The sequence below is a fragment of the Phyllostomus discolor genome, chromosome 6 (assembly GCF_004126475.2).
Source record: "Phyllostomus discolor isolate MPI-MPIP mPhyDis1 chromosome 6, mPhyDis1.pri.v3, whole genome shotgun sequence".
Lineage (NCBI taxonomy): Eukaryota > Metazoa > Chordata > Mammalia > Chiroptera > Phyllostomidae > Phyllostomus > Phyllostomus discolor.
The window spans coordinates 25,264,237-25,547,307 of record NC_040908.2 but is presented as its reverse complement, the minus strand read 5'-3'; the positions used below and the strand labels follow the sequence as shown (position 1 = coordinate 25,547,307).

General features: G+C 40.4%; 2 protein-coding genes across 3 annotated transcripts; one reads left to right on the top strand and one right to left on the bottom strand.

Moving 5' to 3' along the window:
* The first annotated feature begins 43,303 nt into the window (after positions 1–43,303).
* On the top strand, positions 43,304–52,225 carry LOC114499545 (cytochrome c oxidase subunit 7A-related protein, mitochondrial). Its single transcript, XM_028515802.2, has 3 exons — positions 43,304–43,459; positions 50,025–50,156; positions 51,358–52,225. The coding sequence occupies exons 1-3, from the start codon at positions 43,388–43,390 to the stop codon at positions 51,496–51,498; spliced, it is 345 nt and encodes a 114-aa protein (XP_028371603.1). The 5' UTR covers positions 43,304–43,387; the 3' UTR covers positions 51,499–52,225.
* A 14,413-nt stretch (positions 52,226–66,638) lies between these two features.
* EML4 (EMAP like 4) lies at positions 66,639–202,424 on the bottom strand. 2 transcript variants are annotated; one of them, XM_028514374.2, is made up of 23 exons: positions 202,117–202,424; positions 145,115–145,297; positions 129,994–130,123; positions 126,447–126,620; positions 124,310–124,438; positions 123,595–123,620; positions 110,321–110,444; positions 108,910–109,059; positions 106,316–106,385; positions 105,090–105,200; positions 102,967–103,062; positions 97,880–98,014; positions 97,630–97,765; positions 90,605–90,756; positions 88,924–89,049; positions 88,707–88,838; positions 87,968–88,035; positions 82,082–82,170; positions 80,492–80,589; positions 73,254–73,341; positions 72,644–72,742; positions 70,225–70,355; positions 66,639–69,409 (listed from the first exon to the last, which is right to left on the bottom strand). In XM_028514374.2, exons 1-23 carry the CDS (start codon positions 202,139–202,141, stop codon positions 68,939–68,941), a joined length of 2,943 nt encoding a protein of 980 aa, XP_028370175.1. In that variant the 5' UTR covers positions 202,142–202,424; the 3' UTR covers positions 66,639–68,938. The 2 variants fall into 2 exon arrangements, with proteins under 2 accessions (XP_028370175.1, XP_028370176.1); XM_028514375.2 differs by lacking the exon at positions 126,447–126,620 and having other exon boundaries at positions 202,117–202,418.
* Positions 202,425–283,071: the final 80,647 nt, after the last annotated feature.

Below are 283,071 nucleotides of genomic sequence, written 5' to 3'. Positions count from 1 at the left end.
AGCCACTCTGGTGGCTGACGTCACTGATGCAGGGTATATAGGTTTCTTCCTAGACATGGTTATAAATGTGACGGACATACAGAATTTCTGTAAACTTTCCCCTGTTATTGTCGAATCTCCACAGCCATTACTTTAAATATCTCCTTAGGGATGTACCAGAACTTACTTCCTTAGGATAAGATTGCCAGAAATGGAATTACTGGACCAAACAGGCTTCCTTCCTTTGATGGCTTTCGAAATCCACTGTCACGCTGATTCTCCCTGGGGTGCACTGCTTTGCGGTGTCATCAGCAATGAACTGATGGTGTCACCACACCCTCGTCGGCCTTGGATTCTCCCTCATTAAGTCATTTTCCTAATGCAACCGATGAGCAGTGGCTTCTCGCTGTGTCAGCTGCAATAACACCCTGGTTACCAATAGCCACGTCTCACAGTCACTTGAGTCCCTAGCCAGCCAGATCAAAAACCACGTCTTGGAGGATTGGAGATTTTAAAATAAAAACCGAACTTGTCAAACCGTGCTGACCAGCGCAGTGGGGCTGGCCACTCCTGTTTGGGTGTTTAATGGTGGGTGTGTTTCTGAACTGAGAAAATCACTTGATGTTTTCTGAGGGTCTTTGCATTTCTAAGATCCTGGGCCATTTAGCTTTGTTCTCCCTTTGCCTCTTCTAGTGCCTACAAGTGTGAGGCCTACCACTGGCCCCAGATGAACACCAGGAAGTTAACTAACTTTGCGTATGACCCGAAAACATTCTGCCTTGCATTGTGAAGATATTACCAATAGAAGAATAAAGACTCAAAGTCTTATGTTCATTTAAAAAAAAATTAGAGATAGTCAGAAAGAAGAAAATAAACATCTGTGTTGCTGTTACTATACTTGTACTGGGCTCCCCAGCTAACCCCCACCTACCCTTCAGGTCTCAGTGTAAATGTCCTTTTCCCAGAGGGCGCTGTTGACGCTGGCAATAGAGTAGGTTCACTAGACGTGCTGTCATCCCACTGGGGCTCCTCTATTATAATCACTTCTGAACTGTATCCACTTCATTAGAGCAGTGACCTTCCATGAATCCTTAATTCCTGTATCACCAATACATGGCACCGAGGCCAGCACCTGTTTGGTGCTCAGTATTTGTTCAGAGTGCAGAAACTCAGATAATCCCTTTTTTAAAATATTGTGGCTTTTTTTTTAACAGAATCTTTATGAGTTTATTTGAGCCAAGACAGATGACACGTGCCAGGGAGCAAGGTTGTAAATGCTCCCTGTGGCATGCTTTCTTTTATTGTCTTTTCTGTTTGTATATCTATATGCCAAGATGACGCTTCCTTCCAAAAGTGAGATCAGTTTATACTACTGTGTTGTTGTTTGTTTTTCACTCCCATTGAGTCATTTTTTAAAAAAGATTTTATTTATTTAGAGAAAGAGGGAGGAAGGGAGGAGAGAGAGAGAACATTGACGTGTGAGAGGAGCATCAGTCAGTTGCCCCTCAAACGCTCCCCAACCAGGGACCTGGCCTGCAACCTAAGCACATGCCCTGACCCAGAACCAAACTGGTGACCCGTTGCTTTGTGGGCTGGTGCCCAACCAACTGAGCCACACCAGCTGGGGCCCACTGAGTCATGTTTGCATGGTAGCCTGTGGTTTTGTGATGATACGCTCTTATTCTGAAAACAGTCCCCTTTGTTTCTAACAGTGTATTTGAATAATGGCTGGTCCAGGTTAAAGATGCAAGCTGGGACTTAGAGAATTTAAATAATTGGTCATTCAGTTAAAAAAAAAAGTCAGATTTTCTAAACTGATCAGAGTTGGAGAAGTCAAGACAGACTTGCCGCTGTGGATGATGGCCCCATGGGAACCCAAATCAAATGACAAGGAGGAAGAAGGACAATGAGGACCTGTCTTCCTAGTGCCCTTTCACACACAGGATATTGCTTGGTCTTTGCTGTGATCCTGGGAGGTGGGCGTGGTGAACCCCGTTAGAGATACAGAAGCTGACTGGGTAGTTAGATAATTGGTTCAAATACTCGCTAGCTCTTTGAGGCTCCAAACTAGGTCTTCTAACACTGAATCTTCATTTCATACACACTGCCTCAGAGTGGCGTGAGAAGAATCTCTGCGTTTGATGACCTGCAGCCCTGGCCCTTGTGAGTCCTGCTGGCCTGCAACCTGCGCTGGGATGGAGCCCCGAAGCACACGACTGGTCTGCTCAGCGCTGCTGTCAGTTCGTTGTGAGCACTTGATGATAGTGCTGCAGCTGTGCCCAACGAGCCCAGAACAGGAAATAAAGTGGTGATCCTTTTAATCACACGGCTGAAAGTGCAAGTCGTGTTGAGTGAAAGAGGAAGGTAGCTGAGTGCTAAGGCCAGGCTTTTCAACTCCGATTTAGCAAACCTTTGATCCAGAGTTTCCATTTCCTGGAGTCTAACCTTTTCCAGGGATATTAAGAAGCACCATTTGAACTTTATTCTGATCACTTGGGAACTTCCCCTGGGCCTGCCAGGAGCAATGTTATGTCGTTTGCACAGCGAAAATCACAGTCATATTTTCAGTTAAAAATCAAGGGCAGTTACCCAAGGGTAGCATTTTACTACAAATGATGTAGCTGAAACGGAGTGTGTTCTTAATCACATTTAGACTCAGGGAATGTGGCACTCTAATAGCTTACACTTTGCTCCAAAAGAACTGTTTTGCTAATAATCATTAATCATTATGAGCCATAAGATCTTATACAGAAGAATAGGAGGATTAAAGGAGAAAAAAAGGGATACTCTTATGTGTAAGAGTCTTCATTGAGTTGCATACAGCTTTCTGCAGTGTGATTTTAATTTTCAATAAATGCTCTTTATTTTCAGAGATTCCACGGCTGGCTGATTAGAGTAGCCACCCTAAGCTTTTACTAATAATTTTTAAAAATACATTTGCAGCTATTTTTTCTATCTGGTGTTCATCCCCTTTCTTATCAAAAAGAAGCATTTATTTTTAAAATGCTTTATTTGTTTAAAAATTATATAGGAATTGTAACAAATTTAAATAATACAGGAATATATAAAATGAAGGGTAAATATTTTCTCAGTTTCAAATTCAACCCAGCAGGCACCTGCTGGCAGTGGTTTGCTGTGTGGTACTGAAGACCTTTATCTATGACAGAGTGCATTTGGCTACTATTTGATCAAGAAAACATAGCGACAATAGCCAGAATGGTGGTGGGGACAACTCAAATGTCCATCAATACATGACTGGGTAAACAGAGTGTGGTACATACACAGTGAAATATTACTTGGCTTTAACAAGACTGATACATGCTATGATGTATATGAACCTTGAAAACATTACACTAAGTGAAAGAAGTCAGACACAAAAGGACAAATAGTGTCTGATTCCACTTACATAAGGTACCAAGAATTGTCAAATTTGTGGGGACCAGGGGCTAGGAGGGGGGAAGAGGAAACAATGGGTAATTATTGTTTAATGGGTGTAGAGTTTCTGTTTGGAATGCTGAGAAAATTCTGGAAATGGATAGTGGTCACAGTTGCCCACCACTTTGTACCTAAAGCCACTGAATTGTACACTTAAAAAGATTAAAATGGTAAATTTTATATACATTTTACTATGCTACAAAGGAAAGCACAATATGTAACTTGAGCATCTACTTTGAACACTTAGAAATGATATAAAAATATGGTTAAGAATTTTAAATGTAGTTATCCCTGACAGCTAGAAACATGTATGTCACCTTGAACTAAGTTATGCAGTGACAACCAACAACCCCCGCATCTTAATTTCTTACAATCACTGAAGTTTATTTCTCGCTCACATTGTGTATCTTTCACAGGTTTGCTATGATTCTATGCCACGTCCTCTTCATTTTGGTGTCCACGATGAAAGAGCTGCTTTTATTTGGGATGTTGCTATTCTTGTCAAAGGAAAACAATTAGTGAAAACATGCAGACTTTTAAAGTTTCTACTGGAAAGTGTCACACTTCATTTATATTGGCATTTTATTGACAGAACTAGACACATGACCTTACCCGACATTATTGGGGTGAGCAAACAGAACCTTCCTATGTGGAGCAATATTACATCACTGTAGGGCTGTGACCAGGATTGGGTTGTTGGTCTGGGCCGTGGGAGGCGGGGAAAAGGCTTCCATGTGTGAAGCCGTGCTGAACTGGTATGGGGCCTGAAGTCACACTGCCTGCATGGGCTAGGGCCCTGAGGTCAGATCCCTGCACGTGTGTGGGCTGGATTAGATCACCAAGTACACCACTTGACAGGAAGGGGCACAAGCAGGATGAAACTCCCAAGATACGCTCTCAAAGATAAACTACAAAGCTCTAAGGAAGAGAATCAACAAATCTGAAAACATGGAGAATTTGTATTAGGAAAGAGAAATCACAGGCCAATCCAAAAGACTTTAAAATAAAAAGTACATTTAAAAGGCTCAGATATAATAGGGGGACTAGTATCCGTGAAGTGAGGTGAGAGGCTATGACATACGGACAGCCAGATGTGGCAAAGGTAGTCATTGGGATGAAGAACTGGTCTGGACACGTTTAAAGAGAGAATTAGTAAATTGGAAGATGGAACTGAGGAAGCCTCTTAGAGTATGGAACAGAAGGCAATGGCTGGTGACAGGGAGGATAGATGAGATGCTTCAGCTGATGTGAACTAAGAGTTTCGGATGCAGGGACTATGAAGAGTGAAGAAGAGGCAATATTTGAAAGCAAAACAGGTAAGTATTTTCCAAGGTTCAAGGACACGAGTGGTCAGATTGAAAATGCTATTGCATCCTTAGGCAGATTATAAGTAATATAAAGAAGAGCAGAAAAAGAAAAGAGATTACACTAAAAACATTGCAGTTAAACTATAAACTACTAGGAATAAAGAGAACCACCTTAAAAGCTACCAGAGAGAAAAGAATGATTATCTAGAATGATAATCAGAACAAAAATATACTTCTTATTAATACAAATAGTTGCCAAAAAATGAAATAACACTTTCAAAGTACTGAGGGAAAATAATTTAGACATAGAATTTTATAGCCAGCTAACCTATCAATAATGTGTGAAATAGGGATATTTCAAGACACACAAAGACTAAGATAACTTACTACCAAGACTGAAAATTTATATACCCTCACTAGAAGGACAGCTAAAAACTACTTCAGCAGGAATAAAAATGAATCCAAAGGAAAGAACATGATCTCACAAAGAAAGGAGAAAGAAAGAAATTGGCAAACCATGTTAGCAAATCTTGCGTGTAATAATTAACTATTTTGCAAGAACTATTTTTTGCATGCGTGTGTGTGTTTAAAATCAAGCTGGTTGCCCTGAGTGGTGTGGCTCAGTGAGTAGGGCATCGTCCCATGGACCAAAAGGTTGCATGTTTAATTCCTGGTTGGGGTACATGCTTAGGTTGTGGGCCAAGTGCCTGGTTGGGGTCATGTGGGAGGCAACTGATGGATGTTTCTCTCACACATCAATGTATCTTTCACTCTCTTTCTCCCTCCCCTCTCTTTCAAAATAAATAAATAAAATCTCTAAAAAATAAGTCTGGTAATACTTCACTAGAATAAAAATAGAATATATAACTTCTTAATCACTACAGTAAGAAAATAGAATACATTTTTGTCAGTTCAGTAGAAGGCAAGAGAAAGAAAAGAAAAAGTGTAGTCCCAAACATGAATTTGAAAGAACATAAGCACGCTTATGTTCATTGCAGTGTTAGTTACCATCGCCAAGATGTGGACATAGCCCAAGTGTCCATCTGTAGGTGAGTGGATACAACAACTATGGGACATTTACACAGTGGAATACTACTTGGCTGTAAAAAGAAGAAAGTTTTACCTTTGCAAGAGTATGGATGGACCTGGAGAACATTATGCTAAGTGCAATTAGCCTGTCAGAGAAAGACAAATACCATATGGTTTCACTCATAGGTGGAATCTAATGGGCAAACTGAACTAACAAGCAAAATAGAGACAGACTCATAGAGAGCAGGATGACAGCTGTGGGATGGGGAGGGGAGGGGATGGAGGGATTGAGCACAAAGGAAAAAGGACTTGCGGACATGGACAACAGTGTGGTGATTGTGGCAGAGAAGGGGGATATAAGGGACTAAATGGTGATAGAAAAAAATACCATAAAATCATTTTAAAAAGAAAAGAAAAAGTATAATAAATAGAGAAAGCAAGATGGCAACTATACATCCAAATTAATTAGTAATCACAATATCAGAAGGTTCAGTTCTCTTAAGAGCAGAGAATCCTACTGGATTTTAAAAAATCCAGCTACGTACTATTTATAAGAAATACTCCTTTAAAACATGACATGGAAAAATTCAAAATAAAGGAATACAAAAAGAACCCAGATGCTACTAGAGGGGGAAAATTATGTGGCTGAGGTCGAGGATGGAAGGTATCCCTGTATACTCTTAAATTTTCAACCACATAAATGTTTTGCTTCCTTAAAAAAAACTTCAATTACTAGCCTGAAGAAACTCAGCATAATGATATATTACACCAGCCCGGGCCGGTGTGGCTCAGTTGATCGAAGTCTTGTCCTGTAAACCAGAAGGCCGCAGGTTTGGTTCCCGTTGGAGCACATGCACAGGTTGCAGTCTAGGTCTCCTGCTCAGGTGCGTTCAGGAGGGAACTGATTGGTGTTTCTCTCTTGCTCTCTCTCCATCTCCCTTCTTCTCTTAAAAAAATATATGTGTATATAAAAATCACATGTAACAATATAATAATCATAGACCCAATATCATTTAAGGATAAAGAAATTAATATTCACAAAGGTTATTTTATACTACTGAAAGAAACAATATACCAAGAAATAATAGTAACCATGTACTTTATACCCCACAAAAGAGCATTTAAAATATATGAAGCAAAGCTAGTCGAATTTGACAAGTTTGTAATATAATGGGAGATGTTGACACAGCTGTCTGAAGACCTGATAGGTCTCTGTATTTACAAACACAAACAGAAGCCGTCATCACAGAAGGAGACCCTATTATTTAATAGTCACACAAAAGATAAATTACTGAATGAGTCAGGGTTCCATTCCAAACCAAAGTCACTGCTGAGTATTTTAAGCACAAAGGAATACAAGGAATTGGGTGCTTCCCAAAATCATTGCCATTGTAAGTAATCACTTTTAATTTTTAAAAATTGCTTGTACGAGCTTCTGCAGATAGTATGTTACATGAGTATTACCTAAAATTTTTAAAGGTGTATACAGTTGAGGACTGTCATGAGGTTAATAATTTCCAAGTCCTCAGAGCCATAATTCAGAGGACTGGAAGCTGTGGCTGCTGCCGCCACCACAATCCCCGCATGTCCCCATGGGTGATGACTAGATACTGAAATGTTGACTCCAGGGTCTGAAAACACTGTTTCCAGCCAACCTCACCTGCTGGCCACCCGAGCAGCAGGCTCTCCACCTGTTCCCACCTTCCTGCTTTTGCATGCATGCATGCGACTGAGTCAAAGCCAAGTCACATCCAGAACTCTTGCTGTCACAGTCTGGCTAGTGTCTTTTTATTTCATTTTTTGCCTTTCAGACCCTTTAATTCAGAGGGGGAACAGCGAAGTAGATGAGAATGAACATCAGGTGCCAACTGACCCATATCTAAGCACAAAAGCACAAATATCTAAGGATTGCCTTATTAAGAAATGTGTAATAGCTATATGGAGAAAACTTTAAAATATTGCTGGGGAACATCATAGGAGACCTGAACAAATGAAAAACATGCCATGTTCTTGGCTCAGAAGACTCAGCATCAAAAGGAGGTCAAGTCTCTTAAGTTAATTTATAAAAGTAATGCAGAAGCAATAAAAATGCTAACTCTTATTTAGCACCAGAAGTGCTGATGCTATGCTTCACACAGAAAAAGGAACAAATAAGAATAGTATGGAAAACTGAAACGTAGACCAGTGAATGGAAGCTAGCCCTCCAGACTTTAAAATACACAACAAACTCTCCAAAATGAAAACAATAGAGGACTGACGGCTGACTGGACACAAAGCAATGAAATAGAATAAGAATATTTATGTATGTTCAAAGGACTGTCAAAAATCAGTGGGAAAAAAAGATTATTCAATAAATTGGATTGAGAACAATCAGGGAGCCATCCGGAAAAAAAAAGCTGCATTCCCTACCACAAAGCATACACCATAAGAGCTTCAAAGTGGTTAAAGATTAAAGATAAATGTACAACACAAAAACATAAAAGTACTAGAAGGAAACATATGAAAATTCCTCTGTAACTGTAAAGTGAAGAAGGCCTTTCAGAATTTGACCGCAAAGTTCTGCACAGCACAGAGAGAGAGGCCACCATAAGCAAATCAAAGTCAAAAGACAAAGGAGAAACTAAGATAAAACACAGGGTGACAACAAACCTCTGTAAATCACACTAACAAAGTATCAAACACTGAGGTATGCAGATAAAGCAGTGTGCTTATTCGGAAACGGGAAAGATTGAAAATGTTATTTAGTGTTCACCTTAAGGCTAGAGAATGAAAAGGCAGGATGCAGAATGGATAAGAAAATAAAGATAAAAGCACAAATTGAAGTAGAATACCAAAAAAAAAAGGTCAATACAACCAAAAGCAGGGTTATTGAAAAGATAAAATAGGCACATGTCTAGCAAACCAATTGAGAAAGGAGAGGAGTCAGAGATAAACATTAGGATAACAGAGCGCGCATAAATGCATGGATAGTAGAGACTTTTAAAAATCATGACACGTATTAGATGTAGGTGATTAGCACTCAGCAGTTCTTTTCACCTTCCTCAGGTGCATCTTCCTGACTGCCGAGGCTGGAAAGCTGAAAACTACGTTTCAACCAGGTTTCTGGATGACAGTTAGGCTTTGCCAAAGCCCCACTTGGGCGAGATTTGGTTGGAGAAGGAAAGCAGAGGCCATAATCTGGGAGCCTTATTTCATTTTATTTTATTTTAAATTTTTTTCAATTATGGTCTACATTCAATATTACTTTGTATTAGTTTCAGGTGCACAGCATAATGGTTAGACAGTCACATACCTTACAAAGTGATTCCCCTGCTATTTCCAGTACCCACCTGGCACCACACATAGTTATTGCTCATTATTGACTGTATTCCCGGGGCTGTGCTTTACATCCTCATGAACTACCAGTTTGTACTTCTCAATCCCTTTACCTTTTTCACCCAGATTGACTCAATTTATTTTATTTTATTTTATTTTATTTTTTGCTGCCAAACAAGGTTGTGGAGACGCCCAGCTCAGGGCACAGGTTTGAGAGTGTTCTGAGTGTGGCCATGGCAGAAGCTGAAGTCAGATGTCTTGAGCTAGTCACAGCTTAAGGGTTGGGAGTCAGTTTTAGTCTTGGCTTCTCCCCTTTTTTTTAAATTTATTTTTAGATGGGAAGGGAAGGAGACAGAGAGGAAGAGAAACATCAGTGTGTGGTTGCCTCTTGTGCACCCCCGCACTGGGGACCTGGCCTGCAGCCCAGGCATGTGCCCTGACTGGGAATCGAACCAGCAACCCTTTATTTCGCAGACTGGCACTCAATCCACTGAGCCACACCAGCCAGAGATAGTCTTGGCTTCTTGAGTCTGGGTTGCTGCCAGTGTTGTGTGCCCTTGAATTCCATTTTCTCTATGGTAGTATCTGGCCCCCACCTTCCTGATGATAGCACAGTTGGCAATTCCCCTGGTGGGTCAGTTCTAGGCTGTTCTGGGAGACATTTCTGAGAGCTCCACCCAGAGCTTATTCCTCCAGAGCACTGATAATTCTGTAAGCATGCAGTTGCCTGTATTAAATTAGCAGTTCCTAGTCCTTGCGTTGAGCACAACAGATGAAAAGAGAACTATCAATAATTCTATGCCAAGAAATTTGAAAACTAGTAAATGAATAATTTCTTAAAAATTATAAATTACTAAAGTGGACCCTAGAAACAACGAAAACTTGAATAGATGATAATAATAGATGAGTAGGGCGTCAAGACTTCCGGCTCCCCTCTCAGGTCATACCAAGGCTACTAGGTCTAAGCAGTTTTAAGGGCCAGTTTTCCAAGAAAAAGATAACCCTTGTGTCACGCAAATTGTTCTAGAGAGAAGAAAAATAGGGCAAGTTGCTTCAACTTACTTTGTGAAGAGAGTCCATCCTGGGGAAGGAGAGGACAAGAAATGAAAGTTAATATCCACCCTCAAGAACAGAGATGCAGGGGTTCTGGTTAAACTGTGAGTACATGAGGCTTAGTCTTGTATTTAAAAACTCATCATGGCCATGCAAGGTTTATTTTAGGATAATATTAGAAAATATATTAAGTAAAATAATAAGAATATATTAAAATTAGCAGAATTCTTTGGTGCCAAATTTAAATAAAATGTTACCTAAGGCATTGCATTTTCTGCCTACAATGCGGCACTTATAAAGGGCACTTTATTTTTCTGTGCACAGATTCCTTAATCAAGCGGCAGGAATGTCCAGTTATTCTAGAACAGCTCAGCTTTAAAACTGCCATTGAATGTGCTACCAATTTTGGTGCTTTGGTGTTTTCTTGTGTGGAGGCATGCGAAATCTCTGCCCAGGTTGGCTTAGTCAGCCTCTTCAACGGTGGGCCCAGCAGACCGGGGCTCCACCCACGGGGCAGCCTCACGGCATTCCTCCAGGCAGGCTCATGCTTGCACTCCGTAGGGCTTGGTGTTGACGGGGCTGCAGGCTTTCTCCAGCTCTTTCTGCAGATGTTCAAATTCTTCCTTCTCTGCAGTCTGGTTTCTATCAAGTCGGTTGATAATTTCATTACACTTGTCAAGAATCTTCTGTTTGGCTTCACAGTTGATCTTGCCTTGAAGTGTTTCATCTTCAACAGTTCCTTTCATGTTGAATATATAGGATTAAATGAGTTCTTGGAAGACGCGTTGTCCCGCTGCTTCTCATCTTCGGCTTTGTACTTTTCAACTTCCTGAACCATACGCGCAATGTCTTCCGTGTGGAGACGCCATATGATTTAAATAGATTCAGAAAAGGCAGTTAGCAAATTTTAACACCCATTCGTGATAACATTTCTTGGCAAACTTGGAATCAAAGGGTCTTTCTTAACTTCATAAAAAGCTATCTACCAAAAGCTGACAGCAAACGTCATTCCCAGTGGTTAAATTTTAGAAGCATTTCCCCCGAAGTCGGGACAAGGACACCTGCGATCATTACCAGCATAGAGACAGCACTGTGCTCGTGATCCTCATCACACAGTATTACCAGAAAACCCCACACCAGGAAAATAGTAGAACTAATACAGCTATTTGCAAGGTGGCTGCATTTAAGCTCAACATGAAAGAAGCAATAACGTTTCTTCGCACGAGAAACAACCAATTAGAACATGTGTAAAAAAAGAGAGATACCATTACCATTAGGAAGATAAATAAGATACTTAGACATGAATTGCAAACTCCTATTAAAAAACTATATAAAGGCATTTAAAGGACATATAATGATAACCAAATAAATCATGTTTATGAGAAGGAAGACTCAAGTAATCTCAAAATAGCTATTCTGCCTAAATCGATCTATATACTCAATGTGACCCTGACAAAAATTCCCAATAGATTTTTTGTGGCCCTTTGACAGGTATTTCTTAAATTCATGTAGATTAATGGTTATGACAATCCAAACTCAATTCTGATAAAAAAGAATAAATACCAGCAGTCAAGACAATATATGTCTAGTGTAATTTCAGTGGTGGATGTGGATGCAGGAATAAGCAAACAGATGAGTGGAACAGAACGGAGAGCCCATAACAAAAGAGCGCAAGTACTATGGGATCTCAGTATGAGACAGGTGTGCTCTCACTAATCAGTGCTAAAGTGTGGGTGTTTGATAAATGGTAGTAGGAAAATTGGTTTTCTGTAAAAAGTTTAAAAAATCCCTATTCTGCCTGGCTGGTGTGGCTCAGTGGATTGAGTGCCAGCCTGCGAATCAAAGGGTCGCCAATTTGATTCCCTGTCAGGGCACATGTCTGGGTTGCAGGCCAGGTCCCCAGTAGGGGGCACATGAGAGGCAACCACACGTTGATGTTTCTCTCCCTCCCTTCCCCTCTCTAAAAATAAATGAATAAAATATTTTTTTAAATCCCTATGCCATACCATACGTGAAAAGTAAATTCCAGGTGAATTAAAGATCTGAGCATGAAAACAAAACTTTAAAACTATTAAAAGGGTTTCTTTAAAAAATACAAAAGAGAGAAACAATAAGGACAAAGACAATACAGTTCACATCAAAATGTAGAACTTGTAAAAAAGTTCCTGCCCAAACAGAGTTCTCAGAAGTGGGGCAAGCCTCTGTCTGTCCTCTTTGGGTGAGTGCTGCGCACCGCACCGCATGTCACAGACCCTTCCCCGTTTCTCCCAGGAGCTGTGAGATCCTGGTCCAAGCAGGACTCCTGCGGGTCTGTCTTGTTGGCCATGAATCCCCAGAATAATCCCCCTCTTCTGCCCCAGGACATGTGGGAAACTTTCCCCCCTCCACTTCCCATCTTTGTGGGCATGTCTGCAGCTTGTTGGTGTCTTGTGAGTTGCCTCACTTGCAGAGCAGGAAGGACAAACCTTCTGCTGTTGTAGAGTGTATTGTTCCAAGGCCGCTTCAGGGTTAATGACCAGATTACATGTGTCGCAAATACCCAGTGCTTCACATTGCAATAGGGTTGCCTTTGGAAACAGCTGCTACCTTTCTCAGCTTTTTTTTCTTTGTTCCTTGTCCCTGAAGGGTTGACTTCTGCTGGAAGATTGTTTATCTAATTTGGAAGGTTGTGATAAGTATCAAAGTCATTCTTTAAAAAAAATTTTTAATTGATTTTAGGGAGAAAGAGAGAGAAGAACACTCATTTGTTGTTCCACACATGGACACATTTGCTGGCTGATTCTTGAGTGTGCCCTGACTGGGCATCAAACCTACAGCTTCGGTGTGTCAGGCCGATGCCCTAACCAACCGAGCTACCCAGCCAGGGCTCACAGCTATTCTGAGACTTCCATATAATGTTGTGTGTCTCAAAAACTCGTGGTGGGGCTTAAGATGTGTCTTGGGTGGCAGAACCAAATCCCAGCTCCCAGGCTTTTCCTGGGGGGCTGTCAGCTCACCCCTGGCCAGAGGTGGAGACAGATCCTCAGAAGTCTGGGCTTGGCAAAACGAAGGCCTCCAGAATACCAGAAGAACAGAGGCAGCCACGGCGAAGAACAATGACCTCAGAGTCCAAGTCCAAGTGTCATTATCTTGCCTTAATTTTAAAGACAAAATCTGCCTGTTAGAATTGTCATGAGAATTAAATGACGAGATATGCGCATGAGCGAACTGCAGACACCGAAAGGGCCATGCGAATGCAATGTTTTCTAACACATAGCACAGCTGGCCATGCCTTCTTAAAAATAGATTCTCTTTTTTTCCATGGCTAAGTCAGTTCAGACTCAGGAAAGGGAGCTTTGAAAATACAGGCAAGCAGAAAGAGGAGGACACCAGTCCCACCGTCTAGAGTGGCCGCAGAACACTGGGATGGGTGCATCCTCCGTGCGTTGTTCTGGGCACAGCCTCGGGCCGGTCTCTCCCGCTGTTGTAAACAAATGGAACAGAAGATGCCGTGTGTCACCTTTGTACCTCAGCTCACAATACTTTCTCATGTTCCTTCACTCTCTGTGAATCTATTTTTTCTTTCCAATTGAATGTGTTGATTATGTAAACCGTGATTCTGAGTGGAAACTATGTAATAGGTGTGTATATGTGAGCGGCAATCCCTCCCCACTCCCACTCTGTTCCCTCCTTCCCCCGTGGGCAGCCATTTATATTTGTCTCCGAATTGTCTTTCCAGTGCTTATATAATGTACATTAGTACTTTCCCCTCCCTCCCACACGAAAAGGAGCATACTCCATACACTGCACCTTGCTTTTTTTCATTGAACAGTCCATCATGGTGACCATCCACATCAGCAATTACAGGTTTTCCTCATTGTTTTTTATGAGGAAGAACAATGTCCGGTACTCTATTGTATTTTAGTTTATTCAGCCACTTCCCTAAACAATGGACATGTAGATCCCTTTAAATTTTATGCTGTCACAAATAATGCCCCAGGGAATGGCCCTGTGTAAATGTAATTTCGAATGGCTACAGAAGGTGCCTAACCTCACCTGTCCATCAGTTTACAAAGCAGTTTCCTGAAACCCCATCCTGTACCCTCCGGCTCTGAATTCTCTCTGCCACATTCTTAATCCAACTTTGGTGACACCGATCTCATTCTCACCTGCCCTGAACTTGAGATTCGGGCATGGGTTCTCCAGGACTAGAATCTCAGTCCCTGACTTTCTCAGGGGTCTCCAGTTGGTAATTCCTCAGCTCTCATTACCCGCCATGGACTCGGGTAGAAATGCCTGCAGGAACCCACCTATGCCCGCCCCCATCTCCCACCCAGCTTCTTTCCGGAGGAATTTGAAGAGGTTACACCACAGTTCATTTTGTCATTCCTGGACTGTTTTTTCCTGGTTTGGTTTGCTTTTTTATTACGAAAATTTCAAACACACAAGAAAAGTGAAAGAATAAAATTGAAAACCCAGTATCTTCCATTACCTAAATTAAAAATTGTTAACATTTTACCATATTGGATTCATCTATATTTATTTTTCCTGAGCCATTTTCAAGAAAATTATAGACATCATGAAGCTTCACATCTAAATACTTCGGCATACAATTAAAAAGATAAGCCCTGGTCGCGTACTCACTTGGTTAGAGCACTGTCCTGATACACCGAGGTTGCAGGTTCGATCCCTGGTCAGGGCACAGACAAGAAGCAACCAATGAGTGTATCAGTGAGTGTAACAACGAATCGATGTTCCTCTCTCTCTCCCCGCCTCTCTCTTTCTCAAATCAACAGATAAAATAAAAAAGGACATTCTCCTGTGTAAACATCATTATCACTCTATCCATAATAAACAATAATAAAAAAAAGTAAACTGATTCCCTAGTTCCTAATACTCAGTCCATATCCAAATATCCCTGGTTATTCTAAAAATATCTCTTATAACTTAGTTTTTAAACCAGGATCCAATCAGGTGGCACAGATTGCATTTGGTTGTGTCTCTTTTTATTTACAGCAAGCACCCCTCACACCTTTCTAAAATTTTCATCAAATTGTAGTGTTGAAGGGACCTGGCCAGTTGTCCTGTGACGTGACCCATATCCTGGATTTGTCTGATTATTTTCTCACGGTGTCACTGACCTTTTTTTTTAGGTTTTGTTCACCCAACGTGGTCTCTGTTGGTTTGTTGTAATCTCTTCCTCATGAGGTTTTTCTCCAACCACCCCTGCTGGTTGTTTACCTTACTGTGGGCCCCACCCTTGCTGGCTAGGTCCTGTCCTTACATGTCCCCGACGTCAGTAAGTCTTATTCCCCAAAAAGGTGCATCTGGTTTTTTGCCCAGAGGGTATGCAACTGGGAGCCAGTGGGGAAAAGAATTTGGAAATGTCAACATTCAACATATAAACAACCTTCGATCCCCTGTATTCCAACTGAAAATGTGCTCTTGTTTCTCAGAGCAGAGACCCTCCCTTCTCCCTAGAGAGTAAACCTCTAGTCTGCGGCTGGGGATCTGGGGGGCGAACTGCTTTTCCTCCTCCTCCTTCCCTTCTTCCTCCACCTCCTGCTCCCCACTTCTCCCCTCCCTCTCTACCCCTTCCCTTCTCCCTCTTCCTTGTCCTCCTCCTCCTTCTCCTCCTTCTTTTCAGATTGATTTTAGGCTGAGAGAGGAGCGGGAGAGAGAGAGAGAAACATCCATTTGCTGTTTCACTTATTTATGCATTTATTGGTTGCTTCCAGTGTGTGCCCTGACTGGAAATTGAACCTGCATCTTTGGTGTATCAGGACGACACTCTAACCCACTGAGCCAGCTGGCCAGGGCCTGACTGCTTCTTAAACAGCCTTTCCGCCAGTCTGCCTGCTTTCGGCTCCACCGTCACCGTTATTAGCCACAGTGTCTGTCCTGCCAATTCCCGACCATTCGGGGTGCACTGTGAAAGGGATTCCTGTTTGTTTTTCTGCCTTCCAGCTTATAATTTAGCTTTCTTGGAACTGTCTAAATCACTCACTATTCGTCCATCTACTTTACAGCTTCCAAGATATTGTTGCAGTTATGTTCTTCCCCAGCCTCTTGGTCCTTGCAGGTTTGTAATCTTTACAAGTTCCTTTACTGATGCCTTAGAAGAGCGTGAGGAGGGAGCAGGAGTAATACATGTATTTATGCACCAATTTTATCCATTCTTTGATTTAAAAGAATACTCTGACTGGTCTGATGAGCATTGCGGGAGAGAAGGACTTGCCCCAGCCATAGCAGGGCCTCAGGACATTCAGATACGGGTGAGAGCAATGCCGAGGGGAAGCTGAATTGCCCAGCATCACACTGAAGAGAATTTTGAATTTCTGGAGAGAAGTGAGTGGTCTGAGACCAGCGAGAAAGTGAGACAAGTGCAGGCGTGACCAAGGTCTAGAGAGAGACAGGAACTAAAGTGATGCCAGGAAGTTAGTGGCTTAAAGAGAACGGGAGCTAATGAAAACTTTCCTGTGGGAGGGGCTGGTTGTGCAGCTTTGGAAAAAACAGGCTTAATATCCAACTTTAGGTTGTGCTGTGGTGTTGAAGCAGAGACTATTATCCCTATGGTTACTCTTCCCTTTCTTTTTCATAGTATTTAGTTGGACACATTATCATCTGGAATAATGAGCATATTTCCTAGCTTCCCTTGCAGCTAGTCATGGTGATATGACCCAGTTCTAATTAATAAGTTATAATCAGAAGTGTGACCGAGTTCAAGGCAATAAATGTAAGCTGAAGTTTTAAGTTGGAATCCTAGGCAGGTTAATTAAAGGGGAGCTCACTCAGCTGAGATGACCTCTTTTTGCCCATCTGCCTCCCCTTCTTCTTCCACACTGCAATTTGGATGCAGTCATTGGAGTTCCTGTAGTCATCTTGTGTTATGAGGTAATCTTTAGGAGGAAATATAAAGATAAGAGTCTGGGTCTAATAATACCTTAAAACTGCCATACCAGGTCCAGACTACTTACCTCTGGACTTCTTTTTAAAAGTATAATTTATTGATTATGCTATTACAATTACCCCAGTTTTTTCTCCCCTTTATTCCCCTCCATCCTGCACATCCCTCCCACCGGCATCCTTACCCCACCCTTAGTTCACGTCCATGGGTCTTACATACAAGTCCTTTGGTTTCTCCATTTCCTATACTATTCTTAACCTTCCCTGCCTATTTCATACCTATCATTTATGCTTCTTATTCCCTGTACCTTTTCCCCCGTTCTCCCCCTCCCCCCTCCCCACTGATAACCTTCCATGTGATCTCTATTTCTGTGAATCTGTCCCTGTTCTAGTTGTTTGCTTAGTTTGTTTTTGTTCTTTAGGTTCAGTTGTTGATAGTTCTGCGTTTGTTGTCATTTTGCTGTTCATAGTTTTGATTACCTTGTTTTTCTTAGATAAGTCCCTTAAACATTTCATATAGTAAAGGCTTGGTGATGATGAGCTTCTTTATTAACTTGACCTTATCTGGGGAGTACTTTGTCTGCCTTTCCATTCTAAATGATAGCTTTGCTGGATAGAATCTTGGATGTAAGTCCTTGCCTTTCATGACTTTGAATACTTCTTTCCAGCCCCTTCTTGCCTGCAAGGTTTCTTTTGAGAAATCAGTTGGTAGTCTTATGGGAACTCCTTTGTAGATCATTGTCTCCTTCCTCTGCTGTTTTTAAAATTGTCTCCTTCTCTTTAATCTTGGGTAACTTAATTATGATGTGCCTTGGTGTATTCCTCCTTGGTTCCAACTTCTCTGGGACTCTCTGGGCTTACTGGAATTCCTAGAAGTCTATTTCCTTTGCCAGATTGGGGAAGTTCTCCATTATTTTTTCAACTAAGTTTTCGATTTCTTGTTCTTCCTCTTCTCCTTCTGGCACCCCTATGATTAAGGTGTTGAAATGTTTAAAGTTGTCCTGGAGGTTCCTAAGCCTCTGCTCATTTTTTTGAATCCTTGTTTCTTCATTCTGTTCTAGTTGAATGTTTATTCCTTCCTTCTGCTCCAAATTGTTGATTTGAGTCCTGGTTTCCTTCCTTTCACTGTTGGTTCCCTGTATATTTTCCTTTGTTTCACTTTGCAAAGACTTCACTTCTTCCTCTATTCTGTGACCCTACTCAACCATTCCTGTGAGCATCCTGATTACCAGTGTTTTGAACTCTGTATCTGATAGGTTGGCTATCTCCTCATAGTTTTTTTTTCTGGAGTTTTCATCTGATCTTTCATTTGAACCATATTTCTTTGTCTGGGTATACCTGTTACATAGTAAGGGGTGGAGCCTTAGGTGTTCACCAGGGTGGGACAATCCACGCAGCTGTGTTTGATGCTGTATGTGGGGGAGGGGCCCAGAGGGAACAATGCCACTTGCTCGGCTCTTGGCTGGCTTTCAGTCATTTCCCCCACTACCCACAAGCAAATTGGGCCCTTCTGGTGCTGATTCCTGGGTGGGTGGGTTTGTGTACGTTCTAGGACCCCGTGGGTCTCTCCAACGAACTCTCCTGTGAGGCTGGGAGTTTCTCCCACTGCCGCCTCAACCCCCACAGGTTTTTACAGTCATAGATTTTGAGGCTTTAGTTTCCCACGCTGGAACCCTGGGCTGCATGGTCTGTCTCACTCCCCATTTGTTCCTCCTGGCTTATCCACACACGAATTTGGGACCATACAGTCCATCAGCTACTGCCTTGCCTGACCCAGTCTGCCTCCTTGCTGCACATCCTCTCCTCCCCAGCTGCCTGTCTCCACCCCTCCTACCAGCCTGAATGAATGTTTCCTCTTTAACTCCTTGGTTGTCAGATTTCCATACAGTTCATTTTCCTGGAAGTTTTCATTATTTTTTTTGTTTTTAAATTTGTTATTGTCCTTTTTTTATTGTGTGGGAAACAAAGCTTCTTCTATTTATGCCTCCCTGTTGGCTGGAAGTTCATGGATTTTTCTTTATGTAAAAGAGAAATACAGTTCTTTAGGTTCTCCCACCCCTGTGTTATAATAATCACTTATCACATGCCAAGTAGTGTTCAAAGTGCATGGCTTATATACTAACTAATTTTTACACTGCTAACCCTATGACGTAAGTACTATTATTTTCTGGTTTACAGAGGAGCAGTGAGGCACAGAGAGATTAACTCGCTTCTAGTCACGTAGCTAGTAAAGGCTTGTAAACTAGGCAGTCTGGGTTTGTAGCACTGTGCTATACTGCATGAACATGGCCAAACCCACGTCTCACGGATACAATTGTGCCACACTACCTCGGAACCTGCCACCCAGCACAGTTACGTGTTGTCGGTGAATCTCAGTATTTTTGAGATGTTCTGAATGATGTACATGACACAAGGCAGTAAGCCTACTCCCACCCACTTCCTCAACCTCCCCAGGCACCTGTCCCTTGATACTGGCTGGTGTGAAGGAAGGAGATCCTAGAGTTTCAGGCTATGACCAGTGGTGGTGTGAGCAAAGGCTCAAGGAGAAGCAGAGACTGCAGGAAGGAACCAGGTGACTTGGAAAGCTAGGGAGATGTGGGCTGCGGCATGGACCAGGAGCAGACTTCCCTAAATGCCTGAGAGGAAGGTAGCAGAGAGAGATGCTTACGTTCGTGCCTACAAAGCATTTCCAACATTTAACATCATTTCCTTAGGACTGATTCCCAGGCGTGGGCTTTGGTACATCTTGACTTCATTTGAATCAAATCGATGAAAGAATTCTGTAGCCAATTTTAGATGCTCTACTCATTCTGAATAAAGTGATCCCCATAGATTCTGCTATATTATCCCTGGTAGGTAAAGTTAGGGGCCAAATTTACTAGTTAAAGTGCTTGGCTTCATAAAGCCATCTTTATTGATTGACTTAACCAAAGATGAGAGATACAAAGTGTTAAAAAGAGACTTTCGCTCCTTTGGTTAGTGAGGAGGCCCAGGGGTACAGCTTTCTTAGGAAGCTGTAGTCAGAAATGAACTGGCCCTGTTGCCGCCTTGTCTCTCTGGAACTTCCAATACTTGGGCGTAAGTCCCAGTCCTGGGTCACCAAGCTGACTGTAAGCAGGCCAACCTTAAGGACACCTTTGCAAGCTAGAAGGTGTTTGGGGCTGAGTTTGAGCTCAACCTTATTAAGCTGTGAGTCATCGGGGCTGAGCCAGGTGACTTGGTTTGCTTTGGGTCCTTCGGCAGCTCTCAGGGGCTTACCCCCCGTCACACAGGAGAGGGGAGCTGGGCAGGCTCCGTGTGGGGATGCCATGAGGAGGAGACAGGATTAACAACACCATCTTAGCAATCATCTTCTGCTCTGATTTGTTCCCTCCTATTCTTTAAAAAAAAATTCTCATCGATGATATGGGGTTTTTTTAATTGATGTTTTTTAAGGCAGAGATAGAAATATCACTGTGACAAATATTGATTGGTTGCCTCCCATACAAACCCCGACCAGGGATCAAACTCACAACCTAGGTTTGTGCCCTGACTAGGGATGGAACCCACAACATTTTTGGTGCACAGGATGATGCTCCAACCAACTGAGCAACCTGGCCAGGGCTCCCCATGCATTCTTAATAAAAACACAAATATGGTGAAGCAAATGAGCCCTGCAGGCATTTGGAATGCAAATTTGGCCTGCAGAGCCACATCTGGTATAGCTGCACTGAGAGAAAACAGTTGTAGCAGCTGTCACCAGAAGAGTCTTTCTAGAAGATTCCCCAGGAGAACCATGAGCTCTGCCCACAACACTTCTCTGAATGAGGGGGATGGTGACAGCCTGGGGAAGACCCAAAGCCCAAACTGGACTTCCTGGAGAAACAAATAGGTGTCCTCAAGGAGAAAACGGGAGAAAAGGAAAATGGAAGTGAATCAGTTGTGGTTTCAGACAGATTTGGAGCTTAGAAGATAACGAGGCATACAAATGCTAGCCCAAGACTTGTTGTAATAACTCACTAAATACTTAAGTTTTTGAATCATCTAAGAGAACGGGCCATCCTAAGGAAAGAATGAAGATTCCTAAATAGGCAGTCTGACAAAGGCCCAGACCTGCGTCACCAGATCAGCACAGCCTTTTGCAGAAAGCTTGATAAACACCCCGCAGCCTTTTCTTCTCTGCTTTTATCTTCCCCCTCCCGATCATTCTGTATTTCTTGACTTCCCGTCCCTTCATTGACTCCTGCCCTGGGGACAGCAATTGGGGATACATCCAGGAACAGATCGCTGTTCCACATTAAGGGGAGGACGTCGTAGAGCCGTGGAAAATGAAGCAAATCATTCACCTAGGACGGCTCAGAACAGATCATTCCCCGAGCTCTGCACCCACTATTCGTAAATGAACCTAGAGCCTTTCTACAGCAGTTTAAAAGATTTTATTCCTAATCTGTTTTTCCCCTGGAGCTTTGAAAATACGGCTCTATAATTTAATAATTACAGGAGATGAGCAAAAGAATGAACTAAATAAGATAGCATCAGCCTGCTTTGTAATGAAGGGCCAAATTTTCCAAATATAGAGCAAAATCCAATTGTGGGTCTGTTTATGCTCCTGCATAATACTGGCACTGGAGACCCCGCGGGAACGCGTGCATGACCTTTGCCACGTAAAGAGCTTTCCCCTGGCTCTTCACAAAGTTTGGGGTAATAAACCACAATGGTCAGCTTCTCTAAATTACCTTCACCGCCCTATACGACAGTAACTTCACAGATGGAAGAAGTCATAGCCTGAAGCAACGAGCAATAATAACCACTCATTACCATTAGAGATGGTGAGCCCCCAAAACACCAGGGACTCTCCCGTGGGTGATGAAATATAAGATTTAAAAAGCGACACCACACAAAACACAGCATGGTATCCTGGATTGGATCCCAGACTAGTAAGAGGAGCTTGATGGAAAAAGCTGTAAAACGTAAGTAGCCTGCAGTTTAGTTCATAATAAGGTGCCAATGTCAATTTCTTAGTTTTGACCAATGCACCCTGGTGGGGTGATATGTTAACATTCGGAGAAACTGGATGGAAGGCACATAGACACTCTCTGTATTTGGTACCGTCCTTGCAACTGTTCTGTAGATAATACATTTTTTCCAAACAAAAAGTTTAGTTTTTTTTAAAAAAGGCCACATGTTTATTCGCTCCCTGTGGGAGTATACATGGGTACGAATATTCAGACACGACTCGTGAAGGGTTTTGGAAGTATGCACTCCCAGGAACTTGTCCTGAGGAAGTAGTCAGGGGTGCTCATCCCAGCTCTCTGTAGTGTGGAATGTTGGCTGTGAACTACAAGGCCAAAATTAGGGTCTAAAGGAGCCACGATGCAGCCATACCGGGGAACCCCTGAAGTCACTAACAGCAGTATCGGAGAAGTAAATGTGATGGTGTCCGAAGACTGGTACCAGGTATTGTTGAGTGAAAAAAGTCAGCTTGCAAAGAATTTCGCATGATGATCTCTTTCTTAAATCTGTGTGCTTAGAAGAAAAGGAGGAGATATAACAAAGTATAGTGAATGGTTTTCTCTAGTTGTGTGGGATTGTGGGTGCCATGGACTGAATTGTGTCCCCCTCAAATTCTTATGTTGAAAACAAGCAAAATATAACCAAAGACACTGAAACAGAGAACAGGCTGACAATGACCAGAGGGGAGAGGAGAGGGAATTTCAGGGGGAAAGGGGAAGGGTTTACAGGAACAAGTATAAAGGACACATGGACAAAAATTAGGGGGGGTGGAAATGGGAGGGAGGTGGGGAGCACAGTGAGGGGTGGGCTGGGATGGGAGTTAAAGACAGAAACCTGTACTTGAACAACAGTTAAAATTTTAAAAATGTTTTTTAAAATTCTTATGTTGAAGCCCTAATTCCCTATGTGACTATCTACTTAGAGAGAGGGTCTATAGGGAGGTAATTAAGTTCAGTGAGGCCAGAAGGATGGGATTCTAATCCTAAAGACGGCCTTACGAGCAAAGGAAAGTCCTTGTGAGCACACAGCTAGAAGACAGCCATCTGCAAGCAAGAAGAGAGCTGTCACCAGCACCAGACCATGCTGGCACCATGATCTCAGATTTTCAGCCTCCAGAACTGTGAGAAAAAATAAATTTCTGTTGTTTAAGCCACCCGGTGTAGAGTATTTTGTTATGACAGCCTGCACCGACTAAGACAGTGGCTATTCTAAATTTTCTTGTTTTGGCTGTCTTGCTTTTCTATAGTGCATATGAATCGCCTTATTATTTGAAAAACGATAAATGAGAAAATTTTATTCTTAGAGCTTCACTTTACTGTTGACAGAAAGAAGCACAACTGCCTCATCTCCTTCAGGAACAGTCTTGGAGAGGAGATAGTAAAATCGCCAGGGTCACGTCCCCCATGGAGTCAGCCTGCTCTCGGGCCCCTCCTGCCCAGGTCCTCAGGGGGCATGGACCCCTTCGTTCACTGCTGTCATGGTCAGTAATTTATAGTTCAGTTTGTATGCATCTTACAGTTTAAGATGCACATATGTATCTATTAATTTAGTTGAATGCCATAGGTAGTAAGCAAAGCAGGTAATACAGCTCCTCATAAGCAAGGTTTGGGGAGGTGTGAGACTTGCCCAGGCTGCACGCCTCGTGCTGGTGGAGCCAGGCCTCTCCACTCCAAGACCACTGCTTGTCTCTGCCACCAGTGACTGCCTGTCTAGCTCTTTCTTTTGCAGCCGTCCTGGGCCATATCATGAATAAGACGCAGAGAGCTGTCTCAGTCCTCCAGATGCCCACCCCAGGCAAATGCTGGTCCTCATATATTTCATATTGAAAGCAGGAAGATGTTACATTCTCCTGCGTCCATGCCAACCACGAGCTATTCCTGGGTCATGTGTTTCCCGGAACCTCAAAGGCCATGTAGGCTTTGACAGCCTTCAGCAGCCAGCCTTTACTTGTCCTGTGCCTTCACCCTGGCTGCGAGGGGAGGCCTGCATCCTGGGCCCCGCAAGGGAGATGGCATCTTCTTATAATGGCTCTGCTGGAGCTGGAAAGAGCCAGGGTCTGTCAGTGTTGGGATCTAGCTTCCGATACGTTTACATATTGATTCAGCATTGGCGAGTATGAGCTTGAATAAACATTTCTAAAGTCTCTTAGGGATTTTGCAGTTTTTGCATTAGTGAATTGGAGCGGCTGCAGACACCAGTACTCTGCTAGATCAGTGAATGTGCAGAGAGTTAAGTAAAAAGTTAGGTGACTAAATGCAAGAATCAGGAGGAGTTTGTATTGGCATGGCAATCACCACTTCTCGCTTTGACTATGGAACTTAAAAAAATCAGTTTCCTTATAAAGTAGGGAAACAGAAAGAGCTTTCATTGCACTATACGTACATTCCACAGACATATCTATGCTTGAACTGTGCCAGATTGTGCCAGGCTTATAGGAGGTGCAAAGCTGAACCCCAAAATAACACCTGCCCTCCAGGTGCATACAGTCGGCTGCCAGACACGGACACACAACGGCATCACCCACGGCAGTCAGGTTTCCGATCCCAAAAGGTGGTTGGAGATGTGAGGGCAATTATTTTCTTTCCTTTTACGTGAGATTTTGAAAAATTGAGGTATAATTGACATATAACATTACATTCATTTCAAGTGCTCAGAATAATGATTCGACATCCATACATACTGTGACAGCATCGCCACAATAAGGACAGTTGATATCAGTCACCCTCAGTAGTTAGAAACACATTGTTTCCTTGTGATGAGAACTTCTAAGATCACTCTCACAGCAACTTTAAATTCGCAGCACAGCTTTATTGAGTAGGGTCACCATGCTGTACGGTGCATCCCCATGACTTACTTTACAGCTGGAAGTCTGACCTTTCGACCCCATTCACTCATTTTGCCCACCCTCCACCCCCACCTCTGGCAACCACCAATCTGTTCTCCGTATCTGTGAGCTTGGGTGCTTCAGTTTTATTTGTTTGTTTTTAGATTTCACATATAAGCGAGATTATATGGTGTTTGTCTTTCCCTTTCTGACTTATTTTGCTAAGCGTAATGCCCTCAAATTTCATCCATTTTGTCCCATATGGCAAGGTTTCATTCTTTTTTATGCCCAGGTAACATCGCATTATACATGTAATGGAATATTACATATACACACCCGTCTTCTTTATCCATTTGCTCATCGATGGACACGTAGGTTGCGTCATATCTTGGCTATTGGAAATAATGCTGCAACGAACATAGGGGTGCAGGTATCTTTTCAAGTTAGTGTTTCATTTTCTTCAAATAAATACCTAGAAATGGAATTGCTGAATTGTATGATAGTTCAATTTTTTAATTTTCTGAAGTCCCTCCATACTGTTTTCCACAGTCGCTGCACCAACTTCCATTTCCACAAATAATACGCAGACGTCCCCTCTTCTCCATGTCCTTGTCAACACCTCTAATTCCTTGTCTTCTTGATGATAGTCATTATAACAGATGTGAGTTAATATGTCATTGTGGTTTTGACTTACATTTCCTTGATGACTAGTTATGTTGAGCATCTGTTTTTTTATGTACCTGTTGGCCATCTCTATGTCTTCTTTGGAAAAATGTCTATTCGGATCCAGATTCTCTGCCCATTTTTAAATTGGATTTTCTTTCTTTCTTTTTTTGCTATTGAGTCATATGAGTTCTTTATTTATTTTGGATATTAACTCCTTGGCAGATGTAAGATTTGCAATTCTTCTCTCCCACTCAGTAGGTTATCTTTTCATTTTGTTGATGGTGTCCTTTGCTGTGCAGACGCTTTTTAGTTTGATGCAGTCTCATTAGTTTATTTATTTAGTTTTTAGATTTTATTTATTTTTTTAAAGAGGGGAAGTGAGGAAGAGAGGGAGAGAAACATCAATGTGTGGTTGCCTCTTGTGTGCCCCCTACTGGGGACCTGGCTGGGAATCGAACTGGCAAACTTTTGGTTCACAGACGGGCACTCAATCCACTGAGCCACACCAGCCAGGACTCATTAGTTTATATTTGCTTTCGTTGCTTTGCTTCTTGGGTCAAATCCAAAATCATCCCCAAGACTAATGCCAAAACACTTACTGCCTATTTTTCCTTCTAAGACTTTTATGGTTTCAGATGGGACAGTCTACTCCACCACTTCCAGGGTCTGTGACTTTGGGCAGCTTTCCTTTACCTCGCTTGGCCTTGGTTGTCTCATCTGCAAAATACCTAGCATGCAAATTGTCGTAAGGTTTGAATGAGACATAATGTATGTAAAATGCCCAGCACTCATTGCACAGGCCCAGTAAACTGGTTAATTGCGGCTTTGGTTTTATTGGTTTCTATAGCTACCACTACGAGCTGCTGGCCAATAAAACTAACCATAAATGTGCAAACTGGTGTAGTTTGGCATACAGGCATTTTAGCGGCTGTGAGAGGACATTTCTGGTCTTTCCCCTTGAACTTCTTTCTTACTGGGAACTCGAAGAGACAGAGCTGGAGCCCCTCTCTCATCCTGTCCCCACATGGGATCGCCCTGGTCGGTCTGCTCCGCACTCAGCTCCAGAGGAGGAAGTTCAGGCCAGAGGGGAACTGGTTTGGTGTCACACAGTGGGGCAATGTGATCCGAGTCGGGACTGAGCTAGAAGTCCAAACCTATGCCTCTGCCTGCCCCCACACTCTCCCATGCTGTGGAGAGAGCTAGAGTCTGGGCTGGGGGCCCCTCCCTACCTTACTCCTCAGGCTGGAAGGCAGAGGCCCTCATCAAGAAGGGAAAGGAGGAGTCAGTGAGAGGAAGCCAGAATGATCTCCCCTTCCCTGTTCTGAGGCTCCCCTGGCTGCCCAGTACAGCAGAATCAGATTCCTTGTGGCCTCCGGACCCTCCCTGAGCGGCTGGACCTGCAGACATAGCCCACGTTTCCTTGTTCCTCTCCACACTCCCTGCTGGCTTTCCCTGAAACCCGCCTGCACGTTGCTGACACTGGGACTTTCTGCATCCTGTTTGTGTGTCACCATGTCCCTGCTGAAATCCTGTGCATCTTTCTCAGTCTGGCCCAGGTGCCTTGGCCTCCCTGAAGCTTTCCTCCAACCCTGCTGTGGCCAGGGTCCTGCCTGTTCCGCCTGTGTCTTAGTGGGTTGTCTAGCACCTGCCACTTGTCTCCGGGTCTGTATGTTGAGGGAAAGGACTATGTCTTCGGTCAGCATCTCAAGCGTAGTTCTTGTGACGTTCATTTTGGCATCCTCAGGGCTTACCTCGGGGCCTTGCGTAGCCTTGGTAAAGATAAGTATTTCTTTCCCGGCATCACATTTTTCTCTCCTTCACTGGGTGACACTTAGTAACTGGCCAAGAAGTCTCTGTTGAATTGATTCGAGGAAGGAATGAGGAAAGACAAGCATTAGGGAGGCATTTGTTCCTCCAATTATTTACAAGAAATAGCAGAGGCCTAAAGTTATAAATGACAACTGGCAGCCCAGCTGACGGCCCTGTGTCCCAGCGTTCTGGCAGGGCAGCTTCAGCCTTGCTCAGGACCACACTCCAGAAACTCCACGCTGGCAAAGCTGACGCCCTGCAGAGCAGGGAAGGGCAGGTGGGCAGGAGGGGGGTGGGGAGACCTGGAGAAGCACCCGGCTGATGTATTTTTGGAAGGGAAGTTTTTCAGTGTGAAGTTTATGACGCCCTTTTCTAACATTTCCTCTCATAAAGCCAGTAATAGCATTGTTAATGACGGTTTTCAATCTAGATAGTCCTGAGAGGTTAAATGACCAGTGAGCTGATGGCTTTGGGGTGGGAGGGTTGTTCTAATAACTTTATTTTTTGCCAAATGAAAGAAATCAGCCCTCAAGAACTAGGTGGTATTTAGACAACTGCACAGAAGATTTAGGGTCAAACCGGAACTGGATTCAACTCCGACACGCACGCAGGTGTAGGAAACCTGAGAGGCGGCTGTGCTCTGGAGGTCTGAGAGCCGCTGCCACATATTTATGAACTGAAAAGCACTGCGGTGCACCTGGTGCCCAGTCCTCAGGCCTTTGCTGTCCCTTGGGGCTGTCTCCAGAGAGGGGCGTCCAGGAGGGCAGCTGACCAGCCTGCAGTGGAACTCCATGTGCCATCCTTACCCTCAGGCGTCAGGCCTACAAACCCTTAGGGAGGTGCTTCCATCCGAGTGGAAGCACCGGTCCATTCCCAGACCTTTGTTGGTTCCCCTATATGACCAGCTTGGCAGCCAGGATTCTGGGTTTATGAAACCAAGGAGAGCTAACCGAGACGCGGGTTTTGGCCTCCATTTATCTGACCAATTGGCTCCATACTGGTGGTGGGGAAGCCAAAGGAGCTTAGGTCACAGAAACTGTCTTAGGACACAAGAGGTGACAGAGTCACCGGAGACCAGAGAAGGGGCTTGAGGCTGGGGAGGGGACTTGCAGTATGACTTCCAGACTTCCTTCTCTACAGGCAGACACAGGGCAGGGATAGGCCCACTGAAGTCAGCCTTTAAACACCGCCTCTTGATTTCCAGTCCTTCACAAAGCTGGGCACGGACGGTAGCTGCATACCTCCAGACTGTGTAGGAAAGAGCCATTTGTTCTAAAAATATAAAGATCCTTTTTTGAAGACTGCAGTTCATTCCACCACCCAGGGTGAGTGTCACGGAACAAAAGCGGTGTTTGGGCTCTGTTTCAGGCCATTAACTTAACGGCTCTGGTTCTTGGAAGCTCTGCCGAAGACAAGCGTTACCCTGTCACACGGACATATTCATCTGGCTGAAAAACGTGTGCTATTGTTTTCTGAGTAATGGTCGTTTGAAGTAATGCGTGTGTTTTTCCCTTTCGGTTGTTGTGAATATTATCTGGGCTCCTTTGGGAACGCGGGAAGGGTCCAAGGAGCTCAAAGGATGACAGACTTTCCCTTCCGCCCAATCAAACCAGGTAGTGCTACAATCATCTCGCACTAGAGGAGGACTGGTAGCCAGCCGTCACCGCTGAGAAGATAATTAGGAGATAATGTCAGTGGCAGAGAAAGTTGTCAGAGCGGAGTGGTCTCCCGCTGCTCTCCGAAGGCTGAGTGTTGATGCTGGGAGGGCGAAGGGGACACGATTCTTAGTGGAAGTGAATGCGGAGGCAGAGCCGACTGCTCCTCGCCCCGGAGGAGGTGCTCGCCCTGCAGCAGTGCTCTGCCAATGGCGGCGAATCCTGCCCGATGTCCACCTCGCCCCCACCTTGAAGAGACACGGGCAGAGGAGGGTGTCGCCGTTTATGACGATGGACAGCCGAGATAAGGGGATAGCTAATTGAATTTAATTCACTGAGGAGGCAGCCAGTTTGCTGTCCAAGCTTAACTTATGGATGGTAAATATTTTGCACTTAGTGCTCATCCCCTGAAAACCAAATGCCAATCAACAGATTGTGCAGTTGAAGGGCAGAATGGTGGGCAGTTCGAGGACAGCTGGCAGGGGACCCCAGCCTGGGCTCTAGATGTCTGGGTGGGTTGACCTACTTCCCCCTCTCCCGGGGCCTGCTGCATGGGGGACACACGTGTGACGGGGACCGGGGTCAGCGAAGCTGGCTTAGTGGTGCTGGGGCTCGAGGGCTAAATTTAGACTTGCCAAAGTAAACAAAAATTCAACCCTCCTTTTCCCCTGTAAGTGACAGGCTGGTAGAATGTTCTGGAATGTGTGTGTGTGAGATGCTTATTTCTGGAAACACTTAAGGTTTTAGATAGTGTGCGATGCTGTCCTATATTTCTGGACTTAGTCACCAGCCGTCCGCAGTCAGCTTCCCCTGTGACCCCAGTGTTCCTCTTGGGCGGGGATTGTTTCTCCCTCTCTCCTTCTCTCTCTCTTTCCTCCCCACCCTTATGTGTCCCATGTCAGAGCACACCAGCCAACAGCCCAAGCATCACACACTTCATTTCTCCTGGGAAAATTAATTCACATGTAATCACTGATTGAATACTTAGCACAGTGCCTGGCCCCAAGTAGATGCTGAACAAGAATTTCTGGAATGAACAAGTAAGTTGTCCATATTCTTTTTCTTTTTCTTCAAGAAACTAGATAGGAGAGGTGACTCCAATGCCTCTGGGTTGCAGAGCTTCTGGTTTGATGCATGAAGCCTTTACCCACCCAGACTGGGGTGTCTCAGGAAGAGCTGTCGCTTCTGCGTTTGCACCTGGGAGCAGGGACTGCTGGCAGCTCTCTTGTCCTGGAGGACCCCAAGGCATGGCATTCCACCGCCACAGAGCCTGGCAGTTCACTTGAGTTCTCCACACTCAGAAGAGCCCTGTCACTGATGATGGCTAGTTTGACAGCCTTTTTGTTCAGGGCCCGCAATCAAGAACCAAGGCGTGAGCTCGGAGACTCGAGCAGACAAGTCCCAGTGGGGGGTGCTCATCGTCTGAAAACAGCCAGATTTTCAAAAATTAATTATAACAAGAAAATAAAAGGAAAAAAAAAAGAGTTCATCCTAACAGAATGAACTCCATGAATTTATAACCACGGAGATTTATTTTCTTTTGAGGGGAGACGACTGATTATCAGAGAAGGACTCTGATGAACTGTGACGGGAACCAAAGAGTGTGAGGATCACAGCAAGTGGGGGACAGGGGACAAAAAGGGGAACTCCAGTTGGTGAAAGTCACATGCTACCGGGCTTTTTTCCAGTACAGATATCAGACTAGGCGAATCAAGGTGGCAGCTGCCTTGGAGGCTGAAAACTAGTCACTCTCGAGGGGCCAGATGACACAGTAGGCCTTTAAGGATGGAGAATGTTTATTTTCTATAATTATCTATATTTTTTACAAAAGGGAAATATTTCTCTTCTTTGTAAAACTTCAGAATATTACAAAGTAAGAAAGCTGTAGGTACACAGTCATATAACCCGCCTCGTGGTCCTAACCGTGTCAATCAGGCAGCGCTGGCACCTGCCAAATCCCTTTCAGGCCCTGGCTCGGGTCGCCCGGAACAGGTCTTGTGTGCACAGCCCAAATTAGGGGCAGCGGAGGGCCCTGCAGCTCTGTCTGTGTGAGGCGATTGAGGGCCCCCGGGAGGCTGAGCCGGAGGTGCCCATCCACACACCCTTAGCTGGCTTCCTCTCTTCTGGTCTCATCACTCCACTCCCTCTTCACGCTTCCTGGACCATCTCCCAGATGAAGTGCTCGCCCCCAAATCCTTGCCTCTGGGTGTGCTCGGGAGGCCTTACCGCACTCGTAACCTCCTCCTGGATTTACCTTGTCTGTACCTGGGACCCAGAGAGGGGCCAGGGTGTGGGGGACTCCTGCCCTTCTGCCTCCTTCTTTTCTCTCCTACCCAGGCCTCTCTGATCACTGTGCTCCGTTTGCTGCTCAGCTCTCTGGTCCGGAGCCAGATTCTCTTCTGAACGGTTCAGGTTCCCACCTAGCGGGGTTCTTCTTGTTTATTTCCATAATGCAAATTCATTTTAGAAGCACACCCTGATTTACAATTCAATACGTATTCAGTCATCATTTGCTCAAGCTCATGTGTCAATCATCATTGTGTCAAGCACAGGGCAGACTGTCTCTAGCCTCGAAGCAAAGGAGGAGGGAGACAGAGGTAGACTTTTGTGACATCGTTACAACATAGTATGCCAAGTGCTATTATTACACACTTTGAGGAAGAAAGGAGTTCGGAACTCAGAATTCCTTTTGCAACAGAAACGTGATGTACGATAGTCGTCAGGCGGGTGTACCAGGTTGAATACGGCCTCCCCACCCCAAGATGTCCATGTCCTAATCCCAGAACCTGTGAATGTTTCCTTCACTTGATAAGAGACAGTAGATCAAATTACACCTTGAGGTGCCTTGAGATTCTGACGGGGGATGTTTATCCCGGATTACCCACGTGGGCCCAGGATAATCCCAAGAGCCCTTATAAAAGGGAGGCAGAGCATCAGCGCAGGGAGAGGGGTGTGAGGATGCTGCCATGCCGCCAGCTTTGAAGACAGAGGGAGGGGCCGTGAACCAGAGAATGAAGGCGTCCTCTGGAATCTGGAAAAGCAACCAGCCCTGCCAGTAATACCTGCACCGTAGTCCAGCGCAACTGACTTTGGACTTCCGACCTCCAGAATTATGAAAAAGTAAATGTATATTGTTTTAAGCCACTATTTTGGTAATTGCTATAGCAGTAATAGGAGACTAATACAGCAGGTCAATTAAAAATAAAAATTTGTTACCAGATAAAATACAGGACACCCATTTAAATTTCAGATAAACAATTAAAATTTTTTTACATTCTGTATACTATGCCATACATGGGTACACACACACACACACACACACACACACAGTTTTGTAAAGAAGTACTCCTCTAGTAATAAAACAATAGTTTTTGCATCTTCAGTAAGTGCTAGGCACTTAAGGAAGCCATTCATATGCATCGTTTCATTTTCTTGCCTCGCAACCCTGAGGTACAGAGCTGGAAACCGAGGCACAAAGGGGTTGAGTGATGTGCTCGAAGCCTTCAGCTAAGAAGGTGCAGTCAGGACGGGAGCCCACAGTGGCCCGCTTCACAGCCCAATCTTTAGCCCTCATGCTGTCCCTCTTTCTCGTAAAAGACAAATCCATTGGTCGAGCGGGACACAACTCGGTAAGGGGCTAAAAAAAGCTTCTGAGAGCACTGACGTGTCTTGCATCCGTGAGGCTGGATCAATCCCATGCCTTCCCACCAGTTCTGCGTTCCCAGTCCCTCCACAGGGAATTTGGGGGCAGAGATGATGGTGGTTCCCCGTGCTTTCCACAGCACGCTGTATCACTACTGCTGCCGTCACGGCCCCCCTCCCTCCTCGTAGAACCCACTGCCTTTTTGACATGAAAAATGTACTATAATGAGTCTACTGGCTAATTAATTAAAAGGGAAAAATCCCAATCTTCGAATATGAAATGATTAATTACATAAGCATTAACGCCCCTGCAGACTCAGAACGGCACGTCTTCAATTTAAAACTTTTCCAGCACATTATTTTCTGCCAACGTGTGTGTTTTCTGCTCATACGAGGCTGATTTCTCATACACCTCAGTCCATTTCACAGCAAATGGCCCCAAATGGTGCTTATCCTGCTCATTAGGAGCCTATATCAATTAAGCAGGCCTGGCTGAGCTGCCTGTCCAGACCTGGCCTCTTTTCCCCAGAGAGCTGGCTGGGACCTCCCTCGCCCCTCCCCACCACTTGGGGGCCCTGGTGCTTTTCACAGGACCAGGGCAGGGCTCTGACGTCAGAGGGTGTTGCTGTGTGGTGTTTGTACTTCATGGATTTTTAAAAGCTTATTGTCTGGCCCAGACACTGGGCTCCAAGCTGCTGGCTTCCTGGATCTTTCAGTAGTTTGTTTTTAACCAGAGGTGCCTCACCCTGCTCTTCCTCTCCTGCTTCCCTGCCTGTGCCCTGCTTGAGACTCTCTTTGTTCTGACTCACCCAAGTCCCCTCTTCTTGACCTTTGCCCCAGCCTGCTCCACAGGGGCTGCTGGGGCCTTGGGCCATGGGGAGGTGGTAAGGAGTCCCATGTACTGACTTTTCCCTGGTGCCAGCTGTCTGTGGGCAGAGGCCGCTTCATCCTCAGGGCATTTGCCCAGGCCTGGGGGTGTCACTCAAATGTGGGACATGAGCTGGTTACTGAGCCCCAATCAGCAGCACAGGCAAGTTTCTCAGTGGAGTCAGTTGTCACGTCACAAGCAGAAATGGTGACAAGCAGTGAACCGTTGGGTGGCATGGTTGTCTAACTCAGGGTGAGACCTGACCTGCCGTTAGCAAGACAAGAACTTTATGCTTTGGGCTGTAAAAGTCATCACAATGTTTAAAGCCCCCAGAGGCAAAGCTCTGCGTGGCTGGAGGTGGATATGAATGGTGGGCACATACCAAGAACAATGCTGCCATTTTTCAGAAGCATAAAGTGGTATTTGTCCCACTGAAATTATGCAGAAGAGAGGCTATTATGGTTCAGAATTTAGACAGGCATTAAAGCACTTTCAGTACAAATTGAATTTTTTTTTTTTACTCCCGTGGTCTGAAATGATTAGCAAATGAGTTGGGTTTCCTTCTCTCATGACTTAGACAAACAGGGAAGTTGTCCTTATGTCTCCTTTCTCTTTCCCACTTTGGTTCCCTTAAGCTTGGGCCATGCAAAACCAAAGCCACGAGCTGTATGTGGCTATCCAAATCAAAAAATTAGAATGGCGCAAAGTTACAAATTAAGGCCTTCCGTTGTGACAGCCACATTTCCAGTGCTCAGTCACCGCCTGTGGCCAGCACAGACACAGACCATTATCATCACTGCAGAAAGTTCTATTGAACTGCCACCCACCTTTATTATCACAGTTAGTTTGTGCATTTTGGGGTCATATTTATTGATCAGCATTTTTGTATCCTATACGTAATTTAAATAACGAGTCAATCGAACACTGTGGTTTTTCCCCTAATCGCCTCCTCCCCAAACCCTACCACACAGACACCCCACCACCCCAATGCCCCGGCTACATGGCGACGTGTTGTTTGTTCTTACATGGCTCCTCTTGGAAATGACAGGTTCCCCATGGTTTCCTAAATCAGAGGTCTCCACACCCAGGAGAGGGCGTAAATGCCCAATGGCAGCAGATCAGTATCTGGCTGTCCCGCAGGCAACTGCCTCCTTGTGTCAGGGCCAAGGCTGCGGCCCTCCCTCCAGCAGGGGCCAATGCAGATACTTCTCAGCCTGACTCCACCCATATTCCCTGCCCTCCGCCCCCCTTATGGGTGGGGTCGTGTCTAAGTGGCTAAAACTTGGTCCAAGCAGCCAGCTCAGGTCGTAAGGGTGAAGCTCCATTTGCACCCACGAGGTGCTGCTAAATGGCTGTCAGCTTCCAGTGGCCACCTCAGGTTACCCTGGCCTCATCGTGGAAATGTAATGGACAGTGAGTCCTTTGCTGCAATGTTTGTAATCAATATAAAGATAAGCTTAGTCCATGTTTCTTTTGCTTTGTTTTTCATTCTGATGCACAAAATCCTCAATGAGAGTAGTTCCTTTTGCATCATTTAACTTAGAATCCTACCGGGCTGCTGGCCTTGAAGCTCACAAGGATAAATGGCACCTTTACAACCCACCGGAAATTAAGTGCTAGTTGACTGACAGCATTACAGCTCTCTTGGAAAAGTCTGTGGCTGCTGTTCTCAGTTCTCTAATTTGATCTGCTCCCGCAGTGGGCTAGGCTGGGGATGAACCGCCCCCAGCGCTCCCAGAGCTTGCAGGAGGTGGGACTGCTGGCGTGGTTTGCATTCCTGTAGTTAAGACCTTGCCTTGGACACGGAATATCGTCTGGACATGCATTCAGTCAAAAGACAACAGTACGTCTGTGGAGCCTCCCGGGGAGGGAAGGATTCGGTGGCTTCATGGGGTGAAGGGCCCTTCACAGGGCCTCCCACGCCTTTCTAGGACTGGCCGTGTCCTTGCGTCACCCCTACCCCGGCTACCCCACCCAGCTTCAGGCTGGGAGGCTTCCCTGTACCTGTTAATATTGTGGGTAAAGTCTGCAACACCCTCCTCAGCATGAAAGCACTCTGGAAATGCGGTCTCATTAGCCTATTGAAAAGCAGCAATATTCTCTTGTTTCAGAAAGAATCTCTGCAAGTAGAGCAGACAGAGGAGAAATGATTATGGAACTAAGTTATTAGATCCGTTCCATGGGACATTTTTTAAAAACCAAGCTCATTTTCCTGAGAGAAAATTTAATGCAATCGCTCCCTCCGTCTTCTGAAGCACCTGGTGCCACCATTCTCTCCCCTCTAGCAGCAAGCCAGCTGCCCCAAACAAGGGGATACTACGGTGAGGGGCCACAGAGAATGGGCCTGCTTGGGGGCAAGTGCCAGACAGGACAATGCCCAGAAGCCAACGACAAGGGAGGAAAAAACAATAAAGGAAGATGCAGCCAGATGGTAAACGTAACATCAGAGCTCAGCAAACACACACACCTCTCCCAAGGTGGACAGAGTAGTGGGGGCAGCCTGCAGGTCAGTCTAGGCACGGGCAGGCACTGTGGGGGGGGGGTCCTGGGAGCTGGGAGCACTAACTGGGGTTCTTCCTGCCAGGAGAAGCCTGAGAGCCGTGGTTCGTTGGGTGTTGGCACTGTGCTACGGCTGGGGGAGGGGTGTATCAGAGAAAAGGATTCACAGGATTCGGCAAAAGCCTGCTATTTTGTTGGCCTAGTTGCTGCAACTGTTAGTAATAACAGTAACGGTTACAGTTTAACGAGTGTTTACTGCGTTCTAGGCACTCAGTCCTCACAAAGTGGATATCATGCCCATTTTATGGATAAAGAGACTGAGGCACAGTGAAGTTAAGTGAACAATCCACTGACAGGAGCATAAACCACTAATTAAATCCTGCTGATAATTAGCACCACAGAACTTTATTTTTTTTAAAACATTCAATTACAGTTGACATTCAATATTATATCAGTTGTAGGCGTATAGCACAGTGGTCAAACATTTATGTGACTTTACCAAGTGATCCCCTGGAGAAGCCAAATACCCACATGCCCACACATTGGTGTTACAATATGATTGACGGTATTCCCTATCTGTACTTTACATCCCCGACACTACAGAACTTTCACTTCACTGGGTGAACAAGGTCCCCACTGCCCAGTGATGGAAAAGGAAAGCGATTTTTATGATTTGGGAGCTCTAGTTAGGAGCTGTTTAAACAATATAGAATTTTCCTGTGTGATTCCTGTTAAACTAAATCGTTTATTTTGGTTGAGTAAATGGAATTGGTTTAGAAAGACACTTAACGCAACCTGCTCTTTAAATTTGTGGACGTTTTTGTAAAGCTCTCTCTGTTTCTTTTTATTGAGTGTGGGAGAGCTGGGGACAGGAAGGAAGGTGGGGTGTTAAACGGCAAACACAGAAAAGATCCTTCTTTAAAAAAGAAAACACATCTAGAAATGATTGCTTCATAAACAAAACACGAGTGCACACGGCAATTTCATGTTCTCGTTCCACCCACTGGGCTGTTCGTAACGATTCAAGAACAGAACTGCCTGGGCTGATTCACAGGCGCCGCGTTCCCGACATCTGTGCCGAAACAAGGCTACGTGTGTCTGCCGAGCGCTTGCTTTTTGCTCGGGGGAGAGAACACTAACACCGCGATTCCCCTTTTACCTTTACCATGTCTTCAGTGAACATGGAGGCAGCCGTTCTCCAGGATGCGCATCCAGGGGCTGTGAGGACATAGGAGGGGGGAACCAGGAAAGAGGGCAGGGAAGTCCGGAAGTTTGGGGGCTGAAGGACGGGTGAGGATCACACAATTCGGCGCCAACAATGGTGTCTTCTTCCAGCTGTCCCCACGGTTACAAAGCTGGGCCTCAATGTAAGCCTCGTACTGGAAACCTTTGGGTTGTTTGGACTGGTGCGCTGGCAATCCCTGTCCTGGGTGAGAGCTGGCGTGGGGCAGGGGCTCCGCTGCGGGTTGCCAGGCCCGGAGCCGATGCCACTCGACTTGGGCGTTCTGAGCTTCTCAGCTGTGCTTTGGGGAATGTTATACTCTCTCCAGCCCCCTTTCTTTTAAGGGTGTGTGTGTGTGTGTGTGTGTGTGTGTGTGTGTAATTTGCCTTCCATTAGACATTTCCCCATATTTGTAACTTCCTCCAACTCCTTTTTCCATGGCTTTGCGTCCCAGACTATAATGGTAATCGTCCCGGGCCTGTCCAATTTTTGGAAGAGGACCCAGGCTGATCTTGCCATCCTTCCTTCCCAAGTCAGCCATTCTGGAATCACCTTACAGGCTGAGCTCAGGTACTTAATGAACATACAGGCTGGTACCTCTGCTACCCAGTAATACCCTGATAACCCCGTAACACCTTCTCAGAACCTTCATTTCACCTCTGAGATGCTGAGTGGGGAAATAACTTTCCAAAGGTAACTGACTTTGTCAGCAGGAAGCGCTGGGATTCAAAATCAGGCTGGGCTGGGGTTACAGACTATGTACCTGTCACCCTCTTCAGAAGGTGGCCTGAAATTAGGGCTATGACTTTGGGTTTCTAGGTAGCAGAGTTAAGGAAATGTCAAACCTCTACTGCTTAAGAATCTGAGGCAGAAGGGGAGCCTAGTAAAATTATGGATTTGGCATTTGAAAATGATGTCATTTTTTATTTTAATCCAGATGCTGAAAGGTTGGCTATTATTTCGGTGGGACACTTAATTCCTGTCTTTGGTCTTTGAGCTTTCAAGATTCCACGTCTTTGGGGGCTGTTTTCATACTGGGTCCCACGTGACAGCATTCACCTTAACTAATATTTACTACTCTTGCAGAAAGGAGAGAAGGTAGAGCAGAAGGGACAAAGGTGAGAAGATGGAAAGATTTTTAGGTTACAATTTTTATTATAATTTGCTGCATGACATGAACACAGAATTGAATAAACTTACAAATCTAGTGCTTTTTATCATGCTAAATTAATTTGGGGTTTCTATCAGTGACTATAGATCTAGTTTTTAATTAAATTTATTGGGGTGACATTGGTTAATAAGATTATATAATTTCCAAGTGTACATTTCTCTTAAACATGATCTGTATATTGCATGGTGTGCCCACCACCCAAAGTCAAGTCATCTTCTGTCACCATGTGTTTGACCCCTTTACTATTATCCTGAATATTATTTCCCATGTAGACATTTATATATTTACGTATTCTCTTTCACATTATTTAATCCTTGCAATCACCATGTTAAGCTGACATTTTTATTCTGTGGCCAAGAGAGGTTAAGAAAGCAGCCCACAGCCACAGACCTCGTGCGGGCCTGGGACCTGGACGTGCTGCCTTTCCATGGCTGTGGAGCACCCCATGTTCTGACACTGGATAGTGTCAGATTTCTTCAAAGACAAAAAGTTCTGCTGCCTCAAAAGAAAACGATCCAGCCACATTCACCTTCTTGAGACCCAGGTGTATGGTTGGTTCTTAATCTTCTTTTCCATTTGACTACTCGGTTTCAAAGGACTCGTGTAAATAACTGCCCAGGATGGTCATTCATCTCTCACAGCAGTGTGTAGAAAATGATGTTCCTTTGCTGCTTGTTCCTTAGTTCATTCATTCATATGCCCACTGACTCATTCATTCCCTCATTTCTTCAACAGCCTGGTGAAGAACCGCTGTAATGTTAACTCCAATGGGCAGAAGGGCCCTCAAGTGACTCTTCCTGTGGCTTAACCCTCGGAAACTATCACCCAGCAGTCTCCTTACATCTGCACAGGGGGTGATTAAAAATGTTCTAAATTGACTGGTAATTTGTGTTGTAAGTATGTGGAAATATTTTTTAAAATTCTAATTTGTATGCCTTTTGGGGATTTTATATTATTTGTTTGTGTGTATACGGGCTTACAAAAGTCATGCATGCACATTGCAAAATATTCTAACGTTTCAGGCATGTATGATGCAGAAAGTGGAACTCTACAGTAATGAGATGCCACCCTTTGACCCCAGACTGGAGAAGGCCACTGTTAATCCTTTCAGTCTGCGTTGTATATACTATATTTTATAGATCATGTTAATGTAAAATTGCATGACTCTTGTTCTGGATCTCAAATTTTTTAAAGCATAATTAAGTGTATTTGAAATGATTTAAAATAAATTATGACTCATACCTCAGCCTTTCTTAACCAGTGGAATGAAATGTGATGTGTCAAAATTGAGTTAAATCCATAATCTCTGTGGATGTGCTTTTGACTTGCACACGACAAAAAGTCGGCAGGCAAAAGTGAGGCAGCTCCACACACCATATTGACATTCAACAATGAGAAGGTCAGAGCAGAGAGTTGATGTCAATATGTTCATCACGTACTGCAATAAAGCTGTCCCGGAGACTGCAGTCCCAGCTGCCGCTCCCCGTCTTGTGAGTGAGACACGCACCATTCAGACCCTCAACTCCTTTGCTATAAAAATACCGTGCTCTAACAAAGGTTTAATTATTTTTCAATAATATTGATATACTCTAGATTGCAGGTTTCAAAGACAAACTTAGAATTTCCACACCAGATAGGGCTTTATTTGACAAAAAGAATAAGAGATGACAGCTGAGATTTCTAATTCTGCCACATGAAAATTTCTGAGTAATTGCACGACAGGTGTCATTGTTCTCAGAATCACAAAGTGCATGTAGCTCTCCATTTTGTTTTCCAGTATTTTATTGGGGATGCTTTTCTTGGGGACATTACTAGCAGTTTTAAATGTTGGGGAAAATGTTTTCCCTCTTCCTTCTTTTTTGCCAAAAAGAGGGTAGACACAAGCCATGATAAAAAAAGATCACACTGCACTATAACGTGACAGTATTATGGTCTCTTTTCCACCAGGCAATCTCCCTTAGGATGGGCAAAATCCACACACAGAAACATGCTTCCCCAGGTTAGAAAGGGTCTTCAGTTTGCAGATTTGGTAGCAAAGAGAGTGTAAAGGGGGGAAAGCCCTGCTTCCTGGAGCCGTGTTTCCTGGAGAGGCCCGTCGCATGGTAAACAGCACAGGACAAATGCTCATCGCTCATATTGCTGCTCCCCACTGGTGACGCCGAAGCCAGTCAATATGTGAGTCCTTCTGAAGACAGGGAAGGACTGGAGGAAGTGGCGGAGCCCACCACGATGTTTTAAAGCTTACACAAATGTTATGTTGCAGATCTAAACCCACCATGAGGACCTCAACTGCTACAGGGCCTCCAAGCTTTAACTCCGCCGGACACACCAAACATCAGTTTTTTAAAAGTCAATTCTGAGAAAAATTGGAGAATTGAAAAAATTAAAAACTATTTCACAAGGAGGCAGTTCCCAGCTACATTCAGTACGACCCACTTTAAAATTTATATTGGTCTTCCATCCCCAAGTGCTTTCACAGAGTGGCCTGCCAGAGGCCATTAGCACACAGCCCTCCCAAATGGAGCAGCAGCAGCATGCAGATTCACTAGAGCCAGGCTGGCATTTGCACTCACACAAATCGCTTGGCGATGGACGAGCATCTCTACCCTGTGAATTATGGTCACTTCCCCTCAGAATAGAATCAAGTGTCCAACCTGAAGGGATCATGATGTAAAGGCAGATCATGCTTTGGTGCTGGGTGGGATATGCAAATAAGAATGAGAAAAGGGTGCTTTAGTGCTGTCAGAGTGTGCTGGGTTTTATTTGGGAAATGAAACAAAATCTTCCTCTGATCAGCCACTCCATGTGACATCCCAACCCACACTCTGCTACTGACATTTTATCTCCCACTGAACAGCCCGGCTGTTGTAACATTTTCAGGATTCTTAATTTATGTCTTGCAGGATCTAAAATCAGATGGCAGAAACTTTAAGAAAATAACCAGCATTGACAGACACTTTTGTACCTCGAGAAGCTGGTACACCTCAGTGCTGCGAAGAGTTGGGTAATATTCTCTACCTTCTTTTTTCAAAATATGTCTAGGAGATGGTGGGATGGAGATAGGGAGCTGCCCTAAGTCATTTAATTTCTCTTTTCAATCTAAACTCTATGAGAGACCTTTCCTTCCACTCAGTAATTGCTAGCAAGCTCATCCTCCTTTCTTGGTATGAGTGACTCTGACATTCAATCAATCAATCAATCAATCGATTAAAAAGAGAGTAACCAAGGAAAGTGAACTAAGATTCTTATATGCAACCAAGAACTATGAAAAAGTAAAATGACTCAAAGTTGAGACGTAACATTTGTGTAAGCTTTAAAACCTGCTGAACTGTTGGTTCTCAGAACACTGGCGGGGGATGGTATTATGATAACGACTACTCCTTACACAAGAGGCAAGTGAGGCGCAGAAAATGGACAGGACTAGTTGTAAATCACTCAGCCTTGAAAAAATGGTGACCCAAACCCAAACCGCCATTTTCTTTCCATTATATCTTTATGCTGCTTTGTAAAGCAGTGACGTTGGATTGGCTGATCATACGAAGAGGCTGAAATCTTTGCTTTCCAGAACATTGGCGTTGCTGAACACACCGGACTCTTCCACTTACACCTGCCAAAGCTGGGATACCAGTGTACATCCTAACCCTGGAGTACTCGGCCTTCATCCCCCTTTTTTCAGAATGGATTTATACCTATTTATCTACAAGGTAGTGCTTGAGAGTACAGACTCAAGTCAGATGACCAGCTCTGCCACTAACTAAGTATCTTGCCCTGGGCAAGATACTTAACTTTTCTGGGCCTTATTTTCCTGTACTGTAAGATGGAGATGCCAATAGCACCTACCTCATAGGATTGTTGTAAGGATTAAATGAGATTATTTATGGAAAATATTATATAGGGGTACCACCCATCAAGTTTGCCACATGCTTTCATAAGTGCACTATAAATGAATCCATAATAGGCTTATGAAAAACTCTGGCTAGATCATAAAGCTAAGAAAAGCCTTGCTCTACCCCTTTAGGTAGAAAACTAGTATACTCCTTTTATACAGTACTTTGCACATAGTGGAGGCTCGAAAAACGTGTTTAAATTGAACAAAAGTCAGTTCTACCAGAACGGAAAGTTGTAGTCCTGAATCATTCGAGCTCAAGGCCCAGATTTTTCCAGTATCTCTAGTCCACTTCCCTCCCCTCTCCACCTCACTTATTCCAAGGGCAGAGGTCAGAAGAAGGATGAGTAACCAGTTCGCATTAAACTCAATTAAGAGTGAAAACTAGTTCTGAAAAGCTGCAACATTTACGTCTTGGTGCCTGAAATTTAGGCCACTGTGCATCTTTTCTACATAAAGCCCAGGAAGCTATCTTTATATTCCTGGGGCGAAACCCTTAACATCCCTCTGTACCAAACAGCTCCCAGCAGGTGCTTCCAAATTTTATTTGCTCCCCACTCCCAGGTTGCCGGAGAAGCCTGGCTGACGGGTATCTACTCCTGGGCAGGCAGTAGGTAGGGGAGGGAAGACATGAGACCACAAACAAGTTAAAATCGTAAAGGAAGAGAAGCCTTCAACCCGAAGCATCGGGTGGAGGCGGAAGCCTTGCGCTACTGGCTGTCCCCTTCAAAGGGAGAGCTGTCATCCCGCCTAGGCCCCGCCCCTCCCGTCCTAGGCCCTACCCAGAGTCCGCCCTACTCCACCCCTCAGCCTCCTGTCTGGGTCGCGGAGCGCTTGCGCACTTCTTAGGTCGTCTTGGCACTTGCCCGAATCCAAATGTGGGGAAAGAGGCAACTTGTATTTTCTACAGAGCACGCTAGAGCGACTTTCCGCTGTCTCCTACAGATAACTTCTCCTTTATTGGAACTTAGAACCTGGATTCTTCTATGTGTTTTAAAACGACATATTTTAAGTTGGGCGATCTCCGGATGGCCCGTCTTTTGGCTCAGGGTCCTTTAGGTTGAGCCTCGGGGCCACCACAAGGAAGGCAGGGTCCTTTCTTGGGGCGGTCGCGCAGGCAGCGGCTGCGAGTAGCCGGACACAGGGCGCAATGTACTACAAGTTTAGTGGCTTCACGCAGAAATTGGTGGGAGCAGGGGCTGCCGATGCCTATAGCCCGCAGGTACGGGTTTCACCGCGCCGGCTGAGACTGGAGAAATGGTGACCTGAGCCTCTGCGCCAGGCAGTCGGGGCGCCGGAGCCGCGGGAGGCTTCTGCTAAAGGTTTGGGTTAGTTCGCCCGGTACCTCCCGGCGCCTCTCCGCACCCACTTGGCGGCGGCCAAGGAGGTTGCTAGTACTGTAGGTGCTCCCCCGGTGAAGCTAGCTTGGCCGGAAGTTGGGCCTGGCACGCAGTAGGGGTCAAGGTGACCCTCGGACTCGTTGCTTGTGGCGTGTTTGTGGGGTCGGCGGGACCCAGAAAGTGTCCCGACCAAGTCCGAAGTTCAGCCCTGTCCTTTTAAAGGAGGTCCTGCTTTCACTCTTATTAGTGTCCCATTGTCAGTCCCTGCCGCGGTCCGAAAGGCAGCCTCATGCAAGCACGAGATTGGAGAGCTGGAATGACCCCACTGGGGAATTCGTAGGGCCAGGAGAGGCTGTACGATCGCAATTGGGAGACTTAACGGGTTCCTTGAAACGTTTGGGTGAGTCTAAGTAGGTACAGGCAACGAGCTTGCACTTGCCCAACTGTCAAATGGTTGACAGATGCCTATTGTTTGAGTGGCCTGGAAAGTGTTCCGATTTCACTCAGGTTTTGCCAATTAGAGTTCAGTCTCCAGCTTGTGTTATAGAGATGAGGGACTTTGGTTAGAGCCCTATAGTCCTAATTAGTACCCAAATCCTGGCCTCGCTGCTTTACTTTATAACCTTGAACAAGGTACGTAGGTTATTGTGAGGTCAGTTTCATCTAGGGCAGCTGAAGTGCAGGTTACACGAGGTGTGTGTCAAGTAACTAGCAATCTTTGGCAGGTACTTGGTCCTGGCTAAATGGTAGCTGTTCTCCAGAAGCTGAGCCTGAGCTATCACCATATTCCTTCCTCATCCTCGTAGAGTGATGTGGGAAGGGTTGATACGGTAGTTGGAAAAATGGACTGGAATAGTAAGGAACCCAGGCAGGGTCTAAAGGATGCTCCGTTGTTAACCTTTTTTCTGTGGGACACTGCAGCTTGCCCCAAAAGGAGGATGTTTAGGAATGATTTCAATCTAAGGTTAGATGTGCTGTTAACTAGTATAGGGAGGGCAAAAAGAAGGGCACGGTTTTTTGAGGGGGATGTGGGGTTGAGGAGAAAAGATCTAAGTTTATAAATGTTGATTTTGTGATATGCCTGGTAATAGCTGGATTTGTGCATATGAGTTTAATAGATCTGGGTATCTTCAGCACATAGGTGGTAATAGAATCTGGGAGTGTTGGATAGTACATAGGGAAGAAAAGTGTTCTGAAGAAATATAGTTAGAGGACAGACACATGAAAGGAGGGTGGAATAGGAAAATTTATTAAAAGAACAGTCCAGGATTCGAAGGCAAATCAGTGTGGTGCCACTGAAACCAAATTGATAACTAAGTCCAGGATTGTTTGCAGTGATTTTTTTTTACAGATAATAGTTATTTCTATCATATCTGCTTCTACTGTAAATAAAGCATTTTTCAGTGTACGGATCGAAAATGTTACAGTTTGATGAGTTTTAACACACATCACCCTTAAGAAGTTTCCCTCTTTTGCCCTGTCCACCTCCCTGTTACTTCTATCACTGTAAATAGTTTTGCCTGTTTTTGAATTTCCTATAGATGGAACCACAAAGTATTCTTTCATGTAAGCCTTCTTTTTCTCAATATTTTTGAAGTTCGTTCGTGTTACATGTATTAGTAATCTGTTTCTTTTATTGTTGTGTAGGGTTTATTACACGAATATATCACAACTGATCTATTGTATTGGTGGTTGTAGATGTTCTTTTAGTAGAGTTTTAGCAGCAGGAAAAAGTGAAGTTTTAGACTAAAATAAACATACTGAAATTGAATTGGCAGTCAGAGCAGAGATTACCGTGAGATGTGTTTGGTACAGTGAGGGCTTTCAAGTTTCTAGCACCTCTTGAATTGTGTTGCTCTTGAGAATTTGAATTTTTTAGTTACTTACGGATTTCTTATGTTGAAAGAAGTGATAACAAGCTGCCTTCATATGAGTCGTAGATTTTGGGGTGACTGTGACCGGCATCCCCAAACCAGGTGTTCTGACTTTGGTAATTTGAAGTATTTCAGTTTTTTCCTTTCTTGGAAACATTAGCACACTGGAAAATGTAGACATTTGTAACTTTCAGTATTATACAAAGTGCACTGAATGTATGGAAAAGCTAGTTCTTTAACAGTAGTGTACATAAAGATTTATAAATCTACTTAATGGCAAGTAATTTTGGGGGGTATTTTCCAGTGGTTGGTTGAAAAGCATTTTCCTTACCTTTACGTGTGGTGCCATCAAATTGAGGCTAATAAACACATGAAGAGGTGATCAAATAATTAATCATTAGGGAAATGCAAGTCAAAAACCCAATGAGATGCTAGTTTACACCTGCTAAAAATATAGTGCAGAAAGTTGTGGTAGGGTCTTGTCCAGAGGTTGCAAGAAGGACATGCTTCTTACCCTTAGTTTCATGAAAGGTTTATGGAGCGATTCTTTGAAAACATGAATCTAACTGGGAGAGACCAGAGCCAGGGATGCCTGTTAGACCCATAAAATTGTTCAGGGTCTTCTGAGTAGGAATGCAGCATCAGCGCTGGGAGATAAGGACTTAGTGACTGAGGAGGGAGATTTTAGGGTTGAAGAAAGGAATTCAAGGTGACTGGGAGGTGGGAGGATGATGATGCTTTCTGCAGGAAAAAAAGCTCGTGAGTGGACTTGTGAGAAACTGGGTGAGTCTGGAACAAGCCGAGTGTGAGATGTCAGGAATCATGGAGGCGGTGCTGTCTGTCTGGTTTGCGGTGAGACATGAAGGACTTCAGCCACCGCAGGGTGACCTTGTTTCCAGTCCTAAATCACAGTGCAACAATTCATAGGTTTCTGTCATTTAAAAATGAATAATTTTTTGAATAAGTTTTATTTCTCCACCTTTCTTCCTCCTCCCCAGACCTAAAAAGTAGGAGAAAAAGAAAACTTTGGGTCAGTCAACTTTGATGGGAAAAAAGTCATGTTTACTTTTCTCTTAAAAAATTTGGAGTGACTAAAATAGACTAGGAAGAACTCAACTGCTAAAGGTGGTTGGTTACAGGTGAATGGCTCTTTGTGTCAACAGCCAGGAGAGTCCATTGATACTAATAAGCAAAACCTGCATTTTCTGTTTGGCCCATAGACCACTTACTTGAAGAACAACGTTCAGTTGTTTGCTCATTGGCCATCCAGTGCTGATCTACATGATTTAGTTCTGAAGCATTTGTCTACATTGTGGTGAAACTGCAGACTTCCTTAGCTTATTTATACATTCAACAAACATTTACTAAATGCACTCTGTGTGAGTTGCTTTCCTAAGTCTTGGGAAAGAAGAGCAGTGAACAAAACAGCGAAATCCTGCCCTCGTGGGACTTTCATTGCGTTAGGGAAGGCATGGCAAACAAAGTAGAAAATAGTATGTTGATGGTGGTAAGTAGTGTGGAGAAAAATAAAGCAGAAAAGGGGGATAGATTGTTAGCAAGTTAAGGGGGAGGACATACAGTTTTTAAAAGGGTGGTTAAGGGAGGTTCTCACCAAGAAGGTGACAGGTGGACAAAGACTTGAAGGTGAGGGTGCAAGCCATGTGCATACCTGGAGAAGAGCATGCTAAGCAGAGGGAGCATGCCTAGTGCTTGGGAGATTTAAGGGGCTAGTCCAGTGGACTGGGGCAGAGGAAGGGATGATGTAAAGGGGGAGGGGGTTTGAGGGGTACATCTCAGGCCCTGCAAGCCATTGTAAGAACTTAAGAGTTTTGCTCAGTGAGATAGGAAGCCTTTGAGAGGATTTGAGCTGAGTAGTGACATCTTATGTTTTAACACAATCACTGCTTCCTGCATTTGAAGTAAGTAGATTGTAGGGCAGCAATGTGGGAAGCAGGGTGACCAGTCGCAGAAATCCAGGGCTTTGTACTAGAGAGTGGAGTGGTGGAGATGGGTGAGAACTGGTTGGATTCTGAATATAGTTTGAAGGTAGAGCCAAAGGGATTTGCAGATGTGTGAGTGAGAGGTATTAAGATTAATTCCAAGGTTTTTGGCGTGAGTACCTGGAAGGATAGCATCGTCATTTATTGAGATGGGGAGAAGTGTATTTGAGGCTCTTAATTTTGCTGGGTTGAAGCAGGTGCAGCCCTGGATTTTGCTCTAGGTCCCTTCCTGTAAATTGCAGGTGGCAAACACAAGGCCCGAGAGCTGAATCCAGCCCTCTACCTTGTTTTATCTGGTGGCAGCTTGGAGTTCCTTGCCCCTAGTTAAGGAGTAGTTACATTTATACAGTCCTAAAATTACATTCGGCCATTTAAGAGCAACCTCAAGACTGATGTGGCCCCCGGTGAAAATGAGTTTGACACCCCTGCTGAAAATACAGCTTCCTGGTCAAGTCCACTCTTGAGAACCCTAGTGCTAGTTCTGTCCAGCTGCCTCGGAACATGGGACAAATTACCTGCTCTTAAATTGTTAGATAAAAGCCCTGGCCAGGTAGCTCAAGTTGGTTAGAGCATCATCCCGATACACCAGGGTAGGTGAAGTACCTTCCCATCACAGTCACTCCTTTTAGCTGTATCTTGGCAGACAGCTGAGTTATTGATACTGTGGTGTAATAAAAACGTGTGGGTTTGAATTCCATCTTCCTCATGGAGTCTCTGAACTTTCTTTTAATCATCTGTAACGTGGGCTGATAATTCCTCCTTTACAGGGTTGATGTAAAGGAGTAAATTTAGTTACGAAGATTGTATAAGAACCTGAAGAAAATTGCTTATTAGATAGAAATGAAAGAAAGAATGTAGGGTTTTACATTAAGGCTTTAAAGATACTAAAATATGCCTATGAAAAAAGATATATACAGTTTATAATAACTGATGGGATAAGATTATGGGATAATAGATAACTTAAAAATTCTATATCCTAAGCTTTTACAGTATTATAAATGGAAATATGAAATTATTTAAAACTTAAGGTGGTTGATACTGCTGTTTTGAGATGATATTGTTCAAAACCTTTGCTGTGGTTTTAAAATCACTTGGTGGGTGAACACACACAAAGCCATTAGGTATGATGGCTGTCTAAAAATGCTTTCACGTTAGTCCTGTCAAAACATGAATTTAATTTCAAACCATTTTTGGAGATGTTTGGTAGGGTTTTTAAATTTTTTCGTTCAAGGGGAAATGATTATTAGGAGAAAATACAAATTGCTTACAGAATGAGGGAGTGTGTAAAGTTCTCCAGTTCAAAGAGAGGCCCTTTAAGCCGTGTTCTCTCAGTACCCGGGGTCCCCTCCCCCCATCTAGACTCCTCCTGCAACTCTGCAGATGACCAGACTTTTTCTCTTTAAATGGATTGTTGTTTTTAGGCAATAGCTGAGGGGCAGTCACCTGGGGTAGATGGTGCGATAGTTAAAAGCCAAGGCTCTGGACTTTAGAGAGGCTTGAGTTTTGACCTTTGGCTCTGTCTCTGTCATGCAATCTCAGGTGGTTACCCTCTCCGATCCAGTTTTCTCCTCGGTAAAAAGGGAATTGCAACATCTCCTTAGGGTTGCTGTCGGGATTCAATGGGATAATTGTGTGAAATACTTAAATTAACCTGATACTGGGCACATAACAAGGGCTCAGATATTAGCTGCTGTTACTCCATAATAATATCCATAGTAGCAGAGTTGTGTCTGTCTTATTCGTTGTGTGTTTTCAGTGTAGAGTTACTGAGGTAATATGCATGAATGAGTAAATGCAGTACAGAATAAAGGCCGTGATTCAGCCCCGTTTACAGGACTGTGTCTAAAGAAATAGACTCCAGGTTTACTTGAATACCTTCTTCTTGCCCTGTTGATCCTAATGCCTGCCTGGTGGGAGTAACATCGAGGTTTTCAGTATTTGAGTATTAGAAAAGGCTTGGTCAATTACAGGTGAATTTGGATTCCTTTGAAGAGATCAGGAACCAGAAGGCTGACTACTGTATTTATTAGTTTGGGCTGGTTTGGAAAGACAAGTCTTCTGCCACTGCAGGCTCTTCCAGATTGGGTTATCTCTTCACTGTGTGTCTGGAAAGAGTCCGAAGTCCTCTCTGGATTAGAGGCTCCATGTTAGTCCCTCAGGTCACCAAGAGAAGAAAAGGGACAGCCAGCTGTCTTGAAATCAAACCAAAGTTCATACAGATTAAAATGTTGTACTGGTTTGATGAGAAGATAGACACAGGTTATTTCTAGCTCAGATTAGGCCTTTGTTTGCTCCTCTCTTGCCATCAGCTCCCCCTCCTCGTCATCAACTGCAAGGAGTTCTTGATAGGGTTGCTCTGGGAAAGGGGACTAGAGTGCTTTGTTGACAGTTTATGGACTTTAAGCCTTCAACTTAAAAAAATTAAAGGCCTTGTAACGCGGCGTTGGAGAGACTTTCCTTCCCTCATGTGGTCGAATAGGACTGCCTCCACCATGCCAGACAGCCTGCTCCTGGGAAGCCTCGTTCAGATGGCTGGACTTACTTCAACTTGACATTTCCCTTTTTTCCTGCAGGGGTTAAAGCCTTTGGTTTCCACAGAAGCACCGCCTATCATATTTGCCACACCAACGAAACTGACCTCTGATTACACTGCGTATGACTATGCAGGGAGGAACAAGGTTCCAGAGCTGCAGAAGTTCTTCCAGGTGAGAGAAGACGCTCTAGAACGGAGACGCGTGTCAAAAAGATAGGTTTAGAAAAACCCTTTGAAACCGAGTCTTAATCTAGTTTACTACCCACCTTCTCTCTTTTTTCTTTAATAGAATTCTCTTGATTTTAGTTTGAGCCATAAACTAGTAGAAGCCTAGGTAGGTAGAAGCTGTGAGAGAGAGGGTGGTTAATTTCCTCGTCAGTATGTGAGGGACACAGCTTTCCTCATTGCACATGTCAGCTGGAGGACGCAGCGGCGCGTGCACTGTGTGTTAACACCATGAATAATTCGATAAGTATTTGGCTTTGTGACACATGCAGTGACTTCTGGCATTGGATTTTCTCCTAGTTTTTTTACCTCTTTGATATTAACATCCACTGAGCTATTGCTAGAAGTGGAAGAGGCTCTCTTGTGCTTGCTAATCAACAGAGAGAAGCCAAAACTGGATTTAAAAATAATGTTAACATTAATCTACATACAGATAATTGAGAGGTCGGTGACCCAACTGTGTCTTGGGTGCCCTGGGAGAGGCAGTGCCTGTTCCCGTTGTTTCTGGAAGGTAGCTTTTCCAGATTCAGGACCAGCTGGGGACTTCTGATCAGTTTATCCCTTACTAGCTGGTAGGTCAGTCTCCAGTGGGCACCTGGGGTCTGGAGTTGCCGTGGGGAGGGATTTTGGAGACTGTGCCAAATAATGACTAAGCAGTCTATGGAGTCCCATGGTTAAATAGGGGTTTAACAGCGTAATGGAAGAAGGCCCCTGAATATAAAAATGGGTTAGAACCTGTTAGCCGACCTGGTCTGCTCAGACGTCATCCACCAGTGATCAGGAATTCACACTAAATGTAGAGCATTTCTGTGCCTGTAGTTCTTCGGTTAGCTGCTGGTTACCATTAAAAGAAATTCACCAGTGCTTCTGTCCTAGTTAAACAATGTGATAAATTCCTTAGAAATCTGCAGTCTGTTTTATGCATGTTACTGAGCCTATGTTTTAGAGAATGACTTTGGACTTAGAAGCTTTAGTTACATTTATAAGGAAATACAGTAGTATTTTAATTAGTGTTTCAGTGGATTAGGGCTTTTTCCACTGTAATGCATTGATAGATTAGTTACGAAGTAGAAACATTAGTTCTTTATTAGCCTAAATTATAAATCCTTTTCTTATCAACCATATCCTTGATAATTCTTTCTTTCCAGAAATCCGACGGCGTGCCCATCCACCTGAAACGGGGCCTGCCTGACCAAATGCTCTACCGGACCACCATGGCGCTGACGGTGGGAGGGACCATCTACTGCCTCATCGCCCTCTACATGGCTTCGCAGCCCAGGAACAAATGAGTCGGGCTGTAGAGGACTGGTTTTTGGCATAAACCCTTTGAGTTTTTATTGTTTCTGTAAAAAAAAATTTTTTTTACTTGAATGGCCTTAACATTTTGCAAGAAAGAAAATAGAATGGTAATAAGACAGTATTTGGTTTGTTTATGAAATGCACATGGCCTGAGAGGGCCCATTCAGCAGGTAAAACTGTTGTTCAAAGAAATGCCGCTGCTCTCTGAGTCTGCGCCCTCGTGCTCCCTGGAGGCTCCAAGCGGAGGCTGCACACAGGCTCACTAACGGCAGCCTGTGCCGAGGTCCTTGGGGACTCACGGCCGCCTTGTTGAGCATGAGGTGCAGGAGCCTCTCTGATTTGGATATGTGTGAGGACGGAAGACAAAAGCCGAGGCCAGGTGCACAAAACAAGGGGCTTGAGTTTGTAGTTTACCTTGGAGATTTTCCCATCTTGCAGTAAAACGTTAACATATTATTTGCAGCGCGCTTCTATTCATTGGGCAGTTTGTTTCAAAGGGTTACTTGCCTCATCTCAGATCTTTAGTAAATTTTATGTGTCATTATTATGTATTTATTCCACCATGGGAACAGAACACCTGTTTAGTGTTGCATTGTAGACTGATGTCTGTTTTATTAATGAAGCTGTGACACAGAGTCCCCTTTACCTTTTAAAAATGTTATGACTTTTAAATTATGATTTATTTTGATTGTGGAATAAATACATGAATGAAAAATTTCAAGTTTGGAGTTTTTTTTTTAATGATCTTTCAAAATAATTTCAGAATGCTAGAAGCATTTTAAGCCTGAGCCTAATTTCTTTCTTTTTAATTTGGTACCACATAATCTTTACAAATGGTTCCTCGAAGTCAAGTAACAGGAGGCTAATGGCATATTGATGTAATATTAGCATATGGTTCCTTATAGGAAACCTGCTTGCCCCTTAGTGAAATGTGTCTGCAACACACAGTTCATTTAGTCATTAATTTCTTGTGCTGTCACAATTGGTAGACTCACATACCCTGATTAATGCTGGAAAACGGTGGAATTTTATTATATATGAAGTGGTGGTCTGTATCTTGCCATAGCAAAGAATAGTGATTTCTTACTGAGAATAAAATCATGTTTGAGAGCAATAGTGTTCTTACAGGCTAGGAAGCCATTATTTGTCTGTACAAGTCTAAATTTTATTCTTTATTTCCCTCCAAGCTTTTAGTTTGAAAAATGTCAGACTTCAGAAGCATTATAAGAATAGTACGAAATGCACCTGTACATCCTCTACTTAGATCTCCAGTTGTCTGTCAGTGTTTTTCCACCTTTGCTCTCTCCTGCTTTCTCACAAACACAGGCACACAATGTGTTTGTACATACACATTTGGTTTTTGCTGAGTCATTTTAAGATCCAGCTGTAGAGTTATGATTCAGCCGTGAGTACTTTAGTCAGCATCTCCTAAGGATGAGGACATAATGTGGTTGTCACACCCAGTTTAACACTGATAACATGACTAATATTTAATATATAGTCTGTGCTTAATTCTCCCCAGGTATCCTGATAATGTGTTGTTTTTTAAAACAACAGCTTTATTGTGGTATAATTCATATGGCACATAATTCGCCTATTTAAAGTGTACAGTTCAGTAGTTTTTACTATATTCAGAGTGACTCCACCATTGCCACAAAACATTTTTTATTTCTTTACTTTTTAAAAATCTTTATTGTGTTTTTCTTACATTACCATTTAGTTCCCTTATACCCTCCTCCCCCAGTGATCCACTGCCCATGAGTCCATTTTCCTTTTTGCTTGATGCCTCCACCCCCTCACGCCACAAATCAGTTGTAAAACATTTTTATTGCCGTAAGAGGAAACCCTATGCCCCATTAGCAGTCACTCCCCTTCCCTACCCCACTTCCTGGCCCTACACAACCACTAATTTCTGTCTCTGCAGGCTTGGTTTTTTCTGGGTATTGCATATAGAATAATCACAATATGTGATATTGTTAATCCATGTTGTATATATCAGTACTTTATCCCTTTTTATAGGTGAATAATTCATAATATGGATATACCACTTTTAAAAAACTTATTTTTAGAAGGGGTAGGGGGAGAGAGAGGGAGAGAAACATCAATGTAACCAATGTGTGGTTGCCTCTTTCGCGCCCCCTACTGGGGACCTGGCCCAAAACCCAGGCATGTGCCTTGACTGGGAATTGAATTTATGACCCATTGGTTCACAGTCCATCGCTTAATCCACTGAGCCACAGCAGCCAGGACAGATACACCACATTTTGTTTATCTGTTTATCAGTTGATGGACATTGGGTTATTTCCACTTTTTGGTTATCATGAATAATGCTTTTATGGACGTTGGTACACAAGTTTTTGTATGGACATATGTTTTTATTTCTCTTGGGTATATACCTAGGAGCGGAAATCCTGGGTCATGTGGTACCTACATATTTAACTTTGAGGACCTTGCAGACTGTAAATCAGATCCACCATCCTTGGCAGCTGTTGGTGTTGGTTTTGTTTTGGGTTCAGGATCCACTCCAGGATCGCACGTTGCAACATCCTGTCGGCTCTTGTCCTCCAGAACGGCTCCCTGTGTCCTTCATGACACTGACCTGTTTGAAGGGTTTAGGCCAGTATTGTGCAGGATGGCCTTCAACGTGGGTTTGTCTTGTCTCCTTATGATTGGATTCAAGTTAAACATTTTTGTCAGGAATTCTTCAAGTATTGTGTGGTTTCCTTATTGTTTATCAGGGGGTACTTGGTACCAGTTTGTCCCATTATTGGTGATTTGAATTGGATAATTAAGATGTTGTCTGTTGGATTTCTCCCTTGGAAAGATAGGTTTTCCCCTTTGTAATTAGTAAGTAATCTGTAGGGTGATGTTTGCGGCAGGGAATATCCTGTCTTCAATAGTTTCTCACCCAGTGTTAGTGTTCATTGGTGATTCTGTTTTTTTGAATTGTTTATTTCTAGGGTGATTGTAAAATGATTTTCTCTTGTATAATTTCTTCTACAGTGTGGACATTTTTCTGTGAAGATGAGTACTCCCCTTTTAAGAAGTTATAGTGTGATTTTCTCATTCAGTGAATAACCGTCTCTCATGCGTTCTGACGCCCCAGTCCAGCCCGCAGTTGGTGTCTGGGGCCTGTCGACCCTGCCCTGTCGGTCTCCTGAGCATTTCTTCACTTTCCGACACTCAAGGCGCTCCGTGCCGGCCTCGTCGTTTCCCCCTCCTGGTTTCCTCTGTTGGCTTTGAGGTGTGTTCTGTTCACAGTCACAGGTGCGCTTCCCTTCTCTGCCGGGCTTGCTTGTGCCCGAGTGGAGCTGTGCCTTCTCGCCGCTCACAGTGTGGGGAGTGTGCTCGGCTTCGTCGCTCTGCCCTGTGTTCCGTGTTATAAATTTATCACAGTTTATTTAATCTTCTGGTGATTATTGAGTCTCACAGTTTTTGTTTTTACAAACACTGCTTTAATGTGTAATCTTACGTCATCTTTTATGCTATCCGAGTATATTTGTAGGACAATGTCTAGAAGCGAGACCTACGGGGCAGAGAGACCACACCCCCCGCTGTGATAGGCCGAGAGGGGACCACGCCCCCCGCTGTGATAGGCCGAGAGGGACGGTGCTGCCGCGAGGAGGAGGAGGCTGCCGTCCCCCCTCTCCTTCGCCAGCCCGGTAAGTGGTAACATGTCTTTGGTTTAAATTGCCTTTTAATTGTAGTTAGTGATATTGGGTATCTTCCTTTTATTTAAAGTTTGTTCTTAATTTTTAACATTTTATTTTTAATTTATTAATTTTTAAATTTTTGACGGTAAGTTTATTTTGGTTGGCAGGGGACTGCTCACGTCCTCTGCCCGCTTGTGTCCAGGTGCTTTTTGATGGTGCCATGGAGGTCACGGGTCCTTCAGGCTGGCTTCCTCAGGGGCCTCTCTGCCGCCTCCCGTCTGAGCTATGCTCTTTCCATTGCAGGTCCCTGAAGCTCATTCCAACCCGCCTCTGCGGAAAGGGGCGTTTTCCAGAACCCGAGCACGGTTGGGCCTCACAAGGACCACCTTTGGGACCGAGGTGGTTGTCTTTTTTGTCACTCTCTTGACTGTGTAGCTGTTTAATTCTCTTTTTTTTGTGGACCAGCTTTTTCTGTTTCTCCTTGCATATGGTAGGGAATGGTTGTGCAGCCCCTGCAAGTCGGCCTCAGATTTTAGGGGAGAATATCATTGGCCCCACTTCTGGGTCAAGTGTCCCCCAGGCTGTGGGGGATGCAGAGAAAGAGCTCAGAGGGTCTGTTCCCGGATCCGACCAGATGGCTCTGAGCCTCTCACTGTGTTCTCAGAGGGTTATTCCATCTGAGCACTTCATTTGAACCCTTGCCAGGCTGGTTTGTTTACACAGAGGGGTGCATCCTCCTTGTTAGTGCGTCTGGATGAGGGGCTATAAACAGAGTGCTTTTAGTCTTTTCAGCTGCATGACAGTGGTCCGGCTCACTGACCCTGGGGGCAGGAAGATCCTGTGGGGCACCAGCCAACTCAACAGCTGGAAGGCAATCATTTGTTCGCTCCTTGGCTTCCATTGCACTTCTGCAGTGAGCAGCCTGAGAACACACCTGGCCCAGGGATGCCCTCAAACCCTTTTCCACTCGCAGGAGGGAGGAGAGCACCCACCCATTCTGGTCAGGCCGAGGACTACTGCCCTGGAGTGTGAAACTGCCTCGGGGGGAGGGGAGGCGTGGGAGGGGACCCGTGGGGACAGTTCCACCTACCGGTGATGTTGCAAATGTGACTCCAGTGACTGGGTAGCAAATCAAGTCTCTTTGCAAGTTATAAGTTTTCTGAGTCTTTGCTTTTAATCAAATTGAAGCAGGAAACAATTGAGTTGTTGATCATTAAGAATGATTGTGGTAATAGATCACTATATTACTTTTGGTGTATGATTCAGGAGTTCAAAGAATTCAGAAATACTGCTATTGCAAAACTTCCATCCCCATGTTTATTTATGAGAACAACGTTTCTCAGTGCTTAATACCTGGAGAAATTTTTAAAAGGGATGGAGTCGGTGCCGAAACTGCCTAACAGTTACTCAGATTCATCCGTGGAAACATGAGCCAGCTCCCCGCCTCTAACTAGGATGCATTTTGAATAAAATTTTGCTCATGTTTAATAATCATCAATATTTATATTCTGTTTTGATCAAATACATACTAATTGTAATGCAGTTCAGAATAAAATATTTTTTAACAGAGCTTTATGGTCACAGAAAATTTAACCAAATTTATAAATATTACAGAATTATAAGTGATCAATAAGAAACTTTCAAGACTAAAAATATGTGACATTAGGGTAAAGTTTGGGGAGTAAAATTCTAGTTGGAGGAGTGAAAGGGAAAGAAAAGTTCAAGAAGAAATTTCTGACTTTAGCAGACACTTGTGTTTCTAACTAGATGTGGTTAGGTGTCTAATTGCAATGGGGTTTGCATTCCAAACTATTACGTCACAGTTATGAGTGACTTAATAGTTTAAGCAATTACTTATAATCAGAAACTGTACTCTTTGCAACTATTTTAACACATAGTGAGAGATTTTAGATGTTGAACTTACATATGCAAAAGGGTACACAAAGATTTTCAAATCCTTTAGGGTACACAGGAGCAAGAAAGGTCGCAGACAGCTGGCTGCTTTACAGCTCTTTCAAGGAAGGGCCCACTTGTCCCCCCTTTGCTCTCTCTGTCAGCCAGGTGCCCTTCCAGGTTCTGACTGGCTTTCCTTTTCCTTCCAGCCCCTCACCCAGGCGGCTCTGGTATGGAGCCGTCAGTGTCGGGGTGGAGATGGGAGTGATTTCGGTAACCCTGGCTGACTTTCTTTGATTTATGGACTTTTTCTCCCGTTTGTGAGTGTGGCTCTGGGCAGGCTGCCCGGCTTTCTGGCTCATTGATCTTCAGTAGCTACAGGACACACCAGGGGCAATAGTGATTGATGGCTTAGAGATTCTGGTACTCTCTGGTCCCAGTGACTTAGTGCGTTTGACTGCGCATATCCAGGGTTGGGTCATTCCAGTGTATCACCAAAGACTGCCCGTGTCCGCTTGGTTGATGGGTGGGGTCCTGTCCTTAGTGCGCCTCTCGTCAGGTTCCTTGGTTGTCATCCTGGGTTGTCTCGGGCCTCCTCTGACCCACGCTCATCAAGGAGTTCCACTGAAGCCTCTGCCTGGCTCAGGTGTTTAATCAGTGTGCAAAACACATCCTGTCAGGTGACAGGGATCCCAAGATGAATCAGATACCTCTGCCTTTGTAAGTAAGCTCTCTTATTTCAAAATTAAGTATTACTTTTCAAGTTTTTGAAATTTATTTTTAAGTCTATTTTGGGGTGTCTCTCCTTTCTTTGGGTCAGTAAACCATCGGCTATGAAACTTTCTTGCTATGGAAGAATTCCGCAATTACCCCTTACCTGTGCCTATCGGAAAGCTCCTTGGGACCGGTGGGTTTGGTCACTTTAGGACAGGCCACCCTGGGGGCCGCAGGTTGGGGGAGCCTGGCTGCGGCTTCTCATCGGGGAGGCGGGTAGCACCTTGGTGGTGGCAGGTTGGCCCTCACAGTTGTGAGGGCAGCATTGCTGACCTTGCTCTCTCTGCACAAACAGAGCAACTGGGGCGGCCTGGCCCAGCCACCCCCAAGTTAGTTAGTATTGGAGCTCGTAGGTCATCGGCAATCTCCTCGGCCATCAGCAGCTGTTACTTGCAGAAGCCTGAATCAGGAGTCCTGACCCTGGTGTAGCTCCAGGGTGCACAGGGCGCCGTGCTGCTGCAGGATGGCTGGGGATGGGCGGGTTGAGACCAGATGCTGCTTGTTGCTCAGCAGGCTGTGCAAGGCACTAATGGAGATGGTCAAGCAGAGTGACTGGGAATAGCATTCTTTAGATGATGCTTTCTTCCTTGAGTGCTACACAGCCCTCTTGGGACATCACGCCTTCTCGCGCCCCTGACCTTGTCTGACAACACGGAGCTTTGTCATGGTCGCATGGCTGTTCTCAGGCCAAAGTACAGGTCCTTCACGCTGCCCAGTGTGTGCTTGCCAGAGGACCTGGCCGGCTCCACACAGCGCTTTCTGATGGAGGCTGGTTGAGGCCGCCCCAGGCTGTGAGAAGGGGTGGGTGAACCTCCTAGTCAGCAGGGAGAAAGATTCAGAAAGAAGCAGAAACTCATTGCAAAAGGGCCTTGGCAGGACTACAAAGTACAGCTAACAAAATCAGGGACCTTGGTTTTCAAAGGCAGCCCAGGAGTGAGGCCGGTGTGCCCCCGGGGCCTGGGTGAAGTGCTGGAAGTCAGTTCAGGAAATGGGGGTGTTTCCCCTAGGGCACCTAGGCAGGCAGGGATGATTCCTAGCCAGGGCTCTAGACACCTTTTCTGCCGCCCCCCCCCCCCAGGAGAGGGGGAGAGGTGGGAAGAAGCAGGTAGGCAAGAGTAGAGGGGAGGCTCTTGGGGAGGTGTCTGCTGGCCCCAAGGCCCATTTAAGGAGGAGAAGCCAAGAAAGGAGGCAGCTTAGTTGCCCAGGGAGGCCCAGGACAGGTTGGGGAAGTTCCTTGCAGCTGGAGAGGGTCAGGGAAAGCTAGGAAGTGCTCCAGAACTGGTTAATACCTGTTGGGCTCCACGCCCGCTTTCCCCACCCCCACCCCTCCCTGCTCAGGCCACAGAACCTCCATGTTAGACAGCAGGTTAATTTGAAAATTGAGTTGCAGCTGGATGAGTGGATGTTAACTTCAAAGTTCAGCGGTGTTTAATTAAAGCCATCTAGGGACTAAACCTGCTCTCAGGAAATTATTCTGACCGAATAATGAAAAAGAATGAAGGTTAGATTTGTGTTTCTGGCTAAGCCTGTGTCACATTCTGCATCTCCAAAACATGAATTCCATTAACCTTTCGTGAACCAACATTAAATTGCTTTTGGTCAGGCGTCATTCTAATTAGAGTCGAGTCACACAGAAGAGCCTTTGTTTACACTTGGTGTCCCGTTTTCTCCTGGAATTGTGTCCTCTTGAAGAACAGTCACGTGGAAGGTGGGTTTATGCCCTTACGTGTCTGCCCACCGCCTCCCTTAGGCTGCGCGGGAGGAAGCAGGCTGGGGCTTCGGGGGAGGGATGGGTAAGCGGTCACTGCTGGGTGGGGAGGTGGGGGGAGGTGTAACTTGCAGAAACATGTCCCATGGCCCTGGGAGTAAAGCTAAGGAACAGCTAAGGTCGCCCAGCCAGCCCATGCCCCCTCCGGCCCGTCTGGGGCAGCTGAGGTGAGCCGTGGTCCTCCAGAAGGGCCTTGCGGGTCAGGAGGCGAGTGTGCTGCCCGTTGTGCTTTCGTGACCTAGCTGTGCCTGAGCCGTGTGCCTTCGGGGAGGATCAGAGTGGTGGGCCCGAACCCTCGTCTGGGCCTGTCGGCAGCCTCAGCCTCCCGCAAGAGTGCTCTGGGTTTCTGTGTAGCGCCCTGGCAGAGGGGGTCGGGGGGGACAGCTCTGTGTCCCTGCTCTAGGATGCACCATGCCTTGTCAGCCAGCGTATTTCTCTTTATTTTCCAGAGTGATTATGGATGTGTTATAGCCGAGAAAGAATCTCTGAGGCAACGCACATTTCCTCCAGGTGGATGGTTCTGGAACCCAGAAGTGGGGAGGGGAGGTGGGCTTGCTTCAGCTCCAGGCCTGGACAGAGGTCAGCAGAGCCGACTGCACTCGTACTTCCGTGTCTCGGGAATTCGGGTGTGTGGTGGGGACACGTGCTGGTCCCTGCAGAGTTCCGTGCTCTGCTCCGGGTCCGGAAGAACCTCACTGTGGTTTGGGATCCGGGCCAGATACCACTAAAAACAGAGGGCAGACTGACACCCCCCGCCCCAAGAGCAGTTTGGACCTGGGCTTTCCCATTGCTGACCCCAACCCAGCCACTTCTGATCTGGGTCTTGAAGTCCTAATGGCCCTTACCTTTCCTTAGGATTCCTAGGCCTAGGGAATTCCGGCCTAGGATTCCCTAGTGCCCGGGCCATCTCTGGCACCCCACAAGTTTCACCTTCTTCCCTTGTGGACTGCCAGGTGCTCTGTGATCAGATCTGGGGTTACCTGAGGAGAGGCGCCCTGTGTCTCCTTATCAGACTGGGGACTTTGTGCTGAGCAGTAGAGACCAGCCCTCCCCTGTTCCCTAGGGCGTGTCCCTGGGCTGCTGAATGAGCGGCATCGCGGGGATGCTGGTGTCGAATGAGAACGTGGAGGGCGAAGACCCTTGGGTCCAGGGCCTGCCTGAGAAATCGCCCAACAGTGCAAATAGCCACACGTGTGGTTTTCTGAGTGCTCTCCCAGATGAATCCCTGTGTTTAACTCTGCTAATGTTTAATAAAAAAATGTAATTAACTACTATAATTTAAAAGAACTTCCTTGTATTTTAATGTGAGGGTTTCCCATAGAAACCACTTCAGCTTTGGTGGCTGTGGATGGCAACGTTATTAGCGCAGCCATCTGCAAGCTTTCCTAACAATCTGTCGCACTGCTCATCACTTCCAGTGCAAACAGTGTTTATTTTGATGGAGGCCCAGCCCTCCCTGTGCCCTGATGCAGGGACAGCTAATCTCTGTCTCAAGCTGCTTCAGTGCTGGGCCTTCACAGAGCAGGGGGTGCTGAGCCCATGAGCTCACCAGGTGGTCTCGCATGGCGGGGAGATTCAGGCCTTGGTGAGCAAGGCCTTTATTCTTTAAGACTGAGACCAGGGAGAGGGGCCTGGGGACAGCACAGGTAGTAAGCACCTAAGCCCACAACGCTCTTTTCCATCACAGCCTGTAGTTTATGTCAGATTCCTCACTTGCCCCTGCAGAAGGCTGGCCCCTTATCAGGGAGGAAAGGGGTTGGGTCGCATGGATGCTCCAGGTCCCGTGAGGGCCTGAGTCCTAACACATTCTTTCAAAAGAGAGGACTCTTGGCTCGGGTCAGAATTAATTCATCTCCCAAATGGAAATGTCAAAGCCTGCCAAACAGCAGGCCTTGCAAAAATAGATTTTGCCAACGGAGCCCAGGGGCCTGTCAGCCTCATGGGAGAAAGCCTGATCACCTAATCTCAGTTCTGTAGCAGTTTCACAAGCGCCCTGCTAAAGAGTGGAATTCTTTTTCTTGCCATTTTATGAATTCTGAATAAGGGAAGATGATTCACCCAAGCACATGAGGGAAGGCAGCTGCGGGGTTGGCTTCTGCAAGAGTTTCCAAGAAAGGGAGTGAGTACCAAAAAAACAAGGAGGAGGCAGAGGGCAACTGCCAAGCAAAGGAAGAGGACGCCAGGAGGCCACCTCCTGCCGTGGGCGGTTATACAGTAGGTGCCTCTCAGCAGGGAGGGGGCCAGCAGGTGAGCTGCCCCCAGTTGTCCTTGCCCCGCTCTCCAGGTGCTGAGCTTGAGAAGCACAGCTTTGAGGAGCAGCACCTGTGCCTGCAGCTCCTTCCTGCCCACACTAGGGCCAGGAATTGCCCCACGGGCCCCCTGGGAGCAGAGGGGTGGCTGGAGAGCAAAGCTGCGGAGAGCACCCAGGTTCACAGTCTAGAGAGTCTGCGTGGACCCGCAGGTAGAGTGCCCTCAAGTGCACAAGGACGGAAATCATGCTGAAGTTTCTTCATTGTAGCAACTAAGGCCCATTTTCTTTTCCACATTCTCGTCAGAAGCGTAAATGGAAGGTTAAGGTTCTACCTCTTTACTTCTTAAACTTTTTAATTGTGAAATACATAGACTCACGGGAAGTTTGAAAAGCAGTAGAGTCTGGTGAACCCCTCCCTCAGCTTTCCCCAATGGTGACATCTTCTATAATGTGTAATAGTAAGACTAGGAAATCGATGTTGACACAACACAGTAACCCACACTACAGACCTTCCTCAATGTCCGCCTTTTTTTGCACGCATTCCCATATGTGCCTCTCTGCAGTTGAATCCCATGTGCATATTCACATAACCACCATCCCAACCAAGAGAGACTTCATCACCACAAAGGAACCCCTTGTGCTACCGCGTTGCAGCGATGCCCCCTGGCAATGACTGTTCTGATCTCTCCAGTTTTGGCATTTCGAGAATGTTATGTAATGAAAATTGAAGGTTGGTAAACTTTTCAAGATTTTTTTTTTACTATGTATAATACCCTTGAGCTCCATCCAAGTGTGCCTGCATGAATAGTTTGTTTTTATTAAGTAGTAGTCCATTGAATGAGTTCTACATTATTTTTTAAATGTCAAGAGTTGTAACCCTTTTGGATGTTATTGTAGGATCTGAGCAGTGGATGGGTGGTTTCAATAGGTGACCAGTCCAAGGTTCCTTAATAGGAATATTTCCTTTTCCCACTTCATACACTTCATAGCCACGGTGAGGACTAGAGTGTTCAGGGAAGTTGGAAAGGTCGTCTTTACCACCTTTCCAGGTACGTGCCCCCTGAGGACAGGGACTGTATCCTTGCCGTGGTCAGACTCCCCGAGCCCAGTTCCTGGCATGAGGCAGGTTTGTAATAGACACCTGTTCAGTGGACGACTTCTTTGGGTCCTCGTCCCACAGACGCTCCCTGGGGTTTGCCGCTGCCACTTTGGACGTGTGGCAGCCCAGTGCCTCTCTGTTGTGGAGACTGACATCCGCAGAAGGAAGAGGCCTGTGAAGTCCGGGCATCTGACCTGCAACTGTGTTAACTGAGAGGGGGTTCTACAGCTGGCTCGGTGCGAGTGTCAGCTTCTGTTCTTCACTCCCAGCCAGGTTTCCAAGTCGGTGTCAGCTAAGTGGACATCACCGTGCAGAGGCAGGCTCCAGTATCCTGTGACCTTTCCCATGACACATTCTGGTTTGGTGGCTATGTGAACATCGAGAATGAAACGGGATGACCAGGTGTGAAGGCTTTGCTTCTTATTAAGAAGTTAGTTTTCCTCCCTGAGGCCATTTCTTTTAGCACCTTCTGCTTTCGGTTCCTGCAGGGTGGCCCAGCACAGCTGAGGCCAACACGAGATCGTAAGTGTACTTGAAACCTCTGTTCTGCTTCTCAGTGTTAGTTAGTGTTCGTGTATTTAGTGAGTGGCCCAAGACAACTCTTCTCCTTCCAGTGTGGCCCAGAGATGCCAGAAGGTTAGACACCCCCACTAGTGCGATCTGGTGCAAGTTAGAGGGGAGTTGGAATTGGCCTCTGGAGCCAGTTCTGAGTAATCCCGCTGGGATGCCGTCATCAACACCAGCAATTGCCCGTGTTCGGCTGTCAGCGGGTGGCTCCCTAGTGGAATCTGTTTTCAGGACTATGTGTCTACACTGCTGAGAGAGAGGAGATGCAGAGCAAAGCCCTGTGGCCTGGCATGGGGCTGGCAGAACCTCCAGGCTTGCCATGGGAAGTGTGGGATGTGGACTGAGGTAACCTGGAAAAAGCACTTGGCTAGTGACAGAGATCAGCGGCCACATTTTGATGAAATGAAAATTGCTCAAGGGTTGGAAAATAAGGAAGCAGCATCACCACGCAAATAGGTTTAAATTGAACAGTAGGGATGGTGCCTTGACTATGGCCAACAAAGGCAGAAAGAGTAGGCCGTCGCTGGCAGCAGGTGTTGCAGTGTGACCATAGCGCCCCGAAGCTCTTCTGCTCTGTGCTCCATTTGTAGGGGTGGCAGGAGGGGAGACTTGTGCATGAGAAGGGTCCCTTCAACATTGTCCCTGTTCATTGCCCAAAGCTGCCTTCTCCAAAGCCAAAGTAGTTTCTCCAAAACTACTTTCTGTAGTTTTTCTTTAAGCTGGTCTTAAATCCCTCCTACCATAAGTTTAACCTGTTTCATTCTCTCATGTTAATAAGAATCAGTTGTTTGACAGTAAACATCTCCAGTGCCCCAGCCACGGGGGCTCTGGAGGTAGGACCTGGCTTCAAATCTCCGTGCAGCCATCTGCTGGTAGTGTAACCTGGCTTTTCTGTTCCTAAGGTTTGTCTGCAAAATGCAGGTGATGGAATTTAGGATTGTGAAAGGATGGAACTAGTTAATACACATAAAGCACTTGTTATACTGTGTTAGCCATTATCATTGAATAGCTTTTAGTTATATGGATGTGCCGTATTTTAATCATTGAGCACTTAGTTTTTGGTTTTGCCAATTTCTTCATGTTTTTGCCTTTTGAGATATAGAAGTGGTGCTACTAAGTTTTTTTTTTTTTTTTTTTTTTTTTTTGCCAGACTTCTGGATTGGTAAATTAAGGGCAAAAAAAAAAAAAAAAAAAGAAAGAAAAAAAAACCCAACAAAAATGTGTTCAGTAAGCCACTGTCTCTTGAGGATGCTGTCCGTAAGAAGAAGGTGAACTGATCAGCCAAGTGTCAACTATCTGAGACCCTGAGAGTAGGAGCTGCTCCTTGACGAATGTCTGCATATATTTCTGGGAGGGGAGGGAAATGGCTGGAGACATTTCTGTGCTTCTTGAAGACTAGTCCTGGGCATCCTAGACAAAGCAGGCTTCTCCACCAGGGCCCAGTTTCTGTGACAGTGACACAGACACGCAGTGACTTTACCCACTCCTGGACCGAGGTTCGAGACTGACCCAGGCCCTGTTCTGTTTCTGATTTCCAAAATCCCTGTGAATCTTTAGCGTCATCCTTTCCAGCTTGCGTGTCTTTCTCCTAGTGTAAGTGGGAGAAGTGCAAGCTTTGAAGTTATAAACCATGACGCCCCGGTAAGTCCCTTATCTAGGCAAACAGACGGGCCAGGGTGTTGGGCCGCACGGGTGTTCCTCCTGTGGCAGTTCTTTCTCCTGAAACATGTGTCTTCACTCCTCTGCATTTCAGTTGCAGCTTTTAAGTTGGACACCTAGTTTCTTCTGGAAGTTATATCAACACCCCAGTATGTCCAAAATCTAACTCATTATTATAGTTCCCTATAAACAAGTTTTTTTTGGATCTCCTTTATATTGAAAAATGATTTATACCTAAAACAATATTTATTCATTTTTCAGAGAGAAACATCAGATTTCTTTTGTACATGCCCTGATTGGCAATTGAACCTGCAACTTAGGTTATGTACCCTGACTGGGGTCGAACCCACAACCTTCAGGTGTACAGGACAACACTCCAACTAAAATTACTGAGCCACACTGGCCAGGGCTGGATCTCCTTTTTTATTAAAAGTAAGAATCACGGGGGGTGGGCTGGGACAGAAGTAAAAGACAGAAAACTGTACTTGAACAACAATTAAAAAAATATTTTAAAAAGAAAAAAATAAAAATCACACGGTTTAGTGGGCTTGTTCTGGTGCTCATGAGCCGTTCTGTCTTAGGACTACTGAAGGAGAAGTCCTCCCCTGGGACAGCCCCTCACGGGTTGGGCAGTGGAGGCAGACCTTGGGGATGCTGCAGGTGTGGCCCCAGACCGCTGCGATAAAGCAAGTCACACAAACTTTTTGGTTTCCCAGTGCATATAAAAGTTATGCTTATACTATACTGTAGTCTGCAAAGTGTACAACAGCAATATGTATTACAAAAAATACATACCTTAATAAAAAAAGCCCTATTGCTAAAAATTGCTAACCATCATCCAAACCTGTTAAATGGTGCTGATAGACCTGCTTGGTGTAGGGCTGCCAAATCTTCCATTTAAGAAAAAAATCTGTGAAGTGAGCCATGGCCATGTATGTGAGTGACTGTGACCATGTCTTCAGTCACCAGAGAGGGTAAGGTCATAATGAATACCCCATCATTTCCATGATTTTAAAGCTGGGGAATGTATGGAATACTCTCAATCTAACTCTTCATAAAGAAAAACGTGTAGCAGCCAAGTCACGGTCGTGGTGTACACAGGATCCTTGTCCCTGGGCCAGAGAAGCAGAAGGCAGGGACCACAGTGCCCTGCTGATTACAAGGAGCTGACGAGGGCTAACGCCGGGGAGGCGGCGGCAGCCAGCAGAGTTGGGTCAGGCAGGCAGTTAGGATCACTAGGATTGATCATCCAATGTAAACATTAGAGAAGATGTAGACATGAAATAAAATGAAGCTATTTCCCTATTAAATGGAAGCATAAATCAAAAGTAATTTCCTTTACCATTATGAGATGGAGTGTGTTACTAGTGGAATGGCTATATCCATAACAGCAACCGTAATGAACAGCTAGTCATGGGAACTAGCAGTGTACGTGAAGAAAGAGTTAAGGCACACTTAGACAAATAAAACATTTTGATTATTTTATTTTTAATCTTCAAAATTTTCTGCCATTAGACAGGAATGCATGATAGAAATGGCTCAACATCTTCACATGAAACACTTGGATTCATTTTCATTCACAAGTTTTTCTAAAAACATCTATAATTTCATAATCCCACCCACTTCCAACCATTATCACAGATTTGATTGACTGTTAAACAGTAGTTGCCAGCAACAGAGCTGGAACGCTTTCTGCGTATTAGTAGTGTCTTTTGAAACTACCACCCAAGAGTATCATGATTATAAATCTCATTGTACACAGCAACCCCAAAGGTGACCAATGTCCCCACACAAACTCCCTGCTTATGGCGGAGAGCTCGAAGAAATGCTTTCCCTACTCTTAGACTACTTGTTCATCTCAGTACTGTTCTCGCGGGGAAGCTTTAGTCACTGCTGCCAACAGGCAAATGTATATGCTTGATACTTCCTCTCTGGTAACTATGTACAGAACATACTGAAAATAGATGGGTCACTTGGAATCTGGATCTCTTCTTTTGAAGAGAGCTATTTTGAGGTGTTCTTTTTTTTGAGCAGTTGTAAACAAAAGGAAAGAGATATACACAGACACGTATCTACCTACATAGTTAGAGATATACACTGAGTACTTTCAGTGTGGCGTATACCTGCTTATACGGAGATACACACAAACAGAGTGAGTGTCCACACTCACCCCTTCACACATACCCACGCCCTTACACACAGCACGGGGACACAAATGTGGTGAGGGTCCTTGGGAGTTCACTGGAGTTTGCATGTTACCAAATGGTGATGAAATACCTGATCTGTATTACTCCTGAGAAGGTACTAGAAGGGAATGACAGTTCTGATGCACTTTGGAATGGCACAATCACGTAAACACTTGCATACTTAAGACTTCTGAACTCATCCAAAGTTTCTAAACATAATCTAACAAACAAAAAAAGATATCAAAACAATGCAGCAAGTTAAAAATAAATCAAAACAAAGTTTTTTTTATAATCCAAGTATAAACAAACATAGGAAATGCGTATTTTGTCAGTAAATGTTTTTAAAGTAGGAAACATGTACTTAAGAAAAAGTCATCTGACAAAACTTTAAAAAAACAAAAACTACTACCCAATGCATAATAATACATGCATTGTCCAAAATAGCAGAGGATAACCACATTAGAACTGCAAAACTTATAGCAAGTCCACCAGAGAAAAATTACCATATATAGCAAGTCTGTTAAGTACGCGATGTATACAGATTTTAATTACTATGACTGTTATTCACACTTCTGTAAAAAAGAATTTTCAGTTTGCTGAGTATCTTATCCCTCAACGTAATCAATCTGTATAAAAATTAACCACTAAGCCAATGAACTTCAAAGCACCAATTCTGTATTTGTATTTCTCCTATTATTGAGGGAACAAATTATATTGAAGGCTGAGCTAAAATTAGCTTAGTAATTATTACAGTTTAGTTTTATAGGCATGCGGCTTTTTTCCTTGAATGCCAAACATTTAAGAATGTTCAGGCCAGTAAAGGAATCCTTGGGGACTCCATTATTTCTGAGTATCAATGGTTTAATATACATTTAAAAGCTCTCTAACAAACCACTGCTTTCTTAGTTCTACGATAAAATAGATTTGCACACAACAAATTAAGAGACTGTTCCTTATTATGAGTCTTAGAAAAGGCAGCACCTATATAGTAGACTAACAAGCGCACCTGGGCATCTACCGGTAGTGTAGGAAATGGCATTATTATTTAAGAAGGCAACACCACTGCCTGTGGCAATACTGGAGTTCTTCTTAACTAAAAAATTTCCTCTAGATATTTAGGGTAGGAAGATATCTCAATAAGAAAGCATTTTTTTTCCTTTTGATTTCTTTTTCTGCATCAGGAAAGAAGTAGCACAGTCTGAGCCAGTAGCTGAGTAACAGTGTTTGTGATGCCTCTGGTTGTTCCTGAAGAAAACACGTTCAGATACCAAGGGGTTTGTTGTAAATCAACATAACTGCTGTTTCTGCTTCCAGTATTTACATCTTATCACTTACATACACAGTGCTTTCTGAGACATAATTGATGTTTCGGTCTTTCCTTCTATTAAGTTTGGTTAATCTTCAACAGACACCAAACTGAACCTTTCAGCTGGCTGTATTCGACTGACTGAAGATAAGACTACTGAAGAAAACAGATCACACGGAAACCAAAATCTCGGTCAACAGTGATTCTCCATCACTTCCCGGCCTGTTCTCTGAACTCTAGCTCAAGATCACGAGCATTCAAGCCCTGGTGTTGGTTAGGATAGAGGTTGAGGGTCTTGGTGGTCCCCAGTAAGAGCAGCGTCACCCTGCTCCTCACTCATCTCGTTGGATAGCTCTTGGCCAGCAGGCCCACCAAGGTCTTCGCTGCCCGCTTCACTCCGCTCCTCACTGTGGTCTTCGCTGGGCTCCACAGTGTGTTCCAGGCTGTTCTCCAGAAGTGTGGGAGAACTGCTCATTCTACCCTCTTCAGCTGTCTCATTTAAGGGCTGGGGAGGAGGCGGTGTGGGAGTGTCAGACTGCCTGACGCTTTCGATGGAAGAGATGGGGCCTTTGGTTAGAGCAGTATCCGCTACAGTCTCATTTTGAGGCAAAGACAACTTTTCCACAAGTTTCCACTGAATGATGCTCATGTCTTTTCCACCAGTTGAAATCAGGTGACTGTCATTATGAGTAAAACTGACGTTGGTGACATGACTGCTGTGGGCACTGTACTTGTGACTGGGAGCCTATGTGAAATAAGTCAGACAGGAAAATTAAACTCATTATTTACATGCCTGTTTTCAGGTAATGCAAATCAAAGCCACAAGTCATCAATAAAATTAGCAGCAATTTCCTTTTAATACCTATTTATATGGGAGAAACAAAACATAATAATTGGACATCTACACTTTAGACTATATGTTTAAAAAAAAAAAGGCCCTGGTTGGGTAGCTCGCTTGGTTAGAGCATCATCCTGATATGCCAAGGCTGTGTGTTTGATCCCTGCTCAGAGCACATTCAAGAAGCAACCAATGAGAGCATAAATAAGTGGAACAAACTGATGTTTCTCGTTCTCGAAATCCCTCCCCCACTCTCTAAAATTAGTAAAAACATGAGTTAAAAAAAGTCCATTTCTTCTGGATATTAGGTTGGTGCACTTAGTAGTTATTCTGTTGGGATGCCAGGGAAGAATTTACTAGGTTGGCAGGATTATGGGTGATTTAGGAAACAGTTTCATGAGTTTTATAATGCTGATCATATGTGTAACAGAATATTTTAATATGTTTAGGAGAAATTTGAAACTGCCAGAAAATAAAAATAAACAAGTACAAATGAATAAAACACCACCAGCTGCCCTGTAGAATTATCTTGTCCTCGCCCTTGCTGAGGAAGGAGAAGACACGCAGTGTCTGCTTGGGTGCCTAGAGATGGCCCCGTTCACCCTGGGCACTGCAGTTCTCGCGGACAGTAATCAGTCACTTACACATTTTCGTGCCACTGACACAAAATGATCCCCAAACAAAATGCCCGGCAATGCTAATTTTTATTACATTGAGTTTACCTTTGCTTTGGAGCAGGGATACTGAAACAGATGGACTTTGCAAAAGTCATCAGCAACAGCTATCACCTTCCTGTTGTGGGATCGCACCAGCGCGTTGATATCTGTCCCATCAGATCCTTCTGGCCAGACACCTTTGACATGGGAACACAGGTGCAGAAGATTAGCCTGAAAAATGTAACTGCGATGCTACACAGGTTCACTGAATTTTAGAATCTTATTTTCATCTGTGTTCAAACTCTTAACTGATAACATTTTCCCTTCCAAATTTCTTAGTGGTCCAACATTTTATTCAAATGAAATCTTAGCCAAAGTCTAATAATAAAATTATAAATCAAAATAGTCTCAAGATGGCAAGTTTAATGACCCAAAAGTACTCACTAGTAACCAGCAGGTGGTGCTAAAGTAATTCTAGTTTTAAGCGTTAACACCTGAGCAGTGTTTCTGTTTTCAAATTTCTAGTTAGAGGGGAAGTTCTCAGTCACTAGTACAAAGCCACAGCACTAACTCTTCACACTGGGGACGCTGTGTAAAATTTCACACTTTTCCACTGCTCCCTTTCAGACAGGTACTTCAAAGAAAACCTCATCTACCTGTTACCACATAGAATTTTCTTGTAACTATTACTTACGTCCAAAGACAAGATGTAAATAATAGCAAACTTAATTATTCCAAATCATTTTGAGGCACTGGTGATTATGTTTAACATAGCACAAAATTCTATTAGACTAGATTACAACTATGGAATATGTAAGGGTTGGGATGCTGGCCTCCAGCTGTTCAATGCTATTCTAGGGAACAAATGTGTGTTTGGTAAATATGCTGAAACAAATCGAGACACTTCTGAAATGACATCTCTTAATAATGAATACTGTATGTTGCTTCATTAAAATAACTAGATAAGTTATCAGCTATGGCCACTGCTTCAGTTTCACCCAGAATAATGAAACTGTTTATGGATAAGTCAGGGTTCTTTTGTTTTTAATTTCTTCCTAGCCCAGGAGCCTTCTCCATCTGTATAGCCGTTGTGTTCAGAACAAGTCCTACAGTGGGTTATTTTTCTAACGTGCACAGCATAAAGAAATGTTCTGATCTATACCTGGGCTGGAGGTGCAGCCCAGTTCATGCAGGGAAGAGGTATAACGGTCAAGGACAAGTACTGCTTTAGGCATCGGTGCCACATGCTCTTATAATGAGTCTACTTAGTGAGTATAACATCTCTTTCTAATTCTTGGCAAACAGGGCTTTATTATTTTAACTTTTCCATTTACCCTCTAACTTTTTCAGAAGGATACCTACAGATTAGATTAGGAAAGACTTAGAAAACTGTCACCAAAGGCAGATTTCATAGAAATGCTGAAAACCTCAGAATAGGAATGATCTCCCAATTTTATCTTTCAATAATGTCTATTAAAAATGTCTTTATATTTCAGCACCATTTCAGCAAATGGTGCCGGGACAACTGGACGGTTGCATGCAGAAGACTAACAATAAAAACTGCTGACGAGAATGTGGGGAAACCAAATCCTCCTACACTGCTGGTAGGGATGTACATGGTGCGGCTGCTTTGGGAAACAGTCTGGCAGTTCCTCAAAAGGTTAAACAGAGTTGCCATTTGACCTTGCGAATATTCCACTTCCAGGTATTCACCCAAGAGAAATGAAAACATGCTTACACGAAAACTTACCTTGTTCACAGCAGCACTGTTTATAAAAGCTAAACAGTGGAAACAACTCAAGTGTCCATTAGCTGCTGAATGGAAAGACAAAATGTGGTGTATCTATATATCGGGATATTATGTAGCCGTAAAATGAAGTCCTGATCCATGCTACCACATGGATGAACCTTGAAAACATGCTTATTGAAAGATGCCAGCCTCAGTGGGCCACATGCTACACCGTCCCATTTATATGAACCATCCAGAACAGACCAGTCATCGGAGGAAGAAACGAGACCGTGGTGGTTGCTGGGGGCGGAGGTGAGGGTGACTGCGGATGGGTGAGGGGTTTCTTGGTGGGGGGATGAAAACGCTCTAAAGTTGATGACAGAAGCACAGCTCTGAATATATACTCACACCACTGAACCATGCACTTGAGGTGAATTAAATGGTATGTGAATGGTATCTCAAAGCTGTTTTTAAAATGTCTTTACAAATTTTAAAGTTTCAATTTTACTTTGAGGAAAAAATGAAAAGGCAATCTGCTATTGTGTAAGTACCTTTTGTCTTTCATGTTTATTGGGGATCAAAAGAGTGGACTCTACAGAGAACAAACCTCATACTGGGGTTTAATTTCTCTGAATCTGGCATTAACAGTGATAACACTGAAGAACACACAGAGACTATGTCATTAAGGAATAGAAGTAGTTATTATATATAAAAACCCACAAACAACATTTTCCCATTGGGTGTTCATGTCCTTACCAAAGACTTGAAAGCCCAGTACACAGGTGTATGTCGTCCAGTCGATGTCCTTACACTCCGATCGATTCCTGATTAGTTTGCAGCCACTTGGAATGTCCCCTTTAAATTTAGAAACAGGAAGTATAATCATAGTGCTTGTGTATAAATGTACTGAATGTGCATCTTGATTCAAACTAGCCATGTTTACTTGTATTTATAATCCATACACTGAAAAACATTAATGCACATTTAAAAAGGAAGAGTGTTTCCTTTAACAGGGTTTATGGAACTACCCACCGAAGCCGTTCTATTTTCTGTAAGAAGCATAAATGCCCATCCATTATACTTTTTCCTGCCTCCAGGAAAAGCTGTTGAATACAAAACCATTCACAGCAGTATCAATCTCTGAGTTAATTTCTTATGACTACAGGTCTACACTTTTAAAAATTAACTCATTACTTTCTTGGAGAAATGAAGCAGGTTTGAGATTCTCATGCCTTAGCTCAGAGTAACACACACTTTGTCAGGTCAGAGGCCGACATGGTGCCCCGCACAATTCAGACTCCACACAGGCTGCTTACTGGTGCCCCTGGCAGACACATCTCAGCCATGTGTGGTCATTCATACTTACAGTACAGTATTTCGTAGTCTCCCGAGTTAGACATTATGTACTTGTTGTCTGGGGACCAGTCAAGGTGTGTGATATAGCTGGAATGTCCCTAGGAAACAACAGATGGATCAACTATTAGAAAGCATTTAGAGTTTTGTATAAATAGTTTAATAGTCAGCCAATACTGCGTTCTGAGCAGCCATTCATCTTGAGTCCCTAATGGGTAAGGGGCAGTATCACACCCCATACAACTGCAGGGCTCACTGCAGGTCTTTAGTCCTTTTCTGCTCCACCTGTTGTTACGTGAGGATGCCAGTGACACATGATGAGTTCAAACAGAACTTCAGAGCTAAAGAGGTCTCACCACAGTGGAAATGGGAAGCAGTGGAACTTGGGAGTATCCTGCTGGCCTCTCCACTTAGATACCAGCAATGAGCACCTACTATCTGTTAGAGACTTCCAAGAAAGAGAATCTTGTTTTAAACTTGTGCCTTAAAGGACATGCAACAGGTACCATACCTTCAGGCCGTATTTCAAATCACTGGTGTCAGTGTCTCTCTTAGAGCCACTTGATTTTTTAAAAAATATTTAACTTATTTTTAGGGAGAGAGGAAAGGAGGAAGAAAGAAAGGAAGAAATACCAATGTGTGGTTGCTTCTCACACCTGTTACTGGGGACCTGGCCTACAATCCAGGCATGCGCCCTGACTGGGAACTGAAACATCGACCCTTTGGTTCGCAGGCCAGTACTTAATCCACTGAGCCACACCAGCCAGGGCATGGAGTGACTTCATTTTTGAGAATGAAACATTGGTTCCAGGTTGTTCACAGAGTACAGTTATCCTGGGCTGCTTCTCGAGTAGCCAACGTACATTGCACAGGCTGAGGAACACGGCACACATACAAGGTCTGTCCAGAAGGTATCCAGCCATGTAATGTGAAGAGACATTTACGGAAGAAAACAAGAAACACTGTACACAGGACAATGACGTCTCAGTCCCCTTCAAAGTAGGCATCTTGCAACCTCACGCAGTTCTCCCAGTCACCAATAGCTGCCCCACTGTATTTTCCTCAATCTCATCAACGGTCTGAAATCTTTTTCCCTTTCAAAGGTGATTTTAGTTTTGGGAAATGCCAGAATTTGCAGGGCACTATATCTGGGCTGTAGGGAGGCTGAGTCACCTGGGTGATTTGGTGTTTCACAAAACCAACCAACCAACCAACAAAGCATGAGATATGACACATAAGGGGGTGCATTGTTGTGATGAAGCTGCCAATCACCAGCTGCCCATAGCTTCGGCCTTCTGAAGCATCTGACTAGTTTCTGTGGAGGAATGTTCAAGTTTAACACAAAATCTGACACAGATTCGTTGCTCTACTCGCTCAGTCATTTTGAATGTGATGACCACACAGTACACATGCTCACTCAATGATGTCTACTGCTCCCACTGACTAGCACAGTGAAATCATCATCGTTCATGCATATGCATTCCAGTCCACGCTCCTTGGCTGCCTGGTCACATCAGTGTTGCGTAAACCATTCTCATTATATGAACAATGGCTGGACTTTTTCTGGACAGACCTTGTACAACAATCATATGGAGGTTTTTTAGGAAAATTATCTCCAAAGAATATTCTACAAGAATCACTCAACATTGTACCGCAAAACAGCTGGATCCAATACAATCACCTGACTCCTTATTCCAACCTTTTGTGGAACACAAAACCATAAATTTACTTAAAACATGAGATATTTTTGTGATTACATGTCACAATGTATTTAATATGTGGCCCAAGATAACTCCTCTTCTTCCAGTTTGGTGCAGAGGTGCCAAAAGGTTGGACCCCTGCCTTAAAACACTCCTTAAACAGGAAGACAGTGATCTTTTTCTGCTTATACTTACTAATAGTATGGGAATGAAAAACTCCTAAATGCTGTATTTTGTTGGTGTCACATGTAAGCAGTTGATGATTTCCAACCATTTCAAATAAATCACACAGATCTTACTGGTTTACCAAAATTGACGGAGACTCAAAATCACTTTTTGTGTCCTACAGTCTGTGGTGAAACATTTAATTTCTAACATATTTTCTGAATTACTAGCTTTCTGTGCATGTGGTTTTCTTTTTTAAGTTAATAAATTCAAAATATTTTAGGTGTACTTTTTAATGGTTTATACAAAGTATTCCAATTATCCTATTACCCTTCTGAAGTCTTACAACCCCTCTGGAGCCATGACCTCCCCCACAGTACTGTAAGGCACACACCCACATTTACACATTTAAGTGACTTTAAATTAGATGAACTTGAGAACTGAAACTTTCTGAAGTAACTGGAAATTAGGTGGTGTGCTGGGAAACAGGTTGGCCATCACTTGGCTAGGCATACAGACCTACCAACTTAGTAAGAAATCAGTTTCCAGGCCAGAAAGACACACGTGGTCATTGGATATTTTCTAAATTCAGAAGGACGGGGTGCACACAAATCCTTTTCATAGTTCACATGAATTTGATGCCTGGCTCTGGTATACGTGGAAGCCATGCTTCTAAGATAAAGAAAACTTCTGCTATGAGAGGGAAGGATTTAACCAGATTAGTCACGGCAAGTATAGTTATCCAAAAAGCATTCATCATAATGTAGAAGTATATAAAATTATCTGCAATATCTGTGAAAGCCTTTAATAGCATTAGTTAGAATATCAAAAGCAATGTACATATACATAATATTCATGTAACTCACATCTGTTTTGGACACAACATATTTAGAAGGCAAGTCAATATAAAGTATTCTCAAAAGACTCTTGAGCCCTGGCTGGTGTGGCTTGGAGTGAGCGCCACCCTGCAAACCAAAAGGTCACTGGTTCAATTCCTAAGGGCACATGCCTGGGTTGCGGGCTAGGTCCCCAGTAGGGGGGATGCAAGAGGCAACCACACATGGATATTTCCCTCCCTTTCCCCTCCCTTCCCCTCTCTAAAAATAAACAGTATCTAAAAGAAAAGAGTCTTGAGTAGGAAAAGGAGCAAAGTCCTTGGGGAACTTGTCAGTTCATATTGTAAAGTGAAGTATTTTTTTCCCTGGTATGGAATACAGTATCTAAGCAAAAAAAGATGAAATGCAACTGCTGGGGGTCTATAATGCTACCTCTCCAGGCACCACCTCAGAGTGTCCTTGCCCCATGCAACCCACAGGCCAGGGAAGGTACATGCACAGCTTGAGGGAACATAGCCTCAGACATTACCCCAAGGCCAGAGACACAGTGGGAGCAAAACCTAGCATACCTCCTCAAAAAGAAATAGGAAAAGTATTCTAAGCTGGCACCTTCATTACTGCCACTGAGTAGGTGAATGGTGTAACTACAACAGTCACAAGTGATGAAGCCCCAAAAATACCACTATGGAAAAATCAGAAATATTTTAACTAAATCTGTCAACTGTATGGAGGATCATCTATGTCAATGGTTGCAACCCTGGCTGTTTATTAAAAATACCTGAGGAATTTTTTAAAAAGTATGAAAGCCAAGAGTTAGGGGTCTATTTTCCTCAGGAGGCATCCAGGTGTCCCCTCGCCCTCTCCAACAGTGTCGCCCTGCGGGAGTTTCTGCCAAGATGAAAATGGCATGTGCGCGCGCAGTTGAGTGCAGCAGCAACTGGCCATCTGTTGCTTCTGGGTGCTCAAAACAAGGCTGGTCCTCCAGGAAACTGGACTGTATTTAATTTCATAATCACAAGTTGTGGTTACTAGCTGTGATTTTAGATAACACGTAGAAAACAGTTCCTTCTTTCTCTACTGATTTCAAATACCTCTTTGATTACCTAGTAAATTCCCACATATGCAGAGCTCTGGATTTTCCTTTCTATTCCATTAGTTTGCCTGCCTAATCCCAGCCAACTGTGAGAGTTTTGTGGTATGCAGAAAATTTCAGATAAACTTCAAGATCATTTTATCAAGCTCATAAATATCATGTTGAAAACCTAAGAGCAAATGTATCAAATTTAGAGAATAATTTGCAGTGAACAGATGCTTCTATTGTCTTTTCATTGAGAAACGTCACATCTCTATATTCTTTAGTTCTTACTTCTCCTTTCAGCCATGTTTCACTTAAGCTTCCTGTGCTTTTTCTTGCTATGTTTATTTGCATGTTGTTCTTGCAAACAGGACTTGTTTTCCCACTGCAGTTTTGATGTGCTTTTGCTGGTTTGAGAGAAAGCTGATCTCTCAGCTTTATAGAGTTTAGACTGACCAGAGTTTAAAGCTGACCAGAGTTTAGACTGCTGTTGCCTATTTTAATTCACATTCCGTCCTCTGGTTAAGTGCCCAGCTAAGACTATATCCTAAACTCTTTTGCAGCTAGGGGTGGCAGAAGTCACTGGGTAGGGCTTCCAGGACAACCTGTAAGAACTTAGTAGGAGTGGTGCCTTGCCCCCTCTGCTCCATTCCTTTCTTCCTGGAACTGGGACATGATGACTGGAGTCCCAGCAGCATCTTATTGAGGATGATGGAGTAGAAAGAAGGAAGGATCCCGAGTCCCTGATTACTCTTTTTAAATGAGAATATAGCCCTCTTTTAAGTCACTGAACTGTTACAGTATTAGTGATTCCTATTGCCGTCTTGAAATACTGCATCAGTTCTATGGATTTTTTTTTTTTACAGATTTCTAGGTAGACAGTTGAAGTCTTTTTACTCTTCTTTTTGATATATATTTTCAATTGCCAAAATTTTACTGGCGCTTCTGGCCTATACTGACTTTGTAATGCTTTTGATTTTTAGTACATTGCTGCAACTCCGAAACACTGTATCTCCTAGGCTAAGATCTTTTGAGTAGCAGTATTAAAAGGCACACAGACATTTGAGTCAAACAGAAAGCCATTATGTTACAGTGAGGTACACAATAAAATAACCTTAGTTCTATTGCACACAGAATAGAACCTTTAGGTCAAGCTGACCAACTCAACTCCTTTCAGGGAAACACACAACTGTCCATAATTAGAAAATAATTTTGAACTTTCATAGACTTAGGTTAAATTCACATTAACAACACACCTAGGTACAACCCAGGGTTCATCTAGTTACTGAGAATACTACTAGTCCCATACCTATTAACATCTAACATTTACTGAGTACTTTCTATGTAGAGAGCATTAAGTTTAAGTACCTGACATACACTATCAACTCTAATCTCACAGCAACCTTGACTGAGAATGCCCACTTTAGTGGGGGTAAAGAAATTTAGGAGGCAGAGAGACATTAAATAACTGCTGAAATCACACAATTAAACACAGCATTTAAATCATGATTATTTTTCACTCATTTCTGTAACACTGAAGATGAGCAGAAAGCTATTTAAAAGTAGAATTAAAAAAAAAAGGAGTTTCTAAGTACATCAAAGACCTTTTCAGTACATTCTCAAAACAGTACAGGAAAGGAGGAGGTTAAGAACTTTACAACACTAAAAATCTGCACAACTCAGGAATCTTTGAGAAAACCAACCAGCAGTCTTTAAACTCTTTTTAGCTATAAAATCCTTCTGTCATGTTAAATGTCACTTGAGAAGTCCAATATGTAAAGGAAATAAAATCAGATCCATGCCAGCACCACCCCCAGCCCCGACCCCAATCCTAGGTTTGTAGGAGACAAAAAGAGCTTCTGAATTCAAAGCCTTAAAATGTTTTCTGTAGCAGCAGCTACAAAATCAAACTGCTTACACAGCGAATATGATACAAACATGAACCCACAAATCCTGTCATTTAGGCAAACCACTTTTACAAATATTTACTGAACACTAAGATGGAAGCTCTCATGGGAAATAAAAAATAAAAAAGGTCCTTCTAAATCATATGATCCAAAAAGAGGAAGAAACTGCCACCGCTGAGGCCAAGGAGGTCTGGAGTGTGTGCTGGAGGGAGACCTGGAGAACCCAAAGGCAGCGGGACAGCATGCCCTCGGGGCACATGCGGGAGTGCGAGGGCACAGACAGGCCACAGGAGGGGACGGGAAAGGCTGCTGTGGACCAACAGTACGTAGGGGTAACTCCATGCACTTCTCTTCTCCTCCATTCCTCAGCTGGCCCCATGAAGTCAGGCTCATGAAGAGCAACTTATTTCTTGGAAGATCACTGGGCCTCCTTCAAGAGATGGGCCAGGACCGGTCCTATACAGTAAACACACCTGAGGTGTTTGTGAGAAGGAATCATTTGCCACATAACAGCACAGTCTCAGCAGAAAGACCATGTCCACTCACTCTTCTTCATATACACCTTTTGAGGCAGGGACATGTGAGCACCATTTGTAAGCAGAAAATACTGAGCTGTGCTCTACTGTCTTATTTGGACTGCTTTTTTAGATAACAAGATTTACACTTTTCTGTGGAATTTGTGATTGCCATAGTGCTATTTAGAGATTAGGTCTTTGTTAAAACGTGGCTACTGGAACTTCTCTTAAGAGTTCCAAGTACAAACATGGTTTTCTGTTTTACTTCCATTATCTTCCAGTCCATGGTAGCTGCAGAAGTGCATTCAACACTTTACAAGATGTCCCTTTAATAATTAAGCTGCAACCAAACAGCTGGAGCTTGTCCCCATTCATGGCACCACTTTCTGTGGAAACGTCGAATGGGAAGATGGCAGGCACCCAAGCACATGGAGGCGCTTGCGCTGGTGGAAGGCGGCTGGCCAATCAGTGGTGTGCTTGAGGAGGGTGTCACAGGGCCCAGAACACAGCTCTAGTTAGCAGAGTACCTGCCATATGGGAAGTACCAGTGTTATCTCCAGAACTGAATCTAATGTTCACTGTAAAGTGATAACCTAGTCAATCTGAAATGGGCACAAATTAGAGAAAATATTTGTTAATTCTCTGAATTTAGACACGTATCTATATAAATTATTTTAGTGGCAGACAGGTGACACAAGAAATTGCAGGGTGTCAGGGTGGGCAGGAACAGGGGACATTAGGGTTAAAAGTGAGTTGCCCTTTCATTCCATATGCAAAACGTGTCAACCTAAGGGGTTCTGATGGCAATGGCTTAGGAAACCAGCCTAAAATTGGTCAGAGACAGATAAGTATTAAACTCCCGCCAAAGGCGAAAGCTTCCCATGGCATGCAGGGGACTGCATGTTCTGCTGTCAGGTAATATCAGTTTTCAGAGAGAGAGGCGAAAGTTTTAAAGCAGCTGAGGGACAGATACATCAATGTAAACATTTAACTCTCTTTTTAACAAATTAAATTTCCAACAGTTTCACAACTTAATTTTACTTCATTACTTACAGTGCACTTTCCATATCTGCTATATTTTCTTCCATTTTCCGAGACTACGTAGAGGTAAATAAAGTTGTCATGAGATCCTACAGCCAGGAAGGTGCCATCTAGAATGAAGCAGGAAAAAGTGTTGACTAGAGAAATACACTGATAGATTCATTTACTGTTATTTTACCATCAGTTTAACTGTCATTTGATGAACTAATCCTTCCATCACTAAGCACACTTGGAAAACAAACGGTCACTAGCCCAGTACATCATCCCTTCTTGGAGACGCTCCCAGGCTTTGGACTCCACACGTTCCAGCCTCGTGTCCTTCTGGTTAGCTACAACCTGGCCCCGGGGAAGTGAGCCTGCTTTGATGGGTCTAGGTCACAGTGCTCTTACTGCAAGCTGAGTGCACCACTGCTCGTTTCAGCTGAGCCCACCTCTCCATACGCAGGGTTGTCTTCTTGGAAGGGACCACATTCTCTTCTCTATGGTCTCCTCTCCTGTACTTGTTATGTAGCAGATGGTCGGTGAAGCCCAACTGATCCTTGGGTTTTAGTTGCTACATCTGCAGTAGTTACCTGTTACTACGGTGCTGAAAATAAGCCAATCCAAACCAGAGAACCTTTGCTGCTTCAAGTCTTGCCACTTATAGACTGCAGCAAATACTTTTCCTTCCTTTTTCAACTCAGAGAATAGCATTCAGTGCTTCCCTTAAAACAACTTAGAAGCAACCAAAAGGATCCCTTGGGACCCACACTGATCCAACAACTACTGGAATCTATTTTTGAACATAGGTGAATGTCATTATAATTCCAAGGGGAGAATGATATGAACCAAAACCATAATGAAGGGACAAGGAAATAGAATACTACAGAAACTTAACATTTGAATGAAGTACAAAGAGTTATTCAGCGGGCTGGGAACCAAAGTGTCCCAGGTTCGATTCCCAGCCAGGGTACATGCCTGGGTTGCAGGCCATAACCCCCAACAACCGCACATTGATGTTTCTCTCTCTTTCTCCCTCCCTTCCCTCTCTAAAAATAAATAAATAAAATCTTTAAAACAAAAAGAATTATTCAAAGCTAAACAAATGTATCAAATCCTTATGAGTTGCTGAGCATTTTAATCAACAAAACAATCATTACTATGTAACTGGTAACAATGCAACCCAATTTTAAAGAACTTGAAGGGCCTGTAAAATCTGTGTAATTTTAATATTACTATAATTTCTTTTATATTCTCTATATACAAAGAAAAGGTTGCTAAACAGATATAACATTCAGCCTAGCACCTATTCATAATCTAAGTATGTATACTTCAAAAAAAAAAAAAAAAAGAGAGAGGGAGTTGTGCACTGTTGTCTGCTTTCAACTGTACATATTGGTATTTGCCATAAATTTATGTTTGTTTAGTTATTTGCAATGTTGTTTAACTTCAGAAGATCTTTTGCAGTTTCCTGCAGCAGAATTTAATTTGACGTTGGGGGTAACATACTTAAGACTTAACAACTCTCGAGATTAGAGAAAAAGACGATGACTTTACTGGAAGTGGAAACACGCAGTTTCAGAGAAATGCTGTGAGTGCCAGGGTGGGGGCAAGTCTACCCACCTACTGAGTAGCGCATCACAGAGAGCTGTTCATTCCCGTCTGTGTGGATAGAGACAAGATCTCTGGTTTCTGCATCCAGAACAAACCACCTGTTGAGAAGTAAAAATGAAAAAGTATTCAGATACTAGCACTTATGGGGAAAAAATGGTTGCTGATCTTCTCTTTTTAATTTTTAAAAATTAAGAAATTTTATTAATGCCCTTAAGTATGACATGTTTCCCTCTTCTAATGAAGGATGAATTCATTTTGCAAAATGCTGCTAGATACAGTGTAAATATACCTATATGGGCCAGGCATGTTCTTAATTTCTATTTAGGTATTCACTGAATGCCTACAGGGTGCCTTTGCCTAGGCACAGTTTAAAAAGAGTAAGATGGCAGGATCAGTGTTCTTGAAGATTATACTAGAGTTGGGAAAATGCAGATGAGCCTATTAAAACAAAATAACCTTGTGGAGGTCGTGGTCAAAAAAATTACAGCATAGGTCGCATGTATCTGAGAGATGCATTTATTACTAGTATGTGATGAAACGCAAAAAAATAAGAAAATAACATCGCAAATCTGTATTACATTTATATAATACATGATTTTTAACTTATTTTTGTTACCATCTAGAAATTATTAAACAAAGAAATATAAAAACATAAAGAATAAATATTTTCATTTTCACATAATGGAAACATGGGTATCACTAAAAAATACACCCCCCCCCAAAAAAAAGTTTACTCGGCTCTGCAAAATGCTGGTAATGACCATTGCACATGATGCTGCTGTGCCCAAGGCGCACACACTCTTCACAGCACTGGCAGAGTTATTCTGGTAGCGACTCTTTTGGGATGCACAGCACTTAACACCTGTTTCTTTTTCTGCTTGTTGAGGGGACCACATCTATGGCTTAAACGTTATGGCTTAACATTAGTCACATACAAATGTGCAGCTAGTCATGACCATGAACCTATGTACCTGATATTATGTATCAATATTTAAGTACCAATCTTAGTAATGGTGACTATGTACAGGTGGGACAAAAGTAGGTTTACATTTGTTCGTATGGAAAATACAATAATAAATAATTATACAAGAATAAATTCTGTGTTTTGCATATAAATGTAAACTTATTTTTGCCCCACCCTGTATAGTAGAGGAACTCTCGTTAGGAAAATGAATGGTAGCAGACAAAGAAAAACCTTTAGGGAGCATCAGATGTAGGATGTGGGTTGAGCTGAACTCAGAGGGGAAGAAGTACAGCAGTTCAGGCAGGAGGAGCAAAGCTGCATAGCCATGGAGGTGGGAGGGAGCATGCACAGTTAAGTTCGAGGAGAAAAGCAGAGGGCCATTCATTTGTAACCAGCAGGGGGCACTCCACCTCTCTAATATTTCCAACATCTGCACATGGAAACTAAATTTGAGACAATTTTTCATTCACACTTATAGGAAAATTCAAAGTATAAAAGCCTCTTGAGAGGTAAACCAATGACTTAAATCCAACTACATAATACATGACTCTCATTAGACCTGTTTCCGAGAACACTAGAAGGAATGCATGACGTCTCAGAAGAGCATGGTGAGATGGGGACTAAAGACTGCATGAGGGACAGGAGGCAGGTTACAGGCAGTATGCGGAGCTGGTTGTAGGAGTGCAGGTCGGGGAACTGCCTGGCTCAGATCAGGCACTAAAAAGTATTTGTAAAATGAATAAATGAACTAAATATAAAGTAAGTCTTGAACATGACAAAACCCAAGTTTTAGCAAGAATTACTTGGTGGTAGTGCAGTGTGCTGGAAGAAATGGTTAGGGTGGAGAAAATGGAACAAGACTAAAAAAAATAAAATCACTACCTTAATCTCACAGGACAGGATAGGACAAGAGCAGCAAGTTTTGTTTTTAATTATTCACATGGGGAAATTCCACCAGTAAAATAAAAACACTGCAAATCTGCATTTATTATGCCAGTAACAGAAATCATAATGACAGTTCTTTTTAGTTTTGAAGCTAATTATATAACTAATATCTTGAAAGGGACAATTTCTTTTTCAGATTAAACGAAATACTGTTCAGGAGAGGAAAGTGCTTTCAAGGAAAAAAAAAACATGTTTAGTGATGTTATTTCATATGCCAGTATATTCAAGGCAGGAGATGAAAGACTAAAAGATCTCAGCTGTTACCTATCAATGAAATCCCTCTCTAAACACATTTGTGAATGAATTTTAGTAACTTGTGAACTATGAGTTGAAACCTCTAGGTAGCTAACCTAATTCATAAATTCTGTCTTCTATCCAGGTAACAGAAATAGCTTCTATTTGTGAATACTTGATTTAAAACCAGGAAACTGGCACTTTGAAACCTATGCTGTGTGTTCACTGAACATTTCCATTTCAAAAGGTATGTAAGAAACACACTTTATTGCAACTGGACAGTAGCCATTGATCAGATTTCTTCTGAGAACATATTTTGTTAATCAACTTTTATGGCTACCACTGTGATGCTCTTCTAAGCCATGCAATGCCAAAGCTGAGGTCAAGTGAACTGCCCTTTCAGATTAAGGGAACAAAATATTCCGACTCAGATTAAACAGATGTACCTAAGAATAATGAGATAGAGAAACACTCTCATCACATCAAATGTGGCAAGGATAGGTGGGACGTCAATTTTCAGGTGGAGAGGAGTAAGATAAAAAGTACAAAAGGGCTGGAGTGTATATAAATGACAACAATTTGACCATTCTGGCTGAAGTGATGAGGGAAAGATTTAAAAAATCTTTAATGGGTTTTAAAGGTCAGGATTTTTGGATTCTACTGTTGGGGTGTCAAGAAGACTTCAAAAATGTTTTTGTCCTGAATTCAGTTTCCTGAATTTGCTCAGTTCATTCCTCTTGCTTGATGTGAGTTCTTCGCTCTTCACTGCCTCTTCCAGATGCAAGAGTGCCATCAAGGCAGGACTGGTCCCTACTCCTGTGTGCAGCGTTCTCTGACAACTCAGGCTCACGGGAATTTCTCCGTGGGTCTCCCAGCACTGGTGTCTGTTTATTCAATCAAGTAATACTGAACTACTAATGCACCCTTATGTTTTTATGTACACACATAATCTACTTGGGGCAGGGACCGTGTCTCCTTTTATTTCTTGGTGCCACCTGATGTACCCAGATTAGTGCATTACAAGTTGCAGGAGAGCTCGACAAGCATCTGAAGAGGGACTCAGAACCGGAGTTGCAAGAAGGCAAAACTGAGAAGAATTCATGCCGACAGAGTTTAAAAACACTGTACACTCTGGGAAATGAGCTCAGGAGTACCCATGGACCAAGAAGCTTCAAATTACAGAGGGAAAAAGCTATTCTCTTTTTCTGGATCATGCACAACTGGACGTGTGTTGCTTTCTTTATACTTAAAATTTTTTTTCCCTTTGCCCTAAATGTCACTTTTTCCCCCAGGCTTCGGGTTAGTGGTAATAATCTGAATGGCTAAACTGAGGAAATTTCAGTTTTAAACATAATAGCCAGGTATTCACAGACCAGTGTAAAAAATGAAAATAAATGAGAAAGTTCTCCAAGAATCAACAGAATGTGATCAGATGTGAAAACGAACACAGGATCTATGCATACAATGAACTCCAATAACTACATGTCCTCCAGATGCTAAATAATCCCCATCTCCACACCAGACAGGACTGACCATCAGCACTTTTTATTTAGCTGTCAATCGCTCTCACTAATAAGATGTCTTCTACTCACAATTCCTGGTTTAACATTGCTTTAAGGCACTTAAATTAAGCAACTTCATTTTAAGCTTGTTAATGACTTGACAGCTACACAAATGTTAGAAAGTAGTTTCTGTGAGTTTAAACCAGATCAGTTTTTCCTTAAAATCAAGGGCTCTGTACATATGGTATATATTGTACACACACCCCTCCCCCAATCAAGTGGTGTATCTTTTTTTTAAGACTTTATTTATTTATTTTTAGACAGAGGGGAAGGGAGGGAGAAAGAGAGGGAGAGAAACATCAATGTGTAGTTGCCTCTTGCACACTACCCACTAGGGACCTGACCCGCAACCCAGGCATGTGCCCTCACTGGGAACTGAACCGGTGATCCTTTGCTTCACAGTCTGGCACTCAATCTACTGAGCCACATCAGCCAGGGCCAACTGGTGTATCTTAATGATTGAAATCCCTCTAGCCCTTACACTCCATTCAATGTATAACTCCTTCATATATATATGGTAAATGCTTTTAAAATGTCAGCCAGTGACTTAACCTTCCGAGATAAACATTTCTTACAATATTTCTAAGTATGCTAAAACCACCTTAAGCACATCTCAAAGAGTACTGGTGGAATAATGGAAATAGACAAGCTTTGGAATCACAGAGAACCTGAGTTCAAATCCAAATTCAGTTACAAGTGACTTGAAACTTTGTGGGTCTTGGTTTTCTGTCTGTGCAATGGAGAAACAAATAAATATTCTGTTGTCCTCTTGTGAAGATTTAAAGTAATATATAAAAAATTCAGTACAAGGTCTGTCATCAGATACTAGATAAATGGTAAGCAATTCTTACTTTTATTATTTCACTGAGTTTAGCATTTGGGATGTCTGTTCAGCTGCTCAAAAAATAGATCTGAAGTGAACTCCTTCATGGGTTTTCTGAAAACTAGTTCAATACAATAGCTCAGGCTGTTTCTCACATGCTCAACTAATTTTTTGAGTATAATAGTTTCTCATATGCTCGACTAATTTTTTGAGTATAATAGAAGATAATTTCCTACAAAGTGACCTTACACATACCTATTTAGTCCAAGTCTAAGTAATAATCTAGTATAGACATGTAATTGGAGAAATCTGAGATAGTAGAGCCATCTGCATTTGCAAGCTATCACCAATTACTCCCCAAGCAGCCTAATTCTATAATTCAATTATTTCAGAACCACTGAAATAGCATATCTAATTACATACTACCCACATTTCAAAGTTTTATCTTTACTTTAATGACCTGTTCTTCCATGATTCTGAAAGACTACAGCACTGTTTCTAAGAAGCAATTTTAATGTTTTGACTTTCCAAAGGTGTTAATTTGTATCCAAAGCCAACGGGAAAAAGTTGCTTAAAAAAAAAAAAAAAAAAAAAAAGAGAGAAAAGAAACAAAACCTCTAAATGACTAAGTTTAATTAGAGTCAAATAAACTGGCTGATTTGAAATATTTGTCATATAAACAAAAATATTTATAAGTGTGTTCACAATAGTTTCACCTCATTAAGAATCAGCATTCCACAGTTTCTATGGGTTTAACTTTTGGAAATTGACTTCATATTTTTCCTGACTCTTTAAAAAAGAAATTATTTGTGATGAGTTTATTAGCCAGAGACAATATAAATGACTAAAAAGTATACAGATCATAAATATATATATATTACTTAATAACCTTGGAAAGGTACTATATAAGGTCTGCAAAGACAAGTAGTTAATAACAATTCAGGAAATATACCTTCATTATCTACCCGTGTAGCATTCATAAAGACAGGATGACTAAAGTATAACATAAACAACTTCATGTTCAATCCTTCCCCACCACAGCTCTTAACATTTTCTAATTTAGTTATAATGTTTATTTTTATTCTGCCTCTATCCCTAACATACACTATAATGTGGGCTGCACAAGGGTAGAAATTTTTGTTTTGCACTCTGATGCAGCCTAAACACCTACAATAGTGTCTAAGAAAGAGCTCAATAAATAATTACTGATGACTGAATGAGTAAATGTAACAGGTAAGAGCAACAAGCGTATTAGTATGACATTTAAAAGATTAATTCCCCAGATCAGATTGACGACATTCCTACACAATGATTAAACATCCCACCACTTCAAATCACTCAACTCACATTTCCCTTAGAGACCCTACCTGCCTGAGTGCGTTCCTATGGCCACCACTGTGCCACTTGGATGAAAATCTGCACAGTGTCCTGGTTCCTAGAAGAGAGACAGACAGCTTGTTGGGGAGAACATGAGAAAGTCTCCCTAGATCTATGCGAATAGTGGCAAAAACGCATCTGAAAATAACTTGTTTCATAAAAACATGGAATTCTAATGAACTTCCTTAGAGCCACCTGGATATGAGAGGAAAAAGAATCTGAGAGCAGGAAGGGATATGCTGGCAGAGTGGTGAGGGGAAAGGACAACCAGCTTGTGGCTAGGCAGTGGGACAATCATAAGGATAACAACAAACATCTGTACAGTTCTTCAGTCTGCAAAGAATATGTTTATACCCTCTGGGCTATAAAAGGTGGGTATCTCAGTGGTGTAGGGAGAAAACACAGTAGGAGGCCAACTCGAAAAGAAGACAGAGTCTGTTAGTGAGCAGCACTTACTGAGTCCAACTGCAACACCACCAGAGGCCCAAACACTTCTGTAACAATGCTCCATAAATATCCCGAAATCTATGGAAACTGATGGAAACATTGAGCTTTTGTACCAGTTTGCTTCTTCCGGGTGGGTTCATGTTATACTTTGTGACCAAACACTCTCCTGTTTACTAAACACTTTGTTTTAACCAGTGCTGAGTCCTTTCTCTTTTGCTGCTCCCAACTGCTAGTCTGGGGAGTTTCCGTGGGGAGGGTACAATCACATTTTGCTTTACTCACATCCACGAGCCTGGTCCATTCCAGCCTGTGTTCTGCTGAGTTCCACATGCACACCTGTCTATCCTGAGCACATGTCAAGAGCAAATCTTTGAAGGGATGTGTGGCAAGACCCCAAAGCTCATCTGTATGACCCTGAAGATAAAATATACCTATTGTTATACGAAACAAAGAATATCGCAAAAAATACTCAGTTAATGGTTAAAATCACACAGTTTACCTGGACTTCTATTTGGAAGCCATCGTTAAATGTTCCCCGTAAAATAAAGTTTCGTGATGTGCCTACTAAAAATTGATCTGCCTTTCCTTCTGCTACAGCTCTGATTGTTCCATACTGATCAGGAACCTAAAAAAAAAATTGTAATGTCACCACCATACACATACTAACATGCACTAATTACTACCTGAAGGCTATATTTACAGCTGAAAGCAATTAGGGACAGAATTCCAAATTTCAAAGTAACATGGTAATCTTATGCTAATAACTTGTTCAATTACATTTTATTACACAGAAGTTATAATGTATTAACAGACTTTGCTTCAGTTCATTTTAATTTATATTTTATATGATTTTAAGCTTTCATGGTTAGGAGGGGAGGACAAGAAATTGGATTACATGAAGAGTGAAGTCTGGTTTTGTTACTTACTAGTTATATCATTTTGGGTAGGTCACTGAGCCTAAGACAAATTTCTTTACATGAAATATGGGGATAGTGAGTACAAGCCCCACCTACTCATAACTATTGTAAGATCAAAATATAAGTGCAGTGCATTTGAGATTTCTTTGTAAACTAAAAAGCAATATATTGTAAAGTGTTGACTCCTTTGGGAGATCAATCTCATTTAATCCACTACATGGTACACTCTCAGTGAATGTTATATCAATATAATAAGCCCAAAAAATGACTCTGAAAATGCAGTTCTTTCTTCTTTATGAAGTGGGATCTAAAAATACTCCTAAAAGTACAAAGAACTGAATTCTAAGAGTTTCCAAATTTGTGTTAGGAATGGTAAAGGGAGAATGAACCAGATGGTATAGTTTTAGATTAGAGGGTATGAATTATCTGTGAAGAAATAGCATGAACTCAAGGGTAAAATAAAACAATTCTTATCCATTTTAGAAATAAAACTCAAAAGCAGTACTATTAGGATCCTCTTTTTTAGAGATTTTGTTTGAAAACATGTTATGTGTGGAACACTGAGTGTAAGCTTGAAATTTAAGTCACCAAAAGAGAGGTGATACTGAACTCTGAGATTTGCCCTTGCTTTGAGAATCACTGATCTGGAATACAGTTCTTAACTGCTTTATGTCCTAAAACCTCAATTGAGATGGCATACTCTCACTGAGCACACACCACCACCAGGTTTTATGGATGCACTTGGGTCCATGCTATGAAGCAGGCACATACACAGAAATTAGCTATTATTATTAAGCCCACTGTTGAATTATTTCCAAATTTTAAAACTAAACTGGCCATTTTGTATACCCTGGTTATATTTTGGGGTTACCCCCCAAAATCATGTCAGGCCCTGGCCAGGAGGTCATTGGTTAGAGCACTGTCCCAATACGCCAAGGTTGCGGGTTTGATCTGTGGTCAGGGCATGTATAAGAAGCAACCAGTGAGTACATAAACCAGTAGAACAACAAATTAACTTTTTGTCCTAAATAAGTAAATAAATAAATAATACCAGAAATAACAAGTTAGTTATTCTGCTCAATCTTTTTATTTTTTTCAAACTATTTTGTTTAATGTTTGGTCCCTTTTTTCTTTTCTTTTTGAGGGAATTAAAGGTCAAGGATGGGCACCAATTTCTCAGAGAAGTAAGTTATCTTAACGTGAGCCAGAAGACATTGGTTCAGGGGGTTTAACATTTTACAGTTTTCATTTCCCCATCCTTACCTCAATTTCTCTCTCAGAGTTCAGATCATGATCCCACAGAAGCACTTTTCTGTCCTTCCCTCCTCCAGTTAACAACATCCCATTTCTCATCTGACAAAGTGTGAACACACTGCCATCATGAGCTTTGATCTGTTTGCTGATCTGATAAACACCTAAGGTGAAGAGGAAAACACCAAAACACCAGTGATAACATTTCCATCGGAACTTTAGTGGCTTTCTGGAAGGAAAATTGAGCAGAACTACAGATGTTCCTTGACCTAAGATGTAGCTACAATCCCAATAAGCCCACTGTAAGCTGAAAATGCATTTGACATACCTAACCTACCGAACATCATAGCCTACCAGTTTCTATTGAAGGGCATGTTGTTTTTGCATCACTGTAAAGCTGAAAAACTGTCAGGCAAACCACAGTAAGCTGGGGACCATTTATATAGAGCAAATCTAAAGTGCTTGTGACTCAACAATCAAAAACCTATTTCAGCAAGTTGTGCAAAGCTGGTAGTGAAGCTTAATACAATCTTTTGCATTTATGTCAATATTCAGTTACTCTGAAAATACTTCAAAATATATTATTACAAAAGGATAAAGTAGTAATAATTCCATAGAGAACAGAAGATACTCAGAACTTTACAATCTCTTATAACCATCTTCTATAGTAGTTAGGGTAGTCTTACTTTTGATTTTAGAGCTGAGGACAGAGTGGCTTAGAGCTGAAGTCACCAGAAGTGGCCTAACCACTACCACACAGAGTTCGCTAGTGGCAAAGCTGTGAGTAGGGCTCAAGTCTCTTCACTCAATGTTCCCTTAAGTTTGCAAAACAGCTTTCATTCCCTGCTGAGGTACAGCCATAACACTTAACAGTCAGCAACCACTGGTGATCTACTACCTGCCCCGCCAAGGACTACCCCTTTATTTGCTACAATATAGGGGCCTGGGAAATGCACTGGAGGCTTGGAACAGTGGCTTTTGACAGACTGGAGAAGTATTTCAGTATTTAAAGAACCGTATGAATGTGACAGCTGAATGACAGGCCAGCTTTCTTATATACTTATAATGCTTTACAAGTACCCAGGGAGGAACAAAGCACATACATTAAAAATATTTTAAATCCATGTGCAGATTAACACACACATACACACTAACTATAATCAAATCCACTTTCTTAAAGGTGAAGACAATATTTTATTACATAAACCCTTTTCTTTGTTATGTATCATGTCTTACCCAGAGAAGCTTTATCTGGCTGGTAAGATTGCTAGAGCAAGAGTAAAGTTTTTTGGATGCTAATTATCTTGTAGAATTAGTTATCAAGTTCAAAATGGGAAGGTAGAGCCTAAATCTTTTAGAAAAATAAAACTGCAAGTTTAAAAATTGTTCAGTGGGGGAAATGGATGAAGGTAGTCCAAAGGCACACACTCCCAGTGATAAGGGAAGTGAGCTCGGGGAGTCTGATGACCGCAGTGAACAATGCTGTGTTGTGTATGTGAAAGTTACTGATGGCAGATCTTCACAGTCCTCATCACAGGAGAAAAAATTTTAACTCTGTGAGGTGATGGACATTAACCAAACTTGTGGTTAAATAATTATGTTGTATACCTTAAACTTATACAATGTTACGTATCAACTGTATCTCAATAAAGCTGGGAAAATGTTCATTTTCTAAAACTGTTCATCAGCTGGTGAATGGATAAACAAAATGTGGCATGTCCACACCGTGGAACTTTTTATTCAGTCATAAAAAGGAATAAAGTATAATAGATGCTATTAACATGGATGAACCTTGAAAACGTTAAGGTTCAAGTGAAAGAAGCCCATCACAAAAGACCACATATTATATGACTCCACTGATATGAAACGTCCAAAACAGGCAAATCCACAGAGAGCAAAAGTAGACAGATGGGTGTTAGGGGGTGAGGGGAAGGAGGAATGGGAAGTGGCACAGTGTGCCTTCTCAGGGTGATTAACTGTCCTGAAATTAAACAGCGGTGATGGTGGCACAGCTCTGTGGATAGAGTAAAAACCACTGAATTGTATATTTTAAAAGGGGGAATTCTTTATATATCTCCACGAATTTATTATTGAGATTGTTCACTTTTGATCATCTTTTTATAATATTTGAGCTGACAATTATATTTTAAAAATTAACTAAAATATGTAGGGTTTTGGTATCCTAAAAAAAAAAAAGCTACAGCTGACTAAAAATAACTCAGTGTGAGGGTGCTAGCGGTAGAGATACTTAATAGATGGCGGGTATGTCTGGTAGGGAGAAAAGAAAGGGCTCGGCTGACTTGGAGTAAAGCTTGCCCAATTTAGCAGAATGAAAGCAGAACTCCAACAAACTTGCTGTTGAGGGCGACTGCTTCAGTTCACACCAACATTTATCACTTAGAAATACTTTAAACACTGAACAATGTAACTGTGTCCAGCAGAACAGCTAGCCAGTCACCTACAATGTGTGACTAAGAGAGAAAGGGCACCTGAGACGTGAATTTTCTGAGTACTGTTGGCTTTATTTGAGCGTTTAAGGGGCAGGGGGTGTATTTCCTCATGCATGGTTAAATTGACAAAAGTAGTCTTATAAAGTACCATGTAAAATTACAAAAAGCAGAGGTGTGAAGGTTCACAGATCTGCATCAGAAGGTAAGAAAATGAAATCCAGTTTTTCCACTTTTAATTCAGCTTTCCATACTTTTAAACATGACAAAAAACCTTGTTAAACACTTAAGATCTTCCTAGAATGATGGAATGTTACCAAACAGAAAATATAACTAAAGAACAAAAGCTTCATGGAGCCTGTATTTCTGACATGTCAATTCAAGCCAAATAATGTTTAAAAAAGAGGCCAAGAAAAATAATTATGCTTGAACTTAAAAACCTATCGTACCTCCAGGCGCAGTCACTGCTACGTCTATACGAGTGTCACTGCCAACTCCCCCTCTCCTCTCATCTCCAATCAAACGAAGCTTCCATAAAAAGCAAGTTTACCTGGACTGCCAAAGGAAGATGTTTGGAGGCTTTCTGTGCCTAACAATAGAATCAAATGCCAAGGAGACTGAAATTTATGTTATATTTTTAGCAACTGAGCAAATGGGCCCATGTTGATTATCTGGAGAGTAGGTAAAATGGTGGTATGTTACTTAGTTCCTAAAAGGAACTCAGATGTAAAAATAATGAACATTTTTATGGTGTAGTAGATACCATCAACTTCCCATCCCCCACTTAAAAATTATGTATTATTTAATATAAGGAAAATTGAAATATTTCATGTATGTAGGAAATAACAAATACCTTGTACCCTGTAAGAAATAAAAAAATACTGAAACAACCTAAGTGTGCACTGACAGAGAAATGAATAAAGAAAATGCAGTGTGTGTGTGTATACACACACAGGACCCCCCCCACACAATGGAATAAAAAAGGGAATTCTGCCATTTTTAACAATATGAATGTCCTTGAGGACATGATGTTAAAGTAAAATGAGAGTGAAATACAAATACTGTATGATCTCCCTTACCTGTGGAATCTAAGAGAAAAATCAGGAACAGAACAGATTAGTGGTTGCCAGGGGCTGGGGTCGGGGGAAGGGGTGAAAGTGGTCAAAAGGCATCAACTTTCAGTTATAAAACGAGTAAATTCTGAGATGTAATGAATAGCATGGTGACTGAAGTTAACAGCACTGCACCATGTTATGCGAAGGCTGCTAAGGGGACAGGTATTCAAAGTTCTCATCACACACAAAAAAACTGTAACTATGTGAGGTGATGGATATTAACATATGTTAATCACTTTACAGTGTATATCAAATCATTATTTTGTATACCTTAAATATACAGTGTTATAGATCAATGAAACTGGGAAAAAAGAAATAGGATATACTAATTACTTTGAAGATTTCTGTTAACACATACTGAAGATATGGAAGCAAGAAATTATACAGGAGAGCTTACGAGGCACAGAACACAGTTCTGCCTTGTCTCTCACACTAGAGTAAAAGGAATAGCTATGGAATTATGCCTGTGCCATGCAAAAATGTCCCTTACGGAACATGACGGCACAGTGCACTCAAATTTTAGTTAGAAGACTGCACTGGGTACAGAAATGTCCTACTAGGGAATATACAAACTGGATCAATTTATTGAATTTTTGGCAAGACTTTTAAAGTGGAAACACTGAACTCTGCTGTGATCTGGGTTTACACATTTATTTCACTGTATGCACCAAATCCTTCCCAGCCATACTGAAAACCCCTAATATATAAAGGAAGACACAACATTCTTAGCAAGTTTGCCTATAATAGGGTCAGTTTTGCAGCAGAGCACAACACAGGCCATTTCATGTCCCCAACAGTTTACAAGATTAGATTTCCCATTTCCTGTGTTTGCATATGCAAATTTTCATTGCACAAATTTTTCAGACAAAAACTGAAATAAAAATCACCTCTGAACCTTTCCCTACCTTTCTCATCTTGACACACATTAAGCTAATGAAGGGTACGTGTACACCCAAACCATAATCTGTATCAAAGGATAACATGTCAACAACTTAAGTCACGGTTTTGAAATACAATGTTTTGGGCATTTCAGATTCTAAAAAGTGGAAAAGGTAGTTGATAAATACTGATGTTCTAACTTTCTTTTCTATTAAGAATCTTCAACCCACCCTGGCTGGCATAGCTCAGTGGACTGAGTGCGGGCTGAGAACCAAAGTGTTGCAGGTTCGATTCCCAGTCAGGGCACATGCCTGGGTTGCAGGCCATGGCCCCCAGCAACCGCACATTGATGTTTCTGTTTCTCTCTATCTCCCTCCCTTCCCTCTCTAAAAAATAAAATAAAATAAAATAAATAAAAAATCTTTTTAAAAAAGTTCCTATTGTGAAAGTGACTCAGACTAATTCAATAAACTTTAAAAAAAAAAAAAAAAGAATCTTCAACCCACTGCCATCCTTGTCATATATGAATTTTGAACATAAAATAAATGAAAGAGACTATGAATGCACGGCCAATACTGAGATCAGGGTCACTGGTAATACACCTTATGGATTTTTTAAAGCTTCTGAATACTTCTAATTCAACTCAACTGCAAAACTTAGAAATTCAGGTGAATGGATATGGAAAACACCAATGATGGTATCTCTTAAAAAATGCACAATAAAAATCTTCACAGTCATCCTGCCTGGTGTGGTTCAGTAGCCTGAGTGCTGGCTGGCCTGTGAACCAAAAGGTTGTTGGTTTGATTCCCAGTCAGGGCACATACGAGACAACCACATATGGATGTTTCTCCCCCTTTTTTTCTCCCTCCCTCCTCCCCTCTCTAAAAATAAATAAATATAAATCTAAAGAAAAAAGACTTAAAAAATATTTACAATCATAAGACACCTACAATGCTATATTCAAATCCCACATTTTAGTGAAAACAGTGCTTCAATCAGTACCACTCAACTTCTACATTAACTTCCAAAAGTAAGATTAAAGTCATTTCCTTAAGGAAATGTTTAACAAATAATTTTCAACAGTTAAGAACGTATGCCCAACATTGTGTTAGTCCTGAGAAAATCCACTAGGAAAGTCAAACATGTAAATTGGGTCTTCCCTTCTGAGCAGAGGAATAAGGATTCCCTTGTAAAAGTGTAGATCACATGTGGTGATTTCCATGGTCTGATGCAGAAACTCCAGAAACACAAACCCAAGGATTACCCTATTTATTTGCCGAGACATGAGGAACAAGAGATGGCATTGGGACAAAAGTTGGTACTTGGAGCAGTGGCTTTGACCAACTAGAGAAGTATTTTTTTTTAATTATACTTTATTGATTATGGAATTTCAGTTGTTTAAACTTTTTCCCGTTTGCCCCCCTCCACCCAGCACTCCCCACTCCCGCTCAGGCCATCCTCCCACCACTGTTTATGTCCATGGGTCATGTATATAAATTCTGTGGCTACTCCATTTCCTCTACTGTACTTTACCTCCCATGGCTTTCTGTGACCACCAATTTGTACTTCTTCATCCCCTCACCTCTTCAGCTGTTCCTCCACACTCTTCCCCCATACAGCAACCATCTGACCTGGCTGGTACTTGTGCTGGACTTGGAGATTCCCAAGGAAGCCAAGTTGTGAATTTAGGCTGGCTGTCTCTAGTGTCAGGCCTGGGGCCACTTACCATGAGGTGGGGGGTGGGGGGAGTAGCTGGCTGTTGCTTGTTTGATAGGATTTAGGAAGTTGTGAAACAGAGCCATTTACATGGAACAGTTCTGGTTGACAGTTTGGGTGGTCCTATAAATTCGGTGGGACTATCTTAAATTTTTTTTGGTATCTCACTTCTATAATCCTTGCAGATTCTTTTCTGGTCATCTAAACGTAGGACAGAAGATTCTGGGCCTCAGAGCTCTTCTCTCTTTCACAGTGAGCTCAACCAATCTTAAAGATTCTTCTCGATAACTGAGAAAACCTGTATCTTTAATTCCTACATGAATTTTCAATGGCTTAGTGCATATTAAACTCTTGAGAATCATTATAAAACACTACTATTTTAAAAATCGTATTTCATTCAACTTGGCTCTTTTTTCTGTTACTGCTTTCACATGACAGGTTTATTCACGCTACCCCGAATGCCTCACATTCTAATCTATCTTTCTACTTTTGCTTGCATTGTTTCTCTAAATTGGGATCAAAGTTCCATATCTTTTGTGATCTTGTACATTCTTATGGATTAATCTTAAATACCATTTCTTCTGTGAAGGCATCACAGAACTCAGAAGACCAGAGTGGTTTGTCTCTTAATCTTTATACTATTTAAATTAACATATATCTATATCATTTCTTTCTAATTGTTTTGTATTAGGTGATATGTGCTTAATAAATGAGTATTTTAATTTAAGAAAGGTCATCACGAAGAACCTTGAAAACATGAGGCATGTCAGTGGTTCTCATACGGTTTTTGCTGCAGTTCTCTTCTGGTCTGGGTACGAGATGGGACCGCAATAGCCGCATGTGCACATTAAAAAGGAATGACGTTAATAGAGTACCGTACCTTTAGGTCCCTTCCCAGGTGTGGGTTCTACAGTAGTTTTGCTCCATATAAGTAAGACTCCACCAGAGTCTCCAGTTAGAACATCTCCATTTCCCAAAAATGCTAAACACTGCACAAATTTTGGTTTTTCATATTTCTACAAAGAAACAATGAGAATTTTCAGTTTTCCCTTCAGCATGATGACTTCATACTCACTTATCAATTAAAAAATTAAGGTTTCATACTGAATTTATAACATTCTGATCCTTACCCCAAAAATTCCCTGTTTCCTTGTTAGTGAATTGCCACTCCAGGTCCAGAAAAAAATATGAGATTTACCACATGTTATTATGGTATTTGCATCTGTTGGATGGAATTCCACAGCCAAAACAACTTCATTTGTTGTCTGTGGAAAGAGAAATGAAGCCTCAGATCACAGGTGGCAAACGCAAGGACCAAGGGCCCAATCTGGCCCTCCACCTTGTTTCTGCCTGGCGGCAGTGCCAAGCTCTCGCTTAACTGTTAAGAAGTAGTTACATTTATACAGTCCTAAAATTACATTAGGCCCTTTGAAGGCAACCAACCTTGAGGCTGATGTGGCCCCTGGTGAAAATGAGCTTGACACCCCTGCCTTAGTTGAATGTATATTCTTTTCTCAAGTACCAATTATAGCTACTGATAATCAAAGCCAGGAACATGTTTTTAGGAAATGCCTTTTCTTCCAAGATCTATTTTCCTCAATATCTTTAAAAATAAATTTTTATAATAACGATTTAAATATGTTTATACTATTATGTTATCTCATACTATTTATATATAATAACTGCATTAGAAGACATTTATATGAACTAGTTTTAGGGTATTTCAGTTTCTTACGCGTTTAGAGGAAGTACACGAAAACTATCAAATGCAAGCTGTACATTTGTCTTAAAGACACTGACATTCTGATAAAAAAAAAAGTCTTATCTTTCTTTGTACTATTATTACTGACCACTCATTCATTTAAGGAAAATATTACTGATTTAGAGATTTGTCTTCAGACGTAAAAATTATAGAATGGTTACTACTGATTCACATAGAAATAAAAAAATAAAATACAAAGAGCTTTTTATACCATTTCCTAAAAACAAACAAACAAACAAAAAAAACACAGAAACAAAACAAAACAAAAACTTCAGAAAATTCAGGAGTTAAATTTTTTAAAAAACTAGAATAAAAAAGGAAGAAAATAGGCATGAGAGTCTAAAGGAATTACAAGTAGTTTTTTCACAGAAACTGCTGAACTGAACATGATTAAAAGCACTATATTTCAGTATGTTTAGTAAATCATATTCAATTTTTACTAAATTGATGTTTTATGGTAAAAGCACCTACTTAACATTAAGGTGAAATCTATATGCTTGTAAAGCTGTTTACTGGTAGATGGTGTCCACCTGTAGGGTAATCTTTAATGTTCTTTTAACTTAGCGAAGAACTTCATGTGTGTGGAAGCATTTCTTCATTGCAAACCAACATGGTAAACATGCTAATCTTATAAACAAAGTGAGTTAAATATAATACTGAACATCTTCTTATACTAATAAATGACACTTGAAGAAACTAAGCTAATTAAAAACAATTCCCCATGGCTCCAATATGTCCACAAATTTTACTTTTCTGCTATTAACAATTGGGCTCTACAGCCTTGTATAGACACATAAGTGAGACCCAAACAATTTAATCTGAATGCTTTCTCCCCTTGCAAGTTATGAAATGAAGGGGAAAAAACCTATATAAGCTCTTCTTGTTACACAGTTTTCCACAATGTTTGGAATACAACTATATGTACCCAGCAAGTCAAGGTCGACTTTACCAGCAAGTCAAAGTAAAATTTAAAGATAATGTGTTAATTAACAAAGCAAAATTAATCAGCTCTCTTCCAGGATGACATTGCCTTTTAAACCCAGCCTGAACAGTCCTTAGTTTTCACTTAAAGAAAATCAAAAACCCCTTGACAGTTGAATCTTATGATAAACTAATTAATCAAGGATTATAAAATTAACTATAAATATTCCTAGTATACAAACATATAATGCTAGTGAAAAAGATAGTCAAGATACAAACTGAAGTGATCTATGAAATTTTAACTTTTTACTGATGCATATTATCTAGAAAAGTTTGCAAATCCTAAGTACGTAGCTTGTTAAATTTTTCAGAAATTGGCATACCTCTGTTTAGCATCTAGAACAAAAAAGAGAATATTACTAATATCTCAGAAACACCTCAGACCCCTTTTCCAGTCATTATCTCCTCCCCCTGCTCAGTAACCATGATCCTAATTTGTAAGACCATAGATGAGCTTTGTATGTTTTATGTAAATGAAATCACAATTAACCCACAAAAATCACTCCTGGGATTTTGACTATGTTGAACAATATAGATCAGTATGTAGAAAAGTGACATCTTTATAATACTGTCTTCTGTTTTTATTGTATATTTCTCCATTTATTTGGGTCATCTTTAATTTCTGCCAATAAGGTTTTGAAGTTGCCTTACTGAATTTTAAATTTACATAAATTAACAAGTTATGTAACACAACTCCCCAAATCCTTGTGACTTCAGCAAGGATAGAGCTCATCTACAGAACAGAATAAGGTCAACACACAGGGAGAAGCTAAGAGGAGAGACAGGGAATCAGTGATCCAGCCCCTGAATCAAGTGATTCCTAAGACAAAATTCCCCCTATGACCTTTACTAGACGGCTTTTTTTCTTCCTTAAATATTAATTGATAAATTCTCTTTTGGATAGCTTTACTTGTTTTGAGGTCACCCGCACCAGAGACAGTTCTAATACAGACATGTGGAATAGAGTTTAGAGAACCTGCTACATGATTGGGTATGAGAAGCAAGGGACAAGGAATCATATCTATCTTGGACAACTAAACAGAATGTGGTGTTAATCACTGACAAGTGAAATTGGCTGGGAGCTGAGAAAGATGATTAGCCAGAAGGAGAAGAGGAAGAGCAAGAAACTGAAACCTTATTTGAAAAAATAATGAAGAACTTCTCCAATCTGGCAAAGGAAACAGACTTCTAGGAAGTCCAGGAAGCTCAGGGTCCCAAAGAAGTTGGACCCAAGGAAGCACACACCAAGACACATCATAATTACATTACCCAAGATTAAAGATAAGGTGAGAATCCTAAAAGCAGCCAGAGAAAAGGAGACAGTTACTTACAAAGGAGTTACCATAAGACTAGCAGTTGATCTCTCAAAAGAAACCTTGCAGGCCACGAAGGGGCTGGAAAGAAGTATTGAAAGTCATGAAAGGCAAGGAACTACATCCAAGATTACTCTATCCAGCAAAGCTATCATTTAGAATGGAAGGGCAGATAAAGTGCCTCCCAGATAAGATCAAATTAAAGGAGTTCATCGTCACCAAACCCTTATTATATGAAATGTTAAAGGTACTTATCTAAGGAAAAGTAGATAAAAAATATGAACAGTAAAATGACAACAAACTCACAACTATCAACAACTGGACCTAAAACAAAACAAAACAAAACAAAACCCAACAGAAACAGAAACAAGCTAAGCAAGTACAAAAGGAACAGAATCACAGAAATGGAGATCACATGGAAGGTTATCAACAGGGAAGGAGAGGTGGGAGAGTAGGGGAAAAGGTACAGGGAATAAGAAGCATAAATGGTAGGTACAAAACAGACAGGGGGAGGTTAAGAATAGTATAGGATATGGAGTAGCCAAAGAACTTATATGTTTGACTCATGGTCATGAACTAAGGGGGTACGGGGGATGCTGGTGAGAGGGGGGTGCAGGGCAGAGGGGAATAAAGGGGAGGAAAAAATGGGACAACTGTAAAAGCATAATCAATAAAATATTTTTTAAAAAAGATGCTTAGTACAGATTTGGCTATGTTGATATTGACTTGTGGGATAGGACATTCAAATAAAGATTCCTGGCAGACAGGAAGAAATGTAGGTTTAAATCTGTGAGAGAGATGTGAGCTGCAAGTAAATGACGTGGGACACAGCAGATAGTAACTAAGGCCACAGGAGCAGTATATGATATCAGTGGAGGACATAAGATATAACTCTGAGTAACACCAACATTTAAGGTCCTGGAAAGCAGACCAAGGAATGGCCAATAGGGGGAAAACCATAAGACTTCATCTGGTAACCTTTATTACAAAGGATCAAAACTCACATAGTGGACTTTGCTGTAACTTCCCTATGTTTCAATGTTAAATTATTCTGAATGATGACTGAAAGATTACCTGTATCTTCATTTATATTTTTATTTTACTTTTTACTGAAGTAATTGGGATGGCACTGGTTAACAAAATTATATAGGTTTCAAGTGCACAGTTTCACCAGACATCATCTGTGCACAGTATCATGTGCTCACCACCCCAAGACAAGTCTCCGTCCTTTACCCTTTATCCCCCTGTACCCTCCTCCACCTCCATCCACAAACCCCACCCCGGCAATCACCGCACTGTTGTCTGTGTCCATGAGTTCTTTATATTTTTTAAAGTCTGAGGTTTCCTGATGTCTTATATTCCTCTCCAGTACAATCAAATTTACTCTATTTCTTTCAAAAGATTCACTTACACTGTTTGAAAAACATAACCTCTTTTGGACCAACAAGCTGAAAGCTGGAAGCTTATACAGAACAAAACTGCTGAGGCAGAGAGAGAGCGGCGTGCAACTAAAGAGGAATGTGATGTTATTTAAGAGTACAGCAAATATGTCATAGGCTTTTTTTAGTCATCCTGTCACTTTGAATCCCTTTGAAAGCCTCAGAGGGAGGCCATTTCTGACCCATGTGAATGCAGTTGCAATGCTAACCTTATATCCCTCTTTTACAAGTTATAGCCTGATCCACACAAAGAATCAACACTATTCAATAGCTACTATAAAGTATGCTCTAATAATCCAACAAACATAATTAAGGCCAAAAAGCTTATTGTTACACATGGTTTTCAGTTATGTCAGCCATACTCCTATGAATGAAATTCTCCTTTAGATGTTTAAAGCTTTAAACACTGAATGAAATGACACATTTTGTTTAAAAAGTAGCAATAGTCAAGTAGTATTTGGTATTAATTTTGAGATTAGGCATCCATCTACTTTGCATTTCAGTAGCAAATGCAATGTATCCGAAATATCCCTAATATTTTATCTTAAGAATACCATAAGAATGGTGCTCTTAATACCATAAAATGATGAGAAATCAGTAAATCTGATGAATTTGGCCAGTTGGTAAGCTCTTGCAAATTGAGGATATGCAATATACTTCTAAAAATCTGCAAAACAAATAATGTATTCTAAAAGATAATAATTGAAAAAATTTTGACTTACCTTTATTTCTGCTGCTTTTGACTTTTTCTGCCAATCCCACACGGTAAGCATGTGCTCGTTGGAGTCGTCAATAACACACAGATGAACACCTGAGTCCTAATGAGAGCCAATTAAAGACATTTAAAAACTTTCAGATAAGGCTGACTTTCTAAGAAAAAATACCACATTATTAAAACTGCCAACATTAAGGTAATCCCAAATCCTTTAAACTTATAACTCCTTGAAATATACTGAATATACTACTTACTAAGACTGTATTTTCTTCAGAAATACAATAAAGATTCTTTTAAAAAATATATGTATTTTTAGATTTTATTTATTTATTTTTAGAGAGAAGGGAAGGGAAGGGGAAGTGAGAGAGAGAAACAACAAAGTGTTGTTGCCTCTCACGTGCCCCCTACTGGGGACCTGGCCTGCAACCCAGACATGTGCCCTGACTGGGAATTGAACAGGTGACCCTTTGGTTTGCAGGCTCATGCTCAATCCACTGAGCTATACTAGCCAGGGCTAAAAAATATTTTCCTTTAAAATTTTTTCCCCTCTAAGTTGATTTCTACTTGCCATCTAGTCACTTCTATTATTCAGAGATAGCAAATAATTCATTTTGAAGATTCCTAGTCTCTTCTGCATCTTATGCTTCCCTCTTGCCTTGTTGTATTTAAAGTATATTCCCTTGAAATAGGAGTAAAAAGTACATAATTTTATAACTTTGCTCCTAAGTTTTGATAGTTTGATGAAACAAGCTAAAATTAATGGCTAAAGTTTGCCAATTTTGGGTTTCCATGATGTACATGAATATGAATAAACAATAAATAAAAGCATAAGTAAATTCCCTTCTATTTGTTTTTCCCAAAACGATTTTCATTCACATAATTTAAGCTTTCCAGTTTAAGAAAAGCAACTGTGGATGATATTTAAAAATTAGTTGTTTTCCTACTAGCATCTGCAGCACATGCCTTAGATGTCTATGGAACAAAGAAATACTGTGGTGAAAAGGAGAGGTACCAAGGAAGGGCAGAGCTTACTCTCTTCTCCAGATCTTTCTTTTACCCTGTACTGGAATGATGACCTAACCTAGGAAAAGTTCGAGTACGAGGCAATGCGAGATAGTCTTAACTTGCAGCAGTGCTACCACTGAGATGACAACAGTTCCTGCTACAGAGATTTTATGGAGAGAAAAATAAGATAGTATAAAGGTATTTCTTTTCTGTCCATTTATCTCCTTTTCTATATGCCTTTCCCTCAATTCCTGATTCATCTGACTCTTGAAATTCAGTGCCTTCACACTAGCAACGTTACTATATCCAACCAAATTTATCTTTCTGTTCTAAAAACGTCCCTTCCTCCTCCATGTCCCCCACAAAACTCCCATAATCCAGAGCACAGCTGCTGATAGGAACTGAAGAGATGATATGAATACATAAATATATTCTAAAGTGTAAATGAGACCCAATAAAATCTGGAGGAATATTTATATATGAAATGAAAAATTATGGATTCTAAAATGTAGGTCTCCTATATACTTTGTAGTAATTACATATAATTCAAGAGTGAATAGAATGTTTAAATGAGTAATGTTCTGTTTTATTTTCCCCTCAGGATAAAGCCTCAAGGGTTAGGTAAGATTGCTAAGCTCTGAATTTTAAACTCATGTTGTCATCAGTTCAGAAGGAAGATAATTCATGACTTTTGTGAATAAATACAAGGGTCTGATTGTTCTCTTGCTCCAACATGACATTAAGAAAAGACAATATTTGTGCATAATCAGCTAAGGTACACGTCTGAATTTTCTAAACAAACAGCTCCATCATTCAAACTAAACAAAAGCGTATCTTACTGCTTGTTTTAATTTTATAATGGTATGCATGTATTCCTCTAATGATATCCTGATAGTATACCAGAATTCTATTTCAGGAGAGAACAAAATTAAGTATAATTAAGTGTAATATCTTGGATCCTGTCTAAACCAAAGTACTTCAGTAAGTACTGATGCTGGCTCACATCTCATGTTTCAATTCAGAGTTATCACTTTCTGTGAACATGCACACACACACAAAACTGGGCTTAAGTTCTTTTCAGCTTCTTTGTACCACCTGCTTACTTCTTTAAAAAGTGTTACTTACTGCTTTTGAAAAATCCAGGCATCCTACTCCACGCTCAAAAGTCCCAAGTCCAATAATCTGCAGTGTGGATAGACTAACCGAATCCCACACTCTGACATGGGGTTGCAGAGGCTGCAAAACCAAGGGGAGAAACACAAGACAGCAGGACTAATTGGTACATAGGTGGATGACAATAAATACCACTAGAGCACAGAACTGTTTGTTATCTTTAAAAAGTAACAGGGATGAATAAATATCTAATAAAAATACCTACATTTAGATATGCCTAACAATCCTGAGCAGGTATTTTCTCCTCATACCTTGAAAATAACCATATAACAACAGTGATGATGGTAGCAGCAGCAGACGATCTGAGTAGTTGCTATATGCCACACATCATTCTAAGTACATCACATGTATTAATTCATTTAATCTTCATAATTCTATGAGCCATGTACTATTATAATCACCATTTAACAGATGAGGAAACTGAGATACAGAGGTTAAAATAACTTGTCCAAAGTTATACAGCTATTAAAAGGTAGAGTCAGGATTCCAACCCAGGAAAACTTGCTCTGGATACTCTAGTTTATAGCATTACCTTTATTTCTGGGACAATAATACTTTTAAAAATTAGTGTTCAATAAATTGCTGAGAACTGGACCTGGAAGGGGTTTTATAAGTCATCTAATATAACCCCTCCAACTCTTTTTTGTTAAAGAAACTGAAGCCAGAGAATGCCATGAGTACAGTCACATACCGCTAGTCATTCACTACTAATTTTCACCACTGAGTCTTATGAATAAGGGATTTGTTACTTAAGCCTATTTAGTGTTATTGAATAGTAACTAAAAATTTTTAAGTGTTATCAGTGCTACTCATACATAAAATCAAGGGGTCCTTCAATTTAGGGAAATTGCAGTGCTCTGACATGCACGGATAACTTACTCCATGTCAAAAAAAAAAAAAAAAAAAAAAAAAAGGCAACCTTATCAGTCCTCCCAGTTTATAGAGAAAATAGCTTCCTTAGAGAGAACACTTCTTTTTTAGAAAAAATTATTTAAGTAGTATGATTCTCTTTTGTCTTTTGGAATGTTCTTATATGCTAATATTTTTTCCTTATTTATACTAGAAATCTTAGTAGTTAAGTTTTAAAAGAAGAAAAATGAGATATAATAAAAAGTACCATCAATTCCATTCTAATAGCAATGTCACCAGGTACAAAAAGCATAAAACTGCACACTCACCCTTCCATCTTTATCCACTCCAGCTATCTGTCCAGTTGCAATCCTGATTTTGTCAGGGTGTACAGCAAGGCTAAAAAGCAGTATTAACAACAGTTTTAAATAGAGGAAGAGCATGTGAAACAGCAGAAATATGCCTTAGTATCTATCAACATTTTAAAAATATTTTTTCAATCATTAAGAAGATTTCATTGTGACCTATTTGTTTTATTTTCTTTAGCAAAACAAACATCAACTATCAAAGGCTTTCTTTTCTAAGTTTTCAGCCGAACTTCTTTCTTTGTTAAACTTAACAAATTAATCAAACACTAAATCTGAAGAAAATACTTATTCACAATTGTGACATAGTAAGTTAAGCTGCTTTCTTTTACCTTTTACCTTTTTCTTCTACCTCCCTCCATCAGCTTCCTTTCTGGTAATTACCATGTTGTTGTCTGTGGTTATGAGGTTAGTTTTTATTTGTTTTTGCTTAATCCCTTCACCTAAACTATTTTTATTTGTTCAGGTTCCTTTCTAGTCCTGCACCTATGTTCATATACATAATCATGTGGTCTTAGTACAATAAAGATGCAATATTACATTGTAATTTCAATCTATTAAAACAAGCATTTTTCCCATTTTGCTACACAATCTTTACATATTATTAACCTAACAGCTCTTCTGTTATTTCTACTTTTCTACAAAGGAACACAAGGGTGAACATCTTCACATCTAGTGCCTCCAACCTTTTAATTAGCTCTTAAGGCTACATTCTTATAGGTCAAACTTGGGGCAAGAAATTTTTAAGTACAAATGGAAAATAGTACAGTATATATGCCCACATTCCTCATGATAAATATATAACTAGTAACAATTTTAAAAAGAAGTCTTCGTGTTCATATGTAGATTCTTTCTACATCTTGCAACCAAGGGGCAAGCTCAAATTGAGAATATACATTTTTTGTTCTTGATATGTTTTGCTCATTGCTTTCCAGAAGAACAGTGTCAATTTAAACTATCATTAAGAAATAAATATGTTTTAAAAGTTTCATTATAATTTCCCCTTAAGGATTATATCGTTAAGATGACTTGATAATCTGATTGGTATAAATGATAATTTGTTTTAATCTCTTTGATTACTAAGAAGGATAGAGTTTATTAATAATGTTTCTTTAACTAATATTATTTCTTCTTACTAGTTTATGTCCTTTATTCAGGTCAACTACATTAAAAGTAACTAAAAATCTAATACGTTAACATTTGGAATATTTTTTAAAACACATTTTTAAAAGTAAAGTTTCTGGAGTTCCAGTCAAGATGGTAGAATAGGTAAACACTGTGCTCACTTCCTCCCACAGCTACAACTAAATTACTACAGAACAAGCACCCTGGAGAACCATCTGAAGACTAGCTGAATGGAACTCCTATAATTAAGGATATAAAGAAGAAGCTTTGTTGAGACTGCTTAATGACAACTATAGTTTTTAGTCAGACACAGACTCAAGTAAAATTTTTGGATTAGGTAATACAACTGCATGGTTCAAATGTCAAAAGCTATAAAAGGACATACTGAGAAAAGTCTCTTTCCTACCCTGCCCCATCTTAATCAGCTTCTTTTTATTAAATCTGGAAATTTTTCACATATGTGGAAGCCAAGATAAGTATTTGTTTTGCACCCCCCCCCCTTCACATGGTAAAATACTGTGCACATTTTCCTGCTCTGTAACTTTGTAATTTGGAATACTGGTACATATTAAGGATCTTTCTACATTAATACGAGTACATAAAGAGCTTCCTCATGCTTTTTTAATAGCTGCATGGAAACCTATGGGTACAATGCAACTTCACTAGTCCCCAGCTAAGTGACAGGCTGCTTGTAATTTTTACTATTGCAATAAATAATTCTATATTATTCTTCCAGTGTAAAAGGCAATATTTTAATCATCTCTAAAAGTTTAATATCCATATAATATTCTAATAGTTATATATTAATTTTTCCTGATAAAGATATAGTTGCAAGAATAGTATGAACATAGAGAAGCTTTTAAATGCTGCAAAGTAATAAATTCAAGCAATAAATTATTGAATTTAATTAAAAAGCAGTAAAATTAATTGAGTAATTTTAAAACATGCCTAAACATTTAGTTCTCACATTTTTACAGTTTGACACCCTATAGGATACTTATGATCCTTATTCAATTATGATTTCTTTCTCCTAAAAAGAAAATCAAGTCCAAATATTTATCTGCATAGACCAAATCCTCAATAATATTTAGTAACTAATAATCACTCTCAGATATCTTTAAAAGTCTAGTGTGCCTCACATACACCTGATACTACAGGCTGGAAGAAAAGGAGCACGAAAGACCTGAGAAAGCAGACGAGGTCCCAATCGAGAATTATAGGTGAAGTGTTTTATGGCTGCTGGTATCACACCAACTATTTGGGAGGCCTGTAAGTTCTTTCTTCCTTTCAAAATATATTCTACAGAATGCTCACAATACCTTCAATTCTGAGCTCTCCACAAGAAATTTCCAATAAAATCAAAATTTTTACAAAACCCTAAAAACAAAAAGGGACATGCAATTTAAAAAAGAGCAACGTTAAATGATACCAACCATTTCACACAGTCTGTATGACCCAGGTAGTGTCGTTGAGTTCTCTCCTCATAATTAAATAGTACTACTACTGATGCTATGAAATAAACTATTTCCCCAGTAGGAAGAAGGTAAACATTAGCTCGACAGTCCTTTCCTCGATAACCATATCTTAAAAGAAAGAGTCAAGTTTTTTAACAAACAAAATTTTTAAGGTGTTAAATGAACAAAATCTGTCAAGAATATGTAAGGGAATCAGAAAGGTACAATGTAAAGAGGACTGGACTGGAGCTTGAAAACTCACGTCTGCCACTGTGCCTGCCACTTAGTTTCCCCACTCACCAGACAAAATACCTGCTGAGTACCTGATGTGTCAGGCACAGAGCTAAACATTAAAACCAATGTGGGGCCTGTGTCCCTGGAGCTTATACTCTGGCAAAGATGACAAAAATAAAGGCCAATTATATCATTAGAAACTGTGGAAAGAAAAATAAGAGGCTGCGAAAAGAATCACATTGTAAGAGGAGGACCTACTGTAAATGGAGAGAAAAACAGGGATCAAAAGAAGGGCTATCTGAGAAAGTGACATTTATGCTTGACCTAAATGATAAATTAGAGACAGCCAGGCACAGTTTGATAGGCAGAATATGTATTAAAAAGTTTGGTAGGGAGAGTGTCTATGTAAAAAAAATTTTTTTAATTGATGTTAGAGTGAAAGGGGAAGGAGGGAGGGAGAGACAGACAGACAGACATACATCGATTTGTTGTTCTACTTATTCATGCATTCACTGGTTGATTCTTGTGTGTGCCCTGCCTGGCCATCAAACCCACAACCTTGGCGTATCAGGACAATGCTATAACCAATTTAGCTCTCTGGTTAGGGTGCCAGTTCCATTTTATGGAGTCATTTCTTTAAAAAGTCTAGCTGAGAAAAGAAGTTAATTCTGGAATTAAAAAGCAACCTTGTTAATTTGAGCTCTTAATAATTCACATTATTTCACAGGTTACAAAATACTTAAACTGATGCTTTCTTATTTAATTCTCACAATAGACCTGTGAGGCAGGGGTTATTAACTCCTTTATAAATGAAGAAAGTTAGGTTCATTGGCAGTAAGTGGCAGAGCAGAAACTCAAACCCCATTCTTCCAATTCCAGTCCAATGACTTTTCTACTACATCACAAATACCTGCTGTGATGATCACAGATACTGTTTGCCCTATTCAAAGACATTAATTTTGGCAATTTTAATTGCTAATAGCAAAATATATAAAATAGGTGATAGGATCACAGCTGACATCTCCTTACTTTCTCAGGCGGCTGTTATGCTTATTACATTTACTTTTCTGGGATAAAAATCGTTTTGGTAGAGGTTAGGCAAACTCATTTTTCTCAAACAAAGCAATAAATTTATTGTCATGGTAGAAAAGGATACGCCCACTCCAGTTTGAGCTTCTCAGGAGGCAGTTCTGTTCTGATGTCATCATAGTTGTCAACATCAGAAGGAAAACACATTGTAATAGGCCGACCTCGCATAAACATTTTAACATATTCTCCTTCTGTTGAAACACAAGACAAAAATTAAATCAGATGCCTTTTCTGAATAATACAGAAAAGTGGATTATTGTAATACAATAAAAACAATAAAAATAGCTACTTTACAGTTCTAGTCTCATTATATATCACTGTCTTTTTGTATAAAGATCTAGTCCAAAGTGCTGTAGGAAAAAACTAATGGTCATGTCCTTAAATGAGAATAAATATTTTCATAATCAAAACAGAATTGATCTGTTTAAGTTGACATATCTCAACAAGGCCAGGAAGGTTGGGGTAGAAAAATAAAAAAGAAAATAATTTTGTCATGGAAGTTTCTCTAACAGTTAAAAAGAAGAAAGATTATTAGGGCAGACAACAACCATGTCTACCACCCTACTTGATCCACCTACTGATGTGTAATGACTTACATACCACAAGGAGAGGAGTCAAATACCCTCGTAAGTCAGGGCAGGGAGAGAGACTAGAAGCCCTGCTACACATGGCTGTGAACAGGGCTGAGAGGGATGGAGGATCAATGTCCCTTACTTCACAGTTGTGTCTACAATCAGCCTTGGAGCTAAGCAATTAAATTCAATAATAATAATACACTAACATCTTTAAAGATGTGCTAGGAAACAATTTCTAGTTAGCAGCATAGGTTCTAAAACATCTTTTATTTATATAACCAATAGCTCTTCATAAGATCTGCAATAGTTTAAAACTCAAAATGCCAAAAAGACAAATCTAGAATCAAATCAGCATTTATCATACACCTTTTACAAATGGAAGCAATACTTCACTTAACAGATGAGACTGTTTATGCTTAAAAAAAAAAAAAAAAAAAAAAAAAAAGCAACCCATCCCTGACCCCACTATTCCCACCTATGTACAGACACGTTTAATAAATGTTGATAGTGGTTGTGAAATGGTTATAAAACAACCTAAAAGAGAAGGAGAAAATAAGGGACTGAATACAAAGCATAGGAAGTCTAGCACTTGCCAACTTGTCTTGTGCAACACGAAAACAGCATCAGAAACACACTGAAAATGTGGTCATTAACTGCAGGCTGATACAACCTGAGGATCTCTAATAATGACGTAAGCTGCTAAGGAAGAGAGGTGCATAATAATTTCAATAGTTTATATAATGCAAACTATGGAAGAAGGAAAGGTACATTACTGTTCCGAATGTCTGCAAGTATTTCTTCAAAGTCAGGTTTAAAAATTGTGCTTGTTATGGGTGAGAAGTTCAAGTTATTTTTATTATTATTACTCACAGTGTGCTCAGCCTCTAAGATCTAAGAACAGGCTAACACCTCCCACGCTATGATTTTAACACCACATGATGTATGTCTTGATTACTTCTGAATCTAAGAGTGGGCTCTCCTTCCTGATGATTTTTAGCATAGATGAACTTTGATAACTCAATGATTACCAGCTGCAACTATTTCCCTTCTGCAATCATCTTTATCTGTATCTTCTTGTCCTTTTTTTGTTTACTTTCTTACTGATGTAAATTTGTTTATAACTTTCATTCTTTTTTTTTAGAACATAAATTCTTTTTTTTTAGTTTATATATTTGGGTCTTTTTTTTTTAGATTATTTATTTATTTATTTTTAGAGAGGGAAGGGAGGGAGAAAGAGAGAAACATCAATGTGCAGTTGCTGGGGGCTGTGGCCTGCAACCCAGGCATGTGTCCTGACTTGGAATTGAACCTGTGATGCTTTGGTTCGCAGTCTGCGCTCAATCCACTGAGCTATGCCAGCCAGGGAGAACATAAATTCTTAAAGGCAGATATCCTGTCCTTTGGAAACTCTGATCACAGAAGCGTATCATGTTTTCTGAATGAAAAAATAAAATCTTTAATAGATGCTTCTATCATCACTTAGAGGAGACTGCATGTCCAGCAAAGAGAATAGGTTAAGGATAATTATCAAAGGGGAAAAAAAAGCTCTCGTTTGCTAATAGAATACTATACTGATTTTTTTTTATCAGCTGTCAAGCAGCACATGCAACTAAAGTAAAAGCGAAGGAACTACCTTCCTACCTAGTGCTTGTCAACTTTTCTAATGTAAAAATGCCAACGCTTGTTGTTAGGATAAAAATGCTTTCCCTGCCTCTAAACTGGAAGTATATATTTTGGAGACCACGTATGTAACCTAGGCACTGCAAATAATTTCTGGGACTGAGAAGGAAGCTACTGGGACTGATAGTAGAAAGAACAAGAGGTTTGGAAAAAGACTGACTGGGACCCTTGCTAGCTGTGTGACTTGGCATCATTTTTTTCTAATACATAAAATACTACTATTCTCAGATTACAACTGATCCAAGAAAACATCACAGTACAAATTACAATATGAAATCCTCAACAAATATTTATTACCTTCCCTTTAAGAAGGATTTTTGACCATTCTAAACACTGTCTAGGAACTGCTTATAATGCAAGATTTAACACACCATAAGATCTCTTCATAAATTTTAGAGTGACTATCCTGAAAACATTAGGCAAATATGCTAGATTCTGCTGACACTATCATGTACACTTTAAAACAGCGGTCACAAATATCTACAGGCCCAGGCAGGAAATGCAAAATGAGAGCAGTGGGAGAAGACAGGATGACTGGGGGTGGGGGAGGACTGGCACACCCCATGCCTCATCTCAGGGAGGCAGAGCTAGTCAAGTCCATGGAAGAAGTGGGCCCAATGTTGCTAGATTTTCTCATTTTCCAGGAGTGAGGAAATTTATACCTTATTGAGAAATTTCCCAATTTTAAAATATTTACTCCTTTGCCAGAAAAAGAGAAAATACTATGTGAAAATACCACTTTGGCGTGCAAACAGCAAAAAGGTCACTAGTTTGCAACCTCTTTTTAAAAGAAGGCAGTCTTTTACCATGGGAATTAGGTACAATATTTAAAGGAAGGGGAGCCTCTTTTATCCTCAATCATGATGAGTCAAATTCTCACTGCAAACTTTATTCTGAGGCTGTCAGGCGTCCTGATCTTACAGTCAAAGGTCTTTACAGTTAATTTGCTTGTGTTACCCCACTGCTTCTTTTCTGGCTATCCTTACTGTAAAGTACCATGAAAGTCAAGGGGACGGAACGGTCCATGGGACTGGTCAAAGAGTATGATTTGTAATATTAAGCTGGTGGCCCAGAAAGAGAAAGAAGGAAAAGAAATGAAACTACCTTGTAACAATTAGTAAACACAGCATAAAAACTATCAGTATTCAATAATAAAGCTGCTGCTTACTGAAATGTAATTAACCTCAACATTCTATCTCCTACCCTGGTACCATAAACATTCCTGGGACTGAGAAGGAGGCTATACAGTATAGTGGAGAGAACACAAGCTTAGTGATAAAGACTGACTGTGGTTTGAACCCAGCTTTACCACTTACGGTCTAATAAAATATTCTCAATTGAATCTGATCAATGACAGCTTAATTATAGAAGAAGAAATTCCATGGGATATTGTTACAAAAATATCATTAGTTAGTTTCTCTAGACACACATAATAGTGGAACCAAAAGAAATCTTAGAGCTCACCTACTCCAACGCTCCACTTTTACAGGACAGGAAACCAAGGCTCAGAAAGGTCAAATGAATTTTTAGACTGTATTCCAAAATTTTGTCTATTATTTAGAACTTGAGAAACACTTTCATTCTAAAACTATGTTCCATATCCATACTGTCCAAAATGACTGCTACTGGTTTTCTGAACACTTGGAATGTGGCTAGTCTTAACTGAGGTATGCTGTTAAGTGTAAAATACAAACCAGATTTGGAATACTTAGTACAGAAAAAAGTAAAACATCTACACAGTAATGATCTTTTATATTGATCACACATTGAAATGATATTCTGGATGAATGACAGACTGAATTAAATATATTTAACTTAACCTTATCTGTGTTCTTTTTACTTTTTAAATTGTGACCACTAGAACATTTTAAATTAGACAGTGTTATACATTATATTTCTATTAGACAGTACTGTCACGCAAGTGGCGAGATCCTCAGAAGTCCAATTACCTGACAATAAAGCTTACTTACAATCCAAATAATACCAGCTTGAGCTCTGCATCCCAACAGTAGGGCACAGAAGTGGAAGATGATGTTCCTGCTCTATTATTTTTGTGAAGAGTGAATGCTAGTCAAAATTTTGAAATACTTGATGCTACACTTTCTTTTCTGTGTCCTTGTCACACACCACCTGGCGCTTCCTCTTCAGTCTCCTTAGGTTTTGTTAACCTTCTAACCAGCATCTCCCTGAAGTGGTCCTGCCCCCAAGGTGCTCTAAGTTGTGAAATGATCTTCAAACTCTGTGAGACCATTATCTCGGTGTTCTGAGAACAGAAGTATTGCCAAAATGATTCATACTGATGTACATAACTACTAAAGTTGTTTATACATTTAAAAGATGCTTATAAAATTTATTAATCTTTCACAGGTTGTAAGACAGTGAAAGGAAAACTTCAGGCAGAATGGGAAAGGAAGTTACCACTGGTAACTCTGCTCCGGGATCAGTTTCTCCACTTCTTCTTTTCTTACTTTGCTCTATTTCTGGACTTAGAAATTAAAAAACAAAGCAACAACAACAACAACAACAACAACAACAACAACAACAAAACAGCCTTTCAAAGGCAGCAGCAGAATTTCGGGGGTTCAGGCCACAACTCTCCTGATCTGTGTAATGGGTACTACTGCCTGTAGAAAGCCCTCTAAAGCTTGAGAACACTTATACGTTAAAGCATCTTTCTCCTCAAGTTTTTTACTTTCAGAACTCATTTTCTAAAAAAAATTTCCAATTTTTAGAACTGAAAAGCCCATCAAAACTGGAATTTGCATTTTACACCTTGAAATAAAATGTAGCTGCAGTGTGATGCTACCTAATTCCAGCAAACAAACAGAAAATTAAAAAATCTTTACATAGTTTGAGCTTTTTCTCTGATATTAACAATTCTAGCCCCCCAAATCGAGAGCTAAACAACAGACTTATAAACAAGATGTTAGAAATATCGATTACAATATAGCTTACAGTAGCAAGCGACAAAGAATATTTTAGGCAGGCTAAATTCTTTTCTTAAAAACAATTTATTTTCACAAGGTTTCAAATCCCAATTAATGACCCAGCTGTACTGTGGTAATGATGTAATATTTTAAAATTCCAACAAAAAAATGTAATCTGTAAGGGTCTTTGGACTTTGAACAAGTAATTTGATTTGTACTATCATAAAGTCTAACTGAAAGGTCTAACTGTAAAAATAGATCACAAAAAAGATCCCCAAATTAAAGGGGGGGGGGTGTTGAAGAATATAAACTAATCTCATTTCACAGATGAAAAATTTTCTCGTTGTGGTTGTGTTTGCCAAATATTATGCAGTTAGTTTTACTGGCTAGAACAAGAACCCAGGTCTGAAAATTTTGACCAAGTACTAATGTACTACTACCTTAATTTTCTTTGTTCTATAGGCAGAGTCCTACCAGCTGGTAAATTTTACTGAATTACATGGGGGCAGGCAGTGAGGGTGTACCATGGAAAAAGCTGTGAACCTCACCACTTAGGAGATTACAACAGAGACATAACCAAGTCTTACACATCTGCTAATCAACTCTTATACTAATTACTATAATAAGCCAACGTGCAGTTACTACTTTCTTGATCTAAACCTTTTTAAATCAGATTTCTCTTTGCTGTTTTATTTACAACTGTGATTGTTAATAAATTAGTTGAAGAATATCAGCTATGAAAGTTGCTTAAACATTTTTAAATTATTATTTTTTAATATTTTATTTATTTACTTTTAGAGAGGGGAAGGGAGAGAGAGAAACATCTGCCTCTCATGTGGTCCCCAACAGGGACCTGGCCTGCAACCTAGGCATGTGTCCTGATTGGGAATCAAACCAGCAACCCTTTGGTTTGCAGCCTGTGCTCAATCCACTGAGCTATACCAGCCAGGGTATGCTTAAATATTTTTTAGATTATTTTTACTCCCTGGAAAAATCTTTCTTTGGGTAAAGAGAAAAGAAGTATATTTCAACAGTATAACATACAGGAAAACTTATTTTAAGCACTAAATAAGTTGGAAAAATATTCATTTCATCTGCATATGCCAAGTTGTATTTAATTTTTTGAAAGTAAGAAATTAAAAAAATAAATTTCAGATATTAAAATATTTATCCTTCTAGCTCCTTCTTAATTAACTATAGCAGAAAGAGAGAAGCCCCAGGGGAACAATAAAAACTTATATATGAAATTCTAATTAAACAGGATTAAAAAGAGGCTTCAGCTTTACCTTCAATAAATGTGCCCTTTTTGGTTTCCTTTTAAAATAAAAATATTTGGCCCTGTCCAGATGGCTCAATTGGCTGAAGCATCATCCTGTATACCAAAATGTTGTAGGTTCAATTCCCATTCAGGGCACATACTTAGGTTGTCCTAAATTATGAAATTGCAAAGTTTTGGGTACCATCTCACTAACAAGGAAAGATACTACCTGTGGCTCAATTAAGAAAGGGCTTTTTAACATTTTTTGGTCTGTTTCATACCGCACACCCTCTTAGCAGGTGAGAATATACTCCCTCTTAATAGGTAACAATAATATAGGCTGTATCAGTGGGACTGCTAGCCTATGTACCTTACAGGTAAATTTTATTAGTCATTCTTTCAGATACAAGGTGCTGTTTGCACAGGTATGATCAGGTTTTTGGACAGAACATGTCTGGAACCAACAGATCAGAGAACACAAGGCAATGAAAAAAAGCACCTGCAGTCCTGGCTGGTGTGGCTCAGTGAATTGAGTACCGCCTGTGAAACAAAGGGTCACCAGTTTGATTCCCACTCAGGGCACATGCCTGGGTTGTGGGTCAGGTCCCCAGTTGGGGGCGCACGAGAGGCAACCACCCATTGATGTTTCTCTCCCCCTCTTTCTTCCTCCCTTCTCCTCTCTCAAAATAAATAAATCTTTTTTTTAAAAGCACCTGGATTCAAATTCTTTAAAAGGTAGATTAAAACATGTACTTTTTTAAAAAGGTAGATTAGGAATGGGGGGCTACTCTCTACTTTCCATTTGCTGCAAGAAAGAGCTTTCAAAAGTTATTAAAGAGGCCCTCAGTGCTGGCTAATATAAGCCCAAATATACATGAGGAAACTGAAGTCCAACGTCTTGGAGTCATAGGGAAAAAATTATCATATGAACAATGTGCTCCTTTTTTTCATAATTTTTCACCAAATGGAATTTTGAAGTTCTCCCCAACTTACATTCATAATTTTGATCATTAGAGGATTCTGATTCTTCAAACTTCTGCAGTACAGGTCACTTCAACCCTAACTAGGTCTCCCGCTTATGCTCTTCCCACTGTACCACTTTGCTTCCCTTTCTTAAGTGAGGTGCCTCATGAGGCTGCTGTTCCTTAGAATGAATCTGTGTTTTGTAAGTGTAGTGTTAACAAATACGAAATTCTCTGCACACTATGATCAGTGACCTCCTTACTGTTCCTTAACATAGCAAGAAAGCTCATGCCTTGGGGTTCATGTACTTCCAGATTTCTTTCTTTTCTCCAGAGAGCCACATATTTCACTCACTTCCTTGAGGAAGCTTAAATATCAGTTTATCAGAAATGTCTTCCCTAACTCTCTCTATAAAACAGTAATTTCTCTACTCTTACTCTTCTCATTCTTTCCCAATATAACTTACTTCCTGACATATTAAGTATTTACTATCTGCTTATATACAGATATAAGTTCCATAAAGTTCGGACATTGTAATTGCCGAATCCCTGGGTGCCTATAACCGGTTCTGACTAAATAAGCACTCAATAAGAATCTGTTAAACAAACGAATGTTTAAAATGTATATCTAATAATAAAGAAATACATCAGAACTGGAATAGCTTTTAAAATGACAAGATTATAGAGTTTTCTTTCTCCGATTTTGTAAATGATTTTATATTTTCCAGTTTTAGATTACTTGAGTAACTGGCTACAACAAATTACCAAAGGATTTTAGAGGGTATGTATTTCAAAATGACTTGTAAAGTATTTTTCAACTGAAGACATTTTTAGACAGGTATCTAGGTAGCTAATAAGAAATAGTCTCAATTTTCTAAGATATTATAATAACTATTCTTCCCTCTAAACATACCTGTAGTTAGGATACTATTGCATTGATGTGATAGTTAAACAAGAATGAATCTACTCTCAGAGCAGCGAAACCCACTCTACGAAGATCATGATTTGGTGATTGTGGAGTTCCCTTTTCCTCCATTAAGCAGATTTCTCTCCAGTAGGGTCTGACTGAGTCACGCAGGTTCTCAACATGATCAGACAATTAATTATGTGCTAATTCTTTCTTTTTTAAGACTTTATTTATTTTTAGAGAGAAGGGGAGGGAGGGACAAGAAGAGGGAGAGAAACATCGATGTGTGGGAGATTATATTGATTGGATGCCTCTTGCACATCCCCAGCTGGGGACCTGGCCTGCAACCCCAGAAAGTGCCCTGACCAGGAATCAAACTGGTGACCTTCTGGTTCACAGACCAGCACTCAATCCACTGAGCCACCCCAGCCAGGACAATTATGTGCTAATTCTAAACACCACAAGTTTAAGACGCCTCAATGGAGAAAGATAAAAGATTATTCAAGATTTTATCATTTAAACTCTTGATTCAAGCCTCAAAAAACAAAACAAAACAAAAAAAGTAACATGCAGTAACTTGAGGGCATTCAGGTTCTGCCCTAAAATTAGGACATGTGACACTTTATTTTACAAATTTCAAAAATGTCATATACTTGATAATTATTATAAGGATGAGCTTATAAGCTGTACTCATTTTGCTTATTACAAAATTTGTCAGACTATTATCTATTTTCCCCAATAGATAATTTTATAAAATGTTTATTGTCCCCAAAGTCAGCTAAAAAAACGTCCTAATCAATAACTTACCAAATGATTAGTTTTGTACTTGACACTGTTACATTTAACAATAAACACTCCCACAGAACTTATTCAGTTTAACCTGACATGCTAAGTCTTTATTTCTCTTGAGATGGGAGCAGAATCCACCAAAAAAAAGGGAAAAGGGTAATGAAAAGGGTTTAGGCTTCTGGGATTTGAATGTAGATAAAGATCTAAGTCAGTAAGAGCCTCTTTTAGTGGTATAACCTGTCCTTCCACCTATACTTAGCCTCAGAAATTGCCCCGTGTACATCCCATTCCACCTCCAACTGCTTTCACTCAGGTTTCTTTCCTTCTGCCCAAGTGCTGATCAGCAATTTACAGCTATTCTACTCTGCTGTGGTCGCAGGACACAGACCTTTAAGGTCAAGTTTTCCCTGCTACCACTCACCTAAATATACCAAATGTAAATAGGCTTTTTCCCAAATCAAAGCAGGTGATTTGGAACACATCGTACTTGTCATCGCCCCCTCCCTCCCCAAAAAGAGTTAAACAAATCAATAAATCATATTTTTAAAAGGCTGACCACACGGCCCTGGCTGGTGTGGCTCAGTGGATTGAGTGCTGGCCTGCGAACCAAAAGGTTCCCAGTTCAATTCCCAGTCAGGGGACATGCCTGGGTTTCCAGCCAGGTCCTCCCCCTCAGTAGGGGGCATTCAAGAGGAAACCACACATTGATGTTTCCTTTTCTCCCTTCCCTTCCCCTCTGTCTAAAAATAAATAAATAAAATCTTTTTTAAAAGACTTCATAAATTACACATACTTTGGATCAATACCTAAAGTGTAAGTAAATGTGTTGTGAAATGTGCTATGCAAGTGAAGGTCATTTATTTGATGGCCATCTTTTCATCCTACTTTATACTTTTGAGTGCAAAGATTTATAGCCAGATTCAGATAACTTTATTTGGTACTATGTGCCCGGTACTATGTTTAAACACTTTATTATCTCTGAGGGTTTATTACTGTCTCAATTATAGATGAGAAAACAAAAAACTTAAGGAGACGGAAGATGAAGTTACTGCAAGGTCACACAGCTAAGTAATGGTGAATCCAGTCTCTGGACTCCAAAACACATGTGTTTAAACATCTACACTATTTTGCTTGCTGCAAGGTAGATTAAGACAACTCAAGTTAACTGTCCAAAACCAAACTCTTATTCTTTTCTATACATCTACTTTTTCCTCAAATGTTCCTTATTTTAGTAGATGTCTCTTATCTAGTTGCTCAAACTAGCTTTCATAAATTCCCCTCTGTTCCTTATCTCTTCCACTCCACCTATTCCTAAACCGTCTAGAATCCATTCACTTCTTTCCATAGACTCTGTCTCAATTTCAGTCAGGCCTGAACTACCTAACAGGCTGAAGCACAAGAGTTCTCCCTAAAGATACACTCTAGTGTTAAGAGTATACAGCAGGTAGAATACAACTCATTAAACTGGCAAAGGAATAGATTCAAATTCCAAAATAAAGCCAACTGCAAGCAACCACTGATATTAAGTTCCAACATCTGGGACATTCCTTTTGCGTTAAAATTCTTATAGCAGAATTTAACTTATACTTCTACATCTTTTCCCAGTTTTTCATTCTATTCCTTCCAGACACTGGTGTTAAAACCCTACTACTTAGTGATGCTTCAATAACAAAGTATTTCCCTTTTAAATACATTTATTTACCTACGTGCCCACACAGTATTGAAAACTGTCACCAATTCAAACCACTCACTTATACATGAATCATAAGTTCCTTTTCCTTCCAAAGAACATAGCACAACATGAGAAAGAGGCAGGGAGCCCTTTGCCATTTACCCTATAAGGATTTTATAAAATTTAAGCTCTTTAAGCAAAACTTGTAATAATAACTTCTTATAATTACAGTCTCTTCTATTTTTAAAGTACATTCACACATGTACATACACATATATAATTTGATCCTTCAGCAGCCATACGGGTGTCCCTATGAATGAGGCCCAACACAAAATCATACATTTACTTAAAATATTATGAATTTTTTGTTTGTTTTCATTAGTGTTTGTGTATTTAATGGGTGGCCCAAGATAACTCTTCTTTCAGTGTGGCCCAGAGATGCCAAAAGGTTGGACACCCCTGCTTTATAGTTACTACTCTCAGATTAGAAAACTCTAAGAGACACAGTCATTTTGCCTAAGTCACAAGGTTATTATTTAGAGGAGCCAAAACAAACACTAAACATCAAGATTTTCCATTCACTGCTCTTTTCACTACCTATCACAGCTTCTTCTTCTTCTTCTTCTTCTTTTTTAAACATCCTCATCCAAGGACATTTTTTCATCACTTTGGGGCGGGTGGGGCGGGGGTGGATGGAGGGAAGAGAGAGAGATGTGTGTGTGAGAGGGAAACATCAAACCCACAACTCAGGTAAGTGCTGACTGGGAATCCAACCCATGACTTTTTGGTCTGTGTGATGATGCTCCAACCAACTGAGCCACGCCAGCCAGGGAACCACTACTTCTGTTTTTAAAAAATGTTTTGATGTGTAGTAATAAGAATTGCCTTTGTAAATAAAATCTAATTTTTTCCTTAACCAAATTCCTGGTTAAGTAAACCAGGAATTACTTAATTCCTAAGTAATTTCAACCATTACTTAGTCTATATACTTAATTATGAAAGGAGAAAGACCTAACTAAAGATGAAGAATGCCAGTTAAAATCAACTTCATTTAAAATTTCTATGTGAGCCCTGGCTGGCGTAGCTCAGTGGATTGAGCGCGGGCTGGGAACCAAAGTGTCCCAGGTTCAATTCCCAGCCAGGGTACATTCCTGGGTTGCAGGCCATAATCCCCAGCAACCGCACATTGATGTCTGCGTCTGTCTGTCTGTCTGTCTGTCTCTCTCCTTCCCTCTCTAAAAATAAATAAATAAAATCTTTAAAAAAAAAAATAATAAAAAAATAAAATTTCTATGTGAAAACAAATAATCCAAAGAAGAGTACAAATAATGATTTCTTTTCTTACTAAAACCAAATAAAGTAAAAATCCACAGGAATCAGGTTAAATCTCTAACAAAAATTTTAACTGTATTATATCTGGTTAATGTAATAGCCAAAAAGTAAAGATAATTATGATACATAGTAATGACCAGCAAAAAGCATGCACAAAAACGACGACATGCTTTAATTTAGAGAGCATACTTCAATTAAACTTGCAATCAATCTAAGAAGAATATAATACTGATGTATAAAACTTACCCATTTTGCAATTAAATGAAATACACATTTACAGAAAGTCTCTCCTTTTTTGGTCAGAACAAGTCAACAATAGCAAGTAGCCAGAAGTTACAATTAATATAAAAAATTTAAGAGGAAATGGATTTGCTAGACTCATATTTTCAGTCTGAGCTTCAAGAAATGAGTGATTATTTGCAATGAAGTTGGCAAGACAGGAAACTGAGTTAAAATTTATCAACCTTTTTGATCTATCTACCTGTCAATCTATCTGAGAGATGGGGGAAGGAAGGGAGAAAGAGAGGGAGAGAAACACTGATGCACCAGAGATACACTGATCAGCTGCCTCTCCCACGTGCCCAACTGGGGACCTGGCCTGCAACCCAGGCATGTACCTTGACTGGGAATAAAACCAGCGACCTTTGTGGTTCACAGTTCAGCGCTCAATCCACTGAGCCACATCAGCCAGGGCAAAATGTATCAATTCTTTAAATGGCTTTTCTAAGTATAATTTTTATTGTTTTTAAAAAGGTAAATTCCCCTTAGTATTTTATACCTTTTTGTAATGATGTATTTATTTCTACTGTAGACCTTGAACCTTCAGAGCTCACAGAAGTAAGATGGATTTTTAGAAAAGTAGTTGGACTCACTAGTTCAAATTACCATACAGGTATTTCCTTTATTAAGAGGAAAGCTGGGTAATATAAATAATGAAAAGCCAAATAAAAGATCTAGGAAGAAATGATCTCAGAAGGTGACTAACTGTGTATCTCATTCTTATCTTGGCTGTCCCCCGCCAGGGGTTAACGGTTTTTTTGCTGGTTGAGACAAAAGTGACCTATTCTACAATATAAATTGGGCATTTTCTTAAACGACTATAGTACCGTACTTCTCTTTAATTACTATGTGCTGATAAAGTGCACTGAATGAAAATAGTCAACATACTCATCAATTAGCAAAAATTTAACTGATATAGAAAAGCAACATAAATATTTTTTAACAGGATTTTTAATTTACCTTGGTTGACGATGACATCTTTATGCCTACAAAAGAAATTCAAAGACATTTATTTTATAATTGTATCTGGCTGACCATTATTAGAACCACCTGAATAAACTGTAGAAGCTTCAATTGCCATACCCCAATTAAATCTCTAGAAGTGAAATTTAGGCATCAGATTTTAAAAAGCTTCTCACTGGTCTCAACCACTATTTTATAAAACAATGGATACTTCATAAAATCAAGTAAATAGTGAAAGCATTAGAAACAACTTACAAAAATATTCAAACTTTATGGGATCATTAGCTTTACTATTTTAGTTGAGGAGCATTTACATGAAAATGTAGCCCCCTTTTTAGAACATTTTAAAGAAAAAATACACTTAGGAGAAAGAAAGATAAATTCTAACATAGGCTTTTATTTTTTAATTGAATCTATTGGGGAGGCATTGGTTAATAAAATTATATAGGTTTCAGGTGTACAAGTCTACATCCTCTGTATACAGTATTGTGTTCACACGCCAAGTCAAGTCTTCTTCCATCACCATTTACCCTGCCTATACCCTCTTATACCCCCCCACCCTTCCTGACTCTGCTCATCACCATGTTGTTGTCTGTGTCTACAACATAGGTTTTTTTAAAAAATAATTCAAACAAGGCACTTAGTTGGACATGCAAACATGATAAGCCACATAATTAATTTTTAGATATAACTGAGAAAGTGTAATACTTACTTGTCTGTATTTTTTATAACTTTTGATATTATTTTTGAGGTTGAAACTGCCTTCAATAATTTATTACGACTATCATCTGAATTTTCCCATGAATTATGTGACTTTTCAGCTGTTGGTGGTCGTTTTATGCTGGAAGAAACATTGATTTCTTAGAGAAAAATTCTGCAAGTAGCAATGACAGGTAATTGACAGTTTATATAGAACACAAAAGCAGCAATTAACATTTCCTTAAAGCTAATCCAGAAAAGAGAAGGAAGGATTAGTTGAAAGGTTCTGCCTGGATGAGTGAAGGAGTTAAGCAAGGCCATTACCAAGTCTATTTTATAGTTGTCACTATTATTCAGAAGATTCATTAGAACAAGTATTTGTAAAAACCTGTACTTTTTTGTTGTTAATTGAAAACACTCCATTTGTTCGAATTTCCAAGTACTTAGCATTATTTCTCCTAGTTTGTGAAACTGTGAATTTGTAGGAAAAAAAAAAAAAAACCTGTGCTTTTTTTCATCAGTCATTACAAAGCTGCTATTTTCACTTTTACGGTCTCATATGTGGTACAGATGACAATTTCTAAATAAACCACAGGACTAAAAGTAAAACTCTGGTTTATATCTTTTAGAGACGATTTTACCTGTGACCAGAAATAAACACAATGTAACAGAAGAATGTCGTATTGTCAACACTAATTTCATTTATTTATAACTGAAATGTTTTGATTTATGAATGAGTTTTTGGATGCATTGCTAACAATCCTATAACTCATCCAGTCTTTAAGACTTCTCGCAATAGCATGTCCAAAGAGCAATTTAGAATGGCAAGCACATTTCCAAGAGATCTTAATTAGCTGAAAAAAAGATCTGGGACAAAAGAGGTATTCAAGTCAAATCAGAACCTTTAAGAAATTGATTGTAAAAACAGGCCACCCTTAACCACACACACTTCAAAGATGCGTAACATTAATAAGATATATCCAAGAAAAACTCCACATGAGACCAAGCAGAAGAATTTGTGTGAGCAACACAGACAAAGCATTTTTAAAATGTTAAACATGCATCAAATGAAAAATTTTCTGTTTTCCCAAATTTCCATTAGTGACTTGAAGCAAAACATTAAACTGATTAAATACAAAACATTATAAATCTTTTAGGAATAGTTATCATTTATTTTACCAAAATTCTAGCCAGTTCTGGGAATGGTTTAATATTTTCCTAAGATTTCCAAGTATCAATATGATAAAACACAAGGGTGCGCAAAAGTAGGTTTACGGTTGTGAGTATGAGAAACAGTTATGAGAAACAATGTATTCTTGTATCATTATTTATTGTATTATTTTCCATATGAACACCTGTAAACCTACTTTTGCCTACTCCCATATAACTATGCCTATTCATACAGCTGAAATCAGCATTTCTAAAGCAGGCAAACTTCATTAAGTTGGTCTAAATATTTGATTACAAGGCAGCTGTAGCACTGAACTCCAGCATGCAGGTTTAGATCCCCAATTTAGGCTTACACACATTGTTAGAATGATTTTCCATTCTCCCCCTCTCATAACTTTAAAATATTAATTATTATAGACACAGAGAGAAGCCCTCAAGCAAGCCTTTAGCATAGAAAAGACCAAGTAAAATGGATTCATTTCTCTACTCAAGCAAGAACTTATCCTCCTAAAACCCAAAACTAAAACTGAGATGCAGTCACAATAAAGAGCCATGTGTTGACAGGGGCCCTTGAAAATCAAAGGTTGTAATGATGCCAAAATATGAAGAGGATAATTACATATTGCAATTTTCTATCCATGGCTATAAACTTATGCATAGTTATATAAAATTTTAAAATATTCTATAATTTTAATTTTACTAGGAAAATATGTTTGGGTCTTAGAGTAAGTTATTTCTGCCTTCCTTTCAGCAAACTGTTTAAAACTTAGTTTTTCCCCTCAGTTTTAACTGAGAAATTTTGACCTTAAATCTTCATTTCCCAATGTGCTAAAAAATAAAGATGATAGCAACAAAAATGGGAAAATAAAAGCTATCAGGCTTTTTCCTGGAACCCATGGATAGTCAGCTTTTCCTCGTGTCATAGAATTTAGGTATCATTACAACCATGCCCTATCTCTGAACTCAGGGACAGTTAAAACCTTTTGGTGGGAGCAGAATTCTTGCTTTCTTGAGTTTGTCTGGGTATTTGGAGAGGCTGTGCAGAGGGCTGGGGAGAAGGTGATGCTCGAATTTGTGGACTTTGATCATTAGAATGAGATTCCTCTTTTTTTTCTCTCTGTCCTTGTGGTTTTTCTTTCTTTTTTTCTGTACCACTGTAAAATAAAGTATAACATGGAACAACACAAATTTAAACAAAAAAAGATATATCAAATGATGGGAAAAGTGATTATTATATAATTCGAAATCCTAACTCATATAGCTAATACAATTTACACTGGTTTCATTCAATAATGAAGATGTTTCTTTAAAAATTCTGGAAGCTATTAAAATCTTCAGTGAAGAATTTAAGAATAATAGGGTAATATATCTATGAAGATGGTCCATTTGGATCAAAATGACTTCTAAGGCATTTGCCATCCTAGCAGATTTGGGGGGACAACAGAAGATCTGACTTCAACTTACCCAAACGAGAGCATTAGTGACACTTTCCATTACCTCTGTACTACATACTGACACCCAAGCACATGGAATGATCACGTTTAATGGGTTATTCTCTAATTCCCATTTCTTCTGTTACACTTCTACTCCTGCCATTTGAGCTCTAGGCTTACCAAGAGTCCACTGTGTTTTTCCCCAAATCTGTTTACATCAGTTGTATTTGCTATTTTAATTGTAATTAAATACAAAGAAAACTGACATAGTATACATAAAAAAGAATTGTAATTTCTATGAACACTAAGTTAAATGCTCTGGAAAGACTTCATAAAAATGAGTTACTAAAAAACTTGCCCTTATGTTTTTTATATAAGTGAAGCAATTATAAAAAAGATCGTGGGGTAAAAATCATACAGAAAGATATGGATCATTAGTCATATTGTTTTGTAGAGTTTTAAGTGTCTTTGTTTTAAAAAAATGAAACTAAAAAATATAAAAAATGATTTACGGTTATACTTTATTCAAGATCATCAACAAGGAAGCTAATGAGATGCATACATAGAAAGAGGCGCAAAACTCATTCACACTGATAAATAAATATATGAGAACATATTTCATGTTAAAATAAAATATGTATAAATTCTTATGATTCTGCACTCTTGATTAACGAAGCACCTGCCATTCCCAATCACATGGGATAAGAATCTTCATACTGCACACTTTAATGATACCACAAAACAGATAGAGTCAAAAGCTGAATTCCAGAACTGAAAAGGTATGAAATTATCAACCCTCTACACATCCTAATCAAAGGACATTTTGTAATTTGACTATAAGGTGCATAATCTATAAGAAAGCATGTTTAAGAACATTTTGAACAAATATACATAGTATGTAAAATTTATTACATTATAATAGTTTAAAATGTTAAAAATATAATTTTGACAGTGACATTTCTTAATCTGATTCAGTTCTGATATCTTCAAACTGGCCCTTGACTGTCTATTCCACGTTCAGTTTTTTAAAATATGTGCTGAGAAATACAATTCTACCTCAAAAATATTAGACTTTCAAATTTATATATGTGGGTTAGAAATTGCTTCTTTCTTGTTCTTCAAACTATCCTTATTGCACAGGTCACTACTCTTATGTGGGCCCAGTACAACCTAAAAGATATTTTCCTCCTGAGTTATTTAAAAGCAAAATACAGTGGCACCTTGGTACTCATTAAATCATTCTGGAACTCGTGACAAGTGCTGAAACCTATCAGTACTGAATAATGAAGCATTTTCTCTTGAGGGGAGGCGTGGTAACCCATACAAGTTCTAGCAAGTCCCAAGCTAGTGCCAAGTGATGAAACAATTTTGTTCTCATCAAATTGCGACAAATACAGGCTTTGACGAGTTCTGAAGCTGACAAGTACCAAGTACCAACAGAACCTCAGTTCTGTGTCTGTACTATAGAACCCCTGCATCATAAAGTAACAAACTCAGTGTTAGGCTACTAAGTCACTATCGTATGTAATACGGATCACTGCACAGAAATATAGCTGTGTAAGAAAATAGGTACAAGTCGTACCCAGTAATAGTTTAGATTCAGCCTATCTTGAATCAGAAATTGTATTAAAAATTTCCACTTTGTGTTTGTTTTCTTATAATTTGTCTTTTTCTTTCCTGAAAGTGGAGCACAGGTAGTAAATTTTGGCATGCTTTGGAGGAGAAAGTCTAGATTCTGTAATGACAATAACTTCATTGTCATTTAAGTCATTGTTAATGAAGTCATTGTCATTCCAGAATGGGATTTTAAAAGGCCTAAAGATCTTGCCATTGCTTCACAGTTCCTGGTCAATGGGAATGGTGTCAGCTTCACCCCACCTCACCCCAACTCCCTCCACCTCCCACACTGTTTATAAATGGGTACTTTCTAGCCATACTGGTGAGTAATTCATTCACCGACATTAGTTTATTGAGGCAATCATTTTTTATCAGTACATTTAATATATTGTTCTATTACTTAAGGTCCTCAATCATACTTTGAAGAAGACAGCTCTAACAGTATGTAGTTGATCTTTTGTGGTCTCTCCACACTGTATATGGAATAATTTGCTAGGAATTACACAAAAGCATAATTGATGAAAAGAACATACAGGATGTAATTCTGTAACCCACAGAAACTGTAATATTTTCATATTACAGTATTTCTACTGCCCTCTCTCGTAACACACACAAACATACACACCACATACTACTATAATATTTTGAGTTAAGCCTTAGTTTTATAGGCATGGTTAAAGAATAAAAGTTATAATAGTGTTTAGCTGATGAGGATACATAGCAAAGATTCTATTTCTCCTTTAAAAAAGATGTGTCAGAGACTGACAAACACTGTATGATTTCATTTTTATGTGGAACTAAAAAAACAAAACAGACAAAAACTGAGATACAGAGAACAATCTGATGGCTGCTAGAAGGAAGAAGGGTGAGTGCAAGGTTGGGTGAAAAAAGTACAAACTTCCAGTTGTAAAATATAAACCACAGGGATGTAATATACAGTATAGGGAATACAGTCATTAATACCTTAATAAGTGTGTACAGTCACAGATGTTTACTAGACTTATTATGGTGATCATGTCCTGAGGTATATAAATGCTGAATTGTTATATCATACACCTGAAACTAATATATTGTATGTCCACTGTACTACTAAATACATAAATAAGTTGCAGTATCAAATGTATCACTTGCTATAGAAAATTCACTTATGTAATTACATTAAACACAGAGATGCTCATCTCATCACAAATGCTTGTTAAAAAGAAATAAAACAAAACCAGGAAATGCAACTGCTTTCTTTTTTTAGTAAAAACCAAAAGCTGTCTCACACAACTCCACTGGTACAATAAATGCAAACTAAGTATAGCTGCATGTCTCTATATTCAGAGTTAAATTCAAAGGACATACTCCTTTGAATTCCATCTCCATTGCATATTTGTTTCAGAAGTAGACTGAGTGTAACACATTCAACCATTTAAAAATGTTAGCTCTCCCCCCACAACTCCCTCCACCTCCCACTCCACTTACAAAAGGATACCTTTTAGCAGCAGATGAAAATGTTTCTTTTCTGGCAACTGAGACAGAGCTGGTGTGACTTGGTTTTCTGTTTGCTCCACTCCCATTGGTTATACAGGACATGGAAATAGCTTCTCGAATGCCTGGTTGACCTAGAGGTGGTTAAGAAAACATTTTTTATATCAAACATCAAAATATTTCTCAAAGACTAGAGTTAAAAAAAATTAAATCCTTAGTATTTGAAACTAGTAAGCAAATAGTTCCCTCTGATATACAGTGTAACAATATTCTTGTCTCAAAATTTAATCTCAGAACAAACTTACAGAGAAGCTATATGCTAAGTTGCTAAATTCCAGCTAGATCATTCTCTAGCTTACATGGTTAGCTTTCCACACATAGCAGCTTTAAAGCATGATTTTAAGTTGCACTTTAAATTAAACCACAAATCCGTCACATCACTGATTTTCATTAATAGTTGAGGTTCTGTTGAAATTTGATTAGAAATCCTAGAAATCATAAATGTTAAAAGTTAGCATGTTACTCTATATTAATAAATTGTTAAGTATACAAAGTAACTTCTGCTTTTTAAATTTATATAGTAGAAGGACTGGAATAAACATTATGGGTATGTTAGAATGGTCAGGAAGATTGGAAGTCACAAGATAAAATAGCCACATATACTGAAGGGCTAAGGTTATTTAGAATTGGAAATAAAGAATAGTTTTGAATTTTTTGACCCAGTTTTCTCACACGCACACAACAAAATCTAATTTTTCAACATGGCCAATCTAGTATTTGTTTGTTTGCTTCTCTTCATAAAAGCACAGAGTAAAAAACTTTTATGTATAGAGCCTAAACTATCTGGCACCCTGAAGTGTTCCATACACAATGGTATGACATTGCATTTTGACATGAATAAGGAAATAGGGGCACCTGTATCATAATTCTATGAAGTGTTTCCTTAATATAGAGATTCCTAGACCCTACCTGAGACCAAATGACTCCAAAGAGAGGAAAGTAGAGACCTATTCTATTTATTTTTTGAAACTTCTTAGGAAATTTTTCACATAAGGTATAACACCCGCCCCCCCCCCCCCCGCCCAAATTGTGCTAATATCACACACTGGTCACGGGGTCTAGTGCTAGTCTGCCAAACCAGTGGCTTCTTGTTGTTTTATAGCTTAAAAAATATTGTGGAAAATACTCATAAAATTGACCGTTTTAACCATTTATAAAGGTACTATTCAGTATATTTACAATGTTGTACAACCTATCACTGTTATTCAGTCACTCAACACTTTCACCACCCCAGAAAGAAACCCCTACTCACTCATTAGGCAGTCATTATCCCCATTCCTTCCTTCCTTCCGTCCCCTCGCCCTCACCAACCATTAACCTGCATTATCTCTGTAGATTTGCCTATTCCAAGTATTTCATATGCATGGAGTCAAACAACATATGATCTTTTGTGTCCAGCTTATTTCACTCAGCACAATGTTTTCAGGTTTCATCCATGTGGCAGCATGTAGGAGTAATTTATTCTTTTTTATGGCTGAAAAACATTCCATTGTATATATGAATATACCACATTTTGTTTATTCATTCATCCATAATGCACATCTGGTTGTTTCCATCTTTTGAGTATTTTGAGTAGTGCTGCCATATAAAGAAGTGTGTACAAATTTTTGTTTAAACACTTCTTTTCAATTATTTTAGGTATGTAACGAGTAGAACTGACATGTCACACAGTAATTTCATGTTTAACTTACTGAGGAACCAACAAACACAGTAGCCGTACCATTTTACAATCCCACCAGCAATGTGTGAAAGTTTCAATTTTAACACATCCTTGCCAACACCTATTTTGTTTTTTTAAAAAGTTACAGCCTTCTCAAAGAGTATTTAGTGCTATCTCACTGTGGTTTTGATTAGTTTTGGATTTAGTTTATTCATTCATTCATTTATTTATTTTTAAAGATTTTATTTAGTTTTAGAGAGGGAATGGAGGGAGAAAGAAAAACAGAGAGAAACATCAATGTGCGGTTGCTGGGGGTCATGGCCTGCAACCCAGGCATGTACCCTGACTGGGAATTGAACCTGCGACACTTTGGTTCGTGGTCTGCGTTCAATTCAATGAGCTACGCCAGCCAGGGCTATGTATTTATTTTTTATTTCCTTAAGGTTAGTGTATTTTTACACTAAATACACTATTTAGTGTATTTTTTTTAAACATAGGCATTTACAACTACAAATTTTCCTCTGAACACTGTTTTTCGTGCGTCCACAGCTAGTTTTTGAAACATAAATTTGTGTTACTTTTTATTATACACACACAAACACATTAACTACTATAAAAAACCAGAGTCAGCCATCCACTTCCCATGCTCTCTTTTAATTTCCCAAACTTCATCTCAAAAGAGATCAATCACACTTATTAGGACAGCTACTATTTAAAAAAAGAAAAAACACACTCTGACCAAGATGGAGGCATAGGTAGATACATTGTGCCTCCCCACACAACCAAAAGAAGGATAACAACCAATTTAAAAACAAAGAATAACCACAACTGCCAGAAAATCAAAACTGCATGGAAGTTCAACCACCAAGGAGTTAAAGAAGAAACATTCATTCAGACTGACAGTAGGAAGAGATGGGCAGCCGAACAGCAAGGCAGTGGCTGGTGGACCGAGGAGGGCAAGGCTGTGGCTGACAAACCAAGTGGTCCTACATTCACATGCAGATAAACTGGGAGGAACAACTAGGGAGTGAGACAGGCTATGCAACCCAGTGTTCCAGCCCAGGGAAACAAAGTCACAAAAGGTCCCCAGTAGGTGGGGTGCGAGAGGCAATCACACACTGATGTTTCTCTCCCTCTCTTTCTCCTTCCCTCCCCCTCTAAAAATAAAGAAAATCTTTTAAAAAATTAAAAAAGAAAAAAGTAAAAGACAAAAACAACAATCACACACAAACAAAAATAACCAGTGTTGGTGAGGATGTGGAGAAAGTGAATCCTTGTGTATTTCTGGTAGGAATTAAAAATGGTGCAGGAGCTGTGTAAAACTGTATTGGCTGTTCCTCAAAAGATTAAACAAGGAATTTACCATATGACCTAGCAATACCACTTCTGTGTATATACCCAAAAGAAATGAAAGCAGGAAGCCAAGCAGATATCTGTACATCCATGTTTATAGCAGCATTATTCACAATAGACAAAAAGTTGAAACCACTCAAAAGTCCACTGAATGTAGTATATGAGGTCTGTCCAGAAGGTATCCAGCCACGCTAATATGAAAATAGAGACATTTATTGAAGAAGATACAAGAAACATTGTACACAGTATAATGACGCCTCAGTCCCCTTCAAAGTAGGGTCCTTGGGACCTCACACAGTTCTCCCAATTGCCAACAGCTGCCCCATTGTATTTTCCTGAATGTCATCGACGGTCTGAAATCTCTTCTCTTTCAAAATGTTTTTAGTTTTGGGAAATGCCAGAAGTTGCAGGGCACTATATCTGGGCTGTAGGGAGGCTGAGTCACCTGGATGATTTGATGTTTCGCCAAAAAAACTGCACAAGACATGATGTATGAGTGGGCACACTGTCATGATGAAGCTGCCAATCACCAGTTGCTCAGAGCTGCAGCCTTCTGAATCACCTAAATAGTGTCCATGCAGGAATGTTCAAACAACGTAAAACTGGGTGCAGATTGATTGCTCTACTTGCTCTCTCTCTCCTAGAGGTTATCATTTAATAGAGGTGCTTCTGATTTGCAATAATAAAGCCCCCAAACACAGGAGAATAACTTTCTCCTGAATACTACTTAGCTACAGTAAGCAGTTTTTAGCCATCGTGGAGGAAGAATCTGAAAATTGGTTAGAAGAGGGGAAAGAAATAGCAGCTGGTGAAACAATGTTTCTTCAGAGGCAGGAAGCAGGTGGGCCTTAGCACTCCTAAGGTACAAAGGTGGGTCAGGATGAGATGAACATTGATTAGTTGTATCAGTTAAAAAGATAAATTGCATCTAATTATCCTGTTGTTCAAGTTATAAATCAATTATTTCAGATTCTCTCCCTTCTATCCCCAAACTCAGTGGTTCCTCTTCCTCTGTCTCCCAAGTTGGTCTCCACCTTACAGTTCTACATCACCATGGCTCACCTTCATCCATAACCCTGGCCTTGCTCCTCCTATCACTCTAGCAGATTTATTTTTCTGAGACATACATCTGATCATGCATGCTCCCTCAAGTTAAAGACTCTGATGAAAGTGGGAAAAACAGAAACCTAAATTGTTAAAGTAAAATTGTGGGTAAATTTTTTTTAAACTTCTTCAATGTTGTTAAATTATCTCATTAATATTAAAAATCTATTTTAAAAATTAAGTCAAACATCCTTGGTAATTCCTGTAGAACTTAAGTTCATTATCCCACGCAATGCTCATTATCTGACCCTGACAACCCTTTACACCTTTGGTTACACCCGTTTATCTTCTTTGTTGAAGATCAGCCTTGCCTTTTTACTGCCAAGGCAGACCCCCAACTATCTGGTTAAATGAGTATACCACCATGTTTTATGTTTTAGCCATTTCTAGTTTTTTACTGTTATAATTAAGCTGCAATAAACTAAGTGTTTAAGTCTTTGTGTGGATATACGCTTTCATTTAGTAAAGGTAAATAACCTGGGTTGTATGATTTTACTACCATGTTTTATTCATTTACCTGCTGACACTTGGGTTGTTTCCAGTTTTTTAATATTATAAATACAGCTGCAATAAAAATAAACTAAGTGTGTAAGTCTTTGTGTGGACATACGTTTTCATTCATTAAAGGTAAATAACCTGGATCATATAGTAGGTGAATGTGTAACTTTTAAAGAAACTGCCAACTTGTTTCCAAAGTGGTTATATCATTTTACACTCCCACCTGCGCTGCATGAGTTTCCGGTTGCTCCACATCCTTGAAAATACTTGGAATGACCAATATTTTTACTTTTCGTTATCCTGGTGAGCATGTAGTGGTATCTCACTGTTTTGAGTTTGCATTTCCTTAATATCTAAAGATATTAAATGTTTTTTCAGGTGCTCATTTGATGCCCATATATCTTTGGTGATGTCTTCAAATTCTTCTGCCTATTTTTCAAATGGGCAGTCTTCTTAATTATTAAGCTGTAAGAGTTGTTCATATATCCTAGATAAAAATTCTTTGACAAATATTATATTTTGCAAATATTTTTTCCTGTTCTGTAGTTTGCCAGTATATTTTCAAAAGTTTTGAAAAAACAAGATTTTTACATTTTGATGAAGTTCAATTAATTGATTTTTTTTTATTGGTACTTGTGTCCTATTTAAGACATCTCTGCCAAACCCAAGGTCTCTAAGATTTTCTCCTATATTTTTAAAATAAAAGTTTTATGGTTGTTTTATGGTTTTAGCCCTTATACTGAGGACTATAACCCATTCTGACTTAATTTTTTAATATAATGTTAAGAATCAAGGTGGATTTGGTTTTTGAACATATGACAAAAATCTTGAATTCTTTTCCTCCCTATCCATTCTGGCACCCACATTTTTTCATTTGCTCTTCTACTTGGAAAGTTCTTCACCTGGAAGGTTCATCCTTCTCTTTTAAATTTCAACTCAACACTACTTCCTCAAAGAAGACTTCTATGATCCCCTTATCTAAAGTGCCTCTCTTGGTTTACTCTCTCACTACCCTCTTTACTTCTTTCACAGTCCTTATCACTATTTATAATGATTCTTAACTCTACATGGAAACCTTTCTTCCTTTGTGATGCCGGTATATATTTCACCATTCTAAGCACTGTGCATGGCACATACAAAGCACTTAATATATAAATGGCTAAATGAATGCATATTCACTGCTACTGCCTCCAATTTCTCTTTTGGATTATGTTCTTAAGTTTATCTCTAAACTCCCTTTTTGCAGTATTATCCTGCTCTTAAGGTATTTTCTATACTGGGCCAGTATGTTTCTAAAACATGCTGAATGTCTTTAAATTTAATATACCATCAACTGTAATATGCACCATTATCTTGAATACCACTAGGAAGAAGTGTTGCCTGAGAACTGTAAAACAATCAATTGTAAGACGAGTTGTAATTTCAGAGATGTTGAAAATCCAAGAAATACAGGCCTCTTAGAATTAATGGATTAGTGTACATCTGTCACTCCTCAGTTTAAAATCCTTTAATGGTTCTTCAGTGTCCTCAGGATAAAAACTAAATTCCTTAGTGAGGCAGAAAAAAACCTTTTTCTGGGTCTATCTATGAGTGAGGCTCTCTATCTATAGATAGACTCTGGGTCTATCTACGAGTGAGGCTCATTTCTTGACACTCCCAAACTTACACCTCATGCTTTGGTTTATTCTGAACTCCTCTACTTTTTTTAAGTACTTTTATTCTGTGCTTTTGCACCTGAACAGTCCTTCTCTCTGGCATATGCTAGTCACCCCTGCATGCCTAAATTAATATGTATTCATCATCCATCTACCCATCAAATATTTACTTTGGGCCTATTATGATCGTAGCCTTGTGTTTACAGAAGAATACAAGGCAGCCACTGGCATCAAGGAGTTCAAAATCCTGTAAAAGAATCACACTGGCAATGAAAACTTAGTAAGTACAGTAACTGAGTATCATGGAAGTACAAAGACAAGACATGTAATTCTGTAAGGATGATTAGGGACACAGAGCTTAAGAAAGGCTTCATAGAAAAAATACAGAACAAAGTCTTAAAGGGTAACAGGTAATCAGGTAAAATGTAGATAAGATACTGAGATCTGACTTTAGTATGTATAAAGGAACAGAAAGAATGTAACAGTAAAGTGGGGTGTGTATGTGTGTGGCACCAGTGGCAGACAAAAAGCTCTTTATGTAGTGAGAAAGTAGCATAAGAGAGGGCAGAGTCCAAATGGGAGAGGTAAACAGGAGTTAGATGACAGAGACTTGATCTTTTGAGGACAGATTTTACTAAAGGGTTTTAAGTTGAAAAAAGGACTTAGGTCAATTTACATTTTATAGAAAAACACTCTAGCAGCGGTGTCCACCCTTTTGGCATCTCTGGGCCACAATGGAAGAATAGTTGTCTTGGACCACACATTAAATATACAAACACTAACAAAAACTGATAAGCAAAAAAAAGTTTTTAAGTAAATACATGATTTTGTGTTGGGCCATATGCATAGCCATCCTGGGTAGCATGTGGCCCGTGGGCCAAGGAGTGGACACCCCTGTTGTAGAGGCTAAATGAAGAGCCGATCTCAGGGCAATGGTCTAAGCATGAGATAATGGGAACCTGAAACGAGAGCCAAGTAGCATGAATGGAAAAGAAGAAGTTTTAAGAAATGCTTAGGGCTTAAATGAGGGTGAAGTCAGTTTGAAGACATTTTAAATTTACAAATTTTGAGAAGCATATAAGCAAAACACTGTACAACAGTTAATTCTGAGGTGCTGAATATAGACAGACAACAATTTAGAAATCAGCACCAATAAGTAGCTGTTAGTAAGACCATGAAGGCAGATGAGTGCTGAAGTCACCTCCTATAATAAACCTTCAACTTCAGCTGGAGTTAGGTATTTTTCCTAGGTGCTCCCACAGCACCCTAAATTTACCTTTTTAATACCAATTATCAGATAATATTGTATTTTACTTATCTGTTTTCTTACTTTTTCTGAGGTCCTTTGGGGGCAAATACAGTGTCTTTTATTTCTTTAGTCTATAGCACCTAAAACAGTGCCTAGCACACTGAAAAGACAGAGGAAACAGACAACTGTCCATACAGTAAATGGTGTAGAGTAATATTAGTTATCAAGCAGCTGCTATGTGCAAGGCATTCTCCTAAGTACTTTATAACTGTTACATCCTTTAACCTGTATTATAACCCTAAAAGGGATGTCCTATTATCATGCTGATGAAGAAACTAAAGCCTAGAGAGATTATTCATGTGCTCAAGTTTATATTGTAGTAGGCAGTGAAATCAAGATTTGAGTCTGGGAAGAAGAAATTGTAGCTAAGGAGAAAGAAATAATTCTGCCTAGGAGAGAGTAACATTTTGAGCTGTGCTAGGATAACAGATAGTAATTTATCAGAGGAAGTACGGAACAAGTAAATATCTAAGCAGATACTACTACTTAATCATCAAGGTCCCCAGGTACTTATATAAATAGCAAGAAAAGACCAGGAGATTTTCATGGCTGCTTTCAATCCTACAGCTTAATTTGAGATAACTCTCAGTACTGGGAATCCTTAGTATTTGAATAAAAGAGTGACTGATCACCTCAGGCAGCAAAAATAAGCAGAGGCAGAACAAAAAGGAACTGTGAGTGAATGCTTGTTTTTCAACTGATAAGTCTAAACTTAGAATATTAGATTATTGGAAGGAACATAAAAATGATTATTACAATTATAAAAATGACTGGGATACATTGTTAGCCATATACATATATGTGTGAGCATGTGTGTGTGCGTACATATACATATATGTGCATCATGTATATATACACATCCTCCTCCCCCAGTGCTTGGGCATTATAAAGGTTGAGTGACAACCCTCTCAAAGATTAGCCTGCAAGTCTAGAAGTAATAGTGACCTCTAGTATCCAAAGACACAGTGGTAGTTCTATTTCTGAGCAGCAACCCAGAACCAGGAATGTACCAATTTAGTTTTAATCACAGTAGAAACCATCATAATTCCACAGCTGGAAGCCAATAATAATTTTATATTTTATTATGACACGAATGGTTTATATTCCTTGATGACATTCCTAGGCAGATGGCCTTTCTGGTACCTTAGCCTGACAGCTCATTAATACTAATGAATTTCGCTGTACTCTAAGACTTACACGGTAAAGTTATCACTAGAAACTGCTGCATATTCAAAATCTCAAAATCTAAAATTCTTGCAACCTCATCCACAATATCTTCTTATTCTTGCATCTATCCCAATCCCTCCTTCTAAAGCAGCAATTTTTTAAAACACAACTTCCTGTTTCAATAACTTTCTTCTTCCCACATTCAACTTAAGTATTTATTGAGTCATTCCAAGGCTGGCTGTGTTAGTAAGAAACTGTCCCTGACTTCAAAATCATTTATAACCTAGCAGAAATAACAAATATACCAAAAGAGACAGACAAAAAAATTTAAAACAATTCCAATAAGAAACAAAAAAATGAAAAGATCGTGTTTAGGAAATAATCTGAGGCCGTAATGATGGAAGAAATTTTGATTAGGAGAAAGGTAAACATGGTCTATGGAGAAAGAACTCTAGTTGATACTCAACATCTTTATCTCAGATTCCCTATCATATACCCCACAGCTCCATCCGCAGACCTCTTCCACTCTCTACATATCTTCAAGCTTCCTGCCACCTTGTTTCAATCTCCTCATTCTTTGAGATGATTGGGGACTACATATACTCCATCAAATTTTACCTTTTCCCTCTGGAATTTTATCTGTACACTTCTTTACTCTGAACTCCAAGGAAGGTGTACTTTAGTCCTGGTAACTCCTGGTCACTAATTTCCTGTATGTATATTCTGAATACAAATGACCAAAGAAGGATATGACTCTCATAGAGAAGCAGAATTCTATAAATGGCAACTGCTGCCTGGTCTGAGGTAATATCCACCCAAACACTTCTATATACAAAGAGCAGCTTAGAAGTCTTTGATCTCCTGTCAAAATAATAAGACACTCTTCCATCCTCTACCACAATTATGAGTCATTTTAGCCCAAGGGCCCCACAAAGGAAATTCACAGCTTCCAACCAGATTAATGTACTTACTTATCAACAACACTTATAGAAAACCCGTGACAATCCCTGTCTTCTCCTAAATGTTAGTTATTTGGAGTAAGAGCCAAATGATACAGATCTGTGCTGATAACACACCATCCCAGAGTGTACATAATTAGGAATGTTTCTTTTGGAGAACTGATATCCTCTTTAGTTCAATTTTGCCTCTGGCTTCTCTCGTTTCTCAAGTGGCAGTTACAATACCTGATACTTTTGGTTTGCCAGCAGTTTCCTGGTTTAAAATGACTGATTCCCACCCTCAGATAAATTTGATTCCTTTGCTTTTATACCATTGTGTACTAATAGCTTATCTTCACATAATGCCACTGGGCTGTATTCTCAAATTACATTCATTTGGTCACCTCAAAAGGTCTTAATAGGTTTCCCAGGCACCAGCTGTGACATAATTTGTCTTCCCAGCAGTTAAAACTGCCAAAGTGTTCCCTGGCCTTCCATTTTGCTGCAAACTACAGGTAATTTTTTTTTCTTTTGGCAGGAATTCAGTTGCAACTGGTGCATATATTAACACATGCCGTCAAAAGGAAAGAATTCTCCAACAGAAGATATATGAGAAATTTAAATGATTGGCACCTTAAAAACTACTGGGAAAACTTTCTATCTGTTAAATACTCAAGAAAAAAAATGAAGCTAAGCTTTTACTAGTCCTCTCCTTATCTGCAGTTTTGCTTTCCAAGACTGTAGTAACCTGCAGTCAACCATGATCCAAAAATATTAAATGGAAAATTCCAGAAATAAACAACTTTTAAGTTGCACACTTCTCTGAATACCTCATCTCATCAGGTAGGCATTGTACCATCTCACATCATCACAAGAAGGGTGAGCACAGTACAGTAAGATATCTTGGGAGAGAAAAAGACCACATTCACATAACTTTTAATACAGTACACTGTTATAACTGTTTTTATTTTATTAGTCATTGTTGCTAATCCCTTACTGTGACTAATGTTTACATTAAACTTTATCATAGGTATGTATGTATGTATGTACAGGAAAAAACAATAAATACATAGGATTCTATTGGCAGTTTCAGGCACCCACTGTGCATCCTGGAACACATGCATTAGGGAGGACTACTGTACTGCTGGCACGCCGGAGAGTATACTAAAAGAACTAAAAATATAAAATAACCAGTTAGAGGTGTTTCTGATTGTGACATTTACTGAATGGCAATACTACTATGAAGTGACATAGTAGAATGTCTGTAAGCTATTAACGTTTAGTTTTAGCCACACCTGAAGCCAATTTACGTCCCTCATATCACCACCACTAGCAAAACTATACAATAGTTGCCTTCATTAATAAGGAAGTTGACTTATACTTTTAACCACAGCTTCTGAAAAGGATTCCACCCTATTTATCCATAGGAGTTTAGTCCTACCTCTAGTGAAAAATCCTCCGGAAAATGGAACTATCTTAAGAAGATGCTGCATTTAATGATTATTGTCCTGTCAGCAGTTTATGTAAAAGTGAATATTATAAATTCTAACTTTCCAAGGGCCTTAAAAATTCACATAAGATAAAATTTTCCACACTATCAGAAATGATTTCGCTTATTAGTTGAAAAAAAAATACAAAATCCTACAAAATAATTTTACTTTTTAAAAAAGTATTTTATGAAAACTTCATAAAATAGTCATATGATTAATATATTAATCCTGTTTAACTCAAAATTGATAGTTGACCTCTATTAGACTATATACAAATACCAATAATGAAGAAGCACTTAATATGTTTTCCAATTACTTTCTTTTTAAATTGTATTTATTGACTTCTTAGAGAGAGGGGAAGGGAGGAAGAAAAGAAAGGGAGAGAAAGATCAATGTGTGAGAGATACATCAACTGCTTGTCTCTCACAAGCTCCCAACCAGGGCACCTCTGGCCCACAACCCAGGCATGTGCCCTGATGGGGAACTGAACCTGAGACCTTTTTGGTTCAGAGGCCGGCACTCAATCAGCTGAGTGACACTAGCCACGGCTCCAATTACTTCCTAATAGCATATTATCTATAAACTCTAAAATAAAGCTGTTTAGAATCACCAATAATAAAGTTAGGGAAACTTTAAATATGTATCTCTTATTGTTTTAATATCAACATTGGAAAACATAATTGGTTAGCCAAACTTTCCACTAAAGGCAAATAGAGTAATTCTCAACAACGAATTATGCTTACCTCTAAAATATTTCCCCAAATTACTATATATATAATTAACCCCACCCCATCAAATCCATTTTATAGACAGCAATTCAAAGCCTATGTCTAAAGTGACAAAGTAACTTTAAGAATAATCACTAGTGGCCTTGGCTGGGTGGTTCAGTTGGTTGGAGCATTGTCTCATACACCAAAGGGTTGTGGGTTTGATTCCTAGTCAGAGCACATACCTAGGTTACGAGTTTGATCCCCTGTGGGGGCATATACAGGAGGCAACCAATGTTCCTCTCTCACATTGATTTCACTCTCTTTCTCAAATCAATAATAAAAAATATCCTCAGGTGAGGATTATAAAAGAAAGAAGAATAAACACTAGTGGATCCTATTTCAAAATGTATTGGTAACCATGTTAGCATATATTAATAGCAGTCCAAGTAAACTTATGAAATAGAATTATTGGAAAGGAACCTAGTATCTCTCTAATAAAGTTATTAATAAGAACTAAAGAGTCTGTACTGCATGAAAAGAAAAAATGCCACTGTAGCAGCTGTAGGTGGCTCTGTAGTTCCAGAACTGGCTAACTCTCCACTAAAGAGTCTTGAACAAAATGATCTAAAATTCACTTTGAAGACAAAGGAATTACAAATAGGGACACCTAGAAAAAGTCTAAAAAGGACAACTTACAAAAGCCATGTGCCTGAGAAATAGGAATTACAGCTGTTTAATTGCATTTATATGTTATGACACTAAAACACGTAGGTGCTAACTGATGTGTCATATAAAATATCGTCCATCTACTAAATTTTTAAAAAGCAGCCTTTAAATTTCCTTGTAAGTATTCCTTCACTGAAATACCTTGATAAAGAGAAAACATTAAAAAATTTTCAACACAAGATTACAATGTACTACTGTTTTACCATCATCATTTTTTTTATCTTTTCAGATTCATAAACTATTTAAAACAAGCTTTTTAAAATATATGGATAAAAAACCCAAACATATCATTTTCTGTTACAGAGTTTAAAATACTTATTATACAGAGTCAGAAACTGAGGTTACATCGACCAATTATAGATGGGAAATTTGTTCTTTATGCCAAGTTTACCTTTTCTGTAAAGCTCACCTACACTAACCAATCTCCTCATTCTACTCTAACTCCAGAATCCTCTTGTAAAAATCAATTTTACCTGGTATGATCCTAGCAATAATCAAAGTTGGTTCTCAAAAAATTAAAAAATCACAATATAACATTATTGGCTAAAGTGGTTTCTTCCAAGTCTTCTGCCAAACTCTCAAGTCTTTTATCCCACTCCTAGGCCCAGTGTGCTTGAGGGTAGGAGGTACAAGAACGGGAATCACAAAACCAGGCAGAATAAATGCCTCTCCCCCAAAAGTCTCCCACTTCAATGCTCTTCAAGGTTATCCAGCATTTCTTCCATATGTCCATAGTCTTCCATTTTCTACTGTAACCATTCCAAGCATTAACTTTTTTCTAGCACCCAGGAACTGTTTTATTTTCTTAAAGGACCGCACTGTCCCATGAGGAGAAGAGTGATAAGGAAGGGAAGTCCAGCCCTGACAACTGTGATACATAGCAAAGTTCACTTAGTTGTATCTTTTTCATCCTATCTCATGGGAAGAGATGTTTTCTTTCTAAGACTCATAGTTTCTTACCTGCTCTAAGATCCTTTCTCCAAGTCTGCCTCCAATTACCATCACGCTGCCTCTACTAATACCACTTTCCTTTCTGATGCTTTTTTGTCTTTAGTGTATCTTTGTGCTCAAGCCCATAACATTTTTAAAAATAAAAATAAATGAAATGGGCCTTTAATTTAGCATCTTCTTCTAACTACTATCACTTTCTCCTCTCAGCAAATTCTTTGAAAGTTGGGGTTCTCAACTCCACAATTCTCCTCACTTGCTGCTTCTCAAAATACTGCAATTTGATTTACAATCCTATCATTCCATTTAAACTGCTTTTGGAGAAGTTTCTAATAATCTCAAAAATGTCAAATTAACAATCAGCCCTCAGTCGTTGTTTTCTTTGACATCTCTGTTGCAGCTGGCAACTTTGTTATGATGAAATACTGGAGCTCTCAACAGAGCTATCCTGAGCCTTGTTCTCATTTTACATCCTCTTTCTATGGCTTCAATTATCATCTATAAGATGAATGTTTCCTAAATATTATTCTAGCCCTGACTAAAAGCAGCATTAGACCTATAATTCTGTTATCTAAGGTATCTATCTATATAGCATATATACCTCCAACTCAACATTCAGAAACTAAATTCATAATTTTTCTAACAAATTTGCTCCTCATATACTGGTTAATTATCTTCTATGCAGCCTAGAATCTAGAAGGACTTACTAGGAGTCTGGTAAAACTCCTCTCTAGGTTACTAATTTGCACTGACATATTACAGTAGAGAGGTAATAAGTCAATGAATATCCTCACTTTTTTTATTGCCAAAATGCGGATAATCAATCATGTGTATGTCCACCTACTCTACCAAGAAATCAGTAAGATATATGAAACAATATGTTTAATTGTTCGATTAATGTGAAAGAACTTTAAACTCTTTCTGGGTGATTTGAGAAAGGGAAAGGCCACAGTACATTTCCTCTAAACTTGGAGTAGCAAAGTCTTAATGTTTTCTCTCAACCTATGAGACCGCTCCGTGACTGAAAATTAAAATTCCCATTGTACAGTGGAGTTAGCAGTAAGTTTCAGAGCTTAAATTCTTCAGGATTCTTTTGACTAATTACCACAGAAGGCTTAGAAAGAAGTATTTAAACTATAATAATTTTTATCACTTCTGTAATAAGATTGATTCAAAAAGTACATGTGAGTGCCTACCTGCTATGTTCAAGATACAATGCTAATTACTTTGTGAAATGCAAAAGATTTAGTTTCTGCTCTTGGTGAAATACTAAATTCACACAAATACTATGGCATAAAAGCCTATACATACAACTAGTGGTATTACACAAAAATTACAATTTAAAATACTAATAAACTTTCAGAATGTCTTGGAAATAAAGAAAGAGGAAATAGAAAACAAACTGTCATCACAAATAATCCAAAAGAGAAACTATAGTTTTATATATTACTGCAAAGAAAGTGTTGGAAAAAGCAAGACTCTTTCTACTTTACAACACAATTATTACCTTTACTTGGGACTGATTTCTTCACTGAGGCTACATGATCTTCAGAGCTTGCAAGACGCCTCAAAACATCTGCCAAAGCAGCCTTTAGCACAGTGATTTCATCTTCTTGTTGTTGAACTCGTAACTCAAGCGCTGAGAGGCGATCTTGAACATCAGAAGTACTTGCAGCAGATATACTATCATCTATAAAAAAATATGTAATATTTTTAAAGTAAACTGCTTAAGAAAGAATCTAATGACAAACAGGAACCATACCAGGTTAAGTCTTTTAAAAGATGAGAAAAATTGGGAGTAGAAAACCCTCATTATTATTATTATAGATTAACTTCTACAAAACATTTTATAGCTATTTGAACTTAATATATGACAAAAATTAAAATTAATAAAAATTTCCCCCAAGGTCAAATTTTTCCAATGTATTCTATTACATTAACTGTTTTTTTTTTCCCCCACCAAAATGTTCCCTAAATATATCACTTTACAGGGTTTTGGAAACTTGCAAGAGAGCAAAGTATTCAAAGCATCCTTTTTAATTACCACATCATTATCATACTTCTCGATGAAAATAAAGTAACAGTACAAATCACTTCAGTTTTGCTTTACCTATCAGATCACTCTCCTTTAGCATCAATGACCAGAATGCATTCTTTAGTATTAATAGCCCCAAGCCCCACAAAACACTGCTGTGTAATCAGCAAAAGACTCTTTGTTATTCTTTCTTTCCCCCAATGCCTCAACCTTTGAAGAAAGGTATGATCTCCATAAAGCACATAGCTAACAACTGCCTTAAGTATGTAACAATAAAAAAAAGACTATTTAAATAAAGTGTACCTGTAATACAGCAATTACTACTACTTCCAACTAATTACAAACTACTTCCAGCAATTACAAACTAGTTCCTATGCAACTTTAGAATACACTATTGAGTCAATCGGAATCCATGTGTACAGAAAAATGAATTGCTATTGACTACTATAGTATAAACAGAAAAATTCCGGAGGGAATTTAGATCTTATATAAGAATGATTTGGACCAGAGTAATATAAACTGGGTGAGTCATTCACACAAAAGCAGAGTGTGCTATTTTCCTCATACCGAGATAATATGATATATATCTTCTTAAAAAGATAATTTAACTCAAAATTTGAGTTAAAATAAACACTCTCAGCATTCAAAAAGCAGAGCTATCAGCATTATTATAGACAGTAAACAATATTCATATTTAAGATCATCTATGCCTATACTCCTCTCAGGCACATATATGTACTCTGTTCAGTCTTTAGAGGTGTTTTATTTTTATTTTTTAATTTTTTAGAGGTATTTCAAAGACAATCTTTGAGGAGTACAAGTATAGAAGGACGTTGGATTTAATCTTCAATTTAGACTTTAAAATTTGGTTCCACATAGTTATGTAATCTCAGGCAAATTATTTTATCTCTTTGAACCTCAATTCCTTCGTCTTTAAATAGGATTATTACAAAGAAGGCACCTAGTATATGTTTGACATTCAATAAATGTTTAACATAAAACGGCAAAGTACAGGAGGTATAATCTGAGAGCTTTGGCCACATTTGTTTTATAAAGGCAGATTTGTCAAACTCTGAGGTGCTCGAGAAAAGGGCTAGTAAGAGTAATTCAGTCTCTCACTTTAAAAATTTTTATATGGTCTAGCTGAAGTCTAGCTGATCCATACTGTGTGTGTGTTACACTATGGTCAATATTTTTTTGGTCTGCCCAGAATGCTTTCCCATTTTCCCTCTTCTGGTAGGAAGAGCAACAGCCCTTCCCTTTTGTGGAACTAGCACATATTTTGAGGTTCTATTAGGGGTGCCCATCTATGATGCTTCATTCTCCCCTCTACTATCCTGTGTTATTAATAGGTTAGACCATAAGAAATGGCCTTTTTAGTTGGTAAAAATATGATTGACTAACAGTAATTTCATAAGGTTCAACCTAATACTACAGGGGTGGTTGTGAGATATGGTCTAGGCCAAATGGAATTCTCCCAAATTTCCCCATAAGAAAGTGAGGTGTACCACCTTTGGTGCCACACTGGAAGAAGAAAAGTAGTCTTGGGCGACACACTAAATATTAACATGTAATCACAAAAAAAATCTGATAATGTTTTAAGTAAATTTACAATTTTGTGTTGGGCTGCATTCACAGCCTTCCTGGGCTGCATGAGACCCAAGGGCCACAGGCTGGACACCCCTGATGACCTATTCTTCTTGGTTTGCCAAACCTAGAGCTGTAAGACATAGTAAGTCTTGACTACCTTAAGCTCCAGTCCTAGACTCTAAAGCCCTGGAGCATCAATTCTGAGAGTTGCCCTAATACTCCTCCTACTTAATTATATAATCTAATACATTCCCTTTTCAAGCCATCACTTGTAAGCCAAATCCCATAAATCAGTAAATTATATGAATATGATTTCTAAATTATTCTCAATTTACAAAGGATGAATTATATATTTAAATTAAAATCACAGATAAAATATTTATGTGATTCTAATACACAAATAACCTTCTTAATCATTTCAGGAAGGCAGCAGAGCCTGGTGGAAAGATTATTAGCCTATAATGCCAATGTTATAGCCCTGAGCTTTAATACTGACATGGTAATTAGCTTTCACTTTTGGCAAGTCACTTAACTTTTATGAACTTTTTAAAAAATGACTAAGATTTTTACTTTGTGAAACTTAGTTACATGAAAGGTGTTTCACTTGTAAAAATCCTACCATTACCTGCTAGATACTGTGATAAGATACAAGGACAATTTTTCAAAGGGCACAGTAAACATAAAGTTAACTATTAACAATGTCTTGCCATTATACTGTACCTTTCATATTTATTACCTCATCCCCCTTCTAATACTACCTGTATTTTGTATTTGAGGGAACAATCTGAGTTAAATAATTTGCCCAAGGTCACCAAACTAGTCAATGTCTGAGACTCAAAAACACAACTTGACTCACATTTACGTGCTCTTTACTTCATGCTGCATTCTAACAATAATCACAGGAGGACTAAAATAAACTCCACCCCCCCCCAAAGTCACTGAAGGGGTTTAAACTATCAAGTTATCTAATCAGGTTTTTGTTTTAAAAGGTCATTATGGTGGCTGCATGAGAATGGACTGAAATAGAATAAGAGTAAATGCTAGACCAGGCAGGATGCTATCGTAGTAACCTATGTGAAGGGTGATGGTGGCCTAGGCTGAGGTTAAAGAGTCCACGTGCCTCAATTTGTTCAGGAAAAATATGTCTGCTCTCTCAGTATAAATATTATCATAATGCACCTTCTTTCATTCTCAAGTTTCCCAGTTTGGACAATCAATTACACAATCAATTACAGGGTCACAGTGGAGATGCAAAGACTTAATGGCAGTTGATTTCTACAGTTCCTTATAGCTATAAAATCCTAGAACACCTTCCTTCTAAAATCTTGGCTTTTCACCTTTTCAGGAGCCAGAATCTCTTGGGGAATCCAATAAAAACTGTGGCAGAAATTGTGCATGAGCCCTGGAGTTACACTGCTTGAGTAAATCTGTTACTTAACAGTGCTGTGACTGGTTTCCTCATGTGTAATTTCTTCATGCTAATTAGTACTTATCTCAAGCTTGGGATTATTTGATGAAATAATGCACAGCACTGTCATATACTGAAGGTTCAATAAGTTATAATCCTATATAATGTGTTCTTTAGTGCAATGCTTATTATTGACACAAAATTGAAAATTTAACCTAAATTCATGAACAGAGTTAATAAGCTATACATTCAAACCAAAAATACTATGCAACAATTAAAAAACAATGTGGTTGGTATATATGCTAAAAATCTGAAGGACCCACAAGACAATTTAAGTGGAATAAGCAAACTGCAAAACAATATGTACTGAATAATTTATTAAAATACACATGCTCCCCAAAAACATACTTCTAAAATATAAGCGAAAACTCCCTATGTATATAACATAAACATAGAAAAAACTCTAGAAGCACACACATCAAACTGGTGATTGGGTTATTTCTGACTAGAAGAGCAAGATTAGAAGGACAGGGGTCAATGGAAAATTCTGCTTTTTAGTATAAGTATTTCTTTATCATTTGAACAACAAACAAAAAATGTACCATCTGCTACTTAAACTTTAAGGTAAATTTAAGGTAAATTTAAGGTAAAATGAATTGTTTCTAAGCCTCATTTTTCAAAAGTAAGTTTCCTTGAGGCAGAAATTATTGGGCAGGAGTGTCCAACCTTGGGCGTCTCTGGGCCACACCAAATACAGAAACACTAACAAAAACTGATGAGCAAAAAAAACAAACACACAAAAAACAAAAAACAAAAACACACACGGTTTTGAGTGATTTTACAATTTTATGTTGGGCCACATTCACAGCCATCCTGGGTGGGCCACATGAGGTCTGTGGCGGTGGGTTGGACACCCCTGTAGGGTATGTTCAATTGTAAGGCAACTAACTTTGCACTCCTCAATTACTAAAGCTAGAAAAGAAACTATCCTAAAGGCCAACAACCTCTCCTGCAACTTACGGATGTAAACTAAGACTGGGAAATTAGCTGAGTTATTCATGCTCACACAGCAAACTGGAATTAGAGTTCCCTCCTCAAGACTCTGAAGAATTCATCACTCTTGCTCTTTCCAGTTTGAAAACTCTGTTCTTTTGTCTCCCAGTCTCTAATGTACTGCACTCTCATTCACAATAAAGTTTTTAGGAATACATATGTTCAGTAAAGAAAGTATTTATTTCTGGGGGAGGGGGGGGTTATACTTCTTTTTCTTAATCCAACTATATTAGTTCCTTTTCCTCATACTTGGGTAGCCTCTTATTTCTTTGCTCCCTCTAAAAATAGTAGTTTCTAGCCTTGAAGGTTAAAATATAAAGTGCAAGTGAATTTTCAAGGGTTCTTAAATTCATGGGGTTGTGGGAGAAGGAGGTCCATAAACCTTTATCCATCAATCTATTATATTTACTGGCATAAATAAATATCTTTTATTAGAGACACAAGCAAATTTGTATGTAACTAGTAAACTTTAACACTCAGTATTAGAGTTTTTAAGTATATTTGATTGTTATGCTATTATAGCTGTCCCCTTTTTTATCCTCTTTATTCCCCTCCGCCCTGTACTCCCACACTCCCACCAGCATTCCCTGCCCCCAACCCTGCTTCAAGTCCATGGGTCGTACACATTAAGTTCTTTGGCTTCTCCATTTCCCTTACTATCCTTAACCTCCCCTGTCTATTTTGTATCTACCATTTATGTTTCTTCTTCCCTGTACCTTTTCCCCCCATTCTCCACTCCCCACTTCCTCCCCATTGATAACCCTCCAGGTGATCTCCATTTCTGTGCTAAGCAAGCACTTGTTTGCTTAGTTTGTTTTTTAGGTTTAGTTGATAGTTGTGAGTTTGTTGTCATTTTACGGTTCATAGTTTTGATCACATTCTTTTTCTTAGGTATATCCCTTTAACATTTCATATAATAAAAGCATAGTGATGATGAACACTCCTTTAACTTGACCTTATCTAGGAGGCACTTTATCTGCCCTTCTATTCTAAATGATAGCTTTGCTAGATGGAGTAATCTTCGATGTAGGTCCTTGTGTTTCATGACTTTGAATACTTCTTTCCAGCATCTTCTTGCCTGCAAGGTTTCTTTTGAGAAATCAACTGATAATCTTATGGGAACTCCTTTGTAGGTAACTGTCTCCTTTTCTCTGGCTGCTTTTAGGATTCTCTCCTTATCTTTAATCTTGGGTAATACAATTACGATGTGCCTTGGTGTGTGTTTCCTTGGGTCCAGCTTCTTTGGGACTGAGCATCCTGGACTGCCTGGAACTCTGTTTCCTTTGCCAGGTTGGGGAAGTTCTCCTTCATTATTTTTTCAAATTAGGTTTCAATTTCTTGCTCTTTCTCTTCCTTCTGGCATCCCTATGGTTAAGATATTGGAATGCTTAATGTAGTCCCAAAGGTTCTTAAGCCTGTCATTTTTTTAAAACTGTTTCTTCATTTTGTTTTGGTTGAATCTTTATTTCTTCCTTCTGTTCCAAATCTTTGATGTGTGTTCTGGTTTCCTCCCCTTCAACTGTCTGTTCCCTGCATATTTTTCTTTATTTCACTTTGGTTAGCCTTCATTTCTTCCTCTATTTTGCAATCATACTCAACCATTTCTGTGAGCATCCTGATTACCAGTGTTTTGAATTCTGCATCTGATAGGCTGGCTATCTCCTTCTCACTTAGTTGTTTTCCTGGAGTTTTGATCTGTTCTTTCATTGGGTCCTATTTCTTTGTCTTGGTGCAGCTGTTATGCTGTAAGGGGTAGAGCCCTAGGTATTCACCCTGGCTGCACTGTGGCGCTATATGTGGAAGAGGGGTCACAGTGGAACAATGCCATTTGCTCACTTGTTCGACTCTCGTCCCACTTTCAGTTACTTCCCCCAGCTACCCACATGCAAATTGAGCCCTTCAGGTGTCGATTCCTGGGTGGGAAGGTTTGTATACATTCTAGAACCCCATGGATCTCTTCAGTGAACTCTCCTGTTTGGCTGGGAGTTTCTCCTGCTGCTGCAACCCCCACAGATTTTCACAACCAGAGGTTTTGAGGCTTTCTTTTTCCGCACTGGAACACTGGGTCGTGCAATCTGTCTCGCTCCCTAGTTGTTCCTCCCAGTTTATCCACACCCAAATGTGGGACCACTCGCTCTACCAGCCACCTCGCCAGCCTTCCCGGCTTCCCATCTCTGACCCTCCTACCAGTCTTAATGAATGTTTCTTCTTTAACTCTTTAGTTGTCACACTTCCATACAGTTTGACTTTCTGGCAGTTCTGAATTTTTTTTGTTTTTAAATTTGTTGTCTTTCTTTTGGTGTGCGAGGAGGCAAAGTTTATCTACCTATGCCTCCATCTTGGCCAGAAGGCCTTGATATAGTTTTAAAACTACAATGACACATGTTCATTATGCTTTTACTAAAATGAACCATAACTAATTTGTCTTCTGAATTGTCAAAAAAATGTGTTGGCTTTGCAGAGGTATATTGTATTCTAAATATGCAAAAATTGGCAGTCCAGTATAGTAGAATGAGATATTCCTATAACATTTTAACAATTATGAATATTAATGATTTTATGTAAATCACTCAAAAATGGAATACTTTGTCTTCCTAACAAGGGTATAACATTATAATGTAGCACTTCTAGATGACTCTGTTTTCACTGAGGATATTAATTACTTTATGCTGCCAACACAATGATCAAACAATGCCCTAGAGGCTGTAATATTTCTAATTAAATAATTGAAAGTACTACATTTTCAAATTTTTCATCTTTTGTAATACCTTTCTTGCTTCCTTCTCTGAAGTTAGGAGTAACTATTCTGGTCTATAGCAACAATCCTTTCTGGATCAATTGCCTACTTTATGGAACACAGGATAACCAAGCTTTCTGAAATGTTTATAAGAAGAGAAAATAACCTCTAAAATTAGGATATTTTCTATTTAAAAAACATATTTTGTATGTATATTATATACATATACATCATATATATGATTTATACAGCCTAATTAAGAGGGGGAAAATGAACACAGCCTCACACCTAATATTTGTGTCATAAGAGTCCCAGAGGAAGAGGAGAAAAAGATTCTTGCCGGGCGAAAAAAAAAAGTGAAGAAATAATGGCTGAACTTCAAAGCTAAATTAAGATTTACAAATTCATTATAATTAAGTATATATTGAAGTCCCTATCTCCAAATATACATATAAAAATCAAATTAAAGTCCTGGCTGGCGTAGCTCAGTGGATTGAGCGCGGGCTGGGAACCAAAGTGTCCCAGGTTCGATTCCCGGCCAGGGTACATTCCTGGGTTGTGGGCCGTAACCCCTAGCAACCGCACATTGATGTCTGTCTGTGTCTGTCTGTGTGTCTCTCTCCCTCCCTTCCCTCTCTAAATAAATAAATAAATAAATAATCTAAAAAAGATCAAATTAAAGAACTAAAGGCAAAATTATAAAGCCTTTAGAAATAATAGAGAATATCATCATACCCTGCAAATAGAGAGGAGGTTCCTATAAATAAGATACAGAAGAATTCAGAGTGTATGCTCACTACAAGTCACAATACAGAGAAAAAGCAATTCATAAACTGGGAAAAGATACTGGTAGCACCTATAACTGGTGAAGAATCAATCTCCTAAATAAAGAACTCCTATAAATCAATAAGACAAACAATTCTATAGGAAAACTGGCAAAAGCCTTGACTAACACCTCATGGAAAAGCGAACATAAATGGCCAATGAACATATGAAATAAGGCTCAAGTACCTTAATAATCTTGGAAAGGAAAATTAAAACCATTACAAAATGCCACTTATGCTCAGCAAAGTGGTAAAAAAAATTAAAATTAAAGCTTCACAGTATCAAGTGTTCCCAAGCAGAGAGAGTAACACAAAGTCACTCTCATGTATTACTGGTAGGAGGTAAACTGTTTCAATGACTTCAGGGGGGAAAAAACACCTTGGCATTACCTGGTATAATTGATAATAACTGGAAGATGCACACATCCCATGACCCAGAAATTCCATTCTTAGGTATAAATACCCTGACCTACAGCAGGGCCATTCCATTCCTAGGTGTATATACTCTTACCTACAGCAGGTTTGTCAAACTTCTATAAATGATCAAATAGTAAATATTTTAGGCTTTGCAAACCATATAGTCTCTGTAGCAACTACTCAGATGTCTTTGTAACATAAAACAGCTGTAGATAAATATGTAAATGACTGGGTGTGGCTATGTTCCAATAAAACTTCATTAGCAAAACAGGCGGCCTACCAGGCAGTTTCCCCATGAGTGTTCTTGTACACACATATATCAAGAAACATGTTCAAGAATGTTGACAACAGCATAATTCATAATAGAAACAAAGTAGAAACAACCTAGATATCTACCAACTGTAAACTACACAAGTAAATTGATATAAACATTCAACAGAATATTACAGAGTAATAAAAATAAGCTATGGCTACGTGAAACATCATGTATGAATCTCAGGAATGTAATGATGAATGTAAAAAGCAAGTCAGGTGAGCTTTATATAAAGTTAAAAATATAAAAGTAAATAATATTGTTTATAGAATAACACAATAAAGCAAGGGGTTAACACACAAAATTTATGACAGTTACTTCTGATAGTACAGGGCAAGGGATAGTATATGGAGGCATCCACAGATTACAGAACACCTATGTCATAAAAATTAAAACATATATTGTGTTATACTTTTATGGGGGGCAAGGGAAATTGAGTCATTTTTTTTCGTCTTTTGAAACAGATTGGGGGATAAGGATGACTAGTCTACATGCTTGCTTACCTTAATAATATAAATGATACGCTTATCTTATTTTTTGAGAAATAAAACCATTTTTTGCAAAGTAAATTCTGAAACAGATAAAAATGGAGTTGCACTTCCAAAAATATACTGAGGTTTTGTGTATGACCCTAAGGTTAGTTGTTGCCTATGAAGCTTTCCGGGGGGCAGGGGGGAATTCATTTCAAAAAAGATACAAAATACCATCCAAAAAACAAATATTAAAAAAAATTAAGAATTGCCTCAATCTCCCCTTCCTAAAGCACTTATGTTAGACATTGGGCAGATCTTATTGTGTAGAATGGTTAATGGCAGAAGATTAGCCAATGTGGGTGAAGAACCATGAGAAAAAAGTAACAATACCATGCATTGTTTGTAATTAAAAAAGAAAAGAAAGAAAGCACTAGCCTGAAGGACTGTTAATAGGCAACTGATTAAATAAATGGTTGTACTATGGTATACTATGTATGTCTTTAAAAAGATGGTGTACTTGATATCATAAGTAAGTTTTGTAGCAGTGACAACATACTATGGGAAAGAAAAAAAATTGCAGGGCAACACTTATAGTGTATTCTGTGTGTGTATAACTATGTATTCATGAACATACACACATACATACATACACAGATGTAAAGAGAGGATGGAGGCATGTCTCTGGAAAGTAGGATTTTGGGGGAAATTTTGCTTCCTTATACTCTTTTAGATAAATTTACTACAAAATAAAATTCTACAAAATAATTTATAAACAAAATTTAAATTATTTTTGCTCTGGCCAGGTATAATGTTCTAAGTTGATTAGAACATTATCCCAATATGTCAAGGTTGTGGGTTTGTTCCCAGGTCATGGCACATTGAACAATCAACCAATGAATGTATAAATAAGTGGAACAATAAATCAATGCTTCTTTCTCTTGCTTCGTCTCTTTAAAGTCAATTTAAAATATTTAAATTTTCTCAGTAAAAAAAAAATAAGCAGAGCTAACTTAGTCTGTGATGTGCAACTATTTAGTAATGCACCCAAATTTACAAGTTTGGTTATATTGTGGATTCTTATGCATAGTGAATAAAAACACTTCTGTAAAAATACAAATATAAGAATCCTGATATTAAACAGGCATACTCTCAAGCTAATAAGAGACAGAAAAATCAATAATGAATGCATCCAAAGGAAGACTCAGTCTTCAAATATTTCTTCAAAACAAAAAATTATAATATGTCACATTAGTAAATTAAAATCAATTAAATTGCTAAAAACACTGGTGTGGCTCAGTGGATCAAGCACTGGCCTGCAAACTAAAAGACCACTGGTTCAATTCAGGGCACATGCCTGGGCTGTAGGACAGGTCCCAAGTTGGGGGTCTATGAGAGGCAAGTGATGGATGTTTCTCTCCCTCTCTTTCTACCTCCCTTCCCCTCTTTCTAGAAATAAATAAACAAAATCATTTTAAAAAATTTTAGCCCTGGCTGGAGTAGCTCAGTGGATTGAGTGTGGGCTGCAAACCAGAGTGTCGCAGGTTCAATTCCCAGCCAGGGTACATTACTGGGTTGCAGGCCATAACCCCCAGCAACCGCACACTGATGTTTCTCTCTCTCTCTCTCTCCCGCTCTCTCTCCCTTTCTTCCCTCCCTAAAAATAAATAAATAAAATATTAAAAAAATCTTTAAAAAAAAATTTTAAGCATTTAGCAACTTTAAATGATTTTTTGGTTTTGTTCTAAAATGGCATTTGTCTTCAAATATTGTCACAAAAGGTCAGAAATATTTAAGTCCGATACCAGTAAGTTAGCTAAAACAGCTAAAATTTATTTTTGGAAACAAACCATAGAAAATATATTCATAAAAGCAGCATTTCATATTTATGCAGGAATTAATGTTTCTCAATCATATTTTTCTCTCGAAGAAGTTTAAATTATATAAGGCATTTCAATTGTTAAAGCTTGGACACTTTCTTTAGTAAATGACAATATTAATTACCTCCATCAGCAACATGAGTATATGAAAGAAAAAGACTGCCTAATTTCTGGTTTCAATGAAGTAACACAAATAATGTTGCTGATTTGTTTTTCTGTTTTTAAAATTTAAGTTTGTATTTTCCTTGTAAGATACTTTTATTAAAAATTTACCTTCTAGTATAAATTGAAAGAGAATTTGTGTTAAGTTAAAAAAAAAAAAAACATTTGCTATAATACTTTGAGCACAACCACTGTTCCCAGGGAAGGACTTTACTTCCTTCTATTACCAGAATTCACTCACAATTAAAATGGTCTCTTTTCAAAGTCTTAATTTACCATGGAATTAAAAACATATTCAGATACCTGACTGCTTTTGATGAAGTTTTTGGTTATACTTCATAGAAGTAAACATCCTGCTTAATTACACAATTTCCATTTTGCTATTATTTGAGGCACTGTTTTAATATATTCCAATAAAATCTTCTGTTTTAATTTTTTTTTTCCTCAAGAATATAATGACCATCTTTCTGGGGGAGAGACGGAAAGAACAATCTGAGCAAAGCCCACTCTGCCTTCATAACATAAGTATATTTGTTTATAAACTAGTTACGGTCTTGAGCACTTTACTTAGGGACATTACTGACACACACTGTTAAAGGAAAGAAGAATAAAAACAAGCAAAGCACGGAGATTTATTCCAAACTCCTTAGACTTCTTTTGTCACAAGCAGTAAAGTTTATGAGACAGGTCTGAATCCCCAGGAAAGGAGAGAGAGGTTACCGATGCAGAAGTCTGTAAGTGCAGAGAAACTACATACTGAAGTGAGACCAGGCAAGCTGTCTTCCCTTCTCGCCACCTACGTTACAAGCAATATAAACCAGTTCTGTCTACATTTCCTGCTGCCTTCCCAGATAGTTCCAGAGCAAATCCCAGCTTTCTAAATCTCACAACATACTTTACATTCTGAGGAAATCCTCCAGTCCAGATGGCCTACCACAAAGCGCTTCTAGTTGGCACAAATAAAAACGTCTTAAGATAGCTCTTCTCCTGGACCTCTCTTCTCTGAACTAAAGAAAGGCTTTCTACTTGTTTATAAAGAGAGACAAAGAAACTGAAGGAGAGAGCAGACAGAGCACGCAGGCAAAAGGGGGTAGGATACTGACAGAAAAACTTGCGCTGCTTCGGGGAGTAGCTAAACTCCAGGCTTAGGCAGAAACACATGAATTAATGCACCACATGAAGATTCACTACATTAATTTTTTTGTCCTGGGGCACTATTTTTCTGATCTGCTTTTACTTGGTTAAGATTAATGTACAATTGCTTAAAATATTCTGAAAACAAAACATAAAACAAACTAAACAGTTTCTATAAATACACAAATTAAAGCCCCCAAAGTGAGTATTTTCTCTACTAGGAAATAAAATAATGTGTGTTCAAAGTGGCAAGTCACATTTCCTTTTTCCTTTGGCTTTTAAAATAAAATGAAATTCACATGAACTGTAAAGAAAACAGAAAGAATGATCACTTTTCATTGATTTTTAAAACCTAAGTGCTAAGATTAACATGGCTGATTTATCACCACCATTTCACTATAAAGATAATGAATGTAATTAACAATGAGTCATTTTTCTTATTTCACTAACTTTCCATATTATTTTAAAATAATACAACAATACTAGTAACATTTAATAATAAACAATTTACATCTGGTCAGATATTCCAATTTTAAACCACTCATGTTTACAATAGTGTAAATGTATAAAGTAGTTCAAATTATAAATATCTTTATTCTGTCTTACAAAACCATGTAAAACCAGGTGAAAGTTAATGAATGCAACATGTATTTATTCTTTTGATAACTACTTCTAAAGCTATACCTAAGGCTAATCAAAGAACAAATTCAATGAGGTAAGTTATCTCTTGAATTAGCTGCTTTTAAGCTTTGTAACTGAAGAAAGCACATTTAAACCAACCCAAAGTAAAACAGAAGCAACACAACTGCTACAAATATACACCCGCCAAAAAATACTATGAAATGGATGAAACATAAGCCAAAAGTGAACATTAAAAGTTGTGCTACAAAGATTGAGATAAGGATAAACTAACAGCAAAGCTAATAAAAGGGAATGAAGTAAAATGACCCAGATCAATATTAACAAAAAACCTTATGACAAAGGTGTGTTTCCTCAAGTGAGGCTTGGGAAAATACTTCTCTTTCAATGAATACCTGGTACAGATTTATCAAAGGCTAGGAGCCATTTAAAAGATCAACAGAAGTGGGCTGGGGAGTGTGCAATAAAGACTTTGAAATAAGGACATTCAAGTGAGACCACATAGGTAAAATAAAAGCAGCCATAATGGGAAATATAATGATACAAAAGAAATGTGGTGGTATATCAGCCATGGACTAGGAAGGATTTCAAATTCTAAGTATATATTCAAGAGAAATGAGAACGTATGTCCATGCAAAAACTTTACTTGAATGTTCATAGTAGCATTATTCAAAAGAGCCAAAGAGTGGAATTTGGTCCTTACTCTCAAGCTTTCAAAGATGCAAAAAATCCTCAAAAAAAAAAAAAAAAAAAAAAAAAAAGGATTAGCAAACCAAATGTAGTAATACAGTAAAAAGACAATAAACCACACAGGCAAGTTGAATTTATTATAATCAATAAAACTTATCACATTAACAGAAATAAAATCACGTTTATTTCAACCAAAAAAGGTATTTTGTAAAACTAAATATTCACTCAAAGCAAAAATGTTGTATCATAAAAAGAGCATTTTTAATCTGATAAAAAGACAACATAGTATATCACATTCTCTGCATTTCTGTCTAGCTAGACACACATAAAATTATGTACGTATAAGTACACACGTATGTGTGTATGCCATCCCAAGCGCTCTTCTTACAATATGTCTGATAGACACTCCTTTCACCAAAAAATCAGTGTCTATGTTCCCTACTCTTTTATCTGGGTGGGGGCTTCTGACTGTTCCAATCAAGGTACAGCAAAAGTGATACATGTATAATTTCTTAGGCAAGGTTGTAAAAGGATACAGCTTCTATCTGGTCTTCTCTCTTTGGGAATGCTTGCTTTAGCAGAAACCAGCGCCATGCTGTGAAGAAGCTCACACCAGCCTACAACTAGAGACCATATGGAAGGGCTCACGTGGAGTGGAAATGAGGCTCCCTGCCAAGAGCCAGCATCGGCAACCAGACCTTTGAGTAAATGAGCCTTCAGCCAAGCGCTCAGACAACACAGCAGACAAGCCTTTCATGATGTGCCTTATCTAAATTCCTAATCCACAGAATCATGATCATAACAAATGGATGCTTTATACCACTAAATTCTTAATTGGTTATGCAGCCATAGTAAAGGCATATACCAAAATACAAAAAAATTACATCATATTTAATGTTGAAATGCTGAAAGCTTTCCTTTTGAGATAAAGAGTAAAAAAAAAAAAAAGAAAACCCTCACCACTTTTGTTCTGTGCTGCAGTCATACTCAGATCAATAAGACAAGAGAAATAAAGTTTAGAAAAGAAGTGTAACTATCATTTCATAGACAAAAAATATATACGTGGCTTATTAGTTATTAGAATTAATACCAAGTTTAGCAAGGTGGATAAACATAGATCAAAACACAAAATCAACTATATTACTCTATCTTAACAATGAACAGAAAAATAAATTTTTAAAAAACTATTCATAATAGTACTAACAAATAAATATTTAGGAGTAAAAATAATAAACAGTGTTCAAGGTCTCTGCACATAAAATTAGTAAATTTTGTCAAGAGAAACGAAAGGCCTAAATAATTATATAAATATACTATGTGGATCGAAGACTCAATAAAAGTATGCCACTTTAAACCAAACTGATCTGGAAATTTAATGCAATACAAAAAAAATTCCAACAGTTGATGTGTACACATGTGGAATCTGATAAGCTTATTTGAAGTTTATATGGAAAAGCAAACTGTCAAGAATAACTGAAACCCTCTTGAAGAAAAGGAAAAAGGAGGAGCACCTGCTCTATTAAATATCAAGACTTATGAAATTTTAGTAATTAAGACAAAAATAGACAAATGGACTCAAAGAAATGAACAGAGAACCCCAAAATAAACAGTCATATAAAGACCAAAGGTGACACTTTAGAGATCTGGGGAAACAAGAGTCACACCAATATATAATGATGGGTCCAATCGATCTCCATATGGAGAGGGAGGGAAGGAGGGAAGGAAGAATAGAAGGAGGGAGGAAGGGAAGGAAGGAAGGAAGAGAAACTTGACCCTTTTTTTTTAGAGAAGTGGTTATGTTTTTTTAAAGGATTTTATTTATTTATTTTTAGAGAGGGAGATAGAGAGAGAGAAACATCAATGTGCGGTTGCTGGGGCTAAGGCCTGCAACCCAGGCATGTACCCTGACTGGGAATCGAACCTGCGACACTCTGGTTTGCAGCCCGCGCTCAATCCACTGAGCTACGCCAGCCAGGGGAAACTTGACCCTTAACTCACAGAACATACAAAAAATCAATTCCAGATGGATTGTAGATCTAAATGTGAAAGACAAAAAATAAAGTTTTTAAAGATAGTTAAGATACAGAATCACTATTGTAAAAGGAAAAGATTGACAGCAGGACCATTCTTCAAATTGAGAATGCCTAATTCATAGAAAAATACCACTAAGAGTAGGAAAGCCATGCCCTGGCTGGTGTGGTTCAGTGGACTGAGCACCGGTCTGTGAACCAAAGGGTGACTGGTTCAATTCCCAGACAGGACACGTGCTTGAGTTGCAGGCCAGGTCCTCGTGGGGGGGGGGGGGGGCGCCGCTCCAGGGGCAACCACACATTGATGTTTCTCTCCCTCTCCCCCTCTCTAAAAATAAATAAAATCTTAAAAAAAAAGAGAGAGAGTAGGAAAGCCAGAATAGGGAAAAGTAGTTGGAACACACAACTGACAAAGGGCTCACATTCTAAATATACAAATACCACAAATCAATTAGAAAGACAGTCTGACAGAAAAATGTGAAATACACCTGAATAAACACTTTACAAAAGAGGACATCCACTTGGCCAAAAGGTGCTCAACCTTATTTTGTATCCAAGAAAATTCAACTTGCCCTAAGTAGTGTGGTTCAGTTGGTTGGGCGTTACCCCATAAAGCTAAAGCTGCCTGTTACAGTGCCAATCAGGGCACATGCCTGGGTTGCCAGTTTGGTCCCCCATTGGGGGCATACAAGAGGCAATCAGTGTTTCTCATATTGTCATTTCTCTCCCTCTTTTTCTCCCTCCCTCCCCTTCTCTAAAAATAAAGGAGGAAGAGAGGGAGGAAGGAAGGAAGAGAGGGAGGGAGGAAGGGAAGGAAGAGAAAGGAACAAATGAAGGAAGGAGGGAAAGGAAGGAAGGAAGTACAATTTGATCATGGACACAGACAACAGTATGGTGACTACAGGGACAGGGGTGGGTGGGGGTGGAAAAGAGGGTATGGGGGGAATAACTGGTAATATAAAAATACAATAAAAAACAATGTAAAAAATAAAATACAATTTGAAACCACAATTTAAAAAATCACTGCACACCACACAGCTTAAATTGAGAAGACTAACAATATCTAGTGTTGGTCAAGATGTGGAACAGGAACTCTTGAAACTGTTGGTGGGACTACCTACTGGTATAGACACTATGTAAAACTATCTGGTATTATCTATTAGAGTGGAATAAACACTTTGCATATAACCCGGTAATTCCGGTCTGATGATTATACCCAACAGAAATGTGTGCACACGTGTACTAAGAGATATGTACAGGAATCAGAGCATTATCCATAATAGTCAAACACTGGAAAAACACCAAATATGAACAAATAAATTGTTCATATAACCAAATACTCAGCAGTGGCATTGTACAAACATAGCCACAAACAACAACATGGATGTATCTCACAAATATAACAGTGAGCAAAAGAAACAAGATATAAAACAATATGTGCTTTATGATCTTATATAAAGAAATATAAACTATACTATATTATCAGAAATGAAGATGATAATTATTCTGGAGATATGAGAAGGGGTAGTAATTGGGAGAAGCACTGGGGGGTGGTGTCTTCTGGGGTGTTGGCTATGCTCTCTGTCTTGACCTAGATTATAATTATGTGTGTTATATAGCAATTAAAAGGTTTTCAAATGTTGAGCTTATGCCCCCAATATCTGGAAAAAGTCCAGCCATTGTTAATATAATGAGAATGATTTGCACAACATCGATGTAACCTAGCGGCCAAGGAGAGTGGACAGGAACATATATGTGTGAACAATGACAACTTCACTCTACTAGTCAGTGGGAGTGGTAGATGTCACTGGGTGAGTATGCGTACTGTGTGGCCATTGCATTCAAAATGACCAAGTGAGTAGAACGACAGATCTGCATCCAATTTTGTGTTAAGCATGAACATTCCTCTGTGGAAACTATTCCACTGATTCAGAAGGCTTTTGAGAATGATACAATGAGCACAGCGCAAGTAAAAGTGTGGCATAAATGCTTCAAAGATGATTGAGAATCTGTTGAAAGTGATCCACATTCTGGAAGGCCAGCAACAAGCACGAATATCATGCTGCAGTTGCTAGTGACTTGATTCAAACCACTACCAAAGAACCAGATTTCCTCAAGAAGGTCATAACCAAAGATGAATTGTGGGTCTATGGCTATGATCTGGGAACAAAGTCCAGTGGTCACAATGAAGTTGTGGGATTCTACATGCTCAAGGAAGGCATGGCAAAGGCACAGCAAGATCAAGACCATGTTAACTGTGTTTTTTGATTGGGAGGGCATTGTCCATCACGAGTACACTCCTCCAGGCCAAACAATTAATAAGGAGTACTACCTCCATGTTCTTCATTGGCTGAGAGATGCAATACAACAAAAACAGCTGCAGCCATGGGCAACTGGTGACTGGCAGCTTCATCACACCAATGCACCCGCTCATACTTCACATTTCATGCAGAGTTTTTTGGAAGAACGTCAAGTCATACAGGTGACTCAGCCCCCCTACAGCCCAGATTTGGGGCCTACGACTTCTGGCTTTTCCCAAAATTAAAATCACCTTTGAAAGGAAAGAGATTTCAGACTGTGAATGAGATTCAGGAAAATATGATGGGGCAGCTAACGATGATTCCAACAAAAGATTTTTGCAGAGTATTTTGAACAATGGAAGAGATGCTGGGAGAACTGTGTGAGGTGCCAAGGAACCTACTTTGAAGGGGACTGAGGCGTCACTGTCCTATGTACCATATGTCTTTTATCTTGTATCTTTTTCAATAAATGTCTCTATTTTTCATATTACATTGCTGGATACTTTCTGGACTGGCCTCTTATGTACCTTCTTATACATGTACTACTGTGCTGTATGTTATAAACATTATCAAACATGTGAAAGTAGACATTTAAAAGGCATGGGATGTCTACTTTCAGATAGACAGTCTGAAGACATAGATAAAATAAATGAGATCTGAGAATTTTATGACTATTATCTATGCTATTATCTATCTATTATCATACCCATAAATTAATCCCGGGATCAATCTAACTTTCCAAGAATTTGCCAAAAGTGAGATGATCAGAGCCTAGATCAAATTTTCCACGTGTTCTCCAGGGTAAACCTACATATTCAAAAGTCAGATTAAATTCTGACCATTTTCTCTAATGAAGCATTCTGCTATAATATTTGTTGATAAATCTTATACTTGGGCTGAAGTTCTAAAGACAGTCCCAGCAATTGCACAATGTAGTTCAAATTGCCTAACTGCTTTTAAGACAATGAATATATACACACAAACATGACTAAACATTGTCCAGAAGCATACTTTAAGAATCCCCAGACAGCACCTTTTTCATGGACAGAAAGTTCTGTATAGGTCTATCTATATTACGTAAATAACTTAATTCAAACACAGCAAACTGTGAAAGGATAAATGTTAGGTTTCAAGTATCTAAAGTTACTATATGAAAATAGTAAACCATCTGTTTCCACAAAGGGCCAAACAAGATGAAATATAAACCTATTCAATATATAACAAAAAGAATATAAGCTTAAATAAGAATTTTTTTACAGTAAAGGCTAGTGCTAGACAGAATGAACTATTACAATCAAGAACAGCTTTCTCCAAAAATCTTTTTTTTAATATATTTTATTGATTATGCTATTACAGTTGTCCCATTTCCCCCCTTCTCTCCCCTCCCCCCTGTACCCCCCTCCCACCCACATTTCTCCCTTTAGTTCATGTCCATGTGTCATACTTATGAGTTCTTTAGTTTCTACATTTCCCGTACTATTCTCATCCTCCCCCTATCTATTTTCAACCTACATTCTATGCTACTTATTCTCTATACCTTTTCCCCCTCTCTCCTCCTCCCACCCCCCTGCTGCTAACCCTCCATGTGCCCTCCATTTCTGTGGTTCTGTTCCTGTTCTAATTGTTTACTTAGTTTCTTTTGGTTTTGCTTTAGGTGTGGTTGTTGATATTTGTGAGTTTGCTGTCCTTTTACTATACATGTCTTTTCTTTATCTTCTTTTCTTAGATAAGTCCCTTTAGCATTTCATAAAATAAGGGCTTGGTGATGATGAATTCCTTTAACTTGGCCTTATCTGAGAAGCACTTTATCTGCCCTTCCATTCTAAATGAGAGCTTTGCTGGATAGAGCAATCTGGGATGTAGGTCCTTGTCTTTCATGACTTGGAATATTTCTTTCCAGCCCCTTCTTGCCTGTAAGGTCTCTTTGGAGAAATCAGCTGACAGTCTGATGGGAACTCCTTTGTAGGTTACTGTCCCCTTACCTCTTGCTGCTTCTAGGATTCTCTCCTTCGTTTTTGCCTTGGCTAATGTAATTATGATGTGCCTTGGTGTGTTTCTTCTGGGGTCCAACTTCTTTGGGGCTCTCTGAGCTTCTTGGATTTCTTGCAAGACTGTTCCCTTTGCCAGACTGGGGAAGTTCTCCTTTATTATTTGTTCAAATACGTGCTCAATCTGTTGCTTTTCCCCTTCCGATTCTGGTACCCCTATAATTCGGATATTGGAACGTTTAAAGGTGTCTTGGATGCTCTTAATCTTTTCCTCAATTTTTTGAATTCTTATTTCATCATGCTTTCCTGCTTGGTTGATTCTATCTTCCTTCTGGTCCACTGTATTGTTTTGAGACTCATATTCCTTCCTTTCACTATTGGCTCTCCTCCGCGTGTCTTCCTGCATCTGTTTTATGGTAATCTGCATTTTTTCATCTAGGTTTCGTCCAAAATCCACCAGTTCTGTGAGCTTTCTGATCACCAGTGTTTTGAACTGCGCATCTGATAGATTGGCTAATTCTTGGTCGCTCAAAAGGATGAGTCCTGGGGGACTGATCTGCTCTGTTGAAAACATGGTTTTATTTTTTTTTTTTCCCCCTGTCTCTCCTTTTTTTTTTTTTTCGGTCTGGTTGCTCTCGTTAAGGTGGGGGGGCGGAGCCTTAGGTGCTCACCGGGGCTGGGCACCCCAGTCGCTAGATTGTGACGTTATATGTGGGGGCGGGGCGGGAGCGGGAGCAGCGGGAGAAAACAATGGCGGTAGTTCCGTTCCCCTGGACTCAGACCCTTGTCTGGGCTTCTTGGCCGCGAGTTCTGCCCTGGTCCACAATCGCTGCCCCTCTGGGTCTGCCAGCCGCAGCTTGCGTACTCAGGGATCACCGCTGCCTTCTTGTGCCCCCGGATGGCTTTTGCGCCGATTTCGCGCCAAACCTTCCCCCGACCTCCGCGCGCCGCCGACCCGAGCCAGCCCCGCGCCCGCCAGCTCGTCTTCTCCTACCAGTCCGGATGAACGCGTCTACTTCAACTTCTTGGCTGCCCGACTTCCATTCAGATAAATCCTCTGCCGGATCTGGGTGTTATTCTGATAGTAAATTATTGTTGTAAATTATTGGTTTTCTAATCTTGGTTGTACGAGGAGGTACGGTGCGTCCACCTATTCCTCCATCTTGCCGGAAGTCCCGAAAGCTATGCTTTCTCCAAAAATCTTTTAATAAAGCAAGAGATTCAACGGCCTTGATGGGTTAAGTATCACCTTGTGTCACTATAGGAAGACTCAATCTTCTACAAGACTCTGTATCCCTAAGATTATAGAACTCAATTTGTTAGAATATCCTTCTCTAATTAGCTAATTATGATCAAAGTAGGTGACCAAGATGAAATTATAGTTATTTGAGTGTATATTAACAAATGATAATGAACTAGTTACTGCTTCTTAGAGTTCACAGAAGTTCCACAACTAATGGGAATAAAATTCATTAGAAATTTAATATACATATCTATTCCTAATACTTTAACCAAAACTTTCTAATACGCTTAAACTTTCAGGTAAACTTCAGGCAATTTACTCAGTTCAACTCTGAAAACTGCCAAAGTACCAGTAAAAATAAAAATTTACTTAAGTGACAAAAATGTTCCAAAGTTGAAAATGTAACTTTTTTCTAACTTCCTTATTTGCTTCCAATGCAATTTCAAAGTCAAAGTCAACAAGGACTGAATCAGTTTCAACTCTTATGGTTATGTGAGTCAGAGGGATGGGATAAACATTGCATATAACCATTTTCAGACAATAAGCAATAATATTTCACTGGGATCAATAGCATTTCTCAATTGAAAAACAATTTAATTGTACAATAGTGGCACAGTTAAAAATAGTGGTCCAGCTATTCAATGAACTATCAAGCACTAATTACTTAACAGGCTATACTGTAGTAATCAAAAAATTTCATACATTTTTAAAAAATATTTTTAAATTATATATACACAAGCAATAGCTATAAAAATACATAAAGTGGAAAAAGAACAGGAAACATAAATGAAAGTTCTGCTTATGCTGGGATTTTGAATGATTGTTTTTATAATTAAAAAAAATGACTTCTTTTCTTCCAAATATCTTAGTGAGACTTATCAGGAGTAAGAGTTGTAAAAAACTAAACCAAAGTCTGGCTGAATATGTAATGATTTAAGGCAAGCTGAAAAGTTCTTAACAGGTAAGTTCTCCGAGAAGATATAGCAATAGAAATTCTTTACATTTTTTGACTACCCTCCAAAAGAAGAGAATCAAAAAGGAAAAGTAACTTAAATCTATATCTGAGTCACTGCAACTTACTTTTAAATTCATCAGAAAATAAGACAGATTAATGATGGACAGACATGTCATAACCCAGGCATGGCAAGCTGTTTTTGTTCAATTTTTAAAAAGTTTTTGTTTGTTTACTTTTACAGAGAGGGGAAGAGAAGAAGAAAGAGAAGGAGAGAAACATTGATGTGTGAGAGATACATCGATTGGATGCCTCTTGCATGTCCCCATCTGGGGGCCTGGCCCACAACCCAGTAATACATGCCCTGACAGGGAATCGAACCAGCAACACTTCAGTTTGCAGGCTGGCACTCAATCCACTGAGCCACACCAGCCCAGACTAGCAAAAAGTTAATTATAGAATCTAAGTGGTAGATACATATAGATGTTCACTGTAAATCTTTGATCTTTTCTGTATATTAAATGTTTTTCACAATAAAACAGAAACACTGTAGCTGAGTAGATATACTTCTAGGAGAAAATACAAATAAATTGCAGAGTACTCTGGAATATTTTATAGGAAAATATAAATATTAAGGTAGCAGAATTTTACAAAAATCAGCTTGGATTATATGATCCCAATACCACTCTGTTAATAAATAATAAGTTTTATATATACTATGCAGAGGTATAGATTTTTAGATCCTACAGTATACCTAGTTTCCAAAAATGACCCTCCCCCCCCCCCAAAAAATAAATAAACAACACCTTCCAGTATTCATGCCCTTGTGTAGTCCTCTCCTTTGAATCTGGGCTGGCACTGTAGTTTGCATTTGACTAACAGAAGTTGCATAACTTTCAGGACTAGGTATTAATAAGTCTTGCAGATTGCAAGACTCTGGTTTCTTTCTCCAGGAGTACTGAGCTGACACTTAAGAAGTCTAACTACTCTGAACAGTGTAGTTAGACCATGCTAGAGAAGCCACATATACATGCTTCATTTGACAGTTCCAGCTAAGCCTAGCCTGCCAGCCATCCAGACACATAACAGACTTGTAAATGAAACTGTCTAACTTTTTAGTCGAATATCATCAAGTGACCTTAATAAAGAAGAAATTCCTAGTTAAGCTCTGCCCAAATTCATGACCCACAATAATGTGAGATACAACAACAGGAATGTTGTTTTAAGCTATCAGGTTCTCAGTGATTTTTTTAAAACCAAGATAAATAAGGCCCCTTAAACAATAACTATTTAGTCCAAATCCTTTGCTTTTATGAATTGATCCATTCTCAATAAACTGAAAAATAAAAAAAGAACCCTGTAAATTCTAGGCTAAGTAGGTGCGAATAAAAAGATAAAGGAAAAGCCTAAGTAGTTAGGAATATCTCTGCCTACCCTAATTATACAAACTTCACTATATATTAAAAACTCAGCTAAGCAACAAATAACAGAACATTTCTTCAGAAATGTTTCCATTTGAAGTGATATTTATAGAAGAATAAAGGTGTTAGATATAATTTTTGGTTTAAGTTCATACAGAATCCATTACTTAACATTCTGTCAGTGGTCTCTGACTCCCACCAAAGTTGCTGCCTTAACAGAGAGTTAATAGAGAATTAACTGAATTTAAAATGTTAAAATGTCATCTTCTACTATTGTTTTTACTGATTTGCTGGGAAAAATTTTAGGGACCACAAACTTGTATGTGTTATCTACCACTCAAATAATACTTGATATAGGCAATAAAATAAAGTTCTATGTCTATAAACATAGTAGTTGCTTGATAAATGTTGATGAAATAAATATAAAAATCTTACAGTCAGCTTATATAATTGTGTGAGAGAATGTTATGAACATTAACTTAACCTAATGTATCTAAATAATAACTCAGTCGTCAATACCCTTAAATTTTATACTAGTTTTGAGAAAATACAAAAGTATCTTCTAATTAGTTGTAAAATACGAATTAAAACTGCAATTCTTATTATCTGTCCTGGAACTGAAAATTTAGAAGGTATTAAATTATTGTCCATATAATCTTTAATTCTCTTGTATGTATGCCTCTAAAATTTTGTCATATTATTGAAACAATGATCAAACTATTCCTTTTTTCCATTAAAGGTAGCAAGGCAATATTCATATGCCTGCTGTGAAAAAGAAAAAAGGGGGAGACATTACACTAATTTAACTAATTTGAAGTACCCACGTGAACCTTGAAGAGTCATTTAAACAGTATATAAAAGTATAAATTGGAAAGAGTCAATCCCTGAAGATTAAAAACTACCAAAATTTCTTAGTTTTAATATAGTTCAATTTCCTTTTTTTCCCCTTTATGACTGGTCCAACAGGACACTGGATTAATCAACTGTATATTTATACAAAGGAATTCCACACAGCAATGAAAATGAACAAACTACAACTCTATAAATTTTACAAATACAATGCTGAGAGAAAACAAAAAAAGCAAGGTACAAGAAGCTATATTAAATGATTTCAAAAACAGCTAAAATTAATCTATGGTGTTAGATGTCAAGATAGTGGTTACCCTTAGACAGGGGAGGAAGAGGTATAACTAGGAGTCACAAAGGGCTTCTGAGATTCCGGTAATTATTTTGTAATCTGTGTGCTTTTCTGTATTTATACTATACTTCAGTTAAAGTTTACATTAAAAGGGGGTGAAGCTGTAAGATTTTAAATTTTTACCTCTGAAGCAGAGATATTCCAAAACTTTGTTCTTGATACTTTTACACTAATATGCTCACTTGTTTGCAGAACCATGGCACAAAATGATGTAATTATAGAAGGTGACTTGGAGATCACATAAGCCAAATGAGAATATACTGACTTTCAAAGTTACATAACACAGGGCACAACCAGGACTGGAACACAGGCCTCCAAAATTCTATTGTGCCTTACTACTATACAATATTGACAACTCCTCTTTCTCTAGCAGCTACTTTAAAAATATTTGCAGATATGCTTTCCTATTCCCAAGTTCTAAACAATACAATTGTATCAATACAGTGCTGCTCTAAAAGAAACACTGGAAAATGTTATTCAGAAATGCATGAAAGGAGTAATAAATCTGTTTTACTATGGTACTGAGTAATGTACACATAAAGTAAATGTATATGCCAATGTCATGTCCATACACCTGTAAACTGGAAAGAAAAAAGTTCTAATGAGAAATAAGAGAATTTTAGCAGCAACTTGCTGGGAAATGGAAGCTTTCTAAAAATGACCCCCAAAAACACTCAAACATTTTTAATATTCTGATTTCTTCTTATAAAACATATGTAGCTAAAAACATTTGTTACAGAGTCTGTTTTTAATATATTTCCCTTACTTCTCTTTAATGTGAACCAGTTAATGAAAAATTTTTATTGTTACTGAAAGGACAATTTGGAAGTCTAACATTTAATTCATTAAAGGGATTTTAAATATACACTAGTTCAAATTTCAACTTACTTTGAAGTAAAACATGCTTTGAAGTAAAATATACTTTGTAAGTAAAATATGCAATAAAAAAGTTTTAAAAAATTAAAACCAACAATGAAAACATCTAGTTTTAGAAGATGATCAAAAAACCCCCAAAGCAGTCAAGTACCATAACTACTTAAAGTCATCATATATGTTTATTTGGTTGGCCAAAAAGTCCATATGTTTTTTCCCCCCACAAAATAAAAGATATTTTTCATTTTCACCAATAACTTTATTGACTTGGATATTCTGAGTATGTTGGCTATTTCTCATGTGGTATAACTTTGATTATTCTCAATGTCTCAATTTGATCACTATCAACTTCAACTGGTCTACCTGACCACGGAGCATCACCCATTGAGAAATCTCCAGCACAAAACTTTGCAAACCACTTCTGACAAGTTCAATCAATCACAACACCCTCTCCATACACTGCACAAAGCTTTTTTTTACACTTCAATTGTGTTTTTACCTTTCTTGAAATAATAAAGTATAATACGCCAAAAATGTTGCATATTTTATTCCATCTTCAATGTTAAAATGGCTACACGAAAATTCACCAATTTTGATTTTTTTAATGGATGCTGATATGATGGCTGTCACAATACAATCTAACAAAATTGTTTTGAATGAAGTAAAAAGACAACTAAGCACTACTAGCGCCACCTATGGAAAAAAACAAACGAACTTTTCGGTCAACCCAGTACATACCATTTTTAAGTGGGTTATCACATATCTGGGAAGAAAATATTACTGTTTGCTGCCAGCCTAAGTCTATATTACCCATTAAGACAAAGGGTAAGTCTTACCCTACTCAGAACATTGGCAATACACTATGAACTAACAGGAACAGTTATGCAACTTAAATTTCATGTTTCAATGAAAAAGTATATAACCTTCCTGGAAAAATAAAGATTTCAATGCCTCTAATAACATTTTTAAAAATATTTTATTTATTTATTTTTAGACACAGGGGAAGGGAGGGAGAAAGAAAGGGAGAGAAACATCAATGTGTGGCTGTCTCTCACGCGCCCCCAGTAAGAGACCTGGCCCACAACCTAGGCTTGTGCCCTGACTGGGAATCGACCTAGTGACCCTTTGGTTCCCAGGCCGGCACTCAGTCTACTGAGCCACACCAGTCAGGCCTGAGTTTGGTTCTGTTGGGTTTGTTTATTTATTTTTTTTTGAGATTCCACATACTAAGTGAAATTATGTTAATTGTCTCTCTTGTCTGACTTATTTCATTTAGCATAACATCTATCCCCTAGGTCCATCCATGTTTTGCAAATGGTTAAGATTTCATTTTTTTTTAAAGGATTTACATCCATTTACTTTTTTTTTTAAGATTTTATTTATTTATTTTTAGAGAGGGCAGAGAGGAAGATAGAGAGAGAGAGAAACATGAATGTGCAGTTGCTGGGGGTTATGGCCTGCAACTCAGGCATGTACCCTGGCTGGGAATCGAACCTGAGACACTTTGGTTCCCAGCCCGCACTCAATCCACTGAGCTACACCAGCCAGGGCTCATTCTTTTTTTTATGGTAGAGTAACAAACAGCCCCTTGTATATATACCTATCTTCTCTATCCATTCATCTTTTGATTGGAGCATTTAATCCATTTGAAGTAATTACTGATACGTATGTAGTTATTACCATTTTACTGTTTTCTGTTTGTTTAGTTCTTCTCTGTTCCTTATTATTTGCATTACTAGAAATATAGAAATTAACAAAAGAGAGGTTAAGCTAAAAGTTATATAAGCAATGGACAGTATGTTCAGAATTTGAACCCAGGCCAATTTTTTCTTTTTCTTAATTCCTGGAAATACAGCCTATAGCTCCCACTCCCACCTCCCACAATTCTTCTCAATGATTCTGGAAGCCATTTAGTACCATGTAGTAAGTTCCGTTCTGCTCAAACTAGCTAGAGAAGACTGGGTTTTTGTACCTGTGTGTGACAGATACATAATGGTTCAGGTCCCCTGCCTCCCAGATACATTAACCAATCTGTCCTCTGTGTACTAATTTGAAATATAACCTTCATATGTCAAATATTTTATGTATATGAGTCTGTTCTTTAAAATTTTTTTCCAGTTTATTCAGCTGCCAACACTACAATATTTTTGGTTACTGTAGCTTTATAGTAATCTTTAATATGTTTGGATAAATGCCCAGGCCTGTCTTGATCACTGTGCTATTCAAACTCACCAGTGACTGTTATAACTCACTACAATGATTCAAATTTTATTATTTTCTAAATTTAACAGCAGTTGATATCCCTCAAGTTAATGCAGGTAATGGCCTCCAATATTTCTTATAAACTAAATGACCCCACTGTAGGAGAGCCCATAGGCTTAAGAAAAAGAACCACTTTAACCAAGTAATTAAAAAAATAATCACAAATAATGGAACAAACATTTTTTTTTCAATTATGTGCCTCCCTTGTATGATGCACTCTAAGGACACAACATCACTTATATAGTATACATGTTAAAAATGCATATTCTACATCTAATAATGAAATATCACACAAGCTAAATTTGAGAAACAGTCTACAAAATGGCTGATAATCTTCAAAATGTTAATGCCATAAGGGGGGAAAAAGACTCAGGAATGGTTTGATTACAGACTAAAGAAAGCAAGAAGACTAAATAAATATAAAAACTAAATGCAATAATACCATGATCCCAGGCTGAAAAAGGAAAAATAATGATACAGGGGACAGATTGGTGAATTTTAAATAATGCCTAAAGATTTTAAAATAGTTTTATACAAATGATTATTTCCTAATTTTGATCATTGTATAACAGTTGTATAAGTGAATGCCCTTATTCTTAGGAAGTGTACACTGAGGTATTTAGGGATAAATGGGTATTATATTTGAACTTACTCTCAAATGGTTCAGTAGGAAAGAAATGTATGTAGAGAATGAGTAAGTTATACAAGGGATAGCCCCCCACTACCTCCAGAAAAAACAAACAACAGAATTATCTTCTGGAGCCTTGTAGTACAGGCTTCCCCAGCTGGTGAGAGTTCTAGGAATCCACGTGTTATCAGTGTACCAGCTGGCACTGCTGCGAGAGGCTGTGTTCAGCTTCACTGAACTTTTTTGGAGACTCTTTCAACACATTTTCCCATTTTATGATGAGTGATTTCTGAGTACGCCTGCCCACACCATGCTGAGTGTTCAGCAGTTTTTAACTAAAGAACCCACCTGACTCCACTGTCCCATCCTCCCTACTCACCCATCTCGCCCCCAGGATGAAAGATGAAAAAGTCCTCAAAGGGAAACATTTTGCCGATGTACAAGAAATGAAAGAAAAATGGCAGAAACACTAAAAGGCATCAAAAATCAACGAATTCAAAAACTGTTTTGAGCAATGGGGAAAAAGTCTCGATAGGTATATTGCATCAAATGGTGAGTACTCTGAAGGTGACTGAAGTTTAAACATGTAAGAATGAATATAACATGCATTCAATTTTTTATAAATAAAATTGGCAATTTTATTTAAAAGAATATAATTTTTTAATAAATAAATTGCAGTTTTGGGGGGGATCCTCCTCATAATGTTACCAACCATATATCTGATCAAAGAATATTCAGTTCTTTGTGATAGTCTTATAACTTTTCTACATATTTGAAACTATTTCAAAATAAAAGTTAAGAAAAAGAAAGGAGAAATAATGCATTATAGAAATAAACTTCCACATCATAACCATGGAATTCATAATTTTAACTTTTCTCCCAAGGTCTAAGAAATATCAAAACAAGTACAAGATATGGTCTCTATTCTTAAGAAGTTGTACACCTAGCTGGGGTGATAAAAGCAAGTATTTTTATAAGAAGTATCATAAAGCAGTACAACAGTAACTACCAAAGAAGTGACAGGTGTTAAATGCTCGAAATTTAGAAAAAATAAAAGATCACGATGGACAAAAGTGTTCCTACTAAAAGAAAAATGTTTTGATTCAGGTCTTGAAGTCTAAGCAAAACCTGGCTAGGCAGAAAAATTAAATAACATTCTCAAGCAAGAAAATATTTGTGGATAAATGAGTGAACAGTAAAGACTGACTACAGTCTATTACCACTGAAGAATGAAAATCAAGGCTGGAAAAGAAGGCCAGGCCAAATTAAAGAGGGTTTTGAATCTTACTCCAAAGAAAATTGGATTTCATATTACATACAATGGCCAACCACTAAATGATTCTGACACACTGTTATTAATACAAATAATTTCTCCATTTGTCTAGAATCTGACTGATTCACTCAGTTTGACAATTCCTAAAAAGAAAGAACCTTTCCTTTTGTGCTAAAAAGACCTTTTGATTCCTCCAGTTGAGTGCCTGCTTTTTCAGGTCCCATCACAAAGAATTTAACACAAACATATAGTGAGTGCTTATTGTGGGTCAGGCAAGCTAGGAAAGCTGACTCAGCATCATCCGTATAGTCCTTACAAGGGACCATTTAATTCAACACCATCTACAACTACAGTTGTTACGGGTCAAACTGAACTTAGTTTAAGTGTATCACTTTTTCTTACCAAATACTAAAATGTAAATGTTTGCTGATAAACTTCACTATGTATAGGAACAGTTTTTTTTTAGTGTTGATTTGTCAACATTGTAAGGTTTCATTAAGGATTTTAATTCAGAATCATGTATCAGTGATCACATCTGGAAGTATTTTTGGTTGCACATAAGCCAAATTTATATAAGATTCACTCTACAAAGTCAAGTTTATAAATGACAAAATGTAACCTAAGATGCCAATTTTTTAAATTCTGCATGAATCATCTTTTTTGAGAATCCTTCGTTATATTTCCAACACCCTTTCTCCCTTACTAGAACAATCAAATTACCTCAGCACCTTATATACAAAAAGACCTAGATTCAAAGTTTTATGACGATTCCAGAAAAAATGACAATTTAATAGGAATAACTAAGAGTTGAATATTTATGCTTTCTAAAAGCATATGGTGGGAAGAATTAAAATATTAAAGGGTCTCAACCTTAGCATTTCAAAAATATCTTAGCTCAAAAAAACATTTACCTAGATTCACTACTAACCTGTAACTGTAGGTAACAATACTAGTTTATTCTAAAAAACTGTTAGAAGAATCCTTCATTTCCATTATCCTTGTTAGAGGAGAGAACAATTATAGCAAGCCATTCATTCGGCAGGGGACAGCAATCTACTGTCCAGAAGCCAAATCTGATCCCATCGGCTGTTTTTGTAGGACCAGAAAACTAAGAATGATTGTTTATATTTTACAACAGGTGAATAACAAAGAATAGTATTTCAGGACCCATAGAAATTATGTGAATTTTGGTGTCCATAAATAAAAGTTTTATCAGAACACACCACCACCCGTTCTTCTAGGTATTGTCTAAGACTGTTCCACAAAAACAGCAAAGTTGAGTAATTCTTCCCACAAAGCCTAAAATATTTACTACCTGGCCACACTTAACAGAGAAAGTGTGCCAATCCCTGACATATAGCAGAGTAGACGAGGGATTCAGACCAACCTGGGTCCAAAGCCTATGTCACTAACTATGTAGCTTTTCCACCATTTAATGGCTCTAAACTCAGATTTCTAAATTTTTTTAGAAAAGACAGACAATATTATCTACCTGTGTGAGGATTAAAAATGATAAACACATATAAAGTGCTTAGACTTTACATAATACACAGTAAGAACTAAACATTAGTGTTACTATATTTTTATTATCATCATCATCATATATTTAAAGGAGCATCTTTCCCTCTCAAACTGTTGGGCCTCCTTCCAACTATACACATGGCACAATCTTTGTACAGCACCAATCTTTGTGCCATGTGTATATAATTTTTTCTCTTCCTTTCTAGGCAACTAACACTCACACTAAAAGACATGTAGAAAAGGCCTATATAAAATACAGGGTGGCTATAAAATCTAGAAACATAGATGAATATATGTAAATGACTCATAATATTAACCTGTGATTCCAGACTTTATAGCTACCCTGTACAACTACTTCCACAGGTAATGATACCATCATTGTACTACAAATAAAATCTGTATCACATTCAAGTGAACTGTTATATTAACTTTATATAACAGCTATGTCAAGACATTTGGTTTGCTTAATAAACCAAATTTATTTAAGTTCAGAAAAACTATACTTATCTAATACAGATTCAAAACATTTTAATTTCAGGTCCTATGATAAAAAAAAGCTACCACACATGGAAAGATAAACTATGTCTACTGAATTATGAAAAAATAAACTTACCTTTAAATAATATTTATGAAAAATGTTGTTATATTTATAAACTGCTTTTAAGTTTTTAAAAGTGTAATGGTCTTAAGTTCAACTTCATAAACCAAGTTAAAAACTGACACACACTAAGCCTAGCTGTGTGACCTTGGGCAAGTTACTCTTAACCCAAGCCTTAGTTTCCTCTTCTGTAAAATGGGGATAAAACTAGCTCCTCTATAAGCATATTGTGAGGACTGAGTCAATACATGTTGTATACTTGAAACAGAACCTGATAAATAGTGGTGCTCAATAAGTGTTCATTATTACAATATATTCATTTAATTAAATAGCTAGATTTTGAGGGAATGCTTTCAGTTATAATTCCTACGTACATGTAGGCAAGAAAAACTCTGAAAATGAACACTTCATAGAATCTTCAGAAATTCAATTCTATTGGTGGGAATTAGAATACAGGTATTCTCCACTTAAATTATATGGACTTTAAACTTTAAGTCATAAATCTAAAGACTGTCATCTTCTAAACTTGGAAACTTTGGGAAGTATAATACTATACCACTACCATGTTGGTGCAGCAATTAGAGGATGCAATTCATTTCACTGATCTGTGTTACCCCTAGGAGAAAAGAGTAGGCAATCCAAGAATAGGGGAGGTGGTAAAGACCTAAAACTATGCTGTGGTAGTTTGTGGGAGGGCCCCCATTTCCTGCCTGTTTCCCCTACGCTCCCTTGCAAAACACTGGAAATTTCAGTCGTTTGCTTTATCTATCATTTTCTCACCAAAAATTCAAAGATATGCCAATATTATCATTATGAGTGTCTGCAAAAACTCTTAAAATGCCAAAAAATATTTAAAACATTTCTTTAGGTCTGAATTTAGAATTGTTACGATGTTTAGAGCCAAAATGCTGCACTTGAAGATTACTGTTTCTACAGAGAAAATCTGAGCCTGAATTAGTGACACAATTTCTCAAACTCTTTTCAACTAGAGCTAGCTTTTTTTGTTTGAAAGATTGATTGATTGATTATTAGAGAGAAGGGAAGGGAGAGACAAAGGAAGGGAAAGAAACACTGACATGTGAGAGAAATGTAGATTGCCTGCCTCCCACAGACCCCCAACTGGGAACCTGACCCTCAACCCAGGCATGTGCCCTGACCAAAACTGAAGTCGTGACCTTTCGTTTCATAGGCCAGCATCCAATCCAATGAGCCACACCAGCCTGGGCTAGAGAGAGAGCTTCTGATCCCGATGACCAGCAAGCAAAAATTCCATATATTTTTGTTAAATGAGTTAAATTTGCTTTGCAACCACAAATTAGCATTTATATATGCATTTACACTGAATTCATAAAAGACTGTTGTCTGTAGCCAAATGTATAGCAAAGGTCATTAATTAATTACCTTTGAAATTCTTACTTCCTTACTCATTTCTACACAGTATTGATATTTGCATTTTAAATCTTGGCAATCTTATTTACCCAGCCATTGTTTATCTCATTAAAGAAGGACACCATGTCAAAATTGGGTTGTTTTTTTTTGAGACTGGCACAAATGATGGTCCACGTACACTTGTCACCACCTCATAGCAAATGGTCTCCTCTTCCCATGCTTGCACAGGAACACACAGATCACTTTTTTCCCCTAATGCATTCACCAACTGACTGGTAAATGACAGACCTTGAATTTCTGTGAAGCTCGGTTCCTTCTCTTTTCAACCTACTCTCTCTCCTAACAGGTTACTTTCCTTTCCAATGCCCCCGCCCCGGGACCTTTGCAATGCTTCTTTTATAAACAAACTTCTCTGGATACTTTACAGAATCTCACTCTATCTATCTTTCTCCGTACCTCTCATACAACAGGAGATACCAGCAAGTTCTCATTTTCCCTACGGTGGCACACATGTTGATTGCTCCAAGTCTCCTGTTACAACCTTTCTTCTTTACTTGTAATTAGGCTCTACCTAACCCTTATTGTTATGATCAGCCAACTTCCCAGTCAAGTCTCAACATACACAGAAGCCTGTCTTACTATCTCACTAAGGAGACAGTCAACCACAATGGTCTTTACCTCCAATACACAATTCAATAATCCACCTCCATGACCACTCTAGACCTTATCACCAAGAATACTCATCTGAAGCCTTAAAATTCTTTACTTTAGCCTATAACCACCAGTTCTCATCCTTTCACTTTTCCCCATCACACTCTGTTCTTTACCTAGTGGAAACTACCGACAGTATGCTCCTCCATTTTCTCCCTATCTTCACCCTCGGCTTCAACTCTTTCCCTATCCAGTGAGGGCCCCAAGATAAATCCTTTTAACCTCTGTCACTACAATACCTTCAACTATTCCTGATTTTTCTCATACCATGATCCTTCTTTCTCAAGTCTTGTCCCTCTCATCCCAGAACACTGCAGAGCGAGTCAGGGGCCACCACAAAGGCCACTACAAAATCCATGGCCATCAAACTCATCTAAGTCTGTGCATTTCCCAAGTAAATTCCCACTGCCTTTAGCCTCAGTAACTGTTTCAAACCTTCAAATTTCTCTTCCAGCTTTCAACTCGACCACTTCTATCTCACACTCACTCTCAGAATGTGTCCTCAGCTTCCCTTAAAAAGAAAAAATAGACTTCAGATAGAAACACCCTTCCCAAAATTAGCATCCTTACCTCCTCCTTTTCTCCAAACTCAATGAAACAGTTTGGTTAAGTACAAATCTTTCCCCCAGTACCCTGCAGCACATCCCCTGCTACTACACATCCATCATATATGTTCCCCCCAACCGTGTCAACAGCATGCATACACACATACACACATATTCACATCTCTATAAACTCAAAAAAATGCTCAATTTTAAGTCGGACACCCTTCTCTCACTTTCACAAGAAGCCTCTGTTAGGAGTAAGCTACAGTTGTTTTCACATTTTCATTTTCCATTTACCACCTACTCTGTAGCAAATTGGTCTTTATAGTTCCATTACAGTCACTAATAACCTAATTATATCCATACAACACTATGAACTAGATACCTGTATTGTCCCCAATTTAAAAATGAGGCACAGAAAGATTAAATAATTCACCTGAAGACATAAACCACTAATTGTGAGAGCCAGGAACTAGTAATTTACACCCAGGCAATGTGACTCTCACAAAAAGCCCTGATTCTTAACTACTATCTTACAAGTACATACAAGCATACATTTAAATTATATACACATATATTATTCCTCTAAGTCTATCTATCTTATAAATCCTGGCTAGGGGAGTGGGGCAGGAGGAGTTGCCACCTTTTAAATTATTTCCATAACTTATACACTTAATGACTTAACTATTTTTCACTATTCTGTTACATGTTCACCGTTTCTTCTGAAGTAACAGAAAATGATTACTTTCAAATTTTTTGAGATAAAATATTCACTACGATATATTTCTTCTTTGGAATTACTCATGTATTTAAAAGATTTACAATTTATGTTGCATTTACACTGCGTTAGCTTCCTTTCTTTCTAAAGACTACTGTTTTTGATTTACTAATAGGAATTTTCATTAAAAAAACATCATTTGGTTAAGTAGATGTCCTAAATGTATCTTTGCAAACAGAACTATTTTATCACGTTTGCAACAGATAACCATTTTATTGCCGATGTTTATCTATAATTCTCTATTAGTAAGTAAAAAGACACAATTTACTTCCTTAGGCCAGCATTTCCTTACATTCTTCTAGGGTGCTGCTTTTCATTTTTGCATAGTTCTTGTACATATTTATTCTACAGTCCACAGAAACACTATACATAAATAAATAAAATTTAGTTGTTCAAAGTAGGAAGGTACTCTTATACTAATCTCACATTGTAAAGATAATGAATGGGATTTCCCCTCTTTCCCACAGGGATAGGTGGGCAACGGGCAAGGGTGGTTAATGTATCAGGTATTATAGAAAACTTCCAGTTTCTTCCTATGCCACAAACTTGTGCTTCATCCTGGGAAAGAAGAGAAAGAGCTACTAATTTGATGGGTTTGGGTCCAAAGCTTTCTTTAGACTTCATTTTTGACAAAAAGAAATGAAGTTACTGCATAGAAATCAAGGCCATCGTCCTGTTTCTCAAGCACAGTCTTGCTCAGGCTCTCCCTTGAGCTGTTAACAAGGTGTGTAAAGCCAGACTGTAATCTTCCAGTTAATTGCCAGGTAAGAGTATTCAAAGAGGCATAACAGATTGAACACTCTGCATAGGGAAGGATTTGTTAAGGATAGCAGTCAAATCCCAACCTGACCATAAATCCATGTTGTAGTTTCAAAGTCCAGTACTAACAGAGAGCCTAGTTTTAGAAAGATGGGGGACTTAGAAAGATCTGCCTTATACTATGTCCATTTTCTATCTGTTAGAACCTGGAAAGAGGAGGGATATGAATGGCTGGTACCCCTAACCTCAATGTTTAGTATAAACTAGTGTCAGCAGGTGGTGACCATCATAATACTATACTGAATTGAGTGAATATTAAGTGTTAGATATTTTTATATGTCATTTTAATTCTGAATCTTGCAAGATAACTATTTTTATCCAAATTCATTTATGAGAAAACTAAGGCTCAGAGAAGTTAAGTAATTTGCCCAAGCTTCAAAAGTTAGTAAATTTTGTAAGTTTCAATCTCAAATCTCTGTAATTCCAAAATTCTCAATTATAACAGTCGACTTAATGAAAACAAAAAAATCCATCTAAATAAGATCAAAGCATGATATAAAGCATAGTCAATATTTAAGCAATCATCAAAGATACATTTGTCTACCATAAAAAATGAATAACTGATCCCATAACATTTGGTTAATGAAATACTAGGTTCTACAGAGAATTCAGTTACTGAAAAAAGTTCATTTTAATAACACTTGGTGCAATAAAGATTGGAGGAAAAAAATTTCCAATGATCCAATGCTCCATTTCCATCCAGACTTCCTGTAGTAAATATGCAATGTTGCAGTAAAGCTCCTTAAAAATGAGTGATTTTGAAACAAATATAATCAACAAAATAATGATTAATCAAAGGCTGGCACAAATGCTACCAAAGTGACATAAATGCTACCAGAGTAATATAATTCAAATTCTCTTAAAAGATAACTCATGTTTAATACTTATATCTCAGAATGTAAGTCAATGACTGGGTCTATGTAAATGTCTGTATGTGGACACAAGTATATGTAGACCTACATTTAGAATTCTGCGGTTTTATATTTTTGTAACTATCATCATTTACCCACAAAACCTAATAAATGAACTTCATAATGTCCTATCTACATTTTCCTACCTTACACAAAATTCAGGAAAATTATTTCCTAATGATTATAGAATTCATGTATTTCTGTTTGTTTCAGTACAGCATAAAAACTGAGTATGCCATATTAACCATTATATTACTATAAATACTATATCCTTTAAAAATGTAATAATGTACTGTCTTTCACACAAAATTAAATTAGTTAATTATCATGTAGAATATTTGCTCTAATATTTCATCTGATAGCACAATGGAATCATCCTACACCCTCTTACTTCAGAAAAACAGTACAAATCAAACGGCTAAAGCAGGTTAGGAATATATTCTATGGCCACAAAACAAGGCCAAGGTAACTGGATCCTGAAGAAATGAACCTATTAATTCTGACCTCAGAAGCCCAGTTTTGATAATCAATGAGCTAGCTAACCATTAACCACTTAGAGATCTAATTACTTTATAATGTAATATTTTAAATGTAATTAAGTAAAGCAAGGTCTTTAAAAACAGTGCTATTTCTTATTCATAAGTGAAAAAATAAACTTTAACCCTTATCTCTTATTATATATAGAAATTAATTTGAAGTAGATCAAAGACCTACAAGGAAAAGCATTAGCCATAGGGAACAAACAATAAATTAGACTTTATCAAAATTTTAAATTCCTGCTTATCAAAGAGAACCATTTACAAAATCACTAGGCAAGCCAAAACATGGAGGAAAATACTAAGAGCATATATGGCTGACAAAGGATTTGTATTCACAGTACATAAATTCAATAAGTCAACAATGAAAATATTAACAATTAAGCAGAAAATTACAGTGAAAAATAATGACAAAATATGTAAGTATATTTTGTCTAATATTATTTTTTAAACTTTTTATTTTCTTCACCAACTACTGCAGGATATTCCAGTTTTAAATACACCATTAACATAGAGAAGTCTATGATATCTTTGTATATAGTTATAGACTATACAAGTAATATATTAGAAATATAATTTTAAATTAGCAAAACATACATCAGCCTAAAAATGGCAGAAGGGAAATCCTACAACCATCTAACAATAAAGATCAACACATTTAAAGATAAGAGTCCATCCAGTGACTCTTACCAAATTAAGGACAGGTGAAAAGCTAAACCAAAGTATATCAACAATATCCCCTTAAGAAAATTCAGAGATGAAAAAAGACCAAAACTTAAAAGAATTTAAATCATTTTAGTTATTATAGCATTAATTAGGTTTGGTCCTAAGAAATAAAATTGCAACAATCTTCCCTAAGAAATTTCTCCACTGTCAATCTAAACACTTACACAACAGGCATGACTCTAAATACTTTTCTTCTTTGTATTCTTCATACCCAAAGTACCTTTCATTAATATTTTTTTTCATTAGAATAAATTGTGTGCACACTATGTAGTATTTACTAAGAAGCATGCTGTCAGGTAGCTAAGGACTAATGTGTAGCTAATGGATCTAACCAGCCGAATATGTCACCTCCCAGTAGACATACTGTCCACTATGTCAGGGCTTGCAAAATAATTTTACTATTGCTGGGGTTTCACCTATCACTCCTCTTGATTAGCAAAGTCCTGAATGTTTTGTACAGATATACCGAGAATCTCAAAAAACCCTGAAAATGATGAAATAAAACACAAGTACATTCATTTATTATACGTAGACTGTGTATGGCAGCTCTCATGCTGCAAGAGTTGAGTGCTTGCCTTTTAAGAAAGTTTGCCAATCCCTCTACAACACTGTAAACACACACATCAAAACACTGAAAATGACTGTTCAGCAAGGTAGGATCATGAGTAATTTCATCTTGTCTCTTATCTTCCAACTCTTGAGATATGATTTTACTTTCTATAAAAAGAAAACTTTAGCCTCAGCTTGTATAGCTCAGTTGGATGGGCACTGTACCACAAAGCAAAAGGTTGCCAGTTTGACTCCCAGTCAGGGCAAATACAGAAGGCAGCTAATCAATGTTTCCCTCTCACAATGGTGTTCGTGCTCTCCCCCCCACCCATTTCCTCTCTCCCTAAAACAATAAACATATCCTCGGATGAAAATTAAAAAAAAGAATAAAATAAAATGTAAAACAAGGCTGTAATAGCGCCTTTCTGATTTCCTTTCCTTCACGTGTAGCACTTCTAATTCATAAGTCTTCCCCACACCAAGTAAATAACAGTACCAAATTGATCAAGCTAAAAAACTAGTCCTTATCTGTGGTTCACTCCTTTTCTTTGTCCCTTACATGTATCCAACAGCACATCTACAGGCTCTTCAAAATATATTACAAATGTTACCACTTCTTTCAGCAGGACTACCAAACACCAGTTGTCACCATCTTTCACTACCAGCTCTCCAAGAAACTCCTACCTACAATCTCAGGTTGTTGGGGTTTTGGGGGGGGAAGAAACTTAAGGTAGTAAGTTTGGCATTACAAGAGAATATAGATAACTCACACTCAAATAGTATAAAAGTTAAGTGTTATTATTCTTGTTCTCATTTTGAAAAGAATATCCTCAATTCTAAAAACAGATTTTAAAAAAAGAATCTTTCAGCTTTCATTTAACAAATCTTGTTACCCTTTTCCTACATTTATAAACTTAAAATGAAAACATGAATACCTATTCTGGCTGTAAAACACACCACCAAAAAAATAACATAAAGCTCATTTTAACTTCTTTTTTTTTAAGATTTTATTTATTCATTTTTAGAGAGGGAAGGGAGGGAGAGAGAGAGGGAGAGAGAGAGAGAGAGAGAGAGAGAGAGAGAGAGAGAGAGAAACATCAATGTGCGGCCGCTGGGGGTCATGGCCTGCAACCCAGGCATGTACCCTGGCTGGGAATCGAACCTGGGACACTTTGGTTCCCAGCCCGCGCTCAATCCACTGAACTACGCCAGCCACGGCTTCATTTTAACTTCTTAATGTGCCTTGTGATGTTGGTGACCAAAAAACTGAGTTCATGGTTCTCCTATAGTTCTATACTTTAAACAAAGTTTAGTGATTGAATTTTTCATAAAACACTCATTCTCCAATATTCAACTTTAGAGAACAGTAGCAAATGAAAATAGTATGGTGTAGTAGAAAAGCATACTAGATTTTTGAAGACATGACTCTTAGGCTTTAGTTCTTATTTCATCACACCAATCATACAGTCTCAAACATAGTTCTCTTAAATCTTAAAGCTTCCTCACTTACGAAATATTGATATTAACACCTGCTCTAACTCCTAAAGTTGTTAGTGAATCAAGATCATGTTCTTTAAAGTAATTTTTAAAAGCAAACTCTAAAATAGAAATATAAAATGTTAACGATTACTGAAATAACTTTTCTGTCAGTGTATGAAGTTTTAAAGTTCAATTTATTTCCTCTAAATTATTTTTCAGATATAAAAAAGTTAAACTGAAATCTTTACTACACGAGTATAGTAATGAAGACAGTGTGCTTCACTAAAGATAAACATAACAATCTATGAAACAAAACACAGACTCCAGAAACAGATCAACACATGTACGTGGTCTACTGATTTTCAGCAAAGACGCAAAGGCAATTCAATAAAGACTAATCTTTTCAACAAACAGGGCTGGAAAAATAGGTATCAATGTGCAAATGAATGAACCTTGATTCTTACCTTATACCACAAAAAATAACTCTAAAGGGATCAAAGACCCTAAAAAAGGAGCTAAAACTATAAATTTCTAGAAGAAACAGGAGAGAAACTGTAACGTAAGAAATACATATTTCATTTCTACCCCTATTTCTGGCAAAAAAACTCCCAAAACCCTTAGAATTTTCTGAGTAACAGGGATAAGAGCCCCTTTCAACCATACCTGAATCAATGCGGAAAAAGATGACTTTCAGAGGATGGGAGCTGATTGCCAGAGGAACCAATCACATTAGAGAGTTGGAAATTTCAAACCCACCACTCCGAGGAACTGGAGATTGACTCGATCACCATTAGCCATGATTTAATCAATCATGCCTAAGTAACAGAACCTCCACAACAACCCTAAATGATGGGATTCAGAGACCTACAGAGGTAAAGAGCACATCGAAGAGCTGGGAGAGTGGCATGCCCAGAGAGAGCCTAGAAGCACCACATCCCTTCCCACGTACCTTGTCCAATGCATCTCTTCTATCTGTGTATTTCTGTGTTGCATTCTTTATAATTACCCAGTAATATAATAAGTAAAGTGTTTTTTCTGAGTCTGTGAGTCATTTTAGCAAATTAACAAACCCAAGGAAGGGGCGGTGGCAATCTCCCATTTATAACTGGTCAGTCAGAAGTACATGAGGCCTGGACTTGAAATTGGCATCTGGACTTGGGAGGGCAGTCTTGTGGGACTGAACCCTTAACCTGTAAGATCTACATCAACTCCAGGTAGTGCAAAAATTGCCTGGTGTAGAAAACCCACACATTTGGTGTCAAAAGTGTTGTGAGCAGAAAAAATGGTTTTCTTTTAGAATCTCTGTGAGCTTGAGTTAGGCAAAAATTTCCTAAACAGGACATAAAAAGTATCTGCTACAAAAGGAAAAAAAAGATAAACTTTATAAAAATAAATTGATAAAACTGGATTTCATCAAAATAAAATACTTTCGCTCTTCAAAATACTTTCACTAGAAAAAGATGTTTACAAAACACATGATAAAGGACTGGTATCGAGAGTATATCAAGAACTCTCAAAACTTAAACAACACAATTTTTTAAAAATCAGCACCAAATAGGCAAATCCACAGAGTTAGAAAGTAGGTTAGTGATTGTGGGGAGACACAAATGTGAATGTTCATAGCACCTTGATTTAGAATACCCAAATGTCCATAATCTGGTAGATAAATAAACTAATAAAATGTTCCTTAGCAATAAAAAGGAACAAACTAGTGAAATGCAAACATGAATGATTCTCAAAAGCATTGCACTATGTGAAAAATCACAAAAGATTTTTAACATTTAAACTATATGAAATTCCAGAAAAGACAAAATTTAGTAAAGGAAAGTAGATGAGTAGCTGCCAGTAACGAGGGGTAAAGAGAGGGGACTGACTGCAAAGAGACACAAGGAAACTTTTGGGAATAATGGAAAAATGTTCTATATCTTGATTGTGGCACTAGATACACAATTATATAAAATTTTCAAGACCCCGTTATACACCTAAATTTAGTATATGTTATTAAAGGAAAAGCATAGCTCAATAAAGCTGATTTTAAACATTTGAAATCTCAAAACTACTCTGTAGTTACATTCTTTTTCAATAAAATCAAGATAAGGTAATAAGATGTTCTGTGATGTCTTAAGACAAATGACTGTGAGAATCTGCTATCAAGAATGAATTTCATTTGATGACAAAAATGCCAAACAAATTCCCAAAGGAATAGAATACACTAAGTTTTAAGATGTCCAGTAATACAAATAGCAGAGGGGCTCATCCAGGGATACACAAAACATCAGTGATGAAAGGTAAGATAGATACAATGTAAGAACAAAGGTTAAGATAGGCAGACAAAAGGCAGGTGAAGAAAACAATGTTCAAGACCATGCTCTAAAGACACTTTCTCATACAACTCTTAGAAATGTGTCTTTACCTTATCTGTTGGTTTTAAAATGCCTTCATTTCCCTAGGGTATATGGCAATTCTGTCAATATCTTATATATATGTAACACATAATATAACAAGGATATAAGAAACAAGATAACAAGAAATGAGGCAAGAAACAGATACTGAGACGATCCACATAAGATTCCAAAAATTAGCCCTGGCTGGTGTGGCTCAGTGGATTGCATGCCAGCCTGCAAACTGAAAGGTCCCTGGTTCAATTGCCAATCAGGGCACAGGACTGGGTTGTGGGCCAGGTCCGTAGTTGGGGGCGTGTGAGAGGCAACCAATCGATGTTTCTCTCTTACATCTATGTTTCTCTCCCTCTCACATTAATTTCTAGACACTTAAAACAACTGCCTAAGGTAGGTCAGAACACTTAAAACTATACCAATGGTTTTCAAACTACTGAAACAACTTCTTTGTTGTTGCTGTGAGTCTTACCCAAAAAACATCTAACATCACCTTGTAAGGTCTTAATCCAAAAACATCTAACATCATCTTATAGGTGCTACTACTAAACAGCTGTTCAGAGCACAGCAAATAGCTTGAACTGCTTTACATACCAAAGTAGGTGTTAAGGTCCGGAAAGAAAGGGCCAGAAGGTGAAAGAGGTGACCTCATCCTAGTCACACAACCCACTGTTTGCCTCTACCATCACCACCACCCACAAACAGCTGTTTGGAGATCTCCACAGCATCCTGGGAATTCTCCTTAGTAACTGAATAGGGTTCTGAATTCAGGTTGACAAGCAGTGGCCTATAGTAATTAAACCTACAAAAAAAATAAGATTTTATAGAAATACAATTCTTCCACCAGAAAAAAATACTAAAACTAAAAAAAAATACATGTCCAAACATATAAAAGTACTAATAAACAACACAATCAATCTTATATGTAAATGATAAAATGACAAATCAAGAATCTGAGAATGAACACCTAAGAAAATATATAAATTCCCAAACCCTGAGATCAGACACAGTGACTAAGATGTATGATTACAAAGTAGCCTTAGCACAATTGTCAATGTTTTACCTACCTGCTTTTGCACCAAACCTCAGAGGTTCCATCACCATCTATGCTATGACAAAAAGGACAGTATGTTTTGAATTGACAATGCATATATCAATGTTTAAACAGGAGTCATTGATGTCATAAGAGTGAATAATTTAGTAAAGATTATTTATTATCTATCTCCCCTCACTATAATATAAGCTTCAGCAGAGCAAGTATTTTTGTTTCTTTTGTTCACTGATATAGTCCCCATATAAAAACAATTCCTGGTGTGTAGCAGTTGCTGAATAAATATTTGTTGATCAGATTTTAATTTGGGGAGATATAGTTAATTTCAGTCACCAAAAAGCTGTCACAGGTATTACTACAATCATCCCCGTATGAAGGGTTGTAATAACAGGTTCAGTCTTACTTCATCTACTTAGCAGCTACCTCTGAGAGTATTTTTTGAGCTGCAATTAAGATGTTTTAGTCCTTTAGAAAATTATTACCGTTAATTTATATAAACTGCTGGTGCAGTTCCTGAAATCATAATTGAATAACTGTTAGGTCCTTTGCCTTGCTATCCCTTTTCAAAAAGTTATCCATGTAAACCAAATTTCTTGAAGTGTCCACAAACTACAGCATCAATGAGTACTACGTCCTACAGCACGTACACATACTATAGATCATAGACTAAACAATCACAGGACTCATACTCCATCAAAGACAAAGCAAATATCTTAGAAAATTAACACTTAGGCAACAGAGAGGATAGAAGTCACTGAGTTCACTGCCTTAAAACACGATGACATCAGGGGGGTACATAATGACAACAGCTCCCCATGGGTTTTTTCCCCCATGGGGGGAAAAACAACAAAGTGAGCTCTACAGGTATCCATGGTTTGTCATTTTCTCAGGTCTATAACAGCAGGGGAAGAAAGTAAATGTCATTCCTTTAAACTGTTCCCAAGAGCTGAGAGAACCATTGTGAACTAACCTCTATTTTTCTGCTTATACCCTAAACACACACACAAATTTGAAAAAAACATAAAAGGCTAAATGGTGGAGGTTTAAGGTAGCCCTCCATGTTTCCAAAACTTCCTATACTTCACCGTCACAATTCTTCCTACTCTGTATTTTAAAAACCTACATTATAAGCTCCATAAGAGCTTTGTTTATAGCTGGAAGACTGCTGAGCACATACCAAGCATTCAATAAATATTTCCTGAATAAATACTGCCTGAATCCCCCACAAAATTATAAGCTTCATGAGAGCAGGGATTTCGAGTGTCTCATTCAACCAATCTACCACTGCACTTAGTGTATGGTGTGATCCAAAGAAGCTAATCAAAACCCACTTACTTACTGAACTTGTTTATGACCAAGAAACAAAAAGAGTTGTGACCTATATGAGACACAAACCTATAACCTTAGCCCAGTTAAAGTATGCACATGAACCACAAAGTTTCAGTATGCATACAATCATTAAATCTCATTCACAAACAAAAATATCAAGGAAAGTCAAATACTGATTACTTTCCTAATCAGCTCTCTTTATTCTAAACTTCATTTCCCAATACTTCATCTCAAATAATGCACAGTATCAGATCCTTAAAAATCAAGAATCTGATAAAGACATCCAAACTAACCACAATTGGAGAGAATTAAAGATGAATGCCGCGAGGTACACAAAGTAGTCAAAGAAAATCAAAGGCAATGCCCCAACTAAACTGAAAACAGGATATCCTTCAAACTTTAAAAGAAAAAAAAAAAAAAGAACCTCCTACTCACTCATCAACAGAAGTCAGTTATGACACTGTTCTGGAACAAATGGCTCAAAGAAAAGTGCAAATTTTGTCATTTGCTCTATGTGTCAAAGACCAGGCTATTACGGTCACTTAAAGATCAGCATAAGACAGTCAATTTGAGATCAGTGTGCAAGAGTAAAAAAATAATTTAAGAAAAAATATCAGATATCAACACTAAACAGTTCTGTTTTAAAACAGGAAGTCATCAATTTTGGGAAGTCAGAAAAAGTACATCTCAGAAAAAAAGTTTTAAAGAAAAATTATATTCTTAATTCTGGAATACTGCAAATATAATATAGTATAATTTGACTCTATAATATACTAACACCCTCACTGATCCAAGGATTTATCTTAACAAAAGAAACAAAAAGATAACCTTAACAAAAGAAAATACAGGGAGCATAAGTGGTCTATAATTTAAAACATACATGTATCATCAAGTTTGTGAACTAAAAGCTCACGCACTTATATTAAGGTCCTCATTCAAAATGTCAAAATGTATTATTTTACTCTGAGAAACATCTGGTATCCTGTTATTCACAGAATTATCAACATTAGCAATATTTATTAGTTATGATATAGGTGTGCCTATAGGTGTGATACCATACAATTTAAATATGTATAGGTCTTGAACTTTGGGTTCTTCCTTTTTGAAGTTCAAAACAATCCTTACTAAGTCAAACCAGCTTTGTTATCTGGTTTCCCAGCCCACAGCAGATTTAAAATTGGAAATAAAAAAAGAGACTAGAAACAACAGACTAGATCTAGAAACAATAACCAATCCAGTAACCATGAGCACCTCTACAGTCTGGAATACCATCTTGTGCCAAAAGGAACCAGAACTTCTTAGAGAAACCACAAAATTAGACCAGCATGTGTAAAAGAAAAGTCTGAACATCCTGTCATATCAGAAAGCAAGAAAGCCCACAAAAACTACTAGGATCAGGACTCAGAAGTCAATTTGAAGATGCTCCCATAGGCCAAAGATGGAAAAATCTGAGCATTAAAAAAAAAAAAGTTAATAGCAAACAGAAATACATCAAATACATAAAATCTATGAAGTGCATATATACTTATAGAATATACAGAAAAGAAACATGTTAAATAACACCAAAGGATACAATTAGCACTTGTGTTAAACGCTGTAAGACAAAATGTCTAGTTTCTTTAACAAATTGCAAAGGGGAAAAGAAAAGGGAAGGGAAATAAATATAGATTAAAAGTCTTAAGAGACACAGCAACCAAATACAATGTATAAATCTTGTTTAAATCCTTATTTAAATAAACCTCTGTAAAATGACACTTATGGGCAAGTCAGGGATATTCGTATACTTGGTATTAAGAAATTACTGTCAAATTTTAGGCCTGATAATGGAGAAGAATCCTACCTTTCAAGAGATATAGGCTCAAATATTATGAATGAGAATTTTTTAAATAATAAAAAGAAAAAACGGTAAAGCACACTGACACTACGAGACAGCAAGGAAAGCAACTGTAACTGTCTAGAGTCATTTAGCTTGTAGAGCAAACAGCTCTACACAAATAACACAGACCCATGTCTAATGCTCATAACAATTAGTCATCAAGAATAAGTTAAATTATGTTCTATATACACAGCTTAAGAAGACCAGATGTTCACATAATGATCTATTAAAGTTTATATTTGTATTTGCAGAAAGGAAAAAATAATCACAATACTTAAAGTGGAAAAAAAAATATGCCTGATTTTGCCTAATGGTACTTTGCTCTCTCCAATAATTGCTGATTGTTTACATATAGAAACAAAGTAATAAGAAACATCCTGAAGGACTTTTCATTGACAGCAAATACACTCAAACTAATTTACATTAACGATCTAGTCCATGCCTTTAACACAATGTTTAACTGTAAAATACATTATGCAGTTACAAAATTACAAAACAAACAAACAAAGTTCACTAACTTGAAATGTTAATCTAAAACTTGAACACTACTTAAAAATGATGGGAATATGTCAAGACAATGCAGAAGCCAGCATGAATGGGCACCCACTAGCCAAAATGGAGCCAATTTGAGTTTCAAAATAAATTGTAGTGGATTGTAACCCACTGGAAAAAAAATAGAATACCTGAGTCCATAGGGATATAAATAAACCAATAAACTGAAGGTCCAATAAGAAATAGAATAATTACAAAAGTTTCAGAACACTGCGTACAAAATGCATATTAACTACAAAAAAAAATAGTAATTTTATAGTAGCAAAGCCTCATAGACACGACCTTAACAGAATGATGAAAACAGACATCACTAACAATGGGACAAATCAAAATTGCATGCCACCTGACAGGATACAATGAGACAAAACACAGCTTCACTTCTGTGGCATTTATGCCAAAGATACAGAACTTTATCTAATCAGGAGGAAACATCAAATTTAGGGACATTCTACAATACTTGGCCCATAATCTTGTGAAGTGGCAAGGTCACGAAACCCAAGGAGAAAGACTAAGAAACTAGTCTTTGAAGCAGACTAAACAGACAGGACAACTAAATGTAACAATTGATTCTGAATTGAATTTTTTTTTGCTATAAAAGACATTATTAAGACAATTAGCAAAACCTGTATGGGTCTGAAAGAGGACAGACACTACCACCTCCTGGGCTAGGAAGAGGCTGCAAATACATGCTGACAGAGGCCATATAATAAGACAAATACCTAAAACAACTTATGTGCAAAATAGGGACTGAGGCTACTTACCTGACACACCACTTAGTGAGTATATACATCATCTATGGAATGCAAGCCTAGAGTGGCAAGATCATTCCATTTTTTCAAGAGAAACCAAAGATCCAGATTTTTATGTGAATTTTCCCAATCTTTAAAACACTCAAAAGGGCCAAACAAAATATGTCTGTCGGCTAAATTTGAACCACAGCTGCTTCTGGCCTAGACGCATGTTTCCCAAACTGAGGCCTAGGGATAAAAGGAAACCACATGATATACACGGAACATATTCTTGGGAGCCACAATTTATCCCAAGAGTTTGCCTGGAATTTTCTGGGACAGGGGATATTTCTATTTCCATATTTTTAAAATGTTATATTATAGAGTAGAATGCGAAGTTCACATGATTTTTTAAAACTTTTCAGTTGAGAGTAATTTCAAGCTTACAGAAAAGCTGTAAGAACAAGAATACTACAGAGAATATCAATGGTTATTATCAAATTCACCTACTCTGAACATTTTACTCATGTATTTTACTTGCACTCGAGCATCCTCCCATCCTCTCTTGTTCCCTCCCTCTCTGTATGTAGCTATGTATACATACATACATTTATATGTACATATATAAAACATACATATACATATTACATAATTTTTCCTAAACTACTGGAGAGTAAGTTACATGTATCGTGGCTCTTTTCCCCTGAAAGCTTCAGTGTGTATTGCCTGAGAATAAAAATATTCTCTTACATAATATTGGGATAGTTACCAGTAAATTTAATATCGATGCAATACTTTTACCTAATTTACCATCCGCTTTCTCATTTTTGCCAAGTGATCCTTGCAGGGGTGTCCAACCTTTTGGCATCTCTGGGTCACACTAGAAGAAGAGTTGTCTTGGGCCACACATTAAATACACAGACACTAACAAAAACTGATGAGTGGAAAAAAAGGGTCCATGCATAACTTTAGCAATACCCACCACCACAGATAAGTGAAAAAGTTCTCGCTTAATAACTCCAATAATTATGCAGTGGCCCTTTCAGTAATCTTTTAAAATCATTGAGCAGGTCCCAAGTTTGTGGTCACTAATATAGAAAATGTACATATATAAATAATAAAACTTAGTATAAATTTTAGTAATAACACCAAGTAATGTTTTAAGTAAATTTATGATTTTGTATTGGGCCACATCCATAGCTATCCTGGGCCGCATGTGGCCTGCGGGCTGGACACCCCTGCTTTACAGCATTAGCCCCTCTAATACAAGATCCAGTCTAGGACCAGGTACTGTAAGTAGCTGTCATGTCTCTTTAGTCTCCTTTAATCTGGAGCATTTCCACAGACTTCTCTGTCTTAATATTTTTTATAAAAGTACAGTCTCTTCACCCTTTTAAAAAACAGATGTTCCCCAATTGGAATTCAGTGTTTCCTCATGATTAGATTCAGGCTATGCATTCCTGGCTGGAGAACTACATAAATGATGTATTCTCAGGGCATCACATTCAGAAGCACACAATGTCCACTGGTGCTATTTATTTTGATCATGAACTCAAGGTGTTATCTGATTTCACCACTGTATAATGTTACTATTTTCCCCCTTGCAACTAATAAGCCATATATAGGGAGATATGCTTAAGACTATGCAAACATCTTGCTCCTCATCAAAGTATCTCCTAGATTTAGCATCAGTGATTGCTATGTGAATTAATCCTTATTATAATGGCTGCAAAATTATCATATGAATTTTTAAGCTAAATAAACTCCAAGTTTTGGCTACACTCCCAGATCCCTTAGGTGTAAGCGCTCAGTCTCCTGCACTTGAGAAGCACCATAGTGCGATGGTATGTGCGCAAGACTAGAACAGTCAGGCCCAGCTTCGGGGGGGGGGGGGGGGGGGAGTGTGCTTGAGCCATGCCTTGAAAACTAGATACATTTTAAGTAGCTAGTGAGGGGGAGAACCAGTCAAGAAACAAACTTCATCAGGAAAGCTAGAAAAACAATATGGTGAATTATTTTGCAAAAAAAAAAAAAAAAAAAAGCAAATAACACACCCCATTCTATAAGTTTTATAAAATCACATTTCTGCATACTGAGTTTGCCTCAATTAAACCGATGCTAGAACTACAGATATATTTTTGCTGCTATTGACAAGAACTACATTCTAATTATTATATTCAGATTCTAAAAACCTCAAAAACAGAGAATACATTTCATTACAACTACTTCAGATTGTTCACCCCCCATTCCACGTATGTTGTCAGCCTTTCACCTCACCTCTCAAAGATGGGGATCAGCCATTAGAAGTGTATCTTTCCTCTGTTAACCAGAGTAGGAAATAAATTTTACATTGCAATTCGAAAGCAAAAATATGAAACTGAAAAGTTTCTTGAAGCAGTATCATGTGAATCACCAATGTTTTATAATCTCTTTTCCTTTCCTCCTCCTCCTCATCCTTTTTAGCATTGGTCTTGACCCCAAAGAAATTGACTTTTAAATCCATAATACGTCATACATGAGATTTGCACTTGAAAAACAGCCCCCCCAGAACCCGACACAGAGCTCTTTATCAGACTGACAACAAAATTTGGAACAAAGTTTTCACTCGTTTTAGGTGAAATGAGAAAAATAAGAACAATATAATGAGTTATTTAATATTTAACATAATGAGTTTTTAAAGGACTGAATTCTGAGATTGTGTATAATCTTTTTAGCCTTCAAAGTTATTTCTCTTATGAAATAATGGTAAAGGTTATAAGTTGCAAATTATATACCGGTCCCCTAATTTCTTCCCCAAATTTTATTGGATCATGAAGTCGCCACTGCTCTGCTATGAGATTTCAAAGACAACATGAGAATGTCAGCCTTCAACAGGTTTATACTTTGGCTAGAAAAATGAGACTTACAGTAATTCTAAGACTTGTAGTAATTATGTATACCTTGTAAGAAGACATATTCTGTGATAAGTGCCTGAAGAATGCTCCTATGTTAAAAGTTCAAGGGTAAAAACTTTTGCCTGGCAATGACAGGAACAAATAACGAAGGGTTTTTAGAAAGGAATATCTGAGTTGAACCTTGATGGGTATGGAGAATAGTTACAGGGATGAAAAAATACCTACCAAATTTGGGAAACAAGAAATACGCCATTTTGGCCAGTATATATTAAGACAGCAGAAAGAAATAATGGAGGACCTTGAGAACAAGGCTAGAGTGTTTAAAGTTAAGGCCGTGAAGCAAGCTGAGAGTGAATGGCACAATCAAATCACTGCTTTAGGAAAGTTAATCTGAAGCTTCCCTCCTCCCACCCCCCCGCCTCCTACAATAAATTGAACAGGTGGAGATTCTTGAGGCTATCAATAATCTAAACACAGAATAGTAAGTATCTGAATTGTGGTGGTGAAAAATGCAAGGAAGGGATCGAAAAAAGTGACAAGAATTGACAATCTTAGAAGAGATTTTAAAGTGGTAGGCAAAAATGGCAGGGAATCAAACATGATTCTGAGACTTCAATCCTGGGTGATACTTACAGACACTGTAAAATAAGGAAAAGAAGCTAGGTTAGAGGAAGAACAGTTCAGATTCAGGTACATTAGATTTGATGTACAGGTGAGTTAAGAAAAGTCAGTAATGGGGTAGAGAAAAGAATATTGGGCTCCATCAGAAAAATCTGAGTTCAAGTTAAAAAAATAAATTGTCAGGATCCAATGGGGGCAGGGGAACCCCACCAGAGAGCAAACTTGTATCTACAGTATGATTTTAACTATCCAAAAAAAGTAGGCATAGAAGACGCCTAAAAACAATCACATCAACATATTAACGTCAGATGCACACAGATGAGCTAGAAATAAGATCATTTATTTTTCTATATTCTTTTGTACTGTTTTCATTATTTAAAATAATAAAATAACAAACCTGACAAATTAGTCTCCAACACTCCCCTCTCCCAGCAAAGCAGAAGAAAAAAATATGAATTCAAATAGTCTTCCTTAAAAAATTGTAAACTCTCTGAACCTCAGTTTCCTCATCTATGTAAGGGAAATTTCTTCTCTCCCCAGGTTAATTAGATGAGATAAAGCTTTCTATAAACTACATATCAATAAGCAAAGTTAAGGCATTAAAATGGTCTGAGACAGCTAAATATACTGCAGATTGGGAATCTTCCACGCTGAGGCAATGTTGATGAGGTAAATTATTTCCTTACTTTCTGTAACATCTTAGATTTCATCTGTTTTAAAATCAAAATTTTCTTCTCAAATTTCTTATGCACATTGAAATTTTACGTTATAGAAATGGACTTATATACATGAAATTAATAGAGTACTTTTACTATATGTTATTCCAACTTAAGCAGAAAAAACCCTAGTAATATTATTCCCTAATATTTGAACTGCTAAATAAATTACTTCATTGTTTTAAAAAGCCAGGTTCTGTAGAGATAAATTTAGCAATCTGCAAATGTTCTCTCAGAAGTTACATGCTTGATACATTAATGGCACAGGATTCTAAATGGTGCTTCCCTCCTTATGCTTAAACATCTCTAAATATCTATTTAAAACCAGAGAGTAAGCTCCTAAAAGGCAAGAAGCCTGTCATAGATTTGTCCCTCCCACAAAAACCACCAAACATAGTACTGGTCACAAAATAGGTGTTAACCTACACACATGTACTCTGGCTAACTTGTGTTACCGATGTTGTACTGACCATGTAAGAGTTACCACTCCTGTCATGTTATATACATAACTCAAGCCTGTATCTTCAGTCTTACAACCACCGATAAGTAATTAAACGTTATGAAAAAAATTCCCAATAATGTTATTACACAAGAAACATTTTTAAGTGACTAAATATATAAAGAATGCTTTGGACTAGATTAATATATAAAAATCATAGACTGCATTGTTCCTTTAAGAAAGCGAGAGTAATTGAGAGAAAAATCGTAGTTCTAATACTGTAATAGAAAAAAGATTTTTTTCTTAAAACTTTTCATAAACTGAAGTATACTGCTATTTGTTCACATACCCTGTACCCAGAATGTTATGTTTCTTATATATACTAACCCTACGATTCCATTCATTACAACTTTTCTTTAAAAAAGTTTTTGAGATTTGTTCCTTTTTTTTCTTTAGTTCTTCGAAGCAGAAATAGTTAAAACTGACGTAGTTAACTGTATGTTGTCTTTAAAATATAAACACTGATTAACCTCTAGTAAATTCCAAGGTAGAACTCTTAAAATGAAAGCCTTTATTACGAAAAAAGGATATTAAAAAGACTAGGCATGAAATGCACCTATCCCCTGCCTTACGAAAATTAATAAAGCAGCCATGTCAACAGCTTCCCTCTTTTGAACATATACCTGAGATTTAAAATATATACTATATATACAATTTGTAGATGTGTATATATGTATATGGTGATTTATAAGCAGGACATCAAAACAGATTGTTTAGGGTACTTGCCCCCTCACTAAGTTTTTTAAAAACTGCTTCCAAAGTGTTGCCATTTTTAATTACCATAATTCATAAACTAAAGGACACTAGCCTAAGGGAAATTCCAGAGTACAAGCACCTGCCAGCCAAGTTGCCTGAAATTCATCAGCTGCAGAGATTAAAAGCATCCCTTAGCTGTTTGTACATAAAAGTAAAGTTATATAACCGCTCTATGCTTTCAATGTGGTGCATATAACATAGCCAATCAATTATTCATCTCAATGATTTAAAAAACTACTACACACAGTTTTAACTGCCATTAGATATTTTATAAAATGCACATAAGTGTCTTCCTTATCTAAACATTCAACAATCAAGGGTACAGTTTAAATTTTAAGTTTTTCACTTACAAAGTGATTCATCATAAGATCCCCTTAAATATCAGTTTCTTTAGAACCATTCTGTTTTTAAAGCACTTAACTTTTCCGCTTATAAAAATATAGTTTTTTCACATTTTTTTAAGAACCCATCTAGCACATACACTTCCTTGAGAATAAATAAATGCTTTCAATACTTGTGACCTCAGAAGAACTTCACATGTTTTGAATTCCTGTTTGGTTAAATAAAAGTTTTTAAACATCTACTGGAATACAAGTGCTTGCCTTTACATTCATGGCTGTCCTAATAAAATAAAGATCAATGTAACTTTCGGCTCTAGACTAATGAACTGCAGGGAACAGAAACAAGGAATTTGGCAGGAGCTGAGCAAAGCTCTGTTTAAAGGCTACCAGTAAAATATACCAGCACAACCCCTCCCCCACCCCAACCCTTTAAGGTTTCAATTAAGATGGGGCCTACTTTTACTCTTACAAGGGGGTGGGGGGCAGAAAGAGAAAGCACAGTGCTCCCACTGTGCTGAAGCATCTTCATCAGAAGCAGCTCCAGAAATACTCCCTCCGCTGACACAGGTTCCTCTCTTTTGGGGCAAGCCCCTGTTCCCAATCAACACTATAGCTAAAGAAAGGAAAAGGTGCACCAATGTACCACCCCAAGGATGGCATCAAATGAGTAAGAAAACATCCAATATTGGGGTGAGCTCTAACACTCTTTATGAAACACGGGAGCCCTAACTGAAATCCATCATCTATCAGTCTCTCATATAAGTTGCCTCATGAAATGGTAAGAAGGGATACAGTTATTTAACAAGGTATATCCACAATGTCAGAATAAACCTTAGTGCCCCAACTGGTGAGAAACACTTCCTCAAAACACTTCCAGAAGTGCTCAGAACCAACAGGAGAGTAGAACAGCTAATTCTGTGAGTACCAGCGACTCCACCATTCCTATGACTCCACCATTCCTATTGGCCAAGGAGCCAAGAGGGCAGACAGCTGGGTCCCCCTGCCTCCCCCAACATCCCTAAAGACATTCAATTTGGACCCTATACATGACCACCTATTTGTGGACTATATAAGACAAGTCTTTCAGTCCAATGGAATTAGCAAATAGATTGGGACAGAAGGCAAAAAAAAAAAAAAAAAGGCAGTGAAAAGTTGATGCCCCTTTCAAAGGAGCCCAAGGATGAAAACAACCTCACTATGTAAGGAATTATAAGACATCAAAGGTTAGATAATGGACAACAGGTGCCTTTGGGGAGGAAAGAGTAACACTCAGTTGCCTATTTTAGGATTTTACTCCACACACTCTAATGTGTGCTTTTTTTCCCCCTCCCTAGAGAAAGGATCAAAATTATGGTTTTTCTAGTTAATACTTATGATGAGTTCATTACTCTTGAATTTGTTTTTTTTTTACTTTAGATTAAAAAATCCATCTAATCCCACACGTCTGAATAAAGTATTGCCCATGGCCAGATCATGTACTGATCCATGAACATGAACCAACTAAGGATATATTATAAGAAATGCAAAAGAAAGGTGTCTGAATACAAGCTACCTCCAAATATAATACTCAAAATACAAATACAGCAGCAGGTATCACATAACTGCAGTATCAGCCAAAGCAGAAACTGTTTCTCTCACCATCTTAACAATTGAGCTCAATCTTTACAGTAACCAGATTTCAGTGGCCTCAAAGAACAGTAATTCCAGACACAGGTTATAGGGCCCTGAGTACCAGCCTCGAGTTCTGATTCCGGTAGCCAGTTACAAAATTTACTACCTTTATTTGGGTGAAAGGGGACACAAAGGATACTTGAGCCTACTTAACAACCTCTCCCTTTCTCCATTCCACAAACACAACATATTCCAAAAATGGAGAATCCTTTCTTTCCCTGATAGAGGCCCCCTTTCCTATGCATTCATTGGGCAGGATTACTCCTCCCGAGCACGCGTGCAGAGCCAGAAAATACTTCTGCTTTCACTCCTCTTAAAGAGGGTCCCCCAACACAGATACACCTCCTCCTTTTCTGAATTAGGCAAATGATGCTTCAGTTTTTCTGGTTCTCTCACCACTGCAAAATGTTCAGAGAAGTGAAGGGAAGTTGTCAGTTACTGAGAGATGCAAGAAGTCTCCAAATTTAAAGTGAGGACTTGGGGGGGCGGAGTGCCCCCTTCCTGAGAAGGAACGGAGTCCCCACACTAAAAGGGAGCCTCTGCGTGGATAAGGGGTGTCCCCCCTCTGAAAGAGAGTTCGGGTGTGGAAAATGGGAGGAATATTGTACCGTGAAGAGGGGTCAGAGTTTGCGAAGGGATGTCCCAACCACGAAGGTGGTTCTGTGGGGGGAGCCGTGAGCGTATGGGGAGAGGTGTTACCAGCTATTGGGGCCTCTCTGAGAGAAGGGGTTCTCACTTTTGGGAAAGGAGGGCCAGGCAATGAAGGGGGGAGGGCGGCTGAGAGGAAAGCAGGGTCTTACACTGGAGGGCTGGGCAAGGGGGGAGGGGCTCTGAATCCACCGGAGCCTGAGGAGGGGCGGCAGCCTCGAGGGGAACATGTGCAACATAACTACTGGCATCCCGAGGGGCAGGGTGGAGAACAGGGCCTGGGCTGCATGTGGGAGGAACAAGGTTTCAACCGTGCGCAGGAGAGGGGGCATTTCCCTACCGTACTCACCGAGGCTGCCGGCGAAACCGTCCATCTTGCGGGGAAAGCGCCGGGCTCGGGGCTCAGCGGGGCGGGCACTTCATTCAGCGGACCGACAGAGTGGCCGCCGCTGAGCCTGACCCGCTCGCTCTTTCAGTCACCCGGCTCGGCTCCCAGCCTCCGTCCGCGTCGCCCGCTTGTCCGTCGGTCCGTCCGTCCGCCTCCGGGTAGTTAGTCGCGGCCGCCAGAGCCACTTCCCCGTCAGGTTGAGAGCCGCGCCGCTCCGCCGCCTGGCCAACCTCCCTCCCAGGCAGCAGCCGCGAGTGCCGCGCCGCGCCCCGCCCCCGCGCCCGCGCACAGCGATAGCTCCGCCCCCGCGCACGCCGTCACGTTTCCGACTCCGCCTCCCACGTGACGATAGGGAGGCGGGGTCTTGGCGACCCTTCCTTCTCACCTTGCCTCGGCTGGGATTCTTCGGCCAGTCTCAGGCGGGACTGGTGGCCGCGCTTGCGTGGTGGGCCTGCTGAGGACCTACGACATGGGTCTGGAAGCTGGTTGCGAATAGGTGGGGATAAAGGAGCGGTCTCCGGCGTGGGATCCTCATGAAAGGATTCTCTCTCTTCGTAGCCCTTGGGGAGACCAAGTCAGGAGCACTCCCCGCCCCTCAACCAGGAGATGGTCATTCTCTTTACGCTGCTAGGACATTAAAGAGGCTACTGAGTGCAGGAAAGGATCCCTTCTGCACCAGTTGGATGAAGGACAAATAGAGGCGAGTCGTCTTTACCAGCTCAAGGCCACCACAGAGCTACAGCCACAGGACCCAAGACAGCAAGGACCCAGAAGCAAGGAATATTAGTGCTGGACAGGACCCAACAGTTCAACTTGCTTCCCCTTTAAGTGTCCCCTTGGACACTGAGCCTCAGGACATGACCTGCCCAAGGTCATGGAGCCTGGTAGAAGCAGAACAAGAACCCAGGCTTCTAAACTCCTGCTGGTGTTCTTCCGACAATACCAGGGATGTAAAGCAACCCCTTACAGGGCAGGTCATAGGATTGCCTACTAGGGAACTTGAACAAAAGATTGAAATGAAGTGAGCTTAAATTTAGGCCCAACTCCATGTGACTCAATAGGTGACAGTCATGCCACTAAACTTATTTGGGCCTCACTCTATTCACTTGCAAATGGGAGGACTGGATTTATAACCAAAACAATAGTATACACAGCGTTTATCTTCCTCCTCCCTCCCCCATCCACTCCTCTTCTCCATCCTTTTAAAGACCTTCCTCTGGTTTCCAAAGTCCCTCCTGGGACTTGGTTGTGTGGATCAGAGTAGTAAAGAGGAGAATTTAAGATGCTCAAGAATTAAATTGATCCACACAATAATAAAGAACTGATTTAGGGGAGAATAAGTCATTCTACAGAGAGTTGTAGGGGAGAAGAACAGAATAAAGAAGGGAGATGAGAAATAAGAGGTAATTGGTGGGAGGAAAGGGGAGACAACTGTGCTTGAACAAAAATAAAAAATAAATATTTTTTTAAATAAGAGGTAGCAACTGTCATAATGAGAGGGACTGAGAGGAATTAGGTAGTTGAGAGACTTGTTAAACATTTTGTTGCTGTCTTGCAGTATACTTTCCCCCTTCAATGCCTCTTTAAAAATCTTCCCTAAAAATCTAAATTACTTTTCATTTGATTTTTAGATACAAGACCTGCATGTTTTCTGAGTGCCATATTATGGGGAGACTGGCCATAAAACAGCCGAGATAAATTTAGGTTACAGAAAAATAATGCCTAAAGTTTCCTCGTTCAAAATGAAATTATTTACCCAAAGTTTCCCCTGCTATGGACATTTTCATTCCTGTAAGTTTCTGTTAAGTCTAACCACTTAATGTTTAAGGAGGCCTTGATTTCTGACACCTGCTGCTCTGTGTCTGCATGCAACCCTCCCTCTCTGTCATGTCAGTTAAAAAAATAGGAACTTGCCTTGATATATTGATATGTATTAGTAGTAGTAGTATTTTAATTTTCATCCAAGGATATGTTTTTATTGATTTTAGAGAGAGAGAAAGGGAGAGAAAGAAACATCAATGTGAGAGAAACATCAATCAGTTGCCTCCTGTACACCCCTCAACTGGTGAACAAACCTGCAGTGTTGGTATGTGCCCTGACCTGGAATCCAACCCGAAACCTTTTGTTGTGAGGGACAACCAGGGATATATGTATTATTTTTAAGTCAGAAAAGGATCCACATTTTGTGGGGCTTGAAGGTTGTACTATTTGTGGGGCTCTTTTGAGAAAAACAAGTGCAAAAATTACAAATACAAATGAACTTAAATGGAGTATTTATTTAGACTGAGAAAAGAAATGAATAAATTACACATTTTTAAGAAGTCTGTAAATGCTACAGACACAAAATTGAGAGATACAACATTTAATTAACTGCCCAACATATCCCCAATGCTTTTTTTCTAAATCTCTTGGCTGTATACTCTTTGGTTATCTCTTAATATGATGACAATATAAAGGGTATCTCTTAATAGATATCCTTTGCTGGGATCCTGCTATATGACAGGTTTTGTACCCGAGTGCTTTATCCACCTAACCCCATTTCAATGTCACAGCAAGCCTAGGAGATCAGTATTATGAATGTGACAGTGATTTTTAAAATAACTTTTTAATAGGATAAAAAGATAATTTAGTTTTTAGTTTTTAGCATGATTAATCAATTCATCTTTATTGATAGCTGAGATGGGTAAAAATCATTTCATATGTATAGTACAGGCTGTTTGTAGTATTGGTTCAGGAATTCTGATTGGTTCTATTTCACGTGATGCCCATTTTTAAAAAGAAATAAAATATATGGTGAATTTTAAATTATGCATACTGCATTATTAAGTATATTCCCAACAGGAGAGAATTTCCATTGTGGTTTGACATTAACAAGAACCAAAATTTCCTTACCCTTCACTTATAATTATACATATCTGGTGATTAGAAGAGTTTTCCCTAGACTAGCTTCTGGCTCATGCTTCAAACCTTGTTTCTCCCACACTACCTACATACTTAAGGTGCCAGCCATATGTTCATATCACATTATAACCTCTAGCCCTGCACCTCCATGACAGGATGTTAGGGGTCGTCAGAGTATTCCTGGAATCTATTGCTAAATGAAAACAGACAGCAATAGCTGAAGTGTAAGTGAGACTATAGTGGAAAGGCACCCTAGCCTGGAGCCTTGGAAGAAGCCCATGGAGCTTATTTCATAAAACGTGCCTGTTTTAGTTACTTTTATTTTTACAAAAGTAATCAATGCTCATCCTAACTAGTGAAGCCAACCAAAAGGTTTTTTATTTAAAGGAAAGGACATCTGTGAAATAAAAGCTCAATCAGAAAGAGAACAAATGGAGAAATATAGCAGTTGTGTATCCAAAGTAATTCCAGAATCCTGCTGGGATAGGTATTATGAAAGGTAAGGAAAGTTCTTCACTTAAATATCAGTGTTCTTTCCAAGGATTCCCTTGTCCATTGTACTCCTCGCCCCTGTCTTTGCTGTTCTGCAAAAGGGTGTTGGGAAGTGTGCCTTCCCTACAGACTGCTCAGCTCACTTCCTACCGGAACAAATATGAGATCCAAACCTTACTTTCCAACTCAAATGATGAAAGGATTTGTTCGACAACATGATCCCTCAAAAACATATAGGCCTCCAATTTGTTTACTTCCAGTTAGCAATATGTGCCAATAACCACACCCAAAGTTCTTTCCTATACATAATTCACGAGCATGATTTACATCTTTGCTTTCCTTCCCCAGTTACTCTCTTTGTCTCTCTCCATCTAATAGGGGTCTACCTTCAGGCCACCAGACCTGGATGAGGAGACCACACTCTTAATCAGATCATTGCTGTAAGGCTGGGTCTAAATGGACCTTACTCAAAGTTTTTAATATTTTTTTAATATTTGGGAATCTAGAAATAGCTTTCTCATCTTTTAGCCCTCAAATTTCTGGACTTTTCTTTAATTCTCTTTTATTTCTGCTTGCAAATCAGTGCAGTCATGCTTGAGCTTTTTCTCTTTCCTATAATGCTGTACTCAAGTTAGCAAACAGTAGCCAACACACATTATTACTCTCTTTCCCAAAACTTCCTCTAGAGCTATAGGCTTACTTATGCAAGCAGTGTGCCACCTTCTAAGTTGTCACCAGCAACAGTTGTAACAAATCTTTTGCCATGACATAACAGTACCTCAACCTCCAATCTGTTCCCACACCATTCCTGACCCAATGAGGAATTCAAAGTCACATGTTTTAGTTCTTTTTTCCTTATAACAGCATTCAACTTTAAGGTTTCATTTTCTTCAGTAGTCAAGACAGGCTGGCTGCTATTGCAAATAATCCCAAATTTTCCGCTGGTTTAATATAAGAAAAAATGTTCATTCTCATCAGTACCCAAAGCAGATCATCAAGACAGTCAGCTCCATGAAGTCATTCAAGGACCCAGGTTTCTTGTGTCTTGAACTCCACTTTTTCAGCCGGTGAATAGAAGTAGTGGTTGAAGAACATGGAGAATCAGTCAGGAAAGTTTCTTGTTCTAGGCACAGAAGTGTGTACCTCACTTTTATCCACAGTCCATAGGCCAGAACTTAGTTGCATGACCACATTTAATGGCAGGTAAGGCTAGGATGTATTTTCTAACTCTGTAATTAGAAGGAAAAGAAACATTTTGGCGACAATGAGTCAAATAGTAGTTTCTGCCATACTCCTCTTCATGGAACTTATGAGAATTATAAATTTTCATTTCCTTGAATGATTTATTGTGCCTTACCCATTATATTGTACACTACAGGGGGGGCTTTTAGAAGATAAGATAGGTAGTAAGGACATCCCAACAGTTAAGACTGCACACTCTGGGCTCATACTGCCTAGAGTCAAATCCCAACTCTCTACTTACTGGCTATTGAACATCGGACAAATTACCTAATCACTCTGTGCCTAGTATTTTTCAACTGTAAAATGATGATAACACCTTTATTTCCTAGAGTTACTGAGGGGTTGCAGTGTAACATGTAAAGCCCTTAGAACAAGGCCCTTTATTCCACAGAACAGTAAGTATTAGCTGTTCTTATTATCATAAGTGGGCTTGCATAGTGTGTTTTTGCTCAACTTTATATACTCTGTGGCTATTAAAGAGTAGCTGTTCAATAAATATTTGCTGAATATTTAACAAACATAGAACTCTGAAAACTAGTCAATTTGAATACATTATTTCAACTAGTGCCCAGTTCTTTTTAAAGCAGTTAGTATTAATTTTTCTGTTTTATAGCTATAAAATTAGATCTTATAAACTATTTAATTAGTACCCTAATAAATAGGAAAGTTTAACATAAATCCCTCCAAAAGAAAACATAGCCGTACATGATCATCAAACAAACACATAAAAATCCAAATATACTAGCCAGTTACAAATTACTGGGTGGTTATTTACATTCTTCACTCTGACACGGGATTTATCTTTAGATTACTTTCGATCCAGGACTCCCCTTGCTCTTCACTTCGGGTCCTTTAAATGCCGTTTAATTCAGGTCAATGTGCCATCTCATGTGTACCATTTTTCCAAGAATCCAATGATTGCAAAAGGCTAAATATTGTTATATCAAGTAATAAACATTCTAAATGTTCTCTTCATGCACAGAATCTTGACTCTGTGCAGTTACCTTCCCCTTTACCTCAAATGAGTTTATTGTGGGAGGAGTTCAGAATTCTTGTGAAGATACACACCACCTGTTGCCAAAGCCTTGACCTAAGATTTGGAGAAAAGTAAGACCCTATACTAATTTCTTTGGTTTGCTCTCCTTAGCTAGATCCCCTTGAAAGGTAACTATAAACTCTTTTTGGCTTCTTGACTTTCTCTCCCTTAGACATGTTAAAAGTGTTATCAAGAGTGATGAATTTGGGTTTTTTTTTAAGTATGCTGGGCTTTCCACTCCTTTTATTTCATTGTCTTAGTGTTACTTTAAAAACTAAATCCTATAGTCACAGAGTTGTGTAGATTCCATAAAGCTATAGTCCACATAAGCAAGAGTATAATAGAGAAAAAAAATGGAAGTGTTTTTCTTTAGCCTTTAAAATAAAAAATCAATAACATCTGAGTGGAAGAAAAGGGTTCTTTGTTTTTATTCTACATTTAATATAAGCAGTGTATGAAAAAGTTCCAAAAATTTGTACGAGGCTATATGGCAATGATATTCTGGCTCCTCCTAACCATAAATACTGCCTAGGGATAATTTTTAAATTATTGCAAGAGAAACAAAAAAGAGCATGAGAGGATATATCCTGAAGTGTTAAAAAAAAAAAAAAAAGGAGCTGCCTCTGGGAAATGAAATTGAGTAGGGAAAAGAAAAAGATAGGGAGAGATACAGGGGGTTTCACTTTTATATTATTTTAATGATATAAAGGTATTCATTTTTAAAAACTATTAAAGTGCAAAACCAAAATATGTTGCAGAGCATATTCATTCAGATACCCACAAACTATATCTTTAGAGACTGATTTAAAATATCATGGTTATTAAATAACTATTTTGCCAATCTTGGCATGATTGTCATCTGTCACTAAGACTTTCTAGACTTACTGACCTCAGAAAAGAATCAAGCAATTAGCAGTACTGTATGTAAATTCTTGGCAAGAACTTATGAGACTGAAATCTATCCCCTGGGAACCACAAACCATGCTTCATTTAGGGGGATTTGCTGCGTGGATGCATGAGTGAGTGAATGACTGTGGACCCAGGTTAATTTTGGTAGCTCTGATGGTGCCGTTCATGACTAGTAAAGAAAAGCCTGGGCTGCGGATCTGTGTTTTCCCCGTGCTGACCAAGAATTTATGACATGATGTGGGGCTTAAATTTATTGAGATTGTAGAACCAATAAAGTTTCTATGTGCGAGAGCTTCATCACATTTACTGGATGTTGGGCAAGCCTTAAAAATAATAACTGATAATTTTCATCTCTTCACCATAACTATGTACTTTTTCCCCACAAGGATTTCATAGCAGCCTTTCACAAAATTGAAATTCTTCAGGGAAATACTGTTAAAGAGCAGTGTTACAGTGAAAAGCAGCAATCATGGATAGTCAACTCTAAAAATTAGTAACACTGCAAGTTCTTGAGACATCTATCAACAATGTAGTTTTAGCAACAAGTGATATGATCAAAGTGTTGCTACAGAAAAATTAACCTGCAGCTGGATTAATTGGAGGAGACAGTGGAAGTAGGAAATGCAATTAGGAGGCTGCTACAGTGGAGTGGTAGCTGCAGAAAGGTCCAAGAAGAAAAAAAGTTGAAGGGAAACAACAAATAAATGAGCAACAACAACAAAAGCCCTTGCAGGCCCTGGCTGGTGTGGCTCAGTGGAAGGGTTGCCAGTTCAATTCCCAGTCAGGGCACATGACTGGGTTGTGGGCCAGGTCCCCAGTAGGAGGTGCATGACAGGCAACCACACATTGATGTTTTTCTCCCTCTCTTTCTCCCTCCCTTCCTCTCTGTCTAAAATAAATAAATAAAATCTTAAAAGGAAAAAAAACCACAACCTTGCAGATGTGGCTGACTATCTCAGAAACTAAGGGAAAGGAGGAAGAGAGATTTTCAAGGTGCAACTCCCAGTGATGAAGAGAATAATGGCAGCATTAAATGCAAGAGGGAACTTTAAAAAAAAGTAGGCGATAAAGAAAAGAACATGGAGTGGGTAATGGCCATTTTTTTGTTGGCCTGCACCAGAACCCCTTTCCTTTAATGGGAAGCTGAAAGGAATCAGATGTCATCTTTGGCAGCTGGGGCTCAGGCATATGATCTTAACCAATTGGAAGCCCCACCCCAGGTCTTTCAATCTCAGAAGAGTAACACAAAAAACCAGCAATTAGGGACCAACGCTAGAAGGCAGTTGAAAAATTGAAGATGAGTAGCGATCATGTGTGGGGAAATAAAGGGAGACAATCAGCTCCAGAGCGGCATCCTCAACTCCTTCTGGGTGAAGGTGAAGTTGATGGTGCTCTCTGTGCCCTACATTGCCTGGGCTCCTGCCCATTTTCTGTGCTTGGTCCTCTGGGATCCCTGCCGACCCAGTGAACCCACCTGATGCCCTCCCAGTGAACACATTTTCTGCTGGAGTTAGCCAGAGCGGGTTCCTGTTGTTTGCAGTAAGAATCCCGTGTGGCACAAATACGGCTTTTAGTTTTAAATAGACTGTGCTGATATCCTGACCAGATGCCCAGATGGAAGCCTCCAGCACACAATTCAAAATGTGGGGTTAGAGTTTAGGAGAGGGTTGGGTCTGGGAATGTAGATTTACGATACTTCTATGAGAGCCAAAGATTTAAGCCCTGGGAAATCATCAAGCAAAAAGATTTGAGAGAGAGGAAATGGAAATGAGTAGAGAACAGAACTTGAGGGAACGCCAGTCTTTAGGCAGCAAGAGAACCAGTCAAGAAAGAAGCAATAACAGTTGCAAGAGGCAAATCATGCCAGTAGCTCATCAGAGAAGCCAAAGGAGCCAAGACTTTAAAACATATTGTGGAAATCAGATGCTATTAAATGGTACAGAGTCCAGGGAAGACAAGGACAAAAAGTGGGGCACTCGGTACAGGAATTGGAAGGCCACTGATCTTCAGAGGGTTATTTTATTGTGATGGTGGGAAAAGAAACCAAGTGGCAGGGGGGTAATGCCTGAGAGGGTGGTGTGAAAGTAGAAGGAGAAAATACAGTCTACAGCTGAAAGAAGTTTGGCAGGATTTTGTCTGTCTTGTTCATTGCCATATTCCCAGCTCCTAGAAAAGTACCTGGCATATGACAAGTTCTCAATAAATACTTGTTAAGTGAATGGACAGTGAGGAGCAGAAGCAGAAAATTAACTTGGGTAAAGTATGGTAAAGGAGCAAATTTTTAGACTTGGGTACACCTGACAATGCTTGCAAGGCAGGGTTATCACATCCTCTCTCCCACCTGCTCCTTGGGCTGGGGAACCTGATTTCCTAGATTCTCCCCTAGTTACCTGTGGGATCCTTGTTCCCCACTGCATCCCACTACAGCCCCCTCACTCCACTATTTAGTTTGTTTGTACTATAAGCTAATATAATAACCATTCCTTAGATAACTTGTCTCTTTCTTATTCTCAGAATATTCTGTTTCTTTTACTAATTTATGTCCCACACAGAGTTAAGTCAAATATTCTTCATCCGTATTTATTTTGTTCATACCACAGTAGAATCTCAATAATTGCTTGTGGATGACCCAATCAAACAATATCTGATTAACTAGAAGCTGAATTTTAGGTGTATCATTACATGATAGCTCAATTGTACATTTTTAGAAATTCACTACTCTATGGTCCTTTAAAATGCCAAATTTTAAATCCAATAATAAAATGATGAAATAAAGAATTAAAACATTATAAACACATAAAAGCATACAATTTAAATAGCCTCTGATTTAAATGATAAAATGTAAGGTTTATTCTTTTTATTTTCGTTTTTTCTCTCTCCAAACATCAGAAGTCTCTGAGTAAAAAACAGGCATTTAAAAAATAAATTGTAACTAGAAATGTATGAAGTCAGAACTGGTGACCTGACTAGTGTGGCTCAGTGCATTGAGCGCCTGCCCGCACACTGAAAGTTTGCCCTTTTGATTCCTGTTGGGTCAGGGCACGTGCCTGGGTTGCAGGCCAGGTCCCCAGCTGGGGGCGTGTGAGAGGCAACCGGGAGGAGATGTTTCTCTCCCTCTTTCTCCCTCCCTTCTCCTCTCTTCTAAAAAGTTATAAGTGGTTCTTAACTGCAATATACTTGGACTATACTAATAAGATTAAAGACCTGGAGGTTTCCCATTCCTAGTTTCTGGTTCTTCATCGATGTGATTAAAGCACATAAAGCTTTTCCACTGGATTGAAGAAGCAGTATTTTTTTACCTGCAAACTTCAGGAAGGCAGTCTTTGCGTGCCTATCGTAGATTCATTAGAGGAGTAAGCTATCTGGGCGTTACTGTATTAATTTACCTTCAGGCAGTCTGAAATTACTTTTAGAAAAAGACAGGAAGAAATATAAAATAAATAATTTGCTTTTGGTCACCTCATTCCCTTGAGGTTTGTTTCTTAATAATTTCCTAATAATTTTATGTGCATGTACGTGTGTGTGTCTCCAGGTAGGTGGTCAAGAAGCATTTTGTACCATTCATCACCCTCCTCCTAGTCTAAACCTTGACTTTGCCCACATGGAGTGCTTGATCAAAGTGTGAATAGTCTGTAATAGCACAGCATTTCTGGTTGCATAGACTGATGATGTTCATCAGCAAAGTCCTCCCAGCCACAGGTGGTATTTCCCATTCTTGGGTACCTGGGAACTTGTACTTAAATGAGCAGTCATTTCTAGATAAGGCCACCCTGGCTACTTCCCTTCAATTTAAACTGTGATGGTTGAAATTTGGGGAGGATCTGTGGATTTGTTAATCTGTGAACTAAAATGACATGAGATTACCTCATACCTGAAACCTTCATTTCAAAATGGCATCATTTTTGCACCAGGCTGTGTGGTGAGACGTGACCCAGGTACAGACAGTCAGTCCATGGGGCAAGAGGGACTATTCTCACCCACAAGTGCAAAGTCATTTCTGTGGAAGAGGCCTGGGGCCTCTCAGGCCTAAAGGTGCAGGAAAGGCATCTTCTCATCAGTGTGGAGCAATAGCCATTCTCAGTCATCTGCACAAAACCGGCCTTGCCACACTGGCTCCACTGCAGGTCAAGAAATGAAGGCAGGACAAAGGACATGAACAAATCACCAACAATTCTGCATAATAACAGAAATATTTAAAAAGCAGTACAAATTAAAATGAGGATCTCCATTTGCTAGAAATCAACTTGGGAAAGTTTTGTTTTTAAAATACTATGTAGTGTAGAGGATGAGGCAGATAAACAGGTAGTCTTATATAAGGCTAATAGGGGTGTAAAATGGTCAACACTTCATTTATCAAAATGTGACTACCTTTAACTTAGCAACTTCACTCTGAGAAATCAGCCCAAATGTACAAAGATATATCTACTATAAGGTCTCCTCACAATATTACTTTTAGTGGTGCAAAATCAGATACCACCTACAACAAGAAAGAAGATTACAAAATAATGCTGTATGAGCTCAGTATTACAAAAGAGATGGTTTATAAACATCTATGGGTAGGGGAGTGGGGACAAAAATCCACCAAAATTTTAACAGTGGCAATCTCTGGGTTGCGGGATTCTGGGTGATTATTATTTTAATCTTTGTACTTTTTCTGTCTCTACAATGCACATCATTACTTTGGCCATCAGTTACTTGTTAAAAACAAGTAAAAAGAAGTATACAGCACTAGTCCAGGTTCTTTCATGATTTAAGTACGATTCAGGAGATGCAGCTAAACTTCTTGCTTGGTTTTCATATCTGCTTAGTGGGGGATTTGCAATGTCAAGTTTTTAAAGTGCAAAACAGAGCTCTAGTGTCTAAAGAATGACTTCCCATGAATTCATAGTCTGAAAAATACAATAGCTTGCATAGATGCCTTCCCTGACCCATATGGAACAGGGCCAGCAAAAGGGTAGATATTCCCGAGTGGACTGTGCCCTACACATTCTTGCCTGTGTTGGGTGCTGGAGACTTTTAGTTGCTCACGGTTACCCTTGAACTGAGGGGTGCACTTAAGGGAGAGCCAGGACAGATGGTGTAAGCACATCACTTGTAAGATTCCTCTTATGTTCTTATGGCTATTACGTTGAGTCCACTCATGAAACTCTTCATGTTATAGCAGGCATTAGACAAGTCAGTCTGGTCCTGTAAGTGGTCTTCATGCCCCCATCACATTTTCTGGTTAATATTCCCCATAATTATATTGAAAGTCATAGTCACTATGTTATATAACCTGGCATATACCAAGAGCCAGGATGCTTACTTGTAGGGTAACTTTGAGCCAGAGACGAAGCTTTCCCTCAATCACGTCACCAGAAGATGGATCATTTCACCTTACCTTCAAAGAAGAAAGGGGAGAATTAAGAATAAGCTCCCTTTAAGGGAAGCTACAGAGTTCTTTCCTGTAAGGAATATTTGTTTCCTCACAGCCAAACCTGCTAAAAAAAGGCTATTGTATAGGTAAAGAAAAGCGATTGTTTTGACATTGAGACATATTTTCTTGGTGAAATCCCTTGGTAACATGCAAATGCCTTCCTGTGTTGGTCACCTTCAGCCTCTTTAAATGAACACAGTTTATCCCCCAAATGTGCAAGTTACCCCATGAGGATAGAGTCAAATAAACACCTATAGTGGTTATGGTGTTTTTCTGCCACCATCCTTCTGGTGGGCAATTTGTCAATCTATAAAAATTCTAAAACTGTTCATACTGTGTCCCATGAAAAATACTCTTCTGAGAACTTATCTTGAGAAATAATTTTTAATATGCAAAGACTACGTAAGAATGTTCATTACAGTGTTATTTACAAAAGTGAAAAACTGAAGAAAAAAAAAAGTCCCGTGATTGGAATTAGTTAAATCATAGTGTAATCATAACCATGTGTTACTACGAGGCCATTATTCATTAGGTACTTGTTATGTACTTGAATAATATGTAAGGACACTAAGAAAGGCTCAGGATATAAAGATAAGTGAAAAAATGGATACTACAAACCCAGTGATGACATATATTCTATGTACACATGCACACACACAACACACATCTGTGTATGTATAGGTAACCCTCACTTTTCAAAAGTTTGAGTTACACCACTTTGCTTTTATGAAAGACCTACTATAGTACCTGTTTTCAATAACCCAAAGAAATCCAAAGAGGATTTTCACTTTTACCAAAAAAAAGGTGAAAAGCACAAATAGCTTTCAGCATTTGTTTTGCAACAGCTGCTATCGGGGCAGTGCCCACCCGGAGCAGGGAGAGTGGCCCTGCCAGCTCCTTCCCCGGGAGCGAGCGCCGCAGCTTTGAACTGTGGCTGTGAGCATCTGTGCTTTATCTCGATTTATTTTGTGCATCTGTTAGCAAGATGTGTCTTAAGGTATCAGGAAAGCCTAAGAGAGCTCATAAAAGTGTTTACACTTAGCTCAAAACTGGATGTTATTAAGTGCATTTGGTATGATTTGGTAGATTATTTTTGGGGTCTGGGAATGCTCAAAATTTTTTCCATATAAATTAATGGTAATTGTTTCTTCACTTTATGCTATTTTGGCTTCAAAAGTTTTCATAGGAACACAATTTTCAGATAGCAGGGGATATCCTATACACACACACACACAAACGTGTGTTTGCTACATCTATCTATCTATCTATCTATCTATCTATCTACCTATCATCTATCTATCCATCCATCTATCTATGGAGAGAGAGAGATAAGAGACTAGATTGTCCAGTCTTACTGGATTACCTTCTTTTTGTATGCATAGCCTATAACTCATTGCTCCACCTCGTGTGACCACAAGAAGTTCAATCATCTCTCCAGATATTTTTGAAACACCTCCAGCAGAGTTTACATATCCAGCAATCCACACTCGTTTCCAGTGGTCACCTCACACTCAGCAAGCCTGCTCCAGGGCTCTCTCCCAATCACCTCTGGCCAGCTCGTAATGACTTTTCCAGCTGACTGTCACTCTCTGGTATCTACCTTACATGAAATGTGAAAACCTCTCTATTGCCCAAGAAGCAGCTGACCTAAGGCTGCAATTTTAACAAACATTAGGAAGACTTATGGATTACATAAGAAAATTATAGTGCAGAAAAAGAAATTTTAAAAGTGGGTATTGATATCACTGCCCCTAAACGTCCCCCTAAAGGCTCTTTCCAGGACCTCCCAGTGGGACCTGACAGTCCCACTCCTTAGCACTTAGCTGGCTGCTGTGGTGCTGGAACTGCCCTACCCTCCTGAATGGAGTCTCCTCTTGTACTTTTGGTACAAGTTGTGGGCCCCCAACTTCTCATTTCTGACCTTCAACAGAGGAAACAAGACCTTGCAATTATATGGACAGAGTTACACCCGCCCCCATTCAAAGTGGCTGTTTGCGTCATTAAACAGAAACCTCAGCATCTCCATCCAAAACATCTGCATTTGGATTCTTCTACCAGTTCAGGATGTCCCCCAAAACAATTGGTTGCTACTTCCTTTGGATTCTCAAGAACATAAAAACAATTGTCACTAAAGACAAAGTCCACTTTCCATCCTTAGAACATTCAAGAAAAAATTCAAAAAATTTGGAACACAGGTTCAGATACATAATAACAACAAATAGTAAACAAGTTTGTACTATGTACCAGGCCCTATACTAAACACTGAACACATATATTACCTTATCAATCTCCATGAGACCCCTCTACAGTAAGTGCTATCATTAAGATCTCCATACAGATTAGAAAATTAAGAAAGAGAGCAGTTAAATAATTTGCCCAAAGTCACAGAGCCAGAAAGTGGTGAAGCAAGGCCATAGCCAGCTAGTCTCATTGTAGAGATTTAACCACTCTTAGCCATTACATTATAATGGCTCTCAGAATTGGAGGAAGGACATAACTGGAAAGTAAAGGAAGGACGGAAGTATTGCAAAATGGTGACTTGACTTTGTGTGTGTGTGTGTGTGTGTGTGTGTGTGTGTTTCAAATTGTGTAAAAGGAACTTTATCTTTAGAATTAAGAACTAGAATATCCATATCTGTATAATCTATATTTGTATCCACATCTGTGGCTGCAGTCACGCACTGTATAATGACATTTTGGTTAATGACAGATGCATATGTGATTAAAAATTCCTATAGCCCCATGACACTGTGGTTGATGTAACTTCACAGCACAACACATTATCATGTGTTTGTGGTGATGCTGGTATATATATAAGGCTGTGTTTATATATATTCTACAAAAGTATAGCACATACAATTGTGTACAGTACATAATACTTGATCATTATAATAAATAACTATGGTACTGGTTTATGTACTTACTTTTCTGTTATTTTAGAGTGCACTCTTTCTACTTATAAAAAAAGTTTGCTGTAGCCCTGGCTGGCATAGCTCAGTGGATTGAGCACGGGCTGGGAACCAAAGTGTCCCAGGTTCGATTCCCAGCCAGGGTATATTCCTGGGTTGCAGGCCATAACCCCCAGCAACTGCACATTGATGTTTCTCTCTCTCTCTCTCCCTCCTTTCCTTCTCTCTCTAAAAATAAATAAATAAAATCTTTTAAAAAAAGGAAAAAAAAACCCAAAATATTAAAAAAAAGTTTGCTGTAAAACAGTATGCCCTGTTATGCTAGCAGTGGCCTCAGATGCCTCATGTTTATGTCTATTGACTGTATCACTTTCTCTTGTACCTGAACTTGCTTTACTCATGTGGTTTTATACAGTAACATGCCACACAAGCTTGTAGCCTAGGTGTGTAGTAGGCTAGACTGTCTACATTTGTTTGTGTTCTATGATGTTTGCACAGTGAAGGAATTGCCTAACGTCCTATTTCTCAGACCATATCTCCATTGTTAAGCAGCACATGACTGTATCCGTGAATGTGTTGGGGAGAGAAACAAAAAGCTGCTCTGGGCACCATGGATTCATCTCTCTAATTCACACTGACCTTTCCTATTTAACCACCATAGTAGACGTCTTTTCCCTGAAAAACACCACTGGCTTCCATGAGTAGGGCCTGGGAGGACTGTTTATGCTCTGTGACCTCATGCACTGACTGTAATTGACTGAACTTACTAGACCACATAATTCACTTTGGGCCAATACAATTTTCTTACCTGAAGATTTCTATTGGAATCGAGAGCTAGCCAATCAATCTGGATTAGTCTTAAGGACATATATAGTCAGAGTAGGTTAACTATTATAACAATCAATCCCCAAATTTCAGGAGCTTAAGCTTATTTCTCAATCATATCACAGTGCAATGTAGGTCATTGGAGATGGGGAAATGCTGTGCTCCACAAATTTCATCAAGTACTCAGGCTCATTCCATCTAGGGGCTCAACTATTCTCTGAGGACTTGGTTAAAGGAAGAGGGAGAGGATGGGAGGATGCAAAATATCGTTTTTTTAATTAGGCCTAGAAATGGTATGCATCACTTCCACCCGCATTCCACTGACCTAACTCATCGCCCGACCTTACAGAACCACAAAGGATGCTGGGAAATGTCATCTAGCTGTAGGCCCAGAAAGAAGAGAACGTGGGTAAATGACCATCTATTTAGTCTCTGTCTCAACATTTAAGCTTTGAATTGTGGGTTTCATAGTCTGTTTACTATGAGCATGAAAAAGCCAAGAAAGCTGATTTGTAGAGACAAGAATGAAGCAGACGTCCACAGGAAAGCACAGATGAAAGAGAGAGAGAGAGAGAGAGAGAGAGAGAGAGAGAGAGAGAATTACATGATTTCTTCCTGGTTTCCTGCTTTGGGCACTATGGCACTACTTTTTAAAAAATTTGTTTTGCTTTGTTCTGTTTTCTTTTGTTTGTTTGTTTGTTTTTGTTTTTTAATATATTTTATTGATTATGCTATTACAGTTGTCCCATTTCCCCCCTTCTCTCCCCTCCCCCCTGTACCCCCCTCCCACCCACATTTCCCCCTTTAGTTCATGTCCATGTGTCATACTTATGAGTTCTTTAGTTTCTACATTTCCCGTACTATTCTTGCCCTCCCCCTATCTATTTTCAACCTACATTCTATGCTACTTATTCTCTATACCTTTTCCCCCTCTCTCCTCCTCCCACCCCCCTGCTGCTAACCCTCCAAGTGCCCTCCATTTCTGTGGTTCTGTTCCTGTTCTAATTGTTTACTTAGTTTCTTTTGGTTTTGCTTTAGGTGTGGTTGTTGATATTTGTGAGTTTGCTGTCCTTTTACTATACATGTCTTTTCTTTATCTTCTTTTCTTAGATAAGCCCCTTTAGCATTTCATAAAATAAGGGCTTGGTGATGATGAACTCCTTTAACTTGACCTTATCTGAGAAGCACTTTATCTGCCCTTCCATTCTAAATGAGAGCTTTGCTGGATAGAGCAATCTGGGATGTAGGTCCTTGTCTTTCATGACTTGGAATATTTCTTTCCAGCCCCTTCTTGCCTGTAAGGTCTCTTTGGAGAAATCAGCTGACAGTCTGATGGGAACTCCTTTGTAGGTGACTATCCCCTTACCTCTTGCTGCTTCTAGGATTCTCTCCTTCGTTTTTACCTTAGCTAATGTAATTATGATGTGCCTTGGTGTGTTTCTTCTTGGGTCCAACTTCTTTGGGGCTCTCTGAGCTTCTTGGATTTCTTGGAAGACTGTTCCCTTTGCCAGATTGGGGAAGTTCTCCTTCATTATTTGTTCAAATACGTGCTCAATCTGTTGCTTTTCCCCTTCCGATTCTGGTACCCCTATAATTCGGATATTGGAACGTTTAAAGGTGTCTTGGATGCTCTTAATCTTTTCCTCAATTTTTTGAATTCTTATTTCATCATGCTTTCCTGCTTGGTTGATTCTATCTTCCTTCTGGTCCACTGTATTGTTTTGAGACTCATATTCCTTCCTTTCACTATTGGCTCTCCTCCGCGTGTCTTCCTGCATCTGTTTTATGGTAATCTGCATTCTTTCATCTAAATTTCGTCCAAAATCAACCAGTTCCGTGAGCTTTCTGATCACCAGTGTTTTGAACTGTGCATCTGATAGATTGGCTAATTCTTGGTCGCTCAAAAGGATGAGTCCTGGGGGACTGATCTGCTCTGTTGAAAACATATTTTTTTCCCCCTGTCTCTCCTTTTTTTTTTTTTTTCCGGTCTGGTTGCTCTTGTTACGGTGGGGGGCAGAGCCTTAGGTGCTCACCGGGGCTGGGCACCCCAGTCGCTAGATTGTGACGTTATATGTGGGGGCGGGGCGGGAGCGGGAGCAGGGTGGGAGAAAACAATGGCGGTAGTTCCGTTCCCCTGGACTCAGACCCTTGTCTGGGCTTCCGGGCCGCGAGTTCTGCCCTGGTCCACAATCGCTGCCCCTCTGGGTCTGCCAGCCGCAGCTTGCGTACTCAGGGATCACCACTGCCTTCTTGCGCCCCCGGATGGCTTTTGCGCCGATTTCGCGCCAAACCTTCCCCCGACCTCCGCGCGCCGCCGACCTGAGCCAGCCCCGCGCCCACCCGGCTCGTCTTCTCCTACCAGTCCGGATGAACGTGTCTACTTCAACTTCTTGGCTGCCCGACTTCCATTCAGATAAATCCTCTGCCGGATCTGGGTGTTATTCTGATAGTAAATTATTGTTGTAAATTATTGGTTTTCTAATCTTGGTTGTACGAGGAGGTACGGTGTGACCACCTATTCCTCCATCTTGCCGGAAGTCCCGTTCTGTTTTCATATAAATAATTTTTGTAATAACAGCTTTGCTGAGATATAATTTGCGTTGTAAAATTCACCTTTTAAACTATCCAATATTGTAGTATATTCGGTGGTTTCTAGTATATTCAGAGTAGTGCAACCATCATCACTATCTAACTCCAAAACACTTTTATCTCTGCCAGAAGAAATTTCAGGCCCATTAGCAGTCATTCTCTATTCCTCATCCTGCCCAGCCCTTATTAACCACTAATGTATTTCCTGTGTCTATGGGTTTGTCTATTTCAGACATTACATAGAGATGGAATCAGACAATATATGGCCTTTTGTGTCTACATTCTTTCACTTATTCAAGATTTTTCCATTTGTAGTATATATCAGAACTTCTTTTTATGACCAAGTAATAGCCTATTGTATGAATATACCGATTTGTTTATCCATTCATCAGCTGGTGGACATTTGAATTGTTTCTGCTCTTTGGCTAGCATGAATAGTGTCGCTATGAACACTGGTGGGCAAGTGTTTGTGGGCATATATGTTTTCACAGGAATGGAATTGCTGGGTCATATGGTAATGACTCTATGATTAACATTTGGAGGAACTAACAGTCCTTTTTAAGAATCCTGGCTGTACTTGAGCTACTTTAACATCCTTCACATAAATGCTGGGTCATATGGTAATGACTCTATGATTAACATTTGGAGGAACTAACAGTCGTTTTTAAGAATCCTGGCTGTACTTGAGCTACTTTAACATCCTTCACATAAATACGTCACCTATGCCTTTGCTTCTGCTTTAGACTGTCCTGGTTCCTTAGTCCCCTTTATTTTGGCACTATTTTTGCCCGCCTATTTGATAATGTCTTGGTTTGGCTTTTTTTGGCTACAAGTATCAAGCACTCATTGCGGTTAACTCAAGTATAAGAACTTTAAAAAACACATGATAAGATAATGGAAGCTTTCAGAAACCCAAGAACAGGCACCATAAGGAAGGGGCTGGCTTCAGAGAAACTAGTGCTAAAATCTAGTCTTCGATTCGAGGTGGCTCTACAGACCTCACCAATAGAAATTCATAGGTGTTCATGGTACTTCATCATTATTAATACAGTTCAGTCAGATCCCTTCTGTTCCGATACTAACTGGTAACTTCTCTCTTTGCTTGCACACCACCTGTCTGAGAGAACAGATTCTGATTGGCCCAGCATATCTTTTCAAACCTGGCTGCAGATCATGGGAATGTAGTCAATCTATGTGTTGATTGCCCTTGAATCAGGTGCCCACCGCTGGTCCAATCAGCCATGAGAAGATGCAAAATCAGAGAGCTGGATCACATGACCTACTGGTTGGATCTTGGTGCTGGACCTACTTCTCCAGCAGGGACCAGGGCTTAGAGCAGTTCCCACTGGATGCGCCTGGGAAAGGAGGGCATGGCGATTGATTTTTGTGTGCACGATTGATACTTTTAATGAAAAATGGACCACCTCTTTTCCAATCAACTTCTGTTTTTGGTCTTAGCAATTCTGCCAGGACATACAGGTTGGGGCAAAAGTAGGTTTACAGTTGTTCGTATAGAAATACAATAATGAATAAATAACACAAGAATAAACCCTGTATTGCACGTACTCACGACTGTAAACCTACTTTTGCCCCACTCTGTAGTTTCTATACTTAATCTTCAGCTTTATGTATTGTAATTAAGGGTAAGACAAACCCATGGTTCTATCTCAACCCAGTCAACTCCTTGCTCATCTACCCTCTTGTAAGAAGAGTTAGGCCAGACATGTAGTAAAGATGCGGTGTGAAGAATAAAGGACTAGAAAGGACTTCCTGGGAAGACCCTATTCTCTGTTCCCATCAGAGCTCCTCAGCCCCCCAACTCCACTCTCCCCCTACTTTCCACCCAGTTTCCTAAAGCTTAAAGCTAGAGCCACAGCAAAAGCTCAAAAAGTATAGCAAGCTGTGCACAATTGCCAGCTCTACTTTCAATATGTCACAGCTGGAACAGGATATGAGGCTCCTTATGCCAGAACTGAAGCTTTGAGATGGGTAGAAAACTGGCCTTACGTATGTTCTTTCTATAAGGACAGAACTCAGAGATAGAAGTTTACTTATAAAAGGAAAAATGCAGGTTTTAGTATGTTAGGGGGAGCAATAACTTTTGAAATGAAAAATTGAACTCTCACTAATAAAGCAAAACATTTTTTAAAAACCCATTCAGTTTTATGAAGACTTTCATCTAAAAAGATATTCTGATTTCTAAAGAGAGTAGGCCCACAGTCTGTCCTATTTTATTTCTTGTTCCTCTGTGTGTGTTTTTTTTAATGTGTTTCCCTGTGGCTAATGTCAAGTGTGGATTTGCCAGATTGTCTGGATATACTCCAAAAGAAATATCTCACACATATCTTTAAAGAAAAAGGCATTTAGTGTACACAAGACTAAAAGCTAAAGTAGCTTGAGGGTAGGGATGAGGCTGTAAAGGAGGACAGAGAAGCTGGGGTTTTATATTTTAAAAACTAGCAAACTTTTGACCAGATTTTCTGAACCTTAGCGTTTTAGGAATCTGAGTTGGCCAAGTCAGTTGTGAAAGACTCATACACAGCAGGAATAAGAAAAAGAAGAGACTATTTATATGGGTTTTGCACCACCTAATTGGATATGTACTGTTCCATAACCAGGCAAAACACAAACATGTTTGTTTATTTTAGGACTGCCTGCTGACCTGCATTGTGAGTTTGCTCAGGGGCCAGCCTGGCACAGAGAGGCAGGGTTGAGAACCTAGACGAGGGGCCTCCGAAGGCGAGTGCTGGGATCTCTCTAGAGGGGCTTTCTCAACAAGGGGTGGCTAGCGTCGGAAACAGTCCTCAGAAACACTGGCTCTTGGTAGTTGAAGGAGTCAGGCTGATTTAGCAAATCATGTTGCCTTTTAGATTACCTGTATATTCCTAAGTGTATCCCCAAAGAGGCTGAATGCCCCACTGACAACATGGGTGTAAAAATGGACAAGATGAGGCTGAAGGTCTAATTGAAGTAATGCTGCTGATCTTAGAATAAAGAATAAAGGTGCAGAGTGTGGACAGAAAGGCTCAGAGTATGGACTTGGGAGTCAGGCTGGACTTCCAGTGCTCCCTTTCCTGGCTCTGCGATCTTGGGTGAATTCATCTGTCTGCGCCTCCGTTCCCTAATCTGTAATGTGAGGGTTAAACAGCCCTGACTGCAGTAGTGTCATATGTGTATTAAACGAGTTAACATTTTAGAGGTGATCAGGACATTGTGTGTCAGGCAGTAAATAATATATGTGTTTGTTAGGTAAATAAAGTGGAATACACTGATGGCAGGTGGACCTTGTGTTGACAGACTCCAGAACTCTGTGTTCTCAGACGAGAAAGGGCCAGATGCTAGAAACAGCTCGTACTGGGGCACGTCTAAATAAACTACAGCGTGGTGGTTTTATGAAACACTGTACTAGCCACTCTTAAAACGAGGCATGTCTATGTACCGAACACTGCTGTGGAATACTCCCCAGGATACACTGACTGGTGAGGGAGAGGGCGAGTCCCAGGTCAACACATGTAGAAACCAGCACTTACTGAGTATTTTTCACACATCAGACATTGTTTTAAGAGCTTTACGTATATTAACTCATCTAATTTCCACCAAAAAATGGGTTTCTTCCCCATTGTGGAAAACAGTCTTAGACAGGTTAGATAGTTTGTCTAAGGTCACCCAGCTAGGATTTGAATTCAGAAGGTCTTGTTCTAATGTCTGTTAACTAATCACTATGTTAAACTTTTCTCCCAGTGGTATAATTCCAGATGTACACAAATAAAACTATATACATATAATTATACAAATTTACATAAATATATATGTATGTGTATATATACATATATCAAGGTCTGGAAGCATAGCCACTAATTATTAACCCCTAAGGAGAGGAATGGAATTAAATGGAGTCAACTAGAGGCAGATGCTTAAGGAGAAAGGGGGCTTTCACTTTTTATTAAATTTACTTCAATTTTATTTGAATTATTTAGTGTAATACAAATATGAATTCATATATTGCTTTTGGAATTAAAAATAATTTTGAAATAAATGAATTTATTTTATTTAATAAGCAATTATAAAGGACTTACTCTATTCCAGGCAGTGTCCTTAGGGCTTTACAAATATTAAATAACTTATTAATTCTCTTAAAAATCTTTATCTTGCCGATGAGGAAACTGAGGTATACATCACAACATTGTTAAAGGGCTAGGCTGGGATTTGAAACCACAGAGTCTGGCTACAGACGCTATGCTCTTTCGTCATTGTACAATGCATGTACACACATGAGAGCTGAGTCCTAAACTCATGATCCTCACACATTTTCAAATGCTAAACCAGCTAAACCAGGTTACCACCATCACTCTATGCTATGGAAACACCCTTCAGACAGGTGGTCAGAAGTATAGGCTCTGGAATTACACAAACATGGACTTGAATTCCATCTCTACTCGTGACTAGCATTGTGACCTTGGGCTAGTTATTTAACAATTTTGATCTCAGCATAATAATCACTACCTCTTAAGATTGTAATATGGATTAAAAAATCTTAGTAGATGTGAAGTGGTTAGACAGAACCTGGCATACAGCAAGAAATAAACATGTCACTTATAGCCATTATAATTATTAGTTTATTATCTAGGCACCCCTTTTCCAACTCCCACTAAAGTTGGGGTAGGCTTTTTCCGCCCACCTTTATTTGAGGCACAAAGGCGCATACCTTTGATCCAGTACTTCCCCTTGATGTGCTTGCAAAAAGTACACCCAGCTGTATGCATAAAGATGTTCATAGAGGCGTTGTTTGTTTAAGCAGTAAGCTAGAACCACCTAAACATCCATCATTAGGAAACCGATTAAATAAATTTTGATGTTCCAGGTAAGGAACAATACTAGGGAACCCTGTGTAGGCGCAATAAACAAACAGCAGCCTCTTTCCCTACTCAGATTCTCAACAAATGGAGAAATAAACAAAGGAGTGGCAGATGAAGACTTAAATACCCCTGATAAAAGGCAAGGTACCATATGCTAGCTCACATTAACTGAAGACAAACAGGTTTCCTAGTACTGAAACCAAGAACTGGGCAGACATTCACACAGTTCTCCTCACTTTTAGGGGAGTGAAGGGCATGCTCACTACAGGCAACTAAATCCTAAGGAGACAGGGCAGAGCTGACCTAGCATGTCTAGGTTATTCTTCCAGACTTGTTAGTCAGCTAGGTTGCTCTGGACTCAGGGAGAAGGTAAAGGGACAGAGAAGGGCCAGGAATTGTATTCGAGTGCCTCTTTCATCGGGAGGGCACACTCTCTTCTAACCAAGACAATGCAGACATTAAAAGTAGGGCTTCTAGCTGCCATGCACAGGCAGAAAGATCTCTAAAACAGCTCTGAAAAAAGCAAATGCAAAATTAGTATAGTAATATCTCTTTTATGTAAAATTTTGTTAAAGGACTTACATAAATAGGTACACACAAAAATAGTAATAATAGTTACATTTTGGAAGGGGATTCAGGGGCAGAAGAGGAAACTTTTATTTCCCCTTTTTTAAAAGGCATTATTTATTCATTTTTTAGAGAGGGGAAGGGAGGGCTAAAGAGAGGGAGAGAAACACCAATGTGTGGCTGCCTCTGGTGTGCCCTCCACTGGGGACCTGACCCGCAACCCAGGCATGTGCCCTGACTGGGAATAGAACCAGTGACCCTTTGGTTCTCAGGCTGGCACTCAATCCACTGAGCCATACCAGCCAGGCCTTTATTTTCCCTTTTGTGCTTCTTTTAATTGTTTTAATATTCTTCCTGTGTATATTTTACTTTTATTTTTAAAAATACTCTTTGGGGTTATCTGGACTGTGGAATTAATAACCGTCATTGTTTTCATCATTATACTCCTGCGCAAAAATGTTATAATACATGTTACTTAAAAAAAATAAAAACAAGGCTGCGTTGGGAAAAAAAATCCCTTGTAGCCTCAGGAGTCCTAATGAGCTATAATCATAGAGACGCCAGACCAGTCAAAGTTGGAAGAAAGAGCTATAATCACAGGAAAAGAACTCTCTCCACAACTTGAAGTATCCCAGAAAAGGCAGCAGTAATGATAGCAGGGCTGACTTCAGAAAAACAGAGACCAGAGTGGCCATGGCAGGGCCTGCAGTGGCTGGTGTGGGTAATGACACGGAATGACATCAGAACACAAAAACCCAAGGGCCCCGAGAAAGACGCAGATTGAAGGCCCTGAGGTGTGAAATAAACAACAGGGAATTTAGGAGTAAATGCTAAAGTGATTATGACTCATGGTCTGATGGTCCTCAAGACTTGAGTGTCCTAGGAGAAACCCCGTCAGAGTTGTGTAACCAAGGCATGGTGTGAAGAACGTGATGGACCATTGAGTTTCTTCCTGCAGCCCCAGGTCATCAAAATGAGGTCAGTGTGACAGACCCTGCAGGGAGGCAAGATAGGTGCCTCAAGCAAATATTTCATCTCTCCTTCTGCCTGCGAAAGCTCTGGCAGAGAGGAGCGTCATTACAGGAAAGCATGCATATGGCTTAATGACTTGTCCCTAGACCAGACCCTGTAAGAGAATTCCAAAGAATTGATTTTCATGGGAACAAAATACAGTAATTCATGTTACAATCCTGTCCAAATCACTGAGCAAATACTTTAAGACCCAAATTCCTTAAAACGGCTTTGATTTAGCACACGCTGCACGTTCCAGCTAGAGGTTGAAGAGAGTGTGTAGCTGCCCACGTGAAGCCATTTCTCAGGGCTCTCTGGCAGTTAAGTGCTCAAGAAGAAAGATATTTGTTAAACTTCCTTTGGTTCTCACAAACCGAAAGCAGCCGTTACATAATAAAGCATGTAAAAAGCTCCTCGGGTTAAAAAGTCCCTGATGTTTTTTCTGCCTTCAGTCATTTTCTTTGTTTAAAGTTGTTCAGAAACAGTGAAAGTTCACGAAGAAAAAACATCTCCAGCGGGAAAATGAGTGTGAGAGTTAGTCACAGCTAGACTCACTCATACGTCTATGAGGTTGTAACTTAATCTTGACAACATAGTCTTTCCTGGAAGAGATTTAAGCAGAGATTTATCATTTTATAATTTGTGGTTTAAATTTGAGCCATAAACCAAGCAGCTGTATCAGTCTGAGGCACTTTTGAATCTTTGTAAAACCCCAAGAGGCAGGAAGACAATTTGAAACTTGGGGTTAAACGGAGAGAGCACAAAAGACCAGGTTTCTGTATGCAATCTCCCTTCTGAGGAAATGTATGGAATGCACGCCTTTGTTTGTTTTAGACTTGGGAGAAAAAAAGCAGACCGATGGTGGGTTTTCATGTGCTCCAGGGTCCCCTGGGAAATGCGAATCTGGAAGCTGATAGGGGGGAAATGGGTGGAGAAAGGGGAAGCCAGGGGGAAGGGAGGAGTGCTGGAGATAACCGCTGACTTCACAGTTTTCCACCGGGCCTGCCCTGCACATACCTCTGTTGACATCAAATTCCATGCACTTGCTCCATCAGTCCTGCAGGCCGCTGGTGGGCGAACGAATTGGCTGTTAGTTAGCCCTAGGACCAAATTTCTGAAATTAACTTTGCCTGAAAAAAACAAAAAGCATATTTGCAGCTCTGTGTGGCAGCTCTGAGCCTCCCCACATTTGTGTTCAAACATCCACCAGGGAGAAAGGCACCTTTTGCAGCAATGCTTCCAGAAACTTAGGCAGCTAGCTCCCCAAGGTGTCTCACTGGTTCTGCAGCAGTGCTGGCAGTCTGTGGGCCGATGGGTGTGGCTTTCACAATCATGTTGGGGCACCTGGATTTGGGAAGACTTGCCTCTTCTCAGAGCAATCAATGCATCAGGTTTTTGCTGGCAGCTGAGCGCCCACATTGCCATTCTCTTTCCTCCCCTCTGGGATTTACTTGTTTTCCTTCCTATCTTTCTTTGGAGTCCTTTCACTGCTCCCCAAAGGAGGAAACAGAGGAATTAAGATGACCATAGTGTGTTCCTGTCTGCTGTCACTTACAACCTGCAAATCTACTTATCATTCTAAGCACGGGGCTGAAAGAGTCGAAGTACCCTCACTGAGCAAAAATAGCCTCCATAGATTCCACAGTTTAAAACCAAGTTGCACAGCACAGGTTTAAACGCATACACTGGTACCTGTGTATGAAATTTCCCAATTCTCTCTTTTACTAGTCCCATATTGTACTGGAAGTGTTTGCTTTATCTTCCACTGCCCTATGAGAAATTAAAGCTAAGCCTGGGCTAGAAGTGGGTGCCAACAGAAATCTAAGCATGATAAGCAGTTTAGAAGGTCTTGTAACTGGTTACAGATCATAGTTGCAGGTCAGAGGATGCCAGCATTCTCCCTCTTCTAACTCTGTCACTTCTAGCCTTACATCCTGGCTTGAGAAGGTTCTCAGAGGCGTCTGGCCCAGGCTTTTCCGGAAAACTGCCACACTGCAGACTGTCTGTGCCTGCTGTGTCCAGCTCTGTCCTTGGATGGAAGGGTATATTTAAGAAAAACATGTGATTCTTGTCCTTAAGGAAAATCACAGAAATACCACATTTTAGATAGGAAATAGGTGGGTGAGGTAGTCCAAACCCTCTGTTATAAAACCAGGGGTTTTAAAATTGGGAAATGAAAACTTGGACAAGTTAGTTAAGAGGCTGGCCTAATGTAAGGTTTCATGGGTTCAACCCGCAAACCAGAATGAGGCCCAGATTCAGTATGTAGTGCATGCATCCTTGTGACCCCAAATCCAAGTACGAGTGTTGCTCAAAACCAGCCTCACTACAACAGATGCACCGGAGTTCTTATGGGTAAGGTAGCTGATGGGGAAACCTGCCCTTGGTTTCTCGATTCAAATGAACGTTACCCACCTCCCCCTACTCCAGTTCTGGGGTTTCAATAAAGCACTGTCAATGCATTTGAAATTGATTCAAAATGCTTTTTGGAGAGCCATCTCAGTTCAGCCTGCAGGCGCTCTCAGGGCCCCCTTCCAAGAAGAAATGGATCGGCACTCTGTCTGGGCTGCGCCCAAGTCAGGCTCTGCCTGCCTGGGAGTGTGTCGTCTCTGTCTTTGATAGTCTGATGGCTAAAGCTCCAGGCTTTTGCTCTTCAGTCAACACCACCAAATATCTGCAATGCTGGCTCGGCTCACAGGCTTAATCTTTAGCTCCCACATAGTTGAGACTATTATTTTTTTAAAGAGACACTAAGGATATATTACACTTCTCTGAATTCTCTTTCTCAAACTTCCATCATCATCATTCCTTTCCTGGTATTTACTGAGTATCCAGTATGACATAGGTACTGGGGAAAACAAGGCAGACTTGGACCACACCCTTATGGGATCTTAAAGTGCCACGGGTAATCATCATATAATCAAGTTAGAGATTAAAAAAATAAAATATGATGAACAGCTCACAGCCTTCTGTCTCATTAATTCTGCATCCACCCCATCTAACAAAGTGAGGGATCTAATAGTCAAGTCCTTCAGAGTTCTCTTGGCTCACTTCCCAGCTGTGGTCAGATTCTCTGCATGCTCATTCCTCCTTTTCTGGATTACTTGTGGAACTGCCAGGAAGGCAGAGGCATAAAGAATGCAGGCAGTGAAGAAAAAAAAAGCATCTGCAAGCGATTGACTGAAACCAGTTGTAGTTGGACAAAGTCAGGGGTCTCATTTGCAAGCAACAGAAAGCAACTCTGACTTGAGTTAAGCAGAAAAGGAATTTGTTGAAAGGCTATGGAGTAACCCATAGAACCACCAAGAAGGCTGGAGAAACAGGCTCAGAAAAACACAAGAACCAGGAACTCAGGATCACATCAAGGCCACAGGCACAATCCATTATATCTCAGAAAGGGTGAGAGGAGGACACCAGTGCAGCCACTGCCTTGGGCTGCGTGCACCAAGGCCTGCACTGTCACCTTCAGCCCTGGACACTGGATACCACCACAAGCACCACCGCCTGGGAGCCTGCACAGTTGTGTTGTCCTGCAGGCCTCCCTCTTGGAAGGATTCTCCACTGTCCTTGTTTCTTTGTACCAGTGACTTTGGATTCCACGTGGAGCAGGTGCACCTGATTGGCCAAGTCTTGGTCGTGTGTCCATTTCCTAGCTGCAAATGAGACTGGAGAAGAGAGTATCTGGCCATTGGGGCTTTCTCTTAGGGCACAAAGATTCATAAAGCCGTAGATGTTCTAAACATGGGAAGGGAGTTCCTATGCTGGATAATCAAAAAGATCCTGATTAAATCTCTTTCCTCTTATCCCACGTGCAAAGGAGGGCCTGGGTCAACACTGCTGACCTGACAAAATTGAAAATGAGTCCAATGTACACATTCCAGCACTAAGTAAGCAAGGCCAGCACAACTCAGGGAAGGAGGGAAAGACTTGTCCCTGGCTGTGCCCCTCACCTCAGTGAGGAGAAGAGGGGGTGGGGAGCTCCCTGGAAGGGAGAAGAGCACTCACTCCTGCTGAGGCAGCCTCTCCACCAGTACCTGGATTAGCTCTGCTGACTCCAGCCATCCTTTTGCACCAGCTGAGAGGACATGGAGGCTGCCACACCATCCAAAAGCAAAAGACCAAAACCTCTGTCAGAGATTTTTCCCTTTGGCCTTGACCTCTCATCCCAGACCTGCTGCTTAGACTTTTGATAGCTATGGATCCTGACATATGGTGATTCATCTTGTTTTTGTCACTGCTAGCCACCCGGCACAAGGACTGGCATCTGAGATGGGGGTAGGGAGAGGGAATGTGCATCAATCAGCAACCCCTCAATGCCCGCCCGCCCAGGGCCACAGTTTCCTCTCCCAGATGTTGACCAGCGTGGGGCTGGGGTGGAGAGGGGGTTGCGTAGAGAGGGGACTGCGGTTTATTTTTTGTTTGTTTTAGTCTCCCACCCATTTTGGGTGTTGGTTTAAAAAAAAAACAACAGCTCCAAATAAAACCAAAAAAAGGAAACTTTTTGAGTCATCTAATTATTTGTTCCCTGCCTTTAGAAGAGAAGCAAGCAAACACCAAAGTGTAGCACTCATGCAGGGTCAGGCAGTCCCTTGTCGTTTTCAGAATCCTGCCTTTGGGGTGGGCCCCTGGTGACACACTGTTTTCCTTTATCCTTTTCCTGGGGATGTGGCTGGGAAGTGCCTTTTGGGCAGGGTGGGTAAATCCAACTGTCAGCTTCTAGTCTGCGGGGAGGAAGGTCAAACAGGAAGTGTAATGTGGCTATTCCCAGCCGTGTTTCCTGTACCCCTCACCACAGACCTACTTTGCACAGCATCCCCACCTTTTCCTTAAGACTGTCAGAAGCTCCTAGGGGAGACTCACATGAAGCCTGCACAAAAGCTCTGGGCAGTTAAAAACTTTGAGTGCCTCTTTAGTAATCAGATCACTGGAAACCAATACACTTAAAATATATTAGCTTAGCTCCTTATAAAAAATGCCTTCATGGAGCCAAGGTTCAATACTATGGTTTCAAATTTTTCACAAAGCAAACATAAGACATAGGAAAAGAAAAACACATTTTTTTGTATCTCCTGAAAGCTCGTTATGTTTCTCAGAGTCCTGTCTTTGAGGTTCTATGTGATAAATATCCATTAGAATTCAGCATGAGGAAAAAGATTGTTTCATCATGAGCTGATATTACTTCCTTTTTTAAAAAAAGATAACTGGGGTGATGTAATCTTGTGTTTCCCTTTTTGCTTTGAGTGTCAGGGAGTCCAGACTTAAGTTTAAAATCCATTTACAAAGTTATCTTTATCTCTAGTTCCTGGTCTTCCCCTTCCTCTATGTGGCTGCTCATCTCCCCTTTTATCTTTACTTTAACTGCCTCGCTTATCTGGACATTTAATTTCAGCGGCACCAGAGTTTTATTTTTTCATTTTTATTTATTTATTTTTAAAGATTTGATTTGTTTTATTTTTAGAGAGAGGGGAAAGGAGGGAGAAAGAGAGGGAGAGAAACATCAGTGTGTGGTTGCCTCTTGTGTGCCCTCTACTGGGGACCTGGCCCACAACCTAGGTATGTACCCTGACTGGGAATCAAACCAGCGACCCTTTGGTTCACAGGCTGGCGCTCAATCTACTGAGCCACACCAGCCAGGGCTATGTGTTTATTTTTAAATTGATTTTAGAGAGAGTGGAAGGGAGAGAGCTAGAGACAGAGAAGGACAGAGAGAACCATCAATTTGTTGTTCCACTTATTTATGTTTAGTTATACACCAGAGTTTTAAAGAAGCAGATAAAGTGTAAGAAACAGCAAAACTAATCAACAAATCAGTGATGTGACTCAGGTCACCCAGAACTTGATCTCACTTCCCTGATGTTTCCAGGCTTGCTGGAGAGACTCGTTTACAGGCTGGCATACAGTGCAATGGTTAGAATGAATTCCAGTTTTAAATGAGAAGTATAATGGTTTTAGGGATTGAGGAGACAGATCAGTGAAGACTGGAGCAGTCAAGGAAAGCTTCCCTGAGGAAGCAATACTTTTGGTAAGTTTTGAAGACTTGCAGGTAGTTTCAGGTGTTCATTTCATTGGCTTAGCTGTATGGTTTTGTTGGGCCATAGGAAGCATTGGGGAAAGTACCTGGGACTGTGTCCGGTTGGCTCTTTCCTGGGGGCAGGTTCTGAACTTCTCTGAATGGTTAGTGCATTGCTTTCTAGGGAGCAACCATGTGAAGGCGATAGGGTCAGTCCTCAGGAAAACAGTGAAGTAGGTGGGACTGGTCTGGGTGATCTTGGCATTTTAGATGACAATTCTTCATTGGAACTCTTCCACCTACATCAATAGTTTTGCATCCTGGTTCACACCCACTAATCGCCAGTAGTGATCTCCAGTCATCGGGACAGCCCCGAGTGCCTACACATTTTCCCCAATACCGCCTGGGGGGCAGTCACCACCCAGGTGAGAGCCACCACTCCCTCAATACCTGAATGCTCCTCTCTCACCTGCCGCCCACAACTGGGATTTCCAGATTTAGCAAATGAAATGTAGAACACTCAGTTAAATTTGAATTTCCAATGAACAATGAATAATTTTTAGTATAAGTGTGACCCAAATATTGCATTATTTGGTATATGTCAGAAATTCGAATACAACCACTGGTCCTTATTTTATCTGGAAGCTCTACTCACAACCCATCACCACCACATACAAACGTGCCTCCCCACAGTCCCCATGGGGTTGGTCATTGCTCTGTGTGCTGAACTAGCCCTACTTCTTCCCCGTGAGATTCATCTGGTCTGTGTTTCAGTTCAAGTTCATTCTCTGTGCTAAGCTTCAGCAGCACAGTAAAGACTTTCAGTCGGATGAACAAATTGTTTTTAATAAATAGGCTAGTTATCCCACAAAGACAACATCTGACCTTAACCTGGTTCAAGTACACAGCACTCTCCAGAAGGCCCTCAAACTGAACGGTGGTTGGGAGGGCAGCCGGGGAAATAGGAGCCATTCTGAAGGCTAGCAGCTGATGCCAGGGGACCCTAACACTTAATGATCCCCAGCTTTGCCTGTACAGTGGGGCGCTTTGATGTCTGGTCCTACCCTCAGAGACTGAGTGAATTATTCTGGGATGGAGCCTGGGTATGGGGATCTTTAACGTGTGTTGTTACCCTTCCCCTGGCCCCCAGGGTCATTCTAATGTGCGGCCAAGGTTGAGAATCATTCCTTTGCTCCCCGAGAAAAGTGAGAGAAAGCAGACAGCAAGATGGGAGAGGAGAGGGAAAGAGAGAGAATGAGACCTGGTTTCAGGTGCTCTGCTTGGCATTGGTCACTGAGGGGATTTGGAAACACTAGGAGCCAAACACATTCCACTCACGCAGGGGGAAAAAAAGTTCAAGAAAGTAATATACTCCGAATGTGTTCCATTTCGAGCAAAACAGATGTGAAAACGAACTTCTGAAGAACCCGGAGAGTGCTTCATTTTGTGCCAGACACTGTCCTTTATGCCCCAGCTTACCAAAAAAAAAAAAAAAGTCCCCTAGAGAGAGTGTGATTTTTCTTTACTACACCGTGATTCTAACCAATGCCAGCATCAGGTTCAGAACCCAGGCTGCTCACACTCGTGGCCTTGCTGGTGTTGGCCGGGGAGCAAGCTTCTGATGTCACCATGGGCACCTCTGCGCAAGTGGCTCCATGTGGGCTGTGAGCCCAGGGTGTCAGTCCCTATGCCATGAGGATACACCAGCCTCTCCCTCTGACAAGTAGGTCAGCACAGACATGGCTCCAGCTTCTCCGAGAGGTGCTTGCTGCTGGCAGGAAGCTGCTTCTGCAGAATTAAAAACCATCAGAGTTGATCAAAGGAAGTGCAGGGTAGGCTGGCGGGCGGGCCAGATCCTAATCTCTGCTTGCTGGCCTCACACATCCCTGCACATGAGTCACCCCGCTGAGCTCAGCGGACATGCTGTTTGGATTAGGCTTTTACAGGCGAGGTTTGCCAAGCTGGCCTTTGCCGGCTCACTGCCCAGAGCCGCCGAGAAGCGTGGGAGGAAGGTAGGGATGTGGGTTAGATGTGGTTGCCCAGGTGCCATGCAGGAGGGGGTGGGCTCCTCAGGTATTTGTGACTGTGGCACCAGGGAGAGGTCGTGAGTCCTACTGTCCCCAGTCCATCTTCTCAGCGGAGCTCCATGAACCCCCATTAGGAGCCACAGAGCCCACACCAGGCCCACACATCCTTCGTCTTTTGCCAGCTCTCCAATTAAGATGTACTATTACAGGACACACATCTTGCCTTCACTCAACCATCTGCCTCTCAATGAGCAGGAATTCCTTTTTGCAAAAGCAGGCAACACTTCACCGCTCAGGCATCTTGCTCAAAAGCAGTGGAGTCCAGCAGAAAAGGGAGGAGAGTCAGAATATAAAAATTTCTAAATTAAGAGCCAACCCATAAAAGCAGGGCTTCCCCTAGTGCCTGGCTGGTGTGACATCACCAGGAACTACTCAATGAAAATGGTGTCAGAGCAGTGGCTCAATTCTATGTGGAAAGTTTCCTCAAGAAACAAAACTCTGCAGAAAAGAAGTCGGGGCAGAAAAATCTGGCCTTGCACTTAGGTCTTTTGGGGGGTTGACTCCAGAGGGGCTGAGTTCCCTGGGTATAGGGCAGGGTGGGATTCTCTCGCAAGGGTGCTCAGCAAGGGTCTTGGTGCTCAGAAGCAGTAGTAGATGTAACCCAGTGTTTTCTTTTCTTTCTTTCTTTCTTCTTCTTCTTTTTTTTTTTTTTTGCTTCCTCCTGTGGAAGCAATGGTAGGAACAAGATCAAAATCCTTTGTTTCAGATTCTGCCAAGTTTTGCTTCTGTGCATGGTAACTTGGGAAGAAGCAGCCCCCATTCTTTTGTAAGCCAAGGATTCTTGGCTTGTCGTCTCTGCTGGGATTCTCTTTAGAGTATTTTAGACTCTCATTTATTAAAGGCATCTAAATGGAGGTGGCAGCCCTTGACACTTTCAAAATAAATGTTGCCACCAGTCTCTACACTGCTCTTGACTCTAAACCACAAATTCCAAACCTACCCATTGCTCAATTAGCTGTAATTTAAAGGTATTTATTGTTTCTGGCTTCAGGTTTCTTCTCATCTATCTCTAATTTTCAGGGTGGTCAAATTTGCTCACGAAACCTGCTTTTTTCCTTCCTTTCCTCTTTTATTATATTACTTAAAAATGGAAATGGAGTTGAAGGCACCACCCTGAATTGTCTGTCGGTTGCTAAACACAGCTCAACAGTATGGCAGAGTGCTCAGGTTCTGACCCGCAGGCACCCATGTTTGAGCCCTGCCTCCGCCACTAACCTGAGGTGTGACCTTGGAGCAATCTTCTTAACCCCCACAGCCTCAATCACCTCATTTGTAAAGTACTGGTAAAAATAGTTCAAACCTCTGCCCTGGTGGGGTATCCCAGCTGGTTAAAGCATTGTCCCGATATGCCAAGGCTATGGGTTTGATCCCCAGTCAGGGCACATTCAGGGATCAACCAATGAATGCATCAATAAGTGGAACAACAAATCGATGTTTCTCTCTCTCTCTATCAAATCAATAAATTTTAAAAAAATTTAAAAATAGTCCTAACTCATAGGCGAGGACTAAATGAATACAAGAAAAACATTTAATAAAATCCCTAGCACCCAGTAAATGCATTATCACGTATTAATATTTCTACTTTAATAATTATTCCACAACCACATTATAGTATAGTGAATGGTGGTCAGCTTCATCAGAATCTACAGATAACAACTATTCCTTTTGAAACCCCCCAGCACCCAGAGAGTTAACATTTGCTTTAATAATCAAAAGTATTTGCTTGATGGTGCCTGTACATTCTTTGTTAGGAACAGGCCATTTAGAGGAGGAAAGGATCATTTTTAAGTGATTAAAAGGAGGTACTCACCCTTGAGAGTTCCTTTTTATAACCAGAAGAAGAAAAGTTGCTTAACTTTTGAGGGCTTGCTATGGATAAGGGACAGAGGGCACAGATTCACTTACTGGTGGAGTCTGTTAGTAGAGGAAACCATGGGTAGGAATTCGTTGTGGCTCAGTATAACAAAGAAAGCACATTTACCCAACTTCTGCTGGTTCTCTGGGTAGCAGGGTATGATGGTGACGAGTAGAGGCCCTTCCACTTGTAAAGACAGCGGTGGGCAGCCTTCCTGGTGCACAGGTGCGCCCTGAGCACAGTTCAAGGGTGGGGTCTGAGAAAAGGGAAACTGGAGCTGCTCTGCATGACAAAAGTAAAGGCCTGCCCTTATTTAGTTGGGCAGAGTATGTTGCCTTTAGGAAGATTCTTCCTTCCCCTCTTTAATCTGGATTTAGACTGAGACTGACGGTTTATCTTTGGGGTGTGTGCGTGTGTATGATCTAAGAATTACTCACAGATCAGAAGACCATAGCAAGAATGAGGAGGCACATCTTGATTTGGCATTAGCAGGGGGACCCAGACAAGAATAAGAACTGGAGAAATGAAGCCTGAGGGGATTATTCTGGGAGTCATCTAATTACATGGCATGATTCCTAATTGAGTAGCTCATACATTGAGCTACTTTCATGTATTGCTGTGAACTATCCATATTTTACAGATTATCCTATTTGGGGTAGAGGGTAAGGGTAGCAAGGGAATACCATGAAATATAAGCATTGTGATAGCTTGCATTACTTCTCTTTCCTGTTCACTGCTCTATTTCTAGCACCTAGAACAATGCCTGGACACATTAGCTACTGTGCTTGTTGAATGAATGAATTTGCCCTGCAGAAGAGAAAGCTGGCTCACAGAGGAAAAGAAGAAAAAGAGGGTGGGCATTGGAGCCGGTCAGCAAGGCTGGGAAATGGGGTATGCCCATGAACAGACCCGGCTAAAGGTTTTTCCTTCTCTTGGACTCTGGGAACAATCGTATTTAATACTCAGCTCTTTTGCTGCCTTCTACTTATGGCCAAACTTTCAATGAAGTGGCTTACACATTTGTGATAGAGGTGTGGAATCAAGGGGCAAGACAGTAAATGCAAACATGGCTTTCTGGCATCATCTCTTGTATTAGTTTTCTGCTGCTGGTGTAATAAATTCCTACAAACTGAGTGACTTAAAGATACCACAGACTTGCTGTTTTACTGGTTTAGAGGTCAGAGGACCTGAAATCCAAGTGTCAGCAAGGCTGCATTCCTTCTGGAGGCTTGAGGCAAGAATCTGTTTTCTTGTATTTTTCAGCTTCTAAAAACTACCTGCATTCCTTGGCCCCTCATATCCCTCTGACCTCTGTTTCTATCACCACATCTCATCTGACATGTATTCTCCTGCCTCCTTTTTTCCCTTATAAGAACACATAATCTCCCCATCTCCAGGTCCTTAACTTAATCACACCTGCAAAGTCCTTTGTAAAGTCACAGATTCACGGGTTCCAGAATGTGGACATTCTTAGGGGCCATTTTTCTGCCTACTGCATCCCTGAGGCTACATCAGTGTCAGGTCAAGGGGAGATGGCAGTAGCAGAGCACGTGGCCGGGCCCACACACACCACAAGAACAGAGACCTTGGCTGAGAGTGGAGTTTAGGAGCAAGTAAAAGCAGAGGAACAGGCTGTGGCCTGGACTGGTTTTGGAGGTAAGAGACCAACTTCTTCTCTGCAAATATACTGGAGGAAAGTGCTTCTTGGGGACAGAGGCAGAAAGATAGATACTGCTATTATGGATATAGGGGCTACCCAGGCAGCAGACACTCAGGTTACAGTTCTTTTCCCATTTAGGGGTGAAGACTTGCAGACAATTACTATGGTGCAGGGCCTGGCTTATGGCAGGTGCACGATTCAATAAGAGCCATCTATTATTAACACCCGAAGCAGAGGGGCCAGGGGGCTTCCAGGGCCCCAGCTGTCTGGGGAGGCAGGTCACACACAGCCCTATATTCCTGAACAGGAGAAAGCAGGAAGACTTGTCAGAAGGGAATAAGGTATTAGCAGGTGTGCAGAGGTAGAGTTTCAAATGTTCTTTATCTTACCTCCTTCCCACACAAGTTAGGAGGAAGCATCTGGCCAGTTCTTTAATGAAACTTGGAACTCAGTGCTGCAGTCAAGAAGGAAATATTTTTGTGGTTTTTCTGTGGGGGAAGAAAGTAATAAACCTTTCTGTTGTTGAAGGCACACCTTTCAGTTGTGTAGCTCTGAGAAGGACATATTCTTAAAGTGTACGTGCTTGAAAGTTTAGAGTCAAGCCATTGTGAAGGCCCACGTAGACCCTGATAGGAATGAGCAAAGTATGAGCTGGTGGTCACAATCTCTATAGAAGTCACCAAGAATACAGATTTAAGAACCAGATATTCCTATTAGAACTTCTGGCTTTGGGGGTGAGTGGTGGCTCTGGAAAGCTGTTGTATATCTCCCCATGAATTTCCTGGGGAGCCCCTATTTGTCTGTCATCAATGCCCGCTCTGATCAATCATGTGTGGTACAAGAAGACAAGATGTTGTTCTCAAGGGATCATACATTCTGCACAAATGTGTTGAATCCTTGCTGTATGCCTGGCACCATTCTAGGTTCAGGGGATAACGTAGTGACCACAACAGACAACAAATGACAAATAAGTGTCAGGCTGTGATAAGGGGTATGGAGACACATGAGGCAGATCTAAGGGCTCAAGAGTGGCAGTGGGCGTGTGTTACTGGTCAGAAAAGGCCTTCCTGCTGATAATGTGCAGAGACTCAAAAGAAGTGAAAGTGACAAAGGGGCACGTCACACAGACCTCTGATGGGTGGTTCAGGTGGAGGGAACATCTGTCCAAGTGTATAAAAACAGCTCATTTTTTTAGTGGGTACTATGTACAGAGCTGGCCAGGCTCACAACATCCATCCCTCTCCTTTCGCACAGCTCTTACCCACAGCTGCTGCTCCTAGTAGCTTCCCTGAATAGCATGTCCCAATCTCCAGCCACAGCTGACTGGACCTGAAGAGGGCATCACATCCACACTGGGACAATCAGAGTCCAAAAGAGAAGTGGTTGTAGTAATATTGTATAGTGATGAGAACCTGCAGGAGGGCAATCACAAGGGAAACCTGGCAGCAGCTTGTGACTGTCTATGAGGGCTGACCTGGGGTTTTAAATACAGGACACTGGGGCTAGAAGGTCTGGCTGCAGGCAGAAGCCCAAAGTTTGTGTGGGATCTTTGTAATTGACGGAGGGTTTATCAGCCTGTCCTTTAGGCAAAGACTCACCCCAAGGCTCTGCTTATGCATTCCCCACCTTTACTGGGGTAAGTCAACCCAATGTAGCTACTCTGCCTCCATCTCCTGAGCCTAGATGCTTACATGAGGTGCAGGGATTGCGAAGGAACAGTACACAGCGGACAGAAATACTTCTACGGAGGTTGCTTTTGCCTGAAACCACATTTCCCTGTGCTCTCTTATGCATATACACCCAATGAGTAGAAATGTAAATTAGATGCTTTGCTTTAAATGGTGTCTTATAGGAGGCATAACCTTTTCAAGCAGTGGGGTGTTTCTACATTGACAATGTAACTTCAAGTGGTAGGTGTAAAGTAGTTAAAAAAAAGGGCAGTTTTCAGATGAGGAAGCAATACTCTTAATACCCTGAATACACAGGGGCATGGAGCCGTCAGGCTCCGACATGCCTCTCGTTCCCAGCTCTGCTAGCTCCCAGAGCGCAGCCTTGCCACATATCACTCTGACTTGGTTGTGCAGTTTTCTTCATGAGCAAATAGCAATGTTCTTAAAGCCAGGGCATTGCTTTCTCCCGGGGTTTGTGAATTTCCAAGGTGTTTTGCTGCTGAGCTGAGATTTCATAAAATTAACTGTGTGAAGAGTCTTACTGTAATACCTTGTGCCAAATATTAAATGCTAAACAAATACCAGTAGTTCATAAATACTAGTGCCAACAGAGGCTATGGAAAAAAAGAAAGTCCTTTTCAGCTAGAGATGCATGCTGAAGTATTTATGAGTGAAATGACAGTATCTGGGACTTGCTTTTAAAAATGCTAATAAAAAGGTGTGCATAATTGTCAAGGGATGAGAATGGGGTGAAGAGTGATAGATGGAACAAGACTGCCCATGTGGAGATTGTCCAGGCTGGGTGGTGGGGACATGGGGGTTCGTTATTTCATCCTTTCTCATTGTGTATGTGTTTGAAAAATTTTATGATGAAGTTAAAAGACAGAAAGGAAAAAAGATGTCAGCATCTGATCCACTCTTTCTCCTCTTGACTCTGTTGTTACATAATTATCAGCAGGGATCCTAATGTGGGAAATCTGATTATGGGAGTTTTCACAGCATGACTTCCACAAAAAGAAAAGTTTGATGGATTATTTCTGGAGAGTAGAGCAGTCAGGGTTTCCAAGAAAAGTGATGTTGAAATGAATAATGCAGATTCCTTGCTCAGTGATGTAGCTGGGTGGGCTCCTGTCAAACATTCTGGGAAGTCCTTGGGCTGGTGTTGCCCATGCAGCTTGGCACTTACTTGTGCAATGTAGGAAAGACCCACAAGCTCCTGCAGTCTGGCTCAATTCCCTGAAGACCACAGGGGTGGGATTCACATGTGCTTTATACCCAGGGCTATAGCTGGAACCGTGCAGCAGGCTGTCAGTCCTGCATCCTGGCTCTCTGGGCATGACATTCTCAGAAGCCTTGGTGTCTTCCAGGGGTGGATACCCTTGAGGGAGATGTGTGCAGTGCAAGCTGGCAGTTGCAGCCAGGCTCCGGCCTTGTACGGGCATTCTCACTAAGCCCAGAAAGGAGGACTGGACTACAACACTGGGAGGTTCTTTCTTCTCAATCTGTCACTGGGCCTGGAGGGTGGGGTGGAAACTCGCCTCTGGGTGACCACACCCAGCTCCCTATTCACTCTGGCCAGAGACTTTACATCCTCAACAGCTGCTGTCTGTGTTTGGCTTTCAACTCGGCTGCCTTGACCCAGCTCCCAGAGACCAGTTTGCAAGGGACAACTGTGCCACTGGCGTTCCGATCATATCTGACCTGCACCCCCTCCTCACCACCCTCCTGCCACACATACTCTATGCCTTCATTTCATTTCTAAGGCAGGATTTATCTCAGGAAGTGCACCATTGATTTGCCCCATGGTTTTGTTCTGGAGTTTTAAAGACTGATTCCCAAAGCTCACCACTTAAAATGTGGGAGAAATGGTTTCATTTTGGTTTTTTTTTTAGTGGTCTTCAGTGCACTAAAGAATAAGGTAATGGAGAAACATTCAAAGTGCGCTGCTTGGACCTCTCTGAGATGAGAATGGACAGTGAGTGATGCTTTAGGGAGTATCTTGCTCTTCTGTATCATGACTAATTAAAAAAATCACGATATGACATGGGCTATGAACTTTGTGGTACCCTTTTTAAGGGCTCATCATCCCTTACAACTCATTCAAACCCTTCAACATGGTAATAGTATTCCTGGAAATTTGTACAAGAGAAATAATTCAAAAGAAGTGGATATATCTTTATATGTACTTAGATGTTTATGGGAGAATCTCTTATAACAGTGAAAACTGGAAAGAATTTGATGTACAGTAGCAGGGAATGGTTACACAAATGGTGATATGTCTAGGGGAAACTACAGCCACAAAAAATGGTAATTAGGAAGACTACATGCCCTGGCGGGGCAGCTCAGTTGGTTAGAGCGCTCTCCGGCTGCACTGGGCGGGATTGCAGGTTCGACCTCGGGGCAGGGTACATGCAGGAGTCAACCAATGGATGCAAAAATGAGTGAAACAACAAATCAATACTTCTCTCTGTCTCTCTCTCTAAAATCAATAAATAAAACATCAAAAAGGAAGAGTATGCAAGATCAATGAAAGTGTTAAGTGATGTGAAACAAGAACACAAAAATTATATGGACTTTATAATTATGTAAAATATTTCTATATCTGACTGAACACTGGATAGAATAAGACTGGGAGAAGAGAAAAGTGGTTGCAGTAAGTAGTGAAAAAAATGAGTGACGTTTTTGTTTTTAAACACATTCAGTGTTACTGCAGACTTGTCTTAGTAGTAAATAATTACTTTTTCAAAAAAGAATGCCCATGCTCCCTAACTTGCAGTTGTTCTTTACTTTGGACCATGAGAAAACATTCAAAGCAGAGGCAGTCACACCAGCCACTATCAAATCTCGAGCTCGGAATGTGACTTACTGATAATGAGAAGAGTCAGGTGAGGGCATCTGGGGATAACAGACAGAGAAAATAGGTCCAAGGAGGCAGTTTCAGGGAAATGATTTGCATAGTTGATTATTTATGAAAAGGAACAAGCATCTATTCCTTAGTTGATATTGAAGGAGGAGGATACCTGAGAACAAAATATAAAATGAAATAAAATAAAACACAGATGAAAGATAGAGAGAAAGAGACAGACGGACAAATAGGCACTTCCTTAGTCTTTCTGTTTATTGCTTTGGGAGGTACACTGCCTTTAAAACATTAATGGTCCATTTTTTGGAGTTTTTTTCTCTTTTTTGGCCTTTTTTTTTTTTTTTTTTACTGACCCTTTCCCTTGAGGCAGCTAAGCCATTCACTTGGAGGAATAATTAAAATCATTCCCTACTTTTAAATATTAATCCTTGGCCAACTCAATTAACCATAATATACCAGCATTTGCAAGCACTCAAACAAAACAGCCTTTACACATAGGAGATGCATCCACCCCAAGATGCTCTTTCCTCATAATCTTCCACTAAACTTGTGTGGGTAGCTGAGGTAAAATCCAGTCCCTAGCTGCCAGTGTCATATATTACTGGAAAGACACAGGCTGATCATCTGTGGCCTGAGAAGGGTTTTGGAGAAGAACCTATGTGTCAGGGTTAATCATAGCCTGATTTAAGCCTTAGGTTGTAGATGGACCATGAAAAAGGCAGACTGGTGACTGCTATGTGGTCAGATGAGCCCATATACTTACATCTTTCAAGAGAAAAGAGAAAAACCTGAGATTCATCTCCAGGATGCAGACACTGTGGTAGGTCCAGTGAAAATGACAAGGTTTTGGTTAGACTTGGCTCCTGCCCACAACCCAAAATAGTATATTAGGGGGATTAAATAGAAGAAATACAGATAAACTTCAAGTCAATAAACATAACTTACAGAAAAAGATATTTTAAAAGCATTAAACCTTGAGTTAGGAAACCTGAGTTTCAATCCCAGCTACGTTCTTCGATCAATTGTGTGATCATGGACAAGGGCCCAAGATGCAAAATGGGAATGAATAGTGACTTCTTCAAAGGCAGGTATGAAGATTCAGTAACATAATGCATTTGAGAACCTGTTGAACCCATTGTGTGGACCGCACAAGTCAGTGGTTCTCAAACTTGCACACTGCAGTCACTCAGGGAGTTAATGAAAACACGGATGCCCGAGTCACACCCCCAGAGATTCTAAATTAATTGGTATCATGTGTGGCTTTGGCAGTGGATGTTTAGAAGAATAAAACAGAAAGAAACAAACCCACAATTATAGTTGGAGATTTCAGTACTCTTCTCTCAAGAACTGGTAGAAGAAGTAGATAAAAAATTAATAAGGATATAGCAGACTTGAACAACACTATCAACCAATTTAACTTAATTGACATTTTAAGAACATTCCACTTAATGTCAGAGTACACATTCTTTTCAAGTGTGCACAGAAAAAATTCCAAGATAGATTATATTCTAGGCTATAAAATAAGCCTGAAGAAATTTTAAAATACACAAAGCAGACAAAGTATATTCTTTGACCACAGTGGAATTAAGCTAGGTATTAATAACAAAAAGATATCTGGGAAATATCCAATTACTTAGGAAAAGAGCTTACATACTTTTATATAACCCACAGGCCAAAGAAATCAAAAGGAAAATTACAAAATATTTGGAACTACATACATACTTATAGGAAAATTTATAGCACTAAACACTTAGAAGAAAGGTCTCAAATCAGTGACCTCAGATTCTACCTTAAACAACTAGAAAAAGATCAAATTAAATGTAAATAAGCTGAAGAATGTAAATAATAAAGATTAGAGAAGAAACCAGTGGAATAGAAAACAGAAAAACAATAGAAAAAAATCAAGGAAACCAAAAGCAGATTCTTTGAGAAGATCAATAAAGTTGATAGACCTCCAGCCAGACTGATCGGGAAAAGAAGAAAGAGAAGACAGCCCTGGCTGGTGTGGCTCAGTGGGTTGGGTGTCATCCTACAAACGGAAAGGCGGCCAGCTGATTCCAGGTCAGAGCACATGCCTGGGTTGCCGGCCAGGTCCCAGGTCGGTGGCAACTGATGAATGTTTCTCTCTCACATTGATGTTTCTCTCCCTCTCTTCCTCCTTCCCTTCCTCTTTGTCTAAAAATAAATAAAATTTTAAAACAGAAAAGACCGAAGATAAAAATTAGTAATATTAGAAATGAGAGAAGTGATATCACTATAGATTCTATAACTTTTCAAACTATTATAAGGCAATATGAAGATCAACTTAGAGGAAATGGAAAAGGCATTTGATAGACAAGAATCAGCAAAGCTTATCCAAGAAGAAGTAGCTAACCTGGACATCTGTTAGCTACATCTGTTAAATAAATTGAATCTAGTGGTGAAAAATCTTCCCACAAGAACATTTCAGACCCAGACAGTGAACACTACCAAATATTTAAGGAAGGAATAATAGAGATTCTACACAAACAGTTCATGCAAATTAAAGAGGAGGGAACATATCCTGACTCATTCTATGAGACCAGCATTACTCTGGTACCAAAACCAGACCAAGACATTACAGGAAACTAGAGACCAATAACCCTCACGAGTACAGATGCAAAAATTGTTTTTTTAAAAAGATATTTTATTTTATTTTTGATTTTAGAGAGAGGGGAAAGGAAGGAGAAAGAGGGTGAGAGAGAAACATCAACTGGTTGCTTTCTATATGTGCCCTAGAGGACCAAACCTGTGACCCAGGCATGTGTCCTGACCAGGAATTGAACCAGTGACCTTTCAGTTCCCAGGACGATGCCCAACCAACTGAGCCATATTGACAGGGGCTACATGCAAACATTCTTAAGCAAATTTTAGCAAATAGAACCTAACAATATATTAAGAAGATAATAGCCCTGGCTGGCGTAGCACAGTGGATTGAGCGCGGGCTGGGAACCAAAGTGTCCCAGGTTCGATTCCCAGCCAGGGTACATTCCTGGGTTGCAGGCCATAACCCCCAGCAACCACACATTGATGTTTCTCTCTCTCTCTCTCTCTCTTCCCCCCCTTCCCTCTCTAAAAATAAATAAATAAAATCTTAAAAAAAAAAGAGATGAGATGACAGTAAAACTCCAATGGGAATTTAAAAAAAAAAAGAAGATAATAAATAATAACCAACTGAAGTTTACCCCAGGAATGAAAGGCTGGTTTGACTTTTGAAAACCAACCAATATAATTCACCATATTAACAGACTTAGAAGAAAAAACATACAAATATCTCAATATAGAACCAGAAAAAGGATTTGACAGAATCTAAGCTCCATCTCTGATTTTAAAAAAGCAATCTGTCAACAAAGTAGGGAACTTCTCACTTGAGAAAGGGCATCTATGAAAAACCTAAAGCTAACATCATAGTACTGGAAAAGGCTGATTGCTTTCCATGAACAAATCAAGGTTGTCCACTGTCTGTATTCAACATTGTACTGCTTCTAGCTGGTACAGTAAGGCAAGAAAGAAAGATTCTAAATCTACAAAAGATTCTGGATTGGACAAGAAGTAAAACTGTATTTTCACACAGCATAACTATCTATGTAGAAAATTCTATGGAATCTACAAAAAAAAAGCTACAGAAATAATAAATGAGTTTAGTGAGGCTCAAGGATACAAGATAAAGATTAAAAATGAACTATATTTCTTGTCATTTTAACAGTTGGAAATTAAAATTATATAAATGTTAGCATTTATAAGAACATAAAAATATCAAATACTTAGAGACAAACCTCACCAAAGAAATGTAAGAGCTATAAACTGAAAAAACAATACTAAGAGAATTAAAAGAAGACCTAAATACATGGAGAGGCACTCTGTGTTCACAGATTAGAAATTCTCTCTAAAAAGGTCTACAGATTCAAGCAATCCAAATCAAAATCTCACTGGGCTTTTTAAACCCAGAAATTGACAAACATTCTAAAATTCACGCTTATTCAAAAATTCCTATTTTTCTTAGTAAAAGAATCAAGTTAGGTTTCAAGACTAATAATAAAGCTAGAGTAATCAAGACAATGTTATGTTAAAATAAAGAGAGGCAACTAGATCAATGGAACAGAATAGTGAATTTAGAATAGACCCACAAATATATGGTCAATCGATTTTCAAAAAAGGTACAAACACCATTCTTTTCATAAATGGTGCTAGAACTACTGGATATCCACATGCAAAAAAGTAAACATCATCCCAAACTTTGCATCATGTATAAAAATGAACTCAAAATGGATCATAGTCCTAAATATAAAACCTAAAACTATACAACATCTAGAAGGAAACATAGGGAAAAAATCTGTGTGACCTTAGGTTAGGAAAAGATTTCCTGGATATATCACCAAAAGCAGAATTCATAAAATAAAATTAATAAATTTTCATCAAAATTTTATTTTTCTCTTTGAAAGACATTGTTAAAGGAATAAAAAGATTGCAAGAAAAATGTTTGCCAATAATATCTCTGACAAAGGACTTGTGTCTAGAATACATAATAAACCCTTAAAACTCAACAATTAAGAAAATGAAACAAGAGCCAATTTTAAAAATAAACAAAAGATTTGAAAGACTTCACTAAGAAAAGATGTAAAGATGGCAAAGACGCACATGAAAAGATTCTCAATATCGCTAGTCATTAGCAAAATGAAAATGAATACCATACCATTATACATCTACTAGAATGGCTAAAATGAAAAATACTGACAATACCAATTGCTGGAGAGGATGTGGAGAAATTGGAACTTGTACACTTCTGGTGGGCAAGCAAAATGGTACAACCACTTTGGAAAATAATTTATTAGCATCTTTGAAAATTACATGCACTCTTATCATATCCACTTCTAAGTATTTACATAGACAAATTAAAATGTAGATGCTCATACCTGAACATAAATGTTTATAGCACTGTTATTCATAATTGCCTAAAACTATAGACAACCCTAATATCTTTTAATAATGAGTAGTTAGACAAACTGTGGCACATCCACATAATGGAATATTATTCAGCAATGAAAAGGACAAAGTATCAATACATGCAACAACATGGATGAATCTCAGAATAATGATGGGAATGAAAGAAGTCAGACCAAAAAAAAAAAAACCCACCCTAGAAAACAAAAAAACAGAGTATGTTTCCATTTATTTAAAATTCTAGAAAATTCAAAATCATGTATAGGGTCAGAAAATAGATAAATTGTTGTAGGCTGAAGGGAGGGATTATAAAGGAGGAGGAGGAAATTTGGGGTGTGATTAGCTTGATTGTGGTGATAGTTTCACAGGTATGTAACATATATCAAAACTCATCCAACTACACACTTTAAATATGCACAGCTTGTTGTGTATCAATTATAACTCAAGAATGCTGGTTTAAGCCCTGACCAGGGTAGCTCAGCTAGTTAGAGCATCATCCAGATACACCAAGGCTGTGGATTTGATCCCGAGTCAGGGCACCTACAAAACTCAACCAATGAATGTATAAGTAAGTGGCACTACAGATCATTGTTTCTCTCTCTCTAATCAATAAAGGAGAAAAAATTTTTAAAGAATACTGTTTTAAAAAATGTTTTTCATGTGACTCTAATGTGCAGCAAAGTTTGAAGACCACTGGAGCACATATATGAGTACCCTAAGTCCTTCAGTCTTTGGTGTAGAGGTTGGGCTGCTAATAACCCACAGAGTTTTCTGTTGTCCAGATTCCAGGTATGTTACAAATCTGAAAACTATAGGATAACAGAATCACCAGATAAATTCACTTTAGTTGTTCCAGGGCCTTCATTTTAAGCTGTAGGGAAGTACTAGATGAAAAATTACTAATCTGAAATGAAATACAGCAAGAGATTCAAGCATTTAAGCTTCCAGGGCTATAAATCACTCAGAGCGTAGAAATGGTTTTGGAACTGGTAATTTGGTGAAATCGTTCCTCCCATCCCTTCTGCAACTCAGCTTCTGTACTACCCTTACTGTATGAGAATTTGTTTTTTGAACCCATTCCATTTTTGCTTCTCTTTCCTTTGACCTAATCTGCAGGGCTTCAACACTTGAATATATTCAAGAAGTTGCTAGCTTTGTTATGCTATGCAAGACTTCCTTAAATGAGTATATTTCCCCTTTCTTCTCAATGACTCAAATAGAACAAACCCGAAATAGGCTGAACGAGACCTGTCTATTCATTGTGCCCAGTTGGCTCATAGGCAAGGGAATGACCCAGAGTGGCATATTTTAACCTTCATGTGCATATAATTCACCTGAGGATCCTGTCAAAATGCAGATCAGAGTCAGTAAACACAGGGTGGACCCAGATTCTGCATTTCTGACCAGCTTCTCCCTAGTGATGCAGATGCTGCTAGTTGAGTTGCAAGGCAAATGACCTTTCAAAATCCTTTCATCCCCGGGACACTCACTATGAGGCAATAATGACCCTAGTAGGGAAGAGGTCCTTCAAGCCAAAGGGAGGAACACTCTTAGTACTGCCTTGATGACACTCTCCAGGTTACAAAACGAACCCCCACCTTACAGAAACACTTACACATCTGGTAAGGGTAAGAATTCATTTGTTCTAATGATTCACAATTGATAGAATGGTTTTTGTAGGTTATGGTTAACCCAGCCTAAGCCACTTGATCACTGTTGTATCCAACCACCTCTCTTGTGTGTGCTCACTTTTTTATTTTTTGGTTACAAAAAATGTATAATATTGAGAACTGATGCTTTCAGTTCCTATGACAAAAGGGCTGGTTTCTCTCTTAGACGGTGAGGGGTTATCTTGCACATCCTGAATTTTCCTCTCTTTTGAGGCAAGGATAGTCCTGGTAACAGCAGCAGTCACTTCTAATGCCTTAGAGTTACAGCAAAATCTGTTGGAAAGACTTGCAGGACAATACTGAGGCACGGCCATGAATCTTCTGGGAAAGCTGGCTGCAGCCTTGGGTGGGTCTTTCTCACCCACTACATACTTTTCATCCCCCTCTGTTTTGTACATCAAACTGCATGATTTTTTCCCAAAGCAAATTCTTGATTTTTGGCAAGGAACAGAGTAATTTAGTTTTGTCTAAAACTGACACATTTAAACAAACACGTTTCAAATATATGTGAGCTTGCAATTTAAACAAAGCGTCCTTGATGTACTTAAAACCAAGCCAGTCTATATTTTCACCAAAATTCTTATTATGGGTAATTTTCCATCTCAGTTTACCTTGCTATTTAAATTAGTTCATCGTGAGTTTCAATGAAAATAACTGAGAAAAATACGTCCATAAAAGCTAAGAGTAAATCCATATTCATAGCTCTGTATTCCATGTCCAGGATCCCTTATTAAGTGATTACAAGAGCAATTTTCTCTCTTTCAAGTCCATTTCTGCAGAAGAATTTGAGTCACCACTGGAATGAATGTGGTAAGGAGAGTAGTTCTGTCAACAGTGTGTGACACGGGGGAGGGAAGCCTAGAGGCTGGGCCGTCTGGACGATGGTTTTGGATGGGGTTTGGGATTTTTGTTGTTGCCAGCAAACTCAAAGTTCAAAGCGAGTAAAAAAGCATATTGATTAGTTCTGGATTGGTCAAAAACTAGATTTATATCTGAGTTTTACTAATGTTTTACACATGGTCTCCTTTGTGTGTAAAAAATGCTGTACCCGGGCTATTTAAAGATTAGGGCCAGCTGAAAGCAATTCTTCTTCCTGTCTTCTCTCCTCCAAATCATGACCATTTAATAGGAAGGTAGATATTAAATCTCTGAGAACAAAAGGGAGTGTGACTGGCACAAATGAACTGTGAACTCAAAGTCTCCGTTGGCGCCTACAGAACTTCGTGGCTTATTTTTCTTCCCAACCCTCCTATTCCAGAGGCTAGCCCTTCATGAGGCTATCTGGAGAACCAAGCTGACCACTCGCCCATCTGCCAATTCATCTGTCTTTTGCCCAGTTTATCAAAGATATTTGGATCTGCTGATATAAATGTCAGCAGCCCCATGAGTTAATTTTCATTAAAAAATTATGTGGCTAGAACTATTGAGTGTGCTGTGCTTATGATACCCATTTTACACATGAGAGACCTGGCACTTGGGGGCAGGTGCATAATTTGCTTAAGTCCTCAAGGCTAGGCTCCACAATACAGACAGTTTAACCCCAGACACATGATTTTAATCACTGCTGATGCTGCTTCCCTCATCCGCAGATTCTCCCAGGATTTGGGAACTAAAGGAGCTTGGGTAAGGGGCAAGGATATGGACTCTCTATTGAATTGCCTTAAAGCTTACAGTCACTCATTTATTCAACAGTAGTCTGCTCCTGCTCAGCTCTGCCAAGGGCATACTTTCAATGAGAGGTGATGGTATCACTCTGCAGCAGACACCTTTTCCTGGTAGGTGGCCCCCACACTAATTCAGAGGGTAAGTCTTCTGCAGCCATGTTTGTGTTTTACAACCTGCTCCTAGTCAGAGTGGAGTGAGTCCCAAGATTCTTTCTACTACAAATCTGAAATTGGGAAGGAGCGATGGACAGTTGCTTTCTGATGTGTCTGGAACCGTGACATGCAAACCTAGAGTAACGGGAAAACACATGAACTGTAGGGAAGCCATCTTCTTCCACAGATGACAGCAGGGAGAGAGGAGGGGAGGAGAGGAGAGGAGAAGAGAGAGAGGGAAGAAGGAAGAGGAGAGGTCTGCTCAAAAAACTCTTGTTGCTTAAAACTCTTGTTGCTTGTTGATTTCTGTCCCTTGCAATGAAAATCCTGATTAATGCTCAAACTCCTGTAAAACCCAGGACACTTCTGTATCTGACACTTATGTATCTTCTCAGAGTCTGACAAAAGATTCCTTTCAATCAATGCTTTTGCTCTCCATTCTCCTCTCCAGTTTGCTCTTACTCTCTCCACTTATCCTGAGACTTGATTCAATTATTGAATTGCATTGCCTAAGCCCAAGCTCTTTTCTCTCCTGTTCACGTTGCATTTTACCATGAGATCCATCTTCCAAAAGTTTCTTTTCCCCACATGTTGTTTTCCAGCTCAAAAATCCTTAGTGGCTTCCTAACTCCTCACTGAGCCTCATGGAGCATCCATGGGTTCTGTGGTCAAGGACTCTTGGGAAATCTTCATTCTCCTTCTCGCTTTGCCACACATACCAGCAATATTAAAGGCTTAAGAAATTCTGCTTATACGTCATGCCTACCACCACCAAAATGTAACAAAACAAAAACCCCAGCTTGAATTGGTTTGATTCCATGTTTCCTTTCTTGGTGTAACACCTCCAATACAAGGGGAAATATCTACAGCATTGGATATTTATATCTAAAAGAATTATCAAACATCTTTTTGGCCCTCTGCCCATGTGCCCACATGAGAGTTATCTGATCTGATTGACCGTTTCTTCCTTAGCTGTAATCAGAGGAGTCCCCTTCTTGCTTCCTGTGCTTCCTCAACTCTGTGCCTCTGCTGGTGCCTTCCACGTGGCACGCTCCTGGCCTACCCTGCTGCTAAGCTCCACCCCCTAGATGGAGTCTTCTTAGACCACTCAATTCCACATTGTGCTTATACTTTTCCCACCTCCTGAAGCCCCTGTGATTTGAACCAGAGTTAGCAGTTAGCACCCATAGTCTATGTTAATACCTCTTTCATAGTTATGTTTGTCAACTCCCAAAGTTTGCAAGTTTCTGAAAGGTAGAAAACGAGTATTTTCTTCTATAATATCTACCTCAGGAGTAGCATATCGTATTTTTCAGACTATGAAATGCACTCTTTTACCACATTTTTTGCTTCAAAATTTTTGCCCCTATTTCCTTCCTCTAAAACCTAGGTGGGTCTGCTGTCCGCACCATAAGACACACCTAGGTTTTAGAGGAGGAAAATAGGGAAAAAAATTTTTGAAGCAAAAAATGTGGTGAAAAAGTGAGTCTTATAGTCTGAAAAATACAGTATACATCTATATTCAAGAATGATGCTTTGAATGAATGGAGCCAAATCTCTGACTTAGAATAAAAAAAGTTTTCTCTCCATCTGCTCAAGAATGGTCTGTCGCTGGCATTTAGAGGTAAGGATGCTCAAGGCCTACCTCATGCCAGGCTTCCCCTGAAGAACACAAGGACAGAAGAGTTCTTGGGTGTAGAACTTTAAAGAGATCCTTATCTGCTTGTAAGAGATAGAGGTCAGCATGTCTCAACATGGGTTGTGTAGATGACCTTGTACAGTTAAAATTCTATGAGCAGAAAGAGCCTACATGCTCATCTCTATAAGATTGGCTAAATCTAGGATAGCAAAAAATCATAAATAGCTTTAATGAATTATATTGTAGAATAATATTTAATGACTTAGGAAATATTTATGATATATTGTGATGTGAAAAAAATTCTAAAAGTATATTTATAACTTGATTTAAAATATTTATTCATTGGAACATTGGAAAAATAAACTAACATGTTAACATTGATTATAGCTGGGTGGTGGTATCATAAATATTTTTTTTCCCTTCCCTTCTTGAATTTTTCTGTGTTTTCCCGTTTTCTACATTGAACATATATCACTGATTGTAATCAGAAAGAAATCCAAAATATAATTCCACATTTTCTCTTTTCTCTCGGTTCCTGTGTTCACATGCAATGCTTCAAGCCAGGTCCAGAAGTCCAGAAAACCCCCTCTGTTTTGACTTTGTGCCTTAACCTGTTGTTGGCTATGGTCAGCTTTCTTTTTTTAACATGGGAATGTCCCAGAATCCACTGATAACCTGGGCATTGTCCAGTGTAGGCACCTGAGCTGAGTACACAGATCAAGATAACCTCTGCCTTCTTGCTTCCCCAGACATGTTCTGATTCCTCTCACTCCTGTCTCCCCATCTCACTCTCTTTCCCTCAAGAAAGAATATGCCGATGGCTATGGATATTAAAACCACCACCTTCTGGAGGCTAAAAAGAGACATGGACGAAAGGCCAGGATCACATGACAGCTCCACAAGACCATGTGCAGCTTCACCTGACTACTGTCCAGGGAAGGTGCCAGTTTAGCTGGTCTGCTGCCCTGCTGATCGGAATAACAACCAGGAAAAGCCAGGACTTGAAAGAAGCCCGAGCAGGCCAGCAATCATCATATTGACAATGGAGAAAAGGAAAGGTCCAGGGAGAGAAGAAAGGCATCAAGAGTCTGTGTGGGGTGTGTGTGTGTGTGTGTGTCTGTGTGTGAGAGAGAGAGAGAGAGAGAGGGAGGAAGGGAGGGAGGGAGAGGGAGGGAGGTGCAGAGGGTGGGGAGGGCATGAGCTGAGTGTGGGGAGAGTGAAGAGGATCACAATGGGGCAGCTGTGAGTAGAGGAAAGAGGTGTTAGATGGGCTGTTGAGAATTTATTCGCTCCCTTTGGCTTTTTCTCATGAGACTGGGTAAACATTTTAACTGATTTAAGTTATATTTTTCTATAGGAGTGCTGTTTCTTCTACTGTTTTGTGCTTACTCTGAACCACATTAGGGTGTCCCTATTCATGTCACATGTGAATATCTTCCTTATGAATAAATTTATCCATTTTATGGAGAAATGGACATAGGCTTACCCTGTTTCAGTGCCTGTTGGCCTCCCTCTCAGCACTAGATAACTTCCATCGGTATATTCCTCTCACATACATTTCTTCTGACGCAAGGTACAACTGAGCACACCCCTTTTTGGAAAGAGCACCGCAAGATGGTTTGAGTGCCTCCTGTGAACTGGGGTTTTATCATCATGTCTCAGTCAAGAGGGACCATCTGGAGCTTCTGCCCAGAGCCCTTTGAAAACTAAGAGACGCTTGGGTTTATTTAGGCATGTTGTGAAGCGAAGCCTCGACTGTGAAGGCTTCTGGGATTCTATGTCTCCTCAGGACAGGTAAATCCTTTGGCCCAAGAGTCCACTCTGGCCCTAAGGCCCCTGGGGAAGCCACACCTGGCTGATACTCCAGGGTCTCTAATGGAAATGTCTTCCAGGCCTCAGGAGACTTTCACTCGGTTCATCCTGGGTGTAGAGACTCCTTGCATCACACTGGCATCTTTGGAGACAGAATATGTTGGCAGTCTGCCTTGAGGCTGCAATCCCTGTGGGAAAGGAAGGCATGGCCTCCGGAAGGCCTGTTACCAGTGAACTTGGTGAGGAACAAGCAAGCAGAGCTGTTAACCCCTCTGCATCCAAGGACTACAGGATTCTGATGAAATGGACCCAGCAACCGCCTCAAATATCTGGTGCTGCAATATCCTGAAGGCACTAAAGGGGGCAGAGGGAGGATAGACAATAAGCAATAAATATAACAATTATATAAATTATACAGTATATTATAAGGTAGTAAGGGCCGTGGGATCAGAAAAGAACAAGGTTGTGCAGGTTAAGGGTGATCAGGAGTGTTGGGGTGTAGGGGAAAAGGCAAGTTTCGGTATTAAACAGGGTGGTCAGGGCCGTCCTCATTGAGAAGGTGAGATCTAAAGATTAAATGAATGAAACAGTTTGTCAAGCAGATTTCTGGGGCAATAGTGTTTAGGCAGAGTGTTGAGGTAGAGCAGAGACCTCAATGTGAAAACATGCTCAGTGTGTTCGAGAGGCAGCAAGGAGGCTGGGCTCCCACTAGGACTGAGGGAGAGAGTATCGGAAAAGAAAGAGCGATGAGAGGCAGAGTGGGTAGATAATGCAGGACCTTTGGGGCCCTTGTAAAGATTTTAGTCTTTATACTTTGAGAAATGAGGAGCTATTGAAGAGTAACCCTAAAAGAAATGGGGGAAGAAGGCTACTGAAGGGTTTTAATTAGAGGATTGTTATGGTCTAAGGCAGCGGTCCCCAACCTTTTTGGCACCAGGGACCGGTTTTGTGGAAGACAATTTTTCCACTGACCCAGGGTCGGTGGCAGGTGGGGTAGGGATGGTTTCAGAATGATTCAAGTGCATTACCTTCAAGCTTACCTCCAGGTGTGCAGCCCGGTTCCTAACAGGCCTGGACTGGTAGTGGTCCATGGCCTGGAGGTTGGGGACCTCTCTAAGGTATGTTTGTAAAAGATCACTCTGGCTGCTGTGTTGAAGACAGGAGTAGAAGCAGGAAGACTTGACAGGAGACTACGGTAGAATCAAGGCGAGAGTAACGATGACTTCAACTAGGATGGCAGCAATAAAGGAGAAGTGGTTTGATTCTGGATGTATTTTGAAGACAGAGTTAATTTCTGCCTGATCTGATCTGTGCATGAGAGGAAAACAGGAGAAGGATGACTCAGTATTTTGGCTGAGCAACTGGAAGAATAGGGTTGCCATCACCTGTGATGGGGAAGGGCTATATGTAGGTCCGGTTTGAGACAGCATATCAAGAGTTCAGTTTTGAACGTCTTGAATGTGGAGTTGGGTAGATGGGTCTAGAGTTCTGGGAAGAGGTCGGGGCTAGAGATACAAATATGGGTCATGAATGGTACTGATGGTGTTTAAAACCACTTATATGTAATCATCCAATGAGATGGATAAGGAAGAGTAGAGGACTGGGGTCTCAGCGCTGGGCACTTCAACATTTAGGGGTCAGGAAAAAGAGGAGGAATCAGAAAAAGATACTGAGACGGTGGGAGTAGTGAGATAGGAGGAAAAACCAAGAGGGTGAGACGTCTGGAAACCCAGTGAAGGGAGTGTTTCGGGGAGGAGGATGTGGTCAGTTACATCAGATGCTATTAATCAATAAGGTGAGTACTGAGAATTGACCATCGGACTTAGCAATGTGCGAATCACGGTAACTTTGACGAGGACAATTTCTGTGGGTTGATGGGCATATGAGCCTGACTTGGGACTGGGTTAAGAGAGAACTGGAGGAGAGGAACTGGACAGAGCAAGCGCAGATGATTCCTTTAAGAAGTTTGCTCTAGCCCTGGCTGGTGTAGCTCAGTGGATTGAGCGCGAGCTGTGAACCAAAGTGTCGCAGGTTCAATCCCCAGTCAGGGCACATGCCTGGGTTGCTGGCCACAGCCCCCAGCAACCGCACATTAATGTTTCTCTCTCTCTCTCTCTTTCTCCCTCCCTTCCCTCTCTAAAAATAAATAAATAAAATCTTAAAAAAAAAAAAAAGAAGTTTGCTCTAAAGGGGAACAGACAAATGGTACAAAGGCTGCCACAGGCAATGCAGTCGTTAAAAAGCTTTGTTGTTTTTTTAAGATGTGAAAAATCATAGTGTGTGTGCTGATGGAAATGCTCCAGCGGAGAGTGCCAGTTTGCTGTGAGAGAGAGTTGCCGAAGTAAGGTCCCTGGGTAGGTGAGAGGGGTTCAGCTGAGTGCACAGTGGAGGAATGTGCTGTTGATGGATGGGTCATCAGTGGTAACAGGCAGAAAGAAAAAGTATGAAAATGCAACTGCCACACAGGGGACAATTGGGGTGGTAGGGATCTGCGCAGTTCTCTTCCGGCTGCTTCTACTTGCCCAGTGGAACAAGAATCCGATTAGTAGCTGAGCGTAAGGATGGGAAGAAAATGTTAAGAGCTTGAGCAGAGGAAATAAGGTATAAAACTGTGGTCTAAGAGCATAGGTGAGTGAATGGACCGGGGAAATATAACTATTGGGCAGCATTAAGAGTCCACTTGAGTTTATCATCATGAATTTAAAGTGGGATTAAGTAGAGTGGCGCTGTATTTTTCTGTAGCCAGGTGTGGTGTGTGGCCAGAGAGTTGAAATTGACCAGGTCTATTGTCATGCTAGGTGAGTATGACAAACGAGGCAAAGAGTCGAGGGTGTGTTGAAGGAAGAATGATTACAAGTTCATGATCAGTTCATGACTGATCATGAACTTCACACTGGTTCAGAAGATGAGTGAGAACATCAGAGGGGTGGGCAATAGTGCAGAATGGTGGGATCAATAGATTGGGGGTTCTGGTGAGGTCAAAGCATGGTTGGGATTGGGCAAGGAGTTGAGCTGGAAAAATAGGTTGGTGTCAGAGAGTGGGATGCATGAAACAGATTGTGGAGGGGTCGCAGTTATGAGTAGTTGTAACTATGAGTTGAGTGGAGGGAAAATCGGTAGAGGAAAGAAGTTCAAGGGACTGAGAGGCCTGGGTGTTGGAAGGGTCGTCTATATATATTAAAACCATCAAGAGCTAAGACAGTTTTGGAGAGAAAGATGGTGAACCAGGATCTAGAATAATTGAAAAATGACCCCTGAGGGTCAGGAGAGGAAAACGATTGATATAATCTGATGACACAAATTTCAATGCAGGGTGCAAGGGTTTACCCAAGAGCGAGGGAATACTTCTGAAAGTGACAATGAGGAGTAAGAGGACGCTGATCTCTCCTCCATGCCTACGATGAGGGCTGTGAGAGAAAAGTCAGGCCCTGCTTGAGAAGGCTGTGGGGACGGCAGTGAACTCAGGGAAGATCAGTTGTCTCCCGAAGGGAAGGAAGAGAATGCTCAGAGAGTTAAGTGTGGGATAAAGGAGATTTTGCGAATCATGGATTCTGAACTCCAGTGGCCATGGAGGAAAAGTTTCAGGATTTGGGGAGGGAGGGAGAAGGCCACAGAATAGGGAAAAGATAGGGGTTTGGGGACTAGAGAGCTGGAGGTGAGGTGATCTGGGAGCCAGGGAGATCTCTGGACTGACATAGACAGGGATGAGGACATGGGAGATGAGACCTTCTGGATGCAAGGCAGATGGTGGTGTTGGGTTCCAAAAGGGTCTCAGGGGCCCCTTCCCACCTGATAATGGGGAGAGGTTAGGGGAGGCTGTCTGAATGGGGTGTGCCCTGACCCAGCCCGGCAACTCTCCCTCCCCTGCTCCCCAAGTTTTCACCCTTTCCAAAGGCTGCCTCCAGCAACTGTGACAGCTAAAGCCATATTATCCACCGGCTTTAGAAGAGGTCAGACAGATTTCCCTGTCTGATGACTGAACTGGCCACTTCTCTAAAAGCCCTAAAAGTACCTCATCACATTCACCCCACTCCCCATCCCAAAGTATACATCTGGGGCTCTGTTGACACATGGGCTACTCTTTTGTCACACGGGCTACTGCAAAAAAAAAAAAGTTCTGAGTTCAAATATTCACAGAGCCAACACCCTCCCAGATGTGCATTTGAAGAAGGTTGAGGCAGCCCTGAAGCCCATCAGAGAGTCCGTCTAAGGCCACCTCATCCATTACGTATCTCCATACAAAACCTCTTCCCCTCTCTGCCCACACAATAAACTGCTTTGGCAGGAAGAGCTTCCAACTTCAGGGAAGATGCTTTTCCCTCATGAAATCCACATTTTAAAAACACAGCTGCTCACCATCTTGGTGAATGAGTTCGTGCTTCAGTTCCTGGCTGCCCAGACCCCAGTTAATCACTTGGTCCTCGTCTTCATTCAGTTCCTCTTCTGGGCTTAGCTCCGTCCTGGGCAAAAGCCAGAGCCATTCCTTTGGGCTCACTCACAGCCCGAGTCGGCAGCCCTCTAATCACCTCCAGGGTTTGCTTCTGGACACTACCCAAGGCCCTTCCAACAGGTTTGGGGAGGGGAGCCCAGGCTGCTAATAAAAGCTTGGTGTTTGCTAAGTGAAATAAAACGATGAGCTCCTGGGGAGCAGGTGATGTTTTTGTTGCACATACAGGGTCCAGCACAAATAATGCCTCTTTTCTTTCTTTTTTTTTTTACAAAAATCATAAGCATGTAATTCTGTAGCATGACAATATCACCATCAAGCACACCATATGACATTTTAGGTGAAATATTCAAGTTAAAACTATAAACTATTATACTCATATTATTACCCTATCAACCACACTCAAGCAGGCATTACTTCTGCTGGACTCTGTGCATGACAGCCGTTTGAAAACCAGTTTCTCATCCTGTGGTCCTCTAGGACCCTAGAAATATTCTCTGTCCTACTCTGGTGTGGCCTGACACCTTATGTGGGGGTGTTCCACTTTCCCTCCTACCCTTGATTTACCACAATTAAGCTCCCTTAACCAGCTCTCAGAAAAAGATATCCATATTGGGATGTGGCTAGTTAGAGTCACTAATTAATCTCCTCAATGAATATCTGTGTTTTAGTGAGGGAGAAGGGGGTCAGCAAAGTCCAATGCCTATGAGCCAAGCAGTGGGGTGGGAGGGAGTACAAGACTGGAGGAGATGGCGGGGACTGCGGTGGGCCAGAGTACGTGCCAGTGTGGCCCGATCTTTAGACCTTGGGGGAGAAGTAAAAAAAAATCCAGGTATTTCCTTGTAATCTTCCAATGTTAAATGTTTGGTAATTGATTCAACTTAGAAAATATGCTAGGGCCCTGACCTGTGTAGGGTCAGTTGGTTGAACGTCATCCCACAGAGTAAAAGGTCACCAGTTGGATTCCCAGTCAGGGCACATACCTGGTTTGCAGGCCAGTGCCTGGTTGGGGGCATGTGAGAGGCAGCTTATTGATGTTTCTCTCACATATTAATGTTTCTCTCTCTTTTTCTTCTCTCTCCCCTCTTTAAAAAATAAAGAAATGAAATCTTTAAAACAATATGCAAGGAAAGCCAGACAAAATATATCTCTGGGTCACCTTGGCCCACTGCCCAAGGTGAGATCCAATGACCTATGTAAGTTCAAGCACACATCTGGTTCTGTGTTAAGCACAATGGTTCTTTTATGGTTGATTTTCAGTAAAAAAAGCCACTTGGGGCTCCTTGTGGTCCTGACATCACACAGGAAGGGCTGGTCCAGGGCTGACTCTGACCTTCGTGACTTGCATCCAGTCCATTTGGAATCCTGCTCCTATGGGGTCCTGGGCCCCTCAGGAAAGCCATCAAGTTCAACGGGGCTGCAATCACTCAGGCCTGCTTGAGTCAGTGAGAGTTACAGGAAGGTCTTCCTTACTGTGAGAAGCAGCTGAAGACTCTAGTGGAGTCATTTCCATCTCTGGTCACAGACCAACAGAGTTGATTATACCACCGCAGAGGTTAACACCTGACCACTAAAGTCAGATCCCTGGGTTCAAATCTTTGCTCAAATCTTAGCTGGGTGTCCTAGAGCTAATTAGCCCCTCTACCCTCAGTTTCCTCATGAGTAAGGAATCAACAGTATATTCTAAGTAGGATTCAGTGAGACAGACGTTGCAAAGTGCTTTTTTTTTTTTTTTTTAGCACAGTTATTGAAGAGAAAGCTCCCACATTGGAAGAGAGATGACTTCCATTTTTAGAAGGATTATCTACTATGTTTTAAAACAGGGATTTATTTATTTAGTTAAAGCTTATTTTTACAAACATATTTGAAAGCTGGTGATTCAGATCTGTTTCACTCATCTGCAAGCATGCTCTTTCTACCCTCTCTCCAAGCCATCAGACCCCTGGGTTTCCTGAGGACAACGTTTGTATCCTCAGCCCCTGGCGGTGGAACTTCATTAACCATTTCTCCCAGTGGGATCTCTAGCTGCCCACAGGCTCAGAAAGTCCTGCTTTCTGGGACTTTCTGGGACCTGGGAGCCCACCTACTGGGACAGTCTCTTTTTAGGGGGCTCCATCTGCTCCTTGCACCCACTCCCAACTCCATCTTCCCCCCATTAGATCTTCTCCTCCTCCTCCTGCCAATTTGTCCCCCAAACAAAAAGTGCTACAAAAATAAAACTTACGCTCAAAATTTACATTGTAAATCTGATTTCGGTTGTTGCCTTCCGTCCAAAGGCAGCCACCCTCGTCCATCTCCAGAGAGGGGTCAGCCCTTCTGGAAGACCAGCTGCAGAATCAGGTCCCTGGGAGAAGCCTTCTAAAAATAGGAACCAGGAAAGGGTGGGAGAGGTCTGCGATTGGGAGTTAGGGAGGTGCATCCTGAGTAGAGGGAAAACTCTCAGGTCTGGCAGTCAGGGGTCTCCGGTGAGGAAGGGGAAGCCAGGCCTGTTGCAGATGAAGTCCGCCCCCACCCCCTCCGCGGGGAGACCCGCCTGCAGCACCTCGATGGCCGGAAGAGCTGGGACCATAGGAGGGTGGGTGAGGGGCCGCCCGAGATATTTATAGCACCTGTGTTTCTAGACCTGTCTTCACCTGGATTTATGCGGCATGTGGCTGTAGCAGATGTGGGGAATGAGGGGGGCACGTCTTGCTGCAAGGACTGATTCTTGCCCTTGGGACTCTAGCTGAAGTGGAAGTTACCAAATCCAAACGAGGGGCCATCTGGGGGAAACACCAAAGCAGAGCGGCTCTTTCGTGCGGCCTCTGCAAAGCAGGCGGTGTTTACGCCTGGTGAAACCCGGGGCTTTCCAACCCCACCTAACGTGACATTTACGGCAGCCATGGGCGTGGGTGAGGCAGGTGTGGGCGGCGGGGGGGAAGCGGTCCCACCCTCCCAGTCGCCGCAGGCTCTGGCTCTCCGTTTCCTCGCTGCTCATCCAAAGGGTTAAAAGACTGAAAGAGACTGTTTCCTCTCCCTGGGAATCTGCACTTTCAAAGAGGAGCCGAAGAGCCCGAGGTGGCCCGTCCTCTGTTCGGACCTCCCTGTGTCTACGTTTGCGGGCCCATCATCCTGGCCCACAGCCCAACTTCCCCTAATCACCACGTGTCTGGTAGGCTCTCAGGCTGCAATGACATTATATACAAAATTAATAACTGTCCTTCAGGCTTTTCAAGAACTTTGCGGGCAATGCTTGATCTAAAGAAACTCTCCTGTCGCACCTTCAGGCATTTTTTAGACAGTGAGAGAGCACGCTCAAGCAGGCCCCAGCGGGAGGCAGCCACCTACCGTGCCTACCTGTAAAGCCGCCCGGACTGCTCCACCCGCAAATTAGCCTGGAGAGGAGGCCAGGGCAGGGTGGGCGGGCAGATCTAGGAAAGCAAAGGGCAGCGATACCCAGAGAAAAGAAAACATCATTGACTCTTGTCCAGCACGTTCCTTTTCTCATTTAACCCAGGGCAGTACAAAAAGGTAGCACTATTATTGTTAGAGCTACCATTTCACAAAAGGAGAAACTGAGGCTTAGAAAGGCTAAGGGACTTGCCCCAAGATGACGCAGCAAGTGCCAACTTCTGTTTCAAACTCGTTTTCTGGGGACTTGCAGGGGTCCGCGGTGGCCGGGGGCGGGCGCGCGGAGCTGGGAGCGGTTCCGGCGGCTGCGGCGCAGGGAGGAGCCGGAGCCCGGGGGCGCCAGGCAGGCCCGGGGCTACTGGGAAGGCCCGTTTGGTCGCCGGGGACCAGGGGCGGCGGGCCGGGAATCCCGAGTAGGACCGCGGGGCCGAGGCAGCTGCCAGACGCGGCTGGGGACTGGCCTGCGCCGCCCGGCCCCCACCTGGGGCCGCGCTGCGGTCGGGCAGCGAGCGGCTACATACCGCGCGGCGCAGAGGAAATGGCTGGAATTCCTCCCGCGGCGCCTCGCTCGGGCTTCGGGGCGGGCGGGGCCGGGAGGGCGCCCGAGGGACCGTGAGCCGGCGCTGCGCGGCGCTGTCGAGGGCTGCAGCTGCTCCCAGCCCAGCGCACCGGCTTGGGCCCCTTACCCCTCAGCGCACCCGCAACCACTGCCAGCATCTGGGGTCCCCCTCCCCCCCGCGGACTCCTGGGTCCAGCGCAGCCTGTGGCCACTTAACCTGGCTCTGGCTCAGGTCCTTTGGGTCCACCACCTGCGGATCGGTCCTGCATTATCAGGCCTTCAGCCTCAGGGACAGCACTCAACGCTCACAACACGTGTGGACCCCGAGTAGGACGCAGAGGCCTTGAGTTGTCAGGCCTCTGCTAGCCCTAGCCTACACCTGGCCACTGGTAACCTTCCATCGTTTTAGGCCTGGCCTTCGTGGCATGTTGTGCAGGCCTTTTGTTACTACACGCGTTGAAAAGAAGATAGGGCGTTTGCTTGGAGGGAGAGGCTGACACCTCCGCAGCCAGGTGGTATAGCATGAGGATCTGGGAGTGGTGTGCAGGGTAGTAAGAGAGAGAGCCATTGTATGTGACCTGGGCCTGAGTAATGAGGCCATCTCCCACTATTCCAGCATGTGGAAGCATGAGGAGGGGATTGAAAACCTCCTTGGAGTCATCATACGTTAGGGAAACCACCCCTCACTAACCCTGGACACGACCAAAATATAATTGGGGTGAGGGTGGTGAAAGTGGATTGAGGACCCTAGATTGGGTCCCTGTGAACCTCTGCTAGGAGGGCGGCTGGTGGGGCTGGAACAAGAGCTGGTTGAATCAGGGCCTCCCTTCTCCTTCAGTCTCCACTTCCGTGGGGTGCCTGGTTCGTCAAGAATAGCACTGGAGAGGCCTTGACCTTCTGTCCCATACTCCGAAACTTGAGCTACTAAGGACTTTTGTACTCATACTCTCCAGCCTGTTTTTCATCACCGTGGAAGGTCCTCCTTTCCCTTCTCCGGCAGGCGAATCTCATTTTCGGCTCAAATATCTTCTATTTTCTGTGAATTCTTCCTTGACCCCCACTGTTTTCTACATCCTCCACCTGCTTCCACAGCATACATTATTTCACCTTTTGCACTGGATCGTGAATATTTGCTTATAAATTTATCTCCCCAGTTAGACAATAGCTTCATAAGGTCCAGGACTGACCACTGACTAGTGTGGTGCTTGCCTTACAGTACAGACACTGTTTAAATGTTGTTGACTGAATGAAGGAGAGAAAGAGGAAGGAATTGAGTGGGCACAGTACAAACAGAAGCAGAGACCAAAAGAAAAGCAGGCCAAATGCAGATCCTCCTAGAAAGCTCTACTCTTTGCTTCCTGTAAATCTGAGACTCTGCCACCTACGCCCTGTCCCGACATCTCTCACCCCGTGCAAGAAGAGGGCTGGGCACCATCACTTCTCCCAAATCACTCTGACCTTCACGTATTGATCCTAACCTTAATCCAAGGCCCATCTTCTCACCCTGGCTTTAGTCTCTTTGAGCTTGGCTCGGTTGATCTTTACCTGTTTCCCTATCCCACCCTCCTCCACCCTCCACCTCCAATGTTTCTCACGATGTCCCTCTTCCTTTTTCCACCCAAGGCTCAGGAGGGTCTGATTCCAGTTGAAGTGATGCTGTGCCCCCATTCCAAATAGGACTGGGGCACAGAAGATGGTGCCCTCGCCCAAGGCTGAGGGCAAGGTGGTGGTGGCTCTCTGTTGGCCCCTGGGGTGGGATGGCTTCAAGCTTGGGAGCAGGGCAGGGACAGAGTTTCCCCAGACGGATCTGTATTACCTCTGAGTCCAAGATACCAGCTTAAATTTTCACCCTCTCAAGAGGCTTTTGAGTAGCCAGATGTAGGCCTGGGGAGAGTCTCTCCGGCAAGGCCCTGGGACGAGACAGGAAGCCAGAGGCTGGCGTGGCCTAATGCACTTGCTCCTCCTCACACAGGCCTGGTGGGTGGTTGGTAGTAGGGCTGGGGAGGGGCAGGGAATGAGGTGTCATTTCCAAGGCTGCCCCTGGACACTCACCCACGAGGAGCAGGCTGGGAGGCCTCGGCAGACCCTCTACACAGAGACAGACAGAAACACAGATGGCCCAGAGTGACAGTATTGGTTCTGGGAATTTTGGAAGTCAAAACCACCACATTTTTTCTAAAGAAAAGGGAACAGATTTTGGCATCTTTGCTCCAGAATCAGGAACTGACCAAGAGAGTGACCTCTGATAATCACTTCCTCATCTCAGTGGTCAGAAGGGGGTGGATTTCCTCAGCCCTTCTATTTTTCTCCCCACAGTTTTATGGGCAGCAGCCTCCAGGCTTTATGGAATAGTGGGGAAGGGAAGGGAAGGGAAGGGAAGAAAGGCAGCGCAGAGGGGAGGGAGGGAACAAGGGGAGATATTTTAAAAGTGGTATGTCCTGGAGGACTGAGGAGGCCTGGAGCCTGTTGGGGATGGAGTCAAGACCAGAAGGCACCTAAGGGGTGCTCAGGGTTTTTTTTCCTCTCCTCATGGAAAGGATATCCACATTGTGTGTCTCTTAGAGCTCATGGCTGCTTGGACCTGTGTCTCCTATCAAACATCCTTAGCCGTATCACCTCTTCTGCATTAACTGTGCATCTGCTACATGCCAGATAAGTTGCTAGATATTGGGTGAATAAGAGAGAGATTTTTCCTTTACACAGCTTAGAGTCAAATAGAAGGAATGGGCATTCAAAAAATAATGCATTAACATAGCGAAGCCGACAATAACAATTGCCAAGAGAGGAGGGAGAAGCTGTATCAGGTTGCAGTGGAGTACGAAAGGCCTTAGGAAGACGGTACCATTTGAAGTGGACCTTGAAAGGCAGATGAGCATTTGCCAGGTGGATATGGGGAAAGAGGACTTTCCAAGGTAGAGGATCTATATCCACAAAGGTGCAGGGGAGGGAACGTGCAGGCACATCTAGGGTGCTGAGAGCGTGGGATGCAAGTAAGTACAAAGGAGTAATGGGAGAAACACCTGGAGCAGGAGGTGGGGTCTGCTTTGTAGAGGGCCTGAGTGCCAGGCTGAGGTATGTGGGACTGTTCAGGGGGCCATGAGAGGAGGGCTTGACTGGCAACAGCATGACAAATCCAGCACCACATGCTGCTGGCAGCTCAGAGAAAGCAGTGAGGCAATGGGGAGGACAAGGAAGAAAAGGGGAAGCAGGCAGTCCATTAAAGTGTTTTACATTCCCAGCCCCTCCTCTCTGCAGCCATCTTGAAATTGGTCCTATTGAGTAGTTCTTGGTTGGTAAAAGGTTTTTGCTGCAAAACCCTGAGCCTTGGTTCTCCTATGGGAGCTAAGTGAGGACTGAAAGTGGTGTCTCTGCTCTTGTGTGAAATGACCAGAGTGGACGGGCTCATGAGGGGCGCCTGTGCTTGTTGCATAGGGTGAATGAGAAGGACAGATCACAGGTTTAGACTCTGAAAAGGGTGAGGCCCTGCCCTAGCCCAGAGGGGGACAGAGAGAGAGAGTCTCCTAAGGCAGCTGGGGTGTAGAGGGGTTGGGGAAGAGGTACCAGGGGCTGGAGGGACACTGGGCAGAGGCTTCTGGATCTGAAGGTCCCCGAATAGACCCAGCTGGACCCTTCTGTGGCTCTGTGTGTACTTCCCATGTGGGGCAGGAAGAAAGTTCTTCAGCAATAGGCAGAGGGAGAATTATACTGGTTGCTATATTTTTAAAAGTAAACTTTACTTATTTTTCTAGATTGTAAGCTCCTAAAGACCAGAGGTGGTATTTCCCACAGGTCCTAGTACTCACTAGGCTGAAGGAAAGGATCAGGGTTAGATGCCACATTATACGAAGGGGATGGATGTCTTAGGGGTGACAGCACTGGCTGAGCTTTCCGTTTGATCACATATCCCCCTGCAAACGCCTCTGTAACTTTTATATGTGTGACTGGAATCCCATTTCCTGTGGGGTCTTTACTGGGGGCCACCTTTCTGTAACTCGTTCCCTGGCTCTCCCCATCTCCTACTTCTCCCATGGGGCATGTTAGCATTGCATCAGCTCATTGAATACATGTATATTGAGTATTTCCATTTGCCAGGTTCTGTGCTAGGCATGGGAATACAATGGTGAGTAATGCTAATGATGGAAATAGATAAACTAATCCCAGCCCTTACAAGGGGATTTCTTCGAGGCTAGGTAGGATCTGAGATGCTACTTGGCTGGAAGAGGCAGCATTGTCCTCACTAGTTATGATTTTGTAGTGCCATCTGCTGGCCACATATAGACACAGTATAAATGTACACACGAACACTATAACACTATTAAAACTGGGAGACACAGCTGTGCACACACAATAAAACATACACGTGTTCACGGACACATATATATTGGAAACACAGATACACACAGATACATATGGAAACACAGTCATGTGTAGACATTGATTGAGGATCTAGTACAGTACCTCACCCTTGGTAGGAATCCAATAAATGGCAGTCTACAAAATAAAATGCGAATTCCTTTTTTAAAAGTTTCATTTATTTATTTATTTTTAAAGCGAGGGAAAGAGAGGGAGGGAAACATCAATGTGTGAGAGATACATAGTTGCCTCTCGCACACCCCCCTACTGGAGAACTGGCCTCTAACCCAGGCATGTGCCTTGATTGAGAATGGAACCAATGACCTTTCGGTTTGCAGGCTGGCACTCAACCTACTGAGCCACACCAGCTAGGCTAAACTGCAGATGATTCTTTAGGCTTGTTTTCTTTCAGGCTTATTTTTCACCACTCTTTTTCGCCAGTTAGCTTAGAATTCTCCGTTGGCACTTGCCCTCTGCCTATGTTCCTTCCCCCATGCTATTAATTCTTTAAGACCAACTTCAAATGCTACCTTCTCCCTTATCTCTTCAGCTAAGGTAACGAAGTCCTCTTCTGAAGTTTTATAACCTTATGATGTTTATAATTTTACTTATTTGCATTTTAGCTATTTGCTAAATTACAGACTATTTCTAGTCTGTAAGCTCCTCGAGGGTAGGTTTTGCACTTGAATCATGTTCGTGCTCCCCCATAGTGCTGGCACATTGCCTGGAACAAAGTTAAGGCTTGGTGTTTGCTGAATGAATGCATGAATGACACAGTGAAAAACAAAGATAATATGCAGAAATGTATGTCTATTTACATAAATTTCTCTGTCCGTGAAAAAAAGACGCACATTTATGTGAAAGCACAGAAACACCTATCTATGCCTATAGCTATGAGAAGACATATCCTTTAAATTAAGCCCTTTATTATTTCTGCTGTCTTCATTTTAATCCATATCTTCATCACACTGACTGACAGCAATAACCTCCTAAGTCATCTCCGGTTCCAGTTCTTTCCTTTTCACTTTTCCATTGCCCCCCCAGGCTGCACTTTCCTCAAACGCCTCTTTGATCATATTCCGCAGCTCAAGAACTCCAGCAGTTCTTGCTGTCTTGCATGATAACCTCTGGACAAACTAAAATCCTTTCTTCTCTCCTCTCCTTTTAGGGAAGGGAATCATAATTATAACCAGTGAAAAATCAGTGGAAGTAATTTTGGGGAAAGTCTGTCATTGCCTCTGAAAAGAGACATCTGTGGCTGGGGCCACTTGTCCTCCTCCCTTATTGCTTCAAATGCGGTCGCCAAGGAGCTATAGCAGCCACTTTGCAACCATGAGGGAAAGGCCAAGCTGTTGCTCCTGACTTCACCGAGCAGCTGAACAAATGCCACTGCTTCTAGATTCCTCATTTATGTGACAAGAAGAAACTTTTGTTTAAGTCTAAAGTCATGTTTTTTCATATATGCATCTGGATGTAATCCGAACTCATTTTTAAATATTCTCTTCTCTCCAATACTCACAGGATACAGCCTAATTTCCTTTACCTGGTATTTTTTAAACTGAGCCTGAAGGATGAGACAAAACGGACAAAGGATGAGCAAGGGAAAGAGCTTACTTTTTCTCAATCCACTGAGTCACACCAGCCAGGGCTCACCTGGAATATTTTTTAAATGATCAGTAGCTGAGCTCCCACTCCTAAGTATTCTGACTTAAATGGTTTGGGATGGGGCCTGGGATACCAATTTTTTCATAAGTTGCTGGAGTAGATGTGAAAGTATAGCCATGGCTGAGAACCTCTGATTGAGACCTTGCCCGTCTTTCCATCCTCATCTACCGCCACCATGACTACGGCTGACTGTGCTTTAACTGCCTCAGGACCTTTGTAGATGCTATTTCTTCTGCCCGGAAAGATTTTGCCCTTGTTCATCCAATTTCTGCTTTTTTCTCATCCTTCAGGCCCAGTTTAAATGTCTCCTATTCAGAGAGGCCTCCTCTAACCTTTTAATCTAAAATTGTCCCCTCGTCGTTTTCTTATAATTTCCCTATTTCTTTCTAAATACTTGTTGCCATTTAAAAAATTTATGTCTGTTTGCCTTTAAAAATCTTTGTCTCTTTCACTAGACTATAGATTGCAGAAGAGCAGATTATGTCTTTTCTGGTGTGTGGTCTACTTCTTCTATTTGGAGCCTCTGTCAAGCACCGTGAAGGAGTCTGAGGCTTGACCTTGCTTGTAAGTTAACAAGCAATCTTTATACTGTTACATGATGCTACCAGAAGACACAAGACTCCTAAATCACAGACAAAGGGCTTTATTACTCACGGCAACAGCAATGGCCAGAGTCTCAGCATCCACACTGGTTCCGCAGGTCCCATTTCTCATGGGGCGATGTGAACGGGTCCAGGTGACACAAGCACATGTAATAAGTTGCATTACAGAAGGGGAACCCTGAGCTTAGGGAACCAGAATCCTTTGTAATGGGGAATAAGCCTGCTTGACCTTTGCCCTCCAGGGAGACCTTATCTTTATAACACTGGACAGTACACAAACCTACCCTTTGCTCCCGGGAGAGACACCATCTCTCTCAAGGCTGTTCACTCTACCAACAGTCTGAAAAGATAGTCGGAAATGAAGGCGGTGTCTTGGCTTTCCCGACCCACAGAAATGGAGGAGACACTCGGAGAACTCTTTGATGACCCAAGTTTTCTGCCTGGAGGCACTTTATAGGCCAATACAGGGAAGGGGCCACCCCAACAGACCCTGGGGATCTCATTCAGTTGAACTGTCAGAGATGAAAAGGCTTAGGTGGCTGGAATTTGTGCGACACGGTACTGGAAAGGAGGAAGCTGTGCAGAGAAAAGAGCCTCAGCCGTTTGCATGGGTTCCACTGAGTTTTTACTAAATAGTAAGCCATTCATGTGTGAGGTGGGACTCCACTAAACCAGGCAAAGGGCAACTACTGGAAGAACAACTACCAGGAAGCTGGAAACTGAACAATTTCCAGAGCTCACCTCAGGTTGGGAGATGTTCGCGTTCCAGCTAGCCAGACTGGAGAGCAGAGAGACGTGTTGAGTGTCTGGGATACAGAACAGATATCCTAGGAGTGAGGTAACACTGGCCCTAGGGTTTTTTCAATGGGCATGATCGACCCTTTTAGGGAAGAACAATTTGTCATTTTGGGGGCTGTCCTGTGCATTGAAGGATATCGAGCAGCATCTTTGGCCTCTAGCCACCAGATGCAAGTAGTAACTTTCTGGTTGTGGCACCCAAAAATATTTTCAGGGGGTGAATATTCTGGGGGTGGGAGTTAGGAGGAAATTTGACCCAACCTACCCTACACTAACAAAGCACAAAAACATGCCTTGAAAGCATTTAGCTTATCTTTAAGTAGCTCAGCTATCTGACCCTCCCCCTCATCTCAACACTCTTCAGAGAAAAACAACAAAATTCAGATACCCAACAGTGTCACAATGTGCAGCAGCATCCAATCAGAAATCACTAGGTACGCTAAGAAGCAGGGAAACATGACTCATAAGAAGGAGAATGTCACTTATAAGAACCAGATCCATAAATGGCAGAGGTTATTACATTAGCATACAAAGATTTTAAAAAGCTGTTGTGAAGATGTTGAGGGATTTAAAGGAAAACATGGATGTAATGAGAAGAGAAATATAAAGTCTAAAAAGAACTGAAGTATATTTTTTGAAAACTGAAAAAAATGCAATATCCAGAGTGAAGAATTCACTGAATGAGCTCAACAGAGCACCAATTAGACGCTGCAGAAAAAATTACCTTCTGAATGTGCAAACAGTAACTGTCCAAACTGCAGCCCCTAGAAAATTAGTGGCCTGTGGGGTAATATTAGCAGTCTAATAAACATATAATTAGAGTTCCAGAAAGAGAAAAATGAGTGAATGAGAAATATATTGGAAAACAATATCTGAAAAAATTTAAATTTGTTGGAAGCTATAAATTTAAATATCCAAGAATCTAAACAAATCCCAACTGGAGTAACGCAAAGAAAATCACATGAAGACACATCATATCAAATTGATACAATCTAATAATGAAGAGAAAAATTATAAAAGCAACCAGAAAAAAAAAGACACATCATATACAGAAAATAAAAAATGAACACTGACTTCTCAGAAACAATGAAAGCCAGAGGCAGGGCCATGATATCTTTAAAGTTCTATAAGAAAAAAAGATGTCAACCTAGAATTCTTTATCCAGCAAATAAATATCCTTCAAAATGAAAGTGAAATAAAGGCATTTTCAAGAACAAACAAGCAAAAAAAACAAAAGCTGAGAGAACTCAACACAAGCAAAATGCACTCCATGAAATATTAAAGAAAATCCTTCAAATAGAAGGAAAATGATACCAGATGGAAACTTTAATTAACACAAAGGAATGAATTACCAAAGCTGATAAAGGAAAAATAAAAAACCTGAATAGCTCTATATCTGGTGAAGAAGTTGCATTTAAAATTTAAAATCTTCCCACAGAGAAAACCCTAAACACTAGGCTCCTCTGGTAAACATTCAAAGAAAAATAATACCAATGTGTCACCAACTTTTTCAGGAAATAGAGGAGGAAACATCAACTCTTTTTGTTGTTAAGATTTTATTTATTTATTTTTAGAGAGGGGAAGGGAGGGAGAAAAGGAGAGAAACATCAATGTGTGGTTGCCTCCCACATGCCCCCTACTGGGTACCTGGCCCACAGCCCAGGCATGTGCCCTGACTGGGAATCAAACCAGTGACCCTTTGGTTTGCTGGCCGGCACTCAGTCCACTCAACCACACCAGCCGGGGCTCCAACTCATTTTATAAGATTAAAGGAAGTGACTGGCAAGTATTTTAGACTGTTTTAGGTTGCTGCTGCTCCTCTTCCTTCTCTTCCTTCATCTTTTCCTCCTTCATAATCCTTTACAATTGTAAAAGCCATTCTTAGTTTGCAGGCCAGACAAAAACTGGCCAAGGGCCAGGTTTGTTCTGTGGGCCACAGGCTGCCACCCCCTGGGCTAAAGCATTAGGAAGCTATGCAGATTTTACTAAGGGTTTTAGTGAGGTGGTTCAGAAGAGGCTTATATCTCATATCAAACAACAATAATTTAGTAAATACTCCCATCAGGCATTTAATTTTCAAGTATTTGGGAATTTTTCAAATAGGTCTTTGTTATTAATTTCTAGTTTAACTCCACTTTGGTCAGAGAACATACTTTGTATAATTTCAAGTCTTTGAAAGTTGTTGGGATTTGTTTTTTGTCTCCCAGAATTGTCTGTCTTAGTGAATGCTTCACGTGCATTTGAATATGAATTCTGCCATCACTGGGTAGAGTGTTGTATAAATTGAATTAGGTCAAGTTCATTCATAGTGATGTTTAAGTCTTTTATACCCTTACTGATTTCCTACTTATTTTATAACTTAGTTACAGCCTCCAACCATAATTGTGGATTTATCTACTTCTTCCTTCACTTCTATCAGTTTTTGCCTGGTCTATTTGGAAGCTCTCATTTATTTGTTAGGTGCTTCAACATTTTGGATTATTGTGTCTTCTGGGTGAATTGACCCCTCTATCACGAAGGAGCACCTTCTTTCTTTATCCTTGGTAATATTTATTGTATCAAAGTCTACTTTGGCTGACATTAATATAGCTACTAGATTTTTTTATTAGTGTTTACATGGTATATATTTTACCCTCCTTTTTCTTTTATCCCATGCATACCTTTATATTTGAAGTTGACTTCTTGTAGGCAGCAGGTAGACCTCACTATTCCAGCTGATGACAGTCTCTCTCTGAATCTGATTGGTAGACCATTCTTGTGAATCAAAACTAAACATCTTTCTAGTTGCTTTCTCTTTGTTTTATCTGTTCTTTGTTCAGTTTTCCCTCTTTTTCTAAACGCTTGTGTATTAATAATTTGTTATCATTTGTTTTTGTTTTCTCTATTGTGTTATTATTTATACACTAAACATTTTCATGTTGTCCTTGGGCTTAAATTTTACATATTTAATCATGATTTTAGGTCGCCCTAAGGTTTAAAATATACATATTTAATTAATCACAGCCCTTCTCCAGGTAATATTATACTTCTTCAGCTAGAGTATAAGAACCTTCAACAATATAATCCCAATTTTTTTAACTTTTAGGCAGGCTATTATTCGCTTCACTTTCATGCTATAGACACACAATACTTTAACACTTTTTGGATTAGACAATCAATTATCTTTTGCAGTGACTAAAACTGAGGAAAAGAAATCTTTTGTATTTACTCTGTAACTTTTTCTGAAGATCTGAATTATTTCGTGTGGATCCCAATTTCTGTTTGCGATCACGTTGGTTTTCCCTGGAGAACTCGCTTTAACATTTCTCATAGCAGAGACCGGCTGTGATATTTTGTTCTCTCAGCTTTTGTTTGTCTGAAACACTTTTGCATTTCTTCTTTACTTTTGAAAAATATTTTACTGTGCATAGGATTCTGGGATGACAGTTCTTTTTTCTTTCGGCTTTTAAATCATGCCACCCCCGCATGGTCCACCGGGTCTCTGATGCCATCTTCCCTCTATTCCTCCGCGTGGAACGCTGCTTCCTTCTCACATGAGTGCTTCCTGCAGCCTCAGCCTCGCCTCCCGTGTCCTGAGCAAACTGCACTCCGGCCCCGAATGTGCACACCCCGCCAGGTACGGAAAAGCCCGTCTCCTTAGCGCCTAGTTGGACCTCCACTCTGTATCACTTGAGCATCTCTTGTTGCCCTTAGTGGTCTGACTTCCGCCACCCCCACTCCTGCCCCCCCTGCCCACCCCCACCCTCACCCCCACCCCAGCAGCTTCTACAGCGTTCTTTCTGACCACACCCAGAACTCGGCCCCACCACACAGGTGTTCTGGAAAATGCAGATTTCTCCATTCCGTGACACGCGCTCCTGCTCAGATCTAGCGTCTGTGCCCTCTGCTGGGGTGGGCCCGGTGGTGGCATCTGAAGGTTCGAGGCCCACTGTGCTCTGTGTAGCCAGGCTTGTTGGATGGGGCGCTTACCTTCCCTTGTAGCCCTTGAATGCTTTCACTGTCAAGGATACTAGTTTTGTCATTTTAAACACAGGACATTCACTTTTATGTTTTCATTAGAGAAAGTGCTGTATGTGCATGTTTCAACCTGGCAGAGTTATTTTATTAACCCACCCATTTTTCGTTTACTCTGATTCATCTTATTTTCTTTACTTTGTTAATAATCTGAGGTCCTTCCTACTTATCTAACCTATTATTTACAGTAAGTGGCCCCTCTGCAGGCTGACTCTACACACCTGTGGGAGGGATGTTGCGGGCCTCCTGAGAGAGATGGTGGTGGAACATTTGGGAGCAACAGTCAGGACCGAGTTGAATGAAGAAGGTGGGGGACAAGGCTGTGGGCAATCCAGTCTCTCGGGGTCCTGACTGCTCTGGGGTGGGGAAGGGTGAGGCTGTCCCCCGATTGACGTGACCACCGACTGGCAGTGACCGTGGAATGCTGCAGATGGCTTGTTGAAACATGAGAAAAACATACACAAGGACAAACGAGTCCTGTGGAGAAATAGGGACGGAACAGCCACTCTCTCTAGTGGGGAGTGCCTCGGCCACCCTCCCTAGGGGAGAGTGCCCTGTTCTCCCGCCTGAGCAGGCTTTTATTGGGTTTGTTTGCATAAGAATTCAGGTAAAGCTCATTACTCATTGCCAGGAAGTAACGATCGAACAATAGATAACAAGGAAGTCTGAGGGCCTATTTTGGGTCAGGGTCAGATAAAGAGCTATAAAACTTTGAGGAACAAACTTACTCAAACTTACTTCTTGCTTGGACCCTTATCATTTCATTGAGAGCATTCTAAACAAAGCAGGTTTCACAGGAATTTATATATTCTTTCTTAGGCCTGATTGCCTGGGGAACCCACCCTCTCCAGCACAGGGCTGTACCACCCTCCGTCATTGTATCAGGCTTAGGTAGAGCAAGGGAAGTAAGGCAGCCAAGAGATTAGGAGATTTTCTCGCAGACAATGAGGACTCAGGCTATGTCTAAGCCGAGGGGTGAGGGTCCATCACCCCCTTTTGCTGTAGCCCCCAAAATCCTTCCTTGGGGCCCTCCCACGTGATCATGCCTGTCTTAGGTTGTCCCCCCCTTGGGGAATCTTACCTGTTATTGGCTAACTGATCAAGCATTGGGGGCCAGGCAGGGTGAAGTAAAAGGAGCAGAAGTGGTGCTCCTGCCAGGGAGGTAAGCTTTTGTCTCCTTGCTGGCTTATGGTCCAAGGTCGTTTCTTCAGCCATAGCCTTTGCAAGGGTTACAGCTTCTGATACCAGGCAGGGTGGTTCCCAATACCCCAGGCTGGGCAGGATTGAAGTTCAGGTAGTGATTCAGGGCTGCTCCAGCAGAATGTGGTCAGGTGGCATTAGTGAGTTGCAATCTGTGTCCTTCAACTTTGCCTTGGGAGAACAATTTCAAAGTTAATGAAAAGGAGCGGCTGTGGTGAAAGGGAAGCAAGCAGGCGACTTTTTGGAAGATTAATGCAAAAAGCCATATGTGCTGGGGGAGAATTTTCTCCACCGTGGTGAGAACTGTTGCTTGAGAAGCAGTGCTGACTTGGGCCACCCAGGCACCAGCAGAGAGCGGCATTGTGGAGGGAAGGAAATCTTTCATTGCTTGTGAGCTGCCCGGGATGCTGCGGGTCCACTGGGGAGCATGATGCTGACAGAAGACACTCAGAGATGCTCCCGTGTCCTGAGGGGATCATCCTTGGCCAGAATACCCATGTGGAAGGGGTTAGGGCCCGAGTGGGGAGTGGCAAAGGGGTCTGCATCTGGGTTTGCTTAGCAGAGGCACTGTTTGCACTCAGTTGGCGTGCTCTTCTGAGACGGTTTTCGGGGCACTGCTGCTGTCCCTCAGCCAGTGGCAATAGCGAAAACAATACGTTACATGAAGTTATAAAAAGACAAGTACAAAACGCAGATGAGTATAAATAACTGATGGGGCAGCTGTGTTCCTGTGAACCAATCCTTTCAATGTGCAATTCTCTTGTTAATATTCCATATGCACATTGTTCTGTGAGGCCGAGGGGCAGATGTCATTGCCCCAGTTTGTAGCTGAGGATGAGCAGCTCCGTGGTGAACGCTGTGTAATTAAAGGATGCTCCAGTAGAAGGTAAGCTCCCTAGGACAGGGTGGTTTTTTTTTTTATTTCCTATTTTTCCATGGCCAGTTCTCTAGCACCCAGAATAGTATTTAGCACATAATAGGTATTCAACAAATATTTGCGGAATGAGTAATGCAGTAGAGCAACTAAGCCCTTTATATTGTAGGTAAAGCTCCATTTCCTCTGTTGCATAAGCTTGGTCTGAATGTTGAACTTTTAAAAAGTCTGGGCCCAGTTGTCATGTGAGCCCAGGGATATCCTGTATCAAGGGAAAGACAGAAGAGGAAGAGGGTACGTGTTGAGGAGTGTGCTCACCTGTCAACCAGAGGACTGAGAGGATGAAGCAAGAAGTCCTGCATCTGCAAACAGCGACACCAGCGCCCACTGCCCAGAGGGGTCAGTCCTTTGCTCATAAAACTGGCAGCAGCTGTGCTCTACACGAAGGTGAGAGAGTCCTGGTTAAAGGTGCCGCCCTTCCCCCTACTTCTGCACAAGTTTTGGTCAAAGTCCCAAGTGAAACCTCAGATGAGAAATTTTCATAGGGAAGCCACTGAATCCAAGCTTCATTTGCACTACCCCCCTTCTACAGGTTAGTTGCTTCGTAGGGTGAAAGGTTAAGTTCAAAGTCCGGGATGTGGGGCTGAGCCCAGCCTGAGGCAGGCAGGGCTGAGAGGCCGTGATGTGCAGAGACCCAAGAGTTGATGGAGGAATCCATGGCTCGACCAAGGGGCAGTCCAGTGCAGGGCCCACATGATCTTAATTTCTAGCCCCGTCTTGCCCCACTCCAGAGACACTGGGGAAAGCTGGAGCCAGTGGGTTTACTTTCTGTGTGGTTGGGGGCTCAGACTCAAGCTGAGGGGTGGCTGCTGGCTGCTGGCCCCTCAGGCAGTGAAAACTGGAATAGGGCCGGATGCAAACCTCCTCTCAGTGTATTTTCCCCTTTTGCCACCAGATGGCAACACCTCCCTTCAAACCGAACCAAAGTCACCCCCGCTCCGGACACAAAATTGTTACTTATTCTGAGGACATCCAGCTGCCCTTCAGGACTGGGGAGGTGGTTACATCATGTAGCTACGCGTTCACTCAGCATTTATTGAGAGCTGTGTACCCAGCCCTGAGCTATGTGTTGGGGTGCAGAAGAGTGAGGGGGTGTAACAGTGAACAAGATTTAAGATCCCTGACTGGCGTAGCTCAGTGGATTGAGCACAGGCTGCGAACCAAAGTGTCGCAGGTTTGATTCCCAGTCAGGGCGCATGCCTGGGTTGCAGGCCATGACCCCCAGCAACCGCACATTGATGTTTCTCTCTGTCTATCTCCCTCCCTTCCCTCTCTAAAAATAAATAAATAAAATCTTAAAAAAAAAAGATTTAATATCCTACAAGTCTACACCTTCCCTGGCCTCTTACAGCCTCGTAAGGGAGACAAGAATTAGGCAAATAATTATGAAACAATGGACTCACTTCAATTGTGGTAAGTGTTGCAAATGATAAATGTAAGTGCAATCAAGACCATATTAAGAAGAAGAATGCAATCTCATCTGGACTGTCAGGAAAGGCTGCTTTGTTAATAAACCATCACCTCTCGCAACAACCCCCACTCCTCACATGCCTTGTTACACCTTCCATCACACACCTCATTCCGTCCCATTGTGTAGCTGGTAGAGCCCCTGCAAACGTCCATTATACTCCCCATCACACAGCCCCTGCACCTCCCTCTGACAACCGGTAACAAGTCCCTCTACAATTCATTCCCAGTCTCCTGCACAGCCCTTGCTGTAAATCCCATCCCTTGGAATATCCCATCACAAACTCTCAAAGAACCCTGGTTGTATTCATCTTTGTATTCCCAAAGCCTCCCACAGTACCTGGCAAGTAATACATTCTTGAAAATATTTGGCAAACCAGCATCCAGACCACCCAATATGCCCCATCACGTACTCTATCACGGGCCTGTTGTGGCTCCCGTCACAGAACCAGGGTTACAGCCCCCAGACTGGAAGGGTTCAGGCTTGTACTATTTTTTTTTTCTTTAAACAAAAGGGCTGAGAAGGAAGTTGCTTTCCTTTGGATGCTCTTCTTCTCCAGTCAGACCCCATCAGCTCAGACAGGCTCCCCCGCTTCCTCTACAAGCTGGGTTCTGCTGGGGCACAGGCCCCAGTCCTGCCGTCTAACCTGGTCCATGTCACCCACACCCATCTGTGGCCACCCCTTTACCTCCTGTTCAGAGTGCACCAGGCTTCCGATTTCGGGGCTGCTGGCTGGTCCCAGGAAGCCCGTAGAGGGTTCTCTCTTTTGTGAAGGGCCAGAGATCACAGAAGGGACTTCAGGGCTGGAAGGGACCTCAGGGAATCACTGAGATCGACATCTTCCTCTTCCTCCCTTCCCTCTCCTTTCCCTGCCCCCTCTTCTTTTGGGAGTGTAAACCCACCCAGCAGACAAGAGTTGAAGAAAACATAAAGACCAAGTCTAACTCCCTCATGTAACAAGTGAGGGAACCGAGGCCCAGCGAGCAGCCAGGGCAGAGCCAGATCTCCCACGCTCCCCGCAGTGTCCTTCAGAGACCACCCCCTCAGCAGCCTCTTTGTGCACATTAGCCAAGAAATGCTACTTCCATTAGGAAGGCACGTCCAATGCAAACCACTCCAGAGATTGCATTTCAAAGATTGATAGACATGGCTTTTGCATTATCTGCTGTTTCAGATTAGCTATGCTGTGGCTTCATTCTTCAGGGCTGATATTGGGGGTGGGAGGGATGGAGAGTGGGGGTGGGAAGCCGATTTTGAGCCCCTCTCCCAGGCCCCAGGCTCGGGGCTGTGAGACTAGGCCTGAGCAGGACAGGGTGATCCATCCTATATTTTCAGTCCGTCAGGAGATTTCATTGTTTAAACAAACATTTCAGCGCAGCCATCCAGCTGGGCAGTGATTTATGGCTCTGGCTGCAGTTTTTCCCCAACAAAGATAAACAATCCTACAACGGTTGGGACCAGGGCTGGGACTCCTGGTTCTAATAACTTGGAGCCGGCTGGACCACGCCAGCCATCGCCTGGCCTGGGGTTTGGTTAGGATCTGTTCGCACTGGTCCTGCGGCTGAGCCACAAACCGTGGGGGACCGTGTTGTGTTTGGAAGCTAGAACCATTGCCTCCAGGGCAGGGGAGAGTGCAAGGCAGGAGATGAACCGCTCAGTGTTGGGGCTTCAGGCCCGTCTCCTTCCTCCAGGAGGGCAGTAGAGTTCTGCATTCCTCGCGGCAGATATTTGGTGGTTTTGGTCAACAGTGTCCATTCTTCCCTCTTTTGGTAACTGGATGTTAATTTCCTCCTGTGGAATGCTGCACCCATATGCTCCTAGAATCCACTCAACCTTTGGCTCTCAGAGTGGACATGTGTTCAGGGCTGACCAATCAGGAATCATTCCCATGTCATAGTGACTGGCTCAGAGGTGGGCATCTAACCCATTAAGAGGTAGAAAAAGGCAATGAGACCTTTGCTGGGCCTGCTGGGAAGTAGGCAATTGCCTTTTCCCTTTGAACTTGAATTTGGAATGAAGTAGGAGGCCACTTGAGCTGTTGCATCATCTTGCCGCCACAGGGGACAGCCCGTCTGACAATGGGGCCAATACGCAGGACACGAGACTGAGGGCTGGGGAGAAAACCTGACTTGTGGTGACATCACAGCCCTGAATGTACCTAACAGGCCAGTCCCTTTTTGTTTAAAGCTTGGGGATTCTTCCACCTGCAACTGGAAGATGGTTACCTAATCGCCACCATCTCACACAGCAGGGGAGACCGACTGGGGGAGGCAGGCCTGCAGCCGCCAGCCCAGCTGCCTGGATGTGATGGTTTAGCCAGAGAACAGTAACTTTCTCATAGTCTCCCCTCCCTGTCAATCTGGTTACTTGTGTCTACAGTTTATTTCAGCAAACGACTAAGGAGCTGTGGCAGAGGCAGAGATGAATAAAACACGGCTCATATTTTTTCCCCAAGATATCTTGGTTCATTCAAGGCACCTTGAGGTGCGGGTCTCAGGAAGAGAACCAGCAGGGTGCACTGAGAGTGCGAGGGAAGAAGAGCCCGCATGTGATGGCTGGGGACCGGTGGAGGCCTCATGGAGAGAGGGGCTTTGGTATGAGTCTTGAAGGATGAGGAGAATTTGGGGAGGCAGAGATGGACAGAAGGTTTTACAGGTAAATGGCATAGTGTGATGAAAGCCAGGGTGGAGGGAAAGAATTTGGGGGGCCATGGAAAAGTGGAGTTGGACTGGGGGGTGGGAGATGTTAGAGGGATCGTCAGCTAGCACAGTTCATCGGTGTCACCCAGGCAGATGCCTCTAAAGAGAAGCTTGTTCTTGGTTCTGTCGGAGACAGGACGCTGTGGAAGCTGTGGAATGCTCTGGAGCCGGGCAGCGCCCTGATGGGCGTTACTCTTGAGGGACTTCAGACGAATGCAGGGAGGGGCCGAAGGTGGAAAAGCCAGCGAGGAGGTGTTAGGAGATGACGTGGGCTTACTCACAGGACAAGGAGTGAGCGAGGGGAAGACAGGCAGAGAGTGAGAACAAGAAGTTGTTCTAGTCTTGATTCATTTATACTTGAAGAAATGTTCTGGCTGGCGTAGCTCAGTAGATTGAGCGCAGGCTGTGAACCAAAGCATCGCAGGTTCGATTCCCAGTCAGGGTACACGCCTGGGTTGCAGGTCACGGCCCCCAGCAACCGAACATTGATGCTTTTCTCTCTATCTCTTTCTCCCTCCCTTCCCTCTCTAAAAAGAAATAAATAAAATCGTAAAAAAAAAAAAAAAAAGAAAGAAATGTGACACTTCTGGAGCCTAACTTGAAATTCAAAAGTCACAAGAGAAAAAATTGACATGTTTAACTATACATAAAAATTAAAAATGTCTACATGACAAAAATGCCATAAAGGTAAAAAACAAGAACAAACTGGTGAAAAATATTTGCTACAGAAATTACAGAAGGGCAATTTCCTAAATATATATAAAGAGCTTTATATTGAAGGAAAAATGGAAAATGGGCAAAAGATGGGAATAGACAGTTCCCAGGGAAAAAATACACTGGTTGTTAAACATGAAAATATGATGACGATAACACATGTAGAGCTTTATCTTTATGCATTTAATTTTCACAAGAACTTTTTAAAGAATCTGTTGTTGTTATGATACCTATTTTACTAATCAGTAACCAAATACATAGGTTACCATATTTTGCTGTGTACAATGAACAGATTTTTGCCCAAATTTTTGAGGGAAAATAACAATGCACATTATACATGGTTAGTACCTGAAATATCTTGTGTCTGTTCTTGTGTTTTGTAATTATTTGTTACATAAAATTTTTTGTACCATAATATGCTCAAAAATAAATGCTAAAATCCCTTGACAATACAAAAACCAAGTATCTAAATATAAATAAATAATTGAATTAAAAAATAAAAATGAAAGACTTTTTCCTGAAAGCTTGGCCCAAAAACGTGGGTGTACATTATACACAGCAAAATACAGTAAGTAAATGTTACCCAAAGTTGCCCAGTTAACAAACATTGGGTTATGATTTCAACCCTTGGAGTCAGGGGCCAGAGTCTGTCCTCCCAAGTATCATGCTGCACCTCCTGCTCAATGTCAGTTATTCTAAAAAAAATTCAAATTCAAATAATACCAAGACATCCTTCTTTATATATCATATTGGCAAAGATCATAAAGTTCAGTGGAATTGCCAGAACTGCGAGGAAGCCCCTGGTCTCGCGTGTTGGTGGTGGAAGTGTACGCTGGAACAAGCCTCCTGGAGGCCACTTGGCACTAGCTCTCATAAATTTATTGAATAAATACACATTTGCTTTGACCCAGAAATTCCTTTTCTAGCATTTTTTCTAACAAACATACAAAGGGGAATATACAGAGATGTTTATTGCAGCAGATTCGTAATAGCCAAAGATGGGAAACAAGCCAAATGTCCACCACCCGGGGACTTGGTGTGTGTGTGGTGGGGCCACGTCCCTGGAGCTAATGAGAAGAATAAGGCCAGCCTCCATGTATGGTATGGAATGGTCTCTAAGATATACTGTTAACTGCAAAGGGCAAGGAGGGAAACGGGGTGTGTAGTGTGCTACTGCATGCACAGCTCCGTACCTGCTGGCCGGGGAGCAGCGTCTGTGTCTGGGAAAGGTAGCTGGGAACCTGGGTTAGGGATGACAGGGTGCAAGCTCTTTCACTG

Bases quoted from the DNA above. Each gene is read 5' to 3' on its own strand.
- LOC114499545 (XM_028515802.2), top strand. From the start codon at position 43,388: ATGTACTACAAGTTTAGTGGCTTCACGCAGAAATTGGTGGGAGCAGGG. The intron at 43,460-50,024 runs GTACGGGTTTCA...TTTTTCCTGCAG, and splicing joins CCGATGCCTATAGCCCGCAG to GGGTTAAAGCCTTTGGTTTC. The intron at 50,157-51,357 runs GTGAGAGAAGAC...CTTTCTTTCCAG, and splicing joins AGCTGCAGAAGTTCTTCCAG to AAATCCGACGGCGTGCCCAT.
- EML4 (XM_028514374.2), bottom strand. From the start codon at position 202,141: ATGGACGGTTTCGCCGGCAGCCTCG. The intron at 90,757-97,629 runs GTACGGTACTCT...TCTTCACCTTAG, and splicing joins ACCTGGGAAGGGACCTAAAG to GTGTTTATCAGATCAGCAAA. The intron at 88,839-88,923 runs GTAAACTGTGTG...TTTTATCTTCAG, and splicing joins GCTTCCAAATAGAAGTCCAG to GGTCATACAGATGAGCTTTG.